The sequence below is a fragment of the Mauremys mutica genome, chromosome 3, assembly GCF_020497125.1.
Source record: "Mauremys mutica isolate MM-2020 ecotype Southern chromosome 3, ASM2049712v1, whole genome shotgun sequence".
NCBI classification, from domain to species: domain Eukaryota; kingdom Metazoa; phylum Chordata; order Testudines; family Geoemydidae; genus Mauremys; species Mauremys mutica.
Genome location: NC_059074.1, coordinates 59,892,047 through 60,180,404, shown reverse-complemented (window position 1 = coordinate 60,180,404; position 288,358 = coordinate 59,892,047). Strand labels below are relative to the sequence as shown.

The 288,358-nt window shown below is 41.6% G+C and overlaps 2 protein-coding genes across 2 annotated transcripts; both read left to right on the top strand.

The window, feature by feature from the left end:
• Nucleotides 1-7,612: 7,612 nt before the first annotated feature.
• Nucleotides 7,613-12,628, top strand: LOC123365784 (cytochrome c oxidase subunit 7A2, mitochondrial). Its single transcript, XM_045008666.1, has 4 exons — nucleotides 7,613-7,767; nucleotides 9,573-9,662; nucleotides 11,771-11,855; nucleotides 12,414-12,628. Exons 1-4 carry the CDS (start codon nucleotides 7,750-7,752, stop codon nucleotides 12,464-12,466), a joined length of 246 nt encoding a protein of 81 aa, XP_044864601.1. The 5' UTR covers nucleotides 7,613-7,749; the 3' UTR covers nucleotides 12,467-12,628.
• Nucleotides 12,629-52,945: 40,317 nt separating this feature from the next.
• COL12A1 (collagen type XII alpha 1 chain) lies at nucleotides 52,946-174,631 on the top strand. Its single transcript, XM_045010286.1, has 67 exons — nucleotides 52,946-52,997; nucleotides 53,858-53,974; nucleotides 56,524-56,667; nucleotides 57,252-57,311; nucleotides 58,838-59,101; nucleotides 59,269-59,433; nucleotides 59,884-60,057; nucleotides 60,960-61,250; nucleotides 61,478-62,080; nucleotides 63,390-63,662; nucleotides 66,571-66,843; nucleotides 68,614-68,886; nucleotides 73,621-73,893; nucleotides 77,182-77,454; nucleotides 88,073-88,342; nucleotides 89,928-90,194; nucleotides 93,824-94,013; nucleotides 95,263-95,384; nucleotides 98,342-98,491; nucleotides 98,575-98,694; nucleotides 99,577-99,741; nucleotides 99,912-100,058; nucleotides 100,777-100,916; nucleotides 102,282-102,411; nucleotides 103,586-103,731; nucleotides 104,015-104,144; nucleotides 105,011-105,150; nucleotides 107,708-107,837; nucleotides 108,685-108,824; nucleotides 109,046-109,178; nucleotides 110,923-110,949; nucleotides 111,280-111,422; nucleotides 114,984-115,113; nucleotides 115,418-115,557; nucleotides 117,883-118,012; nucleotides 118,643-118,785; nucleotides 120,337-120,466; nucleotides 122,009-122,151; nucleotides 124,732-124,861; nucleotides 125,099-125,218; nucleotides 126,108-126,257; nucleotides 127,207-127,323; nucleotides 127,856-128,002; nucleotides 128,494-128,568; nucleotides 129,266-129,405; nucleotides 133,361-133,484; nucleotides 133,675-133,818; nucleotides 137,039-137,203; nucleotides 138,125-138,163; nucleotides 138,280-138,418; nucleotides 141,027-141,169; nucleotides 141,581-141,690; nucleotides 148,172-148,321; nucleotides 149,536-149,613; nucleotides 150,366-150,452; nucleotides 153,641-153,694; nucleotides 154,328-154,423; nucleotides 155,967-156,020; nucleotides 157,112-157,165; nucleotides 158,178-158,231; nucleotides 159,247-159,318; nucleotides 166,611-166,646; nucleotides 166,754-166,820; nucleotides 168,471-168,659; nucleotides 169,829-169,897; nucleotides 171,004-171,174; nucleotides 173,569-174,631. Exons 1-67 carry the CDS (start codon nucleotides 52,946-52,948, stop codon nucleotides 173,715-173,717), a joined length of 9,864 nt encoding a protein of 3,287 aa, XP_044866221.1. The 3' UTR covers nucleotides 173,718-174,631.
• The last annotated feature ends 113,727 nt before the right edge of the window (nucleotides 174,632-288,358 follow it).

Below are 288,358 nucleotides of genomic sequence, written 5' to 3'. Positions count from 1 at the left end.
GGTATCCTTACATCATTTGGCTTGCTTCTTGTCCAACACTGAGACTTCCAACTGGTTTTCATCTGTTGTCTCAGAATGCCAGTCAGATGCATCACTCTAATCTGCAAATACTGCGACTTCAGGCGCGGCTCCTCAATGGTTCTTGAGAGACCCCCTGTTCAACATTGGTGAAACAGGCTTTGTTAAACAGTAGAAAAGCGTCTACACAACATATTTACCTTAAGAAATGGAAGACCTTTTCTGTTCGGTGTACCAGTTGCCAACTGTTCATTTTCTTTCCACCATTCTAGACTACCCATTAGAACTGAAAAGATCAGGTCTTACTATTAGTTCCTTCAAGGTTCTCTTGGCAGCTTTTCATTCACCTGTCAAAGGCTTTTTGATTTTTACCCACCCCACAATGTCAAGACTCCTCAGAGGACAGATGAATCTTTTTCCACAGCTTAGAATATCTATTCCAATATAGGAATTGAACATTGTCCTTAATTGCTTTATGAAAAACTCCACATTTGTTGTTTCATCTATCCATGAAAACAGTTTTCTTGGTGGCCATCCCATCTGCCAGGAATATAGGAGAACTGGGGGCTTTAATGGCAGATTCCCACCCCTTTATGGTATTTTACAAGTGTAACCCTTCTGCCAGGCCGAATTGATAGTAGCAAGGGCCGGGTTCAATACATAGGAGTCCCTTCCCTACAACGTAATGCAAAACCAGCTCGAGCCCCCACCCAGTGACCTGGGAAAATCTTACACACATCCCTGGGCACCTCGAAGAGGCAATACTTCCCCTCTCGCAAGCACAGAGTCTTGGTGTAGCAGAAAAGGTTTAATTACATGAGATAAACAACAAGCATTACATTGGGAAAACACCTCAACTAGAGTTCATAGACCAAACTGTGAGCAAAGACCCACCCCAGGAAATTGGGCCGTGTCCTTTTCCCTGGGCTCTTGAGTCCAGCAACCCCCAAATCTCCCCAAGACTCCAAAGTCCAATACCCCAAATGGCCCTAGAGTCCAGCAACCCAAAGATCACCCACAGTCCCAAAAGTCCCACAATCCAAAAGTCTCTGTCCCAGGTCAGTGCAGCCCCAGAGTTCAAGAGTCTATCTGCAGAGGTCCCCCCCCGACCCCCAGCCTGGGTAGAAAGGGGCACCTTACGTGGTCCGGGGCCAACTGCCCTGCCTCTACAAGGTCTCATTCTACTTCTGTGGCATTACTTAAGCATGTTCCAGTTGCAGAAACTTACAGAGCTGCAATCTGGACTTCAGTAAATACATTCTCCAAGCACTGTGCTTTGGTTCATGCCTCTAGATCAGATGCTGCAGTTGGCAATGCAGTTCTGTCTTCAGTGTTAGACTCTGCTCTGAAGTCCCCTTCTCCCTGTGGGAATGCTGCTTCAGAGTCACCTGCTGTGGACCGCGCTCATAGGACATTATTCGAAGAAGAAGAAGAAGAGGTTAATCACTTTGTGCAGTAACTGGAGTTATTGGAGATGTGTCCCCCTATGTGTACTCCATTATCCACCCTCCTTCCCTTATGCTTGAGAGTTTCCTCTGTGGGACTTTGAGATAGAGAGGGAACAAAGGATGGTTTGCCCATGCAGCCCAATATATCCTCAATATGGGGAATGAGGATGTGTAGGGAGCACGCAGAGGCTGAACGGGCACTGTTACCAAAAATCTGTGATCAAAGGCATATGGGAGCTCATGTGCACCTGAAGACCCAGAGGGGGGCACATCTCAAAAAAAAATTCCAGTTACTGCATAAGATGAGTAACTTCTTCTTTTCCAATAGCCTGACTAAATCTAATATTTTTTGTTTATCCATTTTATTTTGTCTTCTATGCTGTAAGCTTTTGTTCTTGTAAACAGTGTTGTTACATGATGAAGTGCAGTGAAAGAAAATTATTTTTATAATTAAGGGTATCACTTCTTATAGCATCCGGGACCTCCCCCGATCGCCATGATTTTTCAAAGATAATGGCCAGTGGCTCTGCAATCTCATCGGCCAACTCCTTTAGCACCCTCGGATGCAGCGCATCTGGCCCCATGGACTTGTGCTTGTCCAGCTTTTCTAACTAGTCCTGAACTACTTCTTTCTCCACAGAGAGCTGGTCACCTCCTCCCCATATCGTGCTGCAGAGTGCAGCTGTCTGGGAGCTGACCTTGTCTGTGAAGACAGAGGCAAAAAAAGCATTGAGTATACTAGCTTTCTCCACATCCTCTGTTACTAGGTTCCCTCCCTCATTCAGCAAGGGGCCTACACTTTCCTTGACTTTCTTCTTGTTGCTAACATACCTGAAGAAACCCTTCTTGTTACTCCTAACATCTCCAGCTAGCTGCAACTCCAAGTGTGATTTGGCCTTCCTAATTTCACTCCTGCATGCCTGAGCAATACTTTTATACTCCTCTCTGGTTATTTGTCCAATCTTCCACTTCTTGTAAGCTGTTTTTTTGTGTTTAAGACGAGCAAGGATTTCACTGTTAAGCCAAGCTGGTTGCCTGCCATATTTACTTTTCTTCCTACACATCGGGATGGTTTGTTCCTGCAACCTCAATAAGGATTCTTTAAAATACAGCCAGCTTTCCTTGACTCCTTTCCCCATCATGTTATTCTCCCAGGGGACCTTGCCCATCAGTTCCCTGAGGGAGTCGAAGTCTGCTTTTCTGAAGTCCAGGGTCTCTGTTCTACTGCTCTCCTTTCTTCCTTGTGTCAGGATCCTGAACTCGATCATCTCATGGTCACTGCCTCCCAGGTTCCCATCCACTATTGCTTCCTCTACTATTTCTTCCCTGTTTGTGAGCAGCAGGTCAAGAAGAGCTTTTCCCCTAGTTGGTTCCTCCAGCACTTGCACCAGGAAATTGTCCCCTACACTTTCCAGAAACTTCCTGGATTGTCTGTGCACTGCTGTATTGCTCTCCCAGCAGATATCGGAGTGATTAAAGTCACCCATGAGAACCAGGGCCTGTGATCTAGCAACTTCTGTTAGTTGCTGGAAGAAAGCCTCATCCACCTCATCCCCCTGGTCTGGTGGTCTGTAGCAGACTCCCACCACGACATTACCCTTGTTGTTCATACTTCTAAATTTAATCCAGAGATTCTCAGGTTTTTCTGCAGTTTCATACTGGAGCTCTGAGCAGTCATACTGATCTCTTACATACAACGCAACTCCCCCACCTTTTCTGCCCTGCCTATCCTTCCTGAACAGTTTATATCCATCCATGACAGTACTCTAATCATGTGAGTTATCCCACCAAGTCTCTGTTATTCCAATTACATCATAATTCCTTGACTGTGCCAGGACTTCTAGTTCTCCCTGCTTGTTCCCCAGGCTTCTTGCATTTGTGTATAGGCATGTAAGATAACTCACTGATCGTCCTGGTGTCCCAGTATGGGGCAGGAGCCCTCCCCTCTTGCACTCCCCTACTTGTGCTTTCTCCCGATATCCCACTTCCCCACTTACCTCAGGGCTTTGGTCTCCTTCCCCTGGTGAACCTAGTTTAAAGCCCTCCTCACTAGGTTAGCCAGCCTGCTTGCAAAGATGCTCTTCCCTCTCTTCGTGAGGTGGAGCCCGTCTCTGCCTAGCAATCCTTCTTCTTGGAAGACCATCCCATGGTCAAAGAATCCAAACCCTTCTCTCTGACACCATCTGCGTAGCCATTCGTTGATTTCCACAATTCGATGGTCTCTACCCTGGCCTTTTCCTGCTACAGGGAGGATAGACGAGAACACCACTTGCGCCTCAAACTCCTTTATCCTTCTTCCCAGAGCCACGTAGCCTGCAGTGATACACTCAAGGTCATTCTTGGCAGTATCATTGGTGCCCACCTGGAGAAGCAGGAAGGGGTAGCGATCTGAGGGCTTGATGAGTCTCGGCAGTCTCTCCATCACAATCCTAGCCCCTGGCAAGCAGCACACCTCTCGGTTTTCCCGGTCAGGGCGGCAGATAGATGACTCAGTCCCCCTGAGGAGAGAGTCCCCGACCACCACCACCCTCCTCCTCCTCCTCTTGGGAGTGGTGGTCGTGGAACCCCCATCCCTTGAATGGTGCATCTCATGCCTATCATATGAACATAAATCATTGCTGGTCAAATTTGCAGATGACACAAATTAGCTGATTGGTAAATAATTATAAGAATAGGTTGGTTCTACAGAGTGATTTAGATCCACAGTAAGCTGGACTCTTTCGAACAACATATTTTGATGCAGCCAAATGCAAGGTCATATTGCGATGGACATGGAACTGCTATGTTGTCATTTTGATGAATACTGTATGCAATCTAGTCTTTGAGAAACTGTAAAATTATCAGTATTGCCAATCCCAAAGATTCAATAATGATGAGTCAGACCCACAAAATTTTTTTTTTCTTTTTAAACTATGTTTTGGTCTGTCTTGATTTTTGAACTCTCCTTGTCTTGTGTGTGTGTGTGTGTGTGTGTGTGTGTGTGTGTGTGTGTGTGTGTGAGAGAGAGAGAGAGAGAGAGAGAGAGAGAGAGAGAGAATTAGTGTTGCCAGTGCTCCTAAATTTATTAAGATGATTTTGGTATTAGCTCTCCCACCACATCTGCCCAGCCTCCCCACTGGCTACTCCAGCACACATTAGCTCTGCTTATTCTGAGTAGTGAAGTAGCCCTCTAGTGGCTTCGGTAGCATATGCATCACACAGATCAAATTGTAAGTAGATCTTCCTGAAGTTCAGCAGTTTCTCTTTGGAGTCTGGTCCTGTAGAACACTTCAACCTCCCTGGACACACAGTAGCAGATGTAAAGGTAGCCATCCTGCAGCAAAAAAACTGCAGGACCAGACTCCAAAGAGAAACTGCTGAACTTCAGTTCATTTGCAAATTTGACACCATCAGCTCAGGATTAAACAGAGACTGAGAATGTAGACACAGCCTAAGTAATTTTTAATGTTTAGTGACATAGCTGTGTCACTACAGCCATGTAAAAGGCGTGCGGTGTAGCCACTCATCCCCAGTGCTCCTGCCGACAATGCGCTTTTCACAGTGGTGCTTGTCACAGCGAAACTTTTGTTTTTTGGAGGGGGGGAGGAGTGTCTGTGTAACCCCTCTGCCAGGCTGAAACGATAGCAGCAAGGGCCAGGTTCAATACCTAGGGGTCCCTTCCCCACAACGTAATGCAGACCAGCTCGAGCCCCCACCCAGTGACCTGGGAAAATCTTACACACACCCCTGGGCGCCTCAAGGAGGCAATACTTCCCCTCTCGCAAGCACAGACTCTTGGTGTAGCAGAAAAGGTTTAATTACATAAGATAAACAACAACAAGCATGACATTTGGAAAATACCTCAACTGGAGTTCATAGGTCAAACCGTGAGCAAAGACCCACCCCAGCAACTTGGGCCGTGTCCTTCTCTCTGGGCCCTTGAGTCCAGCAACCCCCCTAAATCACCCACAGTCCCAAAGGTCCCACAATTCAAAAGTCTCTGTCCCGGGTCAGGCAGCCCAGAGTTCAAGAGTCTCTTTGCAGAGGTCCCCCTCCCCAGCCTAGGTAGAAAGGGGCACCTTACGTGGTTCGGGGCCAGCTGCCCTGCCTCTTCGTGGGGTTCTGCTTCCCTTAGTCGTCCCCGCAAACAGCTCAGCTCCGCTTACTCTGTGGGCTGCTCCACTCTGCCAGCTGCTCTGGTCCACCAGCTGTCCTGTGATCCGCTCCAGCCGTCCTCACGAGCTGCTCAGCTCCACTCACCTAGTGGCTGCACAAACTGCTCCACTCTGCTCTGCCAGTATTGCTTCAGGCTCCCCCACTCATCAGCACAGTGCTCTCAGCTCAGCAAGTCCAGCTCTTCAGTGATTTCAGCTCCACTCATTAGCACAGTGCTCTCAGCTCAGCAAGTCCAGCTCTTCAGTGATTTCAGCTCATAGTAGGGGAGCCCCAGTGAATTCAGCTCAGTAACCTGCATCTAGATTCTTAAGGGAATCAAAAGTTAACTCTGACATTCCACAGTGGAGAGAGGCACAGGTGGAACTGATGCTTCTGGCTCACACAAGGAGCCTGCACCACCAAGTACAGATACTGGCCCCCAGCCTTTTTCTTCTCAATGGGTTTTGGAACCCATGTGCCCCATCTAGCAAGCGCTATCCAGCTGACAATGAAACCCCCCATCACAAGACAATTTTGTAGTTCCCCATTTACCCAATCAGGGTGACAACATTTCATTCCTCCTGCCCCAATAACAACGAAATTGGGGGCTCCCACAGCTGTGAAAGTAACCATCCCATGCTGCTTTGCGGTATGCTAAGTGGGGTGGGAGTGCCCATGCAAATAACCGAAATACCAATGCAACACTTTCCGCACTCCCCATAATTTACCACCAGATGTCAGGGTGGGGCTCATCCTGACTCTGCTTACATCTGAAAGGCAAAAGTTTTGTCATTCAATTGCCATTGTAGACATAGCCTTAGACAAGTTAGATGTCTTCAAGTCACCAGGGCCTGATGAAATACATCCTAGAATACTCAAGATGACTGAGGAAATATCTGAGCCATTATTGATTATCTTGGAAAACTCATGGAAGACGGGAGATATTTCAGAGGACTGGAAGAGGGCTAATATAGTGCCAGTCTATAAAAAGGGGAAAAAGGACAACCTAGGTAATTACAGAATAGTTATCTTAACTTCAGTACCTGGAAAGATAATGGAGTAAATAATCAATCAATTTGCAAACACCTAGAAAATAATAAGGTGATAAGTAGCAGTCAACATGGATTTGTCAAAAACAAATCATGTCATACCAACCTAACAGCTTTCTTTGACAGGGTAACAAGCCTTGTGGATAGGAGGGAAGCGGTATGTGTGATATATCTTGACTTTAGTAAAGCTTTTGATTCTGTCTCACATGACCTTCTCATAAACAAACTAGGGAAATGCAACCTAGATGGAACTACTATAAGGTGGTGGCAAAACTAGTTGGAAAACTGTTCTCAAAGAATAGTTGTCAGTGGTTCACAGTTATGCTGGAAGGGCATAACAAGTGGGGTCCTGCAGTTCTGGGTCTGATTCTGTTCAGTATCTTCATCAATGACTTAAATAATGGCATAGAGAGTACACTTATGAAGTTTGCGGACAATACCAAGCTGGGAAGGGTTGCGAGTGCTTTGGAGGATAGGATTAAAATTCAAAATGATCTGGACAAACTGGAGAAATGGTCTGAAGTTCAGGGGTTCCCAAACTTGGTTCACGGCTTGTTCAGGGTAAGCCTCTGGCGGGCCGCAAAACTCTTTGTTTAGCTCAGTGTCCGCAGGTACGGCCACTCGCAGCTCCGGTCCTGGCCAATGGGAACTGCAGAAAGCGGTGACCTGACCCACGCCATTGGCCGGGACCAGCGAACCGCGGCCACTGGGAGCAGCGAGCACCTGCACCTGCCGACACTCAGGTAAACAAAGCATCTCAGGGCCCACCCGGGGCTTACCCTGAACAAGCCACAAATCACGTTTGGGAAAAGTTGATGGGCCTTTGGGACTTTTAACTAATCCTGAATGTTCAGGGGGCGGCAGTAGCAGGGAACACCCCTCCCACTCCGCACTGCGCAGGCGCCAGAGCCCGGAGGCCTAGCCGGGGGCGGGTACCACATGACTAGCGGGGCTCTATGAGTTTGGTAGAGCCGCTCTAGCCACTTCCCGTTCCTCTCTATAGCAGGCGGTGCGCTTCCGTCGGTGGCCAGCCCCAGGCGAGCGATTTCCGCTTCCGGTGTCCTTGTTTCCCGGGGCGAGGTGAAGGGACCAGAGCCAAGATGCTGCGGAACCTGCTGGTGAGCGGGGCCGGGCGGGCGGGCGGCTCGGCCCCGCGCGTCCCCTGCCCCGGAGCCGTCCAGGCCGCGCCGCGGGCTGTTCCTGGAGCGCCTCTGGCGGAGGGCAGCGAGCGACCTGGCGCGCCGCAGGGGAGCCCTGCCCCGTCTCCCTCACCGTGAGCGGCCCGGGGGCCCTGCTGCCCGCCCGGGGGCCCTGCGGCTCGGAGGAAGGGCCTTGCTAGGGTGCAGCAGGGGCCCTGCGGCTCGTCCCTCGGCCCGTGGTGGTGTCCGCCCGACCTTGCTGTCAGCGTCAGGCAGCAGGAAACGCCGCAGTTGGGGCTTATGGAGGCAGCCTGTTGCCTTTGCTTTTTTATCTGCAGCTGCCCGATGAGCTGCCATGAACGTTTGAGAAACAAGGCCCGGGTGCAGCGCCCTGCCCCGCAGTATCACGGGCGAGAGCGACGTAGCGTGAATTTTTAATCCGTTATGATTCCAGTAGACAAAGTTTTCAAATGATCACTCCTCCTTAGTGATGCTTAGGTGCACGTTTTTAAGGCTTAAATAGTCTTCAGTCTTAAAAGTGGAAAAGCATATATTGTCCCCTCTTTGCTTATTAATGTTAGGGGTTTCTGAGCGGCTCCATTGCTATGGGATGGGTTCCCCAGGTAAATTAAATATCTACATGAAGGTCTGTAGTGGAAAAGCTCTATCAAAAGGGAGGAAGGGTCTTGCATCATCTGCTGAAGATGGGAGGACTCTGGACATGACTCTTTTGGAAGTTCATTCTATGCCGAGATCCTCTTGCGTTATCTCAATCTGTCACACATTTAATTCTGAGTTTTGTAAACTGCATTCTCCTGGAGGAATCTAGCCATCTGGGCAGGTTATTGGCGGGGATGCACTTGCCAAACTGCCAACTAGACACTACAGTTAGAGGAATTGTAGCAAAGAGATGGGCTGCAATGCTATTTAATTGTGATGTAAATGCTCAAGTCTTCTGACATAGGCCAGCTGAGGGTGTTTAGTGAGGTAGACATAACCTTGGTGTCTTGCCTTCTCTTCTAGAGGTCCTACATGTACATGAAGATGAGGGAATACAGGATAGATCTGAGACTTCGGGTGTATTTTGGGGGACAAGGTGCAGTTGGTATTACCATTCTTTGAGCTCTGTGAGAGAGAGAGAATTTGAGCCATTGTAATGCTGGGCTGTCACTCCACCCCTGTTATGTAAGGGGATCAGCAGTGATTTGTGGTCAGTTGTCAAGGCGGGAATGGTTGAATACCTAATTCAGAAATGCCTAAATGAATTTTGATCAGATGTTGGGCTGAGATCATTTGAAAGGTGACTTTAATAGAAAGCTGTGAGGAAGATAAAATGTTGCAATTAGCATAGCTTTTTCTGGGGGAGCTATGGTAATTAAATGAGATTCTAGGCTTGTATAGTCTCATGACTCAGCACAACAAAATGAAACTGATCAAGACTTGTTTTTCTTTAGTGCTGCAGCATAAGCCTGATCTTTGGCATAGAAGAGAAGGAACAGAGGGCATGCAACTATAGCTTCTGCTTTTAACAGTTAAACAGTAATAGTTTGTTGGAGTGGAAATAAAACAAACAACAAAACCCCTGAATCTCTTCCATAAAACTTGAGTCCTCCAGTTGACTAATCTTAGTATTACACATTTCCTGAGTTTCAGAAAGCTAAGACCCCCTCAGCATTGTAATTCTAGAAATATGTGTAAGCTGTAAATAGTTAGGAAAACTCTTTTTCACTTCACTGTGGATAAGTATAACTGCCTTTTTTAAGTACTATATGTTCTAATTGTAGGCTCTTCGGCAAATTTCCCAGAGGACCATAAGCACTGCTTCACGCAGACAAGTTGCAAACAGAGTTCCAGAGAAGCAGAAGCTTTTTCAGGTATTGAATAGGCATGATCAATGTGTAATTTTATCACAATAGAAAAGATTTTGATAGACTGTATTGATATTTTGTGCAGTTTGATTCTAGCATTTAATTAGATAGTTTAGAGGAATAAGTAGAGAAAAGATCTACTTTCACATTTTAAATTGGGAATAACTTGTAAAACTGTTTAAAATTGACCGTGTATGGCTACACTTGCAGGTGTGCAGCGCTGGGAGTTACAGCTGTCTTCGTACAGCTGTGTAGGGAAACCGCTGGTGTGTGGCCACACTCACAGCTACCAGCGCTGCAGTGTGGCCGCATTTGCAGCACTGTTGGGAGCAGTGCATTATGGGCAGCTATCCCAGTGTTCAAGTGGCTGCAACGTGCTTTTCAAAAGAGGGGGGTGGGGTGGAGTGTGACAGGGAGCGGGGGAGAGAGAGAGAGAGTGGATTTTTGGAGCCGACACTGTGTATCAGCTCCCTGCCTTGCAAAATCTGAAAATTTCCCCGACCCCTCATTTACTCTTAACTGCAGACAGCCTGCAGACCAGATAAGCAGCTGCTCCAACGGACTCCCTTTCTCCCCCTCCCCTCTCGCTATTTCTCTCCTCAAGCAAACACTCATCCCCCTGCCTGCCTCATTCACAGCAAGGTAGTGGGTTATCTCAATTGATTGTTCACAGTCAGTTACAGATTGATCACAGCAAACAGGAGCTGTGTTTGTTTTTTAGATAAGTAGCTCCTGGAGCCCCGAGTTCACAACAAAACAGAGAGGCATCATAACAAAACAAAGAGTAATTTAGTTAAAAGCATTCTGGGATATCTCCTAATACCCTGGAGGCCAATAACAGTGCTGGTGTGTGGCCACACTTGACAAGCAGCGCTGCATCACCAGTGCTGCACTCGTTATACCTCAAGCAGACCAGGTGTACAGCCAGCGCTGCAGCCAGGGAGTTGCAGCGCTGGATGTGCCTTGCAGGTGTGGACAGTTACTAAGTTGCAGTGCTGTAAAGCCTCCACCAGCGCTGCAACTCTCCAGTGTAGCCAAGCCCTAAGATTAGTGTTCATATTATTGAAATGCTCTGTACATAGAAAAAGGTGCATCTTTTGACTTGTCAACTGTTGTAAAATCTGACTGCTTGAGTGATAATGCTACATGGTTTAAAATATATGAATTTGTTTCACTTTCTTGAAATATACTTCTGATGGGATAAATGAAATAGTTCCAAATAGGAAAAGTGTGTTCATAGAACAAATGAAAAGTAGAAAATGTGTGGGCAAAAACAAATACTTAGGCCTCCATGCAACTGAAGAGGTACATTTTGACCCACGAAAGCTTATGCCCAAATAAATCTGTTAGTCTTTAAGGTGCCACCGGACTCCTTGTTGTTTTTGTAAATACGTAAGTAGTACTAATTTTGTGGATGAAAGATGCTATATTAACATAATAGATTGATATAATGGAATGAAAGACGCTGAGATTTGCAACTTCCAAATAACCTTAACATCAGAATGTAGTATCTAACTTTTGGTGCAAAAAAAAAAAGTGACTCTCTTTAAATTGACTTAAAAAATATAGACTCATAGACTTTAAGGTCAGAAGGGACCATCACGATCATCTAGTCTGACCTCCTGCACTCTCTCCCTGATATTTATCCCTCTGATATATTTTCAAGTTCACACTTCCTAATGTCCAGTTTATATCCATTTGTTCTTGTGTCCACATTGGTACTAAGCTTAAATAATTCCTCTCCCTCCCTGATATTTATCCCTCTGATATATTTATAAAGAGCAATCATATCTCCCCTCAGACTTCTTTTGGTTAGGCTAAAGAAGCCAAGCTCTTTGAGTCTCCTTTCATAAGACAGGCTTTCCATTCCTCGGATCATCCTAGTAGCCCTTCTCTGTACCTGTTCCAGTTTGAATATGTTGGAACATATTGGCTAGAAAGGATTCTTCAAAAATAATGAAAACTAACAGTATTTGGAAAGAATGATATGGCTGCCCAGCTCTCAAAAACAAATTATTTGTAAATTTGGTAAATTTAGAATATCTAAAATGAACAATTTAAAAACAGCATGCACACAAGATTATTCATGTTCCTGTTTTTTTTATTTCCATTAGGAGGATAATGGAATGCCAGTGCATCTTAAGGGTGGACTAGCAGATGGTTTGCTGTATAGAACCACCATGGCTCTAACGGTTTTTGGTAAGGTTTGATAGAAAACTGTATTATTAAACAGTTATATTTCTTGGGTAACCTGAAAAGTAGTTTTCTTTTAAAATGTGAATGGTAAGTCTCTTGTACAATTGTGTGCGTGTAAAGTATGTTAAATGCACTCCATAATAAGGCCAAGCAAAGTGTTAGTACAGCGTAAATTAAAAACTTTAAGCTTTGTTTCAGTTTCAACCTATCTGCTGAAAGCCTGATTTAACCTGTCTGTTAAGAGTACTCGCCACATATAGATACAACTTCAAGTGTTTTCTTTATTTAAAAAAAAATCAAAGCCAGCACATTATAAAATTACCCTAAAGCTGCTCCTGAAAAGAGAAGCAAAGGTAAAATGTCATTGATAAAAGCTTTTCAGTGCTTCAAGTGAAGCTTGAGTTGAGGCCCTCATTTGCTGGGAGGTTTAGGTCTGGTCTGTCTCTTAATTGGATCCTATATACTCAAAGAATGAGATTTTGCAAAACAAAGGCTAACTTGCAGCTCAGTTTGTATGTGCACCTTTCTGTAAACTTAATCTTTTGTCTCTTTCCATTTCAGGAACATGCTATGCTGTTTATGAGCTGTTTGTAGCTGCAATGCCCAAGAAATGATTCCAGTTTACAAGATGCCTCCTTAACTACCATCTTCTTATCCAATTTCGTGTAATTCTTCAGGGATCTTGCTTGTCCTTGTCATAAATGGTTGATTTCATGTTTGGGATCAATATTTATTGTAACATGTTAACTGCAACCAATAAAGCAGTTTTTACATGATTTTGTGTAATCTGGGAATCTATCAAACACATTCTACATACTTAGAGTTCAGGTTCCTAACAATGAATGTGTATTTATTAAGTGTGACTAGCTGTGTTCATTATGGAATGTGCTCTGCTTAAGCAGAACTCATCTTGCATATATATTGCAAGAAAGGAAGAGTTCAGTAAAAAGTATAAAAAGTGTTTTGAATACAGGAGAAAATGTGAAGTGTCTAACTTTGATTTCTAGTTTAATTGAAGTCTAAGCTAGTTAGACCTTACAGTAATTTACAGGAAAAATAAAATCCTTTAATCAATAACTAGTTTTTAGTATAACTATCTTTGGTCAGAAATGAAGAAAATTTTCAAGCTGGAAGATTTAATTAGCCATATGTTAAGCTTTTTGGTTTTAAAATAACATGTTTAAAGTATCTAGAAACTGAGATATTGCTGGAGGAGTAGAATTTCCTATGTGTTTTAAAATAATAACAGTAAAAGTATCTTTCCTCTCACTGCTTCACCAAGCTAAGACAGCATCATTGAACCTGCAAGAGAACACAGTATACCTATTAAATATATAACTTTTTTTTTGTGTGGTGGTGGTGGTGATGGCAGGAACTCTTTTTGGTTAAATTCACATCACTAGTTGGTCTCCTTGGTGCTTTTTCTTAAACAACACTGAGTAAAACCCCATGTTTGTCTATTTCATGAAATTCTGTAGCTTATTTCTGGAACTTGCCCTGCTCATGTAATAAGGTAATTTAAAGGCAATAATTGGAGATATACCAATCTCCTAGAACTGGAAGGGACCTTGAAAGGTCATTGAGTCTCCAGCCCCCTGCCTTCACTAGCAGGACCAGTTTTTGCCCCAGATCCCTAAGTGGCCTCCTCAAGGATTGAACTCACAACTCTGGGTTTAGCAGGCCAATGCTCAAACCACTGAGCTATCCCTTGATAAGCTTGATAAGCATTTCTCTTACTGCTGCTGAAATGAGCAGAAATTGATTCATTTTATGACTTCTATAATCTCAAACTGAACAAGTCTGCTTCTAAACTGATCACGGTAAATCAAAGCAGTCAACTGTAAACTACTTGGTTCTTGTTGTCATGTTAACAACTAGAAGCAATATTGGGTTTTGGTATAGGGTAAAGCAATCAATGAATCTGAAGGAGGGAAGTCCAGCACAGTAATATAGAGTCTCATCTCAGTTTTCCAGGTGTAAATCCAGAACAACTCCCCTGACTAATGCAGCTGCAGTGGTTTTACAATAGTAGACACTTAGGACTTTGGTTACTAATGAAGTATAGATCAAAATTGTTCCCTATTGTAGTAGCACATACATAGACACCTACCATGACAGCGAATGAATGGTGTTGGCTTATGACCAATGTTAAAAGTGAGTGGGGCAGGACTCAACATCATGGAGGTGGTTTTTTTAAAAAAATGCTATTACCTACTGCTACACTTCATTTAATGATAGAAAGGCATCATAGTGTACATAATTGCACCAGTGAGGCAACAAAACAGCATTTTTTGTAGCCAGAGTCAGATAGGTGCTAGCTGATGGAAAAGAATTGGAATGTAATTGAACAAGGTGCATGTCTTCTTGTAGGAGGAACCCTTCATAGTAAAATATCCCAGAAAGTAACTTTTTTTTTATTTTGGGAAAAACTTCTACCCAGTCCTTTTTTTTTCCAATTTGTAAAATATCTATTGTTTGCCTATTTGTATAAGACTCAGTCACACAATTAACAAATTTAAAATGACCAATAAGCAAAGGTTTAAGGTTTTTTAAACATATTTCTTCCCTCCTGTCCTTAGTGAAACTAAAGTGATCGCAGAATCTGGGTGCCAGCCTACTTCATATTTTGTTTTCAGAACATTTCTGACCATCAGACATCTCACTACTACTACAGTTGAAATCATGGAGTTTTGGAGTGCCACAGGCAAGCATGCTACTTTAGACAACTGAAATATGACACGTGTGTGTGTGTCCAGGAGCAATACATAGAACAGAGAACTGAGGAAGGAATAGAATAGATTTTCACATTAAGACTTCCAGGGAATTGTCACATGTGCACAGCCTGTTACAATAAGCAGAGACTAGTGAGGAAACAGCAACCCTAATAAATAGGTGTTGAGGGATTTAGAGGAGGAGAGGAGACTGCTGTATGAGAGAGAGAGGTCAATGCATATGAAGAGAGCACAAATGAGTGAAGAGAGAAGGCTGAAGGAATGGAATTGACAGGAGGAAGAGAGAGGGAGAGCCTGGTATACATTGTCTCAATGTAACTGCAAGGAGGTGAGCTGACTGAATGTTAGCACATGATGGAGCTGCAGCCCAAATCATCCCTTCATTTTCCCCTTCCCACATTGAGGCAGCCTCACATTCACAAACATGAGTAGTGATGGAATAAGATGCCTGTAGATGCTGAGCTGCCCAGTGTCATTTTCTGGGATCACTGGGTAGGAATAGTTCTGTATATAGCTGCCAGCCTCTGCAGATATACCAACTGTAAGATACTGCTGAAAGATGTAAAGGAAGCTTTGTAGGCACCTACCATTTCTTCAGGAGATCTAAACAATGAGATCTACATATTCACCTTACTACATGAAGGACTATCCCGAACTGAAAGGGATCTAGCAGACAAAGGTATAACAAGATCCAATGACTGCAAGTTGACAAGCTAGACACATTCAGACTGGAAATAAGGTGCAAATTTAACAGTGAGGATAATATTGGAACCACTCACCAAGGGTTGTCATGGATTCTTCATCACTGGCAATTTTTATATCCAGATTGGATGTTTTTCTGAAAGATATGCTGTAGTTCATACAGGAATTTATTCAGGGAAGTCCTGTGGCCTGTGTTATACAGGAGGTTGGGCCAGGTCCCTTCTGGTCTTGTAACTTATGGGTCCCCTGCCTCCAAATCACTTCTCTAAACTGTCATACTGGCCATCATTATCATTCCTTACTATTGCATGTTGCTTCAGCAGCCTCTGTCATTGAGATACAAGTGCCTTATTCTTCCCTCCCCCCACCACGTCCCAATTATGCTATATATTGAAGAGATGGAGCTGGTGCTGTATAACTGCTAAAGTGAGTCAGACAAAATTATGCACAAACTGACCCTGATCAGTCAAATCTGACTGCAAAGAAGTCATCCATGTGGTGAGAGTTCTTTGTGAGTCAGAACTAAATGTATGTTTCCAACATATATTATTGTCCATCCTTTCATGCGTATGCTTGTGCAGTCTTTTATTGATTTTCAGACAGTCCTGCTTAGTAAAACACCTCTTTTTAGTTTAGCTTTCCTAAAGTCTGTTTTCCTAAAACAAAACAAAAAAAACTCCAAAACAAATAAAAAGCATCTGCTGTGATCACTTATTTTTTTAAAAAGATAAACCAAAATAAATCACTTTTGTGCTTTTGAATTTACAGTGTTTGTTCAGCAAATGACCACGTGTCAATTTATTTAATGGTACCAGCTGTTTGTATCATTAAACAAACTTTTACCTGTTTGATACTCTGCAGCAAATGGGAATACTTCTTGAGGTAAGAAGTGAATCCCCAAGGCTGTAGACTCAGCAGGGAGAGTCAACGGTCTGAGGCCTGTTCTCTTCTACAGTAACTCCTCACTTAAAGTTGTCCCGGTTACCATTGTTTCGTTGTTATGTTGCTGATCAATTAGGGAACATGCTCATTTAAAGTTGCGCAATGCTCCCTTCTAACGTCATTTGACAGCTGCCTGCTTTGTCCACTGCTTGCAGGAAGAGCAGCCCGTTGCAGCTAGCTGGTGGGGGCTTGGAACCAGGAAGGACCGGCAGCCCCCCTATCAGCTCCCTGCTCCCCTAAGTTCCCTGTGCTGCAGTCGCCCAGCAGGTTAGCAGTTGTAGCTATCTTTCCCCCCCCCCCCCGCACTGCCATGTGCTGCTCCTGCCCTCTGTCTTGGAGCTGCTCCCTGAGCCTCCTGCTTGCTGTGCGGTGGAGAGGGGGAAGGGAGGCTAATGTCAGGGTGTCCTGCTCCCCCCTCATCGTACACCCCACTTACCCCTTCTTTTCCATATAGAGCAAGGTGGGGACACAGACTGATGGACAAAGAGAGCCTAGGGCAGCAGCTGCTGTCTCAACTTCCTGATCCACTTAAAAAGACAATGCATTACAAGCCTGGTCTACACTAGGCGTTTAAACCGGTTTTAGGAGCGTAAAACCGATTTAACGCCACAACCGTCCACACTAGGAGATTACGAGAGGAGTAACGCTAGTATCGGTATTAACATATCGGATTAGGGTTAGTGTGGACGCTGATCGACGGTATTGGCCTCCGGGCGGTATCCCACAGTGCACCACTGACCGCTCTGGACCGCAATCTGAACTCGGATGCAGTGCTCAGGTAGACAGGAAAAGCCCCGCGAACTTTTGAATATTTCCTGTTTGCCCTGCGTGGAGCTCCGATCAGCACGGGTGACGATGCAGTCCGAAATCAAAATAAAAAAAGAGCTCCAGCACGGACCATGCGGATGTGATCGCTGTAAGGGCAGGCAAATCCGTTCTATCAGCGCTCCGTTACAGAAGATGAAATTCAGAATCCTTTTTTAAAAATCTCCAGACAGACGCCATAGCAGGGACTCAGCGCACTGCAGCGTGACAAGCGTAATGGAAAGCCAAAGAATCAAATGGACGCTCATGGACTGGAGGACTGAAGGTATCCCACAGTTCCTGCAGCCTCCGAAAAGTATTTGCATTCTTGGCTGAGCTCCAAATGCTTCTAGGGTCAAACACAGTGTCCGCGGTGGGTCAGGGCATAGCTTGGCAATCTACTCACCCCCCCCCACCCACCCCCAGAAGCGAAAGGGAAAACAATCCTCTGACTCTTTTACATGTCACCCTATCTTTACTGAATGCTGCAGATAGACACGATGCTGCAGCCGTCAACACCAACATCCTCACTCCCCCTCTGCCATGGGTGGCTGATGGTACAAAAGGACTGGTAACCGTCCTCGTCATCAGCCTATTGGCACATGGGGCATTAACCATGCTGACTAGCATCCGTCAGGTTGATCAAGGGCTCCTGGCCCTAATTTTTTATGGTGGATGGTGCAGTATGGCTGGTAACCATCGTCATCATAGCAACAGGGGGCTGAGCTCCATCAGCCCCCACCCTTCATGTGTAAAGAACAGATTAAGTTGCCCCTGGACTAGCAGCTTCTCTCCTACACACTGCTTAATGTCCTGTCTGGACTATCATAGCAGCCTGAGGCTGCCTTCCACTCATATCTCACTAACAAGTCACCATGTCTTTTTATTCCTTCATTCTTTATTACTTCATCACACAAGTGGGGGGACAATGCTACGGTAGCCCAGAAAGGCTGGGGGAAGAACGGAATCAACAGGTGGGGTTGTTACAGGAGCACCCCCTGTGAATAGCATACAGATCATAGTTTCTGCAGGATCTGACACAGAGCAGCTGTGCTCTCTGGTTCTATGATATAGTGGTTATCTAGTACACTTGCCTATATTCTAGGCAGGACTGATTCTATTTTTAGATACCAAAAAGGAGGGATTGACTCAGGGAGTCATTCCCAATTTTGGCTTTTGCGCCCCTGGCTAAGAGCAGCCAGGGGCACTTATGACAGCAGGAAATGGTACAAAAGGACTGGTAGCCATAATCATCCTCACCAGTTCCAATTTATGGAAGGGTTTGGATGGTGCAGTATGACTGGTAACCATCTCTGCTGTCATGCAAAAGCAAAAGCATGCTTCTGTGTAGCGCTGCCGAATCGCCTCTGTGAGCGGCATCTAGTACACATACGGTGAGAGTCACAACAAAAGGCAAAACAAGCTCCATGATTGCCATGCTATGGCATCTGCCAGGGCAATCCAGGGGAAAAAGGCGCGAAATGCTTGTCTGCCGTTGCTTTCCCAGAGGAAGGAGTGACTAACGACATTTACCCAGAACCACCCGCGACAATGATTTTTGCCCCATCAGGCACTGGGATCTCAACCCGGAAGTTCCAAGGGGCGGGGGAGGCTGCGGGAACTATGGGATAGCTAGGGAATAGCTACCCACAGTGCAACGCTCCAGAATCCGACGCTAGCCTCGGACCGCGGACGCACACCACCGAATTAATGTGTTTAGTGTGGCCGCGCGCACTCGATTTTATAAAATCTGTTTTACAAAACCGGTTTATGCAAATTCGGAATAGTCCCGTAGTGTAGACGTACCCTAAGAGTGGGTCAGCTTACTTAAAGGGGCAGTGTGCATTTCTCTCTCTCTCCCACACACAAGGTGTGTGTCTGTCTCTGCTATGCTATCTCCCCTCCCTTCCTGCTGTCTTGTAGAGTGAGAGGCTACATTAACAATGTGTGAACCCTTGAGGACTCAGCCTAGCGGTAGTTCATCATTTAGCTTAGCAGCAAGGCATTCCCTGGGAAATATCCCATCCTCTTCCACCCTCTAACTTCACCACCTCAACCAAGCTTCACAATCATCATAGCTGTGAACAGTATTAAATTGTTTAAAATGTATACTGTGTGTATATCTATATAATATGTAGTTTTTTTGTCTGATGAAAAACATTTCCCTGGAACCTAACCCCCACTATTTACATTAATTCTTATGGGGAAATTGGATTAGCTTAACACTGTTTCGCTTAAAGTTGCATTTTTCAGGAACATAACTACAACGTTAAGTGAGTAGTTACTGTACCTTGTCTCCCTATTTGTCAAGCCTTGTTTCCGGGATGGGAAGGGGTAAAGCTTATTCCTATGAATAAGACCAATAAGTTTGCTGTTTGACTAAATCATCATAGGCCTGCATGGGGATATGTTAGCTAAAGGGTTATGCACAATCCAATCTCGCTATATGAGGATATTTGCAAAGAAGCCTCCCAAATCAAGCCTGCTCCTTTAGAAAACACCACCAAGCTAAATTTGCAAATAGTGGCTGATGGTGCCTTAGGTAGAAGGGTATTTACTGCACACTGTGGTGCCTGGGTAAAACAATCATTTATGTTATCATCCTGTGGAGCATCAATATTTATACACAGTAAATTTTAAGAGAATTTTCACTCCTTACTTTTTACGTGCCCAAGGGAATGCAGGAGAAAGAAGAATTTGTTCTTAACTGATACTTTCCTTTCTTCAGGTTCCCAAGTCCATCAGTCTGATCTCTCAAAAACAGCAAGATCTTTTTTGTGTCTCTTTATAAAGATATAGTTCTCTGTCTTATCTCTGCAATGCACGGAATTTATGTTGTTCTAATATTTAAGTGTAAACTAGTTCATTTAGTGTATTCACAGCTCTGGAATTTTCACTGGTGGGATTTTCTGGGCGTGGAGCTGAGCCACCTGCCAGTCCTTGACAAGTCTAATCAGGTTTGCTATATGTCTTAGACATAGAAAACCTCAAGGTGATGACTGGTGGATGTGGAATACCTGAAAAGGAATGATCAGGTAAGAACAAATTCTTCCATCAAAGTTAGAATATATATAACCATCAATCATGTCTCTTTGGGGTTTACATACACGCACATAAGGGGCTATAGTAAAAATGACTGTGCAGAAAGACATGGAGATTTAGTGTTTAAAAAAAAAAATCAAATGAAGGCTTCCAGGAAGCATTCAGGCATGTTGCAAAATAAAACATGAAAGAGCCAAGGACGTAGTAATGTTGTAATAGTACATTGCAGAAAACAGAGAGTATTTAAATACACTGCTTTCCATAATGGGAAATTGTCAACTCATATTTCAGTGCCACAGGAGTATTGTTCCCAAGGGTCAAAGATAAATGGTCCCCATGGTTTCTCACTGTAATAAAATGATACTCCTAGTTGCAAATAGCCACACTATGTAGTAATCTCTTCTCAGAGGCTGTCAGAGGTGTTGTAGCCATTTGGATAGTGAAAATATAGTTCCCACTGATTGCACAAGGAGTGGGGTGTAAGAAATTGGTTCATGGTAAAAAATTCTTCTGTAGAAATTTAAGAAACTTTTGATAATGTCTTTAACTAGGACAGCTTAATTTACCACAAAGACTAGAGCCTCTCCTGCTATAGTCTCTCTAGCCTGACACCTTGTCTACGCTAGTGGGCTACACCTGCATAGCTACAGCACCATAGCTATGTCAGCATAACCCTGTAGAGTAGACACAGCTTACAGTGATGTAAGGATTTTTCCCAGTTGCTGTAGGAACATCACCTCCCTGAGCGATGGTAGCTAGGTCAATGGAAGCATTCTTCTATTGATGTAGCTGCGTCTACACTGGCTCCAGGGGTTAGGCTGCCATAGCTACAGTGCTCAGGGGTATGGATTTTTCATACACTAAATGACAACTATGTTGACCTAAATTTTAAGTGTTGATCACATCTAAGAATTTCCTTAAGACCTGCAGGAATAAAATGCAGTGAGTAAATAAGACACTCAGGTCCAGATCCTCAAAGGTATTTATGTTCCTAACTCCCTTTGAAATCAATGGGAGTTAGGTACATAAATAGCTTTGAGATTATGGGCCTGAATATCTCACATTCTAAAGGTGCAAGAGGTGAAGGAGATGTTTTCCACAAGAACAACCACTCATCTCTCCATCAAGGTGTAATTTAAAAAACCTGTATCATAGCTTTTGTCCCTTGATATCTAAGCATCTGCACAGGGAGCATGTATGCCATGTCTAGTTGCTCTTCCAAAAGAGGATAGTAGAAGAAAGTGAAATGAGTGCATATCCATCAACAAGAAAGTCCATTTGTGGGGTCTAACATATTTTAGTAAGTTTGATTTTTTTCAGTAGCTGTTACTTAATATATATTGATTAAAATTAGTTTTTGATTAAAATCCTATTTTCTCTCTGTTTGCTCCTTTTTCCAGTGAGAGAAAAGGTAAAAGAATGAGAGAAAACAGTTTATTTTCCCATCTAAACTTTTCAATTTTTTTAAAAACCTCATTAAAATTTTACATTGAAAAATGAAACATTTTGTGAAAAAAATTGTGAATTTTTAAAAAATGAAAAATTTGGAATTTTCAAAACACACTTTTTAAAAACCAGCTCTTGTAGCAAAGGCTATTAGTAAACTTCTCTCCACTTTGTTTCTGAGCATACTGATAGCTTTTGTGGAAGGGTGGTTATTGTGTTAGAACTACTGATGATTATGTAAGTCTAGCCACTGTACTACAGCAACATTGCCCCTTTCTGAATTTAACCACAATCTTTTTATAATACAATGCCACATTCAAAAGAATTTGGATCCAATTCAGGAAGGTATGTAAGTGTAATACTGACAAATCTCGGTCATCATTGGCTGGGATCAAACCGGGAATTTGTGGAGTTTAATGCATGAGCCTCTACTGCCTGAGCTTAAAAGCATATTCCTCTTAGCCAAGCCTGTAGCAGGCTCATCAATCTCTAGTGCTCTAGCCACCATGAGAGGGGACAGAGTGCCACATCAAGCAGGCATGGGTTACATATGCACATACCTAATGTTAAGCACAGGAGTAATCCCACTGAGGCCCAGCCATTTACCCCAGCTGAGATTCTGGCCTTTATAGAGCTTGTATTGCACAGAGATTTTTCCTCCGTTTCATTCTGATGGTTATGTAATTAGTTGACTTGCTGAGAGGATTGTGTTTTGTTCTCCACAGATGGGTGACCATAGTTTTGTTTCAGAAATTGTCATGATCAAGTAACATGAAGTTGCTTATGAATGAGGTGTTTTGCATCATGTGAGCTGTTGAAAAAAGTCCAACTCAAGCAGTTATTTATTATCACTCAACAGGTTTGCACCATCACTAGCCAGTTAGAGAGTTAAATTTATAATCTCCAAGATGAATTTGAGCCAATCACAGCCCAGAAAAATTAAACAAATAACAATGAAACCCTAGTTGCACCTCGTATGCAATAACGTCACCCGTCTTCCATTGAACATTCTCTCAGACAAGGTTTAATGACCTTTCCTAAAAAAAAATTGGTTGTATAAAACCACTCTCACCTAGTTATTCACATAATCATAACTAAAGCTCTCCTAAGCCCCCTCATCAGAGTAGGAGGAAAGCTACGGAGAGCTTAAGAGGATAAAGCCGCAGTTTCTAACTGCTTGTTCCTCTCAAAAACTGGAACAATAACAAAGAAACTAAGTGGCTAATATAAATGGCTCCTCTTTACTGACTCTGGGGCTAGACCTGTCAACTAGGGAAGAGCCTTAGGCCTGGTCTACAATGGGTGTGTGTGTGTGAGCTAAGTCGGTCTAAGTTACGCAACTTCAACTATAAAAATAGCATAGCTGAAGTTGACGTACTTAGAGCTACTCACTGCAGTGTCTTCACTGGGTTAGGTCGATTGCTGATGCTCCTCCATCAACTCCGCCTACGCTTCTCGCTCCAGTGGAGTACCGGCGTCGACGAGAGACGCGATAAATCAACCCCTGCTGGATCAATCGCTCCGGAGGTAAGTGTAGAAATACCCTTTAGAGTAAACTCTGGGCTATGGTCCATCTAAAGTTATTGGCTGGATGACTGGTGTGGGATCAGCTAGTGAAGTGCTTACTCCCATGAAAGGATTTCTCTAGGACTTCCTGAGAAAGTTCACTGAAGTAATTCTGAACAGTGAGATTGTGGCAGACACCTATCTGGAGAAGGAGGAGGTGCAGAGTCCTGATCAGGCATTCCTCAGCTGCTGAGAGAGAGGGTGTCTCTGAAGAACTGTGAGTAGCCTCCATTCCTTCAGTGTACAGGGAGCTTTCATGTGCTGGCAGCTCTGAGGCTGTTTAGGTTGGCTCAAGCCCTTTTAACTGCAAATTTTTTTTAATCAATTTGATTAAAAAACAAAATGCTTCTATGTCAAGGTTCATCATGATGTGAACTTTTATTGTGGATGTCTACCCCCTTGGGAACAGACATTTATAATGGAAAGGCTGACACACACACACACACACAATCTTATCTATTGCAACAGTATGCTAAATGGAAATATATAATTAAAACATTTTACTGATCTCTGCTGCTCAGTGGAAAAATTAAAAGCTGTGTAGGGATCAGGCCAACACTGTTATCAAGGCTTTCTCAGTTATCTCTTAGAGACAGTGAAACACATTTTGCTAATTATAGTGTGGGGTACTAATATGTTCTGTATGTGTGGTGTGAATGTGTCCCACTGGGATTACTGTGCCACAGATCTACAGGGCAGTGCAGAAGTACCTGAGTATATTTTTTCACTTGGGCCAAAATTTTCAGAAATGGGGGCCTAAACTTAGACCTGCAGGTCTGTTACTGTATATAGTATTTAAAGAAATGGTCTGATTTTCAGAAGTGTCTGTTAGTCTGTAGAGCAAACTCATTAATCTGTCTCTCTAAGTGGTCTCGGTGCCACAAGATGGGACCACAACACCACACCCAGAAGGTGTGTGGGTTATACTGACATCTGTGTGTAACGACAGACAGTGCTTTTATACTAAGTAGCTTTGCTCATGTCTGATCCTATACTCCTTGTTCACTCGCAAAGATGTCCATAGGAATTTTAGATATGCAAGGAATGCAGACTAGAGTCTGTTTTCTCTTCAGTACGGCTGCATAGTAGTAACTGAGGACATGGCATGAAGATAATAGAGTTGCACAGGTGTTGACGACATAATTAGGACAGCAGGCTCTTTATTATTGGTGATGATATATTAAAAGGAAAGACTCCAGCTTGACCCTCAGATCTCAGGCTATGTTTGCAGAGCTGCAAGCTAGGGAAAAAACAACAATATTTTTACTTTGAAACCAAGAGAGTTGTATATGGAATCACTGAGAGATGCAGACTTCTCCAATGCCACTTTTACAAAGTCACTTTTCAGAGTAGAATTGCAAAATTTAAAAAATCCTTCTACTTCAGACTCCACTTTCTCCCTGTAAACACAGTTCATTTCCGGCTGCTGTGCTCACATCTAAAGGTGGACATAGGATGACAGTCACTTAAGGTAAGTTATTAGGTCCCTACCAAATTCACGGCTATGATAAACCCGTCATGGACCGTGAAATCTGTAGAGTATATGGTAAAAGCACACAGAAGACCAGATTTCACGGGGGAAGACCAGCGTTTTTTCAAATTGATCCAAAAGGGAATTGCAGGGGGGTTTCAGTATCCCCACCTTTACTTCTGTGCTGCCTTCAAAGCTGGGCGGCTGGAGAGCGGCGGCTGTTGGCGTGGCACCCAGCTCTAAAGGCAGTGCCCCACCAGTAACAGTGCAGAAGTAAGAGTAGTAATACCATACTGTTACCGAAATGTTGGGTCCGCCTAGCTGAGAGCCAATGACAGCCAGACCGGGATGAGGAAAGGTTGCTTTATTTTGCAGAAGAAAGGAGAGTTTTGCACCTTGGTACAAAGACTCTACTTCATACAAAAACCAAGAATTTTTTATACACACTCACACACAGGCTTCGGTCATGTTAGCATTTGATTGGTGGTTAGCAAACTCTGCACTTCTGCAATCTGTTCAGCAAAAACCGGTTTAGAACCAGCTTCAACTGTCTCAAGACCAATAAGGGAAGACAGTTCAAAAGTTCAGGCTACTGTGTTCGTGAGGTGTCCAATTTCCTCTAATGATTGCCAGCTATTATAAGGCTACTAGCTGTTAGGAGGTCGCTGCTGCCTGTCACAGGTTTTTTTTTGGGGCCTGATAATTTAAATTGTCAAGCCCGTTATGTAATGTGCGATTAAGCTGGAGGGAGAGATATTGTGTTTTATTACAGACAGTAGAGCTTTTAGTAATAGCATTACATAAACATTTTGCAAATTGTAATATTATTTAAATGACATATAGAAAGAAAATAATTTATTTGATAATTTTACGGAAAAGGCTAGTAAACCATGATTTAAGGTTTGGGAAGACATTTTTAAAATTAAGGGTATGATCAAGAGATACAGTGTGAAAAACAACAGTTGCATTTTTGATGGCTTGCAATTTTTTTTAAATTAAATTAGAGTGATTAATATAAAAACAGCATTTTTTTTAATGCGAGTATAGGCCCCCCCTACTTTAGCATTTATGGCATTTAGCACACGCTTATTTTGCAGTGTTATTTTTGCTATGTTATTGATTTTTTGTTGTAATTTTTGGAAAGCATTTAAGGAGGCATTCGTTGCTTTTTTAAGTTTTGCAGAAATGTTTATTACTTTTTTTGAGTTTTGCTACTTTTAGTTTAGGAATAAGTTTATGTATAAAGGAATGAAATTGTTTGCTTGATTACTAGGGTTTTTTTGGCACGTTTAAGCGGAGCGTTTTTGAAGGGTGTGAAGAGTTTGTGAGAATAAGTTTTTAGGTTGAGGATTTGGCGTGAGTTCAATGTGGTGTTTACTTGAACGTTTCGTAATATTTTGGCTACACTACACCGGCCATGCCAACCTGGCGGGAGGGCTTTCTAAGCATTATGACCACAAATAAAATATAGATTGGGGCTTTGTAAATAAAGGGTGAGGGAGCTTTTTGCTACTTGGTGGCACCAATTTACTTTAATATTTTGATGTTTGGAGTTGCCAAATATTTGGCTCCGGCACTGCCAATGGGATGCATTTAAATGTTTTATGGTGTGGGTGTTGTTTAAAATACCCCCACAGTATGTAACAGCAAACAAGTGTGATGTAAAGCTTACTAGCGCTTTTTGGCATTTAGAGATTTTTATAAGAGATGAGTGAGGTGATAAAATGCCAGAGGAGACGTTTATATAATATGCATGGGTTTTATTTATGGGACTTAAGGGAAGGAATGAAGGAAACTACTTTTTTTGATAACATTTGTTTGTTAATTTTGCAATATAGGCTTTTTGAAACTGGCAGGGAGGTTTTTGGGTGTTTTCACTAATTTGTAAGGGGTAAAGGTTTTATTTTTAATACTAAACGTAAGGGTTTGATTGCAGGCTTTTAAGGGGATGTAACTTAGGTTTTTTTTGGTTTTGTTAATAGCCTTAAAACATAGTGCCAGCTTATATTTAAACTAAGAATTTTTTATACACACTCACACACAAGCTTCGGTCATATTAGCATTTAATTAATAATTAGCAAACCCTGCACTTCTGCAATCTGCTCAGCAAAAACCAATTTAAAACCAGCTTCAACTGCCTCAAAACCAATAAAAAAAAAGTTCAAAAATTCAAACTACTATATTCATAAAATATCCAATTTCCCCTAATAATTGCCGGCTATTATAAAACTACTAGCTGTTAAAAAATCACTGCTAACTGTCACAAAACCATGCCATCCTTACTTCTGCATTGCTGTCTTCAGAGCTGGGCTTCCAGCCAGCAGCTGCCACTCTCCAGCTGCCCAGCTCTGAAGGCAGTGCTGCCGCCAGCAGCAGCGCAGAAGTCAGGGTAGCAGTACTACAACCCCCCCTACAATAACCTTGCGACCCCACCCACAACTCCTTTTTGGGTCAGGACCCCAACAATTACCACACTGTGAAATTTCAGATTTAAATAGCTGCAATCATGAAATGTATGGTTTTTAAAATCCTGTGATCATGAAATTGACTAAAATGGACTGTGAATTTGGTAGGCCCTAGTTATTATATACTGGCAGCCACTAGAATGTAACCCCCCCAAATGTAATGCTCTCCATAAATGTATCAGAGGCTTTTCAGTGGTGGCCCATCAAAATACCAATATATTTTGTGTAATTAGTCCTAGGATGTTTAATGTCTGAGGCCCCTGTGTAGGCTGTTTAGCCCTATAGACCTGTGTCATGACCTGCTGATAACTATGAGAGTTTGTCATGTGGCTGCCCCCTGCCATTCTCTGAACCTCCCTGGAGAGAAGCATATGAAAGTAGAGTCCCCCTACGTGGTCTTTTTGTAGTTTGTCCCCTCCAAGCAGTGTAACCATGGCAGTTTCATTGTGTGTATGGCCTTTTATACCCAAGGGAAGAGATGAGTAGGGACACCATTTGACCTAATGGCTTTTAAAGTTCCCACTGCATCATTAATTGTACCATATATAGGACCAGCACCCACTGGCTATGAAGAAGATACGGTTTGGTCATCCACTTATATAATATATCTCTAACCATCCACTTTTATAACATATCTCTAACCATCAACTCTAACACTGTGCCTCTATATCAGGGCTGCCTCTGACCTTAGTGATACCTTAGAGTATCTTTTCCCATCCCTTCTGCAGATCTGCCGTCACAAAATGTGTACTGAAGTTCTTGGAGATCAGAAATGTGAACTCATGAAAGTGAGGTTACAAATCAGTGTATCCATGTTCAGAAATTAAACCTGCATCATTTCAAGATTCTTTGTGTGTTAATATTTTGGAATTCCATATAGGGGGTGACATATTTAAGAAATACAAAAGTTAACAAATGCAAGGAAAACCAGTTATGATTATTATCCTTTAATCATATGTCTGATAAAAGGGGATGTGTTGGGTATAGTACATTACAATGTGCCACGAGTAACAACTAGTGGCCAGTATAATTCAAGAGAAGTATGTGTCTTTTTGGATGATAAATTCTCCCTGGCAGCTTGTTGATCTCTCAGTGAACTGTCAGTTAGAGAAAAACCAGGGATCACAGTCATGGTGTTGTGGAATAACATTATGAGCTCAAACTAGCTACGGGAATAAAGGGAAACAAGAAGACTTTTTATCAATACATTAGAAGCAAGAGGAAGACCAGGGACAGGGTAGGCCCACTGCTCAGTGAGGAGGAAGAAACAGTAACAGGAAACTTGGAAATGGCAGAGATGCTTAATGATTTCTTTGTTTCGGTCTTCACTGAGAAGTCTGAAGGAATGCCTAACATAGTGAATGCTAATGGGAAGGGGGTAGGTTTAGAAGATAAAATAAAAAAAAGAACAAGTTAAAAATTGCTTAGAAAAGTTAGATGCCTGCAAGTCACCAGGGCCTGATGAAATGCATCCTAGAATACTCAAGGAGCTAATAGGAGGTATCTGAGCCTCTAGCTATTATCTTTGGAAAATCATGGAAGACAGGAGAGATTCCAGAAGACTGGAAAAGGGCAAATATAGTGCCCATCTATAAAAAGGGAAATAAAAACAACCCAGGAAACTACAGACCAGTTAGTTAACTTCTGTGCCAGGGAAGATAATGGAGCAAGTAATTAAGGAAATCATCTGCAAACACTTGGAAGGTGGTAAGGTGATAGGGAATAGCCAGCATGGATTTGTAAAGAACAAATCATGTCAAGCCAATCTGATAGCTTTCTTTGATAGGATAACGAGTCTTGTGGATAAGGGAGAAACGGTGGATGTGGTATGCCTAGACTTTAGTAAGGCATTTGATATGGTCTCACATGATATTCTTATCGATAAACTAGGCAAATACAATTTAGATGGGGCTACTATAAGGTGGGTGCATAACTGGCTGGATAACCGTACTCCGACAGTAGTTATTAATGGTTCCCAATCCTGCTGGAAAGGTATAACAAGTGGGGTTCCGCAGGGGTCTGTTTTGGGACCAGCTCTGTTCAATATCTTCATCAACAACTTAGATGTTGGCATAGAAAGTACGCTTATTAAGTTTGCAGATGATACCAAACTGGGAGGGATTGCAATTGCTTTGGAGGACAGGGTCATAATTCAAAATGATCTGGAGAAATTGGAGAAATGGTCTGAGGTAAACAGGATGAAGTTTAACAAAGACAAATGCAAAGTGTTCCACCTAGGAAGGAAAAATCAGTTTCACACATACAGAATGGGAAGAGACTGTCTAGGAAGGAGTATGGCAGAAAGGGATCTGGGGGTTATAGTGGAACACAAGCTAAATATGAGGCAACAGTGTGATGCTGTTGCAAAAAAAGCAAACATGATTCTGGGATGCATTAACAGGTGTGTTGTGAGCAAGACACGAAGTCATTCTTCCGCTCTACTCTGTGCTGGTTAGGCCTCAACTGGAGTATTGTGTCCAGTTCTGGGCACCACATTTCAAGAAAGATGTAGAGAAATTAGAGAGGGTCCAGAGAAGAGCAACAAGAATGATTAAATGTCTAGAGAACATGACCTATGAAGGAAGGCTGAAAGAATTGGGTTTGTTTAGTTTGGAAAAGAGAAGACTGAGAGGGGACATGATAGCAGTTTTCAGATATCTAAAAGGGTGTCATAAGGAGGAAGGAGAAAACTTGTCCACCTTAGCCTCTAAGGATAGAACAAGAAGCAATGGGCTTAAACTGCAGCAAGGGAGGTTTAGGTTGGACATTAGGAAAAAGTTCCTAACTATCAGGGTGGTTAAACTGCCTAGGGAGGTTGTGGAATCTCCATCTCTGGAGATATTTAAGAGTAGGTTAGATAAATGTCTATCAGGGATGGTCTAGACAGTATTTGGTCCTGCCATGAGGGCAGGGGACTGGACTTGATGACCTCTCGAGGTCCCTTCCAGTCCTAGAATCTATGAATCTATGTATGGAAAAATGTATATGAAAAATAGCTGTAGGCATAATTAAACAGAATGGGCCAGATTCATCTCTGGTCTAACTTCACTAGAGTACCAGGGATTAATGTATAGAGTTATATAAAAGGGTACATATAATTTGTTCTTTATATAAGACTCTTCTTTTCTTAGTATAAAATCTCAACATAAACAAAACCTAGCCATGACAATAGCTGAATATAGGCAGCATAGCTGATTGTGTTAGATTTTATGAAAGGAATTTATGTGACCTTTTATGGACACAATTTTGCACACTGTGTTTTACATTTGAGCCTTGGCAGATTGACAGGTAAATGTGAAGTGCTCTTGGCTGTTATTTGTCTAGTTTACGGCCTTTCCTGCACTTCCTATGCAGGCAAAACTCTCATTGGCTTCACTGGGGTGTGCTGCCTGAGTAGCAAGTGCAGGAATGAGCCTTAAAATTATAAACTAATCTCTTTGAAATAATGTAAATGAACGTACAACTGAGTTTGGAAAACTTTTTTAATTAATGTGGAAATTGGGGGCATTCACATTTGCCATCTCATGCCCCTCGTGTTTCAATGTTAATATTAGAAAAACTATTTATTTTTGCAATGGCTGTTTAAAAAGCACAGGCTCTTATAAAACTTCCCAATCCAACTAGAAATCTGGTTCCTTTCTATTAATATCTCTGGTTTTGACTGACTTGTTTAGTTTTCCATCTTTTTGTTTGTTTATCCACATGATCATTTTACATTTTCAGAATGTTACATGATGGGAAAGATTAGTTATAAAAACTAAATGGAGTTAACAGTTACTAAGGAAAATGCACCTGGCGAGAACTATCCTAAACAATGATTTCATTGCCGTAGCACTCTCCTGGGACACTCTGCTTTCATATCCTGTCCAGTAAATGCTGAGATTTAAGATAGAACCAGTGCTGGAAGTTTGAGCTTGGTAATTTAAGAAGCCATTTCTCATAATGGGAGGTCAGACTAGTGCTGCCCTCTGAATTCCAGTACTGAAATGGAGGGATCTGAAATTGTCCAAATAAATAAATGCAGGTTGGAGTTTTTCTCATGTCACTGGCTGGAAATCTGCCAAGGAAGGCAGGGCCTAAAAGATGTATTCTATTTTTATTCTGCATTTTATGGAATGTGTAATATTAGTTTAATGCCTAATTTACCAAGGAATATAAAAACCACTAGAAAGGAAACTGATCACATATATATTGTAAGGAATAGCTGGGAAAAGAACAGGCCTATTAAATAGCTTTTCTAAGATGGGTCATTTCTCCTGGGTTAAGGTGGTAATAAAATGTCTAACTGTATCCTTCTAATTTATTATGTACCTGCTGAAATAACTAAATTACAGAAATCCAAGCCTGCCGTCTTGCAGAATCAGGGTCAAACTCTGGTGTGCCATCTAACATGCATTAGGATGTATAATTTGTCTCATAACTTGAGAGACTGAAAAGACTGGACTGTTTGCATCAGAGATGAGATGAATAAGATGGAACATTAGAAGGATACTTAACATAATGAATGACAGAAAGAGGCTAGATTGGACACTCATTCTCCGTTTATTACAATACATGAACTAGGAGACACTCAATGAAATTGAAAGAGAGTAAATTTAAGACTGATAAAAGGAAATACTTGTCCACACAGTGCACACTTAACCTGCAGAACTCTTTGTCACAAGATATCACTGAGGCCAAGAGCTTAATAGGATTCAAACAATGATTAGACATTTACAATGGGTAACAAGCCTATCCAGAACCATAACAGTTAACAAGCAATGGATTAACAGTGTCTTTTTTTGGTCAAACTAGCATTTTTTAGCATCCACTAGAAGTATAGCCAAGTATGTCTTACCCAGTAGTATTAAAACACTGGTATTTTACACAAAATACCAGTTTAAATATAGACTAAATAAACAGAATTAGCAGAAGTAGCAAAGAAGTGAAACATGAGCAAGGAATTTGTAGCCAGACTGTTTAAAACTCTGGTTTTAGTTTAGATTAATGGACTCCTGTGTAGCTTAAGTAGCTGACAGATCAGAGGAAAGATCTTGCTGAAAGTTTCTACACTCTGCTACTTCAATTTAGCACTGAGAAAGATCCCACTCAAGTTCTCTAGTCTTCTAAAGAATCATCCAGCAAATTCTGGGGACCTTACATATTTTAAAGTTTATAAAAGCAAAAAAACATTGTTTTTTGGGAGTGTGACGGGGCATGACTCACCACAGTGACGCCTCCTGCTGTTCATCTTGGGGATCATCTCTGCAGGTTGATATGCCTTCTCCCGATGGTGCCTTGCTCGCCGTCCCAGCTGCTCTCAGACCCACATCACTCTAAGGAACGCAGCATCCTCTTCAAGTCACAACCCTCTGGCCATGTCATCTTCTGGGGGATCTGCATCAACTATCTGGGCACTTCCACAGTGGTGAGTGGGGGGGACCTGGGCCCACCAACTGCTCTGGGTCCTGGCCCAGAGACCCTCTGAATCACAGTTATCTACTGTGTTCCTTGCCTTGATTATCACCGCATTTCTCTGGGCCACTTCCCCATGGCCATAGCACCCTACTTAGTACTAGTAGCCTGTCCAGAGCTCCTTCTCTATTCCCCAGGTCCCTGCATGCACTGCTCTGTCCAAGGTACTGTGGGGTTGCAGCCTACTCAGGGCACAGTTTTCTCTCCTCAAGCTCCCAGCAGTGACTGACTGAGTCTGGCCCTGCAGCTCCTTTTATGTGAACCCACTGGGCCATGATTGGCTGCTCCTTGCAGCCTCTCTCCTATTGGCTGCTTCTCACAGTTTCCTTAGGACTCTATTAACCCTTTGTATGCCAATGTGGGGTGGACACCCCCTCATGGGGGAAATCCCTCTTGGGGTATCAAAAAAAGGAAAAATGGAGATCAACCCCAATTTCACCCCCTTTTTGCAGATCACTTTTAATTAATCCCTTTGTCCTGACCACCTGTGACTCCTAAGGCCACTGTAACAGCTTCTGCATTTTATATTGCCATCCTTCTATAGTTTATTCATCTTGTATATTATCTGAGTCATTTTGTGAGTTTTTTGGGCATGAGTTGTTTTTGAGTTATCTGTTGGTATAATGCCTAGTACAATGGGGCCCTGATTACTGATTGGGATCCTTAGGTGCTGCTTGAATAGAAATAATAATAATTAATAAAAAGTGAATGTAAATACATGTCAGACAATTATATAATTGGGTTCTGTTCCTCCTCTCTCAGGGCGTGAGCCTGTCACATGCTGAATGCCTCCTGTGAAGTGCTGTGCAACCTCAACTGGAAAGTGCTGTGAGGATATGTGTACTGTTTCTTTAAATCTATAGGAGGAAACAAGGCAGGATGTAGGTGGATCAGCTCATAGGCAGAAACTTCACAGTAAATCAGAGTAGCTTTAGAGATAATGCTTTTTTCCTAATTCTAAAACCATTCCTTGTTTGGCGTTTGAATAAATTGACCCTTTCTGTGATTCTTTGTGTCCATATAAAGCACATAACATTTACAAGCACAACTGCCAGGAAACCACCAAGTCCAAATCCACTGTGATAGCCACATGGAAAAGATATCCAGGTTTTTATGGTGCTGAATTGCAGAATATTCTGTTTTGCATTATCCTGGCAATACAATCTAAGGGAACATGGAAAAAGTTGCCAAGAGCACCCTTCATAAAATTCCTATAAATTCAAGAGCAGCTCACGTTTTCTAATCAATCTATAGTTTCCTGTATACATATTATCACATAAAAAGACACGAACATATTATTAAAATTGTACCAATATTTATTTCAAAATGGAGTTTTTATATCTAAGTCACCAGAGTTTCTATTTATTCACTTTAAATAGCAAAGAGCAGTTTGGAGCTAGAGTGCATGATCTTAATGTGTTTAATACTTGTCCAAGAAACAAGCAGACAGGAGAGAGTCAGTAAATGTTTATGCATTTCAGAAATACCTTCTGCATCACATATTAGGTACTCAGACTGTGAAAGTACATAGCAACAGAGGAGATTAAAAATAATCATGTCATTTTACCTTCAAATGATTGCAGAATATGAAAGCACAAATTCAAAATGCAGTTCAATATATTGGGCTTCTAATAGCTAAAGATCTTGAGGCAAAATGAAATAAATTTAAACAAAATGTTATACACAAGGGGTGAAATCCTGGTCTCATTGAAGTCGATGGAATTTTTTCTGTTGACATCAGTGGAGACAGATTTCACCCAAGAAATTCACAGGAACTGCTTAATTGGTTGGCATAGGAAGAGAATCTCTGGTCTTGCATCTAGATCCATGTGGGCAGACTCCTGCACATGTGTGGAGTCCCATTGACTTCAAAAGGTCTCCATCCATGTGAATCTGATTGCAGAATGGGTGACCAGATTATTTTATGTGACATTTAAAAAAATATGCCAAGTAATTTAATTTTTGTTTCTAGATACAATCATTGATATTTCATTTTATCCAGCTTATTTTAATTATTCATGTATTGATTATCACAGATTTTTTGGCATCCTAACATCCAGAAGCACATTTCTGAACATTATGAAAGTCAGGGAAACATCTGAGATCCACTCATTTATTTTTGTTTGGAAAAATATTGCAATGTAGTTAATGATGCCCCTCTTTCTGGAACAATCTTCCTGGGGGCATACTGAATTTAGGGAGATGTCTTTGTTACGTCAACCCAGTAAAATAATTCAAAATCCAAAACACACCACCATCAAATATTATTTCTTTAAAAAACTTGATTTTTTATAACAGAGATGGGTTTTTTAAAAAATGAACATCCTTCATACTGAAATGCTGAAAGGAAACTAAAATTGAAAATCTGGATTGGGGGTTAGCAGGTCAAGAGTATTTGATAATCTGGAAAGTGCATTTTAGCAATACCAGACAGCTGAATTTGTGGTATGTTCCTAAGAGTGGTTGACTCACTTCCAAAGTGTCTGGAAATATCAGTGCACGTCTTCTAAGATTTCTTTCTTTCTGAAAACTATTTATTAAGGTTAAATTGCAATAAAATGTTAATGTACTACATTGTACATTAATTGTTCAGGATCAGGTTAATATTCAAAGACCTTGGCTAAAGATTCTGGCTTGCCAGCTGGAGAGACCTCCTCTTCTGAGTATGCTAGAAAGGGGGACCAAATTTCTAAATGCCTATCCTCTTTTTGATGTTTTTTCTTTCTTTTTAAACAGTCTGGGTCTATTGAAGTCAATGGGACTACTGCAGGAGTAAGGACAGCGGCCCATCAAACTTAAGATATTTTTGGATAAGGTCATTCCGATCAAACCTGCCCTTTAAAGTCTTAATTGCAGCTGAGTGCAAATAAAATTACATTTTCAGGTTTTCAGGGGAAATTAAATGGAACAGAAGTGAGTTTAAACAAATACAATGGTTCAAATTGTGCAGAGTTGTACTTCAATTAAAGGGGGATACATAGAATGTATATCAGAGCAGACTTTGACCCCATTATTATTTAGTCCCATTGACTCACATGACATTCACCTGCCATCACTCTGACTGCTTTGTGTGAAATTAATCTCTATACAGAAGGCCAGCAGGAGTCCTATGCACCACTTAAGTACCACATAAATCCTCATAGTAGGGCTTAAATGGTATATAAATGGTACACGAGTCTTGTGCTGGGTTCTGTGTTGGAGTGAATTTTACCCTTTGCTTGTATGTCCCGTCCCTTTCACCATCTTTCTTCTTTTTAGATTCTAAGCTCTTTGGAACAGGGATCATGCCTTTGTGTATGTCTGCAGGATGGGCTGGTACTGGAGCCTGACGGTGAATGTGGTGGGTCTCTGGGCACTACTGCAATATAAATATATAAACTGAAAGATAGTAGTTTCTGTTTTCTTGCTCCTCTTTCATTATGGTGAATCATGTAGATTATTATCTGACTTTAAAAAGAATTAAATAAATTCATGGAGGATAGTTCCATCAAATGGCTATTAGCCAAGATGGTCAGAGAGACAATCCCATGCTCTGGGTGTCCCTAAACGTCGGACTGCCAGATGCTAGCAAGGGACAATAGGGGATGGATCACTTGATAATTGCCCTGTTCTGTTCATTCCCTTTGAAGCATCTGGAATTCGCCACGGTTGGAAGACAGGCTACTGGGCTAGCAGGATCATTGGTCTGACCTAGTATGACCGTTCTTATTGACCATTGTGTTTACTTTTGTAAATAATTCACAACATTTATTGCCATTTTTAAGTAGAAGCGTTTCCTTCCTCTTCACATTAGCTGATGGATGGCACTTGTCTCCTAACAAGTCCTGGTTTAAATCCACCGCTAGATTGCGCTGTTGGACAATAAATGATAGGACTAATTTCCCCCCTCCTACTCTAATTCCTTTGTGGGAGCTGCCACAGAGAACGCTTATAGAGGGAGGGGAAAACCTTCAAACACAGAGCGAGCGAAAGAAATCCAGTCCCTAGTCCGAGTATCTTCCACGGATGCAGCAGCGCTGGAACCTGGCGCTCCTGTTCATAGCTCGGGGAGAAAAGGCAGAGTGCTGGGGATGGAGCATCCAGGCGTAATGTCTCTGCAACTGCAACACTGCTGCAGTGGCTACACCACAGGGGTGGGGGGCAGCTTGTGTGGCTGCGTGTCTGTGGCTGGTTTGGATGTCACTTCAGGCTGCATTTTGAGAGGCAAACGCACAGCTTGTGTGTGCTTGGCCTTTGTGCGTGTGTTCCTAATTTACAAATACTTGCTAGGGATGGGGAAAGATTGGCGCACAGCCGTAACCATGAAGTCCCCACTTTAATGTGAAGGGGGGAAAGCCTCCTGCAAGTGTAACCTTCTGTAATAAATGTTTACGATTTCCTGCACACATGGTGGTAAATGGCATCTAAAGGCTGAACACTGAAAAGCTTTGAAGTCATGCCGAGAACCAAATGTAGCCTGCAAAAACAAATCCCCTCGCACTGATGGGAGTGCACGGGCGCAGAAAACCCTTGTTCCGTGCGACTAACACACAGACAGCGGCTCTGCCCCGGCGCGTTAGAGGGCAGGGCTGTAAAAAATCACCTTATTTTACGTGTCCTGCAGTTCTACCTTTCAAAGCGGGCGGTGTCAGTGCCCGGAGGGGTTTCCTGGTGTTTGGCAGGCTGCCTTGGATGGGTGAGCGCAGGTATGAATCAGGCTGCTTCTGGGGTGGAGGAAGGCGAGAGCTGTGGGTCAGTGTCTGCAAATGCACACGGGGATGTGCAGGAGCGCGCCCGGCTGTCTGATTTCGGCAGGAGCATGTCTATGGTTGAGGCTGGGAATGTCTGCGTGTGGCTGGGTGTCTCCAGGCGGTGGGAGAGCCGGAGTCACTCTGTATTGCTACGTTTTCTCTGCACAGCTTTTGGCTTGTGAGCCCCGTGTACAGACGAGGGAGGTGTACAGACATGAGCTCTGTCATGGCTAGAGAATGTGTGTGTGTGTGTGTGTGTGTGTGTGTGTGTGTGTGTGTGTGTGTTTCGGGGCGTTTGTGTGGCCTGTGTGTGTATTTCTGTGTAAGGACCTGTCTCTGATTTAGACAGTATATACAGGTTCCTGAAGCTGAAATTGTATGTTGGTCTTACCCTGCCACTGGCTGAGCAAACTAAATACATCCGGATATTTTAATTACAATCACCCAGCTCCCTGATCCGAGCTCTGTTTAGGTTTCTACACACAGGAAACACTTTCGCAAGGTACCCGATAACGGAACCGTTTATTTCAGGGAGATGCAATGATCAACATATTATTGCTGTTGCAAAGCTTACAGTCGCTGGGCCCTAGTGATATCATCAGTGGGCAGACACAGGTAGCGATGGGCTGGCCGAGTTCCGAATCTCTGTGACATGGTGTCTGCGCCCACCCCCCAGCTATTCCCCTACAACTTTCCCCTCGCCTGGGGCTAGTGGCAGACATTTAGGCTGGATAATAAGTGAAGGGGTCGAAAGCGGAGGCGGCAGGGCTGGGGTATGCGGGCCGGTGGCGGGGGGAAATAGGGAGGTTGGACTGGGAAGACGTATCCTTTCATTTAGGTTCAGTTCGTTCTCTCTTATTCTTTCCTCCCCCCAACAATGGACCTCCCCCCATGTCCCCTTTCCATCTAGTTAGATTCTGTCAGATCGAGCCTCTGTTGTGTGTTGTGCTTACAACAATCCATCTCTGCAGCAGGAGTGACTAATCTAGCACACATGCTGGTAGCCAGGGCGCTTCTTCAAAGTGTTCCACCTCCTCTTTCTTGGCACGCGGCACGTGTGACTTTCCTTTGATCGGGTTGATAATCTAGCGCCCTCTCGCTGCGCGCCCGGCTCGCCTCTGCCAAGCCCTAGCGGGCATGTGCTTTTATTGTGTTTAAGGTGCAGATTGCGACAACCATCGCTAGCGCCACGCTTTCTATTCAACTGAGGGGTGGTGGTTGTTGTTTTCGTCTCTGCAAATGGTTTCAATCACTGGCAGTATCGTAAAACCACCAATTCAGGAAAAGGACCCACCTGAAACAGACAGTTAGTTACTGGAGACCTTCTAACCTATTTCAATCTGCGCCCTGGGCCGGGCAGCGATCCCCCTCCGGCTGCCCAGAATCGGTGTCCCGCCACCTAACGCAGGTCGATTAAGGTTTTTTTCTCCTTTCCCCCCTTCCCATTGTTCCCCAGTTTGAAAAATCGTCCTCGCCTCTGCCAGGGAAACCTGATCCGGCTGCAGCTTGGCTCCCAAGCGGAGGAGACAGCGATCCGTCTGGCCTTGGCACGCCGGCCCCTGCCCCCTTCCCCCGCCAGGGCACTGCTGCTGCGGCGCTCGCCCTCCTCATGCCTTAGGAATGTTGCGAAGTATGCGCAAGTTTCCAGCAGTAGATCCCCTTTCTTGCTGGAGGAGAGAGGCGCGCATATATCATCCGGTGGCAGCTGTCCACCTTCCCTGCCGTTTCGTAACCGCTTACGAGAGTAAATTGCGAGTTGGGAACAGCCCTCTCTTAAGGAGCAGATTGGGGAGAGGCTCTTCCCACTCGGAGAAGGCAAGTCTTCCCAGGCGCACCCCTCACGTTGGGAGCTACAGCAACCCAGGCGTCTTGGTCATTGCCGCCGCTTCTGCTCCTCCTCCTCTGCTCCTGCTACTTGCTGTTCCCTCCACAAGGTGCCCAGGAGCTCATCCCTTTCCTCCTCCCTTCCTCCTCTCTCCAGGTCCTACCGCTGGGGCTGCAGGCGCTGCCGTAGGAGCTCCCCCACCACCGACCCCGCTACCAGGCGGCTACCACTAAAGGTCTGTGTGCGCGCAGAGGAGAGGGAATCCCCTTCCCTCCTCTCTTCGGAGTCCTGTTGCCTTTCTGTGCCGTTCACACACGCGCGCTTCTGATTGATGCACTGACAGCTAATGGCACAGAACCGAAGAGAGACTAGAACGGGGTGTCGCGTGTGTATGTGTGTGTTTTACAACCTAGGAGTCCGGCTTAGAAGTGAAATTGAAGTGGGGGGAGGTGGGAGGGCGAGGAGGCGATCGATGAACTGGGGAGCCTTCTCGCCTGTGGTTACCGGAGCTGAGAAATGCCTCTGTAAGGGGAAACACCTATCATTGTTAGCGGATTGTAGCCGATTCTGCTGGAGAGCTGCTGTTTCCTTTAGCCCTCGGGAAGCGTGGCAAAATGTTCGTGGTTTTCCCCACTGAATGGGTGATGCTCGCTGTTTTGGGGAGCTGTACAGAAAAGTGAAGATTTTGTAGCAAATCGCATTAAATGGTACATTTGGAGATGCCGCTCCGCGACTGACTGTACATATATTAGATAGATAGATGATAGATGATCCCCATTTAAAAACAGGTTGGATAGCATCACTTGGTTGTTGCGTCTAATATGAAATTAGTTTATAATTTCAATGTGGTTGCTCACGTGAAATCAGCTGTTTAACGCACTAAAAGACTATTCTGAATAGCTTTGATGACTAATTAAAGATATGTTAGCGCTGCCTTCGTTTGGCGGAATCTTTCTCTCTCTCTCGCCCCTGGTGTGTGCAGCCCCTTGTAAGTAGCTTCTCCTTGTTTCCAGTCTTGAACTGTCTGACAGTTAATTGTGTGGGGAAGTGACAGAAGTTGCTGATTGCATAGGCTTGGAATGACTTTTTGCTGGTCTTCGGGGTGGAGTTGGTATAACGTCGAGATCAAACTGATCCTGGTGCAAGGTCTGTGGTAGCTTTTGAAGTTATTGTCTGAGATCAAAGCTAAGAATTCGGTCCTGGTCCAAAGATAATCTGTTTTTATTTCAGTACAGTAAGCGAAAGGAGCATTCCTCCCCCACCTAAAGGCGGCTCAAGACATTTACGTTTGAAAGCAGAAAGTTGAATGAAGTGTTGCTAGGCAATCAAATAAATGTTTTGGCAAAAAAATTAAAAGTTTTATTTTTGGAAAAATCTACCAGGAATGCCAGTCTGGCAGCAGCAGCAAAGCACATGTCTGGCTGAACTGGTTCAGTTTTTCTCCTGCTCAAAAGATGGCACTCTAAGCCCAGACAAAACTTCGCGGACAAAAGTCCTTTTAACGTTTTGTTTAAAAGGCTTTTAAGACCGTTACCAAATGCTCTTTAGCGGATGTGCTGCAAGAATTGTCCGTCCCCACGCAGAACAGTGGAATGCGTTTGAAGTTATCAATATACTTTAATCATCCTTATGTCAGTGCTGGGGACTCGAATTTTAGGCATAAGCCTATCTCCAAATATGGGCGATAGACTCTGAAACAGGCTTTTGTTCTCGACTTTCTCCCAGGTCCAAGTAATTTTTTGCGGTGTCAGGCAATTAAGCGAAGCAATTTAATATACGGCAGCATGGTATGCTTTTAAGTTCAGTGCCAGTAGCTGAGCAGGGGTAGTGTTGGATCTTGTCAGCGTTTTACACCAATGAAATATGTCTTGTCTTTGGTCCGCCAGATAGCACAGAACTACTTTTCCTCTGAGCTCTTTCTGTGGGCTATTAGCCTAATGATGTATGCGTTTTCCCTCTTTCTTTCATTTTGCTCCTCCTGGCACCTTCTTGATTAAATATATTGCTTAATTGCTTGTGGATTTCTCTCTCAGACGACCTTATTGTGGTCTCTGTAGCCTTTATTCATAAACACACAACTCCCCATTTATATAAAGCTCAGAAATTTCCGTGTGGTATGTATCCCCTCCCACCCCGGGAGAATAAGGGCCTAACATTTCAGCCAAACTCCTATTCGCTCCTATGGGGGTTTTGTCTTAGTAATGACTGTTGGTTCTGACCCAAAACGTGTAGCCCTGAGCAAACACGGTTATAAATGTACAGCTGCTTGTAATCAGGAATGACTAAAAATCTTTCTAATTCCTAAATATGGTTCTAGACAATCTGCAGCGATGGCATGGTTCGTTCTCTTGTCTTCTTTTATCAAGCGCTGTAAAGCGATTTCCCCTCAGATTGTGTAAACGAATTATCAGATGTTAAAACATCAGGGTTTGGGCGGTCGTGTCGGGTTTCAGTTGTGTGTTACATACACTTCTGTATAATCTATTGCAGACCTTAAAAAAAGGAAGACTTGCATATTTGTAGGCAGAACAAAAAAAGTTTTATTACAATTTCCAAACTACGTCGAGACCACTAAAATACTGTTAACTAAGTGCTTCAGCAGTTATGAAAAAGGAGCCGAGTAAAATCCCCAGCCGAAAGAGATATTTAGTGGATTCAAGGCAAAAATGACCTCTGAATTAGCAATGCTCACACTAGAGGATGAAGTCATGAATCTCAGTCTAAGTTTTGCATATCTAGGAGCAGGAATCTTTTCGCCACTTCCGTGATCAAATTAACTCGAATTCAGTGCCACGATTGAATATTTGTCTGATTAACATGATCAGAAGGGCCCAGTAACAAAAGGCACATTATTGGGAGGCTAGACTCTCCAGCTAGTAAGGCAGATCTGTCAAGTTTGGGTGGCTTCCAAGTCTAGAGGCTGTAACCTGGTCCCCTGGGTGGGGGCTGGGGATAAGGGGGTGAGGGAACACAGTGGTTTCTGCGGCTCTTCTTTTCATGTTTTCTGAATACACCCACCACATCCTCTAACCCGTGCTTATTATTTCTCTCTCTTTTTAATCATCACAGATCCATTCATGTTGTTGTGATCCCAAAGGGCAGACATGAAGATCAGGCTGTCTTCAGCAATTGCTGCTCTATGCGCAGCTCTCCTCCTGTCTTCGACAGAGGCTGAAGGTAAATCATTCCCTCCCAGGGCTCCTTGCAGTGATGGTGCAGAATTAAAAAAAGCAACCCCCCCCAACTTTCTTGCTTTCCGTTCTCAGTGCAGTTACTCCACTTACTCTTCTCTCTCTCCTTCAGAGAAACGCCTCTTCTTCCTTGTCCCTCTGGTCCAGCTCCTTCTGTGTGTTGTTAATTTCACTTAGCAGATCGTCTCTCTCTCTCTCGCTTTCTCTCTGGTGTGCTGTCCACACTGAGGGCCCTGCAGCCCTGGGAAAGCCAGGGCTAGGCTGGGAGTGCGGCGCGGTGCTCTCCCTGCCCCCCAGGCTGAGTGCACAGGGCTCAGGGAGAAGGCTCCAGTGCAAACACGAAAGCTCAGATTAAAGCTGAGGAGCCCCGGAGCGCTGGCACACGCCCTCCTGCCTGGTACTCACTCTGCTTTGTGTGTGAAGTCAGAACTGTCTCAGAAGCCCTTGCCAATAAACACCTCCAACAGCGCGTGGCTCTCCGCCTCTCTGTGTTGCGATCGGGAGCGGCTCTTCCCCACCAGGGAGTCACGGGGAGCGGGGAAGGGCATTCGCTGCCCGCTGCTTCTGGCAGCTCCCAGGGGAGGCTCAGTCTCCTTCGCTCCGAACAGGGACACCTCCGTGCGCCGCTCCCCCGGCCGGGCTCGGCTCCCAGCCAGCAGCCGGGCTGCTGAGCTCCCCCGACCGCCTGGGAGACTCCCTCGGCAGCTCCTTCCTGCCCTAGCCCGGAGCTGGCTGGCAGCGGCCTCTGGCCCGGGTCCGTGCAAGGCTGCGGCCCCCCGGAAGGCATTGCACAGGCGCTGGGGCGTGCTAGCCCGGGACAGTGCCCGAGACCCCTAGGGATACAGCCCCCGCCGCGCCCTGGGAATCCCCGAGCCTGCCGCGCGGGCTGCCCTACCCCGCCCCGGTGTGAGCACGGAGCGCTGGGCTTGGAGCTCCTGCTCCCTTCGCAGGAATCAAGAGGGGCCGCCGGGGCCCTACTCTCCCTGCAGGGGGTCCAGGGCCTTCAGCCAAGCTCCTGCTCGGCTCTCGCGGGGATCTGGCGCCGTCTTTCCCACCAGGGGGCTTGGGACCTGGGCCAGATCTCGCAGGAGAAGCCGGTCCCAAGCGGCCCAAGGCTGCTCCTGCCTCCAGCTGAAGGAATGAAGAAAAGGAAGGGAGCCCCCACCCCAGCCTGGGCAGCGCTACCCAATCAGTGCCGCTTAAAACCACCCTGCTCGCAGGGGACATTGCCTCTCGATGGGCAAGTAGGAGGGGGACGGTGTTTATCTCCCTGGTGAGCTGGATGTGGTTTGTTAACTGTCCATGGGAAAGCTACCGCTAGCTGACTCCCCGATCCGCCATGCCTAGGTGGACCTCTGCGGCCAGAAATCCTGTCTGGGTAATAGGCTGAACCAAAACTATCCAAACTTTTTTAAAAGGTTCAGATCCCAGGTGTGGAGCTCAGGGCTGTTCCCTGGTTCTGTAAGGGGCTGAACCACAACCCAAATCTGAACACACCTTGCAGAGTTTGTATCCAGATCTGAACTCCATGGGTCCAGCCTATGGCTAATAATAATAATTAATAACAATAATTAATCATTAATAATAATGAAAAAACAATCTCAGTGAAACCCTAATGTAATTTGCCCTCCAGAAGCAGCAGTGCTGTTGGTAGGGCCCTACCAAATTCATGTCCATTTTTGGTCAATGTCACCATCAGAGGATTAAAAAAATCGTAAATTTAATGGTTTCAGCTATTTAAATCTGAAAATTCATGGTGTTTTAACGGTAGGGGGCTTGACCTAACTCTGAAGGCAGCAGTGCAGAAGTAAGGGAGGCATTGTATGGTATTGCCACCCTTACTCCTGTGCTGCTGCTGGAGGAGGCTGCCTTCAGAGCTGGGCACCTGGCCAGCAGCTGCTGCTCTCTGGCGTCCCAGCTCTGAAGGCAGTATAGAAGTAAGCATGGCAATACTGCAATCCCACTACAATAACATTGCAACACCCTCCCCCCCACTCCCATGATCCTCTTTTGGGTCAGGACCCCCAATTTGAGAAACACTGGTCTCCCGTGTGAAATCTGTGTAGTACAGTGGTTCTCAGATTATTGTACTGGTGACCCCTCTCACACAGCAAGCCTCTGAGCATGACCCCCCTTATAAATTAAAAACACTTGTTTATATATTTAACACCATTATAAATGCTGGAGGCAAAGCGGGGTTTCGGGTGGAGGCTGACAGCTTGCAACCCCTCATGTAAGAACATTTTGACCCCCTGAGGGGTCCCGACCCCCAGTTTGAGAACCCCTGGTGTAGTATAAAGTAAAAGTACACAAAAGACCAGCTTTCACAGGGGAGATCAGATTTCATGATCCGTTTTTCACGGCTGTGAATTTGGTAGGGCCCTAGCCTGTGATCAGACAGGCACAAAGCAGATTGGCTTGCTGAAAAGTATGATAATATTATCAACATCTGGTTCCGCTGAAAACAAATGCAATCGTTGCCTCTGGCTTCTAGCCACACTCTTGTTGGCTGAGGAACCAATGGACGTCATTTAAAATCATTTCAGAGTTTGCATTTGGCGTGCAGGAGCGCTGTGCGAGAGAAAGCAGAAAGAGTATAGAGCTGGTATGGAGGGGGGATGAATATATGTATTTAAAACTTAACAAAAGGGCAAGATCCTACCACCTTCACTCATGTTGAATAGTTCCCTGCTGCTTAGATAGCTTTGGTGATTTCAGTGATGTCACTTCTGGAGTAAGATACTATCTATTATGAGTCAGTGTGTCTAAGTTGGACCTTGACCAACTAAGTATTGGGATAACTATCATGATTGACCGAGTATTGCTGCTGAAAGTTACCAAATGATATTTTTGTGGAGTACAGAAGTATTTAGTTATAGTGAAACTAGATCAGGAGTCGGCAACCTTTCAGAAGTGCTGTGCTGAGTCTTCATTTATTCACTCTAATTTAAGGTTTTGCGTGCCAGTAATACATTTTAACGTTTTTAGAAGGTCTCTTTCTCTAAGTCTATAATATATAACTAAACTATTGTTGAATGTAAAGTAAATAAGATTTTTTAAATGTTTAAGAAGCTTCATTTAAAATTAAATTAAAATGCAGAGACCCCCAGACCAGTGGCCAGGACCCAGGCACTGTGAGTGCCACTGAAAATCAGCTCAGTTGCCAGAGATTGCCTACCCCTGAACTAGATGCATGTTCAGACCTTTCATCAAAGTTGATATAGTTCTCATTTCAAGCCCTGTGAAACAATATTAAGCAAAAAAGGACTTGGGCCTGATCCTGTATAGTGCTGAGTGCTGACTGAATGGCTCAACACGGTTCATGAGGCACTCAGCATTTTGCAAATCCAACCTTTACTCTGTATTCAGAGATTTTTGTTAAATAAAGTGCATCTAAATATCAGGGGCACATCTGATGGTTTTTTGCATATGCTTGTTCCATTAGCAGTGCCAATTCCTGAAATATTTATGCTCATGTCCTTGCTCATACCAGACAGGTTCTGTTTTCTTTTCTTGGCTGCAGTAACTAGCTGGAAACATTCCTAATAGGAAGCAAGTTTGCTTCTGTGAGTTGTCTCTAGGGAAGGGCAAACTTTGTCATAGCCTGGGAGTTCTTGAAATGCTAAAACATACATTAAAATAAACAGGACAAATTTTTGTCACTGTGAGAAAAATTATATAAGGACGTCTGCAAAGTCAGAAGAATAAAAAAATGTTGAGAATTGTGGGAGTGGGAAGTGGAGTGGGAGCCGTAAATAGGAATGCAAAAACTTAAGATTACATCAGGATATATTCTAGTGAGAAAAGGGGTTTCGGTGGGTTTTTTTTTTTGGAGCATTTATAGTTGGCCTTATCCAGTGTTTTTCATCTGTACAGTCTCAGTTGCCCTCCTACATTATTTTAATTTTGTGCCTCAATTTTGCATCATCTTTTGAAGGACATATTGGATCTTGTTTGTCTTGGTTTTACTTTCATTTCTTCATTTAATCTGTCTGCCGAACTATAGCTATCATATGCACATTTCTTCATTTGGTTTGACTCCTCCAACATTCACATCATATTGCCTCTCAGTCCTATTCTGGGTAGGACAGTTCCCAGTTTTTGGCTTCTACCCTGAGCAGGTGCCATAGAAATTTTTGCTTCAGTTCCTGTCCATATCCATTAGGCTAGTGCAGTTGTGCATTTGATACTTTAGCTGACAGAAGGTTCCTTTCTCTTCCTGTTCATTACTGCTCCTCCTATGGCTTCCATAGGTAGCAAAGTTTCCTCCTGTGCTGAAATTTCAAGCTTTGTATCTCTCAGGCGTATGTGGCACCTGCTGAAGCAGAGGAAGAATGGCAAGTTGGCACTGAAGAGCAGGGCCAGATCCAGCTTTTTTGCCACCCCAAGCGGCAAAGTGGGAAAAAAAAAAAGATAAAGCCACGATCAGCGGCACTTCAATGGCAGCTCTACTGTGCCCCTTCATTCTTTGGCAGCAATTCAGCGGTGGGTCCTTTGCTCCGAGGGACTGAGGGACCCGCTGCCGAATTGCCACCGAAGACCCGGATGTACCGCCCCTTTCCATTGGCTGCCCCAAGCACCTGCTTCCTTTGCTGGTGCCTGGAGCTGGCCCAGCTGAAGGGGGAAAGGTTGAGCGTCATTGCTACTCTGCCCCCCTGCCTCTGTTTTTGAGCCTTCCTTCCTCTCCACTGAATAGCTCCAATGTTTGTCTGCTGCTGCTTATAGTATCCCAAACCCTGCACAGTGAAATGGACCTATTCTTATCCATTTCATGGATACCTTTTGGGGTTCTGAATAACAGGAATACTCTGCTACAGTTTGGAAAGCAGTGAGCATTAGCAAAGGCACTGGAATGGGCTGCAGACTTAGGAAGATGGCACTGCTGTGGTTTATATTCAGTTCACTCTGGAAATTTATCTTCATACCGGAAGGGGTAGAAACATAGTATTTTTAAAAATAAACTTCTTAGAAGTTGATGACACCTCAGTGTGAAAGCTATTCATTCATCCTTAGCAAGTGAGCAATTGGATTTTTCAAGCTCTGCATTTTATGGATCTCTATTCTCTATAATAAAATTCTATTTATCATCCAGTTAGCTACCTTTTTTCTGACATATTGTATTTTCTACTCTCTGCTTTGATTTCTGGTTTATTATGCTAGACCTCATTCACTACCTAATGTTTTTTCCCTACTTCTCTAGTTCAGCATTTGTGATATTCTATAGTACTTTTCATCGATGCCTTATGACAACATCCTCCTTTTTTTTACCTCCTCACATTATTTTTCTTCATCTGGGACCATGAAGAATAGGAGGAAGTCAGTATCTTTTAGAGAAAAATATAAATGTTTTACTTTTTTAGCCATGGATGGGCAAAATACTTTAAGGTATGAATAGCCTTGTAGTTACAGTCTCAGTATACTGCCTTGTTTTATGTCATAGCTTATGTATTATGTTATATTTCTCATACAGGGGAGATGTTCAAAAGGGAGTTACAGAGTAGCAGCTGTGTTAGTCTGTATCCGTAAAAAGAAGTCACCCAACTGTCATTGACTTTCAAGATCACCTTTGTGCCTTTAAAAATCCTTCCCACAGTATCTTAACGAATAATGCCTTATATTATTGGCAATATTAAACATTTGAAGATTGTGACATTTCAGCATTTCAGAAGGTGGTAGATTTGATTTAAATTCCAGAAAAACCTGTTTTTTCCTGGGAAGGTGGGAGAGCATAATTGTGCTAAGCCATACACTACCTCTGGGTAGTTGCGGGGCCTGAGAGAAAAAGGAATGTCTGTAGGAAAACATCTCTCCAGGAAATACAATATGGAGAGTGAAAAATAATATGCAGCCACTGCTGTTAAGAGACTAAGGAAGTTTTATATGTAATGGAGTATACATTTAATAAAGGGAGAGGAATGAATGGTGATAAGCAAGGGCATATGGAGCCTTTCAGCTCTATGTCATCTATTCAAATTCTGATCAGGTTGGTAGTGACTTACCTTTTGATGGCTTGTTACCATTTGATGGCTGTTGCTTGTCTTCTGACAAGTGAATTGGTGATCTCACACAAATTCCTAGTGACCATCTCACAAAACCACTGAGTACTAAAGGTGATAGTACAATTTAAATATTTAAAGTGACTGTAACTCCTTATTTTTCTCATTGATTGTAGCAAAGTTTGTATCTATATATCTATAGCTACATAATTCAAATTCTGCCAAGTCTACACACACACACACACACACACACACACATGGGTGTGTGTGTGTGTGTATATATATATATAGACTTGGCAGAATTTGATGTTTTTAAAAATAATTTCAATGGATAATATTTATGTTTATTTTTAATACTTTTTCTGATTATTATCATTTACATTTGAAAGTTTTGGGAGGTTGGGCAATTGAAGGGGTCAGGCAATAATTATTTAATGACAGTAGATGCTGAGATTGATAAAGTTAAAGCTTTATAACCATTAAAACACAAATTGTCAACATCACATGTAAAAATATACAAAGTAAATATCCTTAAATCCAACTCTAATAAGTCCTCAAACAGTATTTTTCTTACTTTGCCTATCTGGAAATTTAGATGATCGATGAAAATATTTTTCATCATTTTGTGTGTATGGTGAAATTGACATTTATCAACATTTATTGATAAAAGTCTAATCCTTTGAAGCCTATGTATATATGTACATACATATATATATATATATATATATACACACAAACCCAGAGAACTGTGTGTATAATCAAAAATATATTTTTATTATATATATATTTTAAAATGTGAAATATTAACAAAGTATACTTCACATAAGTTACATTTTTACTCAAAATGTAAGAAATATGTATAATTTATAAAAATATGAACACAGATGGCAACCTTGTGGTGTTGTAAGCAACACTGCATATCTGACGAGGTGAGAAGTTATGCTTTACTAAACAGTAGCTTTATTTTATTAAAATAAGAGGCTTATTTTTTCCTTCAGTGAGATCAGTAACTTTGACCTTAATGGGAACAGAGCTGGGTTCAGTGTCTGGTTAGTTGCATAAAAACAAATCCATGCCATATATAAAAGAAAAGAAAAGAATAACTGATGAATAAACATGAATATTGGGTCCTGTCCATCCTTCACAGAACTCACTTCAGTAGGAGCAAGATTAGACGTATTGTTTGACTGCTGCTGCAATGCTACCCAGTAGGAGAAATCATATACCATGCTATTTTATGTGCCCCACAAAAATGGTCGTGGTTACTTTAATTTCTCAGTGATGAGGTAGGAATTTTTAGTTAACGGATAGTTAGATGCTGCAGGAAGCAGCTTCTAGAGTATGATAATTTTACTATAGGTCAAGTTATGGATCTAAATTATTTGACAGTGTTCTTTTAAGTAATCTTTTCCTCTCTCGTTAGATATTCATTGGGAACCTCTAGCAGCTACCTTGTTCAATCTGTTAAATGCCATTGGCTTTTATTTTATATTGGGTTTGTGCTATCTGCTAAGCAATACAAACCAATATAATGTATACATAACATGGGGAAAAAACACTATATTTTTAGTCTTAGAAAATATTCTGATATATGCAATATAAATAGTGGTATGAATTAGATATATCATGACTGGACATGCATTTTTTTGTATATATAACATAGGTTATATAATAAAGAAATTTATCTTATGATAGTTCTAGAACTGACTGAAACATATATGAACACATGAAATATTGGCTTCTAAAAATGGCTTATTGTAAGTTGTTTGTTTAATTCATTGGTGCCTCCTCATTGCCCCCAAGCCCTGGTGGAATTAGTGAATTGTGTGCAGGCCCCCTCAGAGGTCAAGAGAGGCCCAGGCCACTTCCAGCTTTTGAGGCCACCTAGCCATAATAAAAATAAAAAATGATGACTCATGAAAACAAAATAAGCACCAAAAAAAGAGTGAGACATAATTTGAATCTTTTTTATTTAACAAATGCTTTTCTAGCTGTTTTCTGTGCAAATGCACTAATTATTGAGGAAAAATCTAGCTGTCGTGCAATGTCACAGTTGATATTAAGCATGGTGAGCCCATTCAAATGCTCTTGTCCCATAGTTGAACAATAATAGTTCTTTACCTGCTTCAGCGTGTTGAAGGTCCGTTCACTTGAAGCCACTGATGCAGGCAAACTGACAAAAATACGCAATATTTATGAACATTTTAAACTCTTTAATATGACAAAATCTATATCAGTTAACAAAAAAATTGTCTTTTACCAAATCACGTCTCTTATTTGCTTAGATTTGCAGCTCTACGCTGAGAGAGTGTGTCACATTTTGGTCCGATAGGGATGCGCATAAAACCAAGTTGTGAAACTTATCAAATGCCAAAAAATTAACAAGTGTCTAAATTTGAGGCCCCCTTTGAGCTTGAGGCCCAGGTCAAATGATTGGCCCTGATTGTGTGGTGGATTGAGACCAGTCTGTGGCCATTTAGCTGCAAGTTCCATGATTTATAGACATTTATATTGTTTTAAATGAGTTCTATATCATTAGTACTACACAAACAATGCAATTTTTCTCTCATTAAGTAACTATACAATCTTATCAAGAATTACTAGTTTTTGGGTTACTAGGCAAATATATCTTATTATTCTCCTTTCCCATATTTGCTGGAATATTATGGCATCACCATATATTAAGGTCCTGATCCTGTACCTCTGAAATCAATGGAAGTATTGCCATTGATAGCACAGGATCAGGCAGTAAATGCCTAGTCTCTGTCTTGCAGAGACTTACACACAGGTAACTTTATTTGCATGAGAAATCTTGATGAGGGCTACTCACATGTTATATGCATACATAGGTCTTTGTAGGATCAGGGCTTTAGGGGCCCAGTTCCTTGGGCCTAGCATAGGCAAAACTCCCATTGCGTTCAGTGGACATTTTGTCTATTAAAGTACTGCAGGATTGAGCCCATATAACAAGTATATGATTTTGTCATGGTGAGCCAGGGAATATGAATAATAATGTGAAATAGCAGTTGTCTCATTTATTTTTGATTAACAGAATGAGATTTTTACCACAGAAATCTTTTACGATGCTTCATTTGACTCCTTGTTCTCAGTCATATGACCACAGTTAGGCCCCGAGCCTGCAATAAGTTCCACAGGGGTTAACCCTTGGTCTGTGCAGAACCCCACTGGAGTCTGTGGGGTTTTGGGTGAGGCTTGGATCCAGTTGCAGGCTCGGAGTCTAAAGAGCTTTTCTTTCACTCAAATGGTGTTAATTCAATTGAAATGTTAATGGCTGGGGGCCAAATCGTGCATATCCAAGGGAAAATTCCTGTGACTTTAGTGGGAGCAGCGTTTGGATTTGTTTAGCTTTCATATGTGGATGGCATTTACGGTAGTTAAATATTGATTGTACTCTACCTTTTAATTTCCAAGTACCACTTATGAGTTTTCATAAAATCCTTTAAAATGTTAAAGACTTTTCCCCACAGTCAGTTTTTCAGTTTATCAGGAATCCGGTCATTTGGATATCAACAAGTTGGGCTGCTGCTGTCCTTCAGCAGTTACAGCCTAAGGTCTCTGCTGCATCAGGTCAATTTACTTTCAAGGTTGGTGGTGCTATTTTTTCCATGTACTGATTTTTTTTTTCTTTTGAAGCATGCTCAGGTCAGTTGTCTCTGCCTTTGCATTAAATTTGTCCTGAGCCATTGCTACTGAATTAATATTTTATAATGATATTCTTAATATGCAAATGTATTTTACTATTAACATCTGTTGCATGATTTTGATACTAAATAACTACTTTGCTGTCTCTAGCAGTGTGATTACAGGAAACAGAATGATGAATAAACTGCATGCAGATTAATAGTCTAATCTCACTGCCTGTGTATGGATAATAGGAAAAATAACATTTATTCCAGTACTAGTATATCTATTATATCAATATTACAAAGCCATATTATCCTATGGTTGGAAGTGACAGTAAATATCTATAAAAAGACTGTCTACTTCATTATTATCATTTATTATTATTGTATAAAGGCCTACTAGCAGTTTAAATTCTGTGATTTATGTCTCAAAGATGCTCTTTTCATTGAAACGTGTTTTAATAACAGAACAAAAAATCCTTAATCTATGATGGAGATCTTCCAGGAAACAGACAAAGTCTGACTAATAAAGAATGCTTGCAAAACAGAGTAAAGTATTTATGGAAAGTATGGCTGAATCTTATCTTACTTTGTAGACCTGTTTAAATAGTGATCTATACTATACCTACCATGCACTGACAGTGAGTCAGTAAAATACTGCATGACTGAGCATGAAAATTTAAAAAAGAGAATATCATTATAAAATATTTTATGAAACGTCTTTGTGTAATGAACCCTGTACATGGAGGCTTTTGTCCATTGTGGGAAGCTAAAAAAATAATAATTGACATTTCATGTCCATATGCATGATGCTGCAAGATAGCGTATGTAAACTATTTCTTTCTATACTGTTCAATTACTTTTGTCACCAGCTCCTACAAGTTTTTATTTGCCGTCCTTTGTTCCGATCACTGGTGCCCTCTTCACTGTTTTCTATAAGTTCTGTAAATAAATGTCTACAAATATACCTTGATGTTGTCTTTTCATAATTAACCAATGTGTTTGAAAGAACCATACTGGCATTTTATGTTAAAATGCTACTTCTAGTATGGGTACACCTGCTGCAAAGGGAACATGATAACGATGGTTTACACCTTGGAAATTGTACAGCAAACTGGTGTAAACAGGGAGAATCGTAGTTTTGTGAACTTTTGTATCAGTTCAGATATTACAGCAAATTTCTTATAACCATTGTTATTTGTTAACCCCTTCATTCCTGAATTCTTTGCAACCATATGCAAAATATGCCCGATTAGTGGCTCCGAGGAACAAAGGGGTTAAGCTCCCAGTACTTTGGAATAATGTAATACATGGATATAGTATTCTTGATATACATTTTACATGTATACTTACATATCGAACATAATATAAATTGTTTGACTAAACATTAAAATGCTCAAACTTTTCCTGTATTATTAAAAATCTATTTTTCTTTATCTCTGCCAAGTTTTTAGATTTAGTGAAATATAATTGGTAAGAAATATGAATATGCAGAGACCATCTAAAAAGATGATTAATTCTTTGATGTCCTATGGAAAAGAGTACTGTATTGATGTTCTAAACGATCTCATGGTGTTGTAAGCAGGTTGTGATTTGGCATGCTTGTACGATCTGCACCCAGCATGTACAAAAAATCCTTTAATTGTTATGTGACATGTTTGCATATGTGGTTATTATCTGTGAACTCATTGTACATGTATCCAAATGTGTTTTCTATTGTGCTTGATTTTGCTGGCCATTCTTGAATGACTTGGCAACTCAAGAAACAAATGTTCTGTGCTGTCCTTTGTAATGCGTATGCTCTCTGATGTTTTGTCATATTTCGTCATCTTTTATTTTACTCTTTTTTCCAACAACATATCTTTATATTTGTTGGAAACAAATTTATGCAAAGACAATCTTAGTAAGCTTTGCTCAACATTATTATTTTATTTATTAAGATGATGGTAGCTTGTTCTATTTAGTAAACATTTCCCTGATGTAAATCTTTTGCAGTTAATCCACCGTCAGACTTGAATTTTACAATTATAGATGAACATACTGTTCGAATGTCATGGACAAGACCACCTGATGCAATAGAGGGGTACAAAATAACAGTGGTCCCTACAACTGGTAAGGTTTTGTTTTATAAAGTCACATGATCTCACACCACTACATTTGTTTTTGCGAAATCTATTAAAAATGATTTTTGTGTAAGTGTTGAAATGAGGTGTGAGGATAGATGTTAATGCCCTAATTTTTACAGGTAAGATTGTGCCTTGTCCTTACACAGCTCCATAGAAGCGTAGGAGGGAGCAATGATTTCTCTCTCTTGTGTGGCATGTGTTAGGGCTACCTGAATTGTAGCTTCAGCGCTTTGGAATACGCAAGGATTGTGCTCTAGATGCTTCTCCCTTGGAGCATCTAGGTGTGGAGGGGCAGGAAGTAGGTGAAGTCAGGACTCTACTTCCTCCTCCTATGTGCTGGCTGGCCACATTGGTGGAGTATGCTACACCTCATAAAGATGAGGTGTAAATTTCTGCCCCTGAGGGAAAATAGGGAGTTCCTGGGAGAGATGGCTTGCACTACCCCTGGCTGCGTGATGCAGGCAGATAGCAAAATCTAGCCTCTGTGTGGCTGCGTGATGCAGGCAGACAGCAAAATCTAGCCTCTGTGTTCTGCCACCTGTTCAAGTCCTTCACTCATGGTTAATCTCTTCAGCAGTTTAGTTTCATAACAGCCCCTCTCCCAAAACACTTGGAGGCCCAATATTGCAAACTGGGATTTTCAAAGGGTCTAAGAGACTTAGGGACCCAAATCTCATTGAAAGTCATTAGAAAATCCTGGCTGCGAAACCTTATTCATTCCAGTGAGCTCTTACTCTTCTGAGTAGTCTTACTAAAGTCAGTGATACTTCTTACATCCATAAGGGTCTACAGGATTGGGCATTGGAATCCTGCCGTTGGTGTAGAAAGTTTACCCACTCTTTCATTTCCCTAAGACAGTGGTCCTCAGCCTTTCTGTTGCTATAGCATATTCATGTTCACAGAAGAGTGTGGCGGGTGCCCGATGACCAGCCGCCGAAATGCCGCCGAGAAGCAGCGTCATTGAGAAGCATCGCTGCCAAAATGCCGCCGAGAAGCGGCGTCATCGAGAAGCATCGCTGCTGAAATGCCACCGAGAAGCGGTGATGCTTTTTGGTGTTGCCACTTCTCAGCGGCATTTCAGCGGCTGGTAGTCCGGCGGCTGTGCTCCTCGGTGGCGGGTTGTCTGGCGGAAGCGCTCCCATGTCAGTAGGCGTGCGCACATAAATGCCCTGGTGGGCGCCATGGTGCCCCCGGGCACCGCCTTGGGGACCATTGTCCTAAGAAATACATAATCTTGCATAGTTCTGAACACTTTCAGCTCCTGTTAACTTAAATGGGAATTGAGAGCGCTATGCACTGCTCAGGAGACACTATGCAGGATTAGGTCCAAACGTTCTAGGGTTGATAGTGAATATTCATTGATGTTGATTACATTTGCAGAACTTTTTCTTAAACATGTAGCCCATTGTCAGAAATAGTTGCTGAATGACATACATTGACGGTAGATAGGTGGTGGAAGTTCTGCTACTATTAGAGTGATCAGATGTCACATTTTTAAAGCAACAGTACTGTTTTTTGGGACTTTTTCTTATATAGGCGCCTGTCCCGTTTTTTCACAGTTGCTATCTGGTCACCCTAGCTACTATTGCTTTTAGCTGTATAGAGGGAAAGGTAATGTCCACTGTTGATAATCTTTTTAATGGTGTCTGATTCCTGGAAATCCTGTTTCAGCTGTTATCCCAGTGTAAATCAGGAGTAATTCCTAATGACCTTAGTGTAAAACTGATATGAATTCAAAATCAGATCCAGACATACTGTTTTTAACCAAAACTGACTCTATAAACGGTGGGTCTCTGAGTTTCCTCTGCCTTTCCCTTTAACAAGTGCAGAGTGAATGTGAAATGCTACTAAGTCCAAATGACAATATTTCTCATGCTAATTCTCCATACATGTTGGTGGCTACTCGCGGTGCAGGACAGTTGAGAATCAGGCCCAGGGTTTGCATGTCCACAGTAGTATTAGAAATACCAATTTGGAAACATGTCTCTTCTGCCTGATTTTACATATTGGAAAATTGAAAACAGTCCTCTATTAAAAATAGAATAGCTTAAATAACATAAAAGTACCTTATACCAACCATGTGCTTTTTCTAGGGAAAATAGTGTGCATCTCTCTGAATTTAAAATATTAGGGCCACATCTCCTCTCATTTATACCAGTGTAAATAATTGGTAACTCAACTACAATCACTGGAGTTATACCCATGTAAAATGAGGTTAGAATATGAGGTTAGAATATGATATGAGGTTAGAATCAGATCCACTATATAAACTGATTTTCTGAATGACAGCTAATATTATTGTACACATGATTGGTGTTAAAACTGATGAGTAAATAAAGTGCTTTATTGGAAGCAGTTTTGTATGTTCTTTGCAACTAGGTGTTTCAGGAAGGCAAACAGCTGTTTTAAAATTTTATTTACAGCCTGTGGACAGATAGCTCTTTCTATTGTGTTTTCAGATTATGAAAAACTCATAATTATTATTACTGGGTTTAGACCCTTTGTGTTAAATGTGCTTTGTATGTTGTATTGCAGATGGACCTACTAAAGAATTTACCCTTGCACCTAGTGTTACTGATACTATATTGTCAGATCTTACACCTGATATAGAATATGTTGTGACAATAACTTCATATGATGACAGAGAAGAGAGTCTACCTGTTTTTGGCCAACTTACAAGTAAGTACACATAAAAAAGTTAGACATAGCTGAATAAAGCAACTTAAGTGGCTATTTGATATTTGGGTTATAGGAGCAAATTCTGGCTTGGTGCCAAGTGACCAACAAAACATCATTGCATGCCTATAGCCTGGCCATCTGTGGCCCATGAGCAGCCTTTTCCCCATTGTGCTTTGCTTCTGGCTTTGCCACAGATTTCTCATATAATCACAAGCATGTTACTTAACCACAGTTTGCCCATCTGTAAGATGGGGATAATATTATTTAGCTGATTTACATGGTGTTGCAAAGGTTAATTATTAGCTCTCATAAAACACTTCAGGATGGAAGGTACAGTGTGAGCACAAGGAATTTGTAATTATTTATGTATTGGACTAAGTCTAATGCTGTCAAATCAGTGTCCAGGAATTGTACTTGTAAATTGCACATATGCATTCCTATTCTGAGAGAGGCACACTACAAATCTGGTTGACATAGCTCCTTCTCACCTTGCTTTTCTTGACTTTTACAAAATGTAACTTACAGCCAAGTGACAATTTCTTGTTTCCCTTCCACTAATCCTGTTTATGTTGTGGTTTGTTTAGTTCAGACAGGTGTTGCAGTGGGTCCAGAGGACAAGAAGCCTGACCAGAGTCACATAAAAAGTACGTTTTTTGTCTTCCAGCTTATGTGACATTTTAGTGGTAACTAAGGGTTTGATCCAAAGCCCATTTAAGTCAGTGCAAAGTCTCCCAAGGGGCTTTGGATCAGATGATAAAGTCAAATCCTGTGCCTATGTTGTTTAGCAGTAAGTTTGTATTAACATGTAATCTGGCTGTGTGTGCTGGGCTGACCAAACTTGAGGAGGGTCTGAAAATCTGCCGCCTCTCTATGGGAAAGAGGTGAAAATCTGAGCTGAGAGCCAGAGAGATTTCACGCAAATAAACTCATGTCCTCTGAGCAGCCCTAAGCACATCTCAGCCCTTTAATAAATGTCTCCCGGCTGAGGACACACAGGGTTGCAGAAAAAACCTGTACTGCTGCCATGTTGGGATAAGGGTGGGGGAGGGAGAGAAGAGCAGTATCAGAATTAATTCTTCCCCAGCATCAAATCCTTCTACAACATTGTATATTGGGGGGGTGTGCACTGCTGCAGGAGCTGTACGTCTCCCTTTGTAACTACTGATCACTGCGTGACAAGGTGCTCTTTGACCCCAGCCTGAGCAGGACAGTTCCATTTTGGAGCTCCCAGTTGGAAGGCCCCTGTTGAGGGTGTGCAGCTCCATTCGGGTTCTCCAACCAAAACTTGCCATCAGGAGCTCAGGCTGCACATGCTCAGTGCCTCTCCAATGTCATCCCTTAGTTCCTAGGTAGAGAGAGACTGACACCACTCCGAGGCAGGGGAAGAGCTGGTGTTACATTGCCACTTCTAAGGCTGGCTTCCTCCTTTAGCACACAAATAGTTTTTGGGGGCTTTGAAGTCTGATTGGGGTGCACAGCTTTGGTAGGTCCTGTGCTGCAAATGGACCAAAGCCCAGGATTTGGCCCTCAGGGACAAATTCTTCCTACAGATACGCAGATCTCCTTTGGATATCAATGGACAGTTTGTACATATGCAAAGGCACATTTGGCCACAAGCAATTTGGTGTTGATTTAAATTAGACCCATTAATAATAGGTCTAATTTATAAAAGTTATAAAAAGTTTAACAGGGTGGCGTGTTTTTTGCATAGATGATCAATGTGTCATACAAAAAAGGAGTCTGTCACTTCCAAAATCACATTTTAACACATTTTACTAATACTAAATTTTATTAGTGGTTTAGTAAAGTTATTTTCCACCAAAATCATTGAATGTTTTGTTCAGTATTTACTGTTTCTGCCCCAGTGCTTATCAATGTTATTGTAATGAATTTCTTTCAACTGTTCTCTGTTTCTGGAATATCCTCCAAGTAGATATGTCACTAAAGCTAGGTGAACATTGTCCAACCCAAGTAAGATATTTCAAATAAGGATTCTAATCTGTTTAATTTCTGTTTGGCTTGGCTTCTACTTGTTAGAGTTCTATTGTTCATTTTTAACTGCTAGCTTTTGACTATGGTATGGAGTAGTGAAAGTGTTTGGCGATATTGACATGTAAGTGATCTTTCATTGTTCTGTTAAGAGATTTGTGTTGTTTTTAATATGTTTCAGAGTGTTCCGTCAGTGCACTGACAGATTTAGTTTTTCTTGTGGATGGCTCGTGGAGTGTTGGGAGAAGTAACTTCAGATATATTTTGGACTTCTTGGCCACTCTTATATCAGCTTTTGACATTGGGGAAGAAAAGACACGAATTGGAGTTGTTCAGTACAGTACTGATACAAGAACTGAGTTCAACTTAAATCAATATTTCAGAAGGAATGATCTTCTTAATGCAATTAAAGGAATACCTTACAAAGGTGGCAATACAATGACAGGTACAGATTTTAGCTCTTGGATAACATATGAAAGCTAAAAGCAATAGTTGAGGGGAAAACTTCCCCCAAAATCTGTTTGTAGAGCATTTTATTTTACAGCTGAAATACTATTTAAATCCTAGTTCACTCATACCTAAGAAAAGCACAGACCATTTTGTTGTTTTTAGGTGAAGCTATTGATTATCTGATTAGGAATGCATTCACTGAATCTGCTGGAGCAAGAAAAGGCATTCCTAAAGTAGCAATTATCATTACGGATGGAAAATCTCAAGATGAAGTTGAAATTCCTGCAAGAGAGCTTCGCAACGTAGGAGTTGAAGTCTTCTCCTTGGGTATATCAGTTATTCATTAATTATTGTTACTGTTTAATATTGTGGGTAAATTTAATGCTCATTAAAGTGAGGCATTAACATTCTAATAGCACTAGCTTGATTCATGCATTTTACAGGCTAGGGATGCTCAATGCATGGTGCCTGAGACTGACCCTTTGGTCTCTTCTGAGCAGAGAGTCCTAGCTGTGCCAAACTGTGTGGTAGTTTTGTAACATGTCCAGATGGAGACTAGGATATGACCAACAAACTCAGTTTGACATATGATCTCATTAAGTAAAAGTCTACTGCATTAACCCACAGCTTTAATTAAGTTTTAGTAGCCTGGTTGTAGTAATTACAGAGCTTAACCTGCATCAGCTTTATTTCAAGATGCTTTAAAACTTTAAAAATACACTTACAAAGATCTAAATGTTATACACATAATATGGTCTCATCTGTCATAACTTTTAGGAATCAAAGCAGCAGATGCAAAAGAACTGAAACTAATGGCATCTCAGCCATCCTTGAAGCATGTTTTTAATGTGGCAAATTTTGATGGAATAGTGGACATACAGAATGAAATAATCACACAAGTGTGCTCAGGTGTTGATGAACAGCTGGGTGAACTGGTTAGTGGAGAAGAAGGTGAGACATTTTACAGAAGTTTATTGTTAACTGGAATGTACTGATATGTGTTTTTAATGTGATGATCCATGCTTATTTTGATAGTTCCATCCATTTTATAATCTGCCATTAGAATATGGAAGACATGTTTCCAGCTGTATAGATTTAAACAGCAGAGGATTAGAACACATGTGGGTGACTGGATTTGAAATATCCCACTGAAGTCCATAACGACAAATTGTTATGTTGCCTCTAGAGTTATCAAATCCTGAGAACATAACACTTTAGACCACGTGGTGGAAAATGTGTTGAAGGGGAGAATTCACTTGAAAAGACCCACATATGGAGGGCATGAATCATGCCCCATTGTCTCACTGGTCATGCAGGGCAAGGCAGGTTGGGTTAAGGGGCAGAAGATATGGTTTGGCAAGGATCCATGGGTAAAGACTGAAGACTGTTGAAACCAAATAGTGCTCAAGCTATCGCCTTGCACTTCTATGCCTCTTAAAGGTTCCAAAATCTTCCCCTTCTAGACAACGACAGAGCAGACTGCTCTATTTCTGTGCTTTCCTGTGGGTGCCTTTATTAATTCAAACCTTCTGATATGTTTCCAGGAAATAGATAGGGAAAGTTTTATTGCTGGTTTGAATGACAAGGTTTCCATTGTAACTTTTACTCCTTTTTGAGGCAATATGGAGCATAGCTTTTGTTGCTGACCTTCTGTCTCATTTGGAGTCCCCCACCACTCTGCTGAGTTTATTTACATCTACATTATTTTTATTTTTTTTTAAATAACTAGAGAAAATTGGAGCACATACAACTGTATCTGTCATAAAAGTCGGTCATAAAAACAAATCAATTTTGAAAAAAAAATCTGCTTTTCATTGTATTTGATCTTTTTGGATTTGTTTTTAATTTTTCAGCTGTGGAGCCTCCTTCAAACCTAGTGGCCGCCCAAATCTCATCAAAATCTATTAGAGTCACTTGGGATCCATCTGCTAGCCAAATAACAGGCTACAGAGTGCAATTCTTTCCAATGATAGCAGGCGCCAAACAACATGTGCTGAGTGTTGGTCCTCAAACAACTGCTTTAAATGTAAGAGATCTTTCTCCAGAAACAGAGTACCAGATTAATGTATATGCAATGAGAGGAATGGCAGCCAGTGATCCAATTACAATAATGGAGAAAACACAGCCAGTCAAAGTTCAAGTGGGTAAGTTATCAATATGGTTCTAATATTGTAGCTCTTTTTCATACCTCTAAATGTCTCTCTTAATAAGACTTTCACTTACTGGAAGACATAGTTTTAGTTAATGGAATTAGTTTAACCAAAGACCATCATCATTTAGTGTTTATAAGTGATGAGTCAGCTGATTAGAAAAGCTGCAGTAGAAGTGCCATGACTATTGGCTTTTATATTGGTAATTTTTCTCTTTACAGAATGCTCCCGTGGTGTGGATGTAAAAGCTGATATTGTGCTTTTAGTGGATGGCTCCTACAGCATTGGTATCGCCAATTTTGTTAAAGTAAGAGCCTTTTTGGAAGTGTTAGTTAAAAGCTTTGAGATTTCACCTCAAAAAGTACAAATAAGTCTTGTCCAGTACAGCAGGGATCCCTATACGGAGTTTTATTTGAACAGATACAACAAAATTGAAGATATAATTCAGGCTATTAACACCTTCCCCTACAGAGGTGGATCTACAAACACAGGCAAAGCGATGACCTATGTGAGGGAGAAAGTATTTGTTATCAACAGAGGATCAAGACCAAATGTACCAAGGGTCATGATTCTTATTACTGATGGAAAATCGTCAGATGCCTTTAAAGAGCCAGCCATAAAATTGAGGGAATCAGATGTAGAGATATTTGCAGTTGGTGTTAAGGATGCAGTACGCACAGAATTGGAAGCAATTGCTTCACCCCCTGCTGAAACCCATGTGTACACAGTGGAAGATTTTGATGCTTTCCAAAGAATATCGTTTGAACTTACACAGTCTGTCTGCCTACGAATTGAGCAGGAACTGGCTGCTATAAGGAAGAAAAGTAAGTAATTATCAGTACTTAGAGAATTTTTTTAAAAAATCAATGAAAATAGTCTGAGCCAAATTTGATTCTCAGTTACATTTATTTAACCCCCTTGTTGTCAATGAAAATGTTCAGGTATGAATGAGGGCACAATCTGTTCATCTGTTTTTAGCTAAAGTGATACAATCAAAACATAAAATAACTCCAAATAATTAGCTAAGTGGACTTGATTCTTCATTTCATTATACCATTGGCTTCCATGGAACAATGCCGATTTAAAGTAATTTAAGATTCGACTGGTTATTTTAAACTTATTAAAAACACTGGGAAAAATAATTATTTTATGAATGGTAAAGAAGAAAATTAACTGGGAAATATGTCCCCCCTGCAAGTGTTTAAGATGATATTAAAGCTGGAGGGCCAGATTTACACTGATGTAAATCTAGAATGACTTCAGATGACCTTCAGTGACTTTGCTTTTACAAAGGAGTCATAGAGGTTAAAATATGTCCTCATGAGTAAAAAATTACTTTCCATTGTCACTGTAAATTCTTCTGCGGTTATATTTAAAAGAGTTTAGAAAGTCACCAACTTCACAAATTTCTGGTTAAGTGTGAGAAATCCTTCATGACATTAACCTGGCTCACAACATTCAAAAATGTGAAGGAATTTTTCATCTGCTGCTACATCCTGTACAATCCTTTAAAATTTTTGTATTTAAAAGGAACATTGAAGTTGGATAAGCCCAAAATTTGAAAACCCCAGCCTCTTTAAAAATAAGCCTTTGTTTCAGAAAACCTTTGAGAAACTTTTATGTTGGAGGGCTAAAACACTTAACATCCCCACTCGTTGGCTAGCTAAGCCAACCAAAACTATCTGAGGACTTCAAGTTTATGTTTGTGCTTCAGGTCATTTCCATTACTCCCCCTTCTGGATCCATTCTTGTAAGAGTGTTGAAATTCTGTTAATTTCATTTGTGTACTAGTGCTCCAGTAAATTGAGGATGCACTGTTGTCTCTGAGAGAACACGAGAAAGAAAGAACCCAGCTAGGCAGAAACAAATGACAACTTTTTAATTGAACCTAGGACACTTCAGGTGGAAAACATTGAGTTGGTACTTCTACTCATTGTCATATTGTTTAAGACAACTCAGAGATCATCATAGAATTTTATGCATTCATGAGTGAGAATGACAAACAAGCATAGATGCATATCAAGAAAATATTTATTGAATCAAAGAAATCAGCTGACTACAGGAAATGTTTTTGAGTGATTTTAAAGAGGTTTTTAAGTGTTTTATTGTAATGTGTGGCTTTTTTTTTAACAGGTTATTTACCTGCCCGTAATTTGGCATTTTCTGAGGTAACGTCTGACAGTTTCAAAGTGAATTGGTCTCCAGCTGGATCTGAGGTTTTGTCCTATCTTATTAAATATAAAGTAGCTGCTGGTGGAGAAGAATTCCTTGTTTCAGTGCCAGCTTCAAGCACTAGCTCAGTTCTCACTCATTTACTCCCTGAAACTCTTTATTCAGTCAGTGTGATTGCAGAGTATGAAGATGGTGATGGTCCTTCCTTGGATGGGGAAGAAACGACTTTAGAAGGTACCTTTCCTATTATGCTCAGCCAGAAACATGTTATGTATTCAAGTAACAGTCTGCTTTCTTGAGAGAACTTGTGTACGTGGAATACCAATCTAATGCTGAGAGATGGCACTGGTATGTGGGATGAGAATGGGAATTACTGTTTCCCAGTGCCTTGACTAAGGGTACGTCTACACTACCCACCGGATTGGCAGGTAGTGATCGATCTGTTGGGGATCGATTTATTGCATCTAGTGTAGATGCGATAAATCGATCCCCAATTGCTCTGCCATCAACTCCTATACTCCACCGCGGCGAGATGTGGAAGCGGAGTTGACAAGGGAGTGGCAGCAGTCGACCCTGTGCCGTGAGAACGCGAGGTAAGTCAACCTAAGATACGTCGACTTCAGCTACGCTATTCTCATAGTTGAAGTTGCATATCTTAGGTCAATCCCCCCCAGTGTAGACCAGGCCTTTAGGTCTAAAATTCCAATACAGGACAACTATTAGATTTAAGGTTGTGTTTTATTTCCCTGAAGTTTGCTGGATACTGTGTTTTCTTGGAGGTTCAGAGGCCACTTTTCCAGTAGAGTATGGTGGTATCAATAAATTAAATAACAAAAAAAGTATAATGTGAACACACACGAGTTAAGGCTCCGATCCAGCAAATTCATTAGGACTATTCACATGCTTAAAGTTAAGCATATACTTAAGTTGTTTGCTGCATCTAGGTCTTTTAACTTGTGTTTATAGAAAAAAAGGTTATATGGATAGAATAAAGAACTCTATTCCCCAGATGAGAACTCCTTAATAGCAGGACTTAATGGGCCTGACACTATAGATATTAGACTACCATGGGAGTTTTCTGTGAGTACCATCTGCAAGATCACGCCTATTTTAAGGGGTAACATTACAGTTAATTTATTTTTTTTACCCCTATAGTTAGTTATTCAATTCAATCTAATCTAGCTAGGCTATTAGGCTGTACTCATTACTTTCCATATTCCTAGTTCACCCTATAATCTTCGACCTTTGTATTCCAAAAGATTCTGGTGAACTACATGAACAAAGGAAATAGCATGAAAAGCTATTCTGTTGATGTATTTTCCTTAGTGTTGATTAAAATATGTGTTTATTTATAAAATGGCTTGGATTGAGGGAACATTCCAATTTGGACGATTTTGGCCCAGATCCTCAAATGTATTTAGACACCTAACCTACTTTGAGATGAATGGGAGTTAAGGATCTGGACTTTCATCCTGTATGTGTTGGTATACACAATCTCACTGTAACTGTGCAGATCATAATGTTTTATCCACATGCAACTCTCCCTTAGGAAATCATCTGCTTCAAATGGCTGCTTGGCTGATACTATCCACAGTTCATAAATCATAGAAATGTAGGGCTGAAATGTGAAGAACTGGGCGAACAGCAGCTTTAACAAAATTTTCAGACATGTCAGAAATACACTCCATATTGTAACTGATAGTGCATTTTAAAATGTTCGTCATTTTGATCTGATAAAATCCTGCCATTTTTGAGAAGCCACTAATGCCATGTAAATGCCAATAATTCTGCATGCTGAGTTGCCAGCAGCTTGGGTTGAACAGCTGGTTTCTTGATAGCTGATTTGGGCTTTAGGCAGCTACAGAGTTTAAATCCTATTCTGTATTTATGGTCAATTGAAAAAATAAGTTTTTTTTTAAGGAAGTGTTTTTTGTTCAACTTTCAAACAGATCTTTAATTTAATAACCAAGAACAATATTTCTGGTATACTGATGTTCAAATGATCTTTGTTGAGGAAGTTTACCTTGATGTGGTTAGTGAACACTCAAGAGCAAATGTTGTCCTCAAACGCATGTGAATAAACTCCCGTTGACTGCTGGGCAACAGATGATATAATTTGGCCCAAGGTATGTGGCAAAGGATTAAATTCTGCCCTGTTCCATCTATCCAATCCAGCTGAATGTCTCAACTGAAGCCATAATTTTTGTCAAGGAGCAGGCTAGGTTAAAAAGCAGGCCTTAGTTTTTATTATCTTCTAGGATAACAAGTGATTTTCTCTCTTGAGGGGAACAGCCTAATTCATAAATTTTTAAATAGTCAATAAATGAAAAATTCATATCAATGCTGAGAATTTAGCTTATAGAGCTCCAATATTTTCAATATTTTTCTTGATTACTACATTAGATGGCTTTTCAAAATCTGGTGTGCGCGTATGTATAGTCAAGTGCATCTGACACTCATCCATGACCGGGGGTGGCACAGAAGTAAATATTCACAATCAGTGAAATGTGTGCAAACTCCCCCGCAAAAAACCTTTATTAAGCAACCTGTTGTTTTAAGAAACTGCCCGAGAGTATACACAAATGTACTGAGTACAGCTCTACTGTACCTTTATTAGAAGGCTTAAACAGCTACTTTGGCAGATCCTTGAGTGGTTACATAAATCAGCAAGCATTGGTGCAGTTTAAATTGTAGCTCTGGATCTAAATTTTCAAAAGCAACTCATAATTTTGGTGGCCTGACTTGATAAGACCTTAAGAACGGCCATACTGCATCAGACCAATGGTCCATCTATGCCAGTATCCTGTCTTTCGACTGTGGACAGTGCCAGATGCTTCGGAGGGAATGAACAGAACAAGGCAATTTACTGAGTGATCCATCCCCTGTTTTCTGCTCCCCTTCTGGCAGTCAGAGGCAGATATGCATTAAAGGGGTCTGATTTTCAGAAAGTGCTGTGTACCAGTTCTCTGAAACACCAAGACCTTATAAGGTGTCTCAGATTGGTCATCCAAAATTAGAAGCATAGAAAAATAACTAGTCACTTTTTGAAAATGTAGGGTCTGGTCTTGGTAAGTGGGATGAAGTAATTCTGTTGGTTCTCTGAAGACAAATGTTTGCAAATTATATTTGTGTTTGTTTACAGTTAAAGGGGCTCCTCGAAACTTAATGATAACAGATGAAACTACTGATAGCTTTAAGGTTGGCTGGACGCCAGCTCCAGGAAATGTTCTGAGGTATAGGGTTGCATACAGGCCAGTGACTGGAAGAGAGAGAAAACAAGTAACTGTCCCAGCAAATGAAAGATCAACTACGCTACTGAACTTGACTCCCGATACAAGATATGAAGTTTATGTTATTCCTGAGTATCAGTCTGGGCCTGGAAATTCATTGAATGGATATGCAAAAACTGAAGAAGGTACGTAATAAATAACAGGCTTGTAGTGTGGCTTGAGAAGAAGGTTGTGCACATTGATATATTCTTTATTTTCTGTATGTGTAACTTGGATGTTCCTTTCTCTTTTTGCTTGTTACAGCAAGATGAATGGGGTGTTTTAGAATCACGCAAGTTTAATTGAGAAACAATTTAATGTAACAACATCCCAAATTCTAATCAAGAACCTTTGGATTTTGCCTTTTGTATACATTCTTGAATCTGTAACTCCTAAACGTGTTGATGTGCCTTGGGCAAAATGCCCACATATACGTCAGGCAAAGAAAATAAGACTTCTGAATTGTCTGTTACAAAAACATTTCAATTTGAAAGGTTTAAACTCAAACAAAGTATGTATAAGCCTAAAAATTGTTCATGTAATATCATTGTAAGTGACACATCTTTATCTACTGTCAGCAAGTTGCTTATTTAGGGTCTAATCCAGCATCCATTAAAATCAGTGACAGTCTTTACATTGAATTCAATAACTGTTAGATTGGGCTCTTAATGTTTACGCAACATTAAAACGTTACAAAAATAAAGATCAAATTTTGATTGCTAAATGGAAACTGGGGGCAGGAGTAGGGGGGAAGGGGACACCTTGACATTAGCCTCCTTTCCCCGCCCTGCACAGCAAGCAGGAGGCTCTGGGGAGCAGCTCCAAGCCAGAGGGCAGGAGCAGCACATAGCAGTACGGGGAGGGACAGCTGAACTGCCAGCGATTGGTAGCCTGCTGGGCGGCTGCCACACAGGGAAATTAGGGGAGTGGGGAGCTTATAGGGGGCTGCCATTCCACCCTGGTTCCAAGCCCCCAACAGCTAGCTCCATTGGGCTGTTCTTCCTGCAAGCAGTGGACAAAGCAGGCAGCTGTCAAATGATTCTATAAGGGAGCATAGCGCAACTTTAAACGAGCATGTTCTCTAATTGATTGGCAACCTAACAATGAAACAACATTAACTGGGACAACTTTAAGTGAGGAGTTACTGTATTGTGGAAGTCAGTATTTTTGAGTGGTACTTAAAGTGTCTCATAGAGTTGTTGGACTTTTCCATTGGGAACCATATGTGCGCCTGTGCACAAATGGTTACCACAAAAATAATTTTGCACTGTTACCTCACATTTTCATTGTTTTTATAAATTTTGTGCATCAACCTGAAAATTATTTTAATGTCGTTTCTGTGCCATATAATATACATACCAATAAAAGATGTGCATAGTGACTTACAGAAGCAAATAGTTCTTCCTTGTCTCTCTGTTTTTTTCTTTCTATTTTTTGTTTGTTTTTGTTTTGTTTTTTTGTTACTGATAGTCTTAGATCTGATTCCGCAGGGGCCTATTTACATGCATAAAATTAAGCACATGCCTAAGCGATTTGCTGAATCAGTTCCAGAGTGCTCAGCAAATTCCAGTATTGGGCCTTGAGTATTTGTAGTAGAAAGTGAGAACTGAGAGTTCACAGGCTACACCCTAATGGACATCTGTGTCCATGGGAAATGGGCAAAAAATGTTATCATGGTACGAAAAGTTGGACTATATCATGGATGTTTATTATATCATGGTAATTTCAAAAACACTTAAAAATATCAAAAACACTAATTTGCCTCAGGGAATAACTTCTTGTGAAGTTATATTTAAAAAATTCCCTTCAGGTCTTAGATCAACCCTGTATGCTATCTCTCTTATAATGATCTGAAAATAAAGAAAGAAATTAGGCTTGTTTTATGATATGCTTTCAATATCTTTTAACATGTATAGTCTTAGGGACTCCAAGAAATTTGAGAGTTTCTGATGCTTCAACATCCACAATGAAGTTATCTTGGAGTGCAGCGCCTGGAAAAGTACAGCGGTACCTTGTAACATATACTCCAGTGGCTGGCGGTGAAACCAAGGAGGTAACCATAAGGGGTGATACTACAACTACAGTGCTGAGAGATTTAGAACACGGCACCAGATATGCACTATCCGTGACTGCCTTGTATGCATCTGGAGCAGGGGACGCTGTCTCTGGGCAAGGAGAAACACCTGAAGGTAATTATTTTTAGATAGTATATAATCATTCATTTATTTGGTTACATTTTAGGTGCTTTAAATTGCACCATGTTCCTGAAGTTTCTACAGAAGTAAAACTCTGAATAAAAAATATGCCTAAGAACCTCCCTTCTTCCCTTCGTGACCATCTTTGTAAATCAAGCACAGTTGTCATCCCTCTACTCACAGCATAAGGACTATCTAAGACTAGCATCCACCAGAGGACAGGTAGGGGTGGGGAATGTTCACTGGACAGGGGGATCCCACTATGCCTCCTGAAAAAGTGTGTTGCATTGGTAATATATCCTCTGTGCTCCTGGAAGCTTTGGATTAAGTCAGCCTCAGTGACTCTTACAGCTGGGGCTGTGCGCCTCCAAACCAACCTCAGTATAGGTCTCTGCCTTACAGGATGCAGCTGGCTGTGAACTCGGGAACAATTTGGCGACAGATCATTTTTATTATCTTGGTGTTAAAAAGTCTTGTCTGATTGAAAACATGGGCAGAGCTTTAACCTGTATTGAAACTCTGGTTGGAAATGACGTTTACTCTAAATGTAAGACATTCAGAGTCACATAAAATGAGCAACATATAGCCTATGCATAGAGAGAATGGAACACAGCTGTTTGTGACCAATGAGAGCTAGAGCCTGGAAACGAATGCTAACAGAACACTGGCAGGAATAAGCAGGAGCCATAGTTTTCCTTATATGGATGGTAGGATGATGTCTCTCTGCCTTGCTGTGGAGAACTTCCCAGGTGTAGATGTTGCTACTTGCTGTCTGAACATTCTCATTGTCATCCAATATTTGTCAATGTGTGGGACAACTTTGCCACTATGAAAGGAACCGTGGCTATGTTCTGTGCTGGTCAGAGGTTTTTCTTGATGCCCCTAGGAGGTAAAATAACAGCAAATGAATGTAGTTCACAACCAAAAAATAAACTAAAAGGGAATTGTTAATCTCACTCTTGAATGTGTTAAGGCAGTGGTCCCCAACCTTTTCCGGGTGGCGGCCCCGGATGACGAGCCACCGAGGACCGTGGCCAGCGGACAGGCATCCGCTGAGAAATGGCAACGTCAAGAAGCATTGCTGCCGAAAAGCCGCCGAAAATCAGCAGCATTTTGGCACTGCCGCCTCTTCATGATGCCGCTTTTCAGCAGCATTTCGGCGGATGCTTCTCTGCCGGCCAGTACGCGGGCGCACATAGATGCCCCAGCAGGCGCCATGCCGCCTGCGGGCACAGCGTTGGGGACCCCTGTGTTAAGGGCTTGCTTCTCATTTACACGTGGTCCCTTTTACACTGTGAGAACAGTATGAAGGGCTCTTAAGGCAGATGAAAATAGGGCCCTGAAACAAGGTGAGATATGCTGTGAGATAAGGTTCCAAATACTGAGAGGAGTATGGAATACACAGCAGAAACCAAAATATAAACTACATAGTCACCAGAAGATCAAAGTTTAATTTCAGAAGTAAAAGGGGGCGAAGAAGTTTAGATTACCGTTGTGTTTGTATATCACCTAACAACAAAGGGCCTCAATTCTGAGTCAGGCCTTTGTGTGCTACTGCAATGTAAATGAATAAGGATAAGAGGAATATGAAAAAGAAACTGGTTGTGGTTTAGAATTTAAGCATTTCAAATTGATAAATGGGCCTTGTCTCAGGGGTGGTTTTATATAAAAGCACCCAGCCCAGATTTTAAGATCACTTTTTTGCCAGCACAGGAACAAAAGGGAAGGAATAAATGTGACCAATGTAATAAATGAATGGGTTTTTTTGTGTGCTCCATTCATATTGGAGCCCATTGAGAAGCTTAAGTGATTTTCAGTTCAAGAGTGCTCAGCAAATTCCAGAATTGACCCCTGAATTGGTGTAGTAGAAAGTGAGAATTTAGAGTCCACAGGCTACATTGTAACAGACGTGTGCACCCAAGGGAGATGGGGAAGGGAGCATGTTATCATGATGATACAAAAAGCTTTACGATATCATGAATGTTCAAAAGTGATTTATTAAAATTAAGTATTTTATCATAGTAATTTCAAAACCACTTCTAATGTCTTTTCACATGTATAGCCCGAGGAAGTCCAAGAAATTTGAGAGTTTCTGATGCTACAACATCCACAATGAAGTTATCTTGGACTGCAGCACCAGGCAAAGTAGAGCGGTACCGTATAACGTATACTCCAGTGGCTGGAGGTGATACCAAGGAGGTAACTACAAGGGGTGATACTACCACTACAGTGCTGAGAGATTTAGAACAAGGCACCAGATATGCACTGTCTGTGACTGCCTTGTATGCATCTGGACCAGGGGATGCCCTTCCTGGGCAAGGAGAAACACTTGAAGGTAATTATTTATAGATATTATATAATCATTCATTTATTTGGTTATGTTTTAGGTGCTTTAAATTGCACCACGTTCCTGAAGTTTCTACAGAAGTGAAAATATGCGTCATGTCTATGTGCACTACTGCAATGCAAATTAATAAGGATAAGAAGAATATGAAAAAGAAACTGGTTGTAGTTTAGAATTTAAGAATTTCAAATTGATAAATGGGCCTTATCTCAGGGGTGGTTTTATATAAAAGCACCCAGCCCAGATTTTAAGATCACTGTTTTGCCAGCACAGGAACAAAAGGAAAAGAGTAAATGTGTCTAATGTAATAAAGATCTATATGTATTGGCATCGGGCACATGCTCACTGAATGGTACTGTATTTTATTTAAAATAGTAAATTGGAAATTTGAGGATATTTAGAAAAAAACCTCTCCAGGTAAAGAAGATAAGAATAAGAGCACAACAATTTTGGATATAAATGAAAGTATCTTTTGGAGCTAAGACTAGAAGTGCACTTAAAATTAGGGTCATGTTACCCATGAATTTAAGATGAACATGGTAGGATTTAGCTGAAATATCACAGAAGTCACATCAGCTTCTGAAATGAGGTGAAAATGTAACTAGTGGCATACTTGGACGGCTTGTCTATCTGCTTGGTGCAAAAATTGGCACAGACATTAACTCCTGGATAAATCAATGCCTTCCCGTGCCTCCAGCGCCCCACCATCAAAATAAATAAAGTCTTTGCTATCTGGCTTTAATGTTTGGAAAAGTGTTTCAGATTTGTTTTTTTCCCTGATCATTACAAAGAAATAAAGTGGTTAGTCCAAGGAGGGAAGGTTGGGAAATAATCAGAAAAATAAATAAGGCAATTGAGAAAAGGTAAAGCTAACGAAACAAGGGCAGATAAAACAATCTATAACTGTATCTCCTGCTCTTGTTTAGTCATGGTGGATGGAAACAAAAGGAAAAATCCAAACTTTCCCGTGATTCCATGGAATTCTAATGAATAGGCAATAGGGCCCTTTGGGGACATCTACACTGGAATAAAAGACGCACTGTTGGCCTGGGTCAATTCAGTTGGGCTCGCAGGTCTCAAGCTGCGGGGCTAAAATTGTCACCCCCTCATAGGATCCCGGAATTTGAGCTCCAGCCCGAGCCCAAATGTTTACAAAGGGGCTTTACAGCCCTGCATCCGGAGCCACACTAGCCCAAGTCAGGTGATCTGGGTCAACCGTGGGTGTTTGGTTGCTGTGTAAACATAGTGACTTAAGGCAGCATCTTCTTTTTCTTGCGGTCTCTCCAAAGTATATTGTTGCATTTACTAATCCCACTTCCCTGTTCTTTCAAATCCGTCCTTTTCCTCCCCATTGCAACACATAAATGTTCTACCATGTGTTGAGCTTTGTGGGACAGGCTTGTCCTTTCTAGAAGTCTCCCTGAGGAAAAAATACCTCCAAAACATTCAATTGCTGTGGTACTTGTAGTCCTTGTTTACCATTTGGATCTTTTCCTGTTTTCCCTTCCCTTCCCTTTCATCTTTCCCAGGACTTGGTCTGCACTTGTCCCATCTTTTCTTCACAAAAAAATTGATGTGCAAAGTTTTCCATAGAACTCCAGCTAATCTCAGCGATATAAAATGTTTGCATAGCTTCCTGATCCAGCCCAAGGATAAACACATTCCAGAGGCCCAGTGTTTTATAAACTGTTCCAAGACAGTAGAGAAGGAAGAATTTAGCACATGGGAAATTAGAAATGGAGGGCAATATTCCATACTATGGAAATTATTCCTGTGTAGGGGACATGGGTTTCTTCCTTACTGTTTTGTTGGGGATGGGGTGGGGAGGTGTCTTCCCCCACCCCGTGGAACAAGCAGGGTTTTTTTGTTGCCCTTTCATATTGCAGTCCATTGACATGCTTAAATAATTTGCTGGATCAGTTCAAGAGTGCTCAGCAAATTCCAGGATTGAGTCCTGAGTCTTTGTAGTGGGAAGTCAGAACTTAGAGTCCACAGACTGCATCCTAACAGACATGTGTGACCATGGGAGATGGGACAGGGAGCATGTTATCATGATGGTACCAAAAGCTTTACTATATCATGAATGTTAAAAAATGATTTATCAAAATTAAGTATTATATCATGGTAGTTTCAAAATACTTTAAAAATATTCCAAAGCACTAATTAACCTTAGGGAATAACTTCTTGAGAAGTTGTATATAAAAAATTCCTTTCAGGTCTTAGATCAGCGCTCTGGGATGGATGCTGGAGTTTGCTGAGCAGTCTGGGACTGATGCAGCAAATCACTTAAGCATGTATACTATCTCTCTTATAATGATCTGAAAAGAAAGAAAGAAATGAGGCTTGTTTCATGATATACTTTCAATATCTTGTCACATGTATAGCCCGAGGAAGTCCAAGAAATTTGAGAGTTTCTGATGCTACAACATCCACAATGAAGTTATCTTGGAGTGCAGCACCTGGGAAAGTACAGCGGTACCGTATAACGTATACTCCAGTGGCCGGAGGTGAAGCCAAGGAGGTAACCATAAGGGGTGATACTACCACTACAGTGCTGAGAGATTTAGAACAAGGCACCAGATATGCACTGTCTGTGACTGCCTTGTATGCATCTGGAGCAGGGGACGCTCTTCCTGGGCAAGGAGAAACACTTGAAGGTAATTATTTTTAGATTTTATATAATCATTCATTTATTTGGTTACATTTTAGGTTCTTTTATTGCACCATGTTCCTGAAGTTTCTACAGAGTGAAAATATGAGTCATGCCTATGTGCAATACTGCAATGCAAATGAATAAGGATAAGAAGAATATGAAAAAAATCTGGTTGTGGTTTAGAATTTAAGAATTTCAAATTGATAAATGGGCCTTTTCTCGGGTGGTTTTATATAAAAGCACTCAGCCCAGATTTTAACACCACTGTTTTGCCAGTGCAGGACTAAAAGGAAAAGAGTAATAGAATATCAAGGTTGGAAGGGACCTCAGGAGGTCATCTAGTCCAGTCTGCCCCCTCTGCTCAAAGCAGGACCAATCCCCAGACAGATTTTTACCTCAGTTCCCTAAATGGCCCCCTCAAGGATTGAACCCACAACCCTGGGTTTAGCAGGCCAATGCACAAACCACTGAGCTACCCCCCCAAAAAAGAAACAAGCACAGGTGTAGCAGAGGATGGTTCTGATCCATGAACCTCTGGGTTACGGGCCTAGCACACTTCTGCTGTGCCACTCTGCTCGTAAATATGTCTAATGTAATAAATCTCATTACTCAGCTCTAGATCCTTTGAAAGATGACAGTGGCAGAGTAAAATGTGTAATACTGAAGACATCTTGTAATAAATGTGAATATCAGTTAATGAAATGCCCCTTTATTTATCTCAGTTTCTCAAATAAGAAAAAGAGGCATGAAAAGGAACAATAGTATATTGTGACATGAAAGCTATGAGAGTCAAACTAATGTTCAGCCTCCTGGAAGAGTCAGCCAGATAGGAAAAGCCTTTCGCAGTGCAATCAGGAAATGTGTGTACCATAGCTTTGTACTGAAATACATTAAACTAGTCTGGCAGACTAAATTTTAGTCAGAGAAACTGACAGCAAGGCAGTTAATATTATGAGATTCAAGGTAAAAATAGCTTATAAATGTAGGTGTCCTTTGCATAACAGTGGAGGCTCCAGGTGTTAACATGGAAATATTGATAATAAAGCGTGGTAGTACGAAACTTCAGGGAACACCCATGTTGCATTTCTATATGTGGCATATATACAGTTATCTAGAATAACAAAATGAACTTTTCACACAATTAAGTCTCAAATTAGGCCAGGACACTTTGGCCAGAACCTTTTGATCTGTCAACAAAATTGCATAATTCATGGTATGAAAGGATTCCAAAGATCTATAAGGATCGACATTGGGCACATGCTCACTGAATGGTACTGTATTTTATTTAAAATAGAAAACTGGAAATGTGTGGATATTTAGACAAAACCTTTCCAGGTAAAGAAGATAAGAATAAGAGCACAACAGTTTTGGAGACAAATGAAAATATCTTTTGGAGCTAAGACTAAAAGTGCACTTAAAATTAGGTCATGTTACCCATGATTTTAAGATGAACATGGTAGGATTTAGCTGAAATATTACATAAGTCACATCAGCTTCTGAAATGAGGTGAAAATGTAACTAGTGGCATACTTGGATGACTTGACTATCTACTTGATGCAAAAATTGGCACAGACATTAACTCCTGGAGAAATCAATGCCTATCCAAGGTGCCCCCCGCCCACCATCAAAATAAATGAAGACTTTGCTATCTGGGTTTAATGTTTGGAATAATGTTTCAAATGTGTTTTTTTCCCCTGATCAGTACCAAGAGATAGAATGGTTAGTCCATGGAGGGAAGATTGGGAAATAATAAGAAAAATAAATAAGGCAATCGAGACAAGGCAAAGCTAGCCAAACAAGAGTAGATAAAACAATCTGAAAATGTATATCCTGCTGTTGTTTAGTTATGGTGGAAGGAAACAAAAGGAAAATCCAAACTCTCCAGTGACTCCATGGAATTCTAATGAATAGGCAATAGAGCCCTTTGGGGACATCTACACTGGAATAAAAGACCCACGGCTGGCCTGGGTCAACTGAGTTTGGCTCACAGGTCTCGAGCTATGGGTTTAAATATGGCTGCCTCCTCAAGGGATCCCAAAATTTGAGCTTTAGCCTGAGCTCAAACATTTACAAAGTTGTTTTACAGCCCTGCAGCCTGAGCCTCGCTAGCTCAAGTCAGCTGATCTGGGCCAGCCGGAGGTGTTTGATTTCTGTGTAGTCGTAGGGACTTAAGGCAACACCTTTTTCTTGAGGTCTCTCCAAAGTATATTGTTGCATTTACTAATCCCGCTTCCCTGTTCTTTCAAATCCATCCTTTTCCTCCCCATTGCAACACATAAATGTTCTACCGTGTATTGAGCCTTGTGGGACAGGCTTGTCCTTTCTAGGAGTCTCCCTGAGGAAAGCCCCCCACAAAACATTCGGTTGCAGTTGAAGTCCTTGTTCACCATTTGGGATCTTTTCCTGTTTTCCCTTCCCTTCACTTTTATCTTTCCCAGGACTTGGTCTGCACTTGTCCCATCTTTTCTTCACTAAAAAAATTGAGGTGCAAAGTTTTCCATAGAACTCCAGCTAATCTCAGCTATATAAAATGTTTGCATAGCTTCCTGATCCAGCCCAAGGATAAACACATTCCAGAGGCCCAGTGTTTTATAAACTGTTCAAAGACGGTCGAGAAGGAAGAATTTAGCAGATGAGAAATTAGAAATGGAGGGCAATATTCCATACTATGGAAATTATTCCTGTGTAAGGGAAATGGGTTTCTTCCTTACTGTTTTGTTGGGGATGGGGTGGGGAGGTGTCTTCCCCATGGAATAAGCAGGGGTTTTTTTGTGCCCCATTCATACTGCAGCCCATTGATATGCTTAAGTGATTTGCTGGATCAGATTGAAAGTGCTCAGCAAATTCCAGGATTGAGCCTGAGTCTTTGCACTGTGGTAGGAAGTCAAAACTTAGAGTCCTCAGGCTACATCCTAATGGATATGTTGTGCTCATGGGAGATGGAGCAGGGAGCATGTTATCATGATGGTACCAAAAGCTTTACTATATCATGGATGTTCAATAGAGTTTTATCAGAATTAAGTATTATATCATGGTAGTTTCAAAAACACTTAAAAATATCCCAAAGCTCTAATTTACTTTAGGGTAAATTCTTGTGAAGTTGTATTTAAAAAATTCCTTTCAGGTCTTAGATCAATGCTCTGGGCTGAATCCTGGAATTTCCTGAGCAGTCTGGAAGTGATCCAAGAAATCACTTAAGAACGTAGGCTACTCTCTCTTATAATGATCTGAAAAGAAAGAAAGAAATGAGGCTTTTTTATGATATGCTTTCAATGTCTTTTCACATGTATAGCCCGAGGAAGTCCAAGAAATCTGAGAGTTTCTGATGCTACAACATCCACAATGAAGTTATCTTGGAGTGCAGCACCTGGCAAAGTACAGCGGTACCGTATAACGTATACTCCAGTGGCTGGAGGTGATACCAAGGAGGTAACCACAAGGGGTGATACTACCACTACAGTGCTGAGAGATTTAGAACAAGGCACCAGATATGCACTGTCCGTGACTGCCTTGTATGCATCTGGAGCAGGGGATGCTCTTCCTGGGCAAGGAGAAACACTTGAAGGTAATTATTTATAGATATTATATAATCATTCATTTATTTGGTTATGTTTTTGGTGCTTTAAATTGCACTAAGTTCCTGAAGTTTCTAAAGAAGTGAAAATATGAGTCATGCCTATGTGTACTAATGCAATGTAAATAAAAAAGGATAAGAAGAATATGAAAAAAATCTGGTTGTGGTTTAGAATTTAAGAATTTCAAATTGATAAACGGGCCTTATCTCAGGGGTGATTTTATATAAAAGCACCAAGTCCAGATTTTAAGATCACTGTTTTGCCAGTGCAGGAACAAAAGGAAAAGAGTAAATGTGTCTAATGTAATAAATCTCATTACTCAGCTCTAGATCCTTTGAAAGATGACAGTGGCAGACTAAAACGTGTAATAGTGAACTCATCTTGTAATAAATGTGAATATCAGTAAATGTAGTGCCCATTTATTTATCTCAGTTTCTCAAATAAGAGAAAGCTGCATGAAAAGGAACAATAGTATATTGTGACATGAAAGCTATGAGATTCAAACTGGCACAGACCTTAACTCCTGGAGAAATCAGTGCCTCCCCAAGGCGCATCCCACCCGCCATCAAAATAAATGAAGTCTTTGCTCTCTGGGTTTAATGTTTGGAATAGTGTTTCAAATACCGGTATGGTTTTTTCCCTGATCATACCAAGAAATAAAATGCTTCATTCATGGAGGGAAGGTTGAGAAATGATAAGAAAAATAAATAAGGCAATTGAGAAAAGGTAAAACTAACGAAACAAGAATGGATAAAACAATCTATAACTGTATCTCCTTCTATTGTTTAGTCATGGTGGAAGGAAACAAAAGGAAAAATCCAAACTCTCCAGTGACTCCATGGAATTCTAATGAATAGGCAATAGGGCCCTTTGGGGACATCTACACTGGAATAAAAGACCCACTGTTGGCCTGGGTCAATTCAGTTGGGCTCACAGGTCTCAAGCTGAGGGGCTAAAAATTGTCACCCCCTCATGGGATCCCAGAATTTGAGCTCCAGCCCGAGCCCAAATGTTTACAAAGGGGTTTTTTCAGCCCTGCAAGCTGAGCCTCACTAGCTCGGGTCAGCTGATCTGGGCCAGCCACAGGTGTTTGCTGTGTAGACATAGTGACTTAAGGCAACTTCTTTTTCTTGCGGTCTCTCCAAAGTATATTGTTGCATTTACTAATCCCACTTCCCTATTCTTTCAAATCCGTCCTTTTCCTCCCCGTTGCAACACATAAATGTTCTACAATGTGTGGAGCCTTGTGGGACAGGCTTGTCCTTTCTAGGAGTTTCCCTGAGATAAAAAACCCTCCAAAACTTTCAGTTGCTGTGCTAGTTGTAGTCCTTGTTTACCATTTGGATCGCTTCCTGTTTTCCCTTCCCTTCCCTTTCATCTTTCCCAGGACTTGGTCTGCACTGGCCTCATCTTTTCTCCTTCTAAAAGAATTCAGGTGCAAAGTTTTTCAAAGAACTCCAGCTAATTTCAGCGATATAAAATGTTTGCATAGCTTTCTGATCCAGCCCAAGGATAAACACATTCCAGAGGCCCAGTGTTTTATAAACTGTTCCAAGACAGTAGAGAAGGAAGAAGTAAGCACAAGGGAAATTAGAAATGGAGGGCCATATTCCATACTATGAAAGTTATTCCTGTGTAGGGGACATGGGTTTCTTCCTTACTGTTTTGTTGGAGATGGGGTGGGGAGGTGGGTTTCCCTACCCCATGGAATAAGCAGGTTTTTTTCATGCCCCATTCATACAGATCTGAGAAGGTTGACAGTAGTCCCGGGCCTGTTTTTAGAGCACAGGTCTTCAGCCTCTTTTAGCTGTTGGCTGAGTGCACCTGTTGGTGAGGAGTAACCGTCAGGGGGAAGTTTGTGGAGATAAAAATGCTTAAACTGCATCAGCCCTTGACTGGATAGCTGCAGGCTCCAGAGGTGAGAATGCTGCTGAAGTTGCTCCATACTCATCCTCTCTCTAAAATATATGGGCCTGACACCACAAAGCTCTGGTTGGAGGGCACTGGTAGGTTTCAAGGGGGTGAGCCGTCCCTCTTTCCCCAGCCAGGATCTGACCGCTTTGGCTTCCCTTCAACTCACAGAGGTGGCTGGTAGAAGTTTTCCCTTACCAGTAGCTGAATAGAATTGTGTTGAATTTTAAATGCGACAGAAATGAAACTGCGAAAAGGAAAAGAAAATTAAACCAACCACAGAATTCAGCTAGTGAAACAGGATATGTGGCAGTGAAGGCACCTAAGAGGGCCATCTTGTTTTTCATGCAACACTAACAGTATTCTTCATTATTTGTGGTGATTATAACAGGGAGAGGCTCCTTCTCACCAATCTTCCTCTGCATACGCAGACCATGTGGAGATCTTTGCTTGTAAACACCACCTGTGGCTTATTTACAGTGCTTCCCCACCATCTTTACAGCATTGTGCAGCACCTGATCTACAAAAGCAAATCATCCTCAGCCCCTTAGACCCAGAGTAGGAGAGGTTGGAGATCTTGCCCTCAGAGATTTCTCGTGGGACTGACTCTGAGATCCTGCCTCTTTCTGGTTCTCTCTCCACCCTGGCACGTCCTTCCAGTGACTTTTCTACATTCTGGGCTACTGTGTTAATTAGTCTTGTAGCTCTCTCCAGTGTATTCCCAATCTCTCAGTTAGGCAGAGCTATCTTTGCCAGATTTACTCCCAGGCAACTAATAGCAGTTGCAGTGACTGGAGAGCTACGTCTGCTGCTGTTCCGTAGCTCTCTGTCCCAGTGACACAACACAAATCACAAGTTGGCATACAGACGGGACTTAAGAAACCCGCAGAAAGATTCCCCAAGCAGCACACTGAGTTGTCCATTTTATTTGGTTACATCAACTCAGCCAAAACCACGTCATACCCCAGAAATAGGATACAATGGTGAACACAGTGAGGGTGGTGAATGGAAGTCCAGTCGATAGCTAACAATCAACTGTTTCTGAGAGCTACTGTTTTTCTAATCTGTTTTCCCCTGGGAAAGGGGGTGGTAAGAGCAGGCCTGGCAAGAGTTTCCTTTTCTGCCCAGAGGCATCATATTGTCAGATAACAAAAACATACTGTACACAGGCTGTTTAATAGCTTAACTTGAACAGATAATAGTTTGCAGTTTTTAAAGAAAAACAAATTTCTCTCTAGGTCAGGCAGTCTATACAGGTCTTTATGTCTTCATGCTTTGGAAGATGAAAATCTATTTTATGAGCCCCCTGTTGCTGGAAGCTAGGATTTTTGAGAACTGCCTTAAGGATATCACAGCTACTGCTGGTGAGGGTGAATGCATCAGACATCTACAAGCAGAGGAGTTCATTACCATTTTAAATATGAACTTGAGCGCAACGTCACCAAAAAAAGCATTTATAGCTGTTTATCAGAACAAGATATAGTGGGCCCCATTCTGATCTTGCTTGCACCACAGTAATTCCAGAGCAACTCCACTTATGTTAGAGAAGTTACTGGGCCAGAATCTCTGCAGGTGTAAATTGACATAACTCGATTGAAGTAAATGAGCTGTGCCAGGCTTTATGCCAGGAGAGGGTTCAGCCCATCATGCTTTAAACCTCAGGGAAGCTGAGATCAGAATCTGACCCAATACTTATAATGTAGATTAGTGTAATGTAAACAACAAGAACTGCATATTTTACTATACTCAGGAGATATTCTTTATTGGGGATTAAATAATGGTCTTTCCCCCCTTAGTATGAAAGTCTTTCCATTTAAATGTTGTACGGCCCAGTTCTGCCATTTCTTTTAATGCTGTGAGAATTGGGATGTGAGGATTCATCATAGTTGATTCACTTTCTAGTTTCAGGGACTCTTCTGCTGTATCCATTTCTCAGAGCTTGGGGGTTTTTTTTTGGCCAGGAAATGAATTGTGGTTTCTTAGTAGGTATATGTTATTGGTTTTTTGCTGTTTCTATAGCAACATAAGAATGTTTTAGAAATGAATGACCTCCTACAGAGTGAATGGGGCTAACTCAAGTGACATTTCCGGACAATGAGGTTTTTAGCATATCATAGGAACTTTCCGTAATGTTTGAATTACGTAGTTCTTCTCCATACAGACTGAAACAAGGACTCAGTGTCTTTCAAAGAGATTTAGTGCTGTCTCATGCATTTTTTTCAATGATACATTCCAAGATTTTTCACCCTGACATTTGCAAGTGACTTTTGATAACCATTGAGCAATCATTTGAATTTTCTTGTCAGGGGAAGTACACCACTTGCAGGAAAAAACAAATCCACTCGGAGGAAGTGATTAACTACATAAGAAAAATTGAACTGATTTTCTAAATATTATGTATCAAATAGTTAACTAATTAGTTGCTGGGTAACTAATTAATTGCTGGAATAGATAAATAAGGTAGATTTTCAGGGGCTGATTCTGATCTCATATCAGTTTTATGCTGGTGTAACTCTGGTGGAGCAGATCCAGGACTCCTTGATTCAGCCTCCTGTGCAAAAGAGCCAGCAACCTGGCCTAAAAGGGCAAGTGAGGACTCCCCTTATGTAGAGGAATCCTCCACTAGCAGAGAGCTGGCACAGGAAGTTCTGTTCTACCCCCTTCTGACTTCCCCAGCATAGTGGGTTATATCACATGACAAGAGCTGTGGCCAGAGTGCTCTGCACGCCAGTATATTCAGCTGCATAATGGCCCCTAGGGAGACATTACCAGCCAACATAAGTAGTTTTCCTATCTTATGCCAGAAGCCAATTTGACCATCAGCAGGGCCTGGATGAGGAGTAGTGTTAAGGTAGCTGCCTGTGTCCCATCCAACACACACACACACACACGCGCGCGCGCGTTCTACTCTGAGATGAACTTGGCTGGATGTGAGGATCTGGCCTTCTGACTTCAGTGGAGATACTCGTGATTTACACTGTTGTAAACAAGAAAGAAATCAGGTCGTAAAAGTTCAGAGTGTGCACGGCATGAGGGGGTTTGTTTCCTTAGTTGATTAAATTCTGACCGCTTAGGATATTGGCTCAGATCTAACTTACATTTAATCTAAGTGAAATATGGATCAGTGTGAGATTTACGGTTACATATTAATCGTGAAAACTAGCTTGAGTACATGTATAGAAATGTATACGTTTTGGGCCTGATAGAGGTGTGTATATCTTTTACCGAAATCAGAGGGAATTGTGGGTATGTAGCTGAGGACAGAATACGGGCCTTTATTTTTTATGACTGTTACGGTTTTTACCCTTAGGCTATGTCCACACTACAAACTATGGACGAGATTCCTTTGCTGGAGTACATACACTTGGGGTAGTTCTGATCAAGCTTGAGTAGGAGCAGCGGAGGCCCAGCCCAGCCGGACTGAGTACAGACCCATCGGTTTTAACTGGGCTTGTACTCGGCACGGCTCAGCCATGCCTCTGTTACAGCTACCCACACTACTGCAGCTTCGCTGGTGTTTATACGTCCACCCCTAGCTAGTAGTGTAGGTGTAACCTTAACTGATTAAGTCGTGTTCAGGAGCAAAAATGATTGCTGGAGAGCTCAGGAGACAGGAGCCAAGCAAGTGTAGGAAACTTACTTAAATTGGATATTGTGTCTCTGGCTCAGCCTGGTGGAAAACCTTGATATGGAAAGTGAAGACTTGAAGAGATTCAGGGCTGGAAGGAAGAGAACCTGTTTTATATCTAAAGGTCTGTCTATACTAAATGAGGAAAAGTATCAGAGGGGTAGCCATGTTAGTCTGGATCTGTAAAAAGCAACAAAGAGTCCTGTGGCACCTTATAGACTAACAGATGTATTGGAGTGAGGAAACTATTGTAGAGACATTGAGAACCTGAGCCAAAGCCCACTGAAGTCAAAGAGAGTCTTCAGCACTACAGTGGGCTTTGGATCCGGCTCTGATGGCAGGAAATGATTGCTTGCCTTGCTTGCCTTTGCAATGGTTTGACATGTCCACACAGCAGCACTGGTTTGATGCTTATAGACACAGCAAGGCTCCAACTGTGATTGTACTAGTGAATTCTGGGGCTCTTGAACACCACAGTGCCTAGCACAGAATCCTTCTTGTTGGAGCATTTAGCCAGGGCCAGCTCTAGGTTTTTTGCCGCCCCAAGCAAAATATTTGCCACCCCAATCTCCAAGACTGCAACTTCTCAAACAAACAAACAAACAAACAAAAACACGGGTGGTCGGAATGCCACCCCTGGAATTGTGCCATCCCAAGTACGTGCTTGCTTTGCTGGTGCCTGCATTTAGCAATTGAGATTCTTGAACATTCTAAACACAGCTGCTTCTCTCCCCCACCTCCAGACCCATAGATACTCATGTGGTAGCTTCTTGTGAAAATATCTGCCTACAAACTTATACCTCACACATGAGGTGCAAATCAAATTAGTGTGTTATTTTAGATAAATGTTCTCAGTTGCAGTATAACATATTAAAAGTCTAATTTCCCTTAGTTGGTAAGATGTCTTGTCAGCAGTTTCCAGCTATTTGAAGTCAAATTTTTCCATTTAGGCCCGGCGGCTTGGTAGGAAGCCCAAAGTTTATTTTTATTCAACAAAAAATGGTACTTTAGTTCCATATGATTTCTTTCTTCTTTCCAGAGCTAACATTTGTCGGTAGCTGAGCTTGATTACACTCCATTGAAAATAAATTATTTTCTTCTGCTATTTAGTGGCACATATAATAATTTAATAATTGGTTTAAATATGTAATGATTGTTGCAGTGCCTCCAACACATCATTAACCATACTATCCCGGTGTTATTTGCTGAGAATTGGCTGTGGTAGCAGATAGTTTAATACTGAAATCACATTGTGGCAGAGACTTGATTTGAAGTAGTCAATATAAAGTGACTTGTATATTTATATTACATTAAAATATGGAAAGAGAAGTTTTTATTGTGAAACATCTGTGCATTCTATCATGTTGGGTTTTCCATAATATTTCCATTTGGATTATATTCAGATTTTTATATTGAATGAAAAAGCCAAGGGTTGGGAGCAGAAACTTAAGAGTAGACAGAAAATTGGTGTAATTTACTTTTGAAGACAAATCTTTTTTCAGTTTTCCAGGAAAGTTACTCTTTGGGATCCAAATTCTGCCCTGACTTAATGGACTGAAATCAGTGAATTTGCATGGAGTGTATATCAGGATGAATCTGGCTCTTGTAGTATAACAGGGTAAAGTTACACTGAAAGATGCAGGAGTGTAGGTTTTTTTTTCTTATGACAATAAATAATTCAACTGTAACAAAAAGCTGGATCTTAAAATGTTGTTTTTGAAATCAAGAGTGCCTCTGTGTGCGTGTCATATTTAGAGTGTCAGGCGAGAAGGATTGAAGGAATTTGTGTTTAAGTTTGGATGGAAAAACCAGTTGTCTCCAGAGAAAGGTGATGAGATATCCAAAGGATCCTTGTCTGGATCACATACTAGCAATGGGTTGGGTTTAGAAAAATGTATTCTGTTTATTAAAGATACAGCCACTAAGAACATTTTAATAAAATCCCAGCAACTGTGTCCTATCATCAATAAACCAAAATGGAATTATTCTTTCACTGATTCAGAATTAATGGGAGACTGTGTTTATTTAATCTGTTGATTATTGCTACAACAATATCATTCAAACCTTCAGCCTTTATACAAGTAGTCCTACCAATTCCAATGGGATTAAGCTCCCTCCATGCATCTGAAGAAGTGGTTTTTTTTACCCATGAAAGTTTTACCCAATCTGTTAGTCTTTAAGGTGCCACCAGACTTCTCATTGTTTTTGTGGATACAGACTAACACGGCCAGGGGCGGCTCTAGACATTTCGCCACCCCAAGCAGGGTGGCATGCTGCGGGAGGCGCTCTGCCGGTCGCCGGTCCCACGGCTCCGGTGGACCTCCCGCAGGCATGCCTGCGGAGGGTGCACTGGTCCCGCGCGGCATGCCTGCGGGAGGTCCACCGGAGCCGCCTGCCGCCCTCCCGGCGACCAGCAGAGCGCCCCCCGCGGCATGCCGCCCCAAGCACGCGCTTGGCATGCTGGGGTCTGGAGCTGCCCCTGAACATGGCTACCCCTCTGATATCCAATGGAATTGCATGTGTCGGATTAGGGTTTAAATAAAGACAGATGCCTAGGAAGATTAAACCATGGTATATAAGTTGGGACCAATCTCAAAATCCTTCCAGGCATAGTTCTGCATTGAAATCAGCTCACAATTATAAACTTCTCGTCTGATAGTATTTGCAAAGATGAGCCTGCTCTGTGGAGGTTGGATTAGGGTTGAAACTTCCCCCGCATTCAAAGAGGTCTGATTCTGGTACTATGGCTCTGGTCAATCTCAGATATATTAGTGGGTACTTGTCATTGTGGGTAAAACTTACCTGTGGTGCAGAGGGCTGGCTCAAGGCCCTCCTCACTGCTTAAGCCTAGAACAGAGATTGGTTTGAGGGAACCTCTTGCTAAGCAGCCATTCAGGGGAGCCACTGCAGCCCTGCTCACTGCAGGAAGGCCTTAGGGAGATCAGTAAGGAATTCCACATAGAGTACACGTCGAAGTAGGCGCTGCATCTGTGTGTGTGTGTGGATTTTTGTTTATAACTACAACTTTGCCATTGCATAAAGAAAAAAAACCTAGGGCTCTAGTCATTCCAGTAGCATATTTTAGCTCACATTAGTAAGTGTACCCAGATGTCACATTGAATGCAGCAAACTCCATAGACCTAATCCTCCAGGCTGTTTCATTAATTTTAAACCAGTGAGCTCTATTAAAGTCAACGGAGTTATACGGGCATGAAACTGGTGTATTAAAGTGAGCATCAGACCTCTAGCTTACACCTTCTTGATTATACAGACTAAGGAACTGTTTAGTGCACTCCAAGAAATGTGAGGACAACCAGCTATGAAGAACAATACAACAGGAGTCTGGCAAAACTTAGTACAGACAAGATAGCACCTCCAGCCTACAATTACTACACTTTATGTTGTAAATACACGACAGCTTAGTTGTAAATAGATACAATGGGGGCAGTTGACAGGTATATTCTCACACCATTCAGGAAGACGGGTGCTGGTAGCAATGATAACAGCCAAATGTATAATTCTCAGGCACTGGAAAGAGAGAAAGGGCTGAAAACAATGACAGACATTTCCTAAATGGGGACATGTTATAAAAAACCTGTGTGCAGTTCTTAACCTATTGCTATATTAAAGATGTTATACAACAAAGAACAAGTAGAATGACAGAGGGACTTGATTATCCTACCTGATGCTTTGGGTGAGCCGGGGTCCAAGTCACATAGGTGTAAATTCCATTGACTGCAGTTGGACCCATAATGTTTCCTGAAAAACAAGCAAACAAAAACTCTTAAGTGTCTGAATTAATCAACCAGTGGAAAGCGATTTATTTCTGGTCAATCCAATAAACCCTATATGCATAAATGCCCTTGCATCAGTGGCGGAATAGACTTCTAAGAAGGGATCTCATTGGGGTATATAGACATAAAAGGAAGTGAGAGGATAGCTGTTTTGGGGCAGTGTCAAATATAAGGATAAGGGGATATGAACATGTAAAGAAAGGGTGAAGGACTCAAGAAATTTAGAAGGAATTTATTTCACAAAGATTTAACATCAGGAAAATATTACCCAAGGTTTCATTATTTGCCTATAAATGAGTTACTTGAGCTTTTGGGATGAAGATGGATTGTGAGGCATAATTGCTAGTTTGGAAGATAAAGCTAACCTAGATTAACTGCAAAGCATTGAAGCACATGCTTAATTTTAATGCTTAATTTTAAGCATGTAAGTAATTCCATCCCTGTTCAGCAAAGTATTCAAGATCGAGTGTCTTGCTGAGTAGTGTTGAGATTGCTCATGTATTTAAAAGTGGTAGCTGTGTTAGTCTGTATCAGCAAAAAGAACGAGGAGTACTTGTGGCACCTTAGAGACTAACAAATTTACACTTCAACCTCCCTGGTCACTCTATTACAGACCTAAAAGTCACAATTATTCAACTAAAAAACTTCAAAAACAGACTCCAATGAGAAACTGCAGAACTGGAATTAATTTGCAAAATGGACACCATTAAATTAGGCTTGAATAAAGACTGGGAGTGGATGGGTCATTACACAAACTAAACTGTTTCTCCATGCTAATTTTCCCCCTACTGTTACTCACACCTTCTTGTCAACTGTTTGAAATGGGCCATCCTGATTATCACTACAAATGATTTTTGTCTCCTGCTAATAGCCCACTTTATTCAATTAGTCTCATTAGCGTTGGTATGGCAGCACCCATTTTTTTCATGTTCTCTGTGTATATGTATCTTCCTACTGCATTTTCCACTGCATGCATCTGATGAAGTGGGCTTTAGCCTATGAAAGCTTATGCTCAAATAAATTTGTTAGTCTCTAAGGTGCCACAAGTACTCCTCTTCTTCATGTATTTAAAGTTAACCATGGTCTTAAGTGTTTTGCTGAACAAGGCCTTAATCTTCCTCATAAAAGAATGACTGTATTTCATTTGAGCTGGTGTTCTTGTGAACATTTTAATTTTATTCTGTGAGCATTTTATTTTTCTGTTCCTATTCCGCTGTAATATTCACTAACTGTGTCTTAGTCATAGTCCCTCTCTTATGACTTCCTTTCTTGCAGACCGTGGCTCACCTCGTGATTTGGTTATTAGAGACATAACTGACACTACAATGGGACTATCTTGGACAGCAGCTCCAGGAGGAGTTCGTCGTTATAGAATAGTATGGAAATCACTTTATGATGGTCAGACTGGGGAGAGCACAGTTCCTGGAAATGTAATAAATACTGTGCTGGAGAATTTACAGCCAGAGACTAAATATAAAATTTCAGTCATTGCTTCCTATAGCAGTGGAGACGGAGCTCCTCTAGAAGGAGAGGCGACTACTGAAGGTAAGTGCAGTACAGCATAGCCACCCCAAAGAACAGCCTGAATTCTGACCTGGGATATTGTGACACTTATTATCCCATGCACAAACTCTTGATACTCCTATTAATGCAATTTGCATTGACAGACTAGACCTTATTTTTTATTAACCCCCTTCCTTAAAAAAACCCAACCAAACCCTTGCCCATCTCAACTCAGTGAGGTACCATCCCTCGACTTTTTTTTCTGAGCTAGATTATTTATAATCATAAGTCATTTATATCTCATGGAACCAGATTCAGCTACTTTTATTCACGTAAATTGTACGCTACTCTGCAAGGAGTCCCACTGAAATTAATGGGGTTACTTAGAGAGTAAGCTACAATTCAATGTGAGTGAGAGTGGCAGAATCTGGGGATAGTTTCTGGGGCTTTGTGGGTTTGAGGGTGTATTGTTGGGGGAGAAACGGGAGGAACAAGTGACCAGGGTAGAGAGGAAAGTCAGAGTTCATTCCATTGGGGTTAGTAAGTTTCCTGCCCTGTGATTTCCTCCTCCCAGGCTCAGGTGAGTGGGTTTAAAGTTGGCTACATCTCTTACTCACAGTTCTAGATTTTTCTTATGTGACTAACACCACATAGAAATAATCTTCCTAATGTTACAGCTGTTTGAAAGTGAACAGACCAGAATGGAAAGACTAGATGACCTTAGCAGTCCCTTCTAAGCCTATGAGTCTATGACCAGTTCCAAATGCTGAGAGAGGTTATTTCAGCATTCTGTGGCATGGCTCTCAGTGAAGTGAAAACCGACTCTGACTCTGGCACGCCAAGAAGGCTCTGCATTGCCAAAACCTAGAGTAGCATGCCCAGCTGACAGCCAGCTCCAGACATGCCTTCCATTTCACTTCAGGTTTTTTATTTGATGGTGTTTGCTGCAAGGCAGGAACACGACTTAAAAAGCCTGGGTGTTATTGCCTGGAGAGTGAAACTGAAGTTCTTTATACGACATCCACACTCTTCAGAACTATTACTGCCTTAAGATTAGAGGTGGGAGACTTACAAAAGATTGGGCTGGTCTGTTTGTTTTGAGATAACCACCCAATAGTTTGGATCCTTGTCAGTACCTTATCAGAACAATCTGAACCTCTTTGGTCTGAAAAACTGGGCTTCACAGGGAGATTTGCCTGTATAAAAAAATCTCCTCCCCCCCCCCCAAAACAAACAAGTCATGTCTGCAGGATTTGGCCCTTTCGCACTAGCATTTGGAAGTGCTGAACTCATTATTTAAACAATAGGTTACCAAAAATGATGTTTTACTATGTAGAACTCCCTATTATGCTGGATTGCTGTATTACATGAATTGCTCATTTGTTTGCTCTGTGATGGAAAGCATAGTTATCTAAGCATAGCTGTTGTGTTAATTTACTCCAGCGGGATCAGAAAGTTTTCATGGTGGGCTCTTAGAACCACAAATGAACTCCTGTTTAATGATATGCTGTAATATGGAAGGACAAATCACAGTTGATATTCGTAGTGCTGAATGAATGTGTAGACATATCTGTGCATGTTTTTATGTGACAAAATAAATATTTATCCATATTTTTACACTGAAAAGTGTCACCAAATGCCAAGAGGGTGAGAGTAGACGAAGAGACGGAGAATTCAATGAGAGTTACATGGCAGCCTGCACCTGGGAAAGTTGTGAGCTATCGTGTAGTTTACCGACCTGTCAGTGGAGGAAGACAGGTGGTTGCAAAAGTACCAGCTACTTCCACAGCTACAGTGTTAAAACGACTTCAGCCTCTAACCAAATACAACATCTCTGTTATTCCAATGTATAAATCTGGGGAAGGAAAACACAGGCAAGGAGAAGGAACAACAGGTATGTATTATATATAATTAAATTTGAATAAATAGTAAAAAGCTTATGATTAAAGGTATTCATTGTAGGGAGTAGAAAAGCAATTGTACAGTAAGTAGACCAAGTGTTAGCTAATCCGTTATCTGCCAAATCTCCAAGAACAGGAATGAACAAAAAATTGCTACAGGATGGGCATGGAGTTGGGACTGTTGAAAATGTTACCTGTGCCATGGCCTGATCATTGCCTCCTGCTATTTGAGATTGGGGTACACCATTTTTGTTAGAGCAGCAAACCTGTTCTGGTGGCTGGTCCTTAGAAGTCAATGGAAATTAAGTGTTTCTGGGCAGTTCTGTGAGAGAATATTGTTCCTTTAACAGACCACTTCTCAGTGGTTTGTTAGGACTTTGTAATTTGTCTTTGGTTCTCAGGTATTCTTGAAGTGGCCTTTGGGGAACTTATTCCTTGGCGTTGTCCTCATTGGTCTTCTTCATATGGCTGATGTAAATATAGAGCAACAACTATACATTGACATTTAAATGGTTACGCCAAATAATTGCATCTGAAGTAGCAGAGTGAATTGCGGTGATGTCTCCTTAGTATTCGCGAATCGGGCATTGAGTTGTTATATGTTCCATGGTCTGTTCTAGGTGACCAGAGTCGCACTCTGGAGAATCTTTAATTTTCCATTTGTGCAGCAAGTATCTGCATCTGCCATGGTTTGTGCGGCTGTGGTGCATGATTGCCTATGAGCTTTGTGGGAGATTGAAGCCAGGAATCTTCTGCATCAGGTCTTTCACGAGGGATCTGGGGCAAAATCAGTACTTGGTCCTGCTAGTGAAGGCAGGGGGCTGGACTCGATGACCTTTCAGGGTCCCTTCCAGTTCTAGGAGATAGGCTATCTCCATATATAATATAAAAATAAAAAAGTGCTTCCTTTTGCAATGCAATTGCCTGGTGCTTTGCAGAGAAAATCAAATGGATTTGGATTTAATTGTGTTCTTCCATGGATGTAGGGCAATATCTGAAAGAGACAAATGTTACAACTTCTCTGCTTCAGTTGCTGCCAGTGTGGCTCACTGGGGCACTAGAGTCATTGTGAGCACATTGTGCCACAACCTGCACTTTGGACCCATCTCATGCTTAGCTGGTGGTGCTCAAGGAGGAAGAAATGTGTCCATTATTGGTGGAGATTGTGAACATTTTGGTTAGGAAAGGCAGCTTGCTGGCTTTTATTAAGAAAGTGCTTGTAAGGCTGTTACTTGACACTGACCGTCTGGTCAGCTATTGTCAAATGACTAGCTTGTAAGCCTTGATTACAGTTATTGGGAAAGTTGTGGTGAGATAATTCTCAGATACCCAGCAGCCTAACCATGGCCTGTGTTAATTGTGGTACAGACAAGGCTATGACACAGAGACTGCACAGGCATTGTAGCATTGTAGTAGATGATCTCCTCCTGGTGACTGAATATCTATCTGACCTACCTGTGAACTCAAGTGGGAGAAAACAGGTCTTCCCTTTCAGTTTTTAGATGGTTCTGCATAATAGCTCTTCTTCAAGGACTGCCTCGTGGGATTCTGGACAGCTCTGTCTTGTCCCTCTTCTTCCACATGTGTATGAGGCTATTGGGAGAGTTAGGGAGGAAGCATGTGCTATAGTGCTTTCAAGATACTGATGACACTCAGCTTCATATCTGTTTTATTCTGTAACCAGACCAGCTGCCACCCAGATACCTCCACATGGCCTAGGATCATGCTACAGGCAGCCTGCCTCAGTTTCCCCTCTTGGATTGTTCACTTTAAGCTTTTTATTTGTCAGAAAATACCCCTGCTTGGGGACTGGAGTTATTAATATAAAATAAATGGTAAATAAAACTAAAAATCCCAATACAAAGTCCATTCATAAGTCCACATAACCCAAAGTTTCTCCTGCTCCTTCTCCCAGGCCTTTCTGCCAGGGACCATTGCATTCCCTCCCTTGTTTGGCCAGGGTCTCTCCCTGCCTGGAAAGTTTTCCTCACTCTCTGCAGACCCTGCCACAGAATCCTGAGCTTTCCCCCTCTTTATATTGGAATCACCTGATTCCTTTCAGGTGGGGCTCATCCTGTAATCAAGGTTGACTTAGCCCCAGGCTCTTCAGCTCAAGGACAAGCCACCCTGTTACATATCTGATTAAGGTAGTTCTGTTGAGCACCTTACCCAGTGCTTGGTAATGACTGAGACATGAACAGCTAGATAGCTGAGGCTCCAGCTGGACAAGGCTGGTGTCATTTGGCTAGGATGAGGAAGTAACTGGAAGATGTGACAAAGTTATTCATGATCCCTTAAGTGAGGGGTATGCCCACCATTCGTTAGCTCCCTGCCTTACATGGTGATATCCCCAGCAAGCCAAATGGCCTAAAAGACGGGTGCTCGTGCCTGTGCTTTGCTTTCTGTTCAAGAACTATGACCATATATTGTCAGCAGTTATAAGTTATCACACAGTTCCTTCTAAGCAAGCACATTTATTCTTAAGGTAAAAGCATTTCAGAGAAAATGTATTAAAACAATACAAGAACCTCCACACATTCTAAAAAGCTTACCAGAGGTCATCCCTGATTCCAAACTAGAACGCTGATAGGTATCAGTCCTTCAAAACCCACAACTGGGTGTTTCCTGTGGTCACAAGTTCATCCTCTTAGATCTTGAACCAGAATGAAAGCTGGGCAGAGCAACCATTTCTTTATACAGCTTGGGCCTTGATCTTGGCCTTTGGGAACAAGTAATCAGCAGAAAATGACGTTCTCCTCAGGGTGTAGCTTCAAACAGCTGGATTATTGTAAAACTGGAATTGGGGAATTCTCATGAACAAATTGGAAAAAGTCCAGAGAAGAGCAACAAAAATGATTAAAGAGCTAGAAAACATGACCTAGGACCTTTACCCCATCTCCCCCTTGAGAGATTGCATAGAATCCTGGCCTACAATAATATGTAAACTTAATACAATAAGATCTTTTAAGGACTATGCAAGAAATTGCCATGTCTACCAACCACTTGTTTGCTAAGCAATGTCTCTCACCAGGAGCACATGACACCAGTGTGCTCTGATCTGAACTGGCTGCCTGTTAGTTTCAAAATAGAGAGTAAAGTTTGACATGTCAATCTCTAAATGGCTTGAGACCTGCCACACTGCCTTCTGAGTACAAAAGGAGGGAACTGCTGGCAGGGCATTTTTTATGAAGGGCCTCAACTTTGGAATTTATTTCCCTCCTTGGTGTGAAATAGCCTGAATCTTTTGACCTTCAGGACATGCTGCAAGGCCTGTCTCTTTACCCCTAAGGAGGAAGAGGCTGAGAAGATCTGGTGGTATTTGTGGGTGAGGGCGGTTGGGCTTGTTTTAATGTCTGATTGGTAATTTTCTTATTTTCTGGTTCTGGGTTGAGAGCAAGCATCTGGTCTCGCCTCTCATGGCTTGGTACTAGTGATTATGTCAAGCAAATCCAGTGCGAGCCCAGAATAGGTGCTTTTAAAATATTGTTTTAAATTGAAAAATACACAAACAATTAATAACCGACGGCAGTTGTACATGGGTTTTTTGCAGTAGTATTTACTAATATTTTTCATATATATAAATGATCTAAATTATGGCTTTTTTCCCCTTTGATCCTGGCAGCCTCTCCGTATAAACCACCCAGAAACCTGAAAACTTCTGATTCCACTATGTCAAGTTTCAGAGTAACTTGGGAGCCAGCCCCTGGGGAAGTGAGAGGTTACAAAATAACTTTCCATCCGACAGGAGAAGATAGACTTGGAGAACTAATTGTTGGGCCATATGACAATACAGTTGTATTGGAGGAGCTTAGGTATGGCTAATAATTCTTTTTCATTTTGTGTTAATAGTTTAATTATTAGAAATAAAATGGCTCAGGTTATGAATAGCTTTACCATCCCTTCTTTACAGCAATGTGTTTATGAAAAAAGCACATTGCATCCGAAGAAGTGGGTATTCACCCACGAAAGCTCATGCTGCAAAACGTCTGTTAGTCTATAAGGTGCCACAGGATTCTTTGCTGCTTCTACAGAACCAGACTAACACGGCTACCCCTCTGATACTTTATGAAAAAAGTATGTGTTTTTTCACAAAGATACCCCTTTTTCCTTAGTTTTAATGCTATTGTAAGTAAAGGCTGCACTAGGGCCACGATGATACAGAGGCTGGTAGGATAGAGTCAAGCATAAGTAAGAAAAACCTTTAAGGGCCAGGAGCTTCTAGGGAATTGTTATTCAACCCCGGAAAGGCATCTGCAAGCATGGATTCCAATGTTCTGTCTGTGATCTCACTGGGGCATGTGAGAGAGCAAGATGGCGTGCTTGATACTAGGAGCAGAGGAGAAGATTGAATTGTCCAAACTTTTTTCTAAAGAATTTTAAAGCTAAAACTGTAGCAGTCTAGTTCAGTTCTGGATAGAACTCTATGTTCATTATGGGGAAGACCCAGAGATTTAAAGATGCAATTCTGAGCATGTCATACTCCTCCATGAGCACTGGGAATTGCATGGGAGCATCAGGAATTGTATGGGTGTCAGCTGGGCATGCTCAGAGTGGCACCATTAAAAATCTGACCTTAGATGAACAAACTATGGTATATAGTTACAGATCTGGAACCAGATACTCAGCTGGTATAAAGCGGGAGAGCTCCATTGGCTTCAATGGAATTACACCACATTATATCAGTTGAGGCACAGGACTCAGGGTTTTACATTTCTGGACCTTCTCCTCTATAGAAAAAAACCGAGTAGCTATCTTTAATGTAATGGAGGGCCAAATCATCAATTCCTTAGTTCTTCACTCAGATACTTCCTTAAGGAAAACTCTCATTGAAGTTAGGAGGTATGTAAGCAAACACAGACATATGGATTTAGAATATGTACTATACCGTATAACATAATATAGTAATCGTCAGTATAGAAACTATGATCATGCTTCACATGTGAGATATCTAAAAAGCAATCAAATCCACGTTAAAAGGTCTAGTTTATTTATTGGTGAAACCTCAGCATTTAGCTGATCAAATTGATTTGACATATCCATGTATTTTTTTTACTATTGTAGGGCAGGCACTACCTATAAGGTAAATGTTTTTGGAATGTTTGAAGGAGGGGAGAGTGCACCACTGGTTGGCCAAGAAATGACCACCCTTTCAGATGTTACTGTGATGCCATTCTTAGCCGGAGGTAAACCTGATCACATTGAGGCAAATGGAATATCTGTCTTATGTTTTCTAATGTTTCAGATAGGTTTAGCATTTCCCTGTCACTTTTATCATAAGATGCTGCAATACATTTAACTAACAAACATTTATTTACAGAGTTTGATGAATAGTAAAACCTGCATCCTCAAGTATGCCTAAATTCATGAGTACAGTTCTCTTCCACTTTTATTAAAGGGTCACTACTATTAAGCAATGCTGATTAGTCGAGACCAAGTTCACTGTATTTAGAAGCCATACATGCCTAATTTCATGCATACAGGGCCAAATGCTTGATCAGAGAATGCTGCCCTCATAAGTGAGTTATGCACACAGGGTGAAATACACCTCTGCACAGAGAGCCAGAACAGGGCCTATCCACCACTTAGCATCCTTAAAATAGGTCATAAGTGGGCATTGGCCTTTTGTTTGCTGATTGCACAGGGATGAATTTCACCCCTGGGGTATTGTGCACAGGACTGAGGAACAATATTGGTCAAGGCAGCTACTCTCCCTGTGTGTGGTGTTGGGCCTGTGTATCTGGATTGCCTCATATTGCCCACCATTGCCCCATACCCCTGCAGTCATGGGTGCTGCTGCACCCCCTGGCTTGAAGTGGTTTCCATCATATACAGGGTTTATGGTTTGGTTCAATGGCTCCCAGCACCCCCACTATACAAATTGTTCCAGTGCCCCTGCCTGGAGTTGAGCTCCAGTTGGTGTAAGGACTGAAAAACATGTTTGCGAGGGACCTCTGCTTCCCTTTACCCTACTGTGCTTGTGCGAACCATGGCATTTCTTCTCCATTTCAGGCCTGGCATGCCCCGCAGAGAGGGACAGAGGGTTTGGCCCTGAGTATCTACTGTAGAAGTCTATCCTAACCCCTGTCAAAGGTCTCTCAGAAATTAATTTGATAAAAACCTACTTTTGGCTGCCAAACATGATATTCAGGCAAACATAATTTCTTTTTTTCCTAGCTTTTTAAAAGATACTCTTTTTTATTCAATGCCCTCTTTGAGCACCATGTTATGGAAAAATAATACTCGTTTATATAACATTTATCAACAGCAGTTAGAAAATGCTGATGATGTGCTTCAGTAAGTAGGTTTTAAACTATTTTTGGATTGCCAAAAATTGAAGTACACAGCTCCCTATTTTTGCAACAGGTAGGCAGAAAACCCTAATCTGTTTGCAATTACAAATGTTATTTAACAGTGGTTGCTGGATTTGAAGAGATGTTTACCTATGTGGAACTAGAAAAATGGTATGCCTGAAATATAGTGCGTAAGAGAATTTACTGACCTTGGCCAGAAACTCTAGCTAATACTAGAGGGTAAAATTGAGAAAGGTGGCATAGCAGCATGCTACCAGTGAAATGGGAGAGAAACTAGTAATTCTGGCAGAAAAATAATTGCACCAGGCATATTTATTATATTTATGTTACTGCAGCTACCATTCCTTCCTACAATGTAATATACAGTAAGCTAAGCTGTTTTAGTAATGCATGGACTAAAATCATGGTTACTGTGAAAAATGAAATTTGTAGCTGGGAAAGTAAATTCTGTATGCAGTGGTATCCTGTATATTTATTAAAATAACAAAAATTAATAAAGATATAGTGCCTTTGCTAGAACTTTCAGGTGTGGGATTATGGGAGTTGGAAGAAAAGTAAAAGCCAAAGTAATTTAATTGCTTAAAGGTACATGAAGCTTCGTTGGTGAACATATGCATGCACAGTTTTGATCTAACAAGATTTTACTTAAACTCTACTCCACAAACTATTTGTATTGTCCTGATTAAAGACTAGATCTATATTTTCTATGCAGAAGAGGATCATGATTTTAAACCCTCAGGTACATCGAGTAGTTAGGAGTCTACAGTATTGGATCAATTATGTGGAACATAGATGAAATCACAATGTCTTTCAACTGTGATGAGTTTGGCCGATTTTTCTCAATGGGATTTCTTCCATATAAAGACCAGAAGCTATGATGGCAAGAAGCCAGAAAATTTGCAGCTGGTAACTCAATCTCCTGGAAAAGAGAGAGAACAAGTGTTCTTTTTTTCAAATGACTGATAATAAGATCATTTAAATACTTGTATCTTTCTGCTTTGTATAAACGTTCTGTGATTTCTAATATGATGAAACTGAAATTTTTCATATTTTTATTCCATAGTTTGTAAACTGAGGGTATCTGAGATAACTTTCTTCCTTTTCAAAACATTGCAGCTTTGTATAAATGTTTGTTTTTGTCATTTCTGTATCTCCTGACTTGTGTATTTGTTTGCATATCTTCTTCTAAATTATGTTCTCTCTTTCTTGTTTTACATGTGCAAACTTCTGCACCATCTATATTAATTTATTTTATTTCTCTACAAGTTGAGTGATGTTGCTTACCTGAATATGTTAATGATATATACTAATTATTCCAGTGTATAACTGAAAACAGGACATTAGTTTAGCCCCTGATTCTAGACTAAAATAATGTAAATCTGGATCATTTGAAAATGCTCACATATTTTAATTTTTGCGTTTAGTTCGTTCAAAATATAGGGCAATCCCACTGCCAGATTAGTTATTAGCTTAAACTTCTGTTCCCTCAGGAATCTGAAATAAATGTATTTTCCATTAATAAAGATCAAGCTAGGTAAAGTCTATCATAGTAGGGAAAAGCATGTTCATTAATTCTGACACATCAGAAGAGGTCCCTCTGGGAGGGATGTGTGTATGAGGAAATTAATAAATCTTGTACCAGTGAAATAATTCATGAATAGTGGCTCAGTAGCTTTAGGCCACAGAGCATCAGTGGATAATGCTAGAAGTACTTCAGACAGTAAGTCAATTCAGTGTATATCATGTAGTGTAGAAGAGGGCAGAAGAAAATAAAGTACCTGCATGGATTAATATGGATAAAGTGTTTTTTTTTCTGGTTGGTGTGGCAGGCTTGGAGTGTATTACCAGAGCAGAAGCTGATATTGTGCTGCTGGTGGATGGCTCATGGAGTATCGGGAGACCAAATTTTAAAACAGTCAGGAACTTCATTGCTCGTATTGTTGAAGTCTTTGATATTGGTCCTGATAAAGTGCAGATTGGTAAGTCTTGCAGATACAAAAGGGGTCTGGGCACATAACTGTTCCATAACAGTGTAGTAACTGAGTGATAATGGCTTTTTCAGCTCTTGCTCAGTATAGTGGAGATCCCAGAACAGAATGGCACCTAAATACTTACGGTTCCAAACAGAGTTTACTAGATGCTGTGGCCAACTTACCATACAAAGGAGGCAATACTCTAACAGGTACGTTACATTCCCTTAGTTTTCCTTAAGCTATATTTAAAAATGTTCCGTTAACTGCCATAAATTATCTGGTCAGTATTATCAATTAGCTCAGCACTGTGCATCATAAAAAAATTCCCTGCCCAAAGGTGCTTCCAGTCTAGTTTCGACATGACTAAAACTGTTCAGACATATTATAATATGGAAGGTGATGGCATAAGCTTGAGATGTTGGGGAAATCTTGCTGAGGTTATCATTCAAAGGAAAGGGTTCTCAGTAGTGTGTGTTTTAAGGAGGGATTTGATGGAGGAGAATTTGGGTGGATAAGGAATGTGATGGATGAAATAATTTGGCCTATGAAAAGAGGGGAAGGCAATTCAATGCACAAGGGGCAGCATGAAAACAAGTGGAGATAAAAAGGGGGTGGTGTGGTGGGGATTTTGGCAGGAGGGAAGGCTATCACTTGCTGGAAGATTCTCTGCACCTTGAAGTCTTTAAACCATGATTTGAGGACTTCAATGTCTTAGACATAGGTTTGATACAGGAGGGGGTGGGTGAGATTCTGTGGCCTGCGTTGGGCAGGAGGTCAGACTAGATGATCATAATGGTCCCTTCTGACCTTGAAGTCTATGATTCTATCATAAAAGGGAGAGGAGGAAGAATGGGGAGCAGAGATGTTGGCAAGGGCAGAGGTGGTGCAGGACTTGGTAGGGGAGGATGAGAAGCTTGAATTTGATGTGGAAGATGATGGGCAGCCCTTGAAAGGATGTAAAGAGGGGAGTGATGTGGTCAGTGATGGCTGATGTGGTCAGTGATGGCTATGGTGAAATATATTTGTTTGCCAGTAAGGTATATTTGTAATAGTATACAGTGCTCACAAGTTGCCTCTTTATGTCACATTAGGAATGGCTTTGAGTTTCATCCTAAAAGACAATTTCAAACCAGAAGTCGGATTGAGGCCTAAAGCTCGCAAAATTGGTGTCCTCATCACTGATGGCAAATCACAAGACGATATAGTGGCTCCTTCAAAGAGACTCAGGGATGAGGGAGTGGAACTTTATGCGATTGGTAAGTACTGTATGAAGAGAAATTGAATGTAGAGATGTGTTTTAAAACATAATAGATCAATAGTAATGCACTTGAATCCATGGAATGCGATAGAAATGATGTGTTTCGGTGCAGGGGGCTTAGCTGTATTACACTTGATTTAAGTCTTGTTTATGTGTCGTGTATTTAAGGTATTAAAAATGCGGATGAAAATGAGTTGAAGCAGATTGCAACAGATCCAGATGATACCCATGTTTACAACGTTGCTGATTTCTCCTTCCTCGTTAATATTGTTGATGACTTAACGATTAATCTATGTAATAGTGTAAAAGGCCCAGGTACGTCTTCCTTTTCAATCAAATTCATCCTCTCCCAGTTTATGTGCTTTAATACCTTGGCCTGAAAATTCATTTCCATTGCTGACTGGGAACTGTCAAATCAATCTGCTTTTTCAGCTACCGACTTAAAGAAGCTGTGTAGGCCACCTGAGATAACAACTGTGTTTTGCCTCCACCAGCATTATGTGGCTGTCTAAGCCTGCCTTCTTCCCAGGGTCAGGCACGTGGAAAAGATGTTGTTTGATGTGTGTCCCCTTACATGGGGGGTCAGAGGGAAAGGTTCTTTGCTGGCTGACTGACAGTTACGCAACCCGGGAAGAGTTTTAACAGGACTGCACTGTTGAAATGTGAAATCTGGCTGGCTTACAGCTCAGAAGCAAAGCTTAGCATGGAAAAAGAGCCCCTCAAGATGAGGGTTCTCCCTATCAAATGTTAGTGTTCGGGGTGGGGTAGGAAGGAGAAGGAATTTGCATAGGTCTGTTAGGAAGGCTACTGCCCCCAGAGCCACGTAATGACGTGGTGCTGGGCTATCATTGTCATTGCTGTTGTAAGGGCTCCCCCGGTGATGTGAGGCTTCATTTCAGAAATACCACCAAAGAGCAGCAGTAAATATTTTTTTCAAAGCAGTTGAACTTGTGTATTATTCTGAGTTTCATTCCTATCGTTGGCAAGCTTCCTCATTAATGAACATCTCCCTTTATTCGTTTCAATGCTGTAGGTGGTTTGTCATCTCCCTCCAACCTGGTGACTTCTGAGGTGACACCTCGTTCTTTCAGAGTGACGTGGACTGCACCTGTTGAGAGCGTGGATAGATACAGGGTTGAATACTACCCTGTTTCTGGAGGCCCACCTCAGCAGGTTAGTACCTGGAGTCTCTGTTCCAATCTTATCTGTATGAACCACAGACTCTTGCATATTGAAGTTTCTCTCATCTAGATTCTGCCAAAACAGCATGGTACCAATTTAAGGTTTGTGTTAATATGAAAGAATACTGATTATGTGTGGAGTGGTGTGGGGTGAGAAAGGACTTCTGTCTCAAAGAGCATGGAGGCATCTTACAAAAGGGATATATTCCTGGCCACAAATAGCAAGTTACATTCTTTTTGCTTTATGTTTCAAAAACCTGACAGAAATGAGGTTCATACTACAGATGATCTTGGATATTTTAAAATTATGAAACTTGGAGTTTAATATACCTTAGAAAATACTTGTCTATGTTTCCTAGTAATGCCCATTGGTTCAAACATCCACAGTCATATGTTCCTTTAATCAAGTCCGTTCATGAAAACTCTCTGACCATATCAGCAACTAGAAATAGTGGTCCTTTAGTACACCTTATTCTGGGTCATGGTTGAAAGCAAGAGGGATAGTGGGCTCTACAGGTTGTGAGACAGTATTTAGGTTAGGGTCAAAGTTAGGGTCAAGACTGTTAAATCCATACTCAGATCTGACTCAGCCTAAACTAGCCCTTTCTTCAGGATTTGTCCTTTGGTTAGGGCAGGTGGCAGCCATTCTGGCACATGTTGACTTTATACCTTGCTTATCCAGTGGCATTTTATTCTGAAGACTTTCTGCTTGTTTTTGGTTGATCCTTATTGCTAATATCACTGCATACAGTACATGTGCTATACAGTCTCAATTTTCCATGGTGCCATACTATCTATATTCTATTTCCAAAACAGGGAGGAAGAATTTGAATTACATTTCCAAGCATGTTCCCCATTCAACCAAATAATGTGTAGCACAGAGGTTCTCACACTGGGGGTTGGGACCCCTCAGAGGGTTGTGAGGTTATTACATTGGCGATCACAAGCTGTCAGCCTCCACCCCAAACCCCGCTTTGACTCCAGCATTTATAATGGTGTTAAATATGTTAAAAAGTGTTTTTAATGTACTCAGAGGCTCGCTGTCTAAAAGGGGTCACCAGTACAAAAGTTTGAGAACCGCTGGGTAGCATAAATGCCACCTGTGATAGCAGGGAGTCATTTTAATCTATTGTACACTGTTACACGTGTGTATCCCTATTGAAAACATATGTCTGCCTAAATCCCTACAATTTGCTTTTTCATACATAATGGAGGCAGAATACTGAAAAACTAAACATGCAGAAGACTAAGGGATGAATTTATTTATAGTGTAACTTCACTGATGCAAGAGTAATATGCAGCAAAACTGAAGATGACTTTGGTAAATGAAATTAACATTGCTTTTATTTTTGTGTAGTTTTATGTAAATCGAGCGGAAACTACTACAGTTCTGAAGAACCTGAAACCTGAAACAGAATATATTGTTCAAGTGTTCTCTGTGGTAGAAGATGAAAGCAGTGAACCTCTAAGTGGCACAGAAACAACTTGTAAGTTAGAATTCCAGTATGATCAATGTGTTTAACAACTGGTGTGACACCAATGATAGTCCCTCAGTAGAACACTTATTATTGCAATACTTCTTGACAACATAAAATGGTAGTTTGGTCCTTTGAGTTGCCCATATAACCATGCCTGGAAAGTTGTGGCCATAAGAGACAGCGGCAGGGTGGAAATTGTCTGCCCTTACTCTGGCTTCCTTCCAAACTCATAAAGACACTGCTCTACTAGTCCTCTTGGGCCAGAGCCCTGGCGAAACATTCCAAGAAACAACTTATAACCTCAAGGACTATGTTTCAGAAGTTGTCAAATACACGCCTTCATTCAACCTGTGCAACCTCCATATTACACAGATCATTCTTGCTCCAGGCAGCCGAAATGTTGTCTCAAATTGACTCTGATTTTGCAGCATTAATGTGTGCCTAGTTCAGAGCAATTACATCAGTTTCGTGCTTACGGGCATAGATTGGCTCATGTTTCCATTATCAGCTGTTCAAATGATTGATAATATGTATGTTGTTACTGAGTGCAAGATAGAGTGGCATCCTGAGCCTGTCAAAATGTTGATCATTTAGCAATTCCCTTCTGTCATATGTGATTGCTCTACATACATTAGGCAGGTCATAAATTCCAAATTAATTTATTCACATTAGTGCTTTAAAATTTGAGGTGATTTTTTTTTTTACTGTTCGTGTAGTTTTTTACAGAGTAAGAAAAATGTATAACAGAGTAAAGAAAATAGATACAAAAATGTTCCCTTTATATGTACAAATCCAGAAGCCAGCTATGTTTGGAGTTGATAATCAACATTTAATATTAATTAAGGTAGAACCTTAGAATATTCAAGAATCTTAATATACACTTCAAAATGCAGCTTTGTCCTTTAGGAAGGGAATGTTAAAGTTTTGAAAATTAGTGTTATGACAGAAAATCACTGGACACATTAAAAAAGATATGACTGTTACTAATTCTTTAAGTTAATCACCACTTACAACAACAAAATCTATGGATTCCCTATTTCACTAACCCTATACCTCCTTATTCCCAAGTGACCTATTCTCTATAGTACTGCTGGATGCTGTGTAATGCTAAAAGGTGGTGGAGTAGGCAGAAAAGTAATAAATAACGTGATTGAATAAAATGAATAATTTCATATTTTCACAGTGCCAATCCCTACAATCAGAAACCTGAATGCTTATGACATTGGATCGACTTCCATGAGAGTGAGATGGGAACCTCTCAGGGGAGCTACTGGTTATCGGTTATTGTATGAACCTCTCAATGCCACAATACCAGCTGTAGAAAAAGAGGTGTGGAAAGTTACCTTTAGTTCTCTGTAACTTGTCTCTCCCCTCTGGATCCCCACAAAAAGCTCTTAGATTTTCAAGGGTATCCCATAATAGTAAGAAAAAGTCTGGCAGGTATTTATGAAGTGCAGCACATTTACTGGAGTATTATATACAATGACATCAGTCAGGAAGTTGTAAATGAAGTGTAAATCTTGGAAACAAAGTTCTCTTTTAATTAAATCATTGCTTTTTTCTTTCTGCTCGCTTTTATTTTTCAACACCTGCATCTTTCTTTCACGTGCAGATGCGCGTTGGGTCAACGGTGAATGATGTTCAGCTGGTAGACCTCATCCCCAATACTGCCTACACTTTAACTATTCATGCAGAGTTTGGCGATCTCAGCAGTGATCCACTCATCACTCAGGAAGTGACATGTAAGGGCTTCTTGAATTCTTGCTTTGCTTTTTGTTGTATCGGTAATATCTAACTTACATTATATTTTAGCAGCAATGGGTGGGTGGAGGAACGGGGCATTTATTTTGTCACTTTTTGTCAATTGTTTTATCTAAGTATGGATTTTTCATCATTGCAAGGGTTTCGAAGGGTCATAAAGCTACTTCAACTGAGAATGAACTAATTTAAAAAAACACCAATATGGCTTCCCCTCCAAGCTCATGGGAGCTTGATAAACGAAGGGCAATTTGGCTAACAACTTGCAAACAGCAGATTACAGTGGATTTATTTTATTGTGAGCCCACTTATACCTGTTTCAAAAAGATTTAGTATTTTAACAATTAAAGTGGAAAAAGGCTAAAGGTAGAGGAAAAGTTGGACTATCTCACATTACCTGTAGCTACTAAAAGCCAAATTCTGCTTGCTTTACGCACATCACTGAGTTCAGTGGAACTGTTCACCTAAATATAACAACTAGGATTTGGGTGCCAAAAGGCTTATTTAAAAACAATAAACACATTTGAAATGGTGTTTATTTAAAATGGCATCACCTGTACTTTCTAATTAAACCAACCTCCTTTAAATGGCATTGAAATTATGTTTATAAGAGGCTCTGGGCCTTTTCCAGCCAATATTGAGTAATTTTGAAATCACCAATATGAGCAGAGTACAGGTCTTCAGCTATTCTGGGGACTGGATAATTTGTTGAAATGACTCATCTGGTGGCCAAAACAGGGATTCCCTTTGATAAGTTTTTGTCTTTTTTTCTTTAACAAAAAAAGATGTGAAAAGAGTTTCTTTTCCAGTTTGAGAATAGTAGTTGTATATTATGGTTCCTATTTTACAGTACCTTTAGCTGGAGCCAAAAGCTTGAGGGTTAGAGACATTACTCACAGCAGCATGAATGTCATTTGGGATCCTGCCCCAGGAAAAGTCCGCAAATACCTATTGAGATACAAAACAACTTTGGGAGATGAACCAAAGGAGGTAGGTGGAAAGCATTTTAGCAAGTAACTGAAGATTGTTTTACTGTAAGAAGCTGAAATATAATATTAGAAACAGGTAGTAAAAACAGAGAACATCAGCTCTTGGCAGCTGCAATATCATTAAAAGGGTACTGACATCTTGGAAGCTTTACAAGCTTGGATTGGAATTCTCCCCCTGATCCCCTTGGTTCTACAAAGGAACTGGAAAAGCCCCTTAGCTGGCCAAAGGAAAATTCCTGTGCAGCAAGCACTGGACATTCTGTGTGGCCCTGCTGCCCATAGACAGCCAAAGATGGGCTGAGGTAACTTAGTCAATCCTTCAGGCTTTCTAAGAGTGGCTACACCACCCTTGGAACACCTCAAAGTCAGGAGGGCATGAAGGTGGCTTCAAGCCATTTTAGTCCCCTGTGGCCCTGGACTGCAGCTGCATGTGCTGCTCTTCCAGGAGGCACAGCACACAATTGCACCCCTAGAGCCATTTGCACTGAGTGATATAACAGGGTGTCCATATTTGTACTGAGGGAACATAACTTAGTGTAATGACTTAGCTGTTACTGGAAACCTGACAATAAAGTACATTGTCAAAAGGGCCGAGGCTCTTTTTGCAGGTGCAGTTTTTTAAGGTCAGGCTTGACAAAGCCCTGGCTGGGATGATTTAGTTGGGTTTGGTCCTGCTTTGAGCAGGGGGTTGGACTAGATGACCTCCTGAGGTCTCTTCCAACCCTGAGATTCTATGATTCTATGAATTTGCATCTGCATTATTGTACATGGATAATCATAGAATTGTAGGACTGGAAGGAACCTTGAGAGGTCTTCTAGTCCAATCCCCTGCACTCATGGAAGGACTAAGTATTATCTAGACCATCCCTGATAGATGTTTGTCTAGCTGCTTTTAAAAATCTCCAACGACGGAGATTGCACAACCTCCCTATGCAATTTATTCCAGTGTTTAACCACCCTGACAGTTTGGAAGCTTTTCCTAATGACCAACCTAAACCTCTCTTGCTGCAATTTAATCCCATTGCTTCTTGTTCTATTCTCAGAGGTTGAAGAGAACAATTTTCCTCCCTCCACCTGATAACAATCGTTTATGTACTTGAAAATGGTTATCATGGCCCTTCTCAGTCTTCTCTTCTCCAGACTAAAAAACCCAATTTTTCTCAATCTTCCATCATAGCTCATGTTTTCTAGATTTTTAATCATTTTTGTTGTTCTTCTCTGTACTTCCTCCAATTTGTCCACATCCTTCCTGAAATGTGGTGCCCAGAACTGGACACAATACTCCAGTTGAGGCCTAATCAGAGCAGAGTAGAGTGGAAGAATTACTTCTTGTGTCTTGCTTACATCACTCCTGTTAGTATATCCCAGAATGATGTATGCTTTTTTGCCACAGTGTTATACTGTTGACTCATATTTAGCTTGTGATCCACTGTGACCCCTCAGGTCCCTTTCTGCAGTACTCCTTCCTAGGGACATTTTGTATGTTTGCAACTGATTGTTCCCTCCTAAGTGGAGTACTTTGCATTTGTCCTCATTGAATTTCATCCTATTTACTTCAGACCATTTCTCCAGTTTGTCCAGATCATTTTTAATTTTAATCATATCCTCCAAAGCACTTGCAACCCCTCCCTGCTTGGTATTATCCACAAACTTTATAACTGTACTCTCTCTATGCCATTATCTAAATAATTGATGAAGATATTGACCGGACCCAGAACCGGACCCAGAACTGATCCCTGCAGGACCCCCCTTGGTATGCCCTTCCAGCTTGACTGTGAACCACTGAGAACTACTTTCCAACCAATTATTCACCCACCTCATAGTAGGTACTTATAGGTTGTATTTCCCTAGCTTTTTTATGGGGTGATGCAAGACAGTATCAAAAGCCTTACTAAAGTCAAGATATACCACATCTACTGCTTCCCCCCATTCACAAGCTTGTTACCCTGTCAAAGAAAGCTATTAGGTTGGTTTGAAACGATTTGTTCTTGACAAATCCATGCTCACTGTTACTTATCACCTTCTTATCTTCTAGGTGTTTGCAAATTGATTGCTTAATTATTTGCTCCGTTATCTTTCTGGGTGCTGAAGTTAAGCTGTAATTCCCGGGGCTGTCCTTATTCCACTTTTTATAGATTGTCACTATATTTATCCTTTTCCAGTCCTCTGGAATCTCTCTTGTCTTCCATGACTTTTTGAAGATAATTGCTAATGGCTTAGATATTGCCTCTGTCTGCTCCTTGAGTACTCTACAATATATTTCATCAGGCCCTGGTTTCCTGAAGTTAACTCTAGGTGCCAGTTACAGTACTTGCTGCTTAAACGACTTATTTTTCACCTACAGTCTGGTAGTCAGAGGTGTGAGTACCCAGATTTGCACCCACAGTTCAAGAGCAGGTGCAACAATTTGCACCCCCAAAAGGAATGCAAAATTATCCCAGAATATCTTCGTTTTTTTTGTTGTAGCAATGACTACAGTATATTAATGTGCATGTATAGGGACAGAAACTTAACTGTGTGTCAATTTACAATTTTTCTGCCTTTATTTTTGTTTCTAGGTGGAAGTTGATAAATCAAAAACGAGCACAGTTCTTTCTAGTCTTCTCTCACAAACTCTGTATGATCTACAACTCGTTGCAGTATATGACGAAGGAGAATCTATACCAGTAGCTGCTAAAGCTACCACTTGTAAGTTGTGGGAATATTTAATTTAACTCTGCTATTAAATATGTTTTCTTAGATTCTGTTTAAGCAAAATGTGCTGCATATTATTATAAAATTTAGGCAACAATATCATTTAATCCATTTCCTAACCTTCAGTTTGAGAATTCTAAATTCTTCTTATTAAGTAGGATGCTTAGAGGGCAGAATTCTGCCCTCTGGGACCTATACAACTTCTGAAGCTATCTAGTGGATAAGGCATAGCATTAGGAATCAGGACATATGGGTTCTGTTCCCAGTTTTGCATTAATAAACTGTGTGGCCTTGCATAAGCCACTCTTTCTCTCAGTTTCCTCATCTGTAAAATGGGATAGCCCTCTGCCCTTATACAGGAAAAAGAAGGCTGATACTGAAAAGTTTTTTAACCTAGCAGATTTTTTTGTCAGTGACAGAAAAAACAGGGAAAGTGTTCAGCCACAAGATATTGGGTTCAGTGCAGGAATTCTTGGGTGAAGTTCTAAGGATTATTTATGCAGGAGCTCAGACTAGATGGTCATAATTATACCTTCTGGGAAATCTATGTTCCAGAACTTCAGCTGCTATGAATTGGTGTAGTTCTACTGAAGTCAATGGAGCTGTGCCAGTTTATAATAGCTGAGGACCTGGCCCTATGAAATACAAATTGCTCTGTATAAGTGCTGAGTAACACTACAGTTTATATTAAAGTCATTAGAAATGTGTCTGGGAGCATACTCTGTTGCATAGAAAGTTGTTTATTAATGGAGCTTTGTGGTTGTGATTATTCTTAGTTTATAGGCTGTATCTTTTGTTTGTTTGTTTGTTTGTTTAAGTATTTTTCCTTTCTTCATAATAGTGCCTGTACCAGCACCAGTCAATCTCAGACTCACAGAAGTAACAAAGCAAAGTTTCAGAGGCACTTGGGACCATGGAGCTCCAGATGTGGCTCTCTATAGAATCACCTGGGGACCCTATGGTGGAACAGAAAAGCAGGAGGTAGGAATGAATAGTCAACATGTAGTTTTCTTTAGGATGCTATCACAGCAGTACTTTTAATCTGAAATTAAATTCGTGAATGGCCTCAGTCTTGGAAACCCTTCAGTGGGAATTGCATGTGGAGAGGCTTTCAGGATCTGATCTAATATTTGCAGCCAACTAAAATGTCACAATGTAAAGAAAAATGTACAGTTATCTCCTTTCTTTCCTCCCACCACCAGACCATACTAAATGGTGATGAAAATTCTCTGGTTTTTGAAAATCTGAACCCAGACACCCTATATGATGTCTCAGTTACTGCCATCTATCCTGATGAATCCGAAAGTGATGACTTGATTGGCAGTGAGCGGACATGTAAGTAATCAATTCCCTAAAAGGGATAATGTGTGTTATTAATTATTATTATTATTAGGGTTGTCAAGTGATTAAAATTTATTGTGATTAATCACATGTTTAATCCTACTGTTAAACAATAATAGAATGCATTTATTTAAATCTTTTTGGATGTTTTCTAGATGTTCAAATATATTGATTTCAATTACAACACAGAATACAAAGTGTACAGTGCTCTTTATACTTAATACTTATTTTTATTACAAGTAGTTGCATTGTAAAAAAAAAAAAGAAATAGTACTTTTGAATTCACCTAATACAAGTAGTGTAGTGCAATCTCTTGAACATTAAACTTACAAATGTAGAATTATATACAAAAAACTGCATTCAAAAATAAAAATGTAAAATTTTAGAGCCTACAAGTCCACTCAGTCCTACTTCTTGTTCAGCCAATTGCTCAGACAAACAAGTTTGTTTACATTTGCAGTAGAAAATGCTGCCCACTTCTTGTTTAAACTGAGAGCAGGCATTTGCATGGCACTGGCGTTGCAAGATATTTATGTGCCAGATGCTCTAAAGATTCATATGTCCCTTCATGCTTCAACCACCATTCCAGGAGACACACGTTGTTGCTGCTGACAGATTCTGCTCAATAACAATCCAAAGCAGTGCAGATGGACGCATGTTCATTTTCATTATTTGAGTCAGATGCCACCAGCGGAAGGTTGATTTTCTTTTTTGGTGGTTCAGGTTCTGTAGTTTTCACATTGGAGTGTTGCTCTTTTAAGATTTCTGAAAGCATGCTCCACACCTCATCCCACTCAGATTTTGGAAGGGAATTCAGATTCTTAAACCTGGGGTTGAGTGCTGTAGCTATCTTTACAAATCTCACATTGGTACCTTCTTTGCGTTTTGTCAAATCTATAGTGGAAGTGTTCTTAAAATGAACAATGTGTGCTGGGTCATCATTCAAGACTGTTATAACATGAAATATATGGCAGAATGTAGGTAAAACAGAGCAGGGAACATACAATTCTCCCCAAGGAGTTCAGTCACAAATTAATTAATTAATGTTTTATTTTTTAAATGAGTGTCATCAGCATGGAAGCATGTCCTCTGGAATGGTGGCCGAAGCATGAAGGGGCATATGAATGCTTAGCATATCTGGCACATAAATACCTTGCAATGCTGGCTACAAAAGTGTCTCACTTTCTGGTGACATTGTAAATAAGAAGAGGGTAGCATTATTTCCCATAAATGTTTGCCTTAGCGATTGGCTGAACAAGAAGTAGGACTTAGTGGTCTTGTAGGCTCTGAAATTTTACAATGTTTTGTTTTTGAGTGCAGTTATGTAACAAAAAAACTACATTTGTAAGTTGCACTTGCACGACAAAGAGATTGCACTATAGTACTTGTATGAGGTGAATTTAAAAATATTATTGCTTTTGTTTATCATTTTTACAGTGCAAATATTTATAATAAAAATAATATACACTTTGATTTCAATTACCACACAGAATACAATATATATGAAAATGTAGAAAAACATCCAAAATATTTAATAAATTTCAATGTGTATTCTATTGTTTAACAGTGCAATTAAAACTGCAATTAATCGTGATTAACTTTTAAAATCGTGATTAATTTTTTGAGTTAATCGTATGAGTAAACTGCAATTAATCAACAACCCTAATTATTATTATTATTAGCTATTAAATTAGAATAAAAGGCAGTACTTCTAAAAAATTCTTGTGCTTTTTCCTAGTACCTGCAATACGTCCAACAACACAAGGTAAGAACCTGAATTATCAGGTTTCATGTTATTTAAAGAAGTCATAATTCCCATTTAAAACTGAATAGTATATTTACGATGATCTCAACTTGTTAATAAATGTATTTTTTTATTTGGAATGATACTAAACATATGGTTAACCCACACTTCATTATTTTACTAACATTCCAGTTAAATTCTCTTCTTGATTGTATTTTGAAAACTCTGGGCCAAATTCTGCACATGCCTGGCTCAGTGAAGCCAGTGGCATCCTGGCTCACATCCGAGTACAGAATTTGGCCCATTGTTTGAACTGTGTGCTTACCCTGTGCTTCAATAACTTCAAATCAGCACCAAAGAGCGGCCCACGAAACCTTCAGGTGTACAATGCGACTTCCAATAGCCTGACTGTAAAGTGGGATCCAGCCAGTGGCCGAGTGCAGAGATACAGGATCACTTACCAGCGTACAACTGGGGATGGTGCTGAACAATCGGTAACTAATTTTTAAGGACTATAATTATTAGACCATGAAAAACAAATTTGACCATGTAGTTCTTAAGATTAGTGTGTCAGAACAATTTAGTTTCAAATCAGAGCAGTGCGGATATTAATAGGGGCATTTTTAGATGAAGCTTTATGTTCAGAATAAATATGTATATTTGTGTATTAAATATAACATTTCCAAACTAATATGTTCTTTATGGGGAAAAAAAGTGCCTATGTGGAAAGTCAATTTGCTTGAGATTTTCTTGCATCCCATTATCTGTACAGATCAGATAATAAAGTAAAACTAGCTATATTTCTACCTTAAATATGTACAAATCAAATAAAAATATCAAAATGTAAATCCTGGAGAACTGTGATTCACAAACATCTTCCAGTCCAGGGCTTGTCTGAGATTTTCACTGTGTGGTTCACATGCTAATAGAGGGATTGTGTCATGGTGACTAATTGAAGATAGTGTGGGCCACCGTCTATTCCAGTAGTGAAGAAGTAACATCTCTATGGTAACTACAGCAACTGCTTAGGTGAGAAAGTAGTAATAGGAAAGCAGTGAAGGTAGTTTAGCTTCTTTTAATGTGATTTGGCTTCTGTAAACAAGGAGGACAGCCAGCACTATGTGATCAGCTTCCCATGGACCCCCAGCTAGTGCTCTGTACACCACTGGTCGTCCATATAGCTCAGTTGGGCAACCACTGATCCAGCCCCTCTCCTAGTCACCCAGTTTACCTGAAATGTATGCTACTAATAACAAAACCAAATCCTATTGATTAATAGCATGGCCAGTTGATTGTCTGCACTTGTGGTTCATTATGAAAAATGTTCAGAATAACCAAATTTAGCCAGTTCTATTGCTAAAAATCAGTAACAGTACAGGAAAGAGTTACTAGGTTACCAATTCTTCTAGCAAGCTATTTCTTGCATTGTGTCTTTTCACAGTATGCAGAAAGCGCTCCCCAAATACTCCCCCCAAACTAGCTATATTTATAGTAGACCTGTTTACAAGTGAAAAACATTCTCAGTGTCACTCAAGACTAAAATTCACCAATCAGCTTTTTACCTTGTTTTTCTGATACCATGGCATACCCCTTATCTCTTGTTTTTGAACAAGCATTCAAAACCGGTTGGGCCATGAAGGCATTCCCTACCTTGTACCAGGGTAGAACACTCATGTATCTTGATTTTTGGCAGGGTTTATGGCAAACACCACATTTAGCTTTGCAAGGTAGCTCTTCACATAAGTGGGCAAGAGTGAACCTAATGAAACTTAGGGTAAGGTTCTGTTAGCATTCATATATGTTATAATTTATATAATATTAATGTGGTGTGTAATACGTATTGATATGGTGTGCAATATGTATAACATACATGTTGGCTAACAGCTCTATTCTGTAATATGAGACTGTTGTGGTGATTACCGTTGGATTCAAAGCCCTTAGAAGAAAGCCACTAACATTTGGCTCAATATAATAATCTGAGAGCCTACATGTTCACAAGCATATCAAGGCAATATTTACTTTAGATTTGGCTGGATGTTTTCATATCCAAGTTTACTTTTCTAGGAACAGCATATATTTGAGTTAAAATGTGAAATATGTGTTTCTTTAAAAACCCAAACCAATGTCAATAAGCAGCAACATATGTTAGAAAGGCCTAGAAATATCTGTGAGGAATTAACAAAAAAAGGGGGGGGTTTCAACAGTCAGTGCAGCTATAGTGAAAAGTCAGTAAATAACAGAAAATAGTGATAAGGTCAATTAAACAGGGAACGATTTGCCAAGAGGGGCTGTGATCTGTAACTGGTGGTTTTCAAGTGAGAGGGCAAGAAGAGGCATTCTGTAGAAATCTATGAATACTCTGTCCTCCAGCAAAGCAGGGGATGGACTAGATCAATTATTCTCCCTCATTTGGAGAGCAAAGCTGTATGGGACTGGGAGAAGAGATCACCCCTGAGGAGGCCTCCTCCTAGCGAGTGTTCCTCAGAACAAAAATGTTGAGAACCATCGGACTAGTGATGACCCAGGTGGCCCTTTCCAAACCTCACATTTATATTATATAATACATTATGTATATAATTTTTGGATTCACGGTATATTGATCAAGAAAATGAGTATTTGCTAATGATTGACAACCATATGACAGTAATTTCTTGACTACCTTTCTGGTGTAGGTATTTGATTAAATTGCTGGTACTATTGGATTATATCAGTACCTCATCTAAAACTTTCAAAGCCAAATTTTCAAACAGAGGCAGTAGGTTGCTCTGAGAGATTGGTCAGGTGCCAAATAGCCCCATGACCAGGGAAGAGAAAGGTGGTTTCAAGCCACACCCCAGGATCTGGGCCAATACCAGTGACTTAGGGCCACGTTTGTAAAGGTATTTAGGCACCTAAAGATGGAAATCGGTACATAGTGGTATTTTCAAAAGCTCCTGGGTGCCTTACTTCCAACAGGAGTTAGGAAGGCACCTAGGAACTTGTGAAAATCCTACTAGGTGCCTAAACACCTTTAAAACTCTGGCCCTTAGTAACTATATACAAGTAATAAGGATTTAAACCCGTTATTTAGATTGCTTGTTTCATTAGCATATGCTAAAGGTTGTTCCACTAAAGATTGTAGATTACTCTGAAATTTAGAATATGTCAGTGGATGGGCGGGCACTAGGTTAAAAACATCTGGACTCCAGTAAAATGTCCAGATGTCTAAATGCTTACTCATTTTGGGAGTTCTCCATTTTCAACAGATTCTAATTTCTGTGGCATAAACGTGAATTCAGTAGACTGTTAAAAATGTACAAATTGTATAAGAAGATTGTTAGGCTACTTTGAGCAATGTATAAAAACACTGATTTCACATAATGAAAGAAAATTGAGCCTGCTAGCACGGTGCCATTCTCAAGTCACCGTAAATCTTTACCTATGTGGTCTGAGAAGGACTGTAGTCACATGGTTAACTGTCTAAGTATAATTGAAGTAGAAAGGTTATTGTATTTTTTGGATTAAAGCAAAAATGTTTAGGACATTTCTAGAATCAACATGCAACGAAATGTGTGAAAGTGAGGCTAGAATTCCATAATTTTAATATTATACAATTATTTATGTTTTAGAGCTCTACAGAGTGTTATCATCATTTCTTGAAATACACCTGAGCAATAGGCATGATATGCCTGCTCCAAAGCTCATTGAAGTTAATGGAAAGGCTGATTTCGATGGGCTATGGATCAGGAGCTGTCTGGGAAGAAATATCTCTACAGTGGCACTAAAAAGATTGAAAGTCGATATTTAATTGTTATATACAAGTTTGGAAATCTTTTCACAAATGCTGGCTTTGTATTACTGTAGTCTTTTAAAACCAGCCTTAATGAATTTTACCACAGTGAACTGAATATAATTACTGTTTAATTTATTAGTGAGCTTTCTGATCATGACAGGAGCAATGCCCCATGTAGTCTATGCAGGATTCTATTATGTGTATCAAATACTTACATTCTTTACTACAGCAGTGAGCCTTGGTAAATACGTGATTTTAATGGTTCATTTTTGTCTTACTGCAGACCATGGTAGGGGGGAGGCAGAACAGTGTAGTGCTACAGAAGCTGCAGCCCGACACACCATACACTATTACTGTATCGTCTATGTATGCGGATGGGGAAGGAGGACGGATGACAGGCAGGGGCAAGACCAGTAAGTAAAAGAACTGTTTGTGGTGGCAAATGGCAATGGTTAGCAAATGGCTGTGAAACCATTTATACCTTGTGCTGGAGATCAGCAGATCGACTAGTTTTGCTTTGGCGGGTGTGGGGGGGTGTCTTATAGTGTGGACCTTCTGGAGTGTAATCCACCACCCTACCCTACAACTTAAAAACATCTGAAATCTTCTCCCCTCCCTTCATAGCACGTGTGCTTCATTCCCTGTGTTCATTGTAGTGAATTTGCCTGAGAGGGAGTGTGATTTCAGCAGTCTGACAGGGCTTTCGATGTATTTCAGAGCCGCTCAACACCGTAAAGAACCTCCGGGTGTATGATCCAACCACCAGCACACTGAGTGTACGATGGGATCATGCTGAAGGAAGTCCTCGCCAGTATAAAGTATATTATGTGCCAACAACAGGCGGTGCAGAAGAAATGGTAATCATTCTTGTGGGACTTATTAGTTGTCTCAGACAAGTTGCCATATAAACCCCTGAAAAAAATTGAGTGCCTCACCCCAATACAAGGACATATATAGACCCTGTGCAAATTTTGTTCTCTGCTACACTGGTATAAATTCAGAGTAGCTCCAGGGAAGTCAGTGACTTATGCCTTAAGACACATGACTTAATACCACTTTTTTAATGTAATATGTTAAGAAGCAAATCTTCGGTGATTAGATGTTAGCACATGGGAGCAACTGTATTTGTATTCCACAGCAACTACTGCACTCCTCCTTCTGAAGGCAAAATATATGGGCACGAAAGTTGTCATAAGGGGAAGGGCCAGTGGATAAGGACTTAGGAGACCTCATTTCTGTTCCCATCTTTGCCACTAATTGTGTGACGTTATTCAAATAACTTCAGGTAACAGTTTCAAAAACAGCTCAGTGATTTAGGTGCCTACATCACACCTTCTAAAAGGACTTGGGAACTTAGGAGCCTAAATCACTTTTGAAAATCTTACCAATCATCTCTTTGTACCTCAGTTTTCTCACCAGTAAAATAATGATAGTGCCACTTATCCGTCTTTCAGAGAGCACTGATCTATTGCTGAGAAGCACTGTATAAATGCTAAGTGGTATTACTATATTAAACTGAGATGTCTGTTACTACCTGCCTTTACAAGTATGTAATGTTATTTATGTATGTGAAATTATTAGTACTGAACTCTAAAAATAACTGAGTTGAGATATAATGCTATGAGCCAAATCCTTGTCTTAAACCAATCCTTGCGCATTTTAGAGTTGATATCAGTGGCATCTGGCCCTAAGTCCACCACCAGTCCAGGTCAGTTTCAAGGGAATGTGTAGCACAGCAAATAACAATCACTGTTTGGAAGGGAATATAAAGCTTAAGTACAGAGACAGAATTTTATCAGGGCCAGTTCCAACCTGTGGAACAAACTCCTTCAGGAACTAAGGACTATCACAAATCTCACCTCCTTCCACTCCTAAGTACAAGGCACACTTCTTTGACCTGCTTCCTCTAACATAAACACACACAGCAGCAGGTGCACACTTAACAATAATAAACAATCAACAACACAAAACCCCTACCACAACAAAACACTCCACTGCACTCATATTTCCCTGCCTGCAGAGAGAATGAGCGAGAGAACAAGTTAGACATGACAGATGTTAGCTACGTTACTCAATGAACTGGTGGAAGGAGCTCGGATAGTACAATGATGAGGAAAGTATAAAAACCGGTGTAGAATAGAATAAATAGAATGAAAATAATTATGAAGGAGTAATAAAAATTAAATTAAAAGTTAAATTAAATAATAACTTTCCCTTTAACTATTTTACTTTTAAACTGTCAAAGCACTATTAGTCCTCTGCATTGGTTTTGTCTAAGATACTCTCCTCTACCCAGAAAACTGCTATTTTGCTTCATAGTTCCACTATCCATAAAAATAGCTTTTAATAAGGAGAAAAAGATTTCTTCAGCTGGTGTCTTGTATTTCCAGCCATCAGTCATAATTCGTGTGTAAATTGGATGGGATATGGATATTTATCTTTACATTAACCAGCCAAATGTTTCTTTCTTTGGCTGAGTTTCCGTTTCAAGTTTCACCCATGTTCCAGTTTTGGAAAAGATATTGTCACTTCTCACCTAACAGATGACCCTAGGAAGCGCACCGTTGTCCTTGACATCAGAAGCAGGCTTCTAAACCAACATGCGGTTGCAGCCTGTTATGTTAAGTTGCACGGATGAAGCTGTAGCTATCACTTTAAGTAAAAAGAAAATGTGCTTTTGAATATCATTTGTAGTAATTACTAGGCCAAATATCTTGAGCTGGTATAAATCAGAGTAGCCCCACTGACTTTGTTTGTAGACTCCTTTTTGGGATCATTAAGAAAATGTAAAATAGTTTAAACCAGGGGTCGGCAACCTTTCAGAAGTGGTGTGCCGAGTCTTCAGTTATTCACTCTAAGTTAAGGTTTTGCGTGCCAGTAATACAGTTTAACGTTTTTAGAAGGTCTCTTTCTATAAGTCTATAATATATAACTAAACTAAGTTTTTTAAAAATTTTAAGAAGCTTCATTTAAAATTAAAATGCAGAGCTCCCCGGACTGGTGGCCAGGACCTGGGCAGTGTGAGTGCCACTGAAAATCAGGTCGCGTGATGCCTTTGGCACGCGTGCCATAGGTTGCTTACCCCTGGTTTAAACTGACATCTGCAGTGACAGTTGTACTTGAAATGCTCAATTGTTTCATTCTTTATTTAAATACCACAGCACTTTTTTTTAAACCAACAGACAACAGTACCAGGGAACACAAATTATATCATCCTGAGATCTCTCCAGCCTGACACACCTTACAAAATAACTGTGGTTCCAACTTACCCAGAAGGGGATGGTGGACGTGTATCCGACACTGGAAGAACTTGTAAGTGAAGTGGTCTTATTCATAACATCTTTGGATTTATATATAAATAATTCAAAAATATAGGTAGTATAGTCTGTATAGTCCTAATTTACTTTACATTTTCTCTGCAAATTTCCTGATCCTGAGTTAGTTGTGGGGCAGGTACACAAGAATTATGTTCACATGTATCACTGAATATGATATGAGTGTATCATGATTCACTTTCACAATGTACTCAGTCTTCATTGCTCTCTGTAAGGAAGGCTTTCAGTCTGGTTTTGCTAACAGGAAGCGGGTTCCAATGATTAGGATGTTAGCCTGTGACTTGGGACACATGAGTTCAATTCCCTGCTTTAGCACTGACTTTCTGTATGCCCTGGGGTAATTCAGTAGTCTACTTGTACCTCAGCTTTCTGTCTATACAAATTGAGACAATAGCGCTTGCCTACCTGATATGGGTGTTTGTGAGGATAAACGCGTTAAAGACTGTGAGATGCTCAGATATTGTGGCAATGAAGGACATATAAGTATCTTAGATAGATGAACTGTTATCTTAGCACCTTTTTTGTGCTACTGTGTGAGTCTGGACAGAACAGAGTTATTCTTGTGTACTCATCTCTTTAACACTTATTTAAATTATCCTTGGCTTAGTGGTGAGAGGAGCAGCAAGAAACATACAAGTTTACAACCCTACACCAAACACCTTGAATGTCCGATGGGAACCTGCACCGGGTCCAGTACAACAGTATAGAGTTGTCTACGCTCCGCTGGTTGGCCCAAGGCCATCAGAGTCTGTAAGTTATTCAGCCTCCTGAGTATTCCTCAAAGAAGTGCTGAGGACGTTACCTCCAATGAACTCTGGCTCATAGTAACAAAACAGTTGTAACCAGGGGCACGAGCAGAATTCTCCTAAGCAGAAGGCCCAGAGCACTCCCTTCCATGCGCTGCACCATACTCTTTCCCTCACACTCTTCCCCTGCAACCAACCCCACACAGTATCCCCACCTCTGCTGCCCCTGCCCCCAGGCCTGAGCTCTCATTCGCTGTTGCTGCACCCAGATCCATGCTCCCCACCTAGAACCCTATTTTACACACACTCCCCTCCAGGTGTACCCTATCTAGCCCCATGCTCTTCCCCCACAGAACCAGCTCCAAGCTTTCCCCCTGCCTCCAGCCCCATGGTCTCCTCTCCCCTCACTCAGCCCTGAGCTATTACCCAGAGGGGTGGTCAGGCTGAAGAGCATCATCCCCACCAGAGGCCAGGCAGATCTGGGACCACTAGAACCCATCTTCTGCTGCATCTCTACTTCTCCAAGAAGCACCAAAAGCCTGGATTCAATTCTCCCACCTCCTGGAGATTCCTGGTGCCCTCTACTTCACTTTCCCCTGGGGCTGGGGGTGCCCAGTGTCCCTGTTCCCCCCTCATTACGCCATTGATTGTAACCATCTGCATGCAGCATCTCTTCTGAAAACCCCATTTCCATATGAATTTAATGTACTGTATGTAATTGCACCATTCAGTGGAGTAAAAGAATAAAAGCCCCACCCATTTTAAATTTGCTATTGAGAATCCTTTATTATATTGCCAACAAAAGGGAATTAAATTGGAATATTGATTTTTAAACATAAGAAATACAAAGCAAAGACTATTGATGTGTATGTGGGAATGGCTTCAGGTCTCTCTTGGGATGTAAAGTTAGGACTTTATATATGCTTTGATTTGGATAAGAAGTTTTAAGGGTACTTGGGCCCTTGTATGTACAGACAATCACCCACACTCTACAAATATGTGCACTATGAGCAGTCCAACGTCTGTGTGAATCTGTTAGAATTTGTAATGTATTGTTTGCATCTGTCAAGTGTGGGTGTTTATAACTGCACACACATGTGAGACCTAATAGAGGCCCTTTTGAAAATGTATCCTTAGCATATGTCAGTAAACCACAATGGAGCAATATTTTGCTCTGGATTTCTGCATATGTCTATCTTTACCAGTCACAGCTTTTTCATGAACATTCATGATAACGTACAATAATTATGGTTTTAAACTATCAGCATTTTAGAAAAAAAGTCATTTTGCACAATGAAAACTCCTGTATTCTACTGCCACATAATTGCATCTCCTGCTGTTGAGTTTTGTGTTAGGCAAGCAGTACTGACTGGTTCCTATAAACTTGCCTTATTGTAGTTGGAAAATACATAACAGGATCAGGCTCCTAAATTTCCTCCTTTCAATATAAATGACTGATAATTAATTTGGATAATAATAATTTTACAAGGCATTATCCGTATTAGGATGTTGTATGGACCTATCAGATAAAACTTCACTCTCTTTTCCCTCCTAGATTGTGGTTCCAGCGAACACTCGTGATGTTGTGCTGGAGCGCCTGACCCCTGACACTCCTTACTCTGTGAATGTTGTGGCTCTGTATGCCGATGGAGAGGGAAATCAAAGCTCTGCGCAGGGGAGAACAAGTAAGAGGCAAAATTATGTTTATTTACTGCTATCTTTGTGTCTCTATTTGCTGCTTATATGAGCAGGGCCGGCTCTACTGTTTTCGCCTCCCCAAGCAGCACGCCGAATTGCCGCCATGGACAGCGGGGCAGTCCAGGTGCCGTTAGGGCGGCTCACACGTTTCCGCGTCAGCAGCAATTCGGCGGCAGCTTCTGTCTTCAGCCGGAAGACAGAAGCTGCGCCACCGCGGACAGCTGAACAAAGAAGCTGCTGCCGAATTGCTGCCGCTGCGGAAACGCGCGAACCATCCTAACGGCACACGGACTGCCCCCGCCATCCGCAGCGGCAATTCAGTGCGCTGCTTGGAGGCAAAAACACACAGACTGCCGCCCCTTGCAGATTGCCGCTCCAAGCACCTACTTGGAATGCTGGTGCCTGGAGCCGGCCCTGTATATGAGTGAGGGATTGCCTACAAACAAATGTCATGTACACTTCCCCGTGTAGTTCTGCCAGTTCACCTGAGTAATAGCTTTTTCGATTTTAGTCCTCCCTGGAACAACAGCTGCCAATTAGGTCAGATAATCTGCTGGTTGTAATGCAGATAAATTCTTACTAGGGACCAGACTAGGCTGACACTTGTGATGTAAGCTTAAATTGAACCTAGGTCTTTAGCAATAAAAAAGTCCTTTGGCCTGTAATATTCAATTACAGTTACAATCCTAACTGTCTCTCTCTCCAAAACAAAGAGCACATTAAAATTGACAGTTTGCTGCCAAAACAGAGGCATAAATTTGAGCTTGAATTCTGGATCTTGTCTGCCATAATAATCACATGAGTACAACCCAGGGCCAGATTTAGGGGCAGATGACCCAGGCTTGGGGTGTTGTTTTTGTTGTTAGCGACAAAAGGGAACATGTTTGAAGTAACATTTTTCAGATATTCCATACGTAGATTCATTTTTCACTAACCTCCTAGAATTTTCCAGACCTTTGTAGAATCTCATGGAATCTTCCAGACTTTCTGAGAACTACATTTTCCTCAAACCTCCTAGAATGTTGTTAGCCATGCCCTTGCAGGTATATTATGGTCGGGATGTCACCAGTCAAACAGTAAGATATAAATACAGATTTACAGATCCTAGTGTGCAAATTTATTGTCTTATATGACAGGGATAAATCATGCATGCAAACTGTGCATCAAAATCGTGAAATGGGCTACAAATGCAATAAAAAATAAGGTATTCAAAATGTTAACAAATGGAGGGAGGGGGGCTGCTGAAAACGCTCCTTGCCTGTGGCCCCATTTGGTCTAGGGCCAGCCATGGTACAACCCATTGTAGGGAGCCCACAAAAATCTGCCCCCCCATTACCTGAAACAGCAATCCTATTTGTTATTACCTAATGTACATGTACATGCAGGGGTCAGTGGAAGTCCTTGATGTGCACTCCAGGGCAACATCTGACCCGCTGACAATGACAGTTCTATATCCCAGGGTATCATAATGTGAAAGGACTTGTGTCTTCACTGCAGTTCATTGGTCCTTATACATATTCCCCTTTTAGTACCTCGTAGTGGGCCAAGGAATTTGAAGGTGTTTGATCCAACAACAAACAGCCTGTCTGTACAATGGGACCATGCTGATGGGCCAGTTCAGCAATACAGAATCATTTATTCACCCACCGTTGGAGACCCCATAGATGAATATGTAAGTACCTATATATATAATTCATATATATATAATATATATACATACATAATCATTCATTAATAAGCATTTAAATATCCTCTGTTGATATTAGAGAAAAAAAAATCTGATATTTGGATATTGTACATTTTGGTTGCTTAAGGGATTAATTGTTTGGGCATTATTATATAGGGCAATGTTAAATGGGCACTTAAGCAGCTGGGTCTTAGTCTCTTGAGTGAAACAGTCAGTTCCACAGAGTAGTTGCATACATAAAATACAGAAAGACACCAAGGCCTTGAAAGCAATGCATATTATAGTGTTAAAGTTGAGATCAAGGAGAAGATTCTGAGCTGAACTTGTCACAGTATGCTTAGTTCAAGCCATTGTGCTCAGGTAAATAGCCACGTGTTGCTTCACATAATATGTATTACCATGCTAAGACTCCTGGTAAACACAGCACCATACAGTATATGCGGCAATCAGTAGGTAGAATGAGCTGCGTTAAGAAAGCTGGATTAACTTGAATTCAAATTTTATAGTACTTGCTTTTGTGGTTTTGTCTGAATTGTAACAGTTTGTGCCTTAACTTTCTGCTGTTTCACATCAAGTTCCATGGCACAAAGATTTGGCCTATGGAGCACTATATAACTGCCTGTTATTATTTATTTATTATTGCTGAATAGGGCTGGTTGAAAATTAGCCATTCAGAATTAGTTTTTGATGGGAAATTGTATTTTCAACTAAACAGTTTTTTTCTCAAAACATGTCTGCTTTCTGCAAAAAAAAATTCACTTTCCTTAAAAAAACTACACACTGAAAACCAAAATCATGCTGGTTTTCAGCCCCAAACAGAAAACATTTTGTCCAAAACCTCAAAATTTTGATGAGAAAATACCACAGCAGTGTCTCATGGGACTTGTAGTTCCTGTGCCTTATGCTCTCATTCTCCTCTTTGGGACCAGCCGCCATTTGGACTACATCTCCCATGATGGGTTGAGGCCATGGCACTCCCATGATGCACCACAGTGTCTCTATAAAAGGAGAGACTGTGATGCATGGCTGCAGCAGGAAGCAAGTGGGGGTACCAGATTGCATAACTTAGGCAAAATTTTGCACATCAACATAATTATTGTTGACATTCATAAAACATTGATATGGCAATGTGAAATATTGTGTACAGTTTTGGTTGACAAGAAGGATTTCCAGCTTCTAGGTAGAGAGTGGAGGACGGTAATGGGATTGAGTAATAGTGTGGCTGGTTCTGTCTGAAAAGGAAAGGTTAAATGTGCTTAGTATGGAGAAAAAAAGGAGACTGAGAGGGAATCTTAGTATGGCTTTTCAGTTTTTAAAGGGGATGTAGAAGGATCAAGGACATTGTTTGGTCCAACTACTGTACAAAGAATGTGGAAAATATGTGGTCATGAAGAGAAGCTGCAGACTGTTAAGGTTTAAGCCAGATACTGGAAAGAGTGCTTACTTCTCATGAAGAGTTTTTGGACAATGAAACGGCTGTGGGAGCAGATGGCACAAATTAGGTTTTTTAAAGGAAAAAATCCAGCTGTTTTATAGGAAAGGTTGATTAGTCAGATAAATGTATTAAAATAATAACTAGTATTTGTTACTTTTGAAATTTGAATGTTAATGTGAAGGAATATTTGTGGAGGTTTCACCTTTTCTATGCCTTGGATGGCTCTGACTTTATATTCTGAAGGCTGACATATATCTTGAAATTAATATCTGGTTTAACTGAAATGGCTCAGTGGAGATACACCATGAATTAATATAGCTAATTTGTGACAGGTAGAAAACTGTCATGTCTTTATCTCATCCCCCTCTGCACACCCTTTATCATAGCCCCACCCACTGTCATTCCATAGCTTCTCCTCCCCCAACCAGCCTCATCTTATCTATGGATTTGGGAGAGTTTCCAGGCCCAGTTCACACTTACTTTTCCCTTCTGTGTATGTCCTTCCCATCTCTCTTTACTCTGCTGTTCTGGCCTTGTGCCCTGGAGAATGTGACCATGGTTTTTGTGGGTACTCTGCCTTTTCTCTACTCTACACTCTCACAACGGAAACACACCAACACCCTCCTCCCTTCAATAGCTTTGTCTTCTCTTGTTTATTCTCTCTCCAAAACCCCACAACAATAACTTGTCCTCTCTCCGTGTGAGTGTATGTGAGGAGGAAACAACCCTTTTGTGTGTGTGTAGATGTTTAATTCTTGAATGAGGTCTGGAGAAGCCACAGGGAGCTGTGGAATATCACTCTGGTGTGTGGATAGCTACAATATTATAAAGGGAAGGAGACGAGGAGTCCATTTTTTTGACAAAAGTTACAAAGTTATACTTAAAAATAATTTAAACAGGCCATGCTGTTAATTTTAGGCAGGCTGAAATTGTTCTGAAATGGTAAAGCAGTGGAGTCTTCCTTTCAATAAAATGGATTTCTCTATAGCTGGATTAAAAAACCACAGCTGGTATCTGCAGTGAAATAAATCCACAAATTCCACAAAGATTGCTCATTTACAGTTCATTACAATTATAGGTCAGGTAAAATATTACAACATATTCATCTGTATTTCTCTCGTGATTTCTAGACAACAGTACCCGGAAGAAGAAATAATGTGATATTACAGCCACTGCATTCAGACACGCCATATAAAATTACTGTTGTGGCTGTGTATGATGATGGAGACGGTGGACAGCTGACAGGAAATGGACGAACTGGTAACTTAACTTTAGCATTAAGTACTGTATTCTCATTTCTCCTCCTTATTAATTAATAGTTCTGCTCCAGTAGTGCCAGAGGCCCCCATCTCTGTTGGGGCCCTGTTGTTCTAGGCACAATGCAAACATATCCAAAGACATAATTTCTTCGTCAGGGAGTTTACAGTTTACCTGTTATACAGCTTTAAAAGGCAGTTGCTACTAATAACAATTCTAATGGTTATTCTTTCTTTTCAGTTGGGTTGCTTCCTCCTCAAAACATACATATTTCTGATGAGTGGTATACACGATTCAGAGTTTCCTGGGATCCCGCACCATCTCCTGTTCTTGGGTACAAACTTGCGTATAAACCTGTAGGTAAGAAAACCTGTCTCCTTTGAACAGAACACTTTGAAAACAATGAGTAATGAGTTAAGAGATCTGGGTGGAAATATCCTGTGTATCCTCATGAAAACTGAGCCCTTTGCTTTAAAGGTGTTTTCTTTATTTATTTTAATTTGTGGGTTTATTAACTTTAAAGGAGTAAGAAGTTTTCCTGTTAATTTCAGTGTTTCAAAAGAAAGACCATTAGAACACCAGATACATTGTCACACACATTACAGCACATTTGATTTAATTACATATTTGATATTTAATACAACATGTATCTCCTGTCCCAGGCCTGTTCTCTTCTCACACCAGTTTTTGTATCTTTCATGGAGATGCTCCTGATTTACAGAATAATAATAGAATCAGGCCCAGAGTTTGAATGAATGACAGTCCTTCAATGCTTTTATTTGACATGAGAATGAATCCACATTTGCATGCTTCTCTGGAAATTAAATTAAATACAAATATTGCACTAATAAAGCTACATTTATTTTATTAGCAATGCAAATGTTTACTAAAGTAATAAGTTTAATAAATAACAAGTATGTTTTTTAAAAACAAGGACCAAGTTTTGGGGCAGGTCTACACATAAAATGCTGCATCAGTGCAGCTGCGCCAGTGTAGCACTTCACTGAAGACACTACTATGCCGATAGGAGAGCTTCTCCCATTGGCATAGTTAATCCACCTGTGTGAGAGGTGGTAGCTATATTGATTGGAGAAGCCCAGCTTCTAGACCTAGTGCTGTGTACACTGGGGGCTAGGTTGATATAACTGTGCCACTCAGGGGTGTGGATTATATAAAAGACTACTGATAGTGCCATAGCAGAATGCTCATAGAATTGTGTGTCTTTTTCTGTGATTCCCTTTAACTCAAGGTTCTGCTGAGCCGCCAATGGAGGTGTTTGTTGGGGAAGTGACTTCATACACATTGCACAACCTGTCTCCTAGTACTATCTATGATGTGAACGTTTATGCCCAATATGATTCTGGACTCAGCGCACCCCTGATTGATCAAGGCACTACATGTAAGTCCAAACCACTTTTATTGTAGTCACATAGGATATAATTGTTGAAGTGATCTCATATTGACTGAAATATCCATATTTAGGGCCTTGATCCTTATGGTCTGCACACTCCACAATTATGGATTCTCAGACCTGTGAGAATCAGGCCCATAAATAAAATGAAGCTTAGAAACCCACATTATTTAAACATTGCTTTTACCATTGGCTTGCAATAGACAACCCTCTAGTTCCATTTCTTAAAATTTGTTTGGCTGTAGCTGGGTTTGAGCCTGCAAGGTGCTCAACACCTGCTGCACCTATTGGCTAGAATGTGCTGAGTAGATCGCAGGGTGCAGTCAGCACCATGCAGATTAAGGCCCCTCACTGCTTCTGAGTGCATCTCATGGTAATAGTGACTGACTACACATTCCATCAAAGCTGAACCCGCTCAGCGGAAGATTGGGTTTGTTGCTGAACTCAGTTAATGAGCCATTTGAGATTTCAGCTAAAAAGGATGAGTTGTAAAATCATGATTTTGTTAAATGGTCTCATTAAAAGTTCTTGGCACTGCCAGTAAATAAAATAAAATAAAATAAAATACAACGGGGCCTGAATCAGATGCACTTTCCTCATGCTAAATATCTTTATAAGTGGTTCTATTGATTTTAGTGGGACAGCCCATAGAATCAGATAGTACTTAGCATAATAAAGGGTATCAGAATTTGGGCTTTTGTAAATAACAGAGGTCAGATCTTTGGGACTAAAGAGAAAGAACAGAGATGAATTGACTAGAACTATTTTTTTCTTCTGTGGACATTTTAAAAATAAAACCACATGCGGGCAAAATTTACTGCCATAGTGATATATGGGCCAGCACTACTGATGCCATTGTTCTTTCTGATCTGGTTAATTTGATATCTAATGTATTATGTTTCCCTGATAATAACTTGAACACTTTCCCTTTTTGCAGTGTACTTGAATGTCACTGATCTAACAAGTTACAAGGTGGGATGGGATACCTTCTGTATCCGATGGTCACCTCACCGGTCAGCGTCTTCCTACAGATTAAAGCTAAACCCAGCTGATGGTAAATTCCTTTGATTCCTTGTGTGTTCTGAGGGTAGATGTACGTGTCGGTTTTATGCCATGACTAACTAAGGATTGTAATGTGACAGGCTGAGGGCCCTGAGTTTGCGATAATTACAACTCCAGTGCCTCCCCCAGGAGCCAAGCTGTGTTGGTAAAACTCCCCAGGCCTGCACGCAGCCTGCCTTTCTAAGAAGATGCAGATTGGAAATTAATGCTGCTTCTATCCATGTTAACTCCCACTAGGATTTCCCAATGGAAATCTGCTGCTCACCAGGGGTTATGAGCGCATACTATGGAGAGCAGCTGCTCTCTGCCTCTTCCCCTTCACAGCTCTCCAGTGTGCAGAGCGCCCACCACACAGTGTTGCTGCACAGAGGCTTTCCTGGGCTGGGAAGAGCAAGCAGCAGAGGTGCCACTCATCCCATTTCAGCACCCTCCCTACATGCACTCGCTCTTGTTTTGTTCTGCACACCTATGGAAAGGGAAGTACTGGACCCTACATTTTCCTTCCTTTGGGTTTGTTTTCACAGGATCCCGAGGACAAGAAATTACAGTACGTGGGACAGAAACCAGCCACTGTTTCACTGGCCTTTCACCAGACACCGAATACAATGCTACTGTCTTTGTTCAGACCCCGAACCTTGAGGGACCGCCCATCTCTCTGAAAGAGCGCACATGTAAGTCAGGGGCAATATGAACAGTAAGTGTGTGAACAGAATGGGATGGAAATAGTCCAGACTACAGATCTTACAATTGTCCTGTTTGTACAAGACATACAATACCACAACTGAGGGGGTCTATTTTGCTGTGTCTCCAAGTGTAAGTCAGTGGGAAACATCCTGAACTGGGGAACAGACAATAGCAACTATTTGGGGGAAATTTAAATGGAGTATTACCTTGCTCAGGTTAATCCCATTGGGCAGTAACCACGGAGTGAGAGATTTTTCAGTTTGTGTAAGAGTGGCAGAATCTGACCCTTTGTCATAATTAAGGACTTGCTTTTGTTACAGCAGATTTTTCTTTGCTGATTAGGAATTACTTGCCTTGGTCACCAATAAAAGCATTGATAGTTCTTTCCTCACTGAGACACAGGGTAATTCACATGGGTGGAGTCTTTTCTTGAGTAAAATGTTACGTTAAATAAAAGTTTTTAATTGTTTTACTTCAGTCATCAAACCTACTGAAGCACCAACTCAACCGCCTCCTCCTCCTCCACCTCCCACAATCCCACCAGCTCGGGATGGTAAGTGTGCATTGTAGATTTGTGGTATATTTTGTCTTATTTGCTTTACGTCCACACTCTCAAAGGTTAGATTGAATTATATTTTTCCTAAATTGAAGTAACTTCAAAAATATATGGGCCTAATGATCCTCTGACCCACTTTGTCCCTTTGCGGCAGCTCCGACACCATTACCTGCCTTGTGTAGACAGGGTAATGATGCCTGGGCCTTATTCCCTTGATACTAGCTATTTGCCAGGGTGTTGCATTGGGCTCAGATAGCCAGTGGGTCATGGTAGCATTGTGCATAGATTTTGGGGAATGGTCATGACTCTCAGTATGCACTGTGGATTTGTGAGCTTTGCCTTTAGCATATGAACCTATTTTTGGTGTCCATTGCCAAGAAAACTAGTGTTAACTTGCAGTCTTCAGGGTTTTGTTTCATATGAACTTTTTGCACATATATGCCAAGATTTGACCTGGGATGTCCTTGAATGCATAGTGTGAAAATCTGCAACACCCAGGAAATGCAAGAGATACATGCAAGAGAAACACTACTTTAATATTTAAAAGTAGTCTGCAGGTTGAGAATATGACTGAAGTTTGCTGAATGTTTCCTCATCTTTCTTGCTTTAAAATTATCAAAACAGTGCTGTTTAGACCACAGTCCTAAATGAGGTGGGTGTTTTAAGAGTTCATTGAGCTGTGTTTGTCTTTCAGTATGTAAAGGCGCCAAAGCAGACATTGTGTTCCTGACTGATGCGTCCTGGAGTATTGGTGATGATAATTTCAACAAAGTAGTGAAATTTGTTTTTAATACTGTTGGAGCCTTTGACTTAATCAACCCTGCTGGAATTCAGGTGAGTAATTTCCATTACATGCTTTTTGCAGAAATTAAACAAACAAACCAACAAACTTGAATTCGTAAAGTCTCCTCTACCTTTTTCTACTGTATAGGATTTCTGCCAATTATTCTGGTACTATGTTGAGTGTATATATATGTGCACTGTGCTGTACAAACATAAAGGAAAACACAGTCCCGTTTAAAAGAGTAGATACCCTGAAAGACAAAAGACAGATGGCAAGCAGATGAAAGGAAATCAGCATACAGGCAGAGTGGTCAGGGTGCTTTGTGGCCAATGTAATGTTAGTTGCTTGTTTTTGCTTCTTTGTGCATATAAAATATCCTCAGCTGCTCCTCTCCATAGTTGTTATGAATGGGCTAATTTTTGTGTCACAGCAGAAGTGGGTGTTGAGAAGGAGTGTGGTGATGAATGAGGGTAATGTCTTGGTGTGTCAGTTCAGAAAGGATGGTGCATGTGCAGTGGGCAGAAGAAAGCATGGAGACAGTTGCAGGAGAGTTGGAGAAAAGGATTCACTGGATAAATTGGATGCATCTTTAAAGAGAAAGCTATAAGGAATAGTGGGGAGGCTGAAATGTCTTGTCTTCCTCCTGGGTTTCTCCGTGTGTCTCTGCCAGACTCCTGAGGAGCTTTTAATTATGTCTTATGTTAATTTCCCCATGGTCAAGACCCTGCATCATGACTGTTTTCCTTCTAGATAAGGGGAACTGGATAGGAGCTCTGTCCTGCTCTCATAAGCATTGCTCTTTGATTAGCCAGAGGTGAATGGCATGAGTAAGAATGTCTCTGGAGCTTTGCCATCACCGCTTGGTGCAAGACCATCTTCCCATGTAGGAAGGAAGAGAGTGATTTTCCTTGGAAGGATGTTTTATTTCTGTTTTCCTGAAATGCAGCACCCAGTTATCTTGCTCATGAACAGTTCTCTCCTCCTCCATGCATGCCTTTAGGTAATTGGTCCCCCCTATTTCATTCTGCAGACGTACTTCTAGAGAGAAAAATCTCCTCCAGTATCTCCATCCTGCCTAGCTATAACCTCACACTGCTTGGTTTTCAAACATTTTTTCTTCTTTGGCCCAATAGGAGAGTTGCTGCAAATTAGCTATTGGAGGAGAATAGCTGTGAACTTCCTGGGCTTATTAGGGAAAGACTTAAAGCTCCTTTCCTCTTTTGTCCTGGGCTAGTTACACACATTCTTAGTTCTTCATTTTAGACATTTATGAGGATTAAAAAAGATAAACTTATTTCAGTAAGTGTGAATACTTAGACATCTGCTCAGGACCAGCTTAGTAAGGCATGCTAATAATAGAAATGGGACAGTCTAGAAGAAAGGAGAGTAGCAAAATATGGACCCTGGACTTCAGAAAAGCAGACTTTGACTTCCTTAGGGAACTGAGGGCAGGATCCCCTGGGAAGCTAATATGAGGGGGCAAGGAATCCAGGAGAGCTGGCTGTATTTTAAAGAAGCCTTATTGAGGGAGCAGGAACAAACTATCCTGATGTGCAGAAAGAATAGCAAATATGGCAGGCGACCAGCTCGGCTTAACAGTGAAATCTTCGGGGAGCCTAAACTCAAAAAAGAAGCTTACAAAAAGTGGAAATTTGGACAGATGACTAGGGAGGAGTATAAAAAGATTGCTAGAGCATACTGAGGTGTAATCAGGAAGGCCAAAGCACAACTGGAGTTGCAGCTAGCAAGGGATGTGAAGAGTAACAAGAAGGGTTTCTATGGGTATGTTAGCAACAAGAAGAAGGTCAGGGAAACTCTGGGATACTTACTGATTAGGGAAGGCAACCTAATGACAGATGATGTGGAAAAACCTGAAGAACTCAATGCTTTTTTTGCCTCAGTCTTCACAGACAAGGTCAGCTCCCAGACTGCTGCACTGGGCAACACAGTATGGGGAGGAGGTGAGCCGCCCTATATGGTGAAAGAACAGGTTAAGGACTATTTAGAAAAGCTGGACGTGCACAAGTCCATGGGTCCAGATCTAATGCATCGAAGAGTACTGAGGGAGTTGGCTGATGTGATTGCAGAGCCATTGGTCATTATATTTGAAAATTCATGGCAATCAGGGGAGATCCCAGACAATTGGAAAAAGGCAAATATAGTGCTCATATTTAAACAATGGGAAGAAAGAGAATGTGGGTAACTACAGACCGGTCAGCCTCACTTCAGTCCCTGGCAAAATCATGGAACAGGTACTCAAGGAATCCATTTTGAAGCACTTGGAGAGGAGGAAGGTGATCAGGAACAGTCAACATGGATTCACTAAGGGCAAGTCATGCCTGACCAACCTGATTGCCTTTTATAATGAGATAACTGGCTCAGTGGATATGGGAAAAGTGGTGGGTGTGATATACCTTGACTTTAGCAAAGCTTTTGATACAGTCTCCCACAGTATTCTTGCCAGCATGTTAAAAAAGTATGGATTGGATGAATGCACTATAAGATAGATAGAAGCTGGCTAGATTGTTGGACTCAACAAGTAGAGAGCAACGGCTCGATGTCTAGTTGGCAGTCGGTATCAAGCGGAGTGCCCCAGGGGTCAGTTCTGGGGCCGGTTTTGTTCAACATCTTTATTAATGATCTGGATGATGGGATTCATTGCACCCTCATCAAGTTCGCAGATGACACTAAGCTGAGAGGAAAGGTAGATACACTGGAGGGTGGGATCCAGAGTGACCTAGACAAATTGGAGGATTGGGCCAAAAGAAAACTGATGAGGTTCAACAAGGACAAGTGCAGAGTCCTGCACATAGAAAGGAAGAATCCCATGTACTGCTACAGGCTGGGGACTGACTGGCTAAGCAGCAGTTCTGCAGAAAAGGACCTGAGGATTACAGTGGATGGGAAGCTGGATATGAGTCAGCAGTGTGCTCTCGCTGCCAAGATAGCCAACGGAATTTTAGACTGTATTAGTAGGAGCATTGCCAGCAGATTGAGGGAAGTGATTATTCCTCTCTATTTCACTCTGGTGAGGTCACACCTGGAGTATTGTGTCCAGTTTTGGTCCCCCCACTACAGAAGAGATGTGGACAAATTGGAGAGAGTACAGCGGAGGGCAACAAAAATTATTAGGAGGCTGGTGCACATGACTTACAAGGATAGGCTGAAGGAACTGGGCTTATTTAGTCTGGAGAAGAGAAGAGTGAGGGAGGATTTGATAGCAGTCTTCAACTACCTTCCAAAGAGGATGGAGCTAGGCTGTTCTCAGTGGTGGCAGATGACAGAATAAGGAGCAATTATCTCAAGTTGCAGTGGGGGAGGTCTGGGTTGGATATTGGGAAACACTATTTCACTAGGAAGGCGGTGAAGCACTGGAATGGGTTACCTAGGGAGGTGGTGGAATCTCCATCCTTAGTGGCTTTTAAGGCCCGGCTTGACAAAGTCTTGGTTGGGATGATTTAGTTGGTGTTGGTCCTGCTTTGAGCAGGGGGTTGGACTAGATGACCTCCTTAGATCTCTTCCAACCCTAATCTTCTATGACTACAAGGAAATGCAAAATGAAATATACATTATATACATAGGCAGAACATTCACTCTAGGTTTACATGGATATATACAAATGTACAAGATGAGTTAATGTTCCAGTTCAGGAAGTGTATTATACTGTTTGTATCAAATGACTGAAATTCTGGCACATTCCCTATTAATTGCTATGTCATGAGCTTCTTGCATTTTTTTGTAATCTTTAACAGTTTTTATAAGTGCTGTATCCCCAAGATGAACTAGAGAATCAGCACTAAATATGGTGCCACCATAGTTCTAACAAGTATTTTCTAATTAACGCATTAACTAATAACTTTACCATTGTTATATCTATATTTACATATAACTTCAGTCATGGGTTTCCTGTTTCAATGGTGACTGACAACATAATTCACTTTAGTGGAGAGATCACTTGAAGCCACACTGGTCAAAGGCTGAACACTGTGCTGCATTTCATTTCAGGTTTCCTTTGTGCAGTACAGCGACGATGCAAAGTCTGAGTTTAAACTGAATACATATGATGATAAGGCCCAGGCTCTAGGAGCACTTCAGAATATTCGGTACAAAGGAGGAAATACAAGAACAGGTGCGTCTGGTGAATAACAATGTATTCCTTCCCAATAATCCGTTTTTTGAAAACCTATTTGTTATCTTAATCCTCTATAGTTTAAGGTTAGGCCTTTATGTTCTACTCTTATTAGTTGTATTCGTTCTTCAAAGCAAATATTTTCAGTGGCAAATGTGGCATGAGTCCTCATTCTTTGTGCAATTTGCAGGCAAAGCCCTTACATTTATCAAAGAAAAAGTCTTGACTTGGGAGAGTGGGATGAGGAGAGGTGTGCCCAAGGTACTTGTTGTTGTCACAGACGGTCGGTCGCAGGATGAAGTTAAGAAAGCTGCAGCAATCATACAGCACTCTGGTAAGCAACCTGTAGAATGAAGTTGAGTCTGACATTCATTTTACTAAAGGGTTTAAGTCATGCAATTTAACATATGGGTATATAACAGTATCAGGTATTGTTGGTCCTTTATTCATCCTAAATAGGTAGTGGTTCCTGAGAGAGACATTCGAATTACAAGTATGACTTGCATCTGACGAAGTGGGTATTCACCCACGCTAGCTCATGCTGCAAAATGTCTGTTAGTCTATAAGGTGCCCAGGGCCGGCTCTAGACCCCAGCGCGCCAAGCGCACGCTTGGGGCGGCATTTTGCCGGAAGGGCGGCAGGCGGCTCCGGCGGACCTTCCGCAGTCATGCCTGCGGGAGGTCCACCGGAGCCGCGGGAGCAGCGGACCATCCGCAGGCACGTCTGCAAGAGGTCCCCCGGAGCCGCGGGACCAGCGTGCTTGGGACAGCCAAATTCCTAGAGCCACCCCTGAAGGTGCCACAGGATTCTTTGCTGCTTTTACAGATCCAGACTAACATGGCTACCCCTCTGATACTATTCGAATTACAGTATATGATTTGAAATGTCTCAAACTATTTTAAGAATATTAAGATTGACTAGACCTAATTCTGGCCTCTTCTCTCTCTGTGGACAGAGCAGCCTTAAACAGTTTGCTGGGAATTCCCCTTACATAGTTACAGAACTTGTCCTATATCACTCTTGGCCCCTATTCGGGAGGCAGGGGCATTATTAAGTGCACTTCAGTCCAATGATCCTGATCTGCTGGAAAGGCCCTTAGAGCATTTTTAATGCAGGCACAAGTTACAGCAGCCCTTCATTTACTCTACCTTGAGCAGGGGTCTGACTAGGCCCCGGCTCTCCCACCCCGGTTTTGAGGAGGAGGTGGCCAGCTATGGTCCCTCCTTAGATGGACCAAGTGTAATTTAACTGAGGCTCTAGTTCTCCAATTATGCATTTTTAGTGCATATTTTGATATACAGTATAAGCAGCCTGGTGATTAATTTCCTATAGAAGCATTTGTTGTGCTTCCTTACCTTAGCTCTGTTTCTTTGTCTCTGTTGATTAAGCCTCAGATTGCTTCGTTACCTTGGAATTCTGTATTTGTCCTCCTTGGGTTTCATATTAGCTATTAAAATTGTTAAATTGGCCAAATTCAGCCCTAATATAAGCAAGCATGCTAAAATCATAGTTACAGGGCTGATTGTAGCCCTCAACTTGTGTTTATATCGTACCTGTTTTGATTGCTAATACTTACTGAAAACAAGAACAACAACAAACAACCAAAGGCTTAAGAAAGCTTAAAGTGCATAATAAAGGCAGTTATATCATATTTGTTGAGCAATACATGTGACTGCTGCCATCAGTGTTTGGGCTGAAGCCAGCATTTGAAATGGTACTTCTTGGGAGAATCACTTTTGCATTCTGAACTGTTTGGTGGAAAGTCCCTTTCCTTCTGCCTCATCTTTTCCCCAGTCTTCAGGTGTATCAGGGAGGTGACAAAGAAAGTGGTAGATGGGATTTATTGATAGGATGAAGCAGTGAGAGAAGGAGGAGAAGGAAATGGGAGAGAGATATAGGCAGAGACAAAATTATGCAAAGTCCAGAAGCTGAAGAAGATAAGCTAACATTGATGTGCAAAGCAAGAAGATGCCATTGGAAGGATTTGAAGAGGAGAATGACATGGTCTAAGACTGAGATGATGAAGATGATGTTAGCCAGGGTGATTTGGATGGACCGTGGGAATAAGATGGAAATCAAGAAGCACAGAAATTAGGATACTTCAACAATCAAGGCAGGACATAACCAAAGTATGGATAAGGATTTTAGACATAGGGACAGAAAGGAAGAGTCAGATTTTTGAGATGTTGTAGAACAAATAGGATTCGGTGGCAGCCTGTATGTTTTGTGAAAGAGTAAGGAGGCTGTCTTAGCAAGGTTGTGAGCTTGGATGATGGGGAAGATGATGATATTGTCCAATGGCATTGGAAGAAGGGGAGCGAGTTTTGGAAAAGACATGAGGAGCTCATCATAAGCCTTGTTGAGTTTAATTAGGTGATATGATCTCCAGAGTATATATCAGAAATATAGTCAGATGCAAGACTGATGGAACAGGAGAGGTCAGGGATAGAGAAGATTTGTGAACTGTTGGCATGGAGATGACAGTTGAAGCTTGGTGAGTGGATGAGTAGCTCAGGGATAAGCTATAAGAAAAACAGGAGAGGACCAAATAGCAGAGTCTTGCGGGTTGCCAAAAGTGTGGAAGAGGAGAGGAAGAAGAGAACTAGAAGGAGCAACCTGACAGGCAAGAGAGGAATCCTGGATGAGAGAGTGATCAACAGTGTCTAAAGTGGAAGAGTATTTTTTTTAATCATCCTTTTTATTGAAGAGCAGAGCCTAACTATTTTTGATTAGTTTGTCTTGGGAGTAACCCAGAGCTGTTATGCTCTTCATTTCTCCTCAAATGCCTTCCCGTAATGTTTTCAAGGATCCCTCTCATAAGATGAACCTGTACATTAGAAAATAGTTTCATTTTCAGCTTCCAGGGGTTTATATAATAGTTGTTTAATACCAGAAAATTCAGGGTTTCTATTCAGTGTCTTCATTGGCATGAGTTTCTTCACCCTCTTCTTGCAAAAGGAAATGTTCAGAATAGTATACTTTCCTCTTCTTGATTCAGGGAGATTGGCTGGGCACTTCTGATCTAAATTGTGTACTTAGGTTTAGTATGTCTCTTCCTTGGGTGTTCAGTCATCTAACTCATAGATTCATCCATTTCAGCCATTTATTTAGCAGCAAGAAGACCTCATAAAAAGACTCCTTCTGCCTATTTCAAACAGCTTTGTGCAGCTGAATGATTCCATAACAGAACTTCCCTTCCCTGCAGTACATGAGCCCTTTGCGCCTTATTTTTGCCGTCACTTTAAGTTATTGCTTGTTCTGTTTCATCAAGGTAATGGAGAAAGAGTTTCTCCATTTGGCATCCCTTGGTCAAAAGTATATTGAATACTCTTCTCCATTGGGTTTGACTTTATTCTGTATTTTATCCAGGAAGTGCAAAGGGACTGGGTTCAACCAAAAGTATATTCTACTTGCATTATTTGGTTCTTGTATTTTTTAACAGAGAATACAGTAGCTCTACATGATTGGGATTTGATATTGAGTTACTGAGCCAATGATAATGTATAAGCATGTATATTCATTGCATTTTCATATAACAAACATTATTTTTGCAGGTTTCAGCGTCTTTGTTGTTGGTGTAGCTGATGTGGATTACCATGAGCTGTCAAAGATTGCCAGCAAACCCAGTGAACGTCATGTATTTATCGTTGATGATTTTGATGCCTTTGAAAAGATTGAGGAGAACCTCCTCACTTTTATTTGTGAGACAGCTACCTCAAGTAAGTAAGAGACAATGTTTCTCTCACAAGCTAGTAAATTTGACTATGTACTGCTACAACTCTCATGTCAAGGCTTTCCCATTTACACCTTTTTAAAGAAATGTTAATATATATTTCCAGTGAGCAAGTGCATGTTTCTTATTTAAGTGGTTATTATATTTTTATCTTATCTCCCACCCTGAGATGATACTCTATTAAAAAGTGAATAAACAGTAAGTGACAATTATTTTTCTTTGAAGAGCTAGTAGAATGGTAGCTAAAATGGACTTCTGGATGTGACAGATTTCCTCTTTACCACTGTTTTTTGGCTGCATTGGGGATGTAGCTAACCAGTGTCTAATATTACTTTTATAAAGATCTAAAATAAAATCTATCTGTTTTCAAATCTGGAGTCCTTCTATGGCAAAAAGAAAAAAAAAGGGAAAATATTTGTACATTTGTATCATCTGCAACTATGTGTTCCCATATTGCCTCCTCCACATACTACTAAGAAGCCATATAAATCTGCAGTTTTTCCTTGTGAATCTGAGGAATAATATGCAGTCTGACTCATGCATAAAAGATCCATGGAAAGATTGTGTCATTGTGCCCATTTCTTTTTATGAATTGGGCTCTTAAAATAAAATATACTTGAAGCTCATCTGTTTGCTATTCCTTATATTCCAGCATGGTAGAAATAGTACATTAAAAAGCCTCATAAATAAGGATTTGAACATTTCACCAACATAATTGGAAATCTACAGCTTGATCTTGAGCAGAATAAAGCTTAGGATCACAAACAGATGATAATTATTGTAGTGGCAGATGTTGGCTGGTAATTAACAATAGTTCAAACTTACGGGAATAAATCTTTTGAAAATATTTGTATGTTCATGATTCCATTTGAATTTTTTAAAATAACACAGTTTTCATCTGTTTCAGCTTGCCCTCTCATTTACTTGGAGGGATACACTTCACCTGGTAAGAATCATATACAAACATCCTAGCATAGGATAATCCTGAAGGTTTTTGTTTTTTGTTTTTTATTTATCACGATTTCTCCAAATTGTGTTTCTCTCCCTTCCCCCTCAAAAAAGGTTTCAAGATGTTGGAATCATACAACTTAACAGAGAAGCATTTTGCCTCTGTACAAGGAATATCATTGGAATCAGGATCCTTCCCTAGCCACGTGGCATACAGACTCCATAGAAATGCTTTCCTCAGTCAGCCTGCATCGTAAGTTATCTGTGTAACCTGTTTTCCTGGAACACTTTATATAGGGGGGAAAGTGGGGAAGGATAATAGAATTTATAGGTAATGGTATTAATACCTGCTGGAGGATGAGTTTTATTTTGTTTTTGTTTTTACTGAAGCCCAAGAAATACACTCCAAAGAATGTGCGACCATTGCTCTGATTAAACATTATTCAGTTCCTTCATTAGAGGTCCTTATATTGGTAATTCCAGCTTCATGGTGATGATTATTATTATTTGTATTACTGTAGTGCCTAGGAGTCCCAGTCATGGACCAGGACCCCATTCTGCTAGGCACTGTATGAACACAGAACAAAGAGACAGTCCCTGTTCTTTTCTCAAGAGGATGCCTCATATAACCAGGCCTACTTTAGTTAATTAATTTAATTCACATTACAGGCCCTACACAATAAAAAAATGCCCTCTGTGGCTACTTGTACAAAGAAATCACTTAGCCAGAGAGACTGTTTTTGATTCTGAAGGATAAGTGCCATTTGTTTAGCAGTTGTAACAGGCAACACATTTCTGCCTGTGGTCACAATGCCCCAGGTATGTGACACCACCCAGCTCAGTCACCATATTGGACAAATGGAGAATTTTTCAGGGAGCTATGGCCTGAAGCAAGTCTTCCCTAGCTGACCACTCTGTTCTAGAGCTCAGCTAGGGAGATACTGAGAGGGGTCATGTGGGACCCTCACAAAAAACAGAGTTAGCTAGAATAAGAGGAATCATAGAATCATAGAAGATTAGGGTTGGAAGGGACCTCAGAAGATCATCTAGTCCAACCCCCTGCTCAAAGCAGGACCAATCCCCAGAAGTCCAGTCATGGAGGAGAAACCCCTTTCCCCTCCCAACCATGAAGGGAGGATCCAGAAGATTCTTCTCTTCCCACTCAGGTAAAATTTAGAATTTAGCGTTGCTCTGCCAGAGGGCACGTCTAGAGCCAGTCCACCCTTCCCCCTCCCCATTTTTTATATCATGTAATTCTAGTTGTCCAGTTATGGGAACTTTTGACAGCTGTTCAACCCTATCAGAATGGATAGAAGGGGGCAGACCAAACATAGAAGAATTGCCAAATACAAGGAATAAATTTAAACAGGCTCTTTCCCCTTCCCCTTGCCAGCTTGCTCAACTCTCAGTGTGCCACGGTGGAGTATTTGGGGACTTTTTTTTTTGTCTTCTTTGGTCAGCCAGTCTTTCTCTTTGATAGCTTGTCCTGGGAAAGAGAAAAGCTCTATGGTTTTCTGGATATTGCAGGACTCATAAAGTGCAGATAGTTTGCATTCAGTAGAATCTTATAGCTTGCTTTACCATTTTATTAAGTCAAAGTCTGCACCTAAGTGGGACCTGATTAAGATGTCTTCTGTGTATTCAGATTAGGAAAAATATTGAAGAGTTCACTGGCTGACTGTAGGTAGGTAGAGAGAGAGAGAGTGCAAGCAAAAATAGCCTTTGTGGGATCTTCCTGATACATATATATTATATAAAGCCAGAAAATTAAATTCAATTTAAACTGTAGTGTTCAGGAAAACAATGCTCCCTAGGAATCCTAATGGCACAGTTGCATTAATATCTGAGTTATCTCTTGATTTTGAATTATACATAGGTTTGTCATATTCACTTGCTTATCTTGTCCCTTATGTCAGCCACCTTTTATTGAAGCAGCGATATGGTTACTGTAGTAGCGTGATACTAAATGTAAGGGGTTGTCAGTTTTATCCAAAATATATAAAAGCTTCACTACCGGTTTTTGAGGTTTCTCTGTTTTAGCTCACGGTGCCATATGGCCTTCTCAGCCAATAGCAGAATTTCAGCAGTAATAGTGTCAGCGATATTGTTGGCTAAATTGAAACAAAATTTGCTCCTACTCCTCACAGTTTCCCTCACATCCACCCTGCTGCTTTCTTTTCACTCCAGACATTGCTCAGCCAGGCCTCCGGGTTCCCTTTAACATACTTTCATTTACTTGTGGTTTTCTGTCATTTGGTGTCCAACAGGGTCCACGACACAAGCCTAAAAATCCACAGATGACAACTAAGGAAGCATGTCCCAAATGCTGCACTACATCTGTGGAATAAATTTAATGTCTCCTTCGCCCATTGCACCCTCTGCATGTGAGCCAGCTACAGCTGAGTTCTTTGTGCTCCCAGTGCCTGACTACTCAAAATGGGATATGTGGGGCAAGAACTAGATTATGGCCCATCTTCTTCCTGTATGGATCACCAGCTGAGTTTATATGGGAGCAGCCCACTCCACATCCTGTAAATGTAACAGAGGTCAGGCTCCAAAACCCTGGCTGAGTCAACCAGAATGCTGTTAAAATGCCTATTCTTGCTGGTCCTGCATCATTTTCTCCCCACCACCACTCTAATGCAGGCTGGGAGTTAAGGTCTCAACATAGCCCGTAATGTGATTTCTATTTGCTTAATTCTTTGCTATTTGATTAAAGAGTTAACAGGCTGAGTTTTGCTAAACGATGTAATTTTCCCATTTTGATTATGTCCTGTCTTTTAAAAAAAAGTGAAAATGATGAAGATCTTTCCTTTTTCTATGCATGTTTGATGCAAAATATCCTCATGTTCTCTGAACAGGGAGCTTCATCCAGATGGATTGCCACATGCTTACACAATCATACTGCTGTTCCGCATTCTTTCGGAAACCCCCAATGAGCCATTTGCAATTTGGCAGATTACAGACAGGGATTTCAAACCACAAGTCGGAGTAATTCTTGATCGTAAGGACGATTTTACTTATTGCATAGAGAATTTGTAGACAGAAATTTACAGTTGTTTTGCATTCTTTCCAAAATTGTTTCAAAACCAAAATATTCCTACCGGGTAAAAAGGTATATTATTTTGTGTTCTAAATGTTTTTTTAATATTGTATTTCAATTAATTATTCAAAAATCTGTATAAGCACTATGTTTCTTTATCATTATTAAATCTAAGACCAGTGGAATGCACACTTTCACTAATCTGGGTCTTTAAAACTGTCCCAGTAATCGCTGTGTATACAATTAAAAATGTACTTGGTAGAACTGTACAGTGTATATGTATGTATTGTTAGTGTGGTGGCATTCTCTTCTTTGAATAACATCAGCACTGTGACCCAAATGACATTTATTTATTGTATCTTCTTGTTGCAGCTTCCACCAAATTATTGTCATTCTTTAACAAGGATACAAGAGGGGAAGTTCAGACAGTAACTTTTGATGATAATGAAGTAAAGAAAATCTTTTATGGAAGCTTCCACAAGGTAAAGGATTAAAATGATCTGCATATTATCTTGCAAATGCTTCTCTATTAAACAAACAAGCAAACAAAAACAGCTGTAATATTTATACTTTGTACAGACACAGGGCTGGCTCCAGTTTTTCTGCCGACCCAAGTGGCAGCACTTCGGCGGCAGCTCCAATCGTGCCGTGGCGGTGGGTCCTTCACTCCCTCTCTTCCTCTTCAGCGGCACTCACGCAGCAGCTCAAAGAGGAAGAGAGGGACTGAGGGACCCGCCGCCGAATTCCCGCCAAAGACCTGGATGTGCCACCCCAATAGCGGACGGAGCGCCGCCCCTTTGTATTGGCCGCCCCAAGCACCTGCTTCCTTAGCTGGTGCCCGGAGATGGCCCTGTACAGACACATACATTTACATAGTGGTTTACAAATCACAGTGAGACAAGATGCCTGAAGTAATACTTTTCAAGCTCCTATTGATGTCAGTGAAAATGACATGGGGTCCAGTGTTAGAAAGGATTTGCCAAAGGTGTGGAGGGAGGGCCCTATGTGGACAAGAGATGGGAGACTCTTCCAAGCGTATGAGACAGCAAGAAAATTATGAAGCAGAAAATAGGGAAAAGAATCCATAGAGAGAAACAATTGGGAGGAGCCTAGGGAAAGAGAGAAAAGAGGAAGAAATAGGAGCAGAGATATGTGTGGGTGTGACAATATGCAGTCAATTTGTGAGGCATCAGTAGTTTAAAAGATAAATAGCTATTTGAATTGGAGTCATGTGCTTAACAAGCACGATACATGTAATGCCCACTAATTATACTAAGTGCAATGGCTTCTGAAATATTGAGTCTAAAATATTTAATATGAATTTTAGCAGAGGTGTACAATTGCGTAAATTACTGTATCTGGAGAAAGCACATATTGGTTGATAAAGTATGCTTGCAAGTATGTTCTCTTGAGCTGGAACTCTTACTCACGTCTCTGAAAGCTAGCACCAGAATGTCTTCTGTCTGTATCATCACCTTCAGCTTCCAGCATGAGCATAGCATTTTTGATAAAATGTTTGCCAGTTACAGCTGTACCTTGAGCCAGGCAGGATCAAAACTTACTTGATTTCTCAAGATTAATAACCGTGTTGGGAGAATGTCAGCTCTCAGACAGCCATAGGGTCATATAGATGAACGAGATAAGTGTATCTGTTGGTTGAGCAGAGCACAGAGAGTCAGGAGACCTGGATTCTGTTCTTCTGTTGGCAGCTGGCTTAGTCTGGGACCTTGATCAATTCCTTTAACTTCTCACTATCTCAGAGTACCCATCTGTAACACAGGGACAACACCAACTTCTGTAAGTCTCTCTGAAATCACAAATAAAAATTACTACATAAATGCTAAGGTTTTATTTTTTTATGTAGTATCTGTGCAGGATGCATACACACCAAATGCCTCTCCTGCTCATTTGCTAGGAATGGGGTCGGCACATGAATCTGCAATGGCTGAATAGAAAAAGTATATAAGGGAACATTGGATTAAAAGAGATAATTGATGTAAATGCAACTTTTAGACTGAAACCCAGCATGTCTAAAGCATAAATAACTAGTGAGATGTTTGACTATTACCCTAGTGTCACACAGTTGTAGTAATTTTATGCACAGATTATGCGTATCCAGTTTTGTCTACTTAACTCTGAAAATTTGATCCGAACAGGCTTGTCTGCCTGTAACCAAAGAGCAGATGAAAGAGTCTGGCCCAGACCATATGAATACATAGGCCTAAAAATCTCTTTTTTAAGCAATTAGATGTAAGCTATGAAAGTGAGTTAGAATAACATTTTTAATCAGCTGAAATATATGTTCTCTTTGCTTTTCTTTATCTCTCTTTTCCTTAGCTTTCTTCTGGCTACTGCATATGGTTGCAACAGATCCCTTTATTGATACTAAATTCAGGTTGCTATTATTGCCCGCTGAGCCAGATCATATTGTGATCCTATCCTACTCCCTGGGTCCTCAGTGAAAGCGGGCTAGGGTTTTTTAACTTCTCTGTAGTAACTGGGTTTTTTTTGTGCCAGCATTTTAGTATGTTGAGCCATGATCTTCACACCTAATTAAAACACAAGTGAATAAAAGTCACTCACTGCTAGCTTTTTATAATGTAACAAGCACAGGATACTGCCAAAAAATCATCTTGGGTACATTTATTTTCTGTTGTAATGAACTTTTCTTTCTCCACTTTAAGAAATGTTTATCCCAGGGACTTTGGGAAAGATGTCAGTAAGTGGGTTGGATCACAGCTGCAATCTAGGGTGGTCTCTGTTTTATGCTTGGCCTCTGGCCCTTTGTCTTTCTTTCTATAACAGTTCAGTAAGATACTTGAATTTTAAGTAGTTTTGTCCATATACAGAAATGGAGTAATACTATCAATAAAATGTAGAATAAATATTTTTCTTGGCATGAAAGTTATATTCATATTTATAACAAAAAAGCAGTTACAAAATGCAGAATAGCACTTAACATGTCTTATTCCAGATGTCAGTCTCAGGGTTCAAACTGCTTTCCTAGAGGACTATAAAATACCTGAGTCATTTTTCTAAAGCTCTGAGCGCTATGCTGCCAACTTTCTTTTGAGGTGTCCATCATTACGTATATTGGCAGCTGGTGTCATGTTGTTCTTAGCATCCTACTATGAATACAGCAGAGGTGACAATGTTCTCTGATACAGCTCATAATAAAGATCAGCTTATAAATCAGAGCTAATGGGACCAAAAAGATAGGGAATTAGTTGTGTGCATTAATTACATTCAGTAAGGCAAAATAAGAATGTAGCATTTGATGTTATTTCTGTCATTAAATAAATGCAGATACCTACCTGATCACCACTAATTGAGGAGCAGCAGCCATTTGCAAAGTGTTTAAGAAAATCCAGATCCATAAACTGACTACTAGATTATTCCTTATTCTTTAGGGGCAATTGAAATATGTATCCATTCTTTGATGTAGCGGAATGATGCCTTGTACCCTATTCCCAGAACTGAATCAGTAGATCAGAGTCTGAGATTATTTACACCAGTGTTGATCTGGAGTAATTTTGACTTCATTGGAGGTATTCTGGATTTCACACCAGTGTAATTGAAATCAGAATCTGGCCATTGGACTCTCTCCAGCCTGACTGCTGTATGTGAATCAGACTCTTGATGATGGCATGAAGGGACTCCCCTGCTCATGCACTAGGTATCACTTAAAGCCCAACATGCATATGCAGGGATGAATTCTTTGTCAGATGTGTTGATTATCAGTACAGTATAATTCCAGCTGTCTGAATGCCCTGTATGTGGAAATCCTAGTTAGCCAAATCAACCGTGTGTCCACCACATAGTCCCACGCTAGTTGAAATAACATCCGTTTATCTGAACACCCAATTATCTGAAAGTTTGGGCTGTCCCCTAGGCCATTGGGATAAACAGGAGTATTTTGTAGTAACGAATATCTGTAGTTTCAGCTAGTTGAAAGTCTTGGGTTTGGAGGTGGGAGCGGTTTCGAACACATTGGAAAATGTACTTTAGAATTTTTTTGCCATCCAGTGTGAAAAAGATGACACATCTTTAAAACATGACCAAATGTGTTCCAGAATATCAAACATTTTTGTGGTTTTCATTTGATGACTTACAGATTCATTCAGTGAAAAGCTGTTAACCTACAGCTAGCGGTACAGGGGAAATTCACTTTGGCATATTTGTAGGCTTTGTGTAGCATGGCTATGATGAAGGCTGTTGAATCTGGCAAGTCCCTTAGGAAAAATATTGGCTCCTGGATACAGCCATTAAAATTACATCTAAACCTCTTGGAGAGACGGATATCTTTTGTTGTTCTTTCATTTTACTATGCTAGATTGTCTTTTAGAATACAGTCTTCCAGAAGTTGACTGCAGAGAACTTCGTAATGCACTTTATTTCTTATGATGTGTAGCTTTTTAATGGAACAATAGTTTACATAGTCTGTTGATTAGTTGTAGCTAACAAAGATCATCAATTTTCTTTTAGTATGGTCCATGCAGACACACGCTACTGCAAATAATATATTTTTTGTAACTCTTCAGTGCCAGATATGGCAACTGAACTTAGTCAGAAATGATGTTTCACATTAGTTGGTTAGAAATTGGAAGGAACATTTCTCTTAAAGTGGGGTATGTGAATTCAAACCAAAAAAGAATTCAAACCAATGAACTGACATATCTTATATTTACAATCAACTTTAGGTAAATGTGCAAACATTTTAATTACAGATGTGGTTGATCTGTGAAATTCAAGCCTGGGTTCAGATTCAGATTTAAACTAGTGATGACCTGCAGAGGATTCTCAAGTGTCTGTGGGAGACCCTTATTAAATTTTCACTCTAAAACTGAAAGGAACCCTAGGGTGTTTTTCCTACTTTTGATGGAGTTTAAGTAGCACAGCACTGATATGAACATTTCCAAAGTATGTTGGCATTCATATGCATTGTTCTGGTTTAGACCCATCTCTTATAATTCATGTTTGTAAATAGGTAGTACAGTGTAACTCTTAACTGCTATGCAGATAGGCTTTGGGTGTAGGTGAAAAATATGTGCACACTTTAAGTATATTTTAGTTCAAGTAAAACATATCTATAGCATGGTTAAATTTAATATAACATTGTTTGGTAAAAGCTGCTATGACACTTTAATCGTGTTTCATATACTAAATGAGAATGAATTTAGGATCTTGTCATAATGCCTGAAATTTCTTGTTATGGGAGGTTTCATCACCATCCAGGTCTTTATGCCCAGTTATCTGGACATAACACATTTTTGGCATGCTGGATTACACTCTTATTCTTGTTTTGCAAAAGTTCTTCATTTGATTAACACACAAAATTGGGAAAATTAACCAAAAGCTCATAGTACATGTAGTATTAGATCATGAAACTAACTGAATTATGGCAGTTTGTAAAGTCTTAATTCTAATTATATACAGTAATATGTAATGTTTGGAGGGTTTTAGGTAAGCTAAGCTAATGTCCTGGAGACAACTCTACATGGAAAATAGTTAGCATGAAAAAAATCTAATTCTCAGGAGATTGGTCAGTCACTTGTTGACTGAAGACATTCAAAAGAGTTTCTGTTTTTTTCAACTTTATGCCAGACTTTTTAAAGTAATCACCAAATACTGATCTGTTATTTGTACAGTATGTGATGTGATAAACTGAAAATTTGAGCATAAATAGATATACTTCAAGAATTGTCTGCTCCTGTTCTTAGCTCTCCTAAATGGTAATATTTAACAGGCAGAGTATTTAGGACCTGTGAAACCATTCTGGTGCCCTAGGGCAGGACTAAAATTATTGACCTCTGGCCAGAATTGGCCAAATTCTGTAAATAGGCAAAAATTCATATATAAATAAGGCAACAGTGGATACATTATCCTCGTGATCAGAGAGCCTTCTGGTTGGTTACAGAAAAATTCAAGAGCAAGTCAAGCTGAAATAAAAAAGAAACGTGTTTCTGACAGCTCATCTGTGTCCCTTTTCTTTCTATCACTTGTTTCCTGGATGTTGTGTCCCCTTTACTGTTGTCCCAGGGCTTGACCCAACTGGTCCATAGGTAAATATAGTCCCGAGTGGGTAAAGTACTGTAATATTTTGGAGGCGGGACATCCTTTTATTTTATCCAGGCATAATCTGGTACTTAACCATGTACAGTCACAGCAGGACAAATCAGTATGTTTACAGTGTGTTTTACATATCTTTCTCCCTCCCCCTTTAATTACCCCTGATTTCCTTAACAGACTTCATTCTCCTTTCTCAGTAGCCTTGTTTCCTTTCCTCATGTCTTTCATTTCTTTTGGCCAGTCTTCTTTCCACTACTTTTCATTTTTCCTTTTCTCTTCTTTCCAGTTTTCTATTCTCTGGTGGATCTGGTATGTTTGCTTTGTTTTTTGTCCCCCCCCCTTTCTTCTCCCTTCTGGGTCTTCGTGTATCATGTAACGACACTCCTGCCTGACTCATCTGTGTGACTTGAACCCCGGATCTCTGGATCTAAAACAATCTACTGTCTCAACTATCAGATCAGGTCTATTAGTTACACATCAGTAGCAGACTCATCAACCTCTTGTGTGGTCCCAGCTCTTACAGCAAGAGAAGTTACATTTACTTCTTTCAGTTCTGTTCTTTGTTAGCTTGTTTCTTTCTGTTTTAGAGTATTTTTTATTCAAGCTTTTAAAACTCATGTAAATTGCTCATGGTAGTTCTATGGTTTAAATGATACTATTCTTTTACTCCTTGATTTTACTTGTGTATTCATTTTGCCAAATTTTCAACTTGTTTTAAAGCAGCCATAAGGTGCTATAGTTTCCTGAAATTAGCACTTTCCCCCTTAGAAACTAGGTTCCTGGAAAGGGAACAAAAATAATGTAAAAAGACATAAAAAGGTAAACACTATTAAAGGTCAAGTATATTCACATGTTTTTAGTTACATTGCTATTTTTTATACCCTTTTTTGTTAGGTTCATATTGTTGTAACCTCAACAAGTGTTAAGATTTACATTGATTGCAGTGAAGTAATGGAGAAACCAATTAAGGAGTCTGGAAACATCACAACTGATGGCTTTGAAATACTTGGCAAACTATTGAAAGGTGATCGGAAATCAGCAACAGTAAGCAATACATTTGTATTTATTTCTTAACTCAAAACATCTTCATGATTTCTAGATAAATTTTGATTTCCTGAATAAAAGGACTTGAATGGACCAGTAAAAGACCAATTGTAGCACCAGATCTTGTACAAATTTTGTAAATTTTTTGTACTGCAAGAACTAAGCTACATGATTCAGAAATTTGATAATTGAGGGCTCTGTTATAGCAGACAAAGGTCTGACAAGATCCAGTGGATGGAAGGTGAAACTAGATAAATTCAGACTAGAAATAAAATGCAAATTTTTAACAGTGAGGGTACTTAACCATTGGAACAACTTATCCCTGGCACTTTTAAAATCCAATTGGTTGGTTTTTTCCCTACAATATATGCTCTAGTTCAAAGATGAATTAATTCTGGGAAGTCCTATGTCTGCTGTTATACAGGAAGTCAGACTAGATAATCACAGAAATCCCTTCTGGCTTTATAATCTATGCTGAACAACTGCTGCTGCTATGAAAGTTATGTCAATTGTCCTGGTACAACGGGCTCGCTATATATGTAGTGGATGATCAATACTACTATTTGGGCTTCATAGGGGCCTTAATTCATCAGTCTAATCTTCATCTGCAGACCGTAATGGGTTTCTGGTGGGCACCTGAGTCTGCCTGTGGGGATGAGATTGCAGGATGAGGGCTCATAGGTGAAAGAGAAGAAACTGCTGTCATCCTGCAGCTCTGTCTAATGGCCATCTTCTTCCCTTAGTCTTCCTTCCAAACTATTCCCCACTGATGTCAGTTTTACACATGGATCTGGGTTAATGTACAACCCAGGGATTGCAGTCCGTAAAGTTACTCCAGATGTTCTCAGGCCAGATTCCATGTTGACACGTACAGGCATTTAGCAGATGTAGAAATTGCATTCTTCATTAAGTGTTGTGAAATATTTGTGTATTCAGTTACCTTTTGCGCCAGAACAGGAGCAGGAGGTCAACAGAAGCATCAGTCCTTGGGGTAGTTCCTGGTATTAATGAAATGTTTTAGTGTTTTCAGCATTTTTTTTCTTTTATTCTTATCAAAAATAGCAGAGTAAAATTGAAGTATATTAACTATGTACAAAATGGAGCATCCTGTAGATGTTTCATTCTTAAATTTATTCATATTAGGCTCTGCTTCTCTCTTGAGACATTTATAATTAATGCATCAAGGAATAAAATAAATTTCCTTTCTTTTACAGTTTGAAATCCAGAGTTTTGACATAGTATGTAATGCAGTTTGGACTAGCCGTGATAGATGCTGTGATCTTCCTTCAATGGTAAGTGTAAGTGGACCAGATCCTGTTCAGGAAATAGTATTCATAAAAGACTTGGCAACTTTAATATTAGCCAGCTATTATGCCTCATACCTATGAGCCTATGTCAATCACAATTGTCAAAGCTGGCAATGCACAGCTCTGTATTTCAATGTCTTCTGTAGGAAAGAATAAGTTCAGAATGTGCTGAAATGATTCAGCTCAAGAATGATGGGACAAGTATCAGACAGAGTCAGAAATATATTCTAAATTGCAATAATATTTAACTTCCTTGCTATTATGTACGTCATGTCCACATTCATTTGTATTAAAATAGTTGTAGGATTGAACTTGAAAAAAAAATCCCATTTATTTTTGTCTGTGTTAGCTGATTGTCCAATACAATATTTTCTGTCTTGGGGAGGGAACAGAAGAGAATTTGGAATTAGAGCATATGGAACACAATAAAGATTGTGCACCAATGTGTGTTCCTGTCCCTCCGCTGTTGTAAATATTAGAACACAAGCATAGAACACAACCATTGCCTTAAGAAGATCCTAGAGGAAATAAACTAATAACAAATCTGAAAAACACAGTAGGAAATCTTGGAAATTACTATTTTTCTGTTGAACTCTGTTATACTTCAAAATAGAGTTTCTTCTTCTTAGGTTCTGGAGATTGTTTTTGTTATTGCTGTGGGGGGGGGGGGGGGGAACACCACCAGCTAATAGCTTCCTTTTAAAGAGAGTGTGTGATGATTGTGCTTGAATTTTCAGAGGGATGAAGCAAAATGCCCAGCTCTTCCAAATGCTTGTACATGTACACAAGACAGCGTGGGACCCCCGGGACCTCCTGGACCTGCTGTAAGCAGCTATTAGTACAGAGAAATTGTCTGGTTTTCTAAACGTAGGGGATGTGTTTCTTAAAATAAGGAAAGACAGTAATGGCAGAAATCAAAGAAGCATTTCCATAATGCTCTGTTAATGCACCTCAATCTGGACCTCACAGAACCCTTGCATTTGATCTCCTGGTGTTCCTTTACTACATGGAAATGTCAGCTGTGCTCATGAGTGCCATACCGTGGGGTGGTTTTTGTCAGATGTACAAACATCAACGAGGAAGAAATTCGGGATCACCAGATCCATGTCACCATTTAAATTAGCCTGTTCCCCTTTTTTCTGAGTTTAAAACACAAGTGAGATTCTACAACCGTTATCTGTTCTGAGTAGTATGCTACTTCTCAAGAAGCCCCACTGAAGTCGATATGTTTACCTGTGGAGTAAGACACTACTCAACGAGGAGTAGTAAGGGAGACAGAACCTGATCCAACAAAAGGCAAATCTTCCTCCACTTTGCACTTACAAGTATCTATAGAGAATATATGGTGGCTCAGTTAGATAGAGAGAATTTACCTTTGTGAGTCAGAGGGGAATGTCATAACACAGGAGCAATATAGTTGTCTTCAAGGCCTGGGCGCTCATTTATTAGGTCATCTCTTAGCCATGTATTATGCGCAATAGGAGGTGAAGTAGATTCTTAGGCCCAGATTTGTAAAGGAATTTAGGCTTGGCTGTGTTGAGTGTTGCAGTGCCTAACAGCTTTAGAAGCATGAGTCTCATTTTCAAAAGGGATTCAGGGATTTAAGAGTCAAAATCATATTGACAATCAATGGCATTTTGGCTCCTAAGTGCCTGAATCCCTTTTGAAAATGAGGCTTAGGCTCCTAATGCACTGCAATGCTGAGCACAGCAATACTTAAAAACCTTTAAAAATCTGGGCATTAGTGCCATTTACTTTTACTCTGCATTAGCCTTTTCCTCACTGGCGGTGATGTAGAGGGGCTTTGTACCTGCTCTGCAGTGAGGATCCTTGGAGCCTCCCTTCAGGATGGGACAATGCAAATGAGCAGCTGATGCAAGTGAGTTCACCACACTTCTTTCCCAAACAGCCTTCTTCAGATCCCTGAGTCATTCTCTCTGCAGTGGGCCTGCAGAGGTTAATGCAACCCTGTGGCCACACTTAGTCCCTCAGAACTTCTGAAGGAAGAGGGGAAATGCTGCCCCCCTTAAATCAATGGGTGTTTTGCCACTGATTTAAATGGAGTCAGGATTTTATCCAAAGAGAGGGATTCTTTACTTTGTTGAGGAAAGAAGTTGGTTACCTCTTTGTGGATGGGGAGATTAATGATAGGGCTGTATGTGAAGGATTATCTTCAGCCCCATGGCCCTTCTCTCATTTTGAAGTTATCAGCCTAGAATGCTGTATTAGGAATTTGCAGCCCTTCTAAGATCCTCCCAGCTGCTCATCAGTCGCTAGAGAGAACCCATCCAATTGACTTCAAGGAGTTCAGTGCTCCCAGACTCCATCCCAGGGCTCAGGAGGGATGGGGGTGGGTGGCCTATCATAAGCATTACATGGCAGCGTTTAAGGAGGGGACTTGTAACCTTTGTCTCTGCAGAGCTGGGTTGGGCAGTACAGCTCCAATCAGTTATGTCATTGCTCTCAAGGAAGAATATAAGCAAAGGTTCACTATAACTAGAAGTACAGTTTGCACTGTGCAGTGCATTAAACAATACAGTTCCCCCTTCCCCATAAAATGAAGTTCTGCTATGTCTGAAATCACTCTGAGAAACGTCCACTATGCAGTACTGTTGATTTCTTAACTAGTAAAAGCATGAGGTTGGATTATCACATATACAAGTCAATGTGGGATTTGATCCAGGACTGTGGTAAATTCACATTCTGTCTTTATTGAGCTCTAAATTCGATTGATGGAATTGCACCTGCTTTGTGTGAGTCAGAGACTGAGATAGGAGCTCCCTTCTTTATTCTTTTATTTACATTTTCTCCAAATAACTATGGTGGTGGTGTTATTTGAATTTCATTAAGAAACATGGATACCTGTCATAAGAACAGCCGTATTGGGTCAGACCAAAGATCCATCTAGCCAGTATCTTGTCTTCTGATAGTGGCCAATGCCAGCTGCCCGAGAGGGAATGAACAGAACAGGTAAACATCAAGTGATCCATCCCCTATCGCCCTATCCCAGCTTCTGGCAAACAGAGGCTAGGGACACCATCTCTGCCCATCCTGGCTAATAGCCATTGATGGACCTATCCTCCATGAACTTATCTAGTTCTTTTTTTAATCCTATCTCTCTGGCCCTAGAGAAATTTTGGCCCTTTCAAACAATCTTTCAGTGCTCTTTGAGATTAGTTTTGAAAGTAAACCGTACTCTCTCAAAAGGACCAAAGGTTGAAATAAGCTTCTTTTAAGATGCACTGTGCTCCACTGAGCAGAGCTGGCAGGAGCTGATTCCATAGTCACAGAGTTCACCCTGGTATCCTGAGTGGGATCCAAACCTCATGGCTGCCATGGAGTGATTGCTCCTCCTGAGTCCGTGATTGCCCACTCAGTCTTTGGGGATGACACCAGAGAGGCCCTGTGCATGCTCAGAACATTCCCATCTCTGTACATTGAGTTGCAGAGAGCCTTGAAGGGGCTGTATGGTCAAAACAGTAATCCCAGGTAACAAACAGCTTCAAATGGAGCTGTCAGTTGGGACAGGAGAATGGGCCATTCCACCTCTTTGAGGGCAATGAGGAACGGCAACACAGAAACCCTCTCCTACTCCCAACCTTCTTTGTCTCATGTTAGTTCTCCTCACTCCTTCAGAAGCTGGTCCTCAGGGGTACTGCAATTCCCAGTCTGTAGTATTTCTATGATCCCCACATGGAGACAGATGGGGCTCATAGTCCACAAAGTGCTGCTTGGAGAGCATAAATTCCCTATTTCCTGAGCATCAACATGGGTCCTCTAGATCAGTGAGGCTATTGCTGATTTGGGTCCTGATGCAGCTCTTACTCCTGCATTAGTGCTTCTTTGAACACCAAGCATGCCAAGATCTGTTCATATAAGAACTTTGTTCTTGCTTGAAACCTTGGCTCAGCTGGTCAGTTTTATCGTGGGGATGGATAATTTGCATCTGTACAAGTTATCTTCTCCTTCCCTCACTGTGTATATTTATTTTCTTTTCAAATGTCTATTTTAGGGTGGTCCAGGCACTAAGGGGCCTAGAGGTGAAAGGGGTTTGACTGGACCTGCCGTAAGTATCTCTCTGGAATGCATTTCTAAGTTTATATGCACACCACATGAAATTTGGATGTTAAAGTCTACAGTAAACTAATATATCCAAGTACCCAAGTTTAAGGGTTTTCTGAGTAGGGATAAGTCTGGATGTTATTTATATAGAAGAACGTTGGGAAGCAGGATGTGTAACTGGTCTGTGTGTCCTAGGATCCTGTTGTCCTCTGCTTTTTGCATAGGGGAGCCAGATCATGTGTATCAATGGTAGGAGCCATGGAAAGTTGGGAATGCCAACTCTGCCTCATGATTCCCCTTCTCTGGGGAGGCACTAGGGGGTCAGAGGAGGCAGGAAGTCACTCTCTGGGGCACTCTCCTCTCCAGAAGTAGTGGATATCTATATCTCTACTCATGCTGCCAAATGCGTATAGTTGCTTGGCTTGATCCTGCAGTCCTTACTAGGGTAGCAGCATCAACCTTCCTGTGGATAATGATGGAAGTACGGCTTGAATAAGGACTTGCAAGTTCAAATGTTGTTCAAGTATCAACTAACCCCATGCTGCTGGCCTGTCCACGTGCATGTCCATACAAATCCTCTAGCTGCAACTCTAGGAAGAAACCATGGTTTAATATCTTCTTAATTTTGTGTTTTAAGGGACCACCTGGTCTTCCTGGTGAGGCAGGTCCACCGGGTCCTCAGGGTCCACCAGGTCCACAAGGGATGAATGGACTTTCAATTCCAGGAGAACCAGTGAGTAACCATTCTGTATCTGTGAATGAAACTGTGTGGAGACAGAGAACTGATACATCATGGGAGTGGTCTCCGAAAGTCTCTGACCATCATATTTTGTCATTTCTTCTTGCCCTGTAGCTCAAAAGTTGGTTGCCTTTAAAATGTCACATTGTTTTACCCTGAGTGTTACATGTACTACAGTCTTGGGGATTATATATGAAGTAGTGTGTGGTGTGTTGCACTGGTTTGTTTTACTGCTTTTCTATACACTGTCCAGACCTTCAGACTCTAAGATTCAAATTTTCAAAGTTGGATGTTGGGAAGTTAAGCACCTGAAGTCACAGCTAAGCTTTTTCACAGATTTATGCACATCTGCAGTGATTTATATATCTAGCTTCTTTCTTTAGGTAACTAAATCAGCAGTTAGAAGTGTAAAGCAGGTAATGGGTGCCTAAATTTAGGCATCCAAGTTTTAAAGCTTGGCCTTATGTTCTTTTAGTGCTTTGTTGGCGCTGTTCCTTTCTTGTATACAGCTATCCATGCCAACTTCTGATTTCATTTACATTAATGAACATCTAAAGTAACTCCATTAACATCAGTGGACTTTCCCTAGATTCACACTGGTCAGAGAGCAGAATATAGCCCTAAGTGACCACACAGCATCCTGATACTACTACTGCCAACTCTTGGTCACTTCAGCATGTAGCCAGAGAAGATCTTATTCTGTCTTAACTTGCTGTTTCCTATCAGAGTATATTAGGGATATCTGGAATGTTGTACCAATCTATATGGCTAAGTGTTATTCCTCATTAGGAATATTAGCAAAGTTGGCTTCTAACTGGAAAACACACTTTACATTCAATAGACAATTCATCTTCTCATTCTTATAGATTTATAAGTGGCCTAATTCAAAACAGAAAACCAAAAAGACATGATGGTAGAAATTAGATCCACATTCCCTTTAGGAAAGGACCAAATGGAAGGTCAATATATGGTTTTCATGTATGCTTGAAGGAAAAACTTCATCAGGATGGCCCATGGATGCCAAACAGCATGGAAGGCTAAATGCATTCCTTGTGTTTGTGGAATGTGATAAATATTTTTGTTTTGTCCCAGGCAATTTGAAAGACTTTGAAGTATGAAAACACCAAAGAAACATATTGCTTGGAACTTGTCATTGATGAAATTGTTTCCAGAACAAAACATTGTAATGTCACTCTGAGGTCTTGTCTTCACTTCCGGAGTAAGTCAACCTAAGCTACACTATTCCAGCTACGTGCATAACGTAGCTGGAGTCCATGTACATAGGTCGACTTACCCCTGTGTCTTCACTGTGCTGTGTCGATGGGAGATGCTCTCCGGTTGACATCCCTTACTCTTCTCAGAGAGGTGGAGTACAAGATCAACCAGAGAACACTCTGCTGTCAATTTAGCGGGTCTTCACTAGACCCGCTAAATCAACCTCTGCTGTATCGACTGAAGCAGCATCAGTCTCCCCATAGTGAAGACCAGCCCCGAGTCATGAAATTGTATTCCTAATACCAATTTGTGATGATTATAGGGTCGCCAAGGAATGAAAGGTGATGCTGGAGAACCAGGGCTACCAGGCCGATCAGTAAGTTAATTTTTTATGTCATTTGCCTCTACAGCGATGCGTGGACACTTTTCGTACAACTCTCAGTGTTGTGAATAGAACTTTTTTGCTCCCTGTTTATTGCATAGGATATGTGCTGGGTAACATTAGCAATCTGAATTATAGGAAATATGAAACCATTTAAAATGTGAATAAGAGAAAATAAATAAATAGAGAAATCAATGTTAAATTCAGCTTGTTTGCAGTTGTACATATATGTAAGGGCAATGATTCCATGTTGAATGTGGGATTAAGTTTAGAAGAGGAGAACAACTAAGAATGTTGTTAGGGAGCCCCATGGAATGGCAACATCAAGAACACGTCTATTGTCTTTTTCAGGGATTTGTTTTCAGGGGGAGTTTTGGGACTATGACTTGTTTTGACAGCTGTGGACCATATGTATACTGTTGATATATGAGCCTCAATCTGCCCATGCGTTTACATAAATAGGAACCCTTTGTGTAAATTGAGGATAGTATACAGCCTATACTATTTGTATTATCTGAAACACTCACTCAGGCAGTAGAAAATGCCTGGAATGGACCAGAAGACATCTCTAATTCCTGTAATTCTGGGCCTGACCCTGCAAGGTGCTGAGGCCATGGGAGGTCCTCAGTTCCCATGAAGCCTTCTGTAACTACCTTCAAGTGTTTCTTCTTGACACAGAAGCTACTAAGATACTAAGAAAGAATATAAAATGTGGCAACAGCTAATTATAAAATAGAACAGGCGGAGACTAGTGGGAATGGGAAAAGGGGATAATAAAGAGAGACTGCAACTCATGCTCTTCACAACAACCGAATTGTCTTATAACCAGAGTTTAGTACCAAGTGTTCAATAACTAGTCAACATTAGTAAGCCACAGCTGGAGAGGCTTTTGAAAAAGATCTATATTCTGGTAATAGGATTGAAAATGTAAAGCACATTTTTTAAGGGAAGTAAGGAAAAATGTGATAAATAATAAAGTGCATTGCATTGTTAAAATACAGCTTGTCTCATTGCCATAGGAGTGTTTAGTACAGCTCAAGTACGTGTTCTGTCTTGTGTGAATGTCTCATTATTTTTTCCCATAGGGAACCCCAGGATTGTCTGGCCCACCTGGCCCAGTGGGACCACCAGGTGACAGGGTAAGGTCTCTTCAGTCTACAGTGTTATGGCACAAGCCATGCTCTATTCTGTAGCACATGAAACTCCAGCACTGCTTTCTGTTTTTCAGCTTCTTCCTTTTTTAGAAACAAGTCCTCTGCCCAGAGTCCAGCGAGACTCAGGAAAGATGCTTGGTGGGGACCGGGAAGATTGTGGGGAGGAAATCTTCACCCATGGGCCATAAAACAGCCACAGAACTTGTGCAGAGGCTACTCAAATTCACTGACTGGATTGGGCTCTATGACTCCTATGCAGAGAGAATGAGAGATCCACTGAGCAGGGCACCTCTGACCCTGCTAATATCCTGGTCCCCTCCCACATTCTGTCTGCTGTTGTTAGGGAGCCCCATGGAATGGCATATCCACAACATGGGGGATGTGCATGTACAGAATCTACTGTTAAGGCAGGATTTGTCCCTTTATGCTTGACCTCTGATCACTGGGAGTTAACAGCCAGTTAGAGAACTGCTGTGTTAGGCTGTTTAGATGGGACTTCTCAAGACCATTCAGAAGCTGCTTCCTTTATCATTTTAGAAGCTTATTCTCTGCATTGCTTAATCCTCTCCATGAGCAGGGCTTTGCTTTATCAAAGTGGGGCAATAAGGAGGAATCTTTGACCTAATGGGCCCCTTTCTTCTTTCTGATTGAGCTCATCAGTCACTTTGGGCTGAGCCTCCAATTCCACCTCTGGGAAGGAGGCAGCAGATTTCTAATCATTATATGGCTGTGTTTGAGAGACAGGCACTCCACCCTCAGTGAGTCAGCAGCCTGAGGCTCTCTTAATTTGAGTAAAACTGTGCCAATGAGCTATTTAACTGGCAATAGCAATGGTGCATATTTAAATAACGGACACATTAAATTATACATACATTTTAGCATTAATTATGAGTAGCACCATTATACATAGCTTTAAGGGCCACTAGTTTTAAATGAAGATTGCTGCAGCCTTAGGCCTGTCCTTATTAATCTGTAAATATTTTCATTTTTGGAATAGGGTTTCACAGGAAAAGATGGTGCCACAGGACCCAGAGGCCCACCTGGATCAGCGGTAAATATAATACCTCAGCATAGAATGAACCAAGAGATATAACCCAAAAAGGAGAGAATTCCACTATGCTGCTTTTGAACTCCATCAAATGAATCCTTTATCATATTTGAAAAAACATATCAAATGAACATTATGATGTTGAAAACTATTGGAAAGGGAAGAAGGGGAGAAGTTGTTTAAAACTTGCAAACTCTTAATTTAAAAATGATACACAGAACTACTAGGGTTTGATTCTGTTTTCATAGTGGTGTTACTCAATTGGCTTTCATGAACTTTACTTATTCCTTAAGTACTGTTGGGTTAGAAAACAATATAGAGAAACTGGATCAGGTAATTATAGACCCAATAATTATGAAAAATTATCACTTCAGGACAAGTAGAAGAATATTTGAGTAGTTATGACTAATTAAAAATGTTGAACTTTATAGCACATATTGGTGGCTGTATTGGACAATGTGCTGGTCTTTCATTTGTTCAAATCTATCTAAAAATCACTGAAGTGAATGTTGTAGAGTTGTGGTCATGACTTCTGCACAAATCACAGAACTACAATAGGGCCAAATCATGTGATCTTTATTCAGGAAACCCTGAATAAAAACGAAACCTGCGGCACCTGGGTGCTTTTGAAAATCCCACTAGGTGCCTATCTCCATCTTTAAGCAGCTAAATGCCATTGCAATTCTGGCTCTATGTTAGGGATAAGAATAATTTTCTCTTAAACGTGCTATTCACTTACGTACATTGGGTGCATCTACACTGCAAACAAAAACCCACGGCAATGCGTCTCAGAGCCTGGGTCAACTAAAAATAGCAGTGTACATATTCCCCCTTGGGCTCAGAAACCCACCCTATGAGCCCGAGTCAGTTGACCCAAGCTCACATACTGGCTGCCATCGTTTTTTGTTTGTTTGTTTTGTACAGCGTAGCTGTATCCATTGTGGCAGATTTCAGAACCAGTTACGCTCAGCCACTAACGTTGTTTCTTAGCATTCCTTTGTATGTCGTTCTGTTTTAGGGCACTCCAGGAGTTCCAGGAGTAGCAGGTCCAAGTGGAAAACCAGGGAAACCAGGAGACCGTGGGCCACAAGTGAGAGAATGATTTATATTTACAGTATCAGTTGTAACATACTCTAGCTGCAGATAAATATGCGACTTACTCTGGCTTTAAAATATTTGTCTCATGTATGTTCATGAAAGTGGTAAATACATCGAAGCTGAGCTAAGGCCACAAACCTAATTTTAAACAATTTTATTTTATAGTACATCTTTCTGTTCATTTTAATAGTTGGGGCTGGAAACTGTGGTTACTGGTGTCTACTAAAAAAAAAGCACAGTCTATACGTGCCAAGACATATATTTCTACACTGTATAAACATCAAGAGCTAGGTCAGCAGAATTACTGGAAATTGGGGTTTTTTTATAGTAAAGAGTGGTATAATGCTGAAGGTGGAAAATCTTTGATAATGTTATATGATCACTGGTGGTTTGCAAATGTTTGTGATTTAACAACACGCTTTAAACATTATTTAAGTACTGCGGGCTCTACTAAGGCTTTGACAGCCCCGGCCCCACATTGTAAGGGAGGGAGCAGAAGTAGTGTGGTCCCAGGAAACATTTGAGCTGAATCAGCCAGAACAGGAGCTGTGATGTCTCTGAAAGTGTGCAGGATTCATTCCCTTGTGCCAGCCAGTTTGGAAAGGGGCAGAGTTCTCCATCCTCACGGAGTGTATGGTCTGGCGGAATGCGCACAGGCACGAAAAGTTAGGTGTTCGTGTATTCTAATGCTGGCTCAGTCTCTGTGAGGCATTGGGAAGTCACTTCAGCTTTCTTCTTCTGTAAAATGCAATTAATGCTACCTAACCTACCAGCTTGCTGGGGAGTTGTGAGGATTCATTTGTCTGTCCAATGCTTTGAACAAATAAAGGGCTATTGTTATTTTTAGTTCTGCTATCGGTGCTAGCCACCCCTCCTCCTAACAGGCCAGGAGCACAAAAGCCAACATTGTGTCTGTCCTTGTACAGGCACTCAAAAGACGAGAGAGGCTATCTATGCCCTGACCCGTGCAGGAATAACCTTAATCTAGCCAAATCTGTATAAATTCAGAAAGTACAAGTACTGTTTAAGTACTTCTAAAAACTAATCCCGGAGTTCATGTCATTTGAAAGTATAATTTGCTTCAAATTTCCCACTTTCCTGTGAAGTGACACTGCACGACATCGCATCTAGTGTTTCAAATGTTTTCAGAACAGATCCCAGCAGGAGTTCTGGCTTGTGCTTTGTGCAGATGTTTTGTGAGACTCATGGTAGACAGGATTTCGACATTTAAGTTTGTGTTTTGCATTAGAAGTGCCAAAGGTGCAGCCCAAGGGCCAACTACAGCCTGCAAACTCCTGAAATGTAGTCCAGGCCTGCCTGGTATTTGTAACCGCAGGTCCAGGAGAGAACTGGTCACCTGCCCGCTGCTGTTGGTGAACTCGAGGAGCAAATAACTTCTCTTCACATAGGACTAGATCTTGTCATTTTTGCTCCTGTTGAGTGGTATGTGGTGTAAGGTAACACTCAGTGTAAGTAAGCGTGGCAGGAACTGGCCCTTACCAGAGAAGATGCAAATATACTCAAATATTATGACCCTATGTCAAAAGTATACAAAGTTAAATGCAAATTATATGCAGCCCTCCAGCTCCTGGCAAATTGCCAGTGAGTGTTGACATCAGGGTTATACATTTGGCCACCTCAGTTTTAGCCAATAAATGTATTGCAGCTCTTACAAACGTTGCAAATTCAAGTAGATCACAGACGTTCCTTAACGCATTAGCATGGCTGTAAAAGGTTTTGTACTTCAATGCACATTAGTACCAAGTCAAGCTGTTCTCTGAAGCATTAATTGAATTTTCATAGATTTGCAAAGTTTCACCTTGATAATTTGCTAACAAGTACTCCCAAAAGAAAAGAAAGTGGGATTTTAGATCAGTAATAGACAAAAGGGAAGAGAAGAAAAGAATCAGAGCACTATGGCATCTGTTAACTGTTAAGAATAAAGAAGTCATTTATGTTTTCTATATAGAGCTGCAATGGAGAGATCCTTCCAGGGACCTAGCATGCTGTGGCTAGCCCTGGGACCCTCTTTAAAGGGGGTTGCACAGTATGTGTAATGGAACTCTGTTCAGTAAATGCAGCCTCAGATTTTATTCACTTCGGAGCATGGTCCCGTTGAGACAGCACATGAGTAGGGGAAGATCTTCCGGGGAGAGCAATCAAGCCTGTTGTCTTTTAAAGTATATTTCTTGGCTTATCCTTTCTCAGCTGCGGAGTCTTGCCACAATTCCAGCCTTCACCCCACTGCTCAAAAAAGTCCCAGATAAAGCAAAAGCTAACATTGCCTCTCAGTCACCCCAAGCATCCTCATCACAGGAGGTCAACAAACTAGAATGGTGGCAGCAGCCGTTTTCTCTCAACATTCTGGCAAGCAGTTGGCTGAAGTGCACATTTTTTTCCGTTAAAAGAAAATAAAGTGAAATCTAAACAGAATGTCGCTAAGTTGGATGAGGACACAAATGGACAAGCTTCACTCAGTAATTGAAAAGGCAATTGTGTTGTTGAACGGGTAGTATTCTCAAACATCCCAATGGAAAATTAGTTTAGTGTTTAGGCAGGTCTGTCTTTAGTATTCAGCTGTATTAATGACAACCCTTTGCTTCATTTACAAATCAAAATCAGAGTATTTCCTTTGCGAGGTTGCTGATGTGAGACTCAGGATCATTCAGCTTCAGTGAAGTTTTGAAAGTTGACTAATGCACTTTCTCATTAATGAGAAAGGAGAGAAAGGATCCATTTGCATTGGCGAGATTAATGCTTTTGATGTTTCTCAGCTATCGAAATTTTGCTGGCAATAAATATCTTTGAGGAATATCTTGCCTTTTGTATTGGAGCAATGCTCTCCAACAAAGTCAATGGAAAGGTTGTTGCTTAGAAACCAGTGATGCAATATGCCCCTTTAAAAAAGCTTTTCAACCAGCTAACATGGCTTTTGGCTGATGTGAGCCTTGAGACGTTTCTTTTTGTTTGAGCGGCACTGAACTGCAAAAATATTTCTGCATATAGCATGCAGCATGTGAGCATTTGAAGTTTGCTTCAATTAGTTGCCCTCTTTTCTGTTTTCATGTTTTGTAGACACTCCAGCAAATGAGCTCTATGGAACAATTAATTTTAAGCAAACATTAGAGAATATGGTCAGAAAGTGGCTAGGATAATTGACTAAAATGAATTTTTAATTCATATGTGCATCCATTTAATCAGGGAACTGAGACACACTGTGACAATATTTCCAATCAAAGCAGCTTAAGAATGTTACAGATGAAGAAATATTTACACAAATATATTCAGCAAATAGGTACCGGTATAAATAAATTCATTTCCAGAAAATAGCAACATGCTGACAATTCGCAAACAGAAAGAGAAACTAAATTCATTGAATAAAATTATTTGTGATGAATTCTGGGTGGGATCCAGGTTAGGTGTTGCAATGCTGAGTGCCACGGAGCCTAACTTGTAGGCACCTAAGAAATCACAGAGACAACACTGTGATCCACAAAGCCGAGTTAGGTGCCTAGGCTCCCTATACAATGAATGGGGAGAGACAGGCTCCTTAGATTGCGATCCACAAAAGCCGGCATGCTTGGTGCAGAGCCTCCTAAACTAGCCAATGAGAGATGCCAACCAGAGGGGTGTGGGCTAAGCCCTGCTCCGCTCAGAGATAGGCACCGAAATCTGGGCTGCAGGGAGGTGCCTATCTCTTCTTGCAGTCCACGAATGGGACTCTGGAATGAGGTGGCTTAGGCGCCTTAGCGGCTTCTTGTGGGAATGAGTTAGGCCCCTGCTTTGCGGCACACAAAACAGCCACTGGAGGAGGAGGGAGATGCCAACCTTATAACTTTTAACCCAGTGTTTAACATACTTACCTGGGAGACGCTGCTTTAATTCCCCCTCTCTCCCGAGTAGGAGAGGGGAGTTGAAGAGGGATCTCCCACCTCTCAGTAGAGTGCTCCAGCCACTGAACTGTGGAGCACTCTGATGTGGGGCTCCCTCAGTCTCTCCCACTGAAGCTGTTCCACTATGGATGAATAACAAAAAAGTGACTGGAGCAGGGGTACTGGACCATACACACATGGGTACCTTAGGGCCTAGGCACTGGGCTACAGAGTCATTCCCACTCTCTGAGCCTATGTTGCTTTGTGGGTTGCACCCTATTTACCTAGCTATTCATATTATATATACTGGAGTAGAAAAAGCCATAATATTTCCCTATGTGATTCATGAGAGAAATGTGAGAGTTGTTTTTGTATCTAGCAGGCCTTTAACATTGTCTGCACAACCGAGAGTCAAACTATTCTTGCTTCAAAGCTGTTCTGTCAATGTTTGCTTTGAATTTTGAGTATTGATGTGACAGTGTTTTCTTAGGTAAACTTTAATCTCTGAACCCATGATCATATGCGTTGTGTGCTTATTATTAAGCAATTATTAGTTTGCAAATTATAGGCATGACATGCTCCAATGGCTATGAATCATGTCCACACATGCCATTTCAAAGTAGCCATTCCAACTCCTTAATTTGAGGCCTTGTGATCTCAAAGGAAGTTTATGAAATACTGCTATTGCATTCAAATTATATCCAGCTCTATTGTGACCTCAGTGGAATGATTTGTGGTAGTGTATTATTGAAGTTATTTGTGGGTACAACAAGAATGTTATGAAAAAAAATCAGCTACTGCCTACATTCAGCATTTGCTTTTATAATAGTGATAAATGGGCTGCTTAAAAATATTAAATTGTCAAAGGCACCAGGGCTAAGGATGTAACTAACGATGATGGTAGCTAGGTGAAGCAGCAGACTATTGAACGAGTCACCTTTGGGAATTTGCAGGTCTATATTCAGAACTACTTTGCAGTTTGGGCATGTTTTGGCAAAATTTGCAGTCTGCTCATGAGACAGTAGGAGTGAGAATTTCAAAAGCACTCAGCGCTGGCCCTAATTCTGTTCCCACTGAAGTCACCAATGAAATGTCTATTGACTTCCGTGGGAGCAAAGTGCTCTTGAAAATTTCTAAAATCTGATGGGGGTTGTTACAGTTAGGATTAAAGTGCATTGCTAGAGCTGTACACAAAAGCATCTCTTGCACTAAACATGGGTCAAGCAAGCTTTTTCTTTTTGATCTCTGGGGATACATTTAAAAAAGGCTTTAAATGGCACCAGATTTTTAGATTTCTCAGAGAGCAAACGAATAGTTAAAATGATCATGTGTCTGATTTTTGGCCTATTTGAAATGGGCATCTGTATTTAGCTTGTGGCCATAATTATGTCAGATGGACCAAAACCAGCTATAAACATCTTTGTGAGGTCATTGTTATCTAGTGTGAAAATCTGCAAAATCCAACATACTAAGCATCATAATTACATTTTCCCAGGAAACTGTGTCATGCTCTTTCTTGGCCCTTCTATTTGCTAAGAGTGGAATGCAAACAAAAGGCTAAAGTCTCAAAACATTACATGGGAGAGGCGCACACAAAATTTAATTTTCAGAATGAATTATGTGTGTATATTTTCTGAATTGTGTTCTTTAAAAATGGCCTCCGAGTGTATTTTATGCAATTGTGACAATTCAAACATTTGTTTTTACAAGTGGATAATCAGTCATTCTTGTTGGCTTCTTGTAAAAACAACACCAACACCAAAAAAACCCTCGCCATGGAATGCAAATGCAAATGGGAAAATGCTGTCAGCGAAAGAAATACAGCTCTTGACAAATGAAAATAATTATGGTGACAGCTCAATTCACACTACAACAGGTATTTGTAGTATATTGTAAGATTAGAAGCATTCAGCAACTAGTAAGGGAGATGTCATTGGAAACAGAATAGGTACTCAAAGCCATCTCTCCCAATCTTCTATACCTCCTGCCCATAGTCCTGCATCCCTCAATGCAGGATTACACTCTCTGTTTCTCACTGCTGGGTTTGGAGGAGATAGCTACCCTTCCTGGATGTGCAGTCTTTGGTCTCAGTTTAGTTTGTTAATGAATGAGGCAGGACATTGTTTCAGACTGAAATTACTATTTACAATTAAAGAGTAACATAATATATGCAACAAGACTGAACCAGATCATATGGCCCTGTTTTCAGAGGTGCCCTGCTAGGAACATAGCCTTTAACCTTACAGTGTGCCCTCTGTGTCATAATCCCTCAGTCTCTCTGGGTTTAGTTTGACTTTCTCCTTCGGACCTCTTCTTTCAGAATCTGTCAGAGTCTGTTCAGTCACATAACCAAATGGTTGCTTTGCTCTTTCTCTTCTGGAACCTGCCACAAAGTTCAAAGAGAATACAGTTGCAGGATTGTGCTGATAGGGTAAACACTCTTTCAAGAATAACACTTCCAGGACCTAAATGTTGGGTGAAATATCTTAATCCTGCAGCTGTTCCCCAGACAGAACTCCTACTGGAGTAAACAGGGCTTTTCTGTGAAAGGACTGCTGTATCAGGTCCCATACAGGATAAAGACCCAGAATGAGACACATGATAAAAACAATAGTGAAGTTAACTCTGAATCATGTGACTTTTTTTCTAACATTTTCTACAACCTCAGTTTCACGATGTTGCTTTTCTACTGTAAATTATTTATAATAAAAGTGAAGTAGTAGCAGGTTTGTTTAGGACAGAGACAAATTGAAGAGTAAAGTAAGAATTTGCTTATAGTCAGTAACATTTGAAGAAAATAATGTTACTCTTTTATGTTTAAGAAAGCATCTAGGGAAAGTATGGAAAAAACAGGCCTTCAATTTTGGGGAAAGTACTGCAGTCACTTATCAGAATCAGAATAGATCAATATTTCTGATTTAAGGAGAGATAATCAGCATGGCTATCAACAGCAAATACAGTGAAAAATGTGATAGAATTTGTGAGGAAATAATATACTGTTTCAACAGACAGGGACACAGTTTACCTGGAGTACAAGAAAGCTTTCAACAGGGTACCTTTTTTAAAAGAAAAAAATGGCCTCTATTTTTTTGGGCACAGTTTTGCATCTGCTAATAACTGGATACAAATATTTCCATTGAAACGTCTGACCTATCTGATTTGCTGATGAAAAATTGCAGGCTCTGCATGATTGCAGGTGCATGTAAGGACACAACTGGATGCGTTTATCGAATCCATCTAAACCACCTGTCAGTGTAGTATATATGCACCAGATTGCACTTACAAAGCATGTTTTCTTTTTCTCTCTTCATCCTTCCATTTTCTTTCATCCCTCTATGTTTCCATGTTCCTATACAATAAACTGCAGTATATGTAGATGCATTAAATAATAATGGAAATTAACTTGTTTTAGGGTCCACCTGGAATTAAAGGAGAAAAAGGTGACAGAGTAAGTACTACCTTAAAATTAGTTTATCACTTACTTTAATGTAATAAATACTGGCTTTTTAAAAGCACAGACAATGTACTAATATAATACTTGTTTTAATTATTAAGGGAGATATTGCTTCTCAGAACATGATGCGAGCTGTTGCAAGACAAGTCTGTGAACAATTGATAAATGGTAAACAATGTTGTGCTTTTCCTAGTTCTGTTTTCCATATGGCTAACTTAATAGCTCATTTGTGAAAAGTCAAAATGATTTAAATTTGAGATGAAAGGATCCTGGCTGCAAAGCATAACAGGAGCCAGTGTGTTGTCATTGCTATCTTCTGTACCACCAATCTGATGGAAGGAAAATGCACCACAAAATTAGTTCCTGAATCAGAAGGGCTAACTTGTTAATGAACTAATCGGTCACCTCTGGAGACCCATATTCAGATCGTGCACATGCCACAAAGGGAATGATTTTGCACAGTCAGCTATGTCCCTGTTTTAGCACTGTCCATGTCATAAAGCCACCACACATTTTGGCATAAACCAGGTCTCACCTCTGAGAGATGGAAGGCACAAGGCTGGAATGGAAGGAGCATTACAGGTATTAGGATTGAAGTATATTGTCACATGCTATCTGGGCAAGCGATGCACACAGGACAAATTGTGTTATGCAAGGGAAGAAATAATTTCACTGGCTAAGTCCCAAAATTCAGGCCCCCCAAAACAATATTTTAATGGTTTTTGTTTTTACTTCATCCCCAAAGCTGATGGAGCACCCTGTAGCCCTAATGTGCCCCTGCCTCCAGGCAGGAGTGACCACTGGATGATTCATTCAGTGGAGGATCCTCTAAGCTCCCTATGCAACCCCAGAGTGCAGCTCTGTGCTTCACAGGAAGTGTAACCCCCTGCACAGCTTCCTCAAATCATCTCTACCTCTTCCACAGCACAGCTGCACAGCGTTTGCTGTCGGGAAGTCCCCCAAGGAAGACAGGGCAATATTTGCTTATACCTTGTTATTTATGCAATATGGCATGTTCTGCTTATACTCTGATACTGCTATTTTTGAGGTAACCCCAGATAGATAGGGAATTGTGACATACTTATTTTGTTCAGCCAAAAAATATCAAGTTGTGCCCAAGTAGTGTCACTTGTAATGGAACTACTAGGATGTCTTCTTCTGTTTTAGGTTCCCTATACTGAGCCTTCCTCTGCATGGTCACCATACTTCTAGTCAAGAATAAATAGCTGGGTCTCCCCTTCAGAACTCCTTGCTGCTTACTTGGACAGAGCTGTCTCTCTTGAGTAACACAAACATTCTCTGGGAGTTAAATTTGCCCCTGTGACCAGGGCTAGCAGAGGTGTATGCACCCTCAGAGCTTAAGTGGGTCTTAAGTGATACATCACCCTTGTGCAAGCCCTCAGCATGGGGCTGAATTTCATCTTCTGTTCCTTGCCACTGTAATATCTGTTCTTTGAATGCAGAGTACCCAGAAATGTCTATTTTTGATGGCTAGAACTGCATTTCAGATAATCTTTTGGAATTAGCCTTTGCTGTCTTGCAGACTAGGAGAGAGTTCTTTGGTAGGGCTCAACCAACAAGGCTGTTGTAATCCAAAACTCAGTTTTGGTGGCTGTGAATTTTTATCTACTCATGTCTGCTGCCAGAATCTCCCCTCTCCCCCTCCCCTTCCCCATGTATTTTACATGATCATATCTTGCATTCATCTTAATCTGTGCATATGTTCCAATTCTCCACTATTTGGACAGTGGGTGGCGGGTGTGTGTATGTGTGATTTTAATGAAAAATGATTAAAAAACCCTTTCTTTCTCTTTAAAGGCCAAATGAACCGGTTCAATCACATGCTGAATCAAATCCCGAATGATTACTATGCAAACCGCAATCAACCAGGACCTCCAGGACCACCAGGGCCTCCAGGAAGTGCTGGGGCAAGAGGAGAACCTGGACCTGGAGGAAGACCAGGGTTCCCAGGAACACCTGGCGACCAAGGACCACCTGGTGAAAGAGGTGAGCAGTGCTCAAAGAGCATATGTATGACCATATTTCAAAAACTGTCAGCAGAGGAATGCAATGCAGCTGCATCGGCCAGAAAGGCCATGAAGCATATAGCTTTCCATAGCCAATTGAATTGCTCTGAAGGTATTGGTACAGCTGGTACAGTGGAATATTCAGTGTCTGAAGACAAGATCTAAAATTACAAAGATTTGCATCTACAGTACTTCTCTCTCCGTGTGGTATTTATGGAACACCAGTCACTGCCGAGTCTCAATGCTATCTCAAGAAAATATATCAACTTTGTCAAGATATCTTAGTACAAAGAACATTCTCTTCTCAAAGCTATTTCTGCTATTAGCTGCATCTTGACAGGCTACTTTTCTGAACTGGCATCTGGATGAGGGCAAAATAAGATTAGTTAACAAGAATGTGGGGTGAACCATAGCTTAGTGACACTGCAGTTGTGTGTCTCAGCTGAAGCAGAGTAGTAGGTATATGGGAAATATATGATTAGATGTGCCAGTACACTTCAGCTGCTTTGAGCTGCTCTGGTGATGCAAAGTTGGTGTAAACTCAGTTTAAATGGCTTGTTAAGCCTGGGTTATGGCTGGTTTACAATAGCATAAGGGAGCCAGGCTGTAACCAGTGAATCTGGCCCTCAGTTGTTCTGGCTGTTACACTTCAGAATGTGGACATAGTGTTGTGTTTTCTAACATAGATTTTACTGTAAATATTTACCGCTTAAAAGAAAATAATGAACTTCTGAATCCAGCTATATGATAACATTGACTTACACTATTTCATTAGGTTTTGAAGGATGTGTAAAGTGTATTTGTAACAGAAATGTACAAAGCTTGTATACCTTTACTCTTGTTGGTAGATGTGTGGAATGAACTTCTACCATATCATGGGTACCTCAAAGATGTTACTATGTTTTAAGACAGTCTCTTCACACCAGGTTACCGCTGTACACTACATTTAAAAATCTTGTCTTTCAAACTGAGATGTTTGTTTCCTTAAAATATTTTCTTCATCCAAATTAAGACTTCCTAGAGCAGAGATATAAAGCAATAAACTATTTGAAGTATATGTTATAATCAATGAGAGAGCATGAAAAAATATAGTTTTCTGACATGGTTTCTTTTTGTGTGTGTGGTTTTTATTTCCTTTTGGATCTTTAGGACTGCCAGGAGAGAAAGGTGAAAGAGGGATTGGATCACAAGGACCACGAGGTTTGCCTGGACCACCTGGTAAATTTTCTGTTTTTAATTTACATCAGCTTACAGAACAGTAGAAGTAAAAGAGAACAAAATTTCCTAGAAAGTCAGATTACTTAATTGCTCCTTATAGCAAATAAGCATATGTTACTCAATGCACTGTACATTTTTGACATTTATTGGAAATAAAGTGAAATCCTGAAAACTTTAACTAGAAATAGTTTTTAGACATGGCTAGTAGAAAGTTGGCTTTATCATATAATTTATTCTTCTGGCACATTTGCACATGAAAATATTTTTGATGAAAATACTGATTGACCCTTTATTGACTCAGTAAGCAGGGGTTGATTCCTACTGAAATGGACATTTTCTCACTTTTTTCTATTTGATAGAAACAAAATATCACCTGATACTTTTGGAATGTCTAGTGCCATTGTTGGATCATGTTTGTAGTTACCCTGATGTCCTTTAGCAGCAAAGCATAGTGTTACTAGTACAGAATATGATCCTTTCTCTGTTACTTTTGTTCTTTGTGTCATTTGATTTCATTCACTGATCATTTACTGATGTCTTGGCAGAAATAGTTAGGCTTTCTCATTGTTTCTGCCTTTAATTTACTAGTTTAAACATGATTTTTTCATTACAAGAGCCATAAGAAGCTTGCAACAAATTCTAGCCCCAGTTGAAACTCTACATTTCTGTTAACCATAATACAGCCTGTTCCAAAGAAAACATTACCTCATCTACTCTAGGGTTGCAGGGTAGCAGAATTAATGCACTCCTGTGTTTTAATTGAAATCCAATGTGCTTGTCTAATGTAGTAGTTTCCCTTGAGATCTTCATATCTCACACAGAGTGGAAATAAACCAGAGAATTCATTGATGTCTTTAGCGTGGCTCAAACCTTGCCAAATCAGTTTCTGTGAATAAAGACCTTAAATTAGCCACACATAGGAAAGCAACTAGTGATGAGTCACATTTTGGTTCTCTTTGGTTGTTTCATTGACCACATGTAGAAGCCAAATATCAACGTTTTCTTACCAAAGGCTCATTCATAGTCTAGACGGCAGTAGTGCCAGTGGTTTATGACAGGTTGACTCCTCCTTAAAAAAATTATCTTCCTTTGAATTCTAAAATTAGGTCCACCAGGAGAGTCTCGAACTGGCCCACCAGGTTCTACAGGTTCACGAGGGCCACCTGGGCCACCGGGTCGTCCTGGAAATGGGGGTATTCGAGGTCCCCCAGGCCCACCTGGGTATTGTGATTCATCCCAGTGTTCTAGCATCGCTTACAATGGTCAAGGATTCCCAGGTAGGTTATTGACAACTTAAACTGTAGTCATTTTAAATAGCCTTCCCAGATGCAGAGCTGCTTTATGCAAGACAGGCCCGCTAGTGTGGACATAGTGAATAATTTCAGGAGCAAATGGTACTGAAACTGCTTAGTTGTAACATATCTTGGAACAGTTCAGTCCTTTTAACACAGACAGGTCTTAGAGCAGCTGTTCGGATTGTTATGCAAAATTGTCTCACGTTGATTTGAAATGTGTTTAGCTTTAGGAAGGAGGTGATTAAAGTATACAGATAACTGGTTTTTAATACATAGAAGGATAGTAGATGATTATTTTGCTGTTAGGATTTAAATGACCATTTTCTTCTTCTTCTTCTCCTCTCCCTCCCTCCAATCTTCAGAACAAGGTTGAATACTCCATGTTTCTCTTGAAAAGTAAAAAGAACACTCTGGTTGGCAATTTTTATGCGTCTGTTTTTTGATCAACATCAGGATTATTTATACAAAATTAATACCTGATATTAAAATTTTCCACACTCTGTTACAGTGCAAACAATTGAAAAACTCCACTATCCTACAATTTCCACTGAGTTAAACCCCATGAGTCTCTGATTAGCCCTGAGTCATGTCAGCCTCCTGCTGCGAGAAGCAGTTTAAAACAATGGGGTGTCACAGGGAGTCAAATAATGGATGACAATGGCCATCAATTTCTGACTAATGAAAAGACACTAATATATTCTATACCTAGGGTCCTGCAGGCCATTTTCACGAAGAAATTCCAGGCCTGCAGTATTGTTAACAAATTCATATGTTTGCACTGTAGCATTTTACAATTAGTGTATGTGATACTGATGTTGGATATGGTTTGCCACTAGCATACTGTGCATGTATACATGAAAATATAATATATATATATATATATATATGTGTATACAGACGCAGTGCTGTTGGGTGTAAAAAGCCAAGTACTTGCACAGATCTAACCCAAGATTCCTGTTTAAATGAAAAAGAGCTAAACTTGTACCCATTGTGCAGCAGTACTATCCTTCCTAGTGAACAGCTATGTATACATATATAGATATATGCGTATGACTTAACCATTGTGTATTTTAGTTGGATGACAATATATTTTTGCACAGCAGTCTGACTTTTTAAAAACTAACATCGTCTTTGACCTGTTTCAGGTTCCGGCTAACACATTTTCTAAGTCTCCAGTGCTGCTTACAGTTTGAATACATGAAAACCCTGTTTCTGAGATGTTTGCGCACGTGCTTAGTAGGAAATGAGTCTGTATGGATATTTCACCACGGATATGGTTAAAATCGAACCGTGTTGGCCTTATATAATACTAACAACATTCGTGAATGACATAAGGACAGTGATGTCAACTCATTATCAAGCCTGTTGCATTTTAGTAATAAAGTAGAAAAACAACTATTTTTAACACCCCCTCCCCATACACAAATCATCAGAAGCCTCAGTACTGAAGGAGGCTTATAAAACTACTAACCAGCAGAAGTAACACCATTGTGGGATACAGATTTAATCTGATAAACAAAAAATGACTTATGTAAATAGTAAACTAATTATGGCTTGTAAATGATTTGTAAGGGATCGTGTCCACTAAAATCAGTTAACATCTTTACATTAAGCTTCTGCATTAAAGCCTGCTGCTGCTTGCTATGTGCCAGAATAACATCTTTGACTTTGTATGAAATCTACCTGTCTGTTGTTTGTGATCAACATGTCTGATTCAGGGCATGTGCCTTTTTGTATATGTAATCTTGTTGGGTTTTGTAATTGCAGTTCTAAATACTAAAGTTTTATAATTATTTTTCTTCTGTTTTGCTGTAGTCTTTGGTGTTCCTCCAGCACCAGCTGTAACTCAGTCTGTTACGAGGAACAGCATCAGAAAATGACATGTACTGCATATTGCCACTGGTGATAGTTATGTGTACATTTATTTCCCACCCTCAGGGAACATTACTAGAAGCCAGTCAAACATTTTCTTTTTACGTAATCCATCTGCTCTATTAATTAATTAATTTTTAAATCAAATCCAAGTATTTTTTAGGTTGATTGAAGTAGATGTAAAAGGCTATTTTTATTTTTTAACAATTTATTGGGCCCTTGCATAACACCTTAAGACTGTTTCTACAATGTTTCTTATGTTATAAAGAGCTGGATCCTAGAAGGCCTTTCAAAACCAAATCTCATTTTTTTAAATTATTTTACTGCCTCTCCTGCTCTCACCACCCCCAAAAAATGCCATGAACAAAACTGAAAAAAAATCAGTGAATATTCATTTAGACATTTATTATATGAAATTAAGATTGAACTAACATTATGTAGCCAAACTAACTTTCATTATATTTGTGGATTCAAAGACATGCGATAACTATAATGTTCAATCAGACAACTATTTTCAACCAGAGTCATACGTACCTGAAAGTGGACCCTATCAACCTGAAAGTGAGCCCTACATAGTACCAATGGAGTCAGAAAGGAGAGAGGATGAATATGAGGACTATGAAGTTGAAATGCATTCACCAGGATTACCCTGAACAAATGTGCTGGAAAAGATCGTTACCAAGAAAAGCAAAAACAAAACCATAAAAGATCTGTCTTGTTTTGTGTTTTTGGTTGTTTGTTTTTGTTTGTGCTATGCTCGCATATGCAGATACATACAGAGTGGGTGTATCCTATATTCTCCAATGCTACCTTCTCAAATCAGAAATGCACTCGCATCTTGTAGGCGTATCATGCTTATGTCCGAATAGCAATGTATGTAACTATAGATTTCGTTCTTGCTCTTGAAATGCTTGTAAAATACTTTTGCTTAAAGTGGCTGCTTAGAACTTAATGTGTGCATTCAGTTATCACAATGCTGCATTTTCTTTAAATAAAACAAACCAAAACAACACAAAACACCAAAAACCAGAGCTGCTGCAAATTTTCAAAGGCCTGTCTGCTTTAGCTCTACAGTTTTCCTCCTTTTATTGCCTGTTTGCAGTTAAGTCACATCACAAGTCTGCATTGTCTAGTAAAAAGCAAACCAACTCCTTCTACATCATTGCCAATTTCTTCTATCCTTAGTTATACCTTGCAGGGCATATATTGCTCTTATACATCTCCTTTAACAACCACAAACCTTAAGTAATGTAGCTGAAATCATTGTATCAACCGGATATAGTTTTATAATGCTTTAAATCTCCTTGTAGACTCATTAACATTTATGCCAAATTGCAGTCAATCCTGCAGAGATGGAATTGCATGTTTGTGTTGTATATTTAGTATGGATTTTTTTTTCAGAATATAATGTTTCTTAGTTATCAAAAGCAGTTGGAAATTGTTTGCAAGACTATGGATATAGAATTGCTGCTTTTATATTTTAACTGCAAATTGTGAATTTCATTGCCTTATATTATTTATTTCTGAAACAAAGGAGGCATTTTTCAATAAAACTACTGAAAATTTACTTTGTATGATCATTTCTTGAATGGGGCTGTAACGATACAGACTTGTAAGTTACAAGAATGAGATGTAACAAACACACCGAGACCATTACATTTTCTTTATTAACTCCTCCTGATGTTATAGTGACCACAAATTAATTTGGAATGTTACTAGTGTTAAAACAGGTCCCTGAGGCTGTGACATTGGTTGATTAGGGGAGGGGGGGGTGGAGTTTCTGGATTTAGTTGGCTCCCACCCTGTAGGGTTTTGATGTAACTGGCAATATCGTGGTGCAGCCTGTAGCACAGGTGGTGAAAAAAACCTGAGTCTCCGCACTCCAATTGCTGCACCATCCCCGGTACCTCATTGGTCCTCATGAGATTAGTGGATGGGTGAGCAGCTAGCGAGGCCACTGGAGATTGAAGCAGAGGAATAATGGGGGTGAGAAAATTGCCGGATGCCTCAAAAGTACTCACTAGGTGGCAGGCAGAGTGTGGCTGGTGGCGGCGCCTGTTCCATCCTTAGCCACACACTCATTGTGCTCTAGCTACATATTTTAGGTATTTATAGCCCCCACAAGTGTAGCATCTGGTTCAATGCCAATGGAAGTGAATGGAAAGATGCCCAAGGTGACACAGGAAGTCTGTGGCAGAGCAGGGAAGTGAACCCAGGTCTCCAGACTCGCACCCTTTTACCACTGGACAATCCTTGCGCTCTAGTGGGAACAATATAGTGAAATTATGTTTGTAAGGACTTAGCTTTTAAAAAGTAAGATTTTTTCCCATTGAATTTTTAGTGCCCTAAAATGCAAAATATACAACACAGCTATGTAAACTGCCAGCTTGGTTATATGGTAAATGGAATCCAATCAAGTGAAGTAGCAGAGATGGACTAGAATTAGGGCAGTAAGGTCCGTAATCTATTGGGAGTTTAGCAAGAGATATAATGAGCTGAGATGTTCAAAGGAAAGTCAATGACATCGAGTTCTTATGTTTGGTATAACCCTCTAGTTGCAAAAGGTAAAGTATAGAAAATGTGGTTCTGCATTATAGTTTTCTATAATGCATTACCTACGACTTGCAGAAAATGATTGATAGGAATTTAGAAAATTGACTGAACTGTGTGTCTGTCTTGTATAAAATAATATTATTGTATAAAATCTTGCAGATTCAGGGATTAAATGTATCCCTGGGGAAAGCTTAAAAAGATGCCCAAATCTTCCATGAAGGTATTCCCATTTATCCACCAAATGAAAAGGCCCATAGCCAAAATATCTTATCTAAAGCACAGAATTAAAATTAGTTCTTTATGAAATATATCCAACTCCTGCCAGCTGCAGTGCACAGTAATGCCCATTCAGTAATGTCCTTTATTAAGATTGATCTTAATCTAGATGCAATTATTTGATAAACTGGAGACACAGAAGATTTAAGCATTAAATAAGAACTATGTTTATGTATAGTTAGTACACTTTTATGATTTAATTCTATTCTCAGATCTGCAAATTATTCCTTAAATGCATGGAAGTCCCAGTAAAAAATATGAGGGAAACAGTCAAAATGAGTGAGGCTCAATTCTATGAATCTGAAAGAAGGATTTTGCTGGTAGCCATTGTTTTTCAGACAAGATCAGCACAGGGCTTCTTCCATCTCCACAACAAAGGCTGAGAAAGAGCTTCTCTTTCTGAAACTCACTTTTTAAGAAAAAAGACACTTACCAGCACCTCTGAAATTTGAGAGCAATGATATGAAATGTTTGGGCTGCATTTAAATGAGCGCTCACTAATATGGCACAGCAAGAAGGAAGAAATTAAATAATATTTAAGAAATGTAATCTCAGGGGAATGACCCTCAGGACTGGATAGCACTGTGGTTTTAAGCTTTAACTTCTGGGGAAGTATTTGTGAAACGAAGCCATTCAGTTATAGAAACTAGAAAGCCCGCATATAAAGCAAATATAAACAATCCTTAATTCCTGAGAAACTCGTGCCCATAATGTGCCAATTGCACAGTTTATTTAGTTTAGCAATTTTAAACAAGGGGATGGATTAAAGACACACTTCTAAGCTCATCTACAGCTCTCTCTCTATATTTTGCCAGTGACTGTGCATGTGTGTACAGGTAGGCAGCCATGGGCTTCCACTGATCTGAGATTAGAATGGAATGTTTAAGGTGTGACCTTAGTGAAGAAAATAATTCCTCCCCCCTCCACCCACAAACACAGAGCAGATTCTTTGTTGCATTCCTGATACCAAGGATAGGAGAAACTGCAAGAGCCCGGTAAGGCTGTCTACTTACAATGGCTAAAATTGTACACATTGTGACTGTAGTGTGTAACTACTGGTATGCAAACCAAATAAATAAAGGCAAAAGGGGCTCAGTGGCAAGGATGCAGAGCTATAGCACTTCAACTGAAAGCCTGTTTTTCCCCTATTTTTCAGTTGCGTATTTGCAGTAATAATGATTTCTGAAGGAAAGCTGAAGGGAAGCTGAAGTGACTGTGAAGCTGACACTTAAAGCAGAGGAACATAAAGGCATACTGATTGATTTTTGCCAGGTGCATGGCAGATACCACCATCTGCACCACACAGAGCTGCCATTGGAGCCCAGGCAGGCAGGCCCTTCTGGAGAAAATAAATACATAAATAAGTTACAGCTTGACATGGGTCAGCGGGGAGCCCAGGAACATTAATTCCAGACAGCAAATTCCACTGCAAAAAAAAAAAATGTTCAAGGAACTACACAGTCCCCAAAACTCTCCTCTGCTCTAGTGAAGAAAAATAAGACATTGAGATCCTGACTGTGACGTGGCTGAAAGCTAAAATGGCCAGAGTTCTACACCTCCTGGGAGAGAGTAGAAGCCCCAGGTGTTTCTTTGGATATAAATTGGATGACCCAATTTTTAATGGCATTTTGGTTTGGACTTCCTACTAGATTATCTGAACCTGCAGCCTACTGATGATCAGTGGAGAACACACATATTTCAAGTATCCAACCCCGAGGTGAAAAACTGGACTTTTGCAGCCATCAGGCAAATACAAAGTCTAAAGTGCCAAATTATTTGTTCATTATAGGTAAAAGAGAAGGAGCTTTTCCCTTTCTGAAACTAATTTAAAGATGGACAGTCATCTCTTTATGCGATATACAAATCAGCGTGAAACATGAAAGAAAATTCTGTTTTGGAGATTTCTTCTTTTGGAAACCTGTTAGCCAACATTCACTTAAGAGCAGTAAATGTAGAAACATGGAGTCAATGGTGAATACAACATGAGCATCTGAAAATAAGAGAAGCATCTTATTTGACTTATCCTTGCACTTATTTTCCTGCATTGTTTGAATTATAGGTTTTCGCTCCACTGCTTTTGTTTTGTCGTGTGTTGGATAAGAGTAGCACTACAACTGAGTTCATTGTTCCAAATTACACCCAAGCAGATGGTTAAAAAACTTGGGGAGAAAGCCCATTGAAGTCAAATTTGGAACATTCATCTGGGGACATACAAGACCCCTCAGCAGATATTAGTTGCACTGTAATGAGGAAAGGCATTATTGCATGTATGAGTTGTGACCCACATTCTGCTCTCAGTCACACTCTTATTTTATGTTGTTACGCTGAATTCACACCTGTGTGTAACTGAGAGCAGACTTCGGACCTATCTAGTTCTTTGGGCATATGTACAGAGAGAAATGGTCTGCCATCTTCCTCATCCTGGCAATCTGCAGTGGATTTGCTTTAAAGTTGTTTTTACAAGCATATTTTAGCTCACACTTTTGCTTATAATATGTGACTGTGAAATACTATTTTTTCACCCCCAACTAGCCAGTCATGGACACCTCCAAGCTCTAGCTCATGACCATTATGGTTCTTTCTTTATGTGTGAACTATATTTAAACCTAAGCTAATAATTGTGGATGTGAACAGCCAAGATTTTCAGCAGTCACTACTGATTTTGGTAGCTAGATCTCCGCATGTTCAGTTGAGACACGCAGGACCAGCTCTAGGCACCAGCAAACCAAGCACGTGCATGGGGTGGCACAATTCCAGGGGCGGCATTCCGGGAGGTTTTTTGGTTTTTTTTTTGCTTCATCAGCTGCACTCTCTGAGGTTTTTTGTTTTTTTTTCTTTTTTTGGCTTGGGGCGGCAAAAAAACCTAGAGCCAGCCCCAGAGACATCTGAGTCACTTCTGATTTTTTTAGGGCCTGCTGAGCACCCAGCCCCGAATATCCAGCCCCTTTAAGGTGTCTCAAAAGCAGGGCTTCCAAATATTGAGGCACCCACCAAATCATTGGTCCCTTTTGAAAATCGTGGCCATAAGCTATATTTTAAATGCTTCTTTAGTAAATATATATTTTAAAAATGTTAAACAATTCATAAGTGAAGATGGAAAAAAATAAATAAAAAGACCAATAAGAAATAGAATCTCCTTTTCTGTCATTTTCCTAGCATGTTAGCCTTCAAGATACTTAAGCAGAAAATAAAATACAGAGGGCGAGGGATTATGAATGCCTACAGCTATGATGAAAGTAGAAAAGCTTCAGCTGTTCAGGAAATACCCATGAAAGGGAAAAGGAAAGGATCTGTATCTTTTTTTCCATTATAAGGGGCATCTGGCCAGTGCCTTCTACCAGAGACACCAGCCAGATTGAGTCTTCATTGACGTGGCACAACAATAAAGACATTTCTAAGTTTACTATTGATTATAATAAAAGTTTTCCTGTCTTGGATAAACAGACGTGTATAACTGATAAATACCTACAGTAAGAATGGTTTTACAGTTGTTAAAGCAAAACAGATGTGAGATGTTTATCAATTATAATGGTCTACTGTTTATGCCTCATAGCAACTGCCACTGGAATGTTGCAACACATTGTTTAATATTTCAGCTTTCTGGCTCCTTTTATGTAGATAACAGCAAATTATTCAAAATGTCTGTACACTGTACAGTACCTGATTTCTGTTATCAGATCCGCTCACAAATCTCTTTTTCGGCCCAGCTTTTCCTCCCCTCTCTTCCCCTTTTGCTCATGTTTGTCTTTGCATTTGGCCCCTTGTTATATTTAGCCCTTTTTCTTTATCTCTTTTCCACTGGCCCCTTACTGCTGTTTTCAATTCTGGTCACTTTCCCCCTCTTGCTGCTTTGAGTGCTTACTTTTTGTTTTTATATTTTAGACATAACTGTACTAATACAAGTTTAAGGAACATTCAACTGTACGGCAGATCAATATAAGGTTTTTCTTGATTCATATAGTCCAAGGCCAGAAAGGTCCACTGTGATAATCTAGTCTAACCTCTTGCATAACACAGACCATAAAACTTCCCCTAAAAATTCCTTTTGAACTAGCACAGATCTTTTTAAAAAACATCCAGTTTTGATATAAAAACTGCCGGTGATGCAGAATCCACCATGAGCTTTGGAAAATTGTTCCAGTGGTTAATTACCCTCATTGTTCAAAAATTATGCCTTATTTCTAGTCTAAATTTGTCTTGCTTCAACTTCCAGCCATTGAATCTTGTGATACCTTGCTGTGCTAGATTGAAGAGCCCATTATCAAATATTTGTTTACAAATGTAGGTACTTACAGACTATGATCAAGTCACCCCTTAACTTTCTCTTTGTTAAAATGGAAAAACCCCCATTGAATTCAAGGAAGCCAGGATTTTCCCCATTATGGCTAAATAGATACATAGAACATAGCCATGGCTTGAACAAGAAAGGAAAACAATTCCCTGAAACTTTAAAGTAACACATTAGTGTATATATACAGAAGGGAGGGGAGATTTTTCTAGTCTAAGAACAAATTCCTCTCACTGATTGCAGTGAACTGGGATTTGTCCTTAAGGACCCAAATGGGATTTTGACCTATGTAAAAACAGCAATATCAGACCTTAGCATTCATGTTCCAGTTCTAAGAACTCTAATGATATGACAAATGCCAGTATAGTGACAAATATAGTGAATTTGCTGTGCACAATACCAATAGTTTTACTTGGCAGTCCCTTAGAATGCCACGAACACTCTGTATTGCTACTAGCAATGCCCTGGTACATGGCACGGCTGAAAGAAAATTCCGCTGGACTTCAAAAACCCAGCCAACACATTCTCAGCAGCAGTGTCCTGAGGTTATATTTCTTAAAATGAAACAATCTGCCTAACTTATCTGTGTTGTCAATAGCAGCTAAAGCCAAACCAACACCAAACATTTCAAATAGCTGTCCCAAGTTTTCAAGAAACTTTGAAAGGCCATTCCCCCCCCCCCACAGCATTTCTTTCCCAAAGAAGGCCTGTTATAACTGCTCTTAGACGTTTCATGAATTCAACTAGAAATATAGTTGTTTTGTATACACCAAGGATTAATAGTTTATGATGTTAGGCAGTACATAAGGGCAAATGTTCCCAATATTTGGCTAAACAAATGACATTTCAGTAAGGTTAGAGCTCAAGAGCATGCACACCCACACGCACGCACCCACCCACACCCACAGTGAAGGGGCAATAACTAGTACAGCTGACTGCAATTTTTGGAGGAGCCACAAAGTTGATGCCACGCCCTCCCAAATCTGGGAGATGAACAGTGGTTAAGAGGAGGCAGGGAAAAGCAGCTTTTGGCCAGGTTTCTATGGGTATTGACAATGGCTGGGATTTACCTGTTTGGGGGCTATGAATAAGGGTTTCTAGTGAAAGTGCATCCTCAACAGCATCACTACTGTGCCATTACAATATGGAATTTCATGAAGGAAGGTCACCCAGAGAACTCATCATGGGAGCTGTGCCCAGCTTTTGGGTGCACAGTCTTTGATTAATTCCTTTAAATGTAGGATAATTCAAAACCCCTTGCTCCAGCCTACAAGGAAATGTTTTTTGAATGCATCCTTGCTAGGATAAATAAGCTCACAGAGATGAAAAATTCCCACAGGATGATCTGCCAAAACCTAGGTCAGGAATACATGGTTCATTTTATTGAAATATTCATTTTCTCCGTCCTCATTTAATGAATTCTCATTCACCCATCACCATGCTTAATAGTGTTGGCATCCAGGCCCTGCTACAGCAGCCCAGACACAGCAATAAAGAAGACAGAATGGCAGGGTGCACGGTGGCCACCTGATTGTTGCCTTCTGGCCACCTGCTGGAGTGGTCTTGGTTGGTTGAGCTGCCTCCCTCCTTGAGAGGAAAATTAAGCTCTCAAGAGCAGAAGAAAAACAATAAACTATCTGGCAGCAGGATGTCCCAGGGACAAGGCAGCAGGAGGGAAAGATGTAACTAACGATCTGCCTGTAATACCTTAAAGTTCATGGATTCAAACCCCATCCAGTCAAGAACAATAGTAAATCCTTTCTCTTTCTCTAAAAGAGAGCTGTTATTTAAATGATTATGCAAGTCAGGACATGTTTTGGGATATAGTTAATAGCTATAATTAATTGTTGGGAAGGCTGGAACCTTCTCCTTGGGCTGTGGCTTGGCAGTTGAGTTGCTGTTGCATCTTTAAGGCTCTGCTACAGTCCTCTTTTTGGGGGGAGGTGTGCAACCCATGTAATCACAGATCCACTGACTTTGCCCAAGCCTCCCTACAAACTCTTCTAGCTTGCTGGTAAGATGGGAGCTCCCATAGGGGAAAAAGTTCAGGGACTGTGGCCTAGCAGAATGGTAGGTTCCCTCCATCCTGTTTCTTTCATCTCTCATGGCAGCAGAACCACACCATTTCTGCTATACTCAGCATCTTTCATACCCGTGGATTAGGGACGGGACTTGCTCCATTAAGTTTATAAGAGCCCAACCCCAAACCTTTCAAAATATATTTTCATATCGTGGAGGAAAAAAACGCTAAACAACATGAAGAGATGTGAATGATGGATAGATTCTTCGTAAACTGGAATAAATAATTTGCACACTGTGTGACGATACATTTCATGACTAGATACAGTGACATCACTACCCAAGAGTATATCTTGACAGAAAAAAGTGAATGGTTTAATAGCTTGAATGATCAGAAGCAGAAGGAGATCAGCCTGCCTCATGTTCCTTGCCAGTGGGAAAGGTTATAAGCTTTGTACTGGCCACACAAACCATAATTGGGTAATGGGAGGAAGTGCTAAAGAAATTGGACCCAAAGATAAAAATGTAACCTGTTGCTAACAGATTTTTAAAAGAGTTGAACAAACCCATTTGATATTAGAGGTTTTCCCAACATCACAACGGGGTAGCTGAATCTTCAGGATATACCTTTTAGATGATGGGTACAATCTTTTAACAAAGGTGAGGGAGGGACTTCTGATTAATAAAATGTGATCAGTAAAGATGTTATTAGGTAGCAACTTAAATGTTGCCTCAGAACTTAAATGTTGGCACAATTTGTACACTGTATATTAATTAAAGTTATTGGCAGATAGGGTGACCTGATGTCCCAATTTAATAGGGACAATCCTGATATTTGGGGCTCTGTCTTATATAGGTGCCTATTACCCCCCCACCCCATGTCCCAATTTTTCACAGTTGCTGTCTGGTCACCCTATTGGCAGATATGGTACTTGCTTTCTTGAAGCCAGTGCTCAAACTTTGCGTGCATTTTCTTTAATGGAGTATTTGACGCCTATCACCAAAGGGCTCAGCTACTATGGGTCCGTAAGAATTACAAACAAGTGCTAAGGGCTAAATGGAGCTTTGATTATGAAGTGGTGCATAGCTATCCCACCCCTGGAATTAATTGCTCCCACTTGCTCCATGGGGAAGGAATCTGGGCCACTCCCTTACCGGGTGCAGGTCATTCCCTTCCCATTCTTCTGGCCAGATATAATGGCTAGCCAAGGCTCTGCTCATTTGACCCTGCTCCTCACTAAACTGCATGGGTAGGGGAGAGAGAGAACTGGACTCTCAGCGCCTGTCATCCCACCTCACCTGAGCAAAAGGCAAAGATGCACAGAGTGTGTGAGTTGGTAGCTTCGAGTTAGGCACTACCTGGTTCTAAAAGCAGGAGAAATTTCCACTTGTTAAATAATCCATTTAGTGCTTTTAGAGGTGTTTTTTGTTGTTGTTGTTGTTGTTTGGTATTTTATTTTTTAATTCCTTAAATGGCCATTAGTAGGATTAGCCATTTGCCAACTTGAATAACAGATGTGTACGAAATGCGGCACTAATCTTCAAATGGAATATACAGACTTATCTCTCATTAAATTAATGGCCCATTATGAAAAATCTAATATAATCTAATCATATTGTAATATGAAAATGAGAATTAAATGTCACATTGGTAGGAGGTTTACACAAGGATAACAACGAAGGTCTCAGTTGCATGTGGGAGAGGGGAATATTATACAGATCCTAGAAAATTAGGACACTAAATTTACAACAATTGGGCTATATAAACTCAACCAGTTTCATTATTTTAAAAGCTGTATAAAGGGATTGGCTGTATAGATTTTCAAGATAGTTTCCAAAGTAATTTGTACTGGAGTTATAACAGATTTCCCACAACAGGAATAAGGACAAGATGGATTGTACCTGACCATTTTCTACAACAAAACACAAAAGAACACTGGCCCACTGTTTGAAAGAAAGGTTGCTATGACAAGTTATTCCTGGAAGATATGCAGATAAAGTTGCACACAAATAACTGCATGTACAAAATTTGCAATACTGTGTATAATCAGATGATTGAATTTGGTTTACATTGAGCTAATTTAAGGATATGATTAAAGACAATTGTATGCTGCCTTTATCACCAGTGCACCAGAATGAGAAGCGATGACTGGGAGAATTATAAGTTTCAGATATATCTTTATAATCAAGATACTTCAGACAATTATCTTTGGAATTTAGGCTCAAGAGGAAATATCTCAATACAGTAGTTCTGCATTAATTAGTAGCACCTTTAGAGACCGATCACTAGCATGGTATTTTGGTGTTGGTAAAAGTGTGATTTGAGTGCAGACCTTTCAACCAAACCCTGGTTGAGACAGAGATTTTCTGGTTAGTACAGACTTCCTGAAATAAAGGTTTTCTTTGAAAATTTTGAAAATCCAGCATGAGAGAGCTGCTTTAGTTTTGTGACTCTGATCAGTGGGTGTGCAATGGAGTGTCTTGAGTTTAGTCTAATTACATTGCTCAGTCTTCCACCTTCTCACTTTCAATTCTTAGTTAGAATAAACATGTTTGTTCTTCCTTCTCCACCTTTACATTTGGAGTCACTATGTTTTTTTACTCAAAGTAGTGGTAAGAGCAGGCAGAGAGCATTGAATGACATGGCTAAACATCACAGGAAGGGTTTGTCCAAGAGTATCATAAATGCTGTAAAGTATCAGAGGGATAGCCGTGTTAGTCTGGATCTGTAAAAAGCAACAAAGAGTACTGTGACACCTTATAGACTAACAGATGTATTGGAGCATAAGCTTTCATGGGTGAATACCCACTTCATCAGATGCATGTAATGGAAATTTCCAGAGGCAGGTATAAATATGCAGGCAAGAATCAGTAGTGCATTTTTAATAGACATTAAAGTGTGGCTGGCTTATAAATACAGATACCTAAAGTTGTTTATGGTATCTTCAAGCAGAATATACAAAAAAATTGCTCCTTTTTTGATAATGTCACAGGTCACAGCAATTGCACCTGTGTTCACCCGCTATGGTCCAACAAGGGCAACCATCTCAGACTTCCGACTGCCAGCCGTCAGCTCTCGGGTGGGGACCAGCATGTCTCTCTCTCCCTCCTGACCAGGGTTTTTCCAGGCTGCACAGTTGCCTGCTTTTACTGTGTCATTCCCACCAGAGACAGGCTGCCTAAATAGGTCAGCATCTGTACTTTATTTTCTCATTATAGATAATAAACAGCATAATCGTTCATAGTTATAAAGTACTACAAGTTTATTTTTAAGGTGAAAGCATTACAGAGGAAACATATTAAAAACAATAAAAGAACCTATACACATGCTAATAAGCTTACCAGAGCACATCTCCCACCCTCCAACTCTCATAGAGGCTCTGCTCAGAGTCAGTTCTTCAAACCGCACAAAGGGGGGGTTCTATGGTTACAAGTTCATAGCAGCTTCAGCTCAGAACAAGCAACCCCATGAATCCTTTAGTCTTTCCTTTATACAGCTTGGCCTTCAGATTCTAGGAGCAGGTAACTGGTAGACAACGGTCCCCTTGTCATGGCAAAGCTTCAGAAGGTTAGCTGGGCTTTTGCATAATTACAAGTGGGGAATGTGCATTCACCTCTCTCTAGAGATTCCCCAGGCAAACCATGTAATGCTGCGCATCCAAAAGTCCATTCTTGTCGGGTTCACTGTTCTATAAATGTACCCAACACTTCCTAGTGCTCACAATAACATCTAACCGTTGCATTTAGTACAATGTACTCTAAAGATACCAACTTAATGCAAGGCTTTTCAAGGATATTGCAGAAAATTGCCATATCTGTCACAAACATGTCCAAGATCCCCTTGCAAAATGTGGTCATTTGGGGCTCAGTGCTAAACCCATTGAAGTCCATCAGGCTCATAATCAGCAGGGCTCAGGAAAGACAGGATCCATCTTCCTTTTATCAGTTATCAGCTACAGCCAGAGACAGGATACTGGACTTCATCCACCTATTATCTGATTCACTGTGGGAAATGTAATGCTCTATAAACATTTGCCAATGAGAACACAGAAAATTATTCGAATGGTAACTCCCAACAACAAGAGTCTTGTAGAAATATGGTCTGATAGCAGCAATAGAAAAGTTTGTTTTGGTGATTCTTAGATAATTCACTACATATGTAAGGAGAAAACTCCAATAAGTTACTATGCCAAAGTCCTGACGGATCAAAAAACTAACTTACAACCCCCAGATGGTTTATATATCATCGCATTCTTGTTCAGGTTTCCATGCTGGGTAAACAGTGAATGAATTGAGGTATGAATGATGTGGTATAAATGTGTTTTTGTTACACTTATGTGTATCATCATATTTTGTCTGATGTGGGATGTCTTTATTTACTTCATCTGCTTGGCTTTTGTAGTTGTAAGGATCACTCTAGCTGCAATAGTTATGAAAGTTCTCATTATAGCACCAACAATATATTACGTTTTGTCCCCGTTCAAAATATTCCCAGCTTTTATCAGTTACAGCTGATTTGAGTTTGTATATTTTTTCCAGGAGCATCACCGGCACAAAAAGGCTGCAAACGATACACATTTCTAAAGCATCTTGAACCAATTCAGCTTTGGCAGTCTAAATTTACAACCATAATTTCTCATCTTGTTAGTATGTTGACCTGTGGCGTGTTGCCTGACATTATCCACAATGCTTTGGACTGTGGTCATCCTGCAACATTATTGAGACTAAGGCTATGTCTACAGTGCTCCGTGGTTTGGACTATAGGGGTGTGAATATCTATATGCTCTAAAGTGCAGTCCTGTAACGCCCATGTGTGGAAGCTGCAGGCATGAAGTAAAAGTTTCCTAGTTCACATTAAAGTAGCCCTGTTTAAAAGGACTAAATTAAAACGAACTAGGAACCTTTTAGTTCACACCTGCAGTGTCCACACTGGGAAGTTACAGGCATCGCAGCACTTTGGCACACGCTGCTATTCACACCCCAGTAGTCCAAAAGTGCAGGGTAGCGTAGACAAGCCTTGAGTATCACACTATAGATAAACACAAGTTACAGCTCCTATAGGAATTCCAGGAGAATAAAAAAAAAACAGTGGATTTTGACTTGATCAAACTTCTTGAAAACTGATCGGGGTTGAATGTTATACAGCTGAATGTTATACATCTTAAAACTGATTGGTGCTGAATATGATATGGGCCAGATTTTCAAAAGTCCCAAGTACTCACCAACTGGGCCCAGATTTTTCAAAAACCTTACTTCCCATTCAGGCAACTAAACAAAATGTCAGATTTTCAAAAAAACACAGCCCCCAACAGTTCCATCATGTATCTCTGTCTTGTTCCATGTAAGCATCCCATTCAGTGTCACTTCTCTTTGAACCTTGCTCAAAAAATGCTAACAAATATCATTTGCAATTCATATGGCCAAATCAATTTTCATGAGAACACTGAAAGACTCTTCTCTGTGAGGACTGCTCTTTCTAAAGACTACCTTCCAGCCCCCCGACATTTCAGTTCTAGAACTGTTAAAAAAATTGCAAATATTTATTTTAGAATGGGAAGAAGTGTTTTTTGGTTTTTTTTTTACTCTGCTCTTCTTCATACTTGTTCAAAAGTGAAATCCCTCCCTCCAATATAGGAATGCCATAGTTATGAGGCTGATTACACCTCTGCCCGTTCCTGGTCTCTCTGAGTAGGGCCTCCCTCAGGGGCCAGGCCTCCTGCCTTTACAACTGTCTTGGGATGGAATCACATGATGCCAACTGCTCATTACCATGCAGGCACAACTGCATTCAGGCGCCAACTTGAACCTCTCTTGGAATCCTGTGACCAGGCCCAGAATGACTAGCAGTCATCTTAAGACAAATATGTCTATCAGGAAAATTAAACAATGTATTATAGAATGATTTCAAAACAACAAACAATCTATACCCATCATTTAATCTAATCTCCTTCAGTACAAGCTAAATGAGTTGGGCTTCCCTTTTGAGTTACAGGAAAAGAATGGAACAAATTTGTATTCTTTTAGGAAGCCAAAGAGCTTTTGGGACCCAGTCTGGTCTCCATTTGACTCTCGCTTAGTCTTTTCTTCTGTATCAAAGGATCTCTCCTTTCTCCAAGCCCCACCTTCCCTCTGTGAGTCTGAGCCTAATAACAATATATCTCAATGGCTTGTGTTACAGGAGGGCTCAGACTATTTTCCTTTCGCCTCAGACTATTTTCCCCCATCAGCCAGACATTGAAGAGAATACCCCAGTGATAGGTGCTCCATCATTGCAATCACAGGTCTTTTGATGAGTCTCTCCTGTGGGGCAGTGTGCTGAACCTGTCTGCTCCTCCTGACATTCCAACACACCATCTGAGAACTACTATACATAAATCATAATTTCATGTACAGATCAGTATTCACCAACAAGCAGCCCCTCATTTGTCACAAAAGACCAGGCCTGGAAAATTTCATCCTGAAAGGTCAAATTTGGAAATTAGGCAATCTTAACTAAAGATGCTAGTAATACTCTAGTAACCTTGGAAATGGTAGAATTGTCAACAACAATGCAGAAAAAGCAGAAATGTTCAATAAATATTTCTATTCTGTATTTGGGAAAACCAGATGTTATATTACATGATGGTGAAGAAAACTTTCTGTTCCAATAGTAACTCAAGAGAATATTAAACAGCAACTACTAATGTTAGTCATTTTTTAAATCAGCAGGTCTGCATATCATGCATCCAAGAGTTTTAGAAGTGCTGGCCAAGGAGATCATTGTACTATTAATATTGACTTTTTACTAACTCTTGGAACACTGGGGAAGTTCCAGAAGACTGGAAGAAATCTAATGTTGTGCCAATATTTTAACAGGGTAAATGGGATGACCCAGATAACTATAGGCCTAGCATTCTGACATAAAGCCCAGGCTAAATAATATAATGCCTGATGCGGGACTTGATTAATAAAGACTTAAAGGACAGTAATACAAGGATAGTAATCATTAATGGCAATCAACATAGATTTATGGAAAACTGATTATCAAATTAACTTGATATCTTTTTTGCTGAGATTGAAATTTTGGGTGATATATTATATTGAGTCTTCAGTAAGGCATTTGGCTTGGTACCACAAGATATTTTGATTAAAAAACTAGAACACAACAAAATCAACATGGCACTTATTAACTCAACGGTTCCCAAACTTTTTACTAAGGCAATCCACCTTAGTCTTTTTTAGTGACTCATCATTACATATGTATACTCACTGCCCCAGTACCGCAACCCTAATCCCAGCCCTGTGCAGAGCAGGGGCCCTCAGGGGGATAGAGAGGTTGTTCAAGAGCCAGGTCCACTGTTCTATGCAGCTGCCTACCTTGTCTATGGATAGAGTGGACCCTGGACTGGGCCTACAATTGTGACCTGGCACACAGGGTTGCAGTACCACTTAGGTTTGGCCTGGCCACCCCTCTGTCATGATGTCTGGGAAACAATTTAGAAAGGATGTTAATAAAGTGGAGAGAATTCAGAGAGAGCCACAAAAATGATTAGTGGACTCCAGTTCAAACAAGAATTAATTTTTGGGACATCCTATGATCTGTATTACCCGGGAAACAGATTAGATCAGTGATACTCAGACCTCAGTGGTTCAGGAGCCAAATTAATGATCAATATTACCCAAAAGAGCCACAGTAGTGTGAATTCTTTGTTTCATATACTATTTATACATATATATATTTATATTATTCTCACAGCAAAATGACTGACCAAGTATTCTATAATGGTTAATACCATAGTAAAAGCATCCTGACTGGTTAATAACTCAGACTGGTTAATAATTAAATCACACTGTGTTTTAAAATCATGTGTTGCAGCAGGAGACACATTGAAGAGCCTCTTGTGGCTCCTGAGTATCACTGGACTAGATAATCACAATGCTTCCTTCTGGCCTGAGAATCTATGAATCTATAAAATTAGATATAGGATATAGATATATAATGAATGCTATTGATTTTAAAGTAGTCAGGAACTAAAAGATGTTACAAGGAAAAAAATAGGGTGGGATTTTCAAAAGTGCACAAGAGTTACTGGACTTACTCCCGTAGGCACCTTGGAAACCCCACCCCCCCCAATAATTATAATCAAATATAGGGTAGGCACACTTGAAAGTTCAATAACTGCTATAAGTTTGTCTCAAGGAGGAAGTTGTAAAAAAATCTGTCATTGAACTGAAATATTTAAAATCTTGTACAGGTTGTGAAAACTAATTATTTTAATTAAAGACTGGAATAATGAAACAAATTTTGTAATTTCTATATGTCACCCTGTCATCCTATTCTTTTTTATGGACTGTAGTGAGCAAAGCAAGGGCTAGTAAAAAGTTCTTTTCTGCTCTGGTTTCTCTCACTCTCATACTGCATTTGAATCTTAATAGATTTTTCCAGCCAATAATGACTTAATGGAAACCAAGAAATGGGACAAATCCTAGTGGAGGTGGCAGACAACTTACTATAGAGTCATTATTTTTCACTCACTCATCACTCATATAATTTAGTGGAATTATGTACATAAACATATTACCGGCATCTACTGAACTTATATATGTATGTTTTCACTGTTTGCGTAGGCATTCATTCAGGAGACATTAAGCAGGTCATACCCTTATGGAAAGCATCTGAGCAAACACAATAGAAACTGATACTATTCTAGCCTCTGGCCCAATTTGTCATGCTTTTAAACGCTTGTGGAGATAAGGCATGGAGATGTTATTAGCAATATATGATCTTTTCCAGATTTTGATGTCTTTCCAATCTAGTCAGCCCCCGCAGCTCTCACTGCAAATTCATTTCAAAGAGAGGGGAAGTGACCTCTATTAATGCACTATTCTGACATGAGTCATCTGATTTTAATGTTGTTACTTGCTTTATCTTCTTATCAGAGTGCTTAAAAGAAAGGTTGGTCTTTAGAGGTGAATCTTCAGAAAAGATAACCAAGACAATGCTTTTAGAGACACAAATGAATTGGTACTAAATATAGCCTACTATTCCTGAGTAAGGGTAGAGGCCTATACACCTGATGTACCTAGAAAGACTGATGTTAAACAACTCTGCTCCAGTCAGCAGGTATCAGTGGGGTTCTATGGATTAAGGGTCACTCCTCATTCTGCATCTATAGTCAGGGGTGGCTCTAGGCATTTTGCTGCCCCAAGCACGGCAGCCTGCCTGCCACCCTCGCAGCGACCGGCAGAGCGCCCCCAGCACGTGCTTGCCAACCCAAGCACGTGCTTGGCATGCTGGTGCCTGGAGCCGCCCCTGTCTATAGGATCTCAGTGCCTATATTCCTGTTTAGAACTGAAATACACATGCTGACTCAGAGGTCAAGTTCAGCCATGGTGTAAGCTGCTGCAGTTCCAAACTGGTTTCAGGGCTGAATCTGGCCCAGAGTATGTATCCAGCTGAGTTGATTGAAGGAGAATTATGAGATTAGGAGAAAGACCTTGAGTTAGTTACTTTTCTGGAAATGCCTCTGCAGCTGAGTTATTAAGGGAAGATTCTTCCTTAGTGGGGTACATGCTGTGGGGAGCAGAAAGAAACCCTTCCCCTCCACCTTGTATATTTGCATAAGGACACCCTGGGGAGATTTAGTGAAGGAAGGGATTTCCCTGTAAAGTACTTGTCATAACTATAAAGGGAAGAGTAACAACCCTACTGTATACAATACTATAAAATCCCTCCTGGCCAGAGGCACCAAAATCCTTTTACCTGTAAAGGGTTAAGAAGCTCAGGTAACCTGGCTGACACCTGACCCAAAGGAGCAATAAGAGGACAAGATACTTCCAAATCTTGGGTGGGGGGAAGGCTTTTGTTTGTGCTCTTTGTTTTTGGTGGTGTTTGCTCTTGGGACTAAAAGTGACTGGACATCAATCCATGTTCTCCAAATCTTTCTGAACAAGTCTCTCATATTTCAAACTTGTAAGTAACAGCCAGGCAAGGCGTATTCGTTTATCTTTGTTTTCTTAACTTGTGAATTTTACCTTTGCCGGAGGGAAGTTGTCACAGAGTGTGGGGGAGACTAGGCCCGGCACCCCCGGCTTCCTGCGATTCACCATGACTCTCAGCCAGCCAGTAAAACAGAAGGTTTATTTAGGCGATAGGAACACAGTCCAAAACAGGTCTTGTCAGTACAGACAACAGGACCCCCTTTAGTTAGGTCCATCTGGGGCCCCCCGGGAGGCCACAGCCCCGTTGGGAAGCCCAAACCCCGTCAGGGCACCCCTCTCCATTTCCCAGCCAGCTCCAAACTCAAACTCCCTCCAGCCTCCCACTCAGCCTCCCAGCCTTTGTCCTTTTTCCAGTTTCCTGGGCAGAGAGGTTTTACCTGGCCTCCAACCCCCACCTGGGTTCTCAGGTTACATGCTCAGGTATGCTCCCTTCCCCAATGCAGGCAGTCCCAAACTCCCCTGCAACCTTCCCAGGTTAATACTCCCCACTCAGAATTCACATAACACATCAAGAACATTCCCACTTCATCACAGAAATGTATCCGTTTTGTTGTAACTTTGAAACTAAGGGTAGAGGGGATTCCTCTGGGCTCTTTGAATCTGATTACCCTGTAAAGCTATTTTCCATCCTGATTTTACAGAGATGATTTTTACATTTTCTTTTTAATAAAATCCTTCTTTTAAGAACCTGACTGATTTTTCCATTGTCCAAAGACCCAGGGGTTTGCGTCTTTGATCACTTTGTAACCAATTGGTCAGGATATTATTCTCAAGCCTCCCCAGGAAAGGGGGTGGTAAGGGCTTGGGGGGATATTTTTGGGGAAGAGGAACTCCAAGTGGTCCTTTCTCTGTTTCTTGTTAAATCACTTGGTGGTGGCAGCATACCAGGTTTTAACCTAAACTAGTAGAAATAAGCTTAGGGGGCTTTCATGCGAGTCCCCACATCTGTACCCTGGAGTTCAGAGTGGGGAAGGAACCCTGAGAGTACTATATATTGGCAATAATCTTGTTTTTTCCCTACTGTTCAATAGACCATAACTTTGGGTTTATCTATTGGGATCAGAGGAATGTCTGCCATTTGATCAATTTATTTGGATCTAGGGAGTCAGGTGCTGAGGGATCTCAGTCCTTTCTATCTTCATCTGTCCTTCCTTGTCATAATGGTCGATTAAAATCAATGGAGTACTTTTCCACTCTGTTACCAGGAGAAGAGCAATGCTGGTAGATAACTTTGGCGGGACAGACAGCAAAGCAATACAGAATGTAAACATTCTCAGCCAGATGAGAATCTTATGATACCTGAACAGAGATGTTTATAATAAGGAAATTCTGACAATCTTAGCTGTAGTGATATGGGAGAAATCAGTGACAACTATGGTAAATAGCTCTGCTTCCTCACAGCATATCATCTTGCAATGGCAGATCTTTGTTCAGCCACAATATACATTAGATTGACATTATCTCTGAAATGTTCCAACCGGAGAAATGGATTTCAGGGCTGTCAGTAAGACCCTGATTTCTTGCCAATATCATGAATAGTACAATAAAGCTTCAAAGAGGCAAGGGAAAAACATCTTTATCTAACTCATCGATCTCAGTTTTGTCACCTCTAGTCCAACTGGCAACAAACACATACACTTGAAGGAAGATGCGATGTTTAAAACAAACAGAATCTACTAACTTGCAGGCAGTTTGTAATAATTCTGTGTCCCTCTCCAGCACATCGGTCTTCAGGCCAGGCGCTGAAATGTATTCCATGCAAGTTGGTTAGGAAGTGCTGTCTGCAGATTTATAGTGGATAAGGATATTTTAATTCCCACTTTACATTTTTCACCCAAACGTATTCAAGAAGCCAAGTCTAAAGTTAATGATCATTTTGTTTTTAAAGCAGAATGTATTCCATAGGAGGGAAAACTTTCCTAGACTGTGATGTCACTGCCAGAGATAAGTTTGGTTTTGCTGCTGAATGTGACTTGGATTTGGTGTTCCCATTCCTTAATGTTCCCCAGTGCCAGATATTGTACATGCCTTTTAGGTTTTGTCTATGTAGAGTCTAGAATGCCAGAGGCATACTATCATAAGGAAATACAAATGTGATCTTTAATATCAATAGGAATTTTTCTTTTGATCTTTTATTTATTTTCTTAATCTCTCTGATGCAATGCCATAATCCTTGTTGGCTCAGACATGGTATTAGCGGTTCTAAAATCAGTGCTGCAGCTGCAGCTGGAAAAGCAAGGTTATTCCTGCATTTCCATATGTTTGTGGGCATTTTTTACCTGCATCCCAAGAAGTTTGGGCAGCAATTCAGAATGAGTTTGGGTCTACACCGCACGGTTAACACTGATAATTTTACAATATGATTTGATGAGCTATAAGTAAAATACTCCACATCTGTGACTTATATGCTGTAATGTCCTTCCCCTGTAGCTGAACTTGTGAATAAAATGAAAATAACAGAGCAGGAGTCGGGTGCCATTCCTGCCCAGATCCTGTCACATGGCCAAACCCAGCATCATCATCACAGGAGAAGGAACCCAGGAAATGTCCCATTGCATTACTCTGTGACAAAGAGGGATTTAAAGGACTAATCTACCCATGTTCAGGTCTAGTCACTGTACCTCAAAACAAATTAAGCAGAAAAAGGAAGGTGGTCGTAAAAATGATTAGAGGCAGAGAAAGGTGTCTAGAGACTGAAAAGCTTGAGTAAAGCGAAGAGTTGTCTCAAGACAAATATGATGGAACATGACAAAGGTATTCAAAATAACAAATGGTTCACAGAAGCTAAGTCTGGGGTCTTATTTCCTCTTTCTTATAATACAAGAGCAAAAGACATTCAGTGAAATTGAGAGGCAGCAAATTTAAAAGAAAGATAAATTTAAAAACACACAGTTAACCTGTGGAATTCACTGTGATAAAATATCACTGAGGCCAAGGATTTAGGATTGGACATTTATACAGATAATGGTAAGAACTGCAGATACATTAGACAGGATGAACATTAGTTTAGAAGGGATATAAACCTTTAGACTTCAGATCATAATTCAGCCATTTGGGGAATGGGTAGGTTATTCCATAATTATTCATTACAGCCCTTTTTGCACCTTCCTCTGAAGCATCCACTACTAGCTACTGTCCGATAGGATATTAGACTAGATAAACCTCTGTTCTGACTGGGTACAGCAATTGCATCTTCTTAACTACTTCAAGGGTGATGTGACCCCCCTCTCAGTAGTTCATAGGAAGTATCTCATTACCAACATTGGCTCTAAAATGAGAGAACCTTGGTAATGTGAAAAGTTCACTGATTCTCACTGGGCCTCCACCCCATTACTACAGATCAGTGATACACTCTTGTATTACATTACAGTGGTTTATAAAAAATTACATTAGACCTTTCACTGACTTTATCAGTGAAAACAATCAATGACTCATGAATCCAGGACAGATTATCATATTTATGTACTTTTCTATCCTGAGTACTATTATTATTTTACAAAAATAAATGTGAAGGGGGAAAACATACTTTCTGGGAGAAAGTCTACACAAAATTCTCCCATTCACCTTACTTTTAGAGTAGTCCTTTATTTAAGGTTGTGATAACTCCAGAATCTGCTAAATATACTTATGTTTCTACAAACTGATTTCTTTCAATGCTAATCTTGTTTTCAAAACTTCTCTTATCTTTAATAAGAACCATTTTATTTATTAGTTTATCATTCTGGGCACAGTTACTACACTTACAGATGCTGTCCATGTTGTTTCTGAAGTTTGCTATGAAGAATGAAAACTTTGTACTAAAATATTTTTGGTTATTATTTTGGACTATTAGTCAGAAAAGGTGCATATCAGTGATATACAAATGCAGTGCAAACAGCAAAAGGTAGTATATAGATCCTAGTCAAATATCTGTGGCTCCTGATCCAAGCTCCATTGAAGTCAATGGTAGTTTTGCTATTGACTTCAGTGGGTTTTGGACAGGTTCAATGTGCATGGCTTCCAAAAACACAAACTGTTTGTAAATGGCCCAGGCCATTCGTGGTTACTAGAAAATGGATAAAAGGGACAAAGTTATAGTGGAATTTTTTTTCAACACCGAGTCTCACAGAGAGAGAAAGAAGCCTTGTTTTTACATTCTTATTATGGGTGTCCTGTACTATTGTTCTTGGCATAACTCTTGTTAACTCTAATTTGTCTCAGGATTATGCGGATTCTTGAATAATCAAAATCTTGGACTATTTTCATTTTATTTTATCCAATAGTTTTCCCAAGCCCATTATCAACAGCCTTGACCCTTGCACACAAGTGTTTCGTGCCAAGTTTTTGCCAATCATAACTTAGTTTGCTCCACTTTGTGTTATTACTCAGTCTTTTAAAATAGGAATACTAAAACTCCAAATGTAAAGCACTCATTAGCTCGTATACTCTTTGTTCAATGTAAATACTAAACATAAAACCAAATGAAATTTAACTTTTAGGTTGAGAGACATACCCAGTTATTATTCTATTTGCTTTTTATTGGTATAAAAATGTATATTGTACCCTGGGTACACTGGCAGAAATTAAAACATTCCAACTAAGCATGCCAAAAGCTGACAGAACAGCACACAAAAGTCAATCTATTTTAGGTAATTCCATGATCTCCAACTCAGATTCTTTAATATATTTTTCCTCCATCCCCATTGTATAGAAGAGAAACTGAGACATAAAATTATTTGTTCAAGGTCACACAAGAAGTCCCTGGCAAAGCACTGACTTAAACCCAGGTCTCTTGACCCTCAAACAGCCTAACCACTGAGCCATCTTTCCTTTCAAGGAGAAGCCACTGCAAAGTACGGTGCAGTGGTTTAATGTGCTCTTGTTTGCTGCACGCAACACTATCTGTGAGTGGTCATTGTAGGTAGCCCCAAGTAGAATCATCTGCAAGTTCAGCCTAGAGTTATCAGAGATATAGAGAGTCTGCATCAGAAAGGTTAGGAACTCTTGGTTAGGTTAGCTGAAGGTGCTAAAAGTCATGTCAAGCAATGCCTCACAATGTTCTCTAGAGGCCACATATGCACATTGAATGCAAGGCATGGAAAGATGGAAACTTATAGGCCTCTGCTTATGAGAGCCCTTGAGAAGGATAAGCAATTACCTCAGACAGCCCTCTCCAAAAAGGAGCTGTTGTAAACTGACCCTATCCATCATTGCCAGCTCCAGCAAAATGGAAACAATTCCAAAGTGCACTGCAGATTCCCAAGTGCCAAGAGAGCTTTATGCTTAGTTGTTACCAGTACGTCTTTGGCTGCTGAGGGAACTGCAACACTTTGTACGTCCAGGGTTGGAAACTTTACAGAGAGTAGAACCTGTTTAACAAGTGACTCATAATGGAGGGGAACCACTGTTCGTGGTAAAAATCTCCAACTTTTGTTTAGTCTTTGTTCTAAAAAGAGACCTGAGTTCTGCTTTTTTCCCCAGTGGTTAAAATTTTGCGACAATAGACAAATTGCTTAGGGAGGCTACTGATTTAGTAGCTAATTGAGCTGAAAGGAAAAGGCTCAAGAAATACCATAGACTACATCACCATTTGATCCAGAGCCAGGAAAGTGAAATTCCATGTAGAAACAAACAGAGTAAAATGCTTGGCCTCAATATTTATGTGTTATATATACTCCATGTATAGTGAGCACGCAACCAGCAGGAAAACCAAACCAAATAATTAAAAAAAAACAAAAAACCCTTTTTCCTCAGGCTTGAAAAAATGTCATGAAAAATTTAGCAGCTCAAGCACAAAATCTACCCATCCACCCTTTCTCCAGTGATTATGTTAATGACAGACTAATGATAATTTACTTGCCCATAAAAAATGACTCACACCAGCTCAGTGGAAGTTTGCAAGGCTGGTTTACATATGTGAGCACTGTAATGATTTTGCTACAGACCTTTTATGGAGGAACTGGTGTGTGTGTGTGTGTGTGATTCACAAAGAACAATGCAGAACTCATTTCACTGTGTATCAGCTTCCAGTATTGTAGGCATGGAATAAATCAGGGATTAAAAACACAACCTTTCACCCACAGTACAGAACTAACCACATGGAGCTAAAATGGGTGTTTAAGGAACAGCCCAGAGTAAGGGGTGCTCTGGGAGTGCATGCCCTTGGTTGAGCATCAGAAGTGCTCCCTGGTGTGCAAAGGAAGGATGCATGGATGATACACCCCTTTAATGGTTTACAGGCCAATGCAGGAGGAAAGAGGGAACCTGGCCTGACTCCTCCTTGCCCTTTTCCACTCCCACTTTTGGGGCACCATACACTCTTGGATGCAATAGGCCCCAACATGTGGCTACCAGATAATGTGCTGCTGAAGGTGCCAATGGAATCATTAAGGATTCCCAGGAAGCAGTGTTAACCCTGGTGTCCTGGCCAAAATTCCTACTTAAGCAATAACATTCTGCTTATTCAAATTCCATGTGCCACTTCAGTTGCACTTAGCATTCTTCACTTCCTATCGTAAACTATTATTGCTGTATATTAAACAGCTCTTGTGTTCCACCTCAGATAGTGGTTGCAAACTCCTTGATGGATGAAGTGACCATACTTTGCTGACCTTAGATGGTACCATGAGACTCAGTTGACTAATGCATGTGAAATGCCTTGAGGGTCTCAGTTGAAAAGTGCTATAACACTGTACAATTTTATTATTCAGACATAAAATTATCACAGGATTCACTGTGGCTAGTATGGTGTGGTATAAGATTTTATTGGCATGAGTTACAATTGGCTGCTTTACTCATCTGTGGTTAGAGACACCGCCTATAAGAAGCAATGTTGTCTACCTGATTTCACGGAACTAAAATTCACCTCAGCAGAAATGTAAATCTACCCAAACTGTCAAGCTACCATCTGCTCAACAACTGGTCATTTCAATGTTGCATGTTACGGGATTAATTGATTTTAACCAGAAGGGACCAATACTTCCTGCACGTTTATGTTCTATAATGTAGTGACACATTCCCCCAGACTTGTCCTTTGGAAGCTCAGTCTCAAAATAAGAAAGGGAAACCACTAAACAAAGGAAAGCATAAGATCCAAGGTTAGGAAGCTGAAGCCAGACAAATTCAGTCTATTTTTTTAAAGTGAAGGTAATTAACCATTGGAATAATTTACCTAGAGACATGGAGGATTCTCCATCACTTGAAGTCTTTAAATCAAGACTGGATATCTTTCTGAAAGATATATCCTAGCTTAGCCAGACGACATGGAATCGATGCAGCAATCATTTGATGAATTTCTATGGCCTATGTTATACAGGAAGTCACAGTAGATTATCATTATGGTCCCTTAAAATCTATGAAAGAGAGGGTTAATGGACACAGTAACGTTTCTGGGTATTATGCTCACTGGTTCAGTAGATTCTTCTGGTTCATCAACAAACCCTTAGTAAGGGGGAAGCTTATTATATTTGGTATCAGTGCTTTGTCTGTGTCTATTGCCACTTGAATAGATCTGTAACTGACCCATATCCTCTGTGGATCAGGCACAGAGGGGGATGCATAACACATGTTGACTGGTGGGTTACATGATTATCTAAAACATTCTACATTATGGGGATGCCCTGAATTTGTGGGCTGATGGATTTGATGTTCATCTCTAACTTCTAGGATCTGGTTTAGGATTGATAGTGCATTTCTAGTCTATATTAGACTGTATCAGACTCTTGTTTGGGTGTGCTAAGGAGGAGGGGGAGAGCTTCTGCTAAAGGGCTGGGCACAATGAGCATCCTTAATTTCAGAAAGTCAAAGGACTCTGCAAAGCTTTCACTGTTAGTGGTGCTAACCTCTGCAAAGTGGGTAAAGAAAAGCCATGGCCCCGGCACTGCTCAGGAGAGCTGGCTATCCTCCGGAAAAGATCTCATGTTGCACCTTGTATAAAGGAGGTGTATGCGGGGGTGCAGCTCTGCCCTGTCCCTCATACCTAGCTTAGTGGGCTGACAGAGCTTTCTATTTCTATCCCCAATGACAGATTGTGACTGGTTGTTTCATAGGGGCTTCAGTCATCATTCCTGTTATTTGAAACTTGCAAACATCACATGAATATGGGAGGAAGCCTGGAAAGTTTTTGTGTGGTTAAAACAATGTCATTACATGTGTTCGGCTCGTATGTCTCATTCCGAGTCTGGTTTACCATGAAAAAATATTGCGGTGGGGTGGGAAAAAGAAGGAGCCAGAAATCTACCCACTTCTCCAGAACAGCTTCTCTGTTAACAGTCTTGTTTGGAAATTTGCTTGAAAAGTGGAGAGGCAACCTTTCATTTGTGGGGCTGTTGGTTTGGATCTCGCTCTCGCGCTCTCTCTGTCTCACAGTCCCTTCCACCCAGACAGCCAAGTGATGTGAGGCATCTGAGAAACCCTCATGTTCCCCAACTCCTACACACAGAATAAAGGGTGAAGAAAAATGGGGTCCTCTCGGGATTATTCTTAGTTGACGTTAATGAAAGACATTATGGGCTACGAACAGTGGGAAGAGAGGAAGGATGGTGGTGGTTACAGCATTAGGATGTGACTCAGGAGATTCAGGGTCAATTTTCAGTGCTGCCACATGGCTCCCCATGTGACCTCGAGCAGCTGACATACTCGCTCTGTGCCATGTTTCCCCATTTGTGATGTGAAGATAGCACTTCCCTTCACCCAACCTTTGCCAGGCTTGTCTGTTTAGATTGTAAGATATTCAGGGCAGGGATTGTCTCTTACTGTGTGTATGCACATTGCTTAGTTAAATTGGTTAAAGCCTACAGGTATTACTGTAATACCAATATTAGTATTATTAATAATAAAGATATGGGCAAATGTGAATGGATACAGAAAAGGGGCAGCAAAGGGTTATAGCAATACAGACAGGAAACCAGAGTACTCTAAAAACACTGCTAAAATGTAAATGACTCAGCCAAATACAATTTCCCCAAGCAACTGTATAACACCATCAGACAGCACAGTAAAAAGAACATTTATTTAAAGCTAACATAACAACACAATGAAAAAAAGTACAATAAGATCAAATAGGAGGAAAGAAGTTAAAGATCAATAAGAGGCTTTTTTGTGTTTTGAAATATTACTTTGCAGGCTACCTTCTGCTGGAACATGAAAGGGGAAAGATACTAAGAGGAAAGCTGGTGGGTGATGGAAAGGCTGAGGAGAGGGGCAGTGAGAATGAAGACTAAGAAAAGAATATAGAGAATGAAACAAGGGGGGTGAGGTAATATCTTTTATTGGACCAACTTACATTTATTGGGACCAACACAGCTACAACAACACATTGAGGCCTTGTCTTCACTACTGGGGTAAGTCGACCTAAGTTACGCTACTCCAGCTACGTTAATAAAAGAGCTGAAGTCAACATCACTTAGGTTGATTTGCCGTGGTGTCTTCATGGTGCTGCATTGATGGGAGACGTGCTCTGGTTGACTTACGTCACTCTTCTTGGGCAGCTGGAGTACCGGAGTTGACCAGAGAGCGCTCTGCTATCAATTTAGCGGGTCTTCACTAGACCCGCTAAATCGACACCTGCTGCATCGATTGCAGCAGCATCAATCTCCCGGTAGTGAAGACAAGCCATAAGAACATTTGTAAATTTCTGTAAATATCACGCATACTATCAAAAACTGATGTCCCACAAACAGAAGCTCTGCAAAGCTGCTATAAAGAATTAAGCTACTATAGTCCTTTGTTCAGGCTAAACCTTTCCATGAATTCTTGGCTTGAGTACATACATGCCACTGTGTTTCTTTTATGAACTGAACTGCTAAAAGACATTCTTTTTGACACTCTAAGGCATTGGCTTATATCACAAGGGAAATGAAACTTTCTACAGGGAGGAGAACTTTTTTTATATGGATAACTTTTGACACGCTTTAAAAATGTTTGTATTTTTCTCCTCTTTTCCCTGCCCAGTAAATTATCATTGTCATTTTTTATAATTAAAAAGGACTGATGCCCTCCTGGGCTTCTATCCAATTTCCTATATGTCCTGGGCAGCTACCAGTCTCCAGGGAGAGCTTTTCTACAGAATAATACAGGCCTTAATAGGAATCCCTCTCACCCAGATGAAGTTTCTAGCTTCTGTTTTTGGAATAAAATCTTGGCAACTTCAGTAAAGAAAGTTTTCTAATAACACTTTCAGTTTCTTGCTGCCATACTTTCCACAATTTCATACTAATTCTTCATTTGTGCTGACAGTACCTTGTGGATGTCTGTATTCAGTGACTCTTCTCCGGATGCGATTGAAGATGCAGATCTCCAAAGAGGGCAATCAAATCCAGGAGCTTTGCAGATGTTCACACAGAAGCCCAGGGAAGGGAGGCCTGTGTGCTGTAATGGGTATGTAGTCTTATTTCTATCTGACATTGGAAATGGGCATTCCTGGCTCTGTGTTAGCTTTTAGATGGAGAGGTGACATCTGGACAAGCTGAACCTGGAGCAATGGCCAACACACAGGTATTAGGCAGGTTGAGCCATGTGTGAAGCAATGTAATGTGGGATACTAGCTGGAGCACTGCCAGAAGTGGAGTAGTCAGGAATTGGTCCACACAAACCTGAAAGCAAACAAACTCACTGCGAAGTGGAGTTACTGCTGTTCCAAGAAGAGTTATTTCCTGCAATCTAGGACACCAAATAAATTGCTTTAATAGTAGTCTGTGGATAAAAGGCATTCTAAGATGAACAAACTACAGTCACTCCAATGTAACAACCCCATGTAGACAAGGCCTGAATGTATCTTCAAAGCTCAGTTTTGTGCTGGATGAGCATTCCACAAATGTTACTGAAAACTTGTAAAGTATTTTTGATTGGCTGTTGATTGCTGCTGTTCTTTGATTGCACTATGTTCATTGGGCCCATCTTCATACTAGCTATAACTCACCTGGTGAATTCTTAGGTGTAGAATGTGATCACTGCTGCTCTCGGGGACAGATATGATGAACGTAGACATATCTTTGAGACTGTTGTATCAACTTATCATTGTTATCTGTATCACTGTGAGCCAGAGATTGTATGCTGGCTCAATGGGGAGGGTTACCAAGCTCCATTCAGGAACTAAAATCAGTGGGGGCTGTGACAGACTGTCAATGTCCTGTAATATCCTGATAGGGTGACCAGCCAGCAAGTTTGATAAATCATGTCATGGGGTGGGGAGTAATAGGTGCCTAAATAAGATAAAGCCCCAAATATCAGGACTGTCCCTATAAAATCAGGACAGTCCTGATATTATAGGGTCATCCTATATCCTGAATAAATTTTATGGCATTAAGACAGGAGCGCTGGCAGCCTTTTTGGTGCCCTAGGCGGCGGAAGGTCCCACCCCTGAAATGACGCCCCTGACAGAGGCGGCAGAAGGTCTCGCCCCCGAAATACCGCCGACGACCGCGGCGGCCGAACATGTGGCCGCTGCGGTCGCCACCCCCCAAATGTTAGCGCCCTAGGCGACTGCCTACGTCACCTAATGGGTTGCGCCTGCCCTGTATTAAGATGAAGTTTAACTTAATTCAGTAAAGTTTATCAAAATAGGGTTGTTAGTACTTTTGGGGTACATCGTATATTAAAATGCACTTGTGTATGTATTATTATTTCCCTAGTAGGGACGGGGAGAGGCTAATATACTTCCTCTCTTATCAACTCTTTGAGGCCACCCACTGGAGAGAGATGCATATATGAATTCAAAGCAGATTCTCCACCAACTGACAAAGAAAGTGTTTTTTGATAAATTTCTTGGTTTTAAACTGGCTCAGAGCCTTCTTCCTGATCCAGCAAATGGAGAAGATCCCTGGTCCATGTATGGCCCCAGTTGGAAGGACTGGGTTGACTGGGATCTCATAAGACTGGGTACTTGCTCTGAGCTGAAGCTGTGATGAACTGGTAATCACCTTGGGTGGGGATGTTGAAAGACTGCTCCTGCCAAAATCCATGTGAGGGTTGCGGTTAACTCTGGTAAACTTATTAGCACGTTTTTAGGTTCTTCTATTGTTTTTTTAATAAGTTTTCTCTATAATGCTTTTCACCTTAAGAATAAAGTAGGCTTGCATGGGAAGTGCTCTGTGGTACCTTATAACTGTAGCAATTGTACCTGTGTTAACCATCTCTGAAGAGAAAGCAAGCAGGTGTCCTTTTAACTGCTCTGTGCTGGGAAATACACAGTGAAGGCAGGGAACTGTACAACCTGGAAATATTTCAGTCAGATGCGAGACAGACATGGGTCTCCACCAATTAAGGCAATTTCTAGGGAGATGGACGTCTGATAGTGGGTGCCCTTGCTGGGCCATTGAGAGGAAATTCAGGTGCAGTTTCACTGAACTGTGATGGGGATAATTACTGCAGACTCAGAGACAGATAAACAATTCCAGAGAAGTATCACTCCCTGGGGTGAAATGCATATACAGGTTCAGATCAGGTTCAAGAGACTCAGGAGACAAAGAAAGAAAGGGCCAGCTAGAACTGACTAGGTAGACCCCAGATTTTGATCAAAAAATCTGACACAAATCTTTAACAAAGAAGACAAACCCCGCTGAAAGAGTTCAAAGGACTTGAACTTGTTAGGGTCTCCATAGGAAAGATGAGGGCCCCCTGGAAGTTTAAAACTGTGTTCAAACCTCTTATTGTTTTATGGTATTTTTTTCTTGGTCACGCATTAGCCCTAAAATCAATGCCCTGTTCTCTGTGCAGAGCTGTCTGCTCTTTGAGAGAAACTGCAGGTGCTGAGCCAGGTCAGATCTGCTGGGGTAATCACAGTGAGATGCTGCAGCCTGCAGCCTGAAACCCTGGTGTTGAGAGAGAGAGGGACAGAGGTCTCTGCCCATAGAGAGGTGATGGCTTGAGGCCTGATATCTAAGGGGGCATCCCTTAAGCAGACATAAAAGGGGGTCAGGGTACAGTTACCCTGAAACTGTGGCAGTCTCCTTCCTGCCCTTCAGAACTGAATGGAAGCAAAGGTTACCTTACCCTGATTTTAGTAGGAAGGAGTGGTCATTGAGGGACTGGTCAGCTTTACACGGATGAGTGGTCCAGGTCTGTCACTGGTCACAGATATGTGAAAAAAAGAGAAGGAGAAGAGAAAACCAAAGAGGGTAGGAGAATAAGACGACAGGATGCGAAATGCAAAGGATGGACACACAGAGCATAGAAGTAGTGGAAGGAAGAGAGAAAGAAGGGATGAGAAGGGAAATAGGAGGTTAGGAGATAAAAGAAAGGATTCCTGTGATCAGTGGTGACAGTTTTAGAAGTAGAATCAGTTAGGGACTGCAAGGGTCATCTAATTTAACCCCCTGCCAAGATTCAGGATTTATTGTGTCTAAATCCAAGACAGATGGCTATCATCCAGCCTCCTTTTGAAAAGCTCTAGTGAAGGAGCTTTCACAATCTCCCTAGGCAGTCTGTTCCATTGTCATACTGTTCCTACAGTTTGGAATTTTTTCCTGAGATTTAATCTAAACCTGCTATATTGTAGTTTGAACTCATTTCCTCTTATTCTGCCCACTGTGGCAAGAGAAAACAACTTTTCTCCATCTTTTTTATGGTAAGTATTTGAAAAACGCTACTGTATCCCCCCCTTAATCTCCTCTTTTCCAAACTAAACATACCCAGTTCTTTCAGCCTTTGCTCATATGGCTTGCATTCCATCACTTTGATCATCTTTGTCGTTCACCCCTGGATCCTTTCCAGTTTCTCTACATCCTTTCTATAAATTGATGACCAAAACTGGACACAGTACTCCAGCTGAGGTGTAACCAGCACCAAATAGAGTGGTACTATCAGCTCCTGTGACTTGCATGTTATGCCTCTGTTAATGCAACCTAAAATTGCATTTTCTTTGTTTTGCAACCACATCACATTGCTGACTCATGTTGAGGTTGAGATCCACCACAACTCTCCAATCCTTCTCAGCACTGCTGCTGCCAAGCCAGTTATTCCCCATTCTGTATTTGTTCATTTGTTTTTTCTTCCCTAAGTGTAGCACCTTACATTTGTCTTTGTTGAATTTCATTTCATTGTCTATAAACTAGTTCTCCAATTTATCAAGGTTCCTTTGAATTTTCACTCTATCCTCTAGAGTGTTAGCAACCCTCCTACCTTTGTGTCAACTGCAAATATGATCAGTATGCTCTCTATACCTACTTCCATGTAATTAATAAAGATGTTAAGCAACAGCAGACATAAAACAGATCTCTGTGGAACCCCACTTGAAACCTCCCTCCAATCTGACATCATTCCATTAATAGTTATTTTTTGTTTGCAGTTGTATAACCAATTATGTATCTGTTTAATTGTGGTTCCGACGAGCCCACATTTCTTCAGCTTACTTTTCAGAATGTCATGTGGGTCTGTGTCAAAAGCCTTGCTGAAATCAAGGTATATTATGTCCACTATATTCCCCTTATCCACTAAAGCAGTGGCCCTGTCAAAGAAGTAAATCAATATGGTTTGGAATGATTTGTTCTTGATAAATCCATACTGGCTGTTAGTGATTATCCCTTCATCCATCAGGTATTCACAAATTGAATATCTTATACATTGTTCTAGTAGATTCTCAGGTATCAAAGTCAGGCTGATTAGTCTATAGTTTCCCAGCGGCTCCTTTTTCCCTTTTTGAAAGATGGGCACTGTGTTAGCCCTTCTCCAGTCTTCCAGGACCTCTCCTGTCATCCATGAGTTTGCAAATATTATTGTCAGTGGCTCTGAGATTTCTTTGGCTTATTCCTTCAGTACCCTTGGGTGAATAGCATCAAGTCCTGCTGATTTGAATTAATTCAAATTGGTCAGAAAATCTCTGATGTGTTCTTTATTTATACTGATCTCCATCCCTTCCCCTTTACTGACTACGGAAACTTTGCTAGTCATCTGGTCTAGAAGCAAAGAAGCAAAGGTTACCTTACCCTGATTTTAGTAGGAAGGAGTAGTCATTGAGGGACTAGTCAGCTTTACAAGGATGAGTTTACAAAAAAGATGTTATTTTTTGTAAGAAGACTGAAGCAAAGTAGCCATTGAGTAACTTTTCCTTTCTATCATCTTCCGTTACCAGCTCACCTACATGGAGCAGCTGACCCACAAAGTCCTTGATCTTTCTTTTTGTCTGACATATTTGAAGAACCCCTTCTTATTGTCTCTATCATTCCTTGACAGCTGTACATAAGAACATAAGACCCGCCATACTGGGTCAGACCAAAGGTTCATATAGCCTGGTATCCTGTCTTCTGACAGTGGCCAATGCCAGGTGCCCCAGAGGGAATGAACAAAACAGGTAATAATCAAGTGATTCATCCCCTGTTGTCCATCCAGCTTCTGGCAAACAGAGGCTAGTGTCACCATCCCTGCCCATCCTGGCTAATAGCCATTGATGGACCTATACTTCATGAACTTATCTAGTTCTTTTTTAAACCATGTTATGGTCTTGGCCTTCACAACATCCTCTGGCAAAGAGTTCCACAGGTTGACTGTGTGTTGCATGAAAAAATACTTCCTTTTGTTTGTTTTGAACCTGCTGCCTATTAATTTCATTTGGTGATCCCTAGTTCATGTGTTATGAGAAGGAGTAAATAACACTTCCTCATTTACTTTCTCCACACCAGTGATGATTTTATAGACCTCTACCATATCCCCCTGAGCGGGGTGGTCACTCCGCTCCAGCCTTGGGATGTTAAAAGCAGCCCTGGAGAGGGCTGTGGCTGGGGAAAGGCTGACTGGGGAAGCAGCCTCAGCTGGGGCCATAGCTGTCCCTATAAAGGGGCTGCTAGGCTGGAGCTAAGACAGTCTCTCTCTAGCTGTTGAGAGGGATGGCCTGGCTGCTGGGAGCTGAGCCGGGTACCTAAAGTGGGGCAGGGCTGGGGAAAGGCCAGAGGAGCTGGGGAGGTCTGGCCTGGAAAACCTCCAGACTGCAGCCCTTGTTAAAGGCTGAGAAGGTACTGGGGTTGCAACAGGGCAGCCCAAGGGTAGGCAGAGGCAGCAGATCATAGAATCATAGAATCTCAGGGTCGGAAGGGACCTCAGGAGGTCATCTAGTCCAACCCCCTGCTCAAAGCAGGACCAATTCCCAACTAAATCATCCCAGCCAGGGCTTTGTCAAGCCTGACCTCAAAAAACCTCCAAGGAAGGAGATTCCACCACCTCCCTAGGTAACCCATTCCAGGGCTTCACCACCCTCCTAATGAAAAAGTTTTTCCTAATATCCAACCTAAACCTCCCCCACTGCAACTTGAGACCATTACTCCTTGTTCTGTCATCTGCTACCACTGAGAACAGTCTAGATCCATCCTCTTTGGAACCCCCCTTCAGGTAGTTGAAAGCAGCTATCAAACCCCCCCTCATTCTTCACTTCTGCAGACTAAACAATCCCAGTTCCCTCAGCCTCTCCTCATAAGTCATGTGCTCCAGCCCCCTCATAATTTTTGTTGCCCTCCGCTGGACTCTTTCCAATTTTTCCACATCCTTCTTGTAGTGTGGGGCCCAAAACTGGACACAGTACTCCAGATGAGGCCTCACCAATGTCAAATAGAGGGGAATGATCACGTCCCTCGATCTGCTGGCAATGCCACTACTTATACAACCCAAAATGCTGTTAGCCTTCTTGGCAACAAGGGCACACTGTTGCCTCATATCCAGCTTCTTGTCCACTGTAACACCTAGGTCCTTTTCTGCAGAACTGCCTCCTAGCCATTCGGTCCCTAGTCTGTAGCAGTGCATGAGATTCTTCTGTCCTAAGTGCAGGACTCTGCACCTGTCCTTGTTGAACCTCATCAGATTTCTTTTGGCCCAATCCTCTAATTTGTCTATGTCCCTCTGTATCCTATCCCTACCCTCCAGCATATCTACCACTCCTCCCAGTTTAGTGTCATCTGCAAACTTGCTGAGAGTGCAGTCCACACCATCCTCCAGATCATTAATGAAGATATTGAATAAAACTGGCCCCAGGACCGACCATTGGGGCACTCCACTTGAAACCGGCTGCCAACTAGACATGGAGCCTGCAGCAGGCTGGTTACCTGCTCCTGCCCTGAGGGGTTTAAAAAGTGGCCTGGGAGGGCTTGAAAGCTGCAGCTCTAAAAGCTGGGCTGATTGGAGAAGCAGCCACAGCTGGGCCACACCCTAATCAGGCCACAGCTGGCCTGTATAAAAAGGCCAAGGAAGCCAGGAGCAAACAGTCTCCCTCTGCCTATAGAGGGAGAAGGGCCTGGCTGCTTAGAAGTGAGACAAGGTACCTAGAGTGGAGCAGGGCTGGGGAAAGGCAGAGGAGCTAGGGAGCTCCAGCCTGGAAAACCCCAGGCTGCAGCCTTGATAAAGGCCAGGACAGGTACTGGGGCTATAGAGGGGTAGCTAAGGGTAGGCAAAGGCAGTAGGTCCAAACCCCTCTTTGCCAGTGATGAATGGCATGTACACTGCAGTCTGCCCCAGGGAGCGGGGGCTAGATGGTGACTGGCAGTAGCCATATTCTGAGGCAAAGTGGGGGTAGTGGGTTGGGGGTTCCCCAGGGAGGGGAGACCCAGATTGGTGGGGTACTGCCAGGGGCAAGCAGGACACCGGCCTGGAGAGGGCACTCCTGAGTGGAAAGAGCTAATTCCCTGGATGACCACGAGGTGCTGCTGCAGTGGTGAGTTGTCACACCATTACATCTCCCTTAGTCGTCTCTTTTCCAAGTTGAAAAGTCCCAGTCTTATTAATTTCTCCTCATATGGAAGCAGCTCCATACTCTAATCATTTTTGTTGCCCTTTTCTGTACCTTTTTCAATTCCAATATATCTTTTTTGAGATGGGGCGACCACGTCTGCACGCAGTATTCAAGATGTCAGTGTACCATGAATTTATATAGAGGCAATATGATATTTTCTGTCTTATTATCGATCTTTCTTAATGATTCCCAACATTTTGTTCACTTTTTTGACTGCTGCTGCACATTGAGTTTATATTTTCAGAGAACCATCCACAATGACTCCAAGATCTCTTTCTTGAGTGGTAACAGATAATTCAGACCCCATCATTTTATATGGAACTCATTCTTTGCCTTGGCTGTCCTGATTTTGTCCCTATATGCTCGCACTATTCCTTGGTAACATGTTCCTCCTTCCATTTCCTGTATGTAGCCCTCTTGGTTTTTAGATATCTAAAAAGCTCCTTGTGCAGCCACATTGGCTTCCTGGGGCTCTTCTTATCTTTAATCTGCGTCCGAACAGCTTGATGTTCAACCTCGAGTATTACATCTTTTAGGAGATGCCAGCCCTCTTCAACAACTTTTCTTCCTAATTGGTCTTTCCATGGCACCTTGCCTAAGATTTCTCTGAGCTAGTTGAAATCTACCTTTCTGAAGTCCAGTATCCTTGTTTTGCTGTTCTCATGTCCTCCTTTCTATAGGATCTTGAATTCGATCACTTCTCGTTCCTCCCAAGTTCCTGACTACCTTCACATCCTCAACTAATTCAACCCTGCTAATCAACACCAGACCCAAAATGGATGATCCCCTAGTTGTTTCCTCTACACATGCTAAGAATTTGCAGGACATGTTATGTTTTGCTGTAATAGTCTTCCAACAGATATCAGGGACGTTAAAACCCTCCAATAAATACTAGCTCATGTGTGTTAGCTAATCTTGTTACCTGCTTGTAGAATGAGACAGCATTACCAAAGCATCAAGAGGTCCCATAATGATTTGGGGCCCATTGCATTAGATTCTATATAAAAAGACAGTAGAAGAGACAATCATTGAGCCAATGATCCACAATCTGAGTTACCTTAAGAGTATCAGAGGGGTAGCTGTGTTAGTCTGTATCCACAAGAACAACCAGGAGTCCAGTGGCACCTTAAACACTAACCGATTTATTTGGGCATAAGCTTTCATGGGTAAAAAATAATCCACTTCTTTAGATGCATCATATAAGGGGCTGAAAACTCTGTTCCAATCCAGCACTCTGGATCCAGCAAAGCATTTAAGAAGGGGTAGTTCCATTTAAAAACCAGTGGGACAATCCACATGTGTAATATTAACCACATACAAAAATATTTTTCTTAATCAGGGTCAGAATGCAGAATTAAGGCTTAAAATGGAGACTTGTGCACTCTCAGCAATCTGGACATCCCACTCCATCTACTAGCTTGAAGCCATTTTTGGAAAACACCATGTTTAGTAATGACTTTCTCTTTCCATCTGGATATTCAAAACAATGCTGACTAACATAGAGACCAGTTGACCTCTGAACATTTTCCAAAATCTTCTTTCTTACGTAAGAGTTTAGTAAAACTTAGAAACCCGCCCTCCACCCCATTTGTCTCCATAGACATTGCTTCACATAGATTCCCTGAACCAGTGCTCCCACTTACAGGATTGATGTAAAAAGCATCACTGGAAAAACTCTCACTTATTAGCTGGCTGAAGATAAATCCATCAAAAGTCAAACAATAACTAACAACGTATTTGAAGGATGACGTCTTCTGGTGCTTGTCAGTGAGTGCAACTGTAGCAGCTGGCAGATTGTTGTATTTACAAAGAAAAAGAACAGAAGTGGAAGATTAATATTTTAAGGTCATCACCCTCTAATCCAGGGCTGGAGCAGAAGAATAGTTTTGGTTTTTTAAGCCAATTAATGAAGGGATATAACTAGGAATAATTGGAAGTAAATTAGGGCATTGAAATGATTATTTACTACTTGTTTTTAGTACCACCTAAAGACCCAGCTAAGATCAGGGTCCCATTGTGCTAGGTGCCTCTTACTATGTGTTTGTACGGCAATCTCACACCTCAACCATTTTATGCTCTAACAAGATCACTGACAAAGGTAGAGAGAAATGAAATATTATTTTCCCCGTTACACATATCTGAACCTTAAGCACAGAAGGATTAAGTGTCTTGCCCGGGGTCATAAAATGAGCCTGTGGAAGTGCTAGAAATTGAAGTCGGATCTCTTGAATCTGAGTCAAACTCCTAAATCACATGATCAATCTTCTTCTAATCTGGAATGTGCCATTTAAATAATTTCTCTCTTAAAACATGGCAGCCAAAATATCTTCCCTATATCCCTTCCACTGTATTGCCACAAATAAGTGCTGGTAATTAGGGGCAAGGAAATGTGCTCTTAATGTTTCAATCAACAATTAAATTCATAACTAAACATGTAACTCAGATCTGAGTCTATCCTTTCAAGCATTAAGGTATAGTACAGGCTTGCATGCTTCAGATGTTGTTATGTAGTCGACATCCAACCAATTTTAATCATCTGAGAAATGAAAGAACTGCTTTAATGTGCAGAGCCTCGACTGTCCTAGGAAATGGGAATTTCCCATTACAGACATTTGGAAAAAGAAAATAGCCAGATGGAGGGCCTGATCCAGCTCTCACATAAACCAGCTGGAGTCATTCCATTGACTCAAGGGGGACGTGGATTGGGTCCATTTAGGGATTGATGCAAAACCCATTGATGTCCTGGGAGTTTACATTTAAAAAAATGCAGGAAATGTAAAGTCAACGTTGCTGGTAATAATCTTAGCTTGAAACGCTTTGCAATTTGATAGGGTCTTTAATTACATAGTGACATCCTACTGGTTAAATATTTATTTTACAGGGTTAACTTTTTTATATGTTGGATTCAAAATTAATTTTGAAAAAATGGATAGAAGCAACAAAGCACTACAGGCAGTCTGGTAGCTGTTTTAAGTGAAAATCTTGTCGCTAAAACAAGTGGTTCCAAATGACTGTTGTGAATTTATTTTCTATGATAAACATTTTGACGTTTCTGCCTCACACTTTGGGTGTTAAGTTTCAGACATAAGTTTGGTACCAGATAAAAAGATATGGTTATGGCGAATTTTTAATCGTTTATTTAAAAAAATGACCAATAAGTCAGTGAGACTTTCCAAAGGTTAATTCTCTCTACCATGACCTTTTCAACAAATAGTGAATGGTCCCCTGAGACATTTGAAAATGAATGGGAATATCACAATTTAAATTAAAAAGCACTTAACTGCAATCAACAAGTCTTTGTGAAATTATTAATAACAGTAATTGATTGGTTTAAAAAGTCACTGTTGCTGGGGGTTAAAAGGATTTAAAGTGCACAACGTATAATTAAACAAATCATACATTGATTTGATTGGAGCAACAAGCTGTATTTAAGTAGATCCTATTACCAAGGGGAGCGGAGTTATAAAACACAGCCTGCTGGAACAGATTCAAGGACTCTTTACCGAGTATCATTTATTATTATTGATGATAAACACTATTTGTATATAGCACCATAGCTCTGAATGGTTCTTTACAAACCAAATGAATACATTGTCCCTGCCTGGAGTAGTTTACAATATAAATATGTAGGGGGGCCAGTCCTATTGTTTGGAGAAAGGAAAATAACCAGGATGGCCCTTTTACAAACAGGGAACTGGACCATGGACAGACAAAGTGGCTTGTACAAGGTTGGAAAGAAAGTCTGTAGAGAGCAGGAAACTGATCCCATGTGTCCTGAGTCCAGGTTAGCACCCTAACCATTACACCGACCTTCATGTCCCACTATGTGATCTTTCTCTCAGTGGAACTTAACTGGGACTGGAGATTTTTGGGAAAGAAAAAAGCTTTAGGGTGCTAACACCTTATAATCTGTTTGGCAAAGCAGCAGAAAGCTTCCTAGATTATACTTTAGCCTACTTGGAAGTCCATTGGATTTCCACTAGGAATCTGCTTTTAAGTTGTAAAGTTTATTTGTAAATCATAGAACCATGACCAAATAAGCTTAGATCATCTCTGACAGTTGTTTGTCCTTCCTGTTCTTAAAGTGATGGGGATTCCACAACCTCCCTTGGTAACATATTAAAGTACTTAACTATCCTTATAATTAGAAAGTTTTTCCTAATATTAAATCTAAATCTTCCTTGCAGCTGGTTAAGCTGATTACTACTTGTCCTTCTTTTGGTGGACATGGTGATTATCATCCTCTTTTAAAACAGCCCTTAACATATTTGAAGACTGTTATCAGTCCCCGGTCGGTCTTTTTTTCTGAAGACTAAACATGTCCAGTTTTTAACCCTTTCCTCATAGATGAGGTTTTCTAAACCTTTTATCATTTTTGTTGCTCTCCTCTGGATTTTCTCTAATTTGTCCACACCTTTCCTTCAGTGGGGTGCACAGAATGGGATACAATAGTCCAGCTGAGGCTTCACAAGTGCAGAGTACAGTGGGACAACTACTTCCCTGGCCTTACATGCAACATTCCTGTTACTACACCCTAGAATGATATTAAATGATTATGTAAAAAACAGATTGCAGGATCAGAATGGGGAGACAGGAGGCTCATGGGAATCAGGCTGAGGGGGACCAGTCTCTAATGCCCCATTTTATCCCCTCAGCCTGCTCCCCCTTGGATCTCATTTTCTTAGTGAGGACTCTCAGGTTACTTTCCAGTTTCAATTAATGTCAGTTTTAGAAAGCTGGATAAACTATGGACACAGAAGTTCATCCACCTCATGAAACACTGTACAAATTGTTGATACACATGAATATTGGATGAAACGATGACCCAATCTTAAGCAGTAGAAATCTGGACATTTACTTTAGTAGCATAAGAATTTCACTCCTTGTTTTTTCTCACTTGAGGGCCTAAACTCATATGCTCTGACAAAAGTGGGGCCTGAAGGTGAGAAGTTTGAGAAGTACTTATCAAAGGCACAAGACAAGGTACTTGGTTCAAGGAGAAGAGACAAAAGACTGTAAAGGACAAGAACAGAGAGAAAAGAAAAGGCAAAAAAGCAAGAAATCCAAGCAATGGCCTGTGAACTTTGTATGACTTTAGAAAAAGCTAGCGAGAAAGCTTTAGGGTCTGTTGGATAAAGAGGCTTAGGCCTGTAAGCTTAGAAACGGCTCCTTTTGTTCTTGATTTCTCCTGCATTCAGAGATGCAGGACTTGTACATTCCTTGTAAATAAACAAGACTGCATCAAAGAAAATACCAGATCCATCAATTTCTCCTTCCAACTGGAACTGGGCCCTGAATTTTGACTAGCCACTCATGTCAAAAAGGGGCAACAGTCGCATTTCCTGTTTGGTTTCTCCCCTGCAAGATAGAATGGGTGTATGTTCAATGGACTTTGCTTATCAAAGATTTCCAACTTGAAGGGTTCTGTGATATGCTACAATTTAATGTGAATTTTCAAAGAATTTAAAAGATCAGCAAACCTTAGGGTCACTTAGTTAAATCTAAAAAGGAAGAAGGAGACCTTTTCTTTAATTTAGTCTTGATAAAATAATTTTGTGACCAGTCATATGGCTGTTTTAGTTGTTTGTTTAATAATGTGTATATAAAAAAACATCTCTTTATTCAACATAACACATCACATTTTGGTCTGTTTCAAGCCCACATCACAAAATCTGGCACTTTGCAGACCCTAGAAGACAGCAAAGTCTCTTTTGTAGACATGAAAAGAGCAGATAAAACATATATTTGGGGGTTGTATAAACATTGAAAAAATCAGTCAAATTAATATGAATCAATGCTGAGTAATATTTCAATTTCCACCACAGGCTGTAATTAAATGGAATATGACAGACAACATTTATACAGAAAGGGCTAAAAAGAGAGATTACTATGCTAAGAGGTTTAAATAGTAGCATTGCAGTTAATTAATTATGAAACAAAAATAAATGTAGTGAATTCCTGAGATTAACAATCAAGCAGCAGGGAGGAAAAAGAAATAATGAGTACATTGGTGAATTCAAGGAAGTAATGCTGAGAATAAAATGGCATGTGCTGATCAGTACTGTATGTGGACTATTACAAATTCAGCTAAAGTATTTTAACTGAGCACTGAAATTGAAAATATAGTTATAAAACTCCAAACATGCATACAGATTAGGTTTGATCCAAAACCCACTGGTCAGGATGGTGACTAAAGTTAGCAATGAGAAATATACAATAAACTAATGGATATGTATTGCATATTTAAGATGATGGGTAATAGGTGCTTATTAGAAGAAGGTGCTAAAATAGAAATATTGATGTAGGTAAAAATATATCTAAAAATCTAAAAAGATTATGAAAAGTAGAGGAGACATTCCAGGAAAGCAAAAGGTTTCATTGAAAAAGGGAGTAAGTCTTTCAAAGGAGTTTAGAAAAGTCAGTGAAACATCCCCATTCACACATCCCAGGGGAAAGCAAGTGAAAAGCACCATTCAGTTAGAAGTAATATAGGGAACAATTGAAGGAATAAGGTCTGGACAATGAAAAAAGGTTAGACCCTCTGGAGAGAAAAAAGGATTTTGTCAGGAGGCACCACAGCATAACAAAATGAATACATCAATGCAGATTTTTATTCTGTTCATGTAATTGCGTTATTTAAACATATTTTTATGGCCTAAAGCATCTAGGTACCTCACAATAAAACCAAAATGAGCAAAAGGAAAACCTGAATCATCTGTAGGGATGTTTCAGTGTCCTCTGTACTCTAAACTGAGTTATAAAACTAGAAGTCTTGTGTTTAGGAAGATAGCATTGAAAATGCAAATAATGCTTTGCGGTTTTGTTTTAACTGAAGTTAGAAAGTCTAAAAACAATGGATCAAATTCCTTTGAGCAAAGCCAAAGTAAAAGGGATTTTGCCTCAGAGGCAAACAAGATGTCTGCTTGATCCTACATTTCTATCCGTGAAGAGACTGAATCCATCCCATTCAACAATCAAAGGGATACTGAAAGCAAAAAGGATATAAGGTTTTCAACCAAAATCTTTATATAACAGCTCAGACAATAAGATGGAGAACAGCTAGAGCTGGAGTGTTGCTGCTAAAAGCAGCTTAAGTCTGGTTTACATCTTGCTTTCCAATGTTAAAAGTGCCATTTCTCATCCCTGCTAACAGATTGAAAATTACCTTTAATTCATTAATGGACAAGATAGAGAAAGGACAGAAATTGTCCCCACACTTACAGCCAGCTGCAGGCCCTATTCAGATCTCTATTCCTCCTGAGCTGCTGTGGCTGGTGAGATAGAAATTCTAGAAGCTTCTAGAGTGTGTTAAAGACAACAGACATGATGGAAACAATTTTAAATGAAAAATCCAGGAACTGAGCAATAGGGAGGAATTTCTAGAATTTAAAATGACTGCAATCCTTGGGTCCGAGAATGAAGTAGCTAAAATCTTGTAAAATTAACACCATGGTGGCCAAGAGCTCAGCGGTTAAAAAAATGTCAATCTTAAAACAAGGTTCCTAAGTTTACAGTAAGCTAGAAATGTGGCAGAATCAAGCCAGAGACAAAAAATCTTAGCATTGTGAGCTTTCAGAACAAAAACACGCTATGGAGTAGATCTCAGTAAAGATCTAGTATTCCCATAACACTGCTATAGAATCCCTTATGAAGGACAGTAACCATGAGCTCCAGCAAGCAGTATAATAACTGCCACACGTTCAGAACAGAGGGCCATTTCTTATGAAAACACTGAAAAAAGATCAGATAGAGATGGATGGCTGCAAGATTCGGCTATTCCCTGACTTGATCTCTGCTGCTCAGCTGTGGAAAAAAGTGCTGAACAGTGTCAAAAAGGATTTTGTTTCTTAGGGCACCTCAGCTTCACTCCTGTTTCTGTCAAACTTAGACTTAAATAAACAGAAATAAATTACCTGTTTTAGTTATTGTATGGCTGATTCAGCCTTCTATCTAAAATAAAGGAAGCAAAGAATCTCTTGAAGAAACTTAATATTGTTCTTCATTAATAGGAAGATAATAGTGTGTTAAGTGGACTGTACTATTGCATGGTTATAATGCAATATTGGAGGCTGCTAGTAGATGGCACCATATTTTATTTCTGTAAAATGAAGAATTGTCATCTAGGAGAGAAGTGGAGAAGGTCCAAGAATGGAAGTTGCTACTTTCAGATTGTAAGGTCTTTGGGGCAGGGACTGTCGTATGCTATTTGTGTGTGCACTGCATGGCACAATGGGCCCTGATTGGCTGAGGCATCTAGGCACCACAACAATATGAATGTTAAATTATAACAACAACCAAATCAATACTGACAACCAGGTAGCTACTGTACATGTAAAATCTGCATTTGCCCCTAACAAAATCTGGAAACAGAATGCCGTCAGATTTCATTTGCTCTATTAGTTCTCCCAGATATTATATATACAATGTTAATAATGGGTTTTTTTAATTAGTAATTATCATCCATGTTGCTCTTAGAATTGATAAATATATGGGTTGGATTGGCACCAGCCACTTACTAATGTTACATCAATCTAAAAGTCAGAAAGGTTACTTGAATGATAAAAGCTGGATTAAGAAGGATTGTGACTTTAACAAAGAAAGTAGGATTAGTAGTTGGCAAGAGGTGCAAGTGGTTTATATTATCCACATAAATTTAAACCAGTGCTGAGCCAAAGAAAAACTCTTCAGGAATCCTGGCAGGCACATATGAACACTATTAACAACAACATGTTAAAGGGGTACTTTTTCAAAGTGCTGGGTGAGATTTGAATGTGAAGAGTAAAAACTCCTGCAGTGCTGTGAAAATTCGGCTCTTTGTGACCATTCGAGCATATGATTGGAGAACTATTCATTCTAGTAAAATGCTTATATTTTCCAGTACTTACTGAATAGGGATTTATAAGGTTTTGCATATCAAAGACTTTAAATAAATTGAACACAGAGGCTGTGATACAAGCTTGAACAAAAGCATCACAATATGTGGATAGGTAGATGGATGAATGGGTGAATATAAATAATTTAGGCTAGCCTGAAACCCAATTTTTCCTTTAAAAAAAACCAACACAATGTTCTTTGCTACCTTAACTCTGAGATATTCTACTGTATAGAACTTCTCTATATAGTGTTTGTTGAGAAATTCTAATAATTAACTATTAACTTTTGTCCCATTTAGGAGTCATGATGAATGTGTCATAATTCTTGACCAATAAGATTAATCATATTCATCATGTCAAAAGTTTTGCAAGTAAGAAATAATAACCCTTAAAGTGTGCAACAATACCAATTTTATTACTAAATAAACTGAGGTAAAAAATTTAGATGTGCACAGAAATTGAAGTATTAAGGATTAGGAGACATGCTAAATATTTTCAATCTGTGCTGATAAACAACAGAAGAATACTTAGATGTTTTTGTTTTTAACATCTTATATTATTCACTTTATTTAAAATCCTCAGTGACAGTACAAAAGTAATTGAACTGAGGCCTGGTCTACACTAGGACTTTAAATCGAATTTAGCAGCGTTAATTCGATTTAACCGTTCAACCGTCCACACTAGGAAGCCGTTTAATTTGACCTAGAGGGCTCTTTAGTTCGAATTCGGTACTCCACCCCGACGAGGGGAGTAGCGCTAAATTCGACATGGCTATCTCGAATTAGGCTAGGTGTGGATGCAAATCGAACTTACTAGCTCCGGGAGCTATCCCACACTGCACCACTCTGTTGACGCTCTGGACAGCAGTCCGAGCTTGGATGCTCTGAGCAGCCACACAGGAAAAATCCCGGGAAAATTTGAATTCCTTTTCCTGTCTGGACAGTTAGAATCTCATTTCGTGGTTGGACATCGGGGCGAGCTCAGCAGCACCGGCAGCGATGCAGAGCTCTCCAGCAGAGGAGTTCATGTAATCTCTGAATAGAAAGAGGGACCCAGCATAGACTGACCGGGAACTCTTGGATCTGATCGGTGTGTGGGGTGAGGAGTCTGTGCTTTCGGAGCTGCGCTCCAAAAAACGGAATGCAAAGACTTACGAGAAGGTCTCCAAAGCCATGAGAGACAGAGGATACAGCCGGGATGCCACGCAGCGCCGCGTCAAAATCAAGGACCCCAGACAAGGCTACCAAAAAATCAAAGCGGCAAACGGACGCTACGGAGCCTGCCACCACTGCCCCACCAGCGACCATGGACTCTGACGATGGGACAGTGTCAACGGCCAGTTCCTCGGCGATGTTCGCGGACGGGGAAGATGAGGAAGGGTTTGTGGAGGACGAGGCAGGCGACAGCGCTTACAACGCTGGTTTCCCCGACAGCCAGGATCTCTTCATCACCGTCACGGAGATCCCCTACCAACCGTCCCCAGCCATTAACCCGGACCCTGAATCAGGGGAAGGATCACTCGGTAAGTGCTTTAACCATGTAAACTTTTATTCTTAATATAACAGGAATCTGAAGTATGTGAAAAGGAGGTCTCTCTATATATGGTGATAGAACAGAAATCCTCCTGGGAGATCTCCACGAAGCTCTCCTGGAGGTAATCGAAAAGCCTCCGCAGGAGGTTCCTGGGGAGAGCTGCCTTATTGGGTGCTCCGTGGTAGCACACTTTTCCGCGCCAGGCTTTCATGAGGTACTCATGGAGCATTGCCTCCCCGAGCACGGCTGCATAGGGCCCTGGTTTGTGCTGGCTTTCACGCAGCATGCGCTCTCTATCTCCTTCAGTGACCGTCCTCAGGGTGATCTCGCTCGGAGACTCCTGCATCTAATTAGGGGAATTACTGTAATGTTACGCCTGGTCCAAAGTATTTTTAAAAAATCTCCGTACAGACGGCATAGCAGAGACTCAGCACGCTGCTGCGTGATGAGCGTAATGGAAAGCCAAAGAATCAAATGGACGCTCATGGAGGGAGGGGGGACTGAGGACGCAAGGTATCCCACAGTTCCTGCTGTCTCCGAAAAGCATTTGCATTCTTGGCTGAGCTCCAAATGCTTCTAGGGTCAAAAACAGTGTCCGCGGTGGGTCAGGGCATAGCTAGGCAATTTACGCAGCGCCCCACCCACCCCCAGAAGTGAAAGGGAAAACAATCCTCTCTTGACTCTTTTACATGTCACCCTATCTTTACTGAATGCTGCAGATAGACGCGATGGTGCAGCACTCAACACCAACATCCTTGCTCCCCCCACACTATGGATGGCTGATGGTATAATACGACTGGTACCCGTCCTCATCATCAGCCTATTGGCACATGGGGCAGTGCAAAAGGGCTGGTAACCATGCTGACTAGCATCGGTAAGGTCAATCAAGGGCGCCTGGCCCTAATTTTTCCTGGTAGATGGTACAGTATGGCTGATAACCATTGTCATCATAGCAACAGGGGGCTGAGCTCCATCAGCCCCCATCCTTCATGTGTAAAGAAAAGATTCAATTGCCCCTGGACTAGCAGCAGGATGATGGGCTCCTCTCCTCCACACTCCTTAATGTCCTATCTGGACTATCATAGCAACTGGAGGCTGCCTTCCACTCATTTCTCACTAACAAGTCACTGTGTCTTATTCCTGCATTCTTTATTACTTCATCACACAAGTGGGGGGACAATGCTATGGTAGCCCAGGAAGGCTGGGGAAGAATGGAATGAACAGGTGGGGTTGTTGCAGGAGCACCCCCTGTGAATAGCATACAGCTCATAATCTATGCAGGATCTGACACAGAGCAGCTGTGCTCTCTGGTTCTCTGATACAGTGGTTCTGTAGTACACTTGCCCATATTCTAGGCAGGAATGATTCTATTTTTAGATACCAAAAAGGAGGGATTGACTCAGGGAGTCATTCCCAATTTTGGCTTTTGCGCCCCTGGCTAAGAGCAGCCAGGGGCACTTATGACAGCAGCAAATGGTGCAGTGCAAAAGGACTGGTAACCATGCCCATCTTATTACCAATTTATGGTATGGTAGATGGTACAGTATGGCTGGTAACCATCTCTGCTGTCATGCAAAAGCAAAAGCATGCTGCTGTGTAGCGCTGCTGGACCGCCTCTGTCAGCGGCATCTAGTACACATACGGTGACAGGCACAAAAGGCAAAATAGGCTCCATGGTTTCCACGCTGTGGCGTCTGCCAGGGCAATCCAGGGAAAACGGGCTTGAAATGATTGTCTGCTGTAGCTTTCCCGGAGGAAGGGATGACTGACGACATTTACCCAGAACCACCCACGAAAATGGTTTTTGCCCCATCAGGCACTGGGATCTCAACCCAGAATTCACAGAGACAGACTACACTGTGTTCATTCTTCGCAAAAATTTATCTTTGCAAGGAATTCACTCCCTTTTTCACATCACACAGCTTCGACTGTCTCCAGACCTGCCACAGCATCCCCCTCACAGAGGCTGGCAAAGATTAGGCGGCGAAAGAAAAAGACAGGGGACGAGATGTTCGCTGAAGTTATGGGGTGCTCCCGAGATGAGGCGGACCAGCAGATCCAGTGGAGGGAGACCTTCTCTCTGTACCAGCGCTCACACAGCGAACGGGAGGAGAGGTGGCGTGAGGAAGACAAGCAGGCGACTCAAACGCTGCTTGGACTAATGAGGGAGCAAACGGACATGCTCCTGGGCCTTGTGCATGTTCTGCAGGACCTCAGGCAGGAGGACAGAGCCCCCCTGCAGTGTATCTGCAACCGCCCTCCCCTGCCACAAAGTCCCATACCCCCCTCACCCAAAATAACCAGAAGGAGGGGCGCCAGAGGCCGTGTAAACTGTCACTGCACCCCAGCAGAGTGCTCAAGTACCGAAAAGCTCTCATAGCCTAATTTTTGAGAAGTCCTTTCCTTCCCGCCTCACCCAAGCCCCCATCCCAGTTTCATCCCCTAACTGTCTAGTTGATAATAAAAAATACTTTTCTGTTAATTACTTTTTCCGTCATGTTCTTTTAGAGGAGACTGTGTTTGAAGGGGGGGAAGGGGGTTGGTAATTTGACAGAACAATCACCTTTACCAGGGTACAGACATGGGGGCAGGATCAGCAGCAGGTCACACACACACTGCAGTCAGTACGCACCCTGGTCGGTATGGGAGGTGGTTTGCAGGTTCTGTGTGGGTGGGGGGGTATGTGACTTTGTAGCGGGGGAGGGGGGTTACAGATCTCATGCAACGGTCCCTGTCCTGGACCACAGAGCCACGCAGCAGAGGAATCTGTATCCGTCCTCCCCCGCCAAAAGGCCACATAGCCCCCGAGGGCCACAGAGTCCAAAAAAGGAGGGATGGCAGGCTCCGTTGAAACATCCAGTCCGGCACTGCAGACCGCTCTGGGAGCAGGAGCCTGTCATTCCTCGAGTTTACAGGCGGTCTTTACATCACCGCACACCCTACCCAGCACAGTCCGTGTCCCAGTTTCAACCCTGTAACGCAAAGTCATCAATAAAGAAACCTTTGTAAAGTTACAGTGGAACATGTATTTTATTTTTAAACGTGTGTTGGAAGTTGGGGAAGCGGGGTGGGCGGGGTATGTAACTGCAGATGCTAGTCAACAGTCACTTGGTAAAGAAACAGGGGCAGGTTCAGCTTCTCTGTAAAGAAACTGAACAGTCACAGGTCACGCTGCTCACTGCTCGCTGGGACTTGAAGAGTTCCTTGTCGCTGTGCAAGGCGCCTGCACAGAGCTTCACGAGCCAGGGCATTAGCGGGTAGGCTGGGTCCCCGACGATCACTGTAGGCATCTGCACATCCCCAAGACTTATTTTGTGGTCCGGGAAGAAACTACCTTCCTGCAGGCGTCTAAACAGACCAGAGTTCCTGAAAACACGCACATCATGAACTTTGCCTGGCCACCCTACGTTGATGTTGGTAAAACGTCCCCCATGGTCCACCAGTGCTCGCAGCACCATTGAAAAGTAGCCCGATTTCTCAGCAGCTGACTGTGGAAGAGGTGGACAATAAGGTGCGAGGAGTTGACAACGGCCATAACTGCAGCGGGATCCGTGCTCAAAGTGCTGTGGCGCCCGCGCTGTCACTGAGCAGAAAAGTGCACGAACAGATTGCCCGCAGGCGCTTTCAGGGAGGGAGGGAGGGAGGGCATGATTGACGGTTCAATGATGACAGTTACCCAAAACCACCCTCGACACATTTTTTCCCCCAGCAGGTATTGGGGGCTCTACCCAGCATTCCACTGGGCAGCGGGGAGTGCGGGAACTGTGGGATAGCTTCCCACAGTGCACCTTTTCCAAAGTCGACGCTGGCCCCGTTACTGTGGACTCAGACAGTCGAATTAGTGTATTTAGTGTGGATACACAAATTCGACTTCATAAGGTCGATTCCACAAATTCGAATTAAGTAGATTCGAAATAGTCTTGTAGTGTAGACGTACCCTGAGTGAACTGTCTTATGATTCTGTGCTCATCTCCAGACTTTGCTCTCAGATCCATGAAACTACAGACCTGTTAGTTTGACCTCAACTGTATGCAAAATCTTGGAATGAATTTTGAAAGAGAAAGTAGTTAAGGACATAGAGGTGAATGGTACTTGGGATAAAATACAACATGGTTTTATAAAAGGTAGATGGTGCCAGACCAACCTGATCTCTTTCTTTTAGAAGATAATTGATTTTTTAGACAAAGGAAATGCAGTAGAACTATTCTACCTGGATTTCAGTAATGCATTTGATACAGTTCCACATATGACATTCTTAGTTAAATTGGAGAAGATGGGGGATTAATATGAGAACTGAAAGGTGGATAAGGAACTGGTTAAAGGGGAGACTACAATAGGTCATTGTGAAAGGTCGGTTACTAGTGGAGTTTCTCAGCAATCAGTCTTGGGACCTATCTTATTTTACATTTTCATTCATGACCTTGGCACAAAAAGTGAGAGTGTGTTAACAAAATTTGTGGATGACAGAAAGTTGGGAGGTATTGCCAATACGGAGGAGGACTGGAATATCATACAAGAAGATATGGACGACCTTGAAAACTGGAGAAATGCAAATGGGATTTAATAGTGCAAAGTGCAAACTTATGCACTTAGGGACTAACCCAAGTAATTTTTGCTATAAGATGGAGATTTATCAGATGGAAGAGACAGAGGAGGAGGAAAATCTGTGTATATTGGTTGATCACAGGATGACTGTGAACCACCTATATCAGGGGTCCCCAACCTTTTGAGGACCAGGGACCGGTCGGGAGCGCTCGTCCCGCGGCTCAGCTGGACCGCCCGCAGGCATGCCTGCGGCAGCTCAACCGGAGCCGGTGGACCGCCCGCAGGCGTGCCTGCGGGAGGTCCACCGGAGCCCCGGGAGCAGCGGACCTCCCGCAGGCATGACTGCGGAGGGAGCGCTCGTCCCGCGGCTCGGGTAGACCTCCCGCAGGCACGCCTGCGGGAGGTCCACTGGGTCGGTTCGCGGCCCAGTTTCTAAGAGGCCGCGGACCGGTACTGGGCCGCGGACCAGGGGTTGGGGACCCCTGACCTATATGATGTGAAAAGGGCTAATGAAATTCTAGGATGTGTCTGGCTAGATATTGCCAGCAAAGATAGTGAAGTGTTATTGCCATTACACAAGATACAGATATTGCCTCATCTGGGATATTGTGTGCAAATTTGGTCTCCCAAGTTTAAGAAAGATGAATTCCAACTGGAACACGCACAGAGAAGAGTTACTAGGATGGCCAGTGGAAGAGAACCTCCTTTACAAAAGGAGAGTCATGGAGGTTGGCTTGTTTTGCCTAACTAAATGAAGGATGAGGGCAAATATGATTGCTCTCTATAAATACATCAGAAGGATACATACCAGGGAGAGAGAAATGTTATTTCAGTTAAGCGCCAATACTGACACAAGAACAAATGGCCATCAACAAGTTTATTGAAAAGTTTTCTAATGATCAGAGGAGTTAAGTTCTGGAACAGCCTTCCAACGGGAGCAGTGGGGGGCAAAAAACCTAACTGGCTTCAAGACTAAGCTTGATAAATTTATGGAGGGGATGGTATGATGAGATGCCCACAATAGCATGTGGCCCATCTGCAACTGCTAGTAGCAAATATCCTCACAAGCTGGAGATGAGACACTAGCTGGGGAGAGCTCTGAGTGACTACAGAGAATTCTTTCCTGGGGGGTCTGGCTGGTGAGACTTGCTGACATGCTCAGCGTCCAACTGATCTCCATATTTGGGGTTGGGAAGGAATTTCCACCCAGGTCAGATTGACAGACACCCGGTGGTTGCGGGGGCGGTCATTTTCCTCTGCAGCATGATACATGGGTCACTTGCAGGTTTAAGCTAGAGTAAATGTTTGGATTCTCTGTAACTTGAAGTCTTTAAATTATGATTTGAGGATTTCAGTAACTCAGCCAGAGGTTAGATAGTCTATTATTGGGGTGAGGTTCTGTGGCCTGTGATGTGCAGTAGATCAGACTAGATGATCACGATAGGCTTAAAGGCCAGGAGGGACTATGAGTCTGAGGGTACGTCTACACTACAAGACTATTTCGAATCTACTTAACTCGAATTTGTGGAATTGACCTCATGAAGTCGAATTTGTGTATCCACACTAAGTACACTAATTCGACTGTCTGAGTCCACAGTAACGGGGCCAGCGTCGACTTTGAAAGCGGTGCACTGTGGGAAGCTATCCCACAGTTCCCGCACTCCCCGCTGCCCATTGGAATGCTGGGTAGAGCCCCCAATGCCTGCTGGGGGAAAAAATGTGTCGAGGATGGTTTTGGGTAACTGTCATAATTGAACCATCAATCACGCCCTCCCTCCCTGAAAGCGCCGGCGGGAAATCTGTTCGCGCCCTTCTCTGGTCGGTTACAGCGTGGACGCCACAGCACTGCGAGCGTGGAGCCCGCTGCGATCATCGCTGCACTTATGGTCGTTGTCAACTCCTCGCACCTTATCGTCCACCTCTTCCACAGTCAGCTGCTGAGAAATCGGGCAAGGAGGCTCCGGCAGCGCGGTGAGGACAGGAAGTCACAGAGTGGCGCAGACCTCTCACAAAGCAGGGTACGCCGCGCAGTGGAGATCATGGTGGCAATGGGTCAAGTTCATGGTGTGGAACGGCGATTCTGGGCCCGGGAAACAAGCACGGACTGGTGGGACCGCATAGTGCTGCAGGTCTGGGATGAATCACAGTGGCTGCGAAACTTCAGGATGCGTAAGGGCACTTTCCTTGAACTCTGTGACTTGCTGTCCCCTGCCCTGAAGTGCCAGGACACCCGGATGCGAGCAGCCCTGACTGTGCAGAAGCGAGTGGCCATAGCCCTCTGGAAACTTGCAACGCCAGACAGCTACTGGTCAGTAGCGAACCACTTTGGTGTGGGCAAATCTACCGTAGGGCTTGCTGTGATTCAAGTAGCCCACGCAATCGTTGAGCACCTGCTCTCAAAGGTAGTGACCCTGGGAAACGTCCAGGTCGTCATAGATGGCTTCAGCGCTATGGGATTCCCAAACTGCGGTGGGGCTATAGATGGCACTCACATCCCTATCCTGGGACCGGCCCACCAGGCCAGCGAGTACATTAACCGAAAGGGCTACTTTTCAATGGTGCTGCAAGCACTGGTGGACCATAGGGGACGTTTTACCAACATCTACGTCGGGTGGCCGGGCAAGGTTCATGACGCGCGTGTGTTCAATAACTCTGGTCTGTTTAAACGCCTCCAGGCAGGTAGTTTCTTCCCGGACCACAAAATAACGGTTGGGGATGTGCAGATGCCTACAGTGATCCTCGGGGACCCAGCCTACCCGCTAATGCCCTGGCTCATGAAGCCCTATACAGGCGCCTTGGACAGTGAGAAGGAACTCTTCAACTACCGGCTGAGCAAGTGCAGAATGGTGGTGGAGTGTGCTTTCGGACGTCTCAAGGGGAGATGGCGGAGCTTACTGACTCGCTCGGACCTCAGCGAAAAAAATATCCCCGTTGTTATTGCTGCTTGCTGTGTGCTCCACAATCTCTGTGAGAGCAAGGGGGAGACCTTTATGGCGGGATGGGAGGTTGAGGCAAATCGCCTGGCTACTGATTACGCTCAGCCAGACAGCCGTGCCGATAGAAGATCCCAGCGGGAAGCGCTGTGCATCCGGGAGGCTTTGAAAGATAGGTTCCTCGGAGAGCAGGGTAACCTATGACTCTCCAGTTGATTTACAGAGAAGCTGAACCTGAGCCTGTTTCAGTGACTGTTGACTTCGATCTGCGGTTACATACCCCGTTCTCCAGGTTTCCCCCCTTCCAACACACGTTTTAAAATAAATTTAATGGAACACTGATTATTAATAAAGTTTTCTTTAATTATGAATTCCTGTTCAAGGGTTGAAACATGGATGCAGACTGTGGTGGGTACGGTGTGCACTGATGTACAGACCGCTTCTACACTAGAGGAATGACAGGCTCCTGCTCCTACAGCGGTCTCTGGGGGGAGGACGGTTGCAGGTGGGTGTGCAGGAAGGGGTGGGTTTGCAGGAAGGGGTGAGGGGTGCCGTCTTTGGGACGGAGTTTGGATGCAGGCTCTGGGCTGGGGGTTGGGGCATAGGAAGGGGTGAGGGGTGTGTGGGAAGGGTGAGTATGTGTCCGTGGATGAGGGCTCTTGCTGGGGCTCAGGGCATCGGAGAGGCTCGTGGCTAGGGTGGAAGGGCATGGTAAGGGCAGCCTGCCTTGCCATTTGTGGATGGCAGGCGCTAGGACCCTGGGGCAGCATACACCTCACAGACTGACCCGGGGCAGCATTCACCTCCCAGAATGACCCTGGTGCCTAGTGACTGCAGTCTGTGTGTGTCCTGCTGTTGATCCTGCCCCCAAGTCTGTACCCTGGTAATGGAGGCTGTCCTATGCAATTAAAAAACCCCTGCCCCCCCTTCACACAAAGTCTTCTGACAAGGAAAATGTGACGGAAACAGTGAATAACAAAAAACTACTCTTAATACTCAACTACACAGTGGGGGGGATGAAACTTGGATTTGGGACTGGGTGATCCAGGAAGGGAAGCACTTTTCAAAATTTATGGCATGAGAGCTGTTTGGTACATGAGTGCTCTGCTGGGGTGGAGTGACAGTTTTCACGGCCCCTAGCGCCCCTCCTTCTTGTGATTTTGGGTGAGGGGGGGACAGGACTTTGTGGCGGGGGAAGGCGGTTGCAGATACAGTTCAGGGGGGCTCTCTGCTCCTGCCTGCGGTCCTGCAGAACATCTACAAGGCACCGGAGCGTGTCCGTTTGCTCCCTCATTAGCCCAAGCAGCGTTTGAGTCGCCTGCTGGTCTTCCTGCCGCCACCTGTCCTCCCGTTCGCTGAGTGAGCGCTGGTGCTGACATAGGGTCTCCCTCCACTGTCTCTGCTCGGCCGCCTCGGCTCTGGAGCAGGCCATCAGTTCCGAGAACATGTCGTCCCTAGTCTTTTTCTTTCGCCGCCTAATCTGCGCCAGCCTCTGTGAGGGGGATGCCGGGGCAGTTCGTGAAAGAGCCGCAGCTGTGTGATGGGAAAAAGGAAGTGATTTCCTTGAAAAGATACATGTTTGCGAACACTGAACACAGTCTACTCAGTTTCTGTGAACAAGACCATACAGGGCACCTAGTCTCACGAGCTCTCAGGACAAATTCGAGATTTCGGAATACGCTTTCATTGGCTGCGGTCTTGCACAGGAGATCGGACAAGCGGGGCGGTACAGCTGAATCCGTGTAGCAGCCAGGCCTGGTAAGCACTACACTATAGGCTGCTTAACAGTTAATGGATAGCTGTGCCCTCCCTCTGAAGACAATCTGGAAAGTATAAAGTCTGACCCTGTTCCAGCCCCTCGCGGCTGTGCCCGGGAAAGATCACTGTATGCTTTTCCTCTGCGGCCTCCAACACGTGGCTGTTAAACGAAGGTCATTGCTATGCAAAGTAAAAGTCAAGCATTCACAATAGTAACAGTACACTAATTGCCCTAATTAGATGCAGCAGTCGCCGAACGAGATTACCCTGAGGCGGGTCACTCGGAGAGAGAGAGAGAGGATGCTGCTAGAATCCCTGCACAGACCAGGACCGTATGCTGCCATGCTGGTGGAGGCAATGATTCCGCTGTACATTAGGATGGCCTGACGCGGAAGAGTGTGCATCCACGAAGCACCAAATAAGGCACCTCTCCCCAGGAACCTCCTGCGGAGGCTTTTCGAACTCCTGTACGAGAGCTTCGTGGAAGTGTCCCAGGAGGATTTCTGTTCCATCCCTATATGTGTGGACCTTCTTTTTATATAGTTTTATATGGAAAAGTTTTTATATAGTTTTTATATATTTTTTATTCCTGTTTTTTAAAAAATAAATGTTTCCATGTTTATAGCACTTACCGACTGATCCTTCCTCTGATTCTGAGTCCGGGTTAACGGCCGGGGAGGGTTGGTAGGGGATCTCTGTGAGGGTGATGAAGAGATCCTGGCTGTCGGGGAAAGCGGTATTGTAAGCGCTGTCGCCTGCATCGTCCTCCACAAACCCTTCCTCATCTTCCCCATCGGCGAACATCGCCGAGGAACTGCCCATTGACACTATCCCATCCTCAGAGTCCACGGTCACTGGTGGGGCAGTGGTGGCAGACCCACCTAGAATGGCATGCAGTGCCTCGTAGAAGCGGCATGTCTGGGGCTGGGCTCCGGAGCGTCCGTTTGCCGCTCTGACTTTTTGGTAGCCTTGTCTCAGGTCCTTGATTTTCACGCGGCACTGCGTTGTATCCCGGCTGTATCCTCTGAGTGCCATGGCTTTGGAGACCTTCTCGTAGGTCTTTGCATTCCGTTTGTTGGAGCGCAGCTCCGAAAGCACAAACTCATCGCCCCACACAGCGATCAGCTCCAGGACTTCCTGGTCTGTCCATGCTGGGGACCTCTTTCTATTCTGGGATTGCATGGACTCCTCTGCTGGAGAGCTCTGCATCGTTGCAGGTGCTGCTGAGCTCGCCCCGATGTCCAAACAGGACATCAGATTCAAAGTGCCCAGACAGGAAAAGGAATTCAAATTTTCCCGGGTCGTTTCCTGTGTGGCTGGTCAGAGAATCCAAGCTTGGACTGCTGTCCAGAGCGTCAACAGAGTGGTGCACTGTGGGATAGCTCCTGGAGCTACTAAGTTCGATTTGCATCCACACATAGCCTAATTCAAGATAGCCATGTCGAATTTAGCGCTACTCCCCTCGTCGGGGTGGAGTACCGAATTCGAACTAAAGAGCCCTCTAGGTCGAATTAAACGGCTTCCTGGTGTGGACGGTTGAGCGGTTAATTCGAATTAACGCTGCTAAATTCGATTTAAAGTCCTAGTGTAGACCAGGCCTGAGAGACTTTAGCACACCTAGATACTTGAGAGCAGGATGGAAGGCATGACAGCTTGGTCATTCATTGTTTAGAAGTCTAGCAGCATCCTCCATAAGTCCATTTTATGACACCCTAAGAATGGCCAGCCATGTATCATTGTGCCTAATGAAGCTTCATCAGCTGAATCTTCCATCTCTGACCCACTCTGCCTCTTGGACAGTCTCTCCTTTTCTTAATATAATCATCTTCTTTGCACCTTATGTCTCCTGGACTTGCTTCTCATTCAGTTCATTTATTATCTAATTGACCATTTATTCCATTTCTGGACTTTATATCCTCTTTTTCATTTTCTCCTCATTCTTCCACTAGTCTTGTTGAGTCACCAGTTGAATAGCCTATATTGTTGAATGATGAGAGAATCTCAAAAGTTTAGTTTCCTATCTGAAGTTTCTGAACCTTTGAAAGTCCATGAGAACAGAAAGTTCATGAGAACAGAGTCCCTTGCAAGATTTCTAGTACTTTCCTCTTCTAGTTTGGCCAAACATACAATATGAACAGCCTCTCTCACAGTATTTTGGCATTCTTACTTCTAGTTGTTGCCAGAAACCAGAAGTGCAGAGGCATACAAACATGAAGCACAATGAAAATAAATTAACCAAGCTTCCTAAAGCTAAAAATAATTTGACTTGCAAAAAGTTCAAGTTTGGGCCAAAGGTTCAGGGGCAGGTGCCAGAGAATTTTTCATTGTATCTGGTCCACTTCACCTATTCCAAATGTTTTTGAGAACTGCAATTTGGACCCTATTTTGTCACTTATTTGGGTACACTTACTCTTTCAGATATTGATATGATTGAGGATGAGCTAGTTCTGTGGTTGCAAGACACAAAGGAGCAAAACACCTGAATGTGGAAAAAGAGACACCCAAATATATGAGCAGCACTATCACCATGTTTGGTAAAGTTATGGAATGGAAATTCTACCTTCAGCCACATAATTGTATGTGATATCAGATGTGGAGGGCTATGGAGAGTTCAATCCAGTATAAATTATGCTACTGTTCTGGTAGAGAAATATCTGTTCATAATTACTTATTAGGTATCTTTCTATCTTAAATAATAAATAAAACACCTAGCCCTTATTTAACAGTCTTTCATGAGTAGATCACAGAGCACTTTAAAAGGAAGTCAGTATAATTTCCCCCCATTGTACAGATGGGAAAACAGAGGCACAGAGAAGGAAATTGACTTGCCCAAGCTTCCCCAGTAGGTCAGGGCTGGGTCCAAGAATAGAATGGCCGGCTTTTCTGTAAGGACTAATCATATGATCATTAGTCCCAACTATACATAAAGAATAGCTACCATAGTCAAGACCTAATCCTGGAGCACATGGAACTCCCATTGACTTCAATGGAATTTCCACGCTGGGTACCACTATAGGATCAGACCTTTATCAGAGAATCATAGGACTGGATGGGACCTTGAGAAGGTAATCTAGTACAGTTCCCTGTACTCATGGCAGGACTAAGTATTATCTAGACCATCCCTGACAGGTGCTCTTAAAAATCTCCAATGATGGAGATTCCACAACCTCTCTAGGCAATTTATTCCAGTGCTTAACCACCCTGACAGTCAGGACATTTTTCCTAATGTCCAACCTAAACCTCCCTTGCTGCAATTTAAACCCATTGCTTCTTGTCCTATCCTCAGAGGTTAAGAAGAACAATTTTTCTCCCTCCTCCTTGTAACAACCTTTTATGAACTTGAAAACTGTTATCATGCCCCCTCTCAGTCTTCTCTTTTCCAGACTTTCTATTGTTTTATTTAGAGTTTATACAAGTTTCCAGGGAAAGGGAGGTGTAAGAATCTTGTCTACTTGAAAATTGGAGCAAGTTTGAAATTAAATGTATTCTTATTACTTGTTTCAATAGTGCAAGCAATGTGTTATATGCTGTACAAAGATAAAGACAGTCCCTGCCCTGTGCTGTGGTGGTGTCTAGAGAGACCCTCACGGAAGCGGGGATCCCATTGTGTTATAGACGTAGTATTTACACATAGTAAGAGCCAGGTTTTGCCCTAAGGTTACAATCTAAATAGAGAAGACAGAATTATTATCCATAGTTTATAGACAGAGAACAAAGAGATTGAGGGTATGTCTACACTGCAATTAAACACCCACAGCTGACCCATGTCAGCCACTGTGGCTCAGGTTGTGGAGCTATAAAATTGCAGTGTAGACATTCCGCCTTGGACTGGAGCCTGGATTCTGGGACCCCCGTGAAGAGGGGGGGTCCCAGAGCCCGGGCTCAAATCCGAGCCCAAAAGTCTAAATTGCAATTTTATAGCCCTGCAGAGCCCTGAGAGCCTGAGACTGCAGACCTGGGAAAAGCCATGTGTGTTTTATTGCAGGTAGACATACCCTCCGAGACGTGCTAGACTCACAAAGAGAGTCTGTAGCATGGCCAGGAACTGAGCTAAAATCTCCAGAGATGCAGCCCAGTACCTTCATCACAAGACTATCATTCCTGGCTTTTAACAAGAAAGCTTACTGTTAACATTGGGTTTTATATTATATTACATTATTAAAAGCTGGAGGCTTGGAGCAAAGTAAACCAAGGGGTTGTAAATAAAAGCATAGAGAGGGTTACAGTTGTGTGAAAAAATTTACACTGTAGGTACATCCAATTTGAAATTGCCTTTCAGCCATCTTCCGAAGCAGAATTTTTTGATGTTTTATGAGAAAATAAAAGGCAAGTTTTACATGAAGAAAACTATCATTTGGATGGTGAAGTCTTTCTACAAAAATGATGAACTTGTGTCCAGGCAAATCAACAGATATTTTGGGGTGTATCTGGGACCAAATATCACCATTTTTGCTACTAAAATGTGTTTGCTGATGGAAATGGTCAGATTTTTTTACCTGAACCAAAATTCACAAAAATCTGGTCTCAGGTGGAAAATTAAAATAGAAAGGAAATTGATAGCGTAACACAGGTCTACTGGGGCTGCTAGCCTTTAGGGCACTGAGGGAGAATCCTATATTGTCTTTGGATTTCTGAATAAAATTGCTTCCAGGAGATCATTTATGGGACATGAATGTGAGTTTCTAGGGGAATTGAAAAAAGAATTGAAAAGAGAATAATATTTAAAAAATTGTAAAATATGGCGACAAACCCCTTATTTAAAGTGAAATGCAATATGGTACATCTATTTGATAAGATACCACAGCAGAAATGAATATGAATAATAGAGCATAGACCTATCTTTAAAAAAATGAAGCCATAAAAGCTTAATGTCTCTGAAAGAAAATGAAATCCAAATATTTTACACTACATTTTGGAAACCAGCTCATTTTAATGTAGTTTAAAACTTTTATTGTAAAACTTATTTTCTCGGCAGTCATTATGGATAATGTAACCATAGGTGGGAAAGATATATTTTAAACTAAACAAAAACCAGCGTAATTATAAAGTTATAACAAATAAAACTAGACAATGTCTGTAAAGCACTTTGAACATGAAGGCACTACATAAATGCTGTATATTATGATTGGTTCTAAATGGAAATGTAATGAATCTGGCATTTAAAAGAGCCACAGTGCCCAAAGCAAACAAAATATGAAGATAAAGTTAAATCTTACACTAACTAAAATTACTGGAATTCAACAGAACTAGGAATAGGGTCTCCTGGCTATGCTTGCACTAGTCTTAAAAACATGATGCAAAGAAAACAATGCCTGATGTCATTTTATGGGAGTCTGGGGTTTTTATTTCAATTTCAACTTTAGGACTTTAATGAACATGCGAGTTTATGTCTATGCAGTTTAGGTGAATATGCAACTACATGCAAGCATCAGATATGGTGGTGGTCCCAAGCAAATACCCTGTTTTGCTACTGAGGGTAAGTGTGCAAATTATGCACCAAATAAACAATTTTGTTAAATTTACATAAAAACAACATAGCCTTTTATGTACTTTTCTAATAACCTTTTTGCACAGGGTGGCAGAAAAGAGAATTGTTATATTTCTATTGATCCTACACTGGATATCCTCAGTGTTCCTCAAAGGAAAGCTGATGCAGCCTCAGCTTGGTTTGAAGGTCATCCGCTTTCTCAAAAGGGATCTATCTTATGTGCAAACAAGAGGATGGTTTACTCCAATTTACCAGAGACTGAAATGTTTTGTCAAAGGTCAGCAGACACTGAGAAGTACTTCCTAGGCTGGAACTTTTAAAGAAAGCTCCCACAGAAGAGTGAAACATGCCAAAATGTCCTCATTTATAGAAAGAAAAGACATTATGATTCAGTAGATGTCTAAATCACCCCAGCTTACACAGCAGTGCTACTCTATGTCCACAAACTGTGGGACATGCTCCCCTGGGGGTGTGCTGAGGAACATGTGGGAGGCCCCACCCCCAGCTGCGGCCCTAGCCTTGGCTCCCTTACCCTTCTCCATGCCCATCCCCCCGGGGGGGGGCACGGACAGGGAAAAAGGGTAGGGTTGCCAACTTTCTGACTGCAGAAAACTGAACACCCTTGCCCCGCCCCTGTCCCTGCCCCTGCCCTGAAGCCCCACCCCTTCCCTGAGGTCCTGCCCCCACTCACTCCATAACCACTCCCTCCATCACTCGTTCTCCCCCACACTCGCTCATTTGTTCATTTTCACCTGGGGCAAGGGCTTAGGGTGCAGAGGGGGTGAGGGCTCCAGCTGGGGGGGTGCGGGCTCTGGGGTGGGGCCAGAAATGAGGGGTTCAGGGTGTGGGAGGGGGCTTTGGGCTGGAGCAAGGGGTTGGGGTGTGAGGGAGGGTGAGGATGAGGGCTCTGGCTGGGGGCCAGGGATGAGGAGTTTGGGGTGCACAAGAAGGATCAGGGCTGGGGTAGGGGGCTGTGGTGTGGGAGGAGGTGCAAGCTCCAGCTGGGGGGTGTGGAAGCCAAGAAATAATTAATAAAGGTTTGAAGGGATCTTAATGTATGTTAGCTAATTTAGCAGGAGTTAGGCTCTGATCCTAATGCTGTGAGATATGTAGAAATAAGATAATGTGGTACAGAGTGAATTGTGTGAAAAGTCATTACAGCCTTGTAAAATGCAGCCTTGTTTTTGTTCTAGTATTGAAGACAAATAAGATAGCGAATAGGCTTATGTATAAATTTACCTGGTCCGGACCAATACCATGAGGCGGTATGACATTCCCTCCTGAGGCGGTAAAAACCCCTCAGCACCGGTGCATTCTAATGCATTTACCTATGCATTACCTTATGCATTACCTTATGCATTTCCTTGGCCAACTCAGCAGTTCCCAGTACTGCTATAAACTAACCTTATTGGGGCCTCTCCCCAATACCACTTTGCATCTGATCCTGCTGCACAGTCAATAAGTTCAGATGGCGTGAGCCCATCAGAGACAGACGTCCTCACGGAAAGTCCTCCTCCGATACCCCAATAGAGATTTCAAAAGGTCTCATACCTCTCATGTGGCGCCATGGGGTTCGAAGGGGAATGATCCATAGTAGCCGTCTGTGGGTCCGTGGGCTCTGGGGTGGGGCCGGCAAAGAGGGGTTTGGAGTGCAGGAGGGGGCTCAGGGCTGGGGCAGAGGTGTTTGGATGAAGGAGGGGGTGAGGGATCTGGGAGGAAGTTTGGGTGTGGGAGGGCGCTCAGGGCTGGGGCAGGGATTTGGGGTGCAGGAGGGGATTCAGAGTGTGGGCTCCAGGTGGTGCTTACCTCAGATGGCTCCTGGAAGTGACTGGCATGTCCCTGCAACTCCTAGGAACAGGGGCGGCCAGGTGGCTCTGCATGCTGGCCTTTGCCCGCAGCCGTAGCCGTGGTTCCCAGCCAATGAGATCCGAGGAGCTGGCACTTGGGGCCACAGGGACATGCTGGCTGCTTCCAGGAGCCACATGGAGCCAGGAAAGGCAGGGTGCCTGCCTTAGCTCTGCTGTGCTGCCAGCCAGACTTTTAATGGTGTGGTCAGCAGTGCTGATTGAAGCCGCCAGGGTCCCTTTTTTACCGGGCGTTCCAGTCAAGAACTGGATGCCTGCCAACCCTAGTAAAGGGGAGCATGACATGAAAAGTTGGGGGACCATGGTCTAGGTGTTTTTAGTGGTTACTGAAGATTAAGAATATTGTGGTATTTTTAAAGATAAATGGCTGTTCTATGGTGGTATTTTTTTTTAATTATTTTGGTATTATTTAAGTCTGTGCTATGATAATGCATAAGGATATTGTAAGCAAGATATGGAGAATGTCTCTCTGTTTTGGTCTCTACTAAAAAATATGGGAGGCAAAGTACAATGCTGGTTGACAAATACTGGGGAAAAATTAGTGTTGAATGTAAATTTGTATGGCTTATGTGGCTTCATAGGAACCCACTGTTCTGTGGCCTTCACACCACACAGACTATCAGCCAGAGTAACGCTCCCTTCCCTACCTGACCCGCACCCCCAATCTCCTTAGACTTTAGTGCCAGCTGGCCACGGCAGTTATTATACATGCATAACTGCCCTCTCTTATGCCTCATTTGGTATGTATATGCTTTGCCTTGCCCTCTTGCTTTCCTTGTTTATCTAGAGGGGTCTCTGAAGACATTGGAGCATCAAAGAGAGGTTGCCCAAGACACTGCTACAGGTAGCAAGAGATCAGATCAGATTCCCTACATGTCACATTCCACATGACTATAAGGTCCGTTCATCAAATCACAGACTTCATATTCAGTTGTTAATCAGAATTAAGCAACTGAGTTGTCCATTCTCTGGCCCCAGATGTCCTGGTATGATGTAAATTACATTATTACTTGAGGCTGTCATTTTACTGACCACCTTGGTGCTCGTCACATGGGCAGCTCACTTCCCAGGAATGAGTAACTGATCTCCTTGAGACAAGTCAGCAGACCTCTTTGAGAAAGAAGGATATTTTTCTTGTTCTTTTTCAGTGTCTTTGTTTCCTGGAAAAGGCCCTGCCAAACACACATATTCTTATACTTATATTGCTGGACCTCTATGCAGCATTGAATATAATTGACCAAGGAATCATAGAATCATAGAATATCAGGGTTGGAAGGGATCTCAGGAGGTCATCTAGTCCAATCCCCTGCTCAAAGCAGGACCAACACCCACTAAATCATCCCAGCCAGGGCTTTGTCAAGCCGGGCCTTAAAAACCTCTAAGGAAGGAGCTTCCACCACCTCCCTAGGTAACCCATTCCAGTGCTTCACCACCCTTCTAGTGAAATAGTGTTTCCTAATATCCGACCTAATTCTCCCCCACTGCAACTTGAGACCATTGCTCCTTATTCTGTCATCTGTCACCACTGAGAACAGCCCAGCTCCATCCTCTTTGGAACCCCCCTTCAGATAGTTGAAGGCTGCTATCAAATCCCCCCCCCCTCTTCTCTTCTGCAGACTAAACAACCACAGTTCCCTCAACCTCTCCTTGTAAGTCATGTGCCCCAGCCCCCTGACCATTTCTGTTGCCCTCTACTGGACTCTCTCCAATTTGTCCACATCCTTTCTGTAGTGGGGTGCCCAAAACTAGACGCAATACTCCAGATGTGGCCTCACAAGTGCTGAATAGAGGGGAATAATCACTTCCCTCGATCTGCTGGCAATGCTTCTACTAATGCAGCCCAATATGCCATTAGCCTTCTTGGCAACAAGGGCACACTGCTGACTCATATCGGCTTCTTGTCCACTGTAATCCCCAGGTCCTTTTCTGCAGAACTGCCTCTTAGCCAGTCCCCAGCCTATAGCGGTGCATGGGATTCTTCCAACCTTAGTGCAGGTCTCTGAACTTGTCCTTGTTGAACCTCATCAGATTTCTTTTGGCCCAATCCTCCAATTTGTCTAGGTCACTCTGGACCCTATCCCTACCCTCCAGCATATCTACTTCTCCCCCTAGCTTAGTGTCATCTGCAAACTTGCTGAATCCCCCTCTTCTACTTCAGAGATATAGCATGGGTGAGCCAGATCCTTTTGGGATGGTGTCTGCGATTCCTCCCAGACACCACTCAATGTGGTGAGAGGGGAACCTGTTCTTCCACCTATAGTGGTTTTGTTGTGATAATTGGGCGTATACATTTATTCTAATGGTAAGCTCAACTGTGAAAAGTACATGTATGTTCATAACATGCCACAATAACCTAAAACAACAGATATTGATGGGAAAATGTGGGAAAGCTAGACAGAGACTGAATTAGTCCAAACATAAAGGCCAACTGAACTAACACACAGACTCCTTTTGCATGTGTTTTGTCTAATAGGAAATGTGGTTGGACTTTCCCTGTGAGACTGTCAAACAAAGGTTTTTTTCCATTTAAAACTCTCTCCAGTGAAAGGCAACAAGGGATGTTAAAATGAAAACCGTACTTAATATTTTACTTTTCAAATGCTAACATCTTTAACTCTTTGGGCCCATGTAATTCATCTAAATAAATACAACAGGTCTCATCAGTGGAGCTTCAAAAACCAGTGTGAAGCCTGCTGGGCTGCAGCCTGTTGAGTGAACAGCATGGGGTAAAATGTCAGCAATACAGAGCTAACTGTCAGCTCTAGGTCATCTTCTCATCATATACAAGCTGCATCGTCTCAGCGCTCCAGAGATTTGGAGTGAATAAAATGCCGCTGCTTGAATCTGATTCTTGGAAAGAGTGAGGTCATGCTGGTGGGTGAAAGAAGCATTTTGAAGACCTCACCATTCTTGTAACATCAGTAATATTTACTCTCCATTGAGGGTACCCTCTGACCATTAAGACTTTGCTGTTTACCTGGACTCCTCACTGTTTTCAATACTTAAATAGCCACAGCTGCAAGAAAAATCCATGACTGGAAAGAAGATTGAATCCTCCTGTTGTTGGATTTGGGCTTAGCCATAGTGATTGGCAGGGTGATTACTGTCATTCTCTGTGCCTAGGTCTGAAACCACTGACCCTAAAGCAGCTATAACTGGTTAGAATTCAGCAGTCCATCAGCTCTGAGATTGTGGAGAGTCACAGCCTCACCCCTGTGCTGCACTTTCTTCACTGCCTCCCCACTGAATGTTGCCTTGTGGGCTGTGCAGAAATGAGTGTGCTTGATTGGAAAAGGGTTTGTTTTCCATGGCAAAGGCTGAGGGGGACCAGGCGAGGCTGGAGAACACAGGCATTCTGTCATGGTTAACGATAGTTGGAAGATTTGAGATATATGATGGCTCAGCTGTGTAGCTTCTCTTTTTCTTGTTAGCGGAGAGGGAAACAGCACCATAGACTCTTTCACACGATTCTATTCTACTCTATTCTATCTAAGTTTTTATAATACTATCAGCACTGAGGTATCTGGGAACCTTCATGACATGCATTAAGCAATGTGACTAACATCTATCATAAGTAGTTTGCTCTTTATCTCATACTCTCCACAGTGGGAAAATTGTGTGTGTGCAGTGGAGTGTTTGTATTACTACAATTGGGTTTGGTTTTGATTCGGTTGTTTTCTTTTTACATGCATGATACTGTGTGTTTATGTGAGCGAAGGGAAGGTTGAAGTGCACTTTTCACTTAGCGCAGGAGGTGGTGAGGTCTGTGATGGTCCTGTGTAAGTTTATTCCGAATTCGTGGACTGACCCCACATGAAAGCTCTAGCTCCTGCACAGATGAGCTTTTCCCTTATGGTAGAGAGTTCCATTGTTTCTGAGGCATGGAGTTGTCAACCATGGACTTCAACCCCGAGCTTAGATATGCTGGGCGGCTGGGCCAAGACCACTGAGCACCTTGAACTGGTCTACCTCTGATCCCTGATGGAAAAGTTTAGACCTTTGTTTGCAATATTCAGCTATGGAATCACTTCAGAGAAGCAAAGAGATTTCATTTAAATTATCCAGAAGAGAGAAGAATGTGTTTGTTTATGCTGGACTTTATTAGCTTTTTTAGAATGAAAGAGTGGATGAATAGTTTTGCGGGAAAGCTAAACACAGACAAACCAAGGAACCAGGCAAATTTCTACTTTGCATCCCCATCTCCATGATAGGAGACCACAATCAGGTCCTCTGTTTTTAATTCATCCTGTGGTCCCTGGCTAAACAATGGGAAGCTTCAGTGAAAATGAGAGAGTACAGATTTCTGGAGACACTGACTATCTTATGAATGGTGAGGGGGAAAAAATAAGGAAACACCAAGTCTATTAGTTCCAGTCATGGGTCTCCAGAAGGAGACTTCAGTAGCAATTATAGTAGTCAGAATCGAGACTTCAGAACCAGACCTCTCAATGGAAACACTTTCCTAGAATGCCTTAGAGTTGATTTACATCTCTCTCCATTATACAAAGGATATGATCAAGCGACCTCCCTAGAGATTTTTTGTTGGGAGTCTTCTGCTAAAATGCTTGGGATCTTCATTTGCTCAAAGAAAAGCCACAATCCATTTTTCAGACAACAGAATACTTGCCTTTAGTTTTTACTCCTACAGAGTTCTGGAATTTATTTTACAGAGCCTTGGAATTAAAAATGGGATGATATGTGACTCCTGCTTTATTTCAGTTTTCCATTAAGCTTGTGATTATTTTATTCCATATGAGAAAATACATGAAAAAGACATTATGTTGAATTTCCTTTTATAATGAGATGTTGCAGACCCCTTGTAAAAGGAAATGATCAATCCATGCTCTGGAATAGTGAATTTAAGGGTATCATTGAACTCATCAAGATAAGCAACATTGTACAACGTATCTCACCAATATCATTTATTTAGGATCTGACCTGGATTACTGCAAATGTCCAGAACATCCATACATTTGTTTTGCCCATGTTTCATAATGCAAACACATCAGGAGGCAGAAATAAGGTTGCATGGATTACCTGAATTCTGGCATTTCCTAACTCTTGGATGCTTTACTTTGTGACCACAATAATGTTCTTTTAATGCAGTTTTTAGTATAGCATATTATGATTTTTTTTGTACTGCGCATTTTAAATTTATAAAATTGCCTAGAAATGCTTAGTATAAACTGAAATACAAAAAGAAATAAATCAAATGACTGTAGGACTCCAGAACTCTCAAAACTAGAATAATTCATAAGCACTAAATTTTCATAAAATGAAATAATCAAATACATTCTAAATAGCAACAGCTATTTATTCAACCTGCAGTGAAATTTATGCTTGTGGAAGGATGAAAGTTTCTGAAATATAATTAGACATTTTCATTTCTGTTCACCACTCACTCATGTTTCCCATTGCCATTAACAACCAGAATACAGTGTAGACAAGAAAAGTAATCTCTTTAGTTTATATGCCCAACTGCAAGATATAATGATTGAGTTTATATCTAACAACTCCATGTAATAGCTGGGTTTCCTCATACAATTTTTCATGCCACTATGGATTTCTTGCATGCCATTTTGGAACGTTCTTGGCCCTTGTGGATTTTGTAGAGGGAGATTTGGCGCATGCTATCATGAACTAATTCACATTCTAACAAAGTTTCAAGCACATGATGACTTAAGTCTAGTCTTTTTTGCCCCCTGTAGTGGTGGACTGTCCCTTGCATACTTGCATGCTGATTGTTCTCAAATGTGACACAACATATGCTGGCATTCCACTATGTTTTACAATGATAAAGTAATGCATTCTACTCTCACTATGGGTTAATTTGTGGCCAGGACTAACATGTGCAGAAAAACAGGAGGAAGTAAGGACTCCTCTGCCCCCTAGCACAGCTGCATTACACCAGCCTGGATTGCAGCTCCAGCCAGGCACAAGAATAGCAGGGACTTTATGCCTGATACTTCTTACTCTGAGCAAGTGGGAGGGAGAGTTAGAGCCATGGCTCCATCCCCACAAGCACTGGTCAGAGGAGCTGGCCAGCCATAAGTATGGGAAAACATGCTGAAGAGGGCAGTAGCACATGGCTCCGTCTATGGAGCAAGAAGAATGTATTGGAGGAATTGCAGCTCCACTCCTCAGAGAAGCAAGGGCCCAGATCCTCAAAGCATTGAAGACTGGCAAAGCATAAAACTTGTGTATCAATTAACAGTTTTCTGATACCCAGAAGAACATTCACTTAGGGTGTTTTTTTACATTTAGAAATAACTTTTATACTATAAGTTACAGTGATTTCGTGTATATTTTTCATATTACAAATCACCTTATCTTGACTTTGCTTATTTTCACACCTTACAGTATTATCCATTATTGAGATGTGTAATACTATATAAGGCCCCAATTGTGCAAACATATGCATCACACAAGCTTAACTTTATGCTTGTGATTAAGTCCTGAGTCAATGGGACTAGTCATGTGTATAAAATTAAATGAACATACAAATGTTTGCAGGACTGAGGCCTAAATTGCATATTCCCATCATCACTCTATGTCACAGCTCATCCCACTGAAAACCATCAGATGTTTTCTAAAGAATTCTAGTGCAGAAAAGATTCCAGTTACAAAGATCAAGGTGGTAAAACACAGTGAGCTGAGTCATATAACTGCTCCCTGGTAAGAGTACCTCAAGTGGAAGGCAGAGGAGAAGCAGGCCCTATAGACAGGATTCTAAACAGAAGAGCATGCTGTCTCTTTTTCTCTCTTCAGTGTAATTATCTGGATGGACAATTTGAAATGGTTGTGTGAACAGCCAAGGTGTACAGGAGCCAACCCAGAAATGTTTCCTGACTTGATTGCTGTGAAAAATCTAATAAAGCCAACTTGTGTAGAGACTGAAACTTGACCTCTGTCTCTCAGTTAAGGAACTGTGACAAACAGAGCAAGGGTGTAATAGTTCTAACCCAAGAGCTGAGCAGACTCCTTGTAAGTGGCGCCCAGTGGGCAAAACCTCCATCTCCTTCCTGGGATAAAAAGGCAAGTAAACAGAGAACCAACACAGTTATGAAAGTTCTCTTTTGTTTTATTTTGCAAGTTACAAAGTCTCTGTGTGCCAATGTTTGGCTGCTTTTAGGGCTTCAATGTGTGGTTGCTTTTAGGGTAAATAGAGAGTTGGCACTAGGCTCTTGAAAGTGTTTTCCATTAATCTGGAGAATGTTTTGAGGCAAGAAATTAAAAACAACTGTATCACAACAGAACTTTTCTAACACCTTTCTCGTTCCTGAAAACCTGGCTATGCCCTGCTCCACCAAGTACTGAAGTTCTCTATTTCACAGCTCCTTTCTTACTCAGCCTGCTTTGACTTTCTGCTCCTACTATGTGCCTGTGATAATGCTGTCTGTCTGAACACATTTTGATCTTAACTCCCACATTTTTCATTAATATTTCACTGGTTCTTGCCATCTGTAACCCAGAGCCCCATCAAGACAGAGACCAACTCAACTTTGAACCCTGCCATGGAAAACTAAACTAGAGGGTACACTTGAGAGCAGGAGGCAAACAGATCCAGGAAGGCTTTTATTCTTGTTCTGCAACTAAACTGGATTAATTTGGAAAACCCCCAGATTTCTCACCCAAGAAACATTAAAAAACTTGGTTATAGATAGATGTGGCAATGAAAAATTACTACAATTTCAGAAGGCTTATTTTATTCTACTGTTTGAAAATCTAAATAAAGAAACTCCAAGTCATCCTCTGCCTCTGGGTCCCCCTTCACATCCTTGTCCAAGATTTCCTCCTCCTGGCTTAGTACACTCTCAACTGGCATGCGAGCCAACGAAGTATCCACAGGGGCCTTCGCAGTGGAGGTAAGGTCGTTGCAGAGTATTGCGTCCAGCTCTTTGTAGAACTGGCAGCTTGTGGGCTCAACGCCGGAGCAGCGGTTTGACCTCCCATGCTTTGAGGTAGGTGTTCTGCTGCTCCTTCACTTTTACCCTACATTGCAATGTGTCCCAGTCATGGCCCCTTCTTATCATGAATCATGAAATCTGTCTGTAGGGATCATAATTCCTACGGCTGGAGCACAGGTGGGACTGGACATCCTCCTCTCTGCAAATGCTGACGAGGTCCAGCAGCTCGGCATTGCTCCAAGTGCGGGATCACCTGGTGCACGGAGCAGACATGGCCACTTGGAAAGATGCACTGAGACCACTGAACATGTCACCGAGAAAACAGGAAGGGGACTTTCAATTTTCCAAAGGAATTTACGGGGTGGTGATGACAGTTGGTCGGCTGAGGGCAGGGCAGTAAGTTCAAACTGATGACCAGAGAGATGAGAACAGGCATTGTGTGACACCTCCTGGAGGCCAATTGCAGCGCAGTAATTGCCATGGTGTCTACACTGGGTCTGCGACGCTGTACTCCCAACACAGAAACTGTTCGCCTCCCGTCAGCGTGGTGTTTTTAAAGCAGTACAACTGTGCAGTTTCTGCACACTAAGTGGCTTGGCAGTGTGTACACCTCGGGAGTTACAGCACAGAGAGCTGCTTTACTGCGCAGAAACTTGCCAGTGTAGACGGGGCCTACGTCATGGCCTGTGATAAAGATGATGGGAGGTACTTCTAACTACACTATACTACAACTCAGGGGGGGCCTGGGTAGGTATATACTCAAGTGACTAGCCCAGCCTGGTACCTGTGCTACCCCCAGCTATGCTGCTATTGTTCATATTCTAGCTCGAGTACAGCTAGCATAAGCAGTCTATGCAAGATGGGAATCACATCTCCCAGCTCAAATGTAGATGTACCCATAGCGGCTGAGTGGCAGCAGGCTCAGAGCAAAATGCAGAGAAGTCAAGTTTTTTATCTATCCACAGAACAGCCATGATCTGACCAGCAATACTGTGCCTCATCCAGACACGCCCATTCTCGCCTGAGTCTAGCCCTCTTGATATGAATGAGAAACTTTCAGCAAGTTTTGGCTCAGGACCTCTATCTCTGGCTTTCCTGCTGTGGAAAGGTACCAGTTATGATTGCCATGTCATAGCATGAACACCTAACCACTGAGAATGTGAGACCACCAATGAATTTCAATGAATATGGCAGATCACAGCAGAGTTATCATGTGACATCAATCATTCATCACTATCAGCTAGAACTAAAGATTAAATAAAATCTTCATTTCCAGTATCGTTGCTGAGCCAGTGTCCTACCTAATAAACCATTTCACTTACCAGTTTATCCGAGCAAACAGCTTGCTCATGATTTACAATTTAAGTAAAGACATGCATTCCCCTTCCCCATAATCTCGTGTAATATCCGTTATGCTTACATAGTTTTTTGCCAATCACAGTGGAAAATATGACATGCTGCTAAAAGTCCTTCTGATAATGTTTTCTCATGGGCTAACATCTTTAAAATATCATAACATACTAAAACATATTTTAAAATATCTTCCTTTGTTTGAGAAATTAGTTCCATCTTGTGTTACATAAAATAGGACATTTACAAGTATCTCAAACTCACACAAAAAATGTCTTATCTTGCATTTTTCACATAGGCAGAACTCCTATTGACTCTAATGGGAATTTGATCCATAGAGGTTTGCAGTATCAATCCCAGTAATATTTCAAAATACTTAGTCCTGCCATGAGTGCAGGGACTGGACTAGATGACCTCTCAAGGTCCCTTCCAGTCCTATGAGTCTATGAGTGTATCAATTGAAAACAGGTAGCCAATTTAATATTGATAATTTAAATGTTCACATTTGGATGCCTTTTTGGAGGACATGCTTAAGTCAGACATAAGTCATTGGGCTCAATACAGGAGTAACTATATTAAATGGTATGGCCTGTGTTATAGAGGATGTCAGATTAGATGATCTAATGGTCCCTTCTGGCCTTATAATGTATGAGGTTTTACTTTCTATTAATTGAAAACAAAAAGAGCACTGCAAAGCAACATACAATTATGTTAGTTAGCTAATGTAACGCCAATATTTAAAAAGGGCTCTAGGGGTGATCCCGGCAATTACAGACCGGTAAGTCTAACGTCGGTACCGGGCAAATTAGTTGAAACAATAGTAAAGAATAAAATTGTCAGACACATAGAAAAACATAAACTCTTGAGCAATAGTCAACATGGTTTCTGTAAAGGGAAATCGTGTCTTACTAATCTATTAGAGTTCTTTGAAGGGGTCAACAAACATGTGGACAAGGGGGATCCGGTGGACATAGTGTACTTAGATTTCCAGAAAGCCTTTGACAAGGTCCCTCACCAAAGGCTCTTACGTAAATTAAGCTGTCATGGGATAAAAGGAAAGGTCCTTTCATGGATTGAGAACTGGTTAAAGGACAGGGAACAAAGGGTAGGAATTAATGGTAAATTCTCAGAATGGAGAGGGGTAACTAGTGGTGTTCCCCAAGGGTCAGTCCTAGGACCAATCCTATTCAATTTATTCATAAATGATCTGGAGAAAGGGGTAAACAGTGAGGTGGCAAAGTTTGCAGATGATACTAAACTACTCAAGATAGTTAAGACCAAAGCAGATTGTGAAGAACTTCAAAAAGATCTCACAAAACTAAGTGATTGGGCAACAAAATGGCAAATGAAATTTAATGTGGATAAATGTAAAGTAATGCACATTGGAAAAAATAACCCCAACTATACATACAACATGATGGGGGCTAATTTAGCTACAACGAGTCAGGAAAAAGATCTTGGAGTTATCGTGGATAGTTCTCTGAAGATGTCCACGCAGTGTGCAGAGGCGGTCAAAAAAGCAAACAGGATGTTAGGAATCATTAAAAAGGGGATAGAGAATAAAACTGAGAATATATTGATGCCCTTATATAAATCCATTGTACGCCCACATCTCGAATACTGTGTACAGATGTGGTCTCCTCACCTCAAAAAAGATATTCTAGCACTAGAAAAGGTTCAGAAAAGAGCAACTAAAATGATTAGGGGTTTAGAGAGGGTCCCATATGAGGAAAGATTAAAGAGGCTAGGACTCTTCAGTTTGGAAAAGAGAAGACTAAGGGGGGACATGATAGAGGTATATAAAATCATGAGTGATGTTGAGAAAGTGGATAAGGAAAAGTTATTTACTTATTCCCATAACACAAGAACTAGGGGTCACCAAATGAAATTAATAGGCAGCAGGTTTAAAACAAATAAAAGGAAGTTCTTCTTCACGCAGCACACAGTCAACTTGTGGAACTCCTTACCTGAGGAGGTTGTGAAGGCTAGGACTATAACAATGTTTAAAAGGGGACTGGATAAATTCATGGTGGCTAAGTCCATAAATGGCTATTAGCCAGGATGGGTAAGAATGGTGTCCCTAGCCTCTGTTCGTCAGAGGATGGAGATGGATGGCAGGAGAGAGATCACTTGATCATTGCCTGTTAGGTTCACTCCCTCAGGGGCACCTGGCATTGGCCACTGTTGGTAGACAGATACTGGGCTAGATGGACCTTTGGTCTGACCCGGTACGGCCTTTCTTATGTTCTTATGTTCTTATGTGCACCAATCACCTCCCAGCATTACAAGCACTGCAATCCCAAGCATAGCAACAAATATTTCAGCTTCAACTTCAAAGCTGGCTTTCAGCTTCAAATTGCTGCCTCAAGGCATCCCTGATCCTTATGGCCTGCACTGTGCCCCTCTAATAGTCCTGGTCTCTGACTGTTCAAATTCATCCTCCAGGCGTTGAGCCTCTGCAGTCCAGCCCTGAGTGAAGCTTTCACCCTTCCCTTCACAAATATTATGTAGCGTACCGCATGCAGTTATAAGCATAGGAATATGGTCATTGGCCAGGTCTAGCTTCCCATAGAGCCATCGCCAGCGGGCTTTTAAATGGCCAAAAGCACACTCAACAGTCATTCTGCACCTGCTCAGCCCGTTGTTGAACCGCTCATTGCTGCTATCAAGTTACCCCGTCTGTGGCTTCATAAACCATGGCATTAAGGGGTAGGTGGAGTCTCCCAGGATCACAATGGGCATTTCGACTTCCGCTACGGTGATCTTCTGGTCCGGGAAGAAAGTCCCTGCTTGCAGCTTCCTGAACAGGCCAGTGTTCTGAAAGATGCATGTGTCATGCACCTTTCTGGACCAGCCTGCGTTAATGTCTGTGAAACACCCACGGTGATCCACAAGCACCTGGAGGACCATTGAGAAATATCCCTTGTGATTAATGTACTCGTGGCTAGGCAGTCTGGTGCCAGAATTGGAATGTGCATGCCATCTATCACCCCTCTGCAGTTAGGGAAGCCCATTTGTGCAAAGCCATCCACAATATCATGCACATTGCCCAGAGTCACAGTCTTTGGGAGCAGGATGCGATTAATGGCCCTGCACACTTCCATCAACATGAGACCAACAGTCGACTTTCCCACTCCGAACTGGTTAGTGACCGATCGGTAGCAGTCTGGAGTAGTGCAATCATCACAGTGCAATCACCACATGCTTCTCCAATTACAGGGCAGCTCTCATTCTCGTGTCCTTTTGCTGCAGGGCTGGGGAGAGCTCATCACACAGTCCCATGATGTGGCTTTCCTCATCCGAAATTTCTGCAGCCACTGCTCGTCATCCCAGACGTGCATGACGATGTGATCCCACCACTCCGTGCTTGTTTCCTGAGCCCAAGAGTGACGTTCCAACATGGTCAGCACCTCCATGAATGCCACAAGCAATCTTGTGTCATAGCTACTACGCATGATGAGATCAATGTCGCACACCTCTAGCCTTTGTAGTTTAAGGAGTAACTCAACTGCCACTCATGATGTGTTGGTCAGAGCGAGCAGCATACTGGTCAGCAGTTCAGGATCTATTCCTGCAGTCCAAAGAGGCAGGGCATGCAGTACAATAAGCATTGAAAGATGGTGCGAAATGCAGATGGAAGCACAGGGATTTCTAGGATGCGAAGCAATGCATCAGGGGTCATTGGGACAGGACCCAGGATGCCGCACGACCCCCTCTGCCTTCCCACAAGTCTTAGCAGCAGAAGAGGAAGAGATGCTCTGTGGGATAGCTGCCCAGAGTGCACTGCTCTGAATACTGCTGCAAGTGCCACAAGTGTGAACATGCTATTGCGCAGGCAGATGTCAGTGTGAACACACACAGCGGTTTCCCTTCAGCGCGCTCTGAGCGGTGCTGTAACTGCCGGCGCTGTAACTTTGCCAGTGTAGATGTGCCCTTAGGGACACTGTGATGATAAACCAACACAGGTTAATTTATTCTGGGAGCTACATAGAATTTCAAGGACCAATGGCCCAAATCAAGAGTAACTTTAAATTTATTATAGAGAAATGCAGTCTCTTCTCTACCACAAGGGACACTACAGACTCTACCCATTGAAAAACTGCCCCCCCAGCCTTATTTTATTTTATTCAATTTTAAAAATCAAATAAACAAATAAATCCCAACCTCTTTTACTGCTAGTATTTTCATTTTGCAGTTTTGGACTATGGACTTTCAATATATTTTCTACGGGCTTGCTTTATTTCACAGTCCTGCCTTAGAGATAATATGGTGCTGACCCATCCTGCGGGGAGGGAGGGGAGATGGGACGAGACACTGAATGAAGGCAATCTGCCTTGGAGAAGCGTGAGAGTGCACAAACTGCTGCACATTTTGACTACTGTAAAAAACTCTGTGGAGATTCCCACAAACATTCTTTTAATAAAATGTTAACACAGCGTCTGAGAGTATTTAAATTTCAAAATTTCCCAGGGGCCAGTCTTTGGCAACTCTTCTGCCATTTCCTTATAGCTCATTTTATGTGGGTTAGCGTTTTCTGGCTACAATTCTGTCATCTGAGCTCCCTGGATTCCTTTTCAGATATTAAAGGACTACCACTTCACAGCCTGCACATTATCCCATGAGGGAGGAAAGCAGTATTAACCCTCTTCCATAAACAGGGATGCCAAGGCACACAGAAATCCAGTGACTTGCTCAAGGTTTGACAGGAAGTCTGTGAAGGAACCAGGAGTAAAAACACAGATCTCCTTATTCTTAGTCCTGTCTTTTAGCCATATAAGGGTATGTCTACACTGCAGTCATGGGTGTGATTAGCAGCTCATGTAGACATACGCATGCTAGCTGTACTCTAGCTAGTTTGCTAAAAATGGAAGTGAGAATGCAGCAGCATGGGCTTAAGCACTGGCTGCACTCTGAGTACATTCCTGGGGGGAGGGTGTCTGGTAGCTTGTGTAGCCTGTGCTGAAGGGTCCCCACTGCTGTTTTTAACAAGCTAGCTAGAGTACAGCTAGCATGGGTACGTCTCCATGAACTGCAAATCATACCCAGGGCTTCAGTGAAGATGTACCCTCAGCAAGAGTTCTTCCTGCACTATAACCCCTATACTGCTGCTAAGTTGGGGACACTTTGGATTAGTTATGATTGAAAAATTGGGTACCATCATATGTCCTGTCCTTATAGGCAAGTTGTTCCTCTGCATTGCATCCATTTTTGCTGCCAGGAGTTTGCAAATGACACATAAGAGCACATGCTTATGGGCGGGAACAAAGGGAATTGTGGGTTTTTGACCCCAACCCTCCACAATTGCTTTAGAGTTGCAGAGGCATCCTGCAAAATCCAGCGACAATTTCTCTGTAAGTGGTGTGCTTGGAGGTGGTCTGAAGGGCACTGGGATGTCTATTCACAGTGCAACAAGCTTTTGTGGCTATATTTGATGCAGTGTGACTATAGTACGCTGGTACATGTGACAGAGTGTGAAAGCACTGTCACTGGCATTCTGTCCACAGAACTTTTACCAGCACAACTTTCTGGTGTAGATGGAGCCTGTGACACTGTTGCCCATATTCTGCTGCTAGAACTGCGGACACTTAGGGTTAGTTGTTATTAACAAGTTGGCTCTGTAAATTAAGTGACAGATTTATTTAGCCTCCTGAAATTTCGCTAAATTTTAGGAGATGATATTAGTTTTGGGAGAACGCTACTACAGACTAACCACCTACTGTAAAAGACACTCAAGTGTGAGTTATGTAGAGGAATGGAAGGGATAGATAGATGGCAGGGATGTCCTGGAATGACAGTGACATGTATACATATGTTCCCTGGGTTACACAAATCCGACTTACAGAAAACCAGACTTATGGAAAAAGTTCCATAAGTTCTGTAAGCCTTTTTTTTTGCATTATTGTCAGAGATACGTTCCCGACTTACACAAAATGCGACTTACGCAAGGCATTCTGGAACAGAATGTGTGCGTAACTCGGGGAGCTTCTGTATAGCAGCACAAAACCCCAGTGAATGTCTATCTGTCAGTCCAAAAGTTAGCAGGATTAAAGAAAGCACACAGCTTCTGTCCACACTGCGCAGTTCAAACAAACATTTCATCACAATCTCCAGTGAGAAAAAGAGCACTTTTTTGCAGAGTTGCACAGAAATAGGCACCCACCACAATACCAGAATTTTCTATTTTATGTGCCATTTATTTTCAATCAATGCAGGCATGCCTATGCCTGAAAGGCGAGCTTGGCCTGTAGTCTTCACCTGTGGGGAGTCCCAATCTCTGGTTTCTTGGCTTCTTCCCCTTTCTTGGCTGAATAAAGAGCACTGGGACGTCTTTGAAAAAGTAACTTCATTCACTGCAGATTTCTCATTTCCAGAGATCCCCAACTGGGCCTGCTCTGTGCTCCAATGCCATCCACACACGACACATCAAAGCCCGTTGAATTAATCATCTAGCATCACTTAGAGGGAACGGAGTTTTGAAAATGAGGCTATTTAAAATCTGCAAGGCCCTAAGCATCTGGTGACTCAGATGAGGTGCATTCCCATACAGAACTTGCCGAATTCATAGCAAGCACAATTAATCTTATTTCCTAAATTTTGTATCCTCTTCTATCTACCTGTGTTTCACTTGCCTTTTATTTTATTATTATTATTTTTTGTATTGCACTCTGCTTTGCTGAAAGAGACCTAGCTTTAGAAGTGCTCCACTATGTTTGGCATATGTGCCTGGTAGCTGTTATAGTTTCCTTTTTAAATGAGTTTAGAAGCAAGGGGGAGAGAAAAAGAGAAAGAAAAGAAAAACAGCAAAACAAACAGAAACATGTAAACAAATGTCTTATTGAGGGTTGGCTGCTAGCTGAGACAGACTTTCCCGCTGGAGCCCAGCAGTATTCCCAACATGCTCTTGTGTACTATCCTTGGCATTCAAATTTAGCAAGAATTTACAAACCAGCAACTCTATGCATTACTGATACCCCACAAATTGCAACCCTGAATCACTGTCAAAAGCATCCAGCATAAATAAATCAAAGAGCAATGGCTAAGGCTGACACGGATGCAGACAATGAAAGGGCTTTTTCCCACCCTGAATAAAAATAGCAATAGACAAAATATTTCCTGAAATGTTTATACAGTGTATCCCAGAAGACCCACACAATGAAAACAAAACATATCCTTGTGATTGGATGGATTTGATGCGCAAATGGTTAATAAAGAATGATTTATACAATTTTGAGGTCTTGAATTCATGTTGCATAAATAGTTATATACATAGCTCTTATGACTGTAAAACCTTATACACTGAGCTGAAATTTTACACTATTTGTTTAGCACTAATCATATGGTTAATGCTATACAAAACACAGAACTACAGTAAAAAAGCCCTTGCTCTGAGGAGTTTACATGCTAAAGAACAGATACTTAGAAGATGGGGCATACTGGGAAATCCAAAGGAGGGTATTATTTTATTATTTGTTATTAATAAAGTCAGTCACATCAAGTTGCTTCATATTACTGCTCAGCTGACTCATGAGGATCAGGGGCAGCTCTAGGCATTTTGCTGCCCCAAGCATGGCAGGCAGGCTGCCACCCTTGCGGCACCGGCAGAGCGCCCCCTGCGGCTTGCCGCCCCAAGCACGTGCTTGGCGTGCTGGGGCCTGGAGCCGCCCCTGATGAGGATAGCCCCATTGATATTACTGGGACTTCTCCGATGATAAAGGCAAGCAGCATTTGGCTATGATATAGAGACAGGCATGGAGCTTAACCACGTGCGATTTTACATAATCTGTCATAACAGCTCTCATTATAATGTTGCAAACTTACGGTGTGAACAGTGCCTTATAAGGTTTATGGTGTGTGACTCCTTGTAGAGAATATTCCCCCTTCCACATCACACTCACTGTACACCACTCACAGGAAAACACAGAGACTGTACCTTCCATGCACCTCCAGGATACAAATTGCTGTAAACTGGGCAGGGAGCTCGGCCCCTTTCAGTGACCTGCTAAGCTCGATGTTAATGCATGCCAGATCATCCAACTGGTTGGTGTTACATGAGGCCTCCCCCTGCCCTCTGGGGAGCTAGGAAAGGATTGTATCTCGTGAATCCCCACTCAGCTGATGTGGTTCCATAGTTCCCTTGACTCTGGGCTTTGGCTAGATGCCACAATCTAGCCCTAAATCTGACATTTTCTCCCAGACCTGAATTTCAGGTAGTGATACATCTTCACATACCATATGTTGCATGGCTTCTTGATCTTCCCAGAATCCTTAGTTTGGTATTGAAAAAGTCTTGTCTCTCCTCAGTGACTATTTTCCTCCTTCATTGTTGATCTGAAAAGAGCAGGCAGTAAAGTCAAATGTGAGTGGTCAAAACCACTAACATGAAAATCTTTTTCATGCAGCCCCTGAGTTTGTTCCTGTGCTTTGACTTTTATGGTCATGGAATGGATTCCTGTGATGGGGAATCTGAGAGCTGAGAATTAAGAATCTGCAGGTCAGGTTGCATAATGTGACCTGGCCACTTCGAGCTCTATGTCCTTTGGAGTGTTATGTCACGTGATGTGTCCAGAAGAATTCTGCCCACCTTTCCCAGTTCTGTGTGTGTAAATGGCAGAGCTGCTGCAACCGCAGTTCAATGCCTGTCAGCTAAAGAATAGCACTTTTAACAGCGCAGCAGCTGCTAGTTCATATAGGTTAGTTATACTGCAGCAACCACTATGACTGTTTCCTTGTGCTGCCCCTGTCAGTCTGTCTGGTTCCACCTGTTGTTCCTGGGTTTATATTTTGACTGTAAGCTTTTTAGGGCAGGGACTGTCTTTTTGTTCTGTGTTTATACAGTGCCCAGCACAATGGGGTCGTGGTCCATGACCGAGCAATGCTGCAATAATCATAATCATCATAATTAATGATACTAATAATTGCTCTGCCAGCAGTGGGTGGGATCTCACATGCTAAGGAGGAGCTTGAAACCACAACCTGGCTCCGAGGCAAGAGTGTAACCAAATGATCCATGATGAGGATATCCATTTTCTTGCATAATTGGTGCTGCGAGAACACCCTTTGCAATCCACACCATATTCAAACAGCTATGATGTAAGAATTTATAGGAATGAGCCTGGTGACGAGATTGGTTTTGCCACATTTGTTTCATGCCACATCGGTGTATTTTTTCTTTTAGTTTATTTACTTTGGCTTCATCACACTCAGCTGATCATCTGTCTTTTTGTACTGATGAAATATATGGATCTTCCAGCATTTACCACATGCGCTTGTCCTAACATATGATCCCAGAGTTATTGGATACAGGCCGCAGCTCTCTAGCTGGGTGGTCAGGTTTGTTCATTTAACCGACTGAGAATTGCAAAATCAGGCTCTCTACCAAAAGTGAGTCCAGGACCCAATTTGTCCAATTTAAGATATATGGAAGTAAATCTGATAGACTGTACATACTGTTAAGCATTTCAGTTTCACAGCCACAGAAAATCCCAGTCAGTAAATGGCAACCTTTCAAAGAATGAATAAGAAACCACAGCCGGATTGAAACTGCAAATAAGCAAATTGTTTTACAGATTTAATCAGCCTCGTGTTTATTATCAACAACTTCTAAAGGGATTTGTTACTGATGAAGAAGAGCAGCCAGCAGGAAATAGGGGCATACTGCAGTAAATTTGAGAATTCTAATCAAGATGAGGAATGGGTATAAATTCTGTTCCTTTGATATCTGACCTCCTCATTTTATTAGGTAACAACTATTTATGTGCTCTGTTTCTTCGAGGTAACAGATTCGGTTGGATGCATTTTTGTTTTCTACTATCAGCTAAAAGAGAAAGTAATTATAACCTACATTTTTAAAAGTTATTTTCAAATGAATGAATAACTTAATAAACAAATTAGTTGCACTCCAGCGGTGGGGAAAAATACCCTGTCAGGTGGTGATGATGTAGTGTCCCTCACAGTGTAAAAGGAAGGCGCTAAGAGAAATACAGGACTATGCTGAAAATAATACTTCACATAAAAGAAATGTTCACAATTTGGCACATCAAAGGGGAATTAAAATAACATTAAATCTATTATTCTGACACAGTCTATAGTGTTCCAAGTCACACACAAACACTGTTAGAAACTGGATATACATCCTTTCTTCCCTGTATTGTATGAAAAGATATAGTAACGTGGCAACATAAATAAATAAATAAATAAATAAAAGCTCTAGCTGAACACAACTTAATTGTCCCTCAGTAATTTCCAAGAACTGACCACCAACTCCAGAGATCTCCAAAATGCAACAGTAGCTATTGTGTTCTTTCTTCCTTCCTCAGCAAAGAACAAGACTGCAGCGTAAGTTGTTCAGAACTGTCAGGACCTGTAATGTGGGCAGTCTGACCTAACGCTCACAGCCGGAAGTAGAGTCAGGGTCAGCAGTCACACCGAGGGTCACAGCCAGAGTTAGAAGTCACCTCAAGGGTTAAACCAGAGTTGGAGCCAGAGGTCACATCGGGGTCAGAGCTGAAGTTAGAGTTAGAAGCCATGCCAAGGGTCAAACTGGACTCAGAGTCACACCAAGGGCCAAGCCATAGTCGATAACTGGAGTTAGGGCAAGGAGCTGGAATAAGGCACAAGTCAAGGCAACAGAAAATGAGTGGGAACCAGAACTTGATCTCAGAGTTCTAGTCAGCAATAGATCTACTAACTGGTTGCTCAGACAAGGGGTGGGGCAGGAACAGGAAGCTTTATCAAAGAGGTGCTAATCAAGAGTCTGCTGCTAGTCAGCTGATCATGCTGAGTCAGCTGATCATGCTGAGTCAGTAGGTGTAGCCCCTCTTTGAGGGGTATTAGTTGCAGTTCCTCCAGCTGGCTTTGCAGTGTGGTGATGCAGAGAAGTAAGGCTCTTGCTTTGCAGTCCAGTTTGGCCAGGTATTGACGCCCATAGTGCTTGACAAGAAAGCTGCTGTTTTTCTTTTCTTCTTGATGTTTTTTGCATTAATTGTTACTCAATCCTGTAGAGAAATCAAAGCCTCCTGTTAACACGAAAGGGAAAAAAATGTGAACTATCTTTTATGCCCTTTTTAATAACCTGGTGAGTTACTGAGCCACATAAAACTTCTACTTTTATATTGGAATATGTTATAAATTAACTAAAAGCCTATACTAATTTATTTTATTTTATGGTATTGAATAGTGCCCATTGGCATAGGATCTAAGCGCTGACACTTAAGCTAAATCTTTAAACTAATTCATTACAATGTAGAAAAGCAGAATCAGAAAAAATATCCATTATAAGCAAAATTTTGAGTGCATCATGTTATTTTGCATAGTGATTGTCATGCAAAATCTTAAAGCAATTTACGAAGATCTAAATGGGAAATTTAAGTAAAAGCCCAAGTAGAATAGGACTAAGATTTAAAACTATTAACAATTTCTATGCTCTTTATACTTAAAGAAAGGAGCAAAACAGGAACAAAAGCCAATACAATATTTTAATACAAGTTCAGATAAAACTTGATGTAGAAGTAACTCCGGGTACATGGGATCAGTCAAACACATTAGTAGAGTAAAAACTTTGAAATTTCTGTACAACTAAAAACTATTATATTCAGTATATTGTCAGATATCCACTCATGTCCTACAGAATTGATGTGGTCTATGTTGTAACTACCAGTAGAATTCTGCAGTAGGTAAAAATAAAATAAAAAGCAAAGCAAAATATTAGTCACTTTTGGGTTATTGTAGCTCAGGGGTAGGCAATGTATGGCACGCGTGCCGAAGGCGGCACTCGAGCTGATTTTCAGTGGCACTCACACTGCCTGTGTCCTGGCCACCAGTCCGGGGGGCTCTGCATTTTAATTTAATTTTAAATGAAGCTTCTTAAATATTTTGAAAGCTTATTTACTTTACATACAACAATAGTTTAGTTATATATTATAGACATAGAAAGAGACCTTCTAAAAATGTTAAAATGTATTACTGGCATGCGAAACCTTAAATTAGAGTGAATAAATGAAGACTTGGCACAGCACTTCTGAAAGGTTGTCGACCCCTGTAGCTGAATCTCATAGAGACCAAGACTTGAACAAAGGTATCCAGACTCTGACAAGTTAACAAAGAATGGTAATATTCCTCAGGTGACAGAAGAATTTCTGATTATAAAGTATTAACTGGTATCGGGGAGAAGTATGAAACAGAAATAACTCCAAGATTTCTAATGAAAGTGTCTATTGTTGCAGTCAACAAACAGATCCATCAGAGAAACTGTAAGAATATTTCAGGCTTATAGAGACATATTTTTAAAAATGGGCTGAACCTAGCCTCTAATTATGTACCTGTACTAAATTGCAGGGGGGAAATTGTGCATACAATTAATTATGGAAACAAGTGATAGCATTTAGACATCTCTCTGGTTTATGGGTGCATTCTGATACGGTGTTTATCATTTGTGCTCACAATTAATTGTGGGTGAAATATTTTTTGTTAAAATATTGACCTTCAAAAACCAAGTATCTGAATAATACATAAAGAAAGAAAGAAACACACATAAATCAAAACTAAGTGGGCTAGAAATAGGACTTGGGTTCTTACAACCTAAGTAGGCAATAGCAGATGAGCCATTGTCCATGAAACCACTAGGAAAGATAAAATGGCTTTAATTCTGTTGCTCTAACACCAGGCCAGAATTCAAGTTGTTGCAATACTATAATTGAAGCTAAACTTTCAAAAGACTATTATAGTAGTAGCGTCAAGGAAATGAAGTCAAGAAATCCTTTATCGGTAGAGCGAGGCAAAGAAGTAGTTTGTGTGTAATGCTGGAATTATCTGCTGCTTTTGAAACTTTAAACCATATGACTAGTGAGAATCTTGAATTCTGGCCTGAGATCACAGGGAGAGCTCTAAAGTGGTTAATTTTTTACTTGGACTTTTCTGAGTATCTTTATTTGGGTAATCAGACTGGGAATCTCATGAGATCAGTTTCTTGAAAACTTTCTAATTAGACAGGCCATTCAGAAGGTTTTAAGACGGACAGTCCTGTTTTGTCCTTTCCCAGTACTGATATAAAATAAAACATGGTTTTGTTTGATATCATCATGGACACACAAAAGATACCATTTTAGCATGGGTGGGATCACTCAGGTAGGGGTGGACCCATATCATTCAGAACTCCTGTATTCTGGGTGTGCATATGTAGCCCTCCTATTTCTAACCATCCTGATTCTGGCTGGGTTAGACATTAAGGCTTGATACAAAGCCCACTGTAGTCACAGGAATGTATTATTTTCCAATGACTCATACTCATAGACATTAAGGCCAGAAGGGACCATCGTGATCATCTAGTCTGACCTCCTGCACATCATAGGCCACAAAACCTCCCCCACTCCTGAAATAGAACCCTAACCTCTGGCTGAGTTACTGAAGTCCTCAAATCATGGTTTAAAGATTTCAAGTTAAAGAGAAGTCACCATTTACACTGATTTAAATCAGCAAATGACCGTGCCCCATGGTGTAGAGGGAAAGAGCCAGACATCCTTCCCAGGGAGCCAAACCACCAGCAGAGTCCTTGACCAGCTGTGGCGGGCAATCACCCTCTGGAGCCAGCTTGGGGGAAAAGCAAACCCTTGCCCCAAGAGACTAAGAGACCCAACAAGGGAGCAGCAAGCAGGCCACTCGACAAGGAGACCAGGAACCAGGCCCCAGCACCACAGAACAGTTTGACCAGATGCCAGTAGGAAGTAGCCCGGGGAATAGAGACATTGGTCCTGTTGTGTTGCCAGGAGGTAAGACAGTGACCTTACGTTCTCACCTCACCCGGTTATGGGATCACCCATTGCTTCTAGGGCCCTGGGCTTGGACTCTGTGGAGCAGGATGGACCCAGATCCCACTACCCCTGGCCCCGCACCAGGGGCTGGATGAGTGCTAACCCTTACGCTAGAAGGCTGATCCACTGATTGTTGATTTGCTCAACCCTCAGCCAGAAGACCTGAGCTACAGACTATTGATTTGCTCAGCCCTTACCCAGAAGGACTGAGCCACTCACTCTATCAGCTCAGCCCTCATTCAGGAGGCCTGCACTACTGCTTGCTCAGTTGAGAGACTAACCAGCCCCTTCTGCAGCATCAGGGAGACCCTGACGCTCATCTACCTGGAGTGTGCCAGGTTGCAGCACCTTTTCTGGCTCCTTCAGAACCTTATCCTAAAGTTCTGGCTGCACTTTTCCCCACACTTCCTGATTTCCACACACCTTATCCGTGGCTCCATGAAGTCACAAGACCTCTTCATCAACCTCCTCTTGGTGCTGACCAAGATGGCCATTTATAAAAGTAGGAGGAGGATGCTGGACAGGTTGGTGCTCTGCATGACTGCGGGACCTATTTCTATTCCTCCATTCGATCATGCATCCGGGCAGAGGTCCTCTGGGCCACATCCGCTGGCTTCCTAGAGATCTTTGAGTAGCAGTGGGCGGTGTTTGGGGTTCTCTGCTCAGTGTCTCCCTCTGATTCCCTGCTTATGGCCCTATGACCTCACACCTGTCCCTGGCTTTTTTATTAGTTGTCCCCCAGAATCATTTGAGTCCTGGGTTTAATCGCTTAGGCTGGGGGAAGGACCTTTAGACATGGATGGGCTTGCGCCCACCCACTCCCGGATCTCAGCAGGGGAGAGACTAATCAACTGTGAGCACTGATTCCCTGCCACCACTGAAGGGGGATCCCTAGGCCCTGAAATGCAGGAATGTTACAGGCATGCCTGGGGAACCCCAAAAGCATTAGAGGAGACAAAAATGCAAAGCATTTCTATACACAGAAAATAATGAGGGCAAAAGAAATACAGAACTCACCCACTGCTGACAAAAGTAACCCTGGTCAAAAGCAAACAGACATGGAGACAGAGAATGGAACACTAGAGAGCCCAGGGAAATCCTTTTGTGGAACGTAGAGGCAAAATCCAGAGCCTCAATGAAATGCCAGTCAAGAGCTATGAGATAGGAGAAGGTAAGCACAGCAGAACTGAGGACTCAATAAACTCACTAATATTTAGTAAGCAATATATGGGGGCATAAGGAGCAGAAATAGAATCCTGGGTCCCTATCCTCCCTCCATAAATAAGTATTATTATCACTGTTTCACAGATGAGGAACTAAGGCAGGGAGGGTATGAGATTTGCTTCTGACAGGATCAGAACATGGGAGATCCTGCCTGACAGTCCTGTACTCAAACAATTCTCCTCATCTGTGTGAGTATAACACAGTAGAGAAGTGTGAAACTTTTGCCTTCACTTTTACAGGACCTGTAATCCAGGTACCAGGCAAAAAGGAGGATCTCAGCACAGGCCAGCAGTAGGTTTTTTCATCTTAAAAAAAGCACTGAAGAAGTCAGAGGTTATGCAACAGTGACAGTTTTTCAGCACATATTTTCTATATTTTGTGATATGCCTCCTTGACTCTGTTTAGATGGCCTCTAGAATCATAGAATATCAGGGTTGGAAGGGACCTCAGGAGGTCATCTAGTCCAACCCCCTGCTCAAAGCAGGACCAATTCCCAACTAAATCATCCCAGCCAGGGCTTTGTCAAGCCTGACCTTAAAAACCTCTAAGGAAGGAGATTCCACCACCTCCCTAGGTAACCCATTCCAGGGCTTCACCACCCTCCTAGTGAAAAAGCTTTTCCTAATATCCAACCTAAACCTCTCCCACTGCAACTAGAGACCATTACTTCTTGTTCTGTCATCTGCTACCACTGAGAACAGTCTAGATCCATCCTCTGTGGATCCCCCTTTCAGGTAGTTGAAAGCAGCTATCAAATCCCCTCTCATTCTTCTTTTCTGCAGTCTAAACAATCCCAGTTCCCTCAGCCTCTCCTCATAAGTCATGTGCTCCAGCCCCCTAATCATTTTTGTTGCCCTCTGCTGGATTCTTTCCAATTTTTCCACATCCTATTTGTAGTGTGGGGCCCAAAACTGGACACAGTACTCCAGATGGGGCCTCACCAATGTCAAATAGAGGGGAATGATCACATCCCTCGATCTTTTGGCAATGCCCCTACTTATACAGTCCAAAATGCTGTTAGCCTTCTTGGCAACAAGGGCACACTGTTGACTCATATCCAGCTACTGTAACCCCCCCAGGTCCTTTTCTGCAGAACTGCTGCCTAGCCATTCAGTCCCTAGTCTGCAGCAACACGTGGGATTCCTCCGTCCTAAGTGCAGGACTCTGCACCTGTCCTTGTTGAACGTCATCAGGTTTCTTTTGGCCCAATCATCTAATTTGTCTAGGTCCCTCTATATCTTATCCCTACCCTCCAGTGTATCTACCACTCCTCCCAGTTTAGTGTCATCTGCAAACTTGTTGAGAGTGCAGTCCATGCCATCCTCCAGATCATTAATGAAGATATTGAACAAAACTGGTCCCAGGACCGACCCTTGGGGCACTCCTCTTGAAACCAGATGCCAACTAGACATGGAGCCATTGATCACTACCCATTGAGCTCGATGATCTAGCCAGCCTTCTAGCCACCTTATAGTCCATTCATCCAGCCCATACTTCTTTAACTTGCCAGCAAGAATACTGTGGGAGACTGTATGTACTGCTAAAGTCAAGGAATAACACATCCACTGCTTTCCCCTCATCCACAGACCCAGTTATCTCCTCATAGAATGCAATTAGGTTAGTCAGGCTTGACTTGTCCTTGGTGAATCCATGCTGACTGTTCCTGATCACTTTCCTCTCCTCTAAGTATTTCAGAATTGATTCGTTGAGGACCTGCTCCATGATTTTTCCCTGGACTGAGGTGAGGCTGACTGGCCTGTAGTTCCCTTTTTTAAAGATGGACACTACATTAGGCTTTTTCCAGCCATCCAGGACTCCCCCGATCGCCATGAGTTTTCAAAGATAATGGCCAATGGCTCTGCAATCACATCCGTCAACTCCTTTAACACCCTTGGATGCAACGCATCCAGCCCCATGGACTTGTGCTTGTCCAGCTTTTCTAAATAGTCCTGAACCACTTCTTTCTACACAGAGGGCTGGTTACACCTCCTTCCCATGCTATGCTGCCCAGTGCAGCAGTCTGGGAGCTGACCTTGTTCATGAAGACAGAGGCAAAAAAAGCATTGAGTACATTAGCTTTTTCCACATTCTCTGTCACTAGGTTGCCTCCCTCACTCAGTAAGGGGCCCACACTTTCCTTGACTTTCTTCTTGTTGCTAACATACCTGAAGAAACCCTTCTTGTTACTTTTAACATCTCTTGCTAGCTGCAACTCCAAGTGTGATTTGGCCTTCCTGATTTCACTCCTGCATGCCTGAGCAATATTTTTATACTCCTCCCTGGTCATTTGTCCAATCTTCCTCTTCTTGTCAGCTTCTTTTTTGCGTTTAAGATCAGCAAAGATTTCACTGTTAAGCCAAGTTGGTCGCCTGCCATATTTACTATTCTTTCTACACATCAGAATGGTTTGTTCCTGCAATCTCAATAAAGATTCTTTAAAATACAGCCAGTTCTCCTGGACTCCTTTGCCCCTCATGTTATTCTCCCAGGGGATCCTGCCCATCAGTTCCCTGAGGGAGTCAAAGTCTGCTTTTCTGAAGTCCAGGGTCCATATTCTGCTGCTCTCCTTTCTTCCTTGTGTCAGGATCCTGAACTTGACTGTATCATGGTCACTGCCTCCCAAGTTCCCATCCACTTTTGCTTCTCCTACTAATTCTTCCTGGTTTGTGAGCAGCAGGTCAAGAAGAGCTCTGCCCCTAGTTGGTTCCTCCAGCACTTGCACCAGGAAATTGTCCCATACATGTTCCAAAAACTTCCTGGATTGTCTGTGCACCGCTGTATTGCTCTCCCAGCAGATATCAGGGTGATTAAAGATGAAAGCCTCAGTGCGCTCTCCCTAGGCAAACTCCCTCTGTTAGCCTCTGCTGTTCGCCGCTCAGCTGGCTTGCTGCTGACTGCCTTTTTATAACAGTCAGGCCCACTCAAGGCCCACCTGGAACAAAGCACTCCCAATTCACACTTTTCAAACTTTAAAAAAGCACACGGTCAAACTGACAAACTGTCCCCGCAACAGACACTCAGATACTCACCAACACAGCCCCCCTAATGCAGCACTTAGCGTATCTCCTCTTGGACAGATCCCAGGCAAACTCCCTCTGTTAGCCTCCGCTGTTCGCTGCCATCAATGTTTGCCTGCTGTAGTTTGCCCTTAAACTGAGTGCCAGCATCCATTACTTTTCATTCACTTATGTTCTGACAGGACGTGTTCTTAATAAAGTCCCCTGTGCACAAGCCAGTATAACCTGTCTCTTTATCTGACTAATTATTTCCATTTCAGTTCTCTGTGAATCTGTGGTGAGTACTACACAAACCCCTTGGCTTCCTTTCCCAAAGTATTCTCCATCAGCTCAGAAATAGGCATGAACAATCTGGTGTAAATAGGCATGTGATATCAATGGAGAAACGTGATAAAGAAAAAACAATCTGAAGAAGAGATGGCGCTTACAATGATTAGCATCCTGCCCATCTAAAAACACCTTTGGTGCGCATGCTCATGCCTGTGTGCATCTGTCATCGTGAGTGTGGCATTATGCCTCATATTCCTCACAGTAATATTATTCTGATATGATTATGACATAATTATAACGTACTTTATGCAAGATAGGTCATGTGAGATATCATTGGAAAGGTTATAATTTATTGAATTATCCTATTTGTATGCATGTATCATTTTTATATCTGAAGTTAGGAATATCGACTATGTATCTGTATTACAAATTGTGTTTACACCTGGGGAATGCCCACTAGACAAAAAGCTATCAGTCTAGATGGCTGGCTGGGAAGAAACCATTCAAGTCAATGGACCATTAGGGAGAAAAAAAGGCCTTAGAAGAAGGTAGTCTTCCACCAGGGAGCCTTCCTGGGGAGTCTTCCCGTGGATGCTACAAACAGCTTCTGAGTCATGGCTGCTATGTCCCTACAGGGGCATGTGACCAAGTCACCTGGTACTGGACTCCATCATAGAATACCAGTGTTTTTCCCCTGAAAGGCGTGGGAACTAAAGTTGGAGACAAAGGGTTCCCACCATATACAAAAGCTATTTAAGGCAGGGGAGTGACATCATTTTAGTTTTTCTTCACTGTCTCCCCGCTCAAAGGGAAACTTGGAGACACCTGAAAAACAAGGACTGAACTGTGGGGAGAAGGGCTGAACCCTGGCTAGAGGGATTTTTAGCCTGTGAAAGGAATACCTGGAGTATTAAGCTGCAAGCAAGTGCAGCTTGCCTTCAAGAATCTGCAATCTGACTAAAACAACATTTAGTGTGAGAATTTGCTACACATATCCAATTTCTTTAGTATATTAATCTTAGTTTGTGTGTTTTGCTTTATTTGCTCAGTAATCCACTTTGATCTGTTTGCTTAAGTTGCTTTAATAATTTAAAATATATCTTTTGTAGTTAAACTTTTTTTTATGCGTTGTCTAAAAGCAGTGTGTGGAAGTCATAACTGGGGGCAGAAAACTGTGTATATTCTTCTCCACACTGAGGGAGGGGGCAAATCTCATGAGTTTACATCGTACAAATCTCTGTGCAGAGCAAGACGGTATAATTTAGGGTTTACCTTCCAGAAGGGGCCGTGTGTCTTAGGAACTGGGAGGTGCCTTAGCTGAAGCTTTCCTATGCAGAGCTGATCTCAGGAGTAGATGCAGCTAGGTGTGTCCGTACCTGCGTACTGGTGAAAATGTGAGACTGGGAGCGTGTCTGCAGCTTGTCACAGCATTACCCGGGCCGCCCAGAGGATTCAGGGGGCCTGGGGTCCTCGGCGGCGGAGGCCCCCCGCTTTGGCGATAATTCGACAGCGGGGGGTCCTTCCGCTCCGGGACCTGCCGCCGAAGTGCACCGAAGACACACTCCGGCCCCCTGCCGCCGAATTACTGACGAAGACCCGGCACTTCGGCGGCGGGTCCGGGGGCGGAAGGACCCCCCGCCACGGGTCTTCGGGGCACTTCAGGGGTGGGTTCTGGAGCAGAAGGACCCCCTGCTGCTGAATTGCTGCCAAAGACCCAAAGCGGAAGAAGCTCTGGGGGCCCGGGTCCCACAAGAGTTTTCTGGGGCCCCCAGAGCGAGTGAAGGACCCCACTCCAGGGGCCCCAAAAACTCTCGTGGGGGCCCCTGCGGGGCCCGGGGAAAATTGCCCCACTTGCCCCCGCCCCCCTCTGGGCGGCCCTGAGCATTACAGGGGAGTGGGAACCCAGGTTGGTGGGTCAGGCAGGCACAGTGGTACCCCAGTTCCAGGTGGCACCCCGAGGGGAACCTGTCACAGTGACTTCAAAAAATGGACTACATTTCCATAATAACATATGGGAACAATTATTTGCTGACAAGCAACGATGATTGTGGGTAGGTGGGGTATTATCTGAAGCCAGGGGAATCTTAACAGTCCTTACAGTTATAAATTCCTAAAGGGCATAGGATTTTCTATTGCTACTACAGCTCAGAAGAGGATGAACTTCTAAACACGTTTAAAATGCTTCTCCAAGGTAGTTTCACTGTCCAAGGATGAGTATTCTGCAATTAGTGGGTATCCATTACACCTCCTTATGGCTTTCCACGGGAAGTTCCCAAGCAGATGGCTAAATAGAACTGACTAAAAAGCATTCTGCAAGATGACCACATTTCTGCTGAATAGCTAGAAAGCAAAGGAAGCCCATTATGTGGTTTCTGCAAGTCTTGTAATGTGTGGAAAAGATAGGTAACATTTCTGCTGAATAAATGGCATTGTAATTATCTATATTTTCTCTACTAAACTGCACGGCTCAAAGCTTTTCATATGCATTGGAAGGAAGATATTTGTTGCATGAAATACACTAAATATTTACAAAGTGTCTGGTTACTTTTATATAATTTGCAAAAGAGTCATTTAAAAGCAATATATACTGTTCTTGGTTAAAAAAAAGCATACCAAAACTCTCATGCTATACATTTATAAATCAAGTTATTTGCAAATATTGCCTCTAGCTCTTTGAACCTCCTATGTATTGTAATTTATTTTCCTACTGTGTTAAGTGTGCTATTTACAAATGATCATTACAAATTTTTTTTCTGAGAGAATCACACAGAACCATTCTATAGACACCTTTGGGTTTACACAACATATGGCTTCCATATATGGTACATTCCATAGAATTGCTTCTAGCCATGAAAAGGAATAGACGTGATGTAGTCATTTCTTTTGGAGTTCAGCTTGCATTACAGACATCTCACTCTTATTACACTTTGCCTTCCAATGATCACTCCCTGCTTCCTTTTTTATTTTCTCCTTTCTCAGACAAACCTTTTAATGTTGAAATTCATTCTCACTGGGTCATTCCATTGGTGTTCAGCTTTTCATCAAGCCCAGAAAAATGCTGTATTGTTCCCCTTCAGTTCACCTCCTATTTTGGATAGAGCTGGTAATGTAAATATTAAAATACTATTGAAAGTCTGTCATCACAAGGAGCTTGAATGTGAAGGAATCTTGGAATTACTTTAAGTTAAAGTTGCAGAAACTATCTGAAGCCTGCATCCTAAACAAGGGGGAAAAATGTGTAGGGAAGGGTTGCAGACCAAGTTGGATGAACAAGCATCTCAAACAGATGATTTAAAAAAAGAAGAAAGCCTACAGGGAATGGAAGATGGAAGGAATTTTCCCCTGGGTCAGGTTGGCAGAGACCCTGGGTTTTTTTCACCTTTATGGTCTGGCTCCAACTGAGATGCAGGACCCTGCTCTTATATTTCCTTCCCTCCACCCCCGCACTTCCTGCAAGAGGGGTGGGGACGGGTTAGCTGAGCCCAACAGGGTGAGTTAATCTCCTTGTCACTGGAATGAGGCCACTCCACCTTATTAGAATGCCACTCCTGGAAAATGGAATGCACTGCAAATGAGGATGGGATAAAGTCTGGCTCAAACTCAAAAAGAAACCAATGGCTAATACTAGTATATCCAGGCAGATTGCTCGGCCACAATATATTCTTCTTTTATGTGAGGCGCAATATCTGTCAGTAACCTTCAAACACCTGCTTTTCTCAGGATGGAGGAGTGTAGCAGCTCAGGTACACTGTGGAAGTAATGTACTTCCTTTGCTTATGGTCAGGTGACTCTTAAATCTTCTCTTCAGGACCTTCTTCTGGTCACCCTAGAGATAAATAACAATACATTAAAAAGAGATTGCCTTTTCTGTCCTCTCTCTGGCGTAACTGCTGTCAAGTCAGTATCACCACCAATGCCTTTGTAGTGGTAGAATTACAATCATCATTATTACATACATAACTACTGCACACCAGCCACACAACCATTACAATCACCAGCTGAAGCACTGAACACTGGAATATGCAACTGGTAGCATCGCTCCTGCAGTTGATAACCTTAGTTGGTATAGCGTAGATGAATTGGGCCTGATTACTCTCACATAGACTGGGATCAATCAGGAGTAAATCTGTTGAAGTCAATGGAGTTACACTATGTACAATCAATGCAAGTCAGAGTATAGTCAGTGCTTTGTCTGTGCTGCTTTTAGTTGAGAAAATGCAGATGAACTCTCATTGCTTAAATTAGATTGAGGGAGAGAGTGGCCTGGGTTCTGTGCCTGTGAAGGGGCAGAAGGGAAAGGAAGACCCACCCATACACACCTAGTGTGTCTCTGTGTGGCCTCCCCTAGACCTTAGGTCCAGGTACATATGGGTGCTTGCCCCTCCTCTCCAAACAGGGCAATGCTAATGGACAGAGTCTTGGCCCTTCCCATCACTCCCAACTCATAGGCCATCGTAGCTGGAAGGACATGTGGAGATAATAATCCACTGCTGGCATGGGTCAGTAAGGGAGCAGCAGAGAAGGAATTGTGACTCAGTGAGGCATGCATGATTCCTCCCCTTCGTCAGGGCTCAAAGGAGAATCTGATTATTGTTATCAGCTAGAATGTAGTACATAATCAGAATCACATCTGACAATTTACACATGCCTGAAGCTGTTGCATATGTGTATTATTTATACAAACTGTTCTGATAATTCTATTCCACAAGGTGGGGTTGAGCCTTTATGGGCAGGTCCGGCTCCAGGCCCGAGCACGCCAAGCGCGTGCTTGGGGCGGCATGCCGCTGGGGGCACTGTGCCGGTCGCCGGGAGGGCGGCAGGTGGCTCCGGTGGACCTCCCGCAGGCATGCCTGCAGAGGGTCCGCTGGTCCTGCGGCTCCGGTGGACCTCCCGCAGGCATACCTGCGGATGCTCCACTGGAGCTGTGGGACCAGCGGACCCTCCACAGGCACGTCTGCAGGAGGTCCACTGGAGCCGCGGGACCGGCGACTGCCAGAGCGCCCCCCGCGGCGTGCCGCCCTGCTTGGGACGGCGAAATTGCTAGAGCCGCCCCTGTTTATGGGGCACCTTATAGCTGGCTGTTCCTTTGTGAAGGCCTATTCCTTTGCTGGTGCAGAATGTACTGGGTACCTGTATGCAAACATTGTATTAATTACTGGGGTTACCTAGGGAGGTGGTGGAATCTCCTTCCTTAGAGGTTTTTAAGATCAGGCTTGACAAAGCCCTGGATGGGATGCTTTAGTTGGGGATTGGTCCTGCTTTAAGCAGGGGGTTGGACAAGATGACTTCATGAGGTCCCTTCCAACCATGATATTCTATGATTCTATTCATTACTGATATAGCCTGACACTGAATACCTTGATATCAGTGTAATATCTATTTAAAGTACCAACAAATCCATTCAGTAGTGAAGAGGTTAAAAATATCTTAGTGTATCTAGTTTGAATTCCTTTATTTTGTTTAACTATTCCTAGAGGCTTCTAAGTTCTGATTAAGGGCAGTAGAATATGAAACTGCAGGTAATCTAGGAGCTTTTAAGGTAGGTTTTCAAGGACAGGGTTTAAATGGCTTGTAAAACATATACACACATGTTGAGCTGAGGGTGGATTCCTACTGGCTTGCCATCTAAAAGCACTGCAGGTAGGTTTGGATTTGCCAACTTTACCTGTAATATCATAAACTCACTTTAATTGCTTCATTATAGAACCAAACAAGAAGTTACAGGAGAAATGAATGCAGAAACTCTACACTGTTTAAACATGAATAATTAATGGTGGCAAAGGGCACAGAAGAAAATGTGAACCTGCGGGTATGTATTTAGTTGTTATGGAAAACCAGTGCTGATGTTTCACAGCTTCTTGTTATTTTCATAATATTTGTGTAGTGTCTCACTCTTTGAGCATCTGCAAATGGTTTTCTTCAAAGGTCTGTTGATTTCCCCCCCAGAACACCTTATTCTCTTTAAAAAAAAACCAAGCAAACATAAGAACTGGATCCTGAGACACTGGAAGAGGATGTGGAATGCTGAACTGTGCCATGACCCTGCTTTCTCAAATAACATTCAGAGAGGCCAGAAATTATTAGGCAGTTGCAAAGTCTTATAAACAATGTGCCCCCAAATGATTTGCTCTTTGCCTAGAGAAAATACAGAACACAGATGTACCCACCAGTTTTGTGGTAGAGATTTAATAAGTGAGAAATTGTTCCGTGGAGCTAGCAGAAGATTTGGGGACCAGATTCTGGCCTCTGCCATAGAGCAGGAAATCTTGCAATAAATGGGCACCTGAGGATTTCTGTGGATCATTCAACTTGCTCCATGCCATTACCCTGGCATAGGGGTCATGTTGTAAAGGTCTTGTCTACAATACTCTGTACTTCAGTGTTCCCTGGTTGGTCCCTTAGGGGTCATTACAAGTTGCTATAAGTTAAAGCAGCATTGCAGCTGTCATAACTCAGGCCTGCCCCTCAATATCTCCCCACTTCCCCCCATGCTCTGAGTAGAGCCTAGCTGAGCCTGAAGACCAGGCCCTAGGACAATTTCAAGTCTGGGATTCTATACTGTTGCTGATAAAACACTGAATACAGTGAATACTCTTAATATGGAAACCTTGGTGGATTGCTTGTTTTAATTTTTTGTTTTCTTTTGTTTTTTGATGTAACTAGCTGTCCATTTAAGAGACAGACCCATTTTAAAAGTTTGAAAAGACTTAAACCACAGGACTGTGCTAAACGTGGCCCATCTCCTGCAACTGTCTGTGAATAGGTATATTCCCGCATGAATATGGGGTCTTGTTGACTCCACTGGCTTTTGTGCAGGCTCACAGTCAACACACATGTACTGAAATGCAGGACCAGTGCCTAAAAAGACAAGAGTAACTTTCACTCTGCTTTTCTCTTTGTTTCCTCTTCTTTTGATGTTTGTTTGACAATTTCTCTGTGACTAGAGCTCAGAATTCCATATTTAGTAGCCACCCTGGGCTTCTGGAACTTACCCTCATTGGAGAAACAGGCTCTGTGTGACTGTGACGGGGCAGCTGCCCCCTCACTGGTATGTAAGTGAAGGCTGTGTGGGAGGCAGCCAATAAGGAAAAGGTTTGTAGTGCCAGCCAATTAGGGGAAGGTTTATTGGAGGAGCCAGTCAGAGCCAGGCAGGCCCTTATAAGAAGGGGCTGCTGAGCAAAGCAGATGCAGTCATTCCCTAGAGTTTGAGGGAAGAGGACCATGGACAGAGCAGTGCTGGGCAGGGTCAGAAGAGTATGGGGAAGCTCCAGGCTGACAGTTGCCGGACTGAGGCCCTAATACAAGGGCAGAGGAGAGGAGAGGTGCTGGGGCTGCAGGGAAGTGGCCTGGGGAAGGAGATGGTGGAGTTGAAGGAGGGGCAGCACATGGCTGCCAGCTGTAGGGTCCCTGGGTTAGGACCCGGAGTAGTGGGTGGGCCTGGGTCCTCCCCCTGCTTAACCTCCACTTGCCACTGAGGGGGAGTGGATTGCAGTTTGCCACTGAGATGAGTGGCTAGAACCTGGACTGCAGTTTGCCATTGAGGCAAGTAGTTGGACTGAGGACTGTTGGTCCCCTAGAAGGCGGGAAACAACCGAGTGGGGCACAGCCAGGGAGTTGCATCCAGAAGAGGATGACATGGTCAGGGGAGTGATGTGGGTCCTGGAGGTAGAGACAGAAGTGATGATGGGTGAGACACCACCGGAGGAGGGTGCCCTGGCAACCCCAAGCTAATTCCCAGAATGGCCAGCCAGAGGTGCCATGATGGTGAGTCAAACACCCTGTTATACTGGCCTATATACCCAGACTTTCTTGAAGTGTGGCTTGAGTGGGTGCAGTGGGACTTGCCTTTGAGTTACTGCACTTTATTGCTGACTTTTGATTAGCCTATATATTTTCTGTGTATTTTTAAATTTGGATTATTTGTGTCTAGAACACTGAATGGCATGTTTTAATATATCTAATTAAGTGAATTTGAATGAGCAATGAAGTCAAAGGGGAGGAGAACAGGGAGCTTCTTGCACAGCACTTTTGCTTGGGAAGCCAAGTCACTAAAACCCTTTCAAAAGATAAAAGAACCTCAATCCTGTGTCTTAGAACCCTGCAGGAGTCACATCCAAAATGACATTTTTGAAGGTGGGAGATGCGGGTTGGGAGGGAGTAATAGACAGAGATTTTACCTTTGAAAAATGCACTCCCATAGCAGTTGGTAAAGAACACATGGTGAAAAGCTGCTCCAAAACATAGAACTCTAAACTGCACCTTATCATCCTATTAGTTTTCAATGGGAGTATTAACTGGTGGGTGTTTGAGTGAGGGCAGATGTTCCAGACAAGGAAGGGGAAAAGATTTATCCACATGAAATAACAGTGCCCTCATTTTTGTCTCTTGGCAGCCCAGCAGAGGTCCTGATCCAACTCCCACTGAACTCAATGGAAAGAATCCCATTGGTTTTAATGGGATCTGGATTAAGCCTCTGTATCAGACAATCTGTAACCAGGATGGAAGCATCGGATCACATTGGTGTAACCTACAATCTTTTTGAGGGGGTTGGTTGAAATATGTATCCCTCCAGTCACATGCACATGGCACACGAGACAAAATCACTGGTTTTCTAAATATTTCATGAAACCTCTGGAATGTTTTGGGAGTGGGCCAGGGCCTGGAAGAAAAAAACATTGGAGCTTCTAGGGGAAAAATGGCAGTAATTGTGTAAAAGAGCATTAATTTAGAGTGACTGAGGAAAGCTGCTGAGCAGGCAGAATGGTTGTATGAAGTTCCAGATTTAGAAATGTTGTTGGAAATCAAGCGATTCAATAAAATATAGAGATTTTGGGCTAAGACTTATTTTTTCCTCTTGGTTTTGCTAAGAACTCTTCCCTGATGATTAATATCGCACATTATCAGACCTGTACGCAGTGCCATCTAGTGGGTCTCGGAGCCCCACTGGTTTCCTTTTCTTTGAACTACTAAAATAGCATTGTAGTCAGCTTTATCATTTACTCCAAAAACTAGCATATTTATTTCAACATTACCATTCCAACTAACTCAAAAATGGTTAACTTACTACCACATGCAATATTTAAACAAGACTAAATCTCGTAAGAGCCATACAAGACTGAAATACATCATCTGCTATCATAAGCAGCAAGTTATATGGGCCAGTGGTGCCCCTGCTCCATCAATGTTTGGGCTTATATTTTTGGAGCCGTCCCGTCCATAGGATATACCAGGGCAACCACCCTGGGCCCCATGCTTTGGGGGGCTCTGTGCTTCAGGGGGGCGCAGGATCCAGGGCAGCCTGGGGGGCCTGACACTAGTAGCAGCAGGCAACCTGGCCCAAGCCGCCCCGATTCCACCCTGCCTCTTCCCACCCCTGCTTTGCCTCTCCCTGCGCCCACTCCACCCCTTCCCTCAAGCGCCTGTCCTGCCTCTTTCTGGCTTCTATCTCTTCCCCCGAGTGACTCCGGGAGCCAGCGGAGTGGGGTGGGCTGGGTCACTCGCTGGTGCCAGGCCCCCCACTAAGCCCCCAGGCCACCCTGGATCCTGTGTCCCCCTGAAGCGTGGGGCCTGCCAAAGTGCAGGTCCCAGGGCAGTTGCCCGGTCTGTCCGATGGATGGGATGGCTCTGCTTGGACCTATTCTGGGCACCACCAAAATTATACAAACCTGATGCCCATGTCTGCTATGTAAGCTGCACTGAGAACAGAAAAATGCTCACTTGAAGAGCAGGAGATGAACATTATGAAGGGTAAGTGTAAAGCTTTTCTCCAAGAGAAGGGGTAGCAAAGGGCCAGACAACAGAACAAAAATTGCTTAAAGATAATGTGCCATTTCCTATGATACGATCTGTTACCTGCACAAAATTCTGTTACTCACACACTGTAGGGGTACCCACCGTTACCTTGTTCCTAGGGCTCAGGCATAACCTTATGCTCTAGGACACCCACCCTTTACCCTTCTGCGAGCTCAAGGCATAATCCTGTTAATTTAGGCACCCCCACCCTTACCCAATTCCCAGAGCTCAGGGTGTATCTTCTGCAGGTTTGCAGGACCTCTGACCAGTGAAAGGGCCTTACACAGGAATATCCTTATCCCCTCTTTATTAACAATTACCAAGCAAAATACATATGCTAAGCATACAATGCTATGCTCAGAAATCCAGATCATGCAGGTTGACTTTCCCTGTTGGTCAGGCAAGGTCAGTCTCATCTGGATTCACAGCCTCCTACATATAGGATTATTAAGACTCAGGGGAGAATTGAGCCCAATATGTGTAATTAAATCATACTCTCTGGGCTAGACTGTGAACTTCCTCAGAAAGCGAGCATCTAGTCTGATATTTTTTCTCCACATAAGGCCTGCCTCATTGTGTGAGAGCCTGTACATACGTGTCACATTCTTGGAAGTAAGTTGCTTGATATGTCAGAACATGCTTGCTTTTAACTACTGGTGAAACTACTACCATTTGCACAACACAATACCATTAAGAGTCAAAATGTTGTAGGAAACATGAAAAGATCACATTAGAGAAGGAAAAGATACTGTAACTTTGTAATCATAGCCTCACCTTTATCTCCTAATGTGCAGTTTGAATCTAGCAAGATCAAATGTGAAAAATAAAGTTGCTTTCCCTCTCAGGCCAAGGTCAGCCTTTGGGTATTTCACAGGATTTCACAAATACTTGAATATTTTTATTGCTGTCTTTCAAATCATTTATAGGTTCAGTGAAGAACTAAATAATTTTGCAGTTTTAGGTTCCAAGCCTGTTCGTTCCTTTTGATGTCACTGGAACAACTCCCATTGACGTTAACAGGAGATGTTCAGTTCCCCTCATACAAGTACCGTACTGCAATCTCTTTATCATGAAAGTACAACTTACAAATGTAGATTTTCTTTGTTACAAGTTGTACTTTCAAGCTATAAAGATTGCACTACGATACTTGTATGAGGGGAATTGAAAAATACTATTTCCTTTCTCTACATTTTTATAGTGAAAATGTTTGTAATAAAAATAATATAAAGTGAGCACTGTACACTTTGTATTCTGTGGTGTAACTGAAATCAATATATTTGAAAATGTAGAAAACATCCAAAAATATTTAAATAAATACTATTCTATTAAACAGCATGATTAATCACGATTAATTTTTCAATCACTTGACAGCCCTAATAATTCTATATAATCATACAAACAGAATACAATAAACTTCATAAGAAACAGAAACCCTGCTACACCCTCACATGGAATAGCATCTCATTATCAACTTCTTATAAACCCTATAAGAAGGCCAAAATACTCCAAGTAAGACTTTCATGCCAAGTGGGTATGGTCAAGATGGTGACCGTATGACCTTCAGCAAGGGTTTCAGCTGAGCATCTCAGCTATGGAAAGAACAAATCCAAGGGTCACACAGGGATGGTAAAAACATGGGAAAGAATGAGTCTGTTAGTGAGCCAGTAACTGAAGAATAAAATATAGTAAAACTGTAAACACATATTAACCATTTAGGCCCTGATCCAGGAAAGAACTTGCATTTGCTAAACTCTAAGCATGTGAGTAACAATGCAGTTGTAGTCAATGGAATAAAGTTAAGCAGGTTAACTGCTTTGCTGGATCAGAGCCTTAGAAGACACAAGTTACAGGAGAAAAACATGGTCCTTAAGCATGGTATAATTTCACTAATGAGCTGTCAGAGGCATCTTTGGTCCAACCAGGCATGGAATCAATATTTATTCCAGGAAGTGATAACTGACTCATGTTAGAAATGTCTGTGTGAGTCATTCAGAACTGTCACTGCTTCTGTTGCCTGGCAGTCCAAAAACAGTGGAGCACCCATTGGAGAGGGAAAAACTTAAATATGTCTTAGTTAATATTCACATCTGTGTGTGTCTTGTAAACCCTTATGCCTTTTTCCCACAGTACACATTACATATGTGTTCCATAGCTTTCTGGGCCAAACATTTTCTTTTGCTCTAGAGCTATACGATTACCATTTTTTTTCTTGTGCATTGCTTCTTGTTTTCTCTTTGCTTTCCATATAATTTTCCTCCTCTTTGCCTTTGGCTACAGATGATTCTTTTCTGAAAGAACATCTTGTACCTAACCCATAAAGTGTTTAGTTTCATTTATACTGCTGCCGATAGGGATGAGACTGGCAGAATCAGTGTTTGGGATTTCTGGCTTCCCTTACTCTTTCTAGAGGATTGCTAGGGGAATACTTTTGGAGTGGTGAGCAGGATATCACCTCCAATTAATATGAATGGGAGCTGTGCTTCCAACTCCCTGTTCACAGAGTTGGAAATATATTTATTAGATTATATCTTCTCAACAGCAGAAAAATGTTGTCTTGGTTCTTTTGCTATTTCTTTCTCTTTTGTGGTCACTTTTGAAATACTATTTATTAAACTGTTGATGCAAAGCCTCTGTCTCATCCTTTAAAAAGAAACAATTAAATAAATGTGTCAAATTAATGTCCCAGATCTGTCATCAGTGGAACTCCCAATGAGATTGTCCCCATGTATCAGCAGCACTCCCTAGATGGGACGCAAACTGCTCCTTCTTGGAGATGTAAACAGGTTTGGAATTGGATTTTTTTTATTGGAAAATTACAGTAAACAGCAATTTCACTGCACACACACAAACCAATGGAAAAATATTTCTGATAATAATCAAAATGTGCAGAGAGGTAAATTATGAAAAATGCTGCTAAAGAACTTCTTAGAGTTTGATTTAAGCTATTTGCCTTGTATATTTTGACATCTGATGGTAAGAAGATATATATACATACAGAACATGAAAAGGTGGAAGTAGCCATATAAACTCTAAGAGGCTAATTAATTAAGATGAGCTATTATCAGCAGGATGAAAAAACATTTGTATTGAAAATTAAGATGGCCCATTTCAGACAGTTGACAAGAGGTGTGAGGATACTTTACATGGGGAAATAGATTCAATCTGTGTAATGACTCAGCCATTCCCAGTCTCTATTCAAGCCTAAGTTAATTTAGGATACAGACTAACATGGCTGCTACTCTGAAACCTCCTAGTGAAATAATTTTCCTAATATCCAACCTAAACCTTCCCCACTGCAACTTGAGACCATTGCTCCTTGTTCTGTCATCTGCCACCACTGAGAACAGCGGATCTCCATCCTCTTTGGAACCCCCCTTCAGGTAGTTGAAGGCTGCTATCAAATCCCCCCCTATTCTTCTCTTCTGCGGACCAAACAAGCCCAGTTCCCTCGGCCTCTCCTCATAAGTCATGTGCCCCAGCCCCCTAATCATTTTTGTTGCCCTCTGCTGGATTCTTTCCAATTTTTCCACACCCTTCTTGTAGTGTGGGGCCCAAAACTGGACACAGTACTCCAGATGAGGCCTCACCAATGCCAAATAGAGAGAAATAATCATGTCCCTCGATCTGCTGGCAATGCTCCTACTTACACAGCCCAAAATGCTGTTAGCCTTCTTGGCAACAAGGGCACACCGACTCATATCCAGCTTCTCATCCACTGTAATCCCTAGGTCCTTTTCTACAGAACTGCTTCCTAGCCATTCGGTCCCTAGTCTGTAACAGTGCATGGGATTCTTCCGTCCTAACTGCAGGACTCTGCACTTGTCCTTGTTGAACATCATCAGATTTCTTTTGACCCAATCCTCCAATTTGTCTAAGTCACTCTGGACTCTATCCCTACCCTCAAACGTATCTACCTCTCCCCCCCAAGCTTACTGTCATCTGAAAACTTGCTGAGGGTGCAGTCCAGCCAATCATCCAGATTAATTAATAAAGATGTTGAACAAAACCGGCCCCAGGACCAGCCCCTTGGGCTCTCCGCTTGATACCAGCTGCCAACTAGACATCGAGTTGTTGATCACTATTCATTGAGCCCGACGATCTAGCCAGAGCCAGTTTTCTATCCACCTTATAGTCCATTCATCTAATCCATACTTCTTTAACTTGCTGGCAAGAATACTGTGGGAGACCGTATCAAAAGCTTTGCTAAAGTCAAGATATATCACGTCCACTGTTTTTTCCCCATATTCACAGAGCCAGTTATCTGATCATAAAAGGCAATCAGGTTAGTCAGGTATGACTTGCCCTTGGTGAATCCATGTTGACTATTCCTGATCACCTTCCTCTCCTCCAAGTGCTTCAAAATGGTTTCCTTGAGGACCTGCTCCATGATTTTTCCAGGGACTGAAGTGAGGCTGACCAGTGTGTACTTCCCCAGATTCTCTTTCTTCCCTTTTTTTAAAGATGGGCACTATATTTGCCTTTTTCCAATCATCTGGGACCTCCCCCAGTCATCACAAGTTTTCAAAGATGATATTGACCTCTTTTGTAAAGCACTTTGAAATCTACTCTTGAAAAGCCCTGTAACGGGGCTATGTATTAAGTGATAGACATCTTATCTTATAGATATTAAGAAATAAAATAAAATACAAATGTTTCATTGCTGAAGTAACAAGGCATGCCTATGGTGGTGATTCCTGATAAACTCTTCAGGCTCTGATGCTAATTTTATGGGCAGAGTTGCAACTTCAAACTTTTCCTGGTATGCCAGCCAGACCAACAGTTTATAAAGCTATATTTCCAAAATATGAAGCCTTAAATTTATCTCTGTATATATTTTCCAAAGCGTGAAGTCTGAATTGATACAAAATGTACTCACATTAGTTCTTCCATCAACTGATTTACACAAGTAGGATTTAGAGTAAGCTGGAGTGATTTGTCTTCCAGAAGAAATAAGTGGTTTTTTTAGCAGACAGTTGGGATAAAATACGGCCATCTCCTGTAATGCCAATTTAATGATAAATAATATATCATAGAATCATATGATAGAAATTAGAAACCAAAAAGATCTATTAGATTATTTAATTCACTGGTTCTCAAACTTTAGCAACCTGAGGGCCCCCATTTTTATTTTAAAATTTTCAGGGACCCCCAAGTTCCCCCACTCCACCCCTGCCCCTCCTCCCAGTGCCAGCCATGCAGGAGGTGCATGGGCACTTGAGGGACGGGGTGGAATCATGTCCTGATTCTTCATAACAATCTTTGGAAAATGTCCCATTCAGTTATGTTCTCAGTGAGGCCAAGCTCTTGTTCTTCCCATGAAAGCAGGGATCTCTTTCTTAGCAATATGTCACTGATTCCTCATGGTATTTTGGGATGGGGCAGGGAATTGATTTTAAAGGTATTACCTCTGAGAAATCTGAGCCTGTGCAAAGTCTGAACTGTAGCAGAAATTTAAATAAATAAACTCAGCAATAGCTTGGTAAAGTTTTCCTGTACCTGCATTGCTGCAAAAGCTCATTAGAAGCTATAATGGCCTTGATGATGTTTTCATAGTCCAGGCCCAAAGCCAGACTGTTGTTCCTGATATCCATCTTTCAGCTGGTCTATAAAATGAAGTTGGTAAACACCAAACAGTGCTTTCTACCCAGATGGAGCATTCAAAGTCCAGAGCTAAATCCATGCCTGGAGATGAACTGGTTCCTGTAAGAAGGTGGGCGGGGGAGCATCAACTTTTCACAAATCAAAAGCAGAAAGAGGTGGGGAAGAGGAGGCCCTGATTCAGCCAAGCACTGTGTGTATTTAACTTTAGACATACATTTAAGTGCTCTGCTGAGTCAGGGTCCAAACCAGAACTTTGGTAGTGGAGAAAACCCTTAGTTGTATCACATTAACTAAAGACTGGCCCAACCCAAAACACGGGCTCCAGAGACATTGATGCACCTCCGACCCTGCAGATTTTGAGATGTTCAGGCACTGGGAGGGAGGGGGAGGAGTTGGCGGCCCCTGGACATGATTCCGCTCCCTCTCCTGAGCATGCCTTGTCCCTGCTCTTCCCGCATGCCACGGAACAGCTGTGGAGGGAGGGGGAGAAGTTGATCAGCGGGGCCTGCGGACCCCCCAGTGAATCAGCAATGTCAGTGACGACTTTGATAATGGGTAGGAAGGTGAAGATTATTGTTTTATTGTTCATCACTATTCTTCTGTATTTATTTCTGATAGTAAATAAAAAAAAAAGAAGGAATTATGACCATATAATTGTGCACACTGCTAGTCTATGTGTATGTAACCACATGTTCCTGTCTCGTCCCCCATTCTTTCCATTTGTTGATCTGCCCCTCCAAAACAAAGATATTCAGTAACCACTATGTAATTCATCTGTATTCAATATCCTTATTCCCCTCTATTTTGTTCTTCCATCCTGATCTTACTTCAACTTAGATAAATTGCTTTATGACAAGGCCTGTCTCTTCATATATGTTTCTACAATGTCCACCACATTTTGGGTGCTTACAGTAGTGCAAGTAATAAATAATTGAATGGCAGCAGTTTAGTAGTTCTTGTGCTCACAGAGTATGTTACTCACATAAAATTCTGTTACTCACACACTCTAAGGACACCCACCTTTATTTACCCAGTTCCTAGGGCTTAAGGCATAACCTTACACTCTGCAGGTTTGCAAGGTCTTTTAGAAGTGAAAGAGCCTTACACAGTAATATCCTACTTAATCTTAAAACAATTACCAAAACAGAATACACACGCTAAGCATACAATGCTCACCACCCCCAACAAGGCAGATGAACTTTTCTTGATGGCCAGTCAGGATCAGGTCATGTGGGGGACTTCAGCTTCTGCACAGCATGGTTGGCAGGCTGAGGTCTGGCGGCTCTGATCTTGGGGTTGTATCTTGGAGTTGATTCCAAAGAACTTCCTTTTGGACCCCAGTTTATATAGTGAAACTTGAGTCCTGCTTAGCTATACTTTAACCAGTCATTTTATTAAAATATTACTAAACAATTTTCTAACCAATCCTAACATATTGTAAAACAATCCTTTAACCACTCATACCCCACCACCTTTCTTGATTTACACCTAGCAAAATACAGACAAACAATCAAAGAACCAGACAGAGATGATACAGACAAACAATAGAGAAGTGGGAACCATAAGGACAAAACAATACAGAAGTGAGGATTTCACAACCACAATTATTGATATGTGATTTCTTGCCAGACAGGATGCTATTAAATTAAGTTTTCTTTAACCATCTTAAGATCTGTTTCTTTATCTGGTGATGGTGGGTGCTATTAGGACAGGATCACCTCTTAACAGCCCGATATTACATTGTTTTAATGTAATTTAGATGGACTGTGAGGATGTGACTTTCTGCTTCTTAGCTCATGGCTGCTTCTCTCCTAATATGGCCAGAGACAAAGGCCTCAGACCTTACAATATGGCTACAGGAAAAGGCCTTATCCGTACAAGTACAAGGATCATTTTGTGCCCAGCCTGTATATGGGTGTTTGCACCCTTCTAACCCCAACCTTGCATATCTTTGCAGGTCCAAAAAATAAAAAAATCTTGCCCATTATCTGCATGATGACAAGTATATTGCAACAAATAGTATTTGATTTTGGGTTTTGGTCATTTCCTGCAGGTGTTAATATAGTTTTTGAGACAATGTTGTTTTTATCAAAATCCCATTCAGGAAACATTGGCTGGCATTATACCAGATATCACTGGTGCCTGCCAAGACTTCTCTAGAAGGCCCTGGAGTCATGCAATTTACAGTGAAAACAAATGGGGATTCTGCTTAGGGATAAACTCTATTCCATTTGTCTGGCAGAATAGTCTGAATTCTCTTAGCCAATCCTAGATTGCCAAGCTTTATTTATAAAACTTGTGATTCTGGCTGACTCACTTATAGCCTTGGGATATCAATGACAATTAGATCAGGATTTGACTTTTCTGTGTCTTCTCATCAGCAATGTCAGATGTAGTTAAAATTTCACAAGATGTTTCTGCACTCACAAGTAGTGCATTGTAGCTGCCTATAGAAATCCCAGAGCACTGTGTACTCTGCTTTTAAATATATAGCCTGCTTATCTGGGATTTTCACCTCTCTTAAAGAGTTAGATCATGCAGGCCCATTGTCTGAGTTTCCCATTATCAGTATTCTGACCATCCAGATCTATATCCTGAGCTCCTAACAGTCCCCCAACCAACCTCTCAGCTCCATTTCCTGACTCCCCAGTTCCTTCTTCTCAACATTCAGGTCTTCTGCCTTCTGTTGGAAGCAGGAAGAGAAGGTCTCAGGTCTCACACTCACTCTTTTGCTGTTTCCATATTGCAGTTTTCAAACTTAGCAAGTTCTGGGGCTCTCCCAGCTCAGTCATCCCAGAATGCATTCACAGCACTCATGAGATCTGTAGAAAGTGGCTAGACAAGCAAAGATTGCTAGATCTCAGACTCACCTTGCAATGTATTTCAGCAAAAGATAGGAGACCTGTTATGGTGAAAAACAGCAGGAGAAGGGTTGTGTACCTGAACCAATCAGAACAAAAAGGAAATCTGAGGTCAACTTTGTTCTGAGATTTGGGATTGCTCTTGTATTTTCCCCAATTGGTTTGCCCATCTGTAATACTGGCATCACTGACAGTGGCAGTACCAGATGCTCCAGAGGGAATGAACAGAACATGGCAATATCAAGTGGTCCATCCCCTGTGGTTCAGTCCCAGCTTCTGGCAGTTGGAGGTTATGGGGTTGTCCCTGAGCATCATGGCTAAAAGCCATTGATGGACCTATGAACTTACCTAATTTTTTTTAACGCTAGTTATACTTTTAGTCTTCACAACATCCCCTGACTAAGAGTTCCCCAGTTCCTCACCTTCACACAACTTCACACATTTGTTGTATGAAGGAAGTATTTCCTTGTGTCCTTTTAAAACCTGCTGCCTATTAATTTCATTGGGTGAACCCTTATTCCTGTGTTATGTGAAGCAGTAAATAATACTTCATTATTCATTTTCTCCATGCCATTCATGATTTTATAAATCTCTATCATATTCCCCTTTAGTAATCTTTTCTAAGGTGAACAGTCCAGGTCTTTTTAATCTCTCCTGATATGGAAACTGTTCCATACCCCTAATCATTTTTGTTGCCTTCTCTGTACCTTTTGCAATTCTAATGTATATTTTTTTGAAATGGTGCAACCAGATCTGCGTGCAGTAGTCAAGGTGTGGGCTTATATAAATTTATATGGTGGCATTATGTAGCTCATGAATTTATATAGGGGAATTATATTTTCTGTTTTATCATCTATCCCTTTCCTAATGGTTCATAACAATAGTTAGCTTTTCTGACTGCTGCTGCTCACTGAGCTGTTTTCAGACAACTATTGACTCCCAGATCTCTTTATTAACTGGTAACAGCTAATTTAGATCCTATCATTTTATATGTATAGTTGAGATTATCTTTTTCCAAAGTGCATTACTTTGCATTTATCAACACTGAATTTCATTGGCTGTTTTGTTGCTCAGTCACACAGTTTTTTGTGAAATCCCTCTAACTTTTCAGTAAGCTTTGGATTTAACTATCTTGAGTAATTTTGTATCCTCTGCAAATGTTGCCACCTCACTGTTCACCCACTTTTCACAATCATTTCTAAATATGTTGAACAGCACAGGTCCCAGGACAGAGCCTTGGTGGACACCACTATTTACCTCTCGCCATTGGGAAAACATACCGTTTATTCCTACCCTTTGTTTCCTATCTTTGAATCAGTTACTAATCCAGGAGAGGACCGTCTCTCTGACCTCATGACTATTTGCTTTGCTTAAATGCCTTTGGTGTGCGACTTTGTCAATAGCTTTCTGAAAGGCCAAGCACACTATATCACCTGGATCAGGGCCGCCCAGAGGATTCAGGGGGTCTGGGGGCCCTCCGCCGAATTGCCGCTGAAGAACCGGCACTTCGGCGGCGGGTCCCGGGGCGGAAGGACCCCCTGCTGCCGAATTGCCGCCGAAGACCCAGAGTGGAAGAAGCTCCGGGGGCCCAGGCCCCGTGAGAGTTTTCCAGGGCCCCCGAAGCGAGTGAAGGACCCTGCTCCAGGGGCCCCCAAAAATTGCCCCACTTCTCCCCCCCCCCAAGTGGCCCTGAGCTGGATCACCCTTGTCCATATGCCTTTTGATCCCTACAATGAATTCTAATTGGTGAGGCATGAAGCCGTGTTGACGCTTCCCCAACATATTGTGTTCATCTATGTCTGTTACTTCTATTCTTTACTATAGTTTCAACCAATTTGCCTGTTACTGAAGTTAAGCTCATTGGTCTATAATTGACAGGATCGCCTATGAAACCTTTTTTTAAAAATCAGCTTTACCTTAGCTATCCTCCAGTCTTCTGGTACAGAAGCTGATTTAAATGATAGGCAACCACAACAGTTAGTAGTCCTGCAATTTCACATTTGAGTTCCTTCAGAACCCTTGGATGAACACCATCTGGTCCTGGTGACTTATTGCTGTTTAGTTTATCAATTTGTTCCAAAACCACCTCTACTGATTCCTCAGCCTGAGACAGTTCTTCAGATTTGTCACCTAAAAAATAATGGCTTGGGTGTGAGGATTTCCCCCAACATCCCCTGTCATGAAGACAGTTGCAAAGAATTAATTTACCTTCTCCACAATTGCCTTGTGTTCCCTGAGTGCTTCTTTAGCATCTCGATTGTCCAATGGCCTCACTGGCTGTTTAACAGGCTTCCTGCTTCCGATATACTTACAACTAGTGTTTGTGTCGTAAGCTAGCTGCTCTTCAAATTCTTTCGTAGCCTGCCTTATTATACTTTTACACTTGACTTTCCAGAGTTTATTCTCCTTTCTGCTTTCCTCACTAAGATTTGACTTCTAATTTTTAAAAGGATGCCCCCCCTCCTTTTTTTTTGCCTCTACCTCTTTAACTCTGCTCTTTAGCCAGAGTGGCGCTTTCTGGTCCTCTTACTGTTTTTTTAAATTTAATTAGTTTGAGCCTCTATTATGATGTTTTAAAATAGTTTTCATGCAGTTTGCAGGGACTCCACTCTTGTGATTGTTTCTTCTAATTCTCGTTTAGCTTCCTCATTTTTGTATAGTTCCCCTTTTAAAAGTAAATACCGTTGTGATGGGTTTCTTTGGCATTTCCCCCTAAAAGTATGTTAAATTTAATTACATCACAATTGTTATTACTGAACGGTTCAGCTGAATACAGCTGTTGCACCAGCTCTGTGCACCAGTTGGCCTATATCAAGAATTGCCTGTCTTCTTGTGGGTTCCAGGGAAAGCTGCTCCAAGAAGCAGTCATTTATGGTGTCTAGAAATTTTATCTTCCTGTGGTTACATATACCCAGTCAGTATAAAGATTGTTGAAAACCCCCATTATACCTGCATTTTTCTGCCTTTGTAGCCTCTCTAATCAAACTGAGCATTTCACAATCACCATCACCATCCTGATCAGGCAGTCAGTAGTATATTCCTATTGCTATACTCTTATTGTTCAAGCATGGAATTTTTATCCATAGAGATTGTATGGTGAGGTTTGAGTCTTTTAAAATTTTTACTTTATTTGACTCTATGCTTAGTACCACTCCCCCACCAGCACAACCTACTCTGTCATTTCTCTATATATTTTTACCTGGTATTACCGTGTCCTGTTGATTATCCTCATTCCACCAAGTTTCTGTAATGCCTATTATATCAATATCCTCATTTAATGCCAGGCAAATTAGTTCACCCATCTTAGTGTTTAGACCTCTAGCATTTGTATATAAGCAATAGTACACTTTGTCAATATTCGGTTGCTTGCCTTTATGTTATATTTAAATAGGACTCTCTTGCATTTGACTGTTCCTCTCCAGCCTCTATCCCCGCCCCCTTTACCTTCTTTCCTATCCTGTTTTAGTATATGGAGTTCCCCCATTAATATATTCCGTCCTAAACAGGGGCAGCTCTAGCTTGGAGCGCTGGCGCCTGAAGCTGCTGCTGGTCATAAAGGATGTCTCCACCCAAACTGTGTGCTCCTCTGCATCTAGTGTCTCCTCAACCCATAGTTTAAAAAATCATCAACAATCTTTTAATTTTACATGCCAGCAGTTTCTTTCAGTTTTGGTTTAGGTGAAGCCCATTCTTCCTGTATAGGCTCCTCCTTTCCCAAAAGGTTCCCCAGTTTCTAATGAACCTAAAGCCGTCCTCCTTATACCATCATCTCACTCATGCATTGAGACCCTGCAGTTCTGCTTGTCTTTCTGCTACCATGATCCAAAGAGTAGAAAATGTCAACAGTACACCTTTAGGGAAGAAAGAGACTCAGGGCTTGGCTACACTTGCAGATGTGCAGTGCTGGGAGTTACAGCTGTGTTCGTACAGCTGTGTAGGGAAAGCGCTGGTGTGTGGCCACACTGACAGCTACCAGCGCTGCAGTGTGGCCACATTTGCAGCATTTGCAGTGCTGTTGGGAGTGGTGCATTATGGGCAGCTATCCCACAGAGCACCTCATCCCATTTTGGCGCCGTGGGTTGTGGGAAGGGGACGGAAGGGTGCGGGTCATTCCGCTTCCTGTCCCAACGCCCTGTGATGCATCGCTTCACATCCCAGCAGTCACTGTTTTTCCGTCCACGTTTTGCGCCATTGTGACTCTCCCAACGGTTTCTGTGCAGCATGATTTCTGTGGGAAATGGAGCCCGAGCTGCTGAGGAATATGCTGCTGAGTCTCGCCAGCACATCAAGTTTGGCAGTTGAGCTATTCCTTCAACTCCAAAGTGACAGTGAGGAGTCCGATGATGATGATGATGATATCGCGTATGACACTAAATTGCTTGTGGCATTCACGGAAATGCTCAGCACTGTGGAACGCTGCTTTTGGGCTCGGGAAACAAGCACTGAGTGGTGGGATCACATCGTCATGGAAGTCTGGGATGACGAGCAGTGGCTGCAGAACTTTCGGATGAGAAAAGCCACTTTCATGGGACTGTGTGCTGAGCTCGCCCCCACACTGCGGCGCAAGGACACGAGATTGAGAGCTGCCCTGACGGTGGAGAAGTGGGTGGCTATTGCAATCTGGAAGCTGGCAACTCCAGACAGCTACTGATCGGTCGGGAACCAGTTTGGAGTGGGAAAGTTGACCATTGGAATCGTTTTGATGCAAGTTTGCAGGGCCATTAATCGCATCCTGCTAAGAACCGTGACTCTGGGGAACGTGCAGGACATTATGGATGGCTTTGCACAAATGGGTTTCTCTAACTGTGGAGGGGCGATAGATGGGACGCATATTCCTATTCTGGCACCACCCCACCTAGCATCCGAGTACGTTAATCGGAAGGGGTATTTCTCTATGGTTCTCCAGGTGCTTGTGGATCACCATGGGCGTTTCATTGACATTAACACAGGCTGGCCTGGAAAGGTGCATGATGCACGCATCTTTCGGAACAGTGGCCTGTTCAGGAAGATGCAGGCCGGGACTTTTTTCCCAGACAGGAAGATCACAGTAGGGGACGTTGAAATGCCCATTGTGATCCTTGGAGACCCCGCTTACCCGTTACTGCCTTGGCTCATGAAACCCTATACAGGGAAGCTTGACAGGAGCAAGGACCGGTTCAACTACAGGCTGAGCCGGTGCCGAATGACTGTGGAGTGTGCTTTTGGCCGTTTAAAAGGGTGCTGTAGATCTCTGTATGGGAAGCTAGACTTGGGGGAAAGCAGCATCCCTGCGGTTATATCCGCGTGCTGTACCCTCCATAATATTTGTGAAGGGAAGGGTGAAACATTCAGTCAGGCATGGACCACCGAGGTTCAAGTCCTGGAGGCTGAATTTGCACAGCCAGAGAGCAGGGCTACTAGAGAGGCCCAGCAGAGGACTACAAGGATTAGGGATGCCTTGAGGGAGGAATTTGAGGCTGAAAGCCAACAGTAATGTTTGTTGCCTTGCACGGGAGTGAAGTGCAGTGGTTAAAATGTTAGTAGGAATCTGTTTTTCCTAAAATGATTTGCAGTGCCTGTTTCTTTACTGGGCTACGGTATCTTTCACTTTCTGCAATAATAAAGACTGTTTTCAAAGCCAAGAATTCTTTTATTGAAAAGAAAATAACTTCCTTGACAGACACACAACA

What these genes read in the sequence shown, in the direction of transcription:
- LOC123365784 (XM_045008666.1), top strand. An exon ending in AGAAGCAGAAGCTTTTTCAG is followed by an intron (nt 9,663 to 11,770) that starts GTATTGAATAGG and finishes TATTTCCATTAG; the next exon opens with GAGGATAATGGAATGCCAGT. An exon ending in CATGGCTCTAACGGTTTTTG is followed by an intron (nt 11,856 to 12,413) that starts GTAAGGTTTGAT and finishes TTTCCATTTCAG; the next exon opens with GAACATGCTATGCTGTTTAT.
- COL12A1 (XM_045010286.1), top strand. Translation starts at nt 52,946, where the DNA reads ATGGTTTACACCTTGGAAATTGTACAGCAAACTGGTGTAAACAGGGAG. An exon ending in AACAGTGGTCCCTACAACTG is followed by an intron (nt 53,975 to 56,523) that starts GTAAGGTTTTGT and finishes GTTGTATTGCAG; the next exon opens with ATGGACCTACTAAAGAATTT. An exon ending in CATCACTCAGGAAGTGACAT is followed by an intron (nt 104,145 to 105,010) that starts GTAAGGGCTTCT and finishes CCTATTTTACAG; the next exon opens with TACCTTTAGCTGGAGCCAAA.